Source organism: Paroedura picta, chromosome 12 (genome assembly GCF_049243985.1).
Source record: "Paroedura picta isolate Pp20150507F chromosome 12, Ppicta_v3.0, whole genome shotgun sequence".
Classification (NCBI taxonomy): domain Eukaryota; kingdom Metazoa; phylum Chordata; class Lepidosauria; order Squamata; family Gekkonidae; genus Paroedura; species Paroedura picta.
The window spans coordinates 17,019,785-17,308,142 of record NC_135380.1 but is presented as its reverse complement, the minus strand read 5'-3'; the positions used below and the strand labels follow the sequence as shown (position 1 = coordinate 17,308,142).

At 43.2% G+C, this 288,358-nt stretch overlaps 4 long non-coding RNA genes across 4 annotated transcripts; 2 read left to right on the top strand and 2 right to left on the bottom strand.

Annotated features, from left to right (window-relative positions):
* Positions 1-117,286: 117,286 nt before the first annotated feature.
* On the bottom strand, positions 117,287-158,162 carry LOC143821771 (uncharacterized). The gene is made up of 3 exons (XR_013225906.1): positions 158,036-158,162; positions 118,049-118,150; positions 117,287-117,411 (listed from the first exon to the last, which is right to left on the bottom strand). It is a non-coding gene; the product is annotated as an uncharacterized LOC143821771 (long non-coding RNA).
* Positions 136,108-140,498, top strand: LOC143821769 (uncharacterized). Its single transcript, XR_013225904.1, has 3 exons — positions 136,108-136,257; positions 137,652-137,717; positions 140,030-140,498. It is a non-coding gene; the product is annotated as an uncharacterized LOC143821769 (long non-coding RNA).
* Positions 152,810-249,862, top strand: LOC143821770 (uncharacterized). The gene is made up of 3 exons (XR_013225905.1): positions 152,810-152,864; positions 205,967-206,113; positions 249,834-249,862. It is a non-coding gene; the product is annotated as an uncharacterized LOC143821770 (long non-coding RNA).
* LOC143821768 (uncharacterized) lies at positions 240,664-266,111 on the bottom strand. The gene is made up of 5 exons (XR_013225903.1): positions 266,031-266,111; positions 251,462-251,522; positions 250,702-250,804; positions 241,997-242,122; positions 240,664-240,875 (listed from the first exon to the last, which is right to left on the bottom strand). It is a non-coding gene; the product is annotated as an uncharacterized LOC143821768 (long non-coding RNA).
* Between the last annotated feature and the right edge of the window lie 22,247 nt (positions 266,112-288,358).

Below are 288,358 nucleotides of genomic sequence, written 5' to 3'. Positions count from 1 at the left end.
GGAGGAAAAATAAGAGCACATCTTAAAGTAATATGCTGTTTTTGTTTTTTTAATTTTTTGCTACAAAGTTATGATGATCTGGGGGCAGTAAAATTCCTGCTGCATTGTTTGAAAATAACGGGGTAGAAATATAGCATTTGAACATAATTGGGTGTCTTGTATAGTACAGTGTGCATTTACCGTTCAATTCATTTAGGCAAATGTCCATCTAACATCAGTCAAATGAATGGGAATTTTATTTGCAAAGTCTTCAATAGACAAGAGGTTACCCGGGGGCAAAATCCATTAGTTTACATAATCACAATACTCTGATAAGTGAATTGTGAATTGTTCACATATTGCCATAATAATATGTGCCAACTTTGGAGAAAACTTTACAAAGAAAAGAGAGAAGAGAGCTGATTTTTTTTTTGTACTCTGCTCCTTACTACCCAAAGAACTCTCAAAACACCTTACAACTATCTTCCCTTCCTCTCTCTATAACAGGAACCCTGTGGGGTAGATGAAAAGAGGCCTGTGACTGGCCCAAGGTCACCCAACAGGCTTCATGTGAAGGAGTGGGGAATCAGACCCAGTTCTCCTAATTAGAGGCCACCACTCTTAGCCACTACACCAAGCTGGCTCTCAGGTTCTTTACCAAGTATATGCTTCTATTTTAGTTTCATTTTTTTTACCTCCTGCAAAATCATTCATAAGTCTAGGCACAGCAGCAAACAATAAAGCACTAGAATATAGTACATTAAAACATTTGGTCTTTAAGAAGGCCATGGTAATAGCTTTGCAATAACAGCTCTGCAATAGCAATCAATTGATTCACCCTTATCTTGATACGTCATTCCTGTATAAATGTCAAATCTTCAAAGCATCTGTGCCTGTGTCAACATTATTATTATTGGCTTTGTTGAAGGCTAATATGTAGTAATCACTCTTTGACTGTAGTACAGTGTTATGTGATGTGTGAATCACATGTGAATCAGCCCTTAGAGATTAATCATTACCCATGAGATCAACTCAAATACTATGCTGTGTATCCAAGGATATTCTTTCATTGAGAAGAGGGATTTTTGGATACTAAAAGGAGCCTTCCACTCATGGAGAAATGTTCAGCTCACAGAACTATCATCTACTCACATAAACAGTCCTTCCTTGAATGGAAAACTCCTGCTATGAGTGGATGATAGTTTGTGAGGAAGATCCTCCTAGGAGTGGAAAATTCCTCCATGAGCAGGTCATCTTTAGGTACCACCCAATGGATCAAGCTCAATGAGAAGCCATCCAATGTTAAGCAATCACACAATGAGGGATAAAATAATGCATATGCCAGTATGAATCAGCCCTCATCTTCTCAAGCACATGTAAAATGGATGCTGACCTGGAAGTAGCCCCACTTGGCAGTATGTTATGGCCACACTGCCAAGGAGAGAGAACCTCATGCCAAAGTGTAGAAAGCATAGAAACTGAATCTAAGTGCAAAGCAGCTTTTCCAACATCCAACAACTATGCAGTGACATGCCAACAACACTCCCATGACAAGCAGCCAGCCTCTGCTTGCTGATGTTGTTACCAAAGCTGGACCCAAAGAAGGGGAAATTAATTTAAAAAGGGTCCCAAAGGGAATAACACAGGACTTTGGTCAATGTATGCCAGGGTAGATCTCGGTAGGGGTATCCCCACAATAAAAATATGACGGTGGGAGGGGGGAGATTTAAAATACAAGCAAGTAGTATTATTGCATACAAAATAAAATAAGTAAAAATGGGGGGTGGGGTTTGAAATTACACTAAGCACCTGAGAACTAATTCTCAAAATAACCATACCACATACCAGCAAGGGGGTACACTTAGAAGGGAGTAAACTGGGCAGTTTTTGACCTGAAATGTTGGGCTTGAGGTCTAGAAAGGTCCAGGGACAAACACAGCTGAGGTCCAAGGAGAAGTGTGAGGAGGAGGGGAAAGGAGCCCTCAACATAATTGCAGGTGTGTTCAAGTAGTGGGAAAAGAGGAAAGCTTCCACTACATTGGCATGGTCTTTTTATGGAGAAGTTCTGCAGCTTTCCTGGGAACATGATTGGTCTCAGATATGACGCTTGAATTTTACTGGGAAGTTTGATGGTAACTACTGTCAAAATCTGGCAGGGTTTAAGTATCCTCCTGATAGCCCATCCTGGGTGAATCAGATGTCAGAGAGGGCTTTGATTATATTCATTCTTTGGGCAGGCCTGTCTTGATCAATGACTAGATTGGATTGCAATACTCAAGAATTGACCAACTGTCTGTATCTGGAAATGGTTCACATTGCCTTGATGAGGTGTCCTTTGAAGCATGGGGTGTGAAGCATACCTTGAAGCTTATCACTGAAAGGTGCCTTGTTGTTTTTCTCGAGGAAGACATGCCACTTGATCTTGGGGAGACTGTATTTAATCAGTTTTCTTAATCGCAGCACACCTTTCTTCTTCTTCCTTGGACTTTCCAATGTCATGGCTCAACTCAGGTGCCTTTATAAGACTCCCTAAGTTTCAGATTCCCCTGGCACCTAGACTTTAAAAAGGGATACCAATTAAAGCAACTAAGTCTAAAAGCAAAAGAGGGACCCCACTAAGCAAATGGTCCTTGGCTGGAGGAGGGGGTCAGTGTGGTCACACTAAGGTTGTGTTGTCTTAGCAGGCTTCACATTAGATTCAACTTGACCAGGATGGGGTATAAAGAGTATAATACATACATTAATAAATTCCTGCAGATCAGTCTGGAATAAAATCTATTTTAACATATTTGTTGTGATACAGATCTTCAATCTGGGATGTATGTTCAAGTACATAACATGACCTTCTCTAAAGAGATGTGACAACAGCAAAATCCAAGTAGCTACTGCAGAGATGTGTTGCTAGGCCTGTAGTTCCACTTTATTGTGGTAAAATTGGAGAGCCCGTTATGGTAATCTTGAACAATAATCCAAGGAAACCAATATTTTATTATAGATAAATATCTAAATTTTGCAACTAGAGTCACAAGGTTTAATTCGCTGATTAAGGAGGAGCAATAGAAATCCCTGAATTTACATTCATGTTGTATTTGTCTCTTTGAGCTAACATGTACAAAATAATTGAGCTGCATATGGTCAATTGTATCAGTACATAAGGAAGCACAAATATTGAGTTTAATAATTTACTTATAAAATTCTATTTAGGTCACTTGGGATCCTACTTTTTAGACAGCAGCTATTTCTAAAGCGGCTTGCGTGAAACTATACCCTTGGGTTTTAATGCTAAAAAGACATGACAAACAAAGAGATGCGAATAGAGGGGGGCGGGCAAAGAAGGAAGAATAGTCTAACAGGCCCATTATGCACACATTGGATAATGCACTTTCAAAGCAAAGAAACAGATTATCCTGCTCCACACAGGAAAATCCAGCTGCAAAAGTACATTGAAAGTGCATTATCCAACATGTGCATAATGGGCCACAGTGTCAAATTTTCATTCCTCAACTCTTTTTCTTGCTGATGACTTTTGGGAAAGGAGGTGTGTGACCTCGCAGTAGTCCTTCAAACCATTCCCAGTAGCAGAACCGGCAGTGCTTCAGCAATCTCTGGGAGTCTGGCAACGAAGCAGAGTTCATTTCTCTCATGGAAAAGAAATCGTTCTGCTGTTTGTTCTCTGGCTGATGGCTGGGACTCAGCTGATCTTATCGCCACAGCATTCATTCCGGGAGAGAGGCTGCACAACCTTCTAGTGAATGAAGGAACTCTGTCTGATGGCAAAGGTCAGAACGTCCTTCCACTTATGTCTGCAGGCCCTGGACATCTGGCCGTTAGAAGAGATTTCATTCTGGCAGGGAAGTGAGCAACCTCTGGCTGCTCTCTAGCTGGAGCCAGGCTGGTCTTCCCCATGAGACAAGTGTTCTTACTGGGATGGAGGGCGTGTGACCTCGAAAGCTAATTAGATCATGCAAGTGGGGGTTTCTTGGAATTCAACATTCTGTCCCTAATCTCCAAGGAATCGTTTGCTCAGGAACTTTTATCTCTTTGTCAACCACGGAGGAGTTTGTATCTGAATTGAAAAAAAAATCACTTTATAAAACCACAATCGTCGTCTCAGATGCAGTCAACGGTTTATTTAGCAAAAAACAACAACCGCAAAACAACCACCGACGTGGGCCATTCTAATAGAATGATTGAATGTATTAAGTCAAATGCTAGCAAGGCTAATGAGACATTAAATATTTCAACCAGGTCATTATGATCACCGAGATTAAATGATTTATCTATTCAGTTTAAGATGGGGAGGGACCAGTGCAGCGTTGTCATAAAACCCTCCCCAGCTTACTGCACTGCTGGGAAACATCAATCTCTTCAAACTTCTTCAAAGTAAAGTTCTGATCTTTTTTATATATCTTTACAAAGGCTGATCCAGCTGATCAGCTCACATTCTGTTCTGGCTGCCCCTGAGCCTTTGAGGGCTGGTGCTGCAAACCTGGATTCAAAGGAGTGTGTTATCTGCTCCACGCACAATGGATGGCTTTGTACGGTGTTGGCAGAAATTTAGCCGTAGGCAGAGATGGTTCCATCTTTCAAAGGCCAGGGGATGTGCACACCAGCAAACATGGGGAGGGGCTTCTTGGCATTCAATGTAGCTGGGCTCAATGCCAAGTTCAGAGAGGGCTTTGATTATATTTATTCTTTGGGCAGGCCAGATAAGTCTCAGGGTAAATTCTAAGAGGAAATCAGGATCCCTGAGTCCTGTATACAAGACTGGGGGAGGCCTGGCATCATCCAGCCACAAATGGCCCACTGCTGCCTCAGCCCATGAGAGTGGAGCTGAGAGCCCTGGCTTGGGGGGCTTCCTAAGGACTGTCCCTCTTCATGTTAATGACTTTGACAACTATAAATCTTTTTCTAAGATGCCATATCAATTTTGGTTGCCATGGGTTACCTACGGTGGGGTTATGGCTCCCCTCTTGCCACTTCCCTATTGGATGATGTTTATGGGGGGATGTAGTGGATTGATTAATGTTCATTAATCTATGTATCGTAATTTTTACATCCCCTTTTTAATTTTTAATGGGGTTTTATTGGCGTTTTTAAGGGAAGGCAACTGTAAGCCTCTTTGAGACTCCTTCGGGTAGAGAAAACTGACATATAAGAGCCAACTCTTCTTCTTCTTCTAATTGTGGAAAATTGTAACCCGCCATGAGCCGGTCTCGGGAGTGGTGGGAAATAAAAATTGAAATACTCCTTATCCATTGTTCCTCTTAATATTTGTGAATCCTTATCCATTGTTCCTCTTAATATTTGTGAAACAGCCCTGGGGGTGCAGAATGTCCTGGATGTCCGAGTTGGAATAGGGCCAATCAGGGTGCAGCCCTGCACCTACAGCTCCCGCCCTCCCTCCCTGGATGATAGCCACTTTGCTCTCAGATGCTGCAGGAGCCAGTGTGTGAGAGAGAGACATAGAGAGCCCTGCCAAACCAGAAACCATCCCTAATTACCTGTTGTGGCTCCTGTTGCGAGACAGAGACCATTGCATTCCTGATTGCAATGGGCTTTGTTTGCTAGTAATAATAACAACAATAAGCTGATGTAAAAAAAACTATTTACTACTAATGCTGCAGAAGACTTAGTTCAGATGACATACTTGCTTCTACTGGGTAACAGAGGGCAGACAACCCATTTGACGTTACATTGAAAGCTTCAAAAATGGAAAAGGAAAGCATGACCTACCATTTCCCCCTCCTAGGATTGCCAATTCCAGGTGAGGAAATGCCTGGATATTTAGAAGTGCATCATGGGAAGGCCAGAGTTTGTGGAAGGGTAGGGTACCTTAGCTGAGTGTAATGCCACAGCATCCCCCAGCCTAAGCAGCCATTTTTCTTGGGGAATGGATGTCTGTAGATCAGTTTAATCCCAGGAGTTCTCCAAGTTCCTCCCAAATGCAAATGACAAATGTACAACTTGGGTGAAACTGATCTTCATCCTAATGAGCTCCCACACCTCTTTAGTGCAGGCTACCCAATTAGTGAGTCCAGTAAGGGTCAAAGTTATGGTTTGCAAAGGTAACATCACCTGACTTTCCCTTGCTTGCACATCAAATGTTTTGCCTAGAAGAGAGGAACTGAATTCGGTTACACCAGTGGAGATTAAACATCAAAGGGTTTTTTTGCCCAACCATCCTGGATCTGATCAGGTTTGAAAAGCTAGCCTAAGAAACATCCCCATCATTAGATGTATTTTTCATGCTGCCTCACCTTAAGTCAGTAGCTTGCACTGTTCCTGCTGCAGCAAAATTAGGGTCTTGCCAATTGAATGACCAAGCCTGTTCAATTAACTCACTCCAGAAACATGCCATGAGAAGGTTTCTTTCTTTCTTTCTTTCTTTCTTTCTTTCTTTCTTTCTTTCTTTCTTTCTTTCTTTCTTTCTTTCTTTCTTTCTTTCTTTCTGTAACATATTTTCCTATGTTTGCCAGCAGAGGTCAGACAACTCACTCAGAGCTTCATGAAAAGCTTTTTTTTTTTTAAGGGAAGGTTGGGGGGATGAGGTACTTTTCTGTCTGTATATTCATTTAGGTAGCCATGTTGGTCTGAAGCAGCAGAACAAAGTTTGACTCCAGCGGCATCTTTAAGACCATGCACATGGAAGCTTATACCCTGAATAAAACTGTTGATTTTAAAGGTACCACTGGACTCAAACATTTTTCTACTTATATGTCTGTTTCCCCTGCTTCTTTTGTAACGTTTGAGGTGAGAACCTTTAGCTTTCCCCTCTCCGAAAGTCCAGAATTCATTCTGGGTTCTCTAAGAAATGACACCAACAAATTACACAGCATCCATTAAACAGAGAGAGAGATTCTTGGTTCTCTGTACCATTTCCGCACTGGGAACTTTGCTGCCCCAGTTCCTGTGTGAGAACACAAATCCAGGGTGGATGAGGTGCAACAGACAAAATGCTCCCCTGTGTGGGCAACCTGCCCTAGCTCAAACTCCAGTCTGCAGCCCAGCATGAAAACTCCAGTTTATGGTCTATTCTACCAGACCACTGGCATTCTGGGACACACTGGCATTGTATCATGGTTTTAAATGTTGAACTGTTTACTTTGTCATGATTAATGCTGTTTAAAACCCTGAGGCTTGGGTGTATTATTTAACCCACACCCTCACCTCATAGCAAAACCCCTAATCAAGAAACATCAGAATATGTACACAACTGTTCCTCTCATAACCAGCGACCATCTCCTCTGAAATGAATCAACCTCTCTGGGAAAGTGAATTACATATTGGAGGGAAGTTTGATAAGGCCTGCTGAAGTAATTCTCCAGAGCCCCCAGATTAAAATGTCTGCTCATAAAATATCAGGGAACAGCAATGACTATTTATCTTCACATATGACTAAAAGTTTAATATATGAAACAGAAAGAGGCTGAACCAATGACTTGCCGGCATGCTTTTGACGGCAGCTTTGCAATTTAAATGAACCCTTGAATGGTGATGAATGTCGGAAATATAAATGCCAGCTTGGACCTGGGATCCATTTTCCCAATTGACACTCATGGTAGAATCCAGGCCGGAGCTGATGAAACATGGAATGTCATAAATTAATGGCCCAGCCATGACCTTTCTAAACAAAAAGAAAGAAATACACTTTTTCACCCTTGCTCTCACCCACTTGGTAATATGGCAAGGGGGAGCTTGAGATATAAGAAACAAGGGGTAATTGATCATTCTCACTCCAATTTTGGTTTGTTTTAAAATACTGCCTTTTCTCAGGAGGGGGGGGACTTTTTAGAGCAGAGGAAAGTGACCATCACACCCCCACAGGTCTATTGTGCTCAGCCAAACGCCATTATTTTTAATCCATGTCTCAAAATGTTTCTCCCCAAGGTATCATTGAGACTGGCAAAGATTTCAAAATTGGAATACAAGTTTCAAATTTCCAAATCTGAGAGAACTCCAAAGTTCAGAATGGTTCTGGGGTTGCTCTCAAAACCTTTGTTCTGTTTTCTGCAACAGATATAACCCTTGTCTTGGTGCCCACATGGTAAGATTCAAACCATGCAGATGGATCCAATGAGGTCTTTCCATTTTTGTAAGGTGTCCTTTTGCTCAAAGGGGGGGGATCCCTGGACAGGGTCAATCATGTCTATCTTTGGGATTAATGTATGATTTTACCCTGAATTGAATTTATTACCTGGACCTACATTTGTTTTTGTTTTTTATTGAATCTGTACTAAATGCATGTATCAAAAGCATGTAGCATGTATCAAAATTATCTTCTAGATAGTGCTGTCCCCCTTTAGATATTTAACCTCTAGAGCAGGGGTAGTCAAACTGCGGCCCTCCAGATGTCCATGGACTACAATTCCCAGAAGCCCCTGCCAGCATTCGCTGGCAGATCTTGTGCATGCTTATTTACACTAATACCATGTCTAAAAGTCATTCTTGTGTGTGTTAAGTACTGTCAAATCACTTCTAAGTTATCTGTGGCAACTCTATGAATTAATGACCTCCAAAACATCCTATCATTAACAGCCTTGTTTGTTGTTGTTGTTGTTATGTGCGAAGTCGTGTCCGACCCATCGCGACCCCATGGACAATGATCCTCCAGGCCTTCCTGTCCTCTACCATTCCCCGGAGTCCATTTAAGTTTGCACCTACTGCTTCAGTGACTCCATCCATCCACCTCATTCTCTGTCGTCCCCTTCTTCTTTTGCCCTCGATCTCTCCCAGCATTAGGCTCTTCTCCAGGGAGTCCTTCCTTCTCATGAGGTGGCCAAAATATTTGAGTTTCATCTTCAGGATCTGGCCTTCTAAAGAGCAGTCAGGGCTGATCTCCTCTAGGACTGATTGGTTTGTTCGCCTTGCAGTCCAAGGGACTCGCAAGAGTCTTCTCCAGCACCAGAGTTCAAAAGCCTCAATTCTTTGACGCTCGGCCTTCCTTATGGTCCAACTTTCGCAGCCATACATTGCAACTGGGAAGACCATAGCCTTGACTAAACGCACTTTTGTTGGCAGGGTGATGTCTCTGCTTTTTAGGATGCTGTCTAGATTTGCCATAGCTTTCCTCCCCAGGAGCAAGCGTCTTTTAATTTCTTTGCTGCAGTCCCCATCTGCAGTGATCTTGGAGCCCAGGAAAATAAAATCTGTCACTATCTCCATTTCTTCCCCTTCTATTTGCCAGGAATTGAGAGGGCCGGATGCCATGATCTTTGTTTTCTTGATGTTGAGTTTCAAGCCAACTTTTGCACTCTCCTCCTTCACCCGCATCAACAGGCTCTTTAGTTCCTCTTCACTTTCTGCCATTAGAGTGCATATCTGAGGTTGTTGATATTTCTCCCTGCAATCTTGATCCCAATTTGTGACTCCTCTAATCCCGCATTTCTCATGATGTGCTCTGCATACAAGTTAAATAGGCAAGGCGACAGTATACAGCCTTGCCGAACTCCTTTCTCAATTTTGAACCAGTCAGTGATTCCATGTTCAGTTCTCACTGTTGCTTCTTGACCTGCATATAAATTTCTCAAGAGACAAATAAGATGCTCTGGTATTCCCATCTCTTTAAGAACTTGCCACAATTTGTTGTGCTCCACACAATCAAAGGCTTTAGCATAGTCAATGAAGCAGAAGTAGACGTTCTTCTGGTACTCCCTAGCTTTCTCCATGATCCAGCGTATGTTGGCAATTTGATCTCTAGTTCCTCTGCCTCTTCGAAATCCTGCCTGTACTTCTGGAAGTTCTCGGTCCACATATTGCTGGAGCCTAGCTTGTAGGATTTTGAGCATAACTTTGCTAGCATGAGAAATTAGAGCGATGGTGCGGTAGTTTGAACATTTTTTGGCATTGCCCTTCTTTGGGATTGGAATATAAACTGACCTTTTCCAATCCTGTGGCCATTGTTGAGTTTTCCAAATTTGCTGGCATATTGAGTGTAGCACTTTTACTGCATCGTCCTTTAAGATTTTGAATAGTTCAACTGGAATGCTGTCACTACCACTAGCTTTATTGTTGCTCAGACTTCCTAAGGCCCATTTGACTTCACATTCCAGGATGTCTGGCTCCAGGTCAGTAACTACCCCATTGTGGTCATCAGGGATGTTAAGCTCGCTCTTGTATAGTTCTTCTGTATAATTTTGCCACCTTTGTTTGATCTCTTCTGCTTCTGTGAGGTCCCTACCATTTTGGTCCCTTATCATACCCATCTTTGCATGAAACGTTCTCTTCATATCTCCAATTTTCTTGAAAAGATCTCTGGTCCTCCCCATTCTATTGTTTTCTTCTATTTGTTTGCACTGTTCATTTAAGAAGGCATTCTTATCTCTTCTAGCTTTTCTCTGGAATTCTGCATTCAATTGGGTGTATCTTTCTCTTTCTCCCTTGCCTTTCACTTCCCTTCTCTCCTTAGCTATTTGTAAAGCTTCCTCAGACAGCCATTTTGATTTCTTGCATTTCTTTTTCTTTGGGATGGTTTTAGTTGCTACCTCTTGTACAATGTTGCGAACCTCCGTCCATAGTTCTTCAGGCACTCTGTCTATCAGATCTAATTCCTTAAATCTATTTGTCACCTCCACTGTGTATTCGTCGGGGATATGATTTAGTTCATACCTGAGTGGCCTAGTGCTTTTCCCTACTTTCTTCAATTTAAGCCTAAATTTTGCAACAAGAAGCTCATGATCTGAACCACAATCAGCTCCTGGTCTTGTTTTTATTGACTGGATAGAACTTTTCCATCTTTGGCTGCAGAGCACATAGTCAATCTGATTTCTGTGTTGACCGTCTGGTGATGTCCATGTGTAGAGTCGTCTCTTGGGTTGCTGGAAAAGAGTGTTTGCTATGACCATTGTATTCTCTTGACAAAATTCTACCAGCCTGTGCCCTGCTTCATTTTGTACTCCAAGGCCAAACTTGCCTGTTATCCCGGTTATCTTTTGGCTTCCTACTTTAGCATTCCAATCCCCCATGATGATAAGCACATCATTTTTGGGCGTTGCTTCTAGAAGGTGTTGTAGGGCTTCATAGAACTGATCAACTTCATCCTCTTCAGCAGCAGTGGTTGGGGCGTAGACCTGGATCACTGTGATGTTGAATGGTTTGCCTTGGATTCGAACTGAGATCATTCTGTCATTTTGGGGATTGTATCCCAAGACTGCTTTTCCTACTCTCTTATTGATTATGAAGGCTACTCCATTTCTTCTGCGAGATTCTTGTCCACAGTAGTATACCTGATGGTCATCTGAATTAAATTCACCCATTCCTGTCCATTTTAGTTCACTGATTCCTAAAATGTCGATGTTCAATCTTCTCATTTCTTGTTTAACCACGTCCAGCTTGCCTTGATTCATGGATCTGACGTTCCAGGTTCCTATGGAATAAAAATCTTTACAGCATCGGATTGTCTTTTCGCCACCAGTTACTTCCACAACTGAGCGTCCTTTCGGCTTTGGCCCAGCCGCTTCATTCATTCTGGCGCTACTCGTACTAGCCGTCTGCTCATCCCCAGTAGCATATTGGACACCTTCCGACCTGAGGGGCTCATCTTCCAGCGTCATATCGTTATGCCTATTGGAACTGTCCATAGAGTTTTCATGGCAAAGATACTGGAGTGGTTTGCCATTTCCTTCTCCAGTGGATCACCTTTTGTCAGAGCTCTCAGCTATGACCTGTCCGTCTTGGGTGGCCCTGCACGGCATAGCTCATAGCTTCACTGAACTACGCAAGCCCCCTTGCCACAACAAGGCAGCGATCCTTGAAGGGGGAACAGCCTTGTTTAGATCTTGCAAATTGGGGGGGGGGGGGCTTTTCCTAGCATTATTGTTGTTTCCAGGGACTCTTATCTTCTCAAAATGTGACCAAAGTATGATACCCTCAGTTGGATCATTTTAGCTTTTAGGGAAAATTCAGGCTTGATTTGAGGTGAAGTCATCCTTAAATTTGCAAAACTCAGGGCCAGACTTAGAGCGTGGTTTAACAGGAACAGGAGCAAGAAAACAGGAACTGGCATGGGAAAAGAAAGGCAGTTGTGACATGCACTAGCTGGACAGAAGAGTTTTTGAAATCAAAGCTCTTTGGCAAAGGGCAGACAAAAGGATTACGGTATGTGCTCAATGGGTGTAGATCAGAATACGGCCTGAGGACATTTGCAAATCAGCAGTCTGCTAAATAGAATAACCTCTAATTTATACATGAATCTGTGATCAAACATGGGAAGTTAATGTTAAACAGCTGTGAAAATACAAACATGGTAAAAGCCTTATTAGCAATAAATCGGCCTGTGTTCATTCAGCTTTTAGCTTTCCATTTTCAGCGCTGCATACAGTGCAGCAAAAGAAAATGCACGACGGGACAAGAATTGATTAAATCGCTGATGGGGTGGGGGTACCAGCCCTTGCAAACACGTGACGGGGCAAGGCAAGTGGCAGATCTACCCTCCAAAGTGCTAACTGAGACAATCAATTAACAGTGCTGAGAGATGCAGGGCTGCTGGCATTCCAAAATGGATAACTGATGTATGGCTGCATCATTTCAAACAATATGTGTGTGCATTTGAAAGGTTTTGAATGGAACGTTGGCATAGCAGCATAGAGTTGTTAATAACAATCGGGACCCAAACAGCATGTTGGCAAAATTTTAAATGGTGCAATTGTTTAAAAATTATAATTGACTTTGGTTTGATGATAGTTTCTAGAGTGTGCAGAGCTGAGGCCACGGAAAAGGAAGAGCCGCCGCCGCCATAAACGCGCGGCGGCCATTGCGGAAGCGGAGGCCCCGTGAGGACAAAGAACTCGCCGCGGCGTGCCCAGGTAGGGGCCACGCCCCCTGCAAGAGGCGCGCCGCTCACCTGGGACCGGGGGGCGTGGATGGGGCAGCGGCTGGCTTATAAGGCGCTAGCGGCCTGGCCAGGCACATTGCTGCCCGCTCCACGGCCACCCCGCTCTTCCTTCCCGCCCTCCCACCCTATTTAGCGGTTTGGGGTCACTTTGCAGTTTAACGAGCAGTGGCGGTTTGTTAAGGGGCGGATCCAGGGGGGGCACTACCTGCGCCCGTGAGCCAGGGGGTGCCCACTTGTGGGAGCCTCCCCTAAGGAGGCGGCCGTGGCTGGCGGGCCGGCTTCGCTGGAGGAGCCGGCCGCTTTCCATGGCAGGGCGGCTGGGGGCGGGCTCCAACGAGGTTGACGCCCGTGGGGCCCGGCCAGTCTTGCCTTCCCAAGGGATAGCGGGCCTGATGGTTAGGGGTCCGGCCGACAGGTCGGCCGGCTCCGCGGGCGGGCTCGCTGGAGTTTACCTCCCCCTCTCTTCCGGGGGGCTGCACAAGGGCAGCAGAGAAGAAGGGGAGGTCATGGATCCACCCCTCCACCTTAGGGTGTGCCCACGCTCAGGGGATGTTGTTGTTTGTATTTTAATAAACGGTGACCCATTTTTGCCAAGAAACTTGTATGCGTGTTCATTTGGACTGCGGGTATGCCCGCCTGCCTCCGCAATGGGCTGCACAAAAATATGATTTTTCACTTGCATGGGTTTGTGTGTGTGTTGCTTTGGTTCATTCAGCAGTCAGGAAAGCAACATGGCAAGAATATTATGGGACTGAAATGGACAGTACTGTTCAATACCTGTTTGTCCATCTCCCAAGTTATGATTCCTGACCTGAAAACAGGATTAAAGTCAACACAAGGAAGGACCATAAGGATAAGGCAACTCTGATTTGGTACAACCGTTACCAGCGTTTAGCTACAGTGAAAGTGTTTCACATCTCAGATGTACTTCATAAATGTTGTACTTACAGGTTTTCACACTTCAGCATGAATTACTTTGAACTGAAGGCCTCCGTAACACCAGTTGCAAACCTGAGAATACGATTAGGCAAAAGGAAGTTGGCTCAAAGTTGCAGTATGCTGAAATCCTTTCACCTGCGCTTCATTCCTTGACTCTTTTCTTTGCAAAGATGGGACACGCTTACCTACATCAAGCTTCACCTAAGGTGGCTGATAAAAGCACACAGGCAAGGGAATTAAAACCCAGACAACTGTACTTTCACATCCCTTCACCTCAGGCAGATGCACAAAAGATGCAAAGATGCATGAAACTTTTCCCTTCCTAACATTGACCTAGAAATTGCGTTTTTCTTTCCCCAGCATTCCTTCTGGTTCCTAACTGCCTTTCAGATAGTTTTTGTTGTTTTTAGTCCCTGGTTATCTTTCACCAACTTCAACTGATGAACCAGCTGTGGCCCTTTCATGATGACAGAAGGATTAGATAACTGCAATACATTCTATGGGGATTCTATGCCCAATACATTCTATGCCCTTGAAGACTGTCTGGAAGCTGCAGTTGGTACAAAATGCTGCTTCTTAGCTTGAGTGGGCCATATGCTTTTGTTCCATCACAGTGGCTTCCAATTTGCTTTTGGGCTCAATTCAAGGAGCTGATGACTGCTCTTCCCTGGCCTCAGCCAAGGTTGAGGATGGGGCCACAACTGTTTTCCCATATAGGCATTGCAGTGATGGTTGAAAGTGCGTAGCCCACGTCTCTTTTCCAGTATCCCAGGTGCTTGTCCCCACCTTACTTTGAATTGCTACTGTCCATTTTACTAGCTCAGGAGGGACTCACTCTCTTGCATACGTAGACGAGGCCTGAGGCACAATTTTGACATAACTCTGACTTGACACTCGTACTCTTTCTTATTTGAATTGAGCTGCTACCTCTGCAAAGTAGCTCCGTGTGCTTAATTAGTATACCAGTGCATCACCCACCCACCCAGGCTACCGGCAGGCTACCGAAGCACCATAGCTGCTTTGCATGGGTAGCAGCTCGTGTTTTGCTCCAAGCCCTGGGTAGGTGCAATTGTCTGTAGATACGATTTTCTTTTACCAACACCACATTCAAATCATGCTTGAGCGGGAGGTCCCGATTGCACAGCATTCCTGAATTCTAGACGTACTGCTATAAAAGTTGTAAGCTGGGAAGGGAAATTTCAGTGTGCCCGGATGGAGCAATTAACGTCAACCTAGATGGCAGCAATATATACACAATGCAGTTGTGGGAAAGGATTCTATTACAGGAGCTATCAAAGAGATTCTGAAGGCCATGAGTGGGGTTTCAGACTGAAATAGGCTGCAAGCCAGCACCAGGCCCTGAAGTCTGTTGCTGAGTTTTGGGCCTTGCTTTGAAGAAAGACAGGCAAATGTCAAGGAAGTCCTTCCCCGAAGCCTTTTCACACTCGGCTTCCATTCAGACGAAGGAAGTGTCATGGCTGAGTTTAACGTATAACAGATTTTGACATTGCCTTTCCGGGGCTATAACATGGACTAAGGCTTTATACATATGTGCATACAAAAGCTTTTCCCTGCTGTGGGTATCTGGGACTTTTGAAAAAGCCAATAACCTTTTCAGTAAATCTGAAATGAAACCATTTTGACAGGACTATTAAATCCTTTCATTATTGCAGCTGGCATTTTTGAAGGGTAAACGCCGGATAAGTGAAAATATGAGTTCTTTGCCGTTAAATACACAGTGGTCAGAGAAAGCAGCATTCTTTGGTTTTCTTTTTCGCTATCTTTGCACTTGTGTATAAAAAGTTAGGCTGGCAGACCTGGGAAAGGCTGCTGGGCCTCGGAATGGCCTTGCCTTTGTCGATGCTATAGTTCAGGGGTAGAGCCAGCATCTGCTGGCAGAGGCTCATGGGAATTGCAGTCCATGGACATCTGGAGGGCCGCAGTTTGACTACCCCTGCTCTAGTTCGGCCTTTCTCAACTCTTTTTACCATTGAGAAAACCCTGAAACGTTTTCCGTGCTTCAAGAAACCCTGGGAGTGGTGTGATCATGTAGGATGTGGTTGGGAAACACAGCTGTGGACACGCCCACCTGGGGCCCCTCCCCTTCCCACCCCCTCCAGCCCCATCACTGGCCATTTTGGGATGGGGGAGCAGTCTGACGTGACCATAGATACTCATATCACCCGATAAATGTTTAACTAATTTGAAAAATATATTTAAAAGCTAATTAACTCTGACCCACTCTGGAAACCCTTCCAGGGCCATCAGGAAACCCTGGTTGAGAAAGTCTGCTGTAGTCGATGTCAATTAAGGTTTTGACTGTCGGAAACCTGCACAGTCAGGGGCACCAAACCTCTAAATCCCAGAGACAGAAGTAAATACCCGGAGAAGATCTCAGTTTCTACGCCCTGTTGTTGGCCCTCTAGCTGAACTGGTTGTCCATAGGATAGACAAAACATGGCAGCAATGCTGACTGAATTTGGAGCCAAGGTCGGCTTGCACAAGTACTGATAGTTATCAGTGGCTACCAACTAGTAGGCAAGTTAAGAGAGCTATGGTCTTATTCTTCTCAATGGTTCTCCTGTAAAAGGGGAACGTTTATTATCTTGAGTATGATTTATTAATAAACGTAGTTTATTCCAGAGCTGAAGTCTTGTGTCTTGGAGAGGGGAGATAGATTTCCTAATGCAGTGGTTCCAAACATTTTGGGGTGGTGTTGTGAGCTAAACATTTAGAGCATCTGTATTGCATGTTAAAATAACACGTAGGATTGTCAATTCCAGGCCCAGAGATACCTGGATATTTGGCAGTGAAGCTTAGGGAGGGATCTCAGTGACATAGAGATTGTCCATGAAAGCTCCCCAGCCACCTCCACCACCCAATTGCACTTATCCAGAATATTGAAGTTTGTAGAAGTAGTATTGTGTCATTTAGGAAGGACCTCTTTTAAGGAGAGGTAGGCAATGGCAAACCACCTCTGAAAATCTCCCATCTTGAAAACCCTATGGCTTCCCCAAAAATCAGTTGCAAACTGGTGCCACTTCCCATCACCCCTACTGTCTTAAGTGGGAGAAAAACGTATTTCTGTTATTATGTGGCATCTTGGTCTGTGTCTCATCATGCATTCCAGTTCCTTTTACTGACCATCCATTTTAGGTCGACTTGTGTGCCTCCTGGATCCTTCAAATACTTTCTCACACACATCTTTCCAGCTGAATTTCAATTGGCACATTTTGTAAGTGTTGATCCATAAGGGAAGATGGCTCAGCAGCATTTGAACTTTAATGAGCGACCTTTTGAACTATGATGGTGGAGTGCGAGGCACTTGACAATTTATGGGCATAATGAACATCTGTCAGCTCCGGTAGCTGCCAAAGGCAGAGACTTGCTGCATATCACATGCTGTGGTTATAGGTGAATCATTGAGAAGAATAAGGCCATAGCTCTCTTGACAGCTGGGCATCCTTATTATGGGCATAGAATGAAAGAGTTCCTGTCCTTGACACTGAATGGGATGGATTTCAGTTCTGGCACTCCTATGGCCAGAGAAAAGATAAGAAGCCTGCATATATCAGTTCTGTTTCTTACACAGCATATGGCAGGGAAGTAGAGGGATATTCTCTGAAGCATGCTAATATGGAAAGGCAGATCTGACCAATATTCGCCTGCTCTAAAACTCTCACAAGGAAATTATACAGTTATTATATTTATTAGCCACTTTTCTCCATAAAAGAATACAAATCAGCTTACTGTTACCCGTAAAGGCAGTCACCTAATTAATTAGGGGAATTAACTTAAAGGAGACAGAGTGGGGAGGAGATAATGAAGATCCTTTGCCAATGTTTATTCGGAGTTTTCCTTTAAGAGAACTCTCAAAATAAACAAGGCAGATGTTCAACTGGAAAGGTGCTCATTTAAAGAGGATAAACATTAAATGTCATGCATAATAAACGCATACACAGACCTAGCTAAGGAAAGGCAATGGGGAAAGGAAAAAAGTAATTTCAGGGGAGGAGTATAATTACCAGTCTCAAAGGGAAGAGGTCAAAGGAAGAAGAAGAGTTGGTTCTTATATGCCGCTTTTCCCTACCCGAAGGAGACTCAAAGTGGCTTACAATCGCCTTCCCTTTCCTCTCCCCACAACAGACACCCTGTGGGGTGGGTGAGGCTGAGAGAGCGCTGATATCACTGCTTGGTCAGAACAGTTTTATCAGTGGCGTGGCAAGCCCAAGGTCACCCAGCTGGATGCATACGGGGGAGCGCAGAATCGAACCTGGCATGCCAGATTAGAAGTCCGCACTCCTAACCACTACACCAAACTGGCTCTCGGAGGCAGCAGCAAGATGACCAGCATTTTATGGAGAAAAGGAAGAAGACCCAAAGGTGTGGATATGAATCCAAGAATGCATGCACTGCACTGGTGGCATATAATACAGGCCAAAGTGAGCCATAAGGGACAAACTGATGTGATGCTCCCCAAACAATAACTTGATAATAAGATCTTGGGGTACTTCTGGACTGTAAACTAAATATGAGCAGAACATGTGATGTGGCAGTTTGAAAAGCTGAATGCAGTCTTGGCCTATATCGACAGAGGCATCACATCAAAATCACAAGATGTCATCATCCTGCTGTGTACTGCTGGGGTCAGACTGCACCTGGAGTACTGTGTGCAGTTCTGGAATCCTCACTTCAAAAAGGATGTGGACAAAATTGAGAGGATGGAGAGGAAAGCGACGAGAACTTATCTAGGGCCAGGTGACCAAGCCCTATGAGGAAAGACTGAGGAGAATGTTCAGCCTGAAGAAGAGGAGGTTGAGAAGGGGCATGATTGCTTTATTTAAGTATTTGAAAGGTTGTCACTTGGAGGAAGACAGGGAGCAGTTCCTTTTGGCAGCAGAGCATAGGACCTGCAGTAATGGGTTTAAACTATGCCTAGAACTATATCGGCTAGATATAAGGAAAAAACTTTACAGTCAGAATAGTTCAGCAGTGGAATCAGCTGCCTAAGGAGGTAGGGAGTGCCCCCTCACTGGCAGTCTTTAAGCAGTGGCTGGACAGATACTTATGGATGCTTTAGGCTGATTCGGCATTAAACAGTAGTCTTGTTCTTCACTGGACAATAGCCAGTGAGGGTACTTTTCAAATAGTCTTCATAGATCTCTCTGAGTCCACTAAGGTCAACTGACCTGGATGTGACAAAGTATGGGTAACTAACTACCAATTCTTACCTATGCTCTAAATAATATATATATATTATGCTTCGTAAGAACAAAACCCAGAATTCAAGTTTATTGAAGCCCCATGCTTTCTATTGTTAGAAAATAAAATGCTATAAAACCCTAGCATGAAAAACCAAACAAAACTGGGAATTTAGTGCCAAGTGTTACGTGGTTATTTTCATTCCAGGAAATGTAATGCTATGCAAATTAATAGACATAATAAGGTAAATGAATACAATTGTCAAATCCCATTTAAGTGAGTCCAAATTAGCACCTAGTTGAAGTTCAGTTAAAGAAATTCCAATCGGTTAACCTTAAATTAGCACATTTTATTATTCAATTAGCTAACATTGTGCAGCAACAATGAAGATTAGCACAATAAAGAGCAATGGCATGTGACAAACAAGGTGAAAATTTCTTCCCCTTCTAAATTGCTTGACTCTGAGACAGCTTTGTTAAGAAGATGAATTTAGGGGCACCAGAATTGGCTCTCTGGAAGATCCCAAAGGACTATCCATTTTGATATTATTTCCAAAAGTGACTGCTTTGGATTGTTTCTGAGACAAAGGTTTAACTCTAGAAATAACAACAGAACAAAGCAATAGATCTTTTTTTTTTTTGAAAAGGAAACCTATTACATTGTAGCATTGTAGCTAGACTCATCATGTATGTGCCAGTTCACAGAGTCAAGGAGGAGGAAGACTAGATGCAGGGCTCTTCCAAATGAGAAGCCACATCCTACATGGCTTTTGTACATGCAGGTCCCCTGATTGTCAGCATAATCCCTTTGCCTGGTCAAAGAGGATATCCCCTTTATTTTACAAGCAGAACTTCTGGTTGGATCCAACCCTTACCATGCAATCCTGAACAGGGTTACCCCTTTCTAAGCTTATTGACTTCAATTACTTTAGAATTGTCCTTATGGTCCTTATGATTGTGCTGTTGAACAAACAGTAAAATTGTAATGACCAAAGGATCCCTTAGCTTGAGGTGCAATGTAGTCATCAGTTACACAAAACGTCTATGTCTATGTCTATGTCTATGTCTATGTGGCTCACTGTTTATGGAGTGGTTAAGTGTTGTTGGAAAGTGCCATCAAGCTGTACCTAACTGATGATGGCCACAAAAGTTTCAGGACAAGAGACTAAAAGTGATGGCTTGACATAGCCTACCTCTGAGTTGTGACCCAGGACCTGATGGTCTCTCACTTAAATACTAACCAGAGCTGACCCTGCTTAGCTTCCAAGATCTGATGGGATCAGGCTAACTTGGGCTATCCAAATAAAGACTTGTTTAGTTAGATCCCCAATATTTGGTATGTGCATATTTTGTGCTGGGAACTAAATTATCCAAGGATTAATTTGAACGGGCTTAGCTCTAGCCTCATCTCTCAAAGTACAATGTTATAAAGTGAAGATTGTCTTTCTTCTCCCTACTCATGCAGCACATGGCTACTCAGAAGTACTGTAAGTTCCATGGTATTTTTTACCAGATAAGGATGAACAGGATAGTATCTACAGTCAGTCATCATACATCAGGGATGAATTTTGGCATTTTTTTAGTAGGAGGTGCTGAAAATACTAACTCTTATACCAATGCCAGCTAAAGTCTCTGAAGAATCCCTAGCTCAGAATAAGGATTGGAGAGGTGAGACCTGTATGCTTTCCCCCTCCATGTGCCTTAGTTTATCCTGAGCCAAATTTGAAGAGAGCTAGGGGAGTTTGTCCTTCTTTAATTTTGAGAAAAATCTGCCTGTGAAGGAAGCTTTTATCCACATGACCCAACAAAGTAGTTTTGCAAAGAGGTTAATGCATTTTCTCATTTCAAAATATTGCGTGGCTTTTTCCCCTTTTTTAATAAGGTGAAGGGAATATTCATAAAGGTGCCATTTAAAAATAAACAACAAAAACAGAGTATCTGCCTAAAACATGAGGGGCGGGAAGGACCGAAAGCAAAATCAGTGCTTGATTTGTTGACAAGCATGCAAATGGCAAATTCCAGATTCACGTGCTGGGTAAAGAATCTGCCACAACTGCTTTTCAAAAATATGATGTCTGGCTTAACATAAACAAATGCCTCTAAAAATGACAGAGACGCAACCTGACCCACACAATATTCAGGCACAAGCCATGCATTATTAGTAAAGTATCAAGAAAGTGGGCTCAGTCTCCCATGAAGTTATTTTTTAAATAGAAGTAAAATCACTAGAACAAGTCCAGCTTCTGCAACAATAGACCACAGACTCCAAGAGCAGGAGGTTAATCTACCAGTCTTGAAATGTCTGGGGACCAGCAATTAATGCTTCTGTGTCAATGGTTATGCAGGGCAGAGCAGACTGGGAGGGGAGAGTTCCCTCTCCTAGGTGTGTGAGAGCCATTATCTTTGCCCTTGGGCCATTGCTTTGGGATTGCAGATTAATAAATGCCAGGAGGTATCATTTCGCCTCAAGTCCTATATGTTCTATCATCCATCATCCTATCCAGGACAGGCACCATATTACTCCAGAGTGTGTTTCTGCAGCTGAACACTTTAAAAAGCGCTCACCTACAGCCTAGCAACAATCCGTCTCCTCTTGGCATTCTGTCCTAACAAGGGTCTCATTGAGGTGTGGCTTGACAGTTAGTAGTCTTTAGTTCTAACTATAAAGACTTGGGAGGCTGGAGCACCTATGGCTTCCCATTTTCCAATACACACAAAGGATGTATTCTGGATTTCCACGGTCTGCTCAGAAGCTCTCAACTTCTTCCAAGCTTCTGCCTTTAGTTCCAAGATAGACATGCAGGTTAGAAACAAATGCGAGGAGGGAAAAATCAATATATATATAAAACAATGTTGAGAAAAGCAAGCATACTAAGCATTCCTGCCAGTACTAGACTCTTTGGGTAGGCTGCAAGGTCTATCCTCTGACCAGGGTGGGTTCTATAATGAAGAAAATTGAGTGAGGGCCTCAGGTGCTGGAAATGGAAGGGGGGCAGAAGTCTCTGTCTTCTCCATCACTTAAACCACTCTGACTTTGATGCCACCTCCCCCTTTGATGCCACTATTTTCTCCTTGCTCTCATCCCCAGCCAGTATGCTGAGCAAATAACACTCCCCCCTTCCATGTTTCACAAACATGTAGAAACACATCATAAGCAACCAAGCATGCCCAGTGGGGCTTCCCAAATACTATCATTTGGGAACCCCTACTGGGCACACACCACGATTCAGATTCAGAGTACCTTTATTAGCATAAAGGCACACACCATGTTTCAAGAAGCTTTGATATTGAGGAGAAAAGGCAATATCAGATTCTCCAGCTCCAGGGTGGGGGAAAGACTCACTGAAAGAGAGAGGTGGGTTTGCAGCTGGGAAAATCTTGATAAGCCAACATTTCTTATGCCACAAAGTGTGAACAGTATACATGATTGACTTCTGGCTCATCCCCAGAACTGTCCCCTGAAGTGGCCATTCCACCTAGCCACAGCAAAAGGTCAGGTGAGACAATGAGGCTTCTCCATTCCTACAACCTCTGCAGTTTGGCTGCTCCTTTCCTAAAACTGATCCCTGTAAATCATTTGACAGAGAGAGGTAAATATCCATGCATGGGGGAGGAGGAAGATATATATTTTGATATCAACCAATTAATTAGTATTTTCTTGCATGGTGAAATGAAGACCTTGGGTGCAAAGTACAGTTGGGCCTATTTGAGGCATGATTTCAAAATTCTCCTTCCTGCTATTTCTAATGGAGAATCCCCATTTCAACCTTCCTTCTCCCTTGCGCAAAAGGGACCAAGGGACTGGATCCAAACACCAGTTCTATTGATGTCTAAGGGAAGAGATGTCCTTTTTGAACATTCAAAAGGGCTATGCTGAAAATCATAGGCTTAGGTACAAAAGCCAAGTCAGATGTAGGCTGCAGTACAACAGGGAACTGGGGGAGGTCGAGTGGAAAAGTTGCATGCCATTTTCTGCCTCTCACACCAGTTTGTTTTCCTTCTCACAAAATATATGCACTGTTCACAGTTCTTAGCTAGTGAATCTATCAGCTCTGTGTATATTATGCATATGTTCTACATATATGATCATTTAAATGTGCATTAAAACATACAACATGCTTACGTAATGCAAAGCAAGTCTTTCAAACAGATGGTGAGAAGGACCGTTTCCGCACTGGGAACTTCACTGCCCCAGCTCCCATGCAAGAGCACAAACTGGGGGCGGATGAGGCGCACGGGGCCAAATGCTCCCCCATGTGGGTGCAGGAAGAGATGGGGCAACCTGCCATGACTAAAACTCCAGCCTGCAGCCCGGCATGAAACCTCCAGTGGATAAACGGTCAAGGACAGAACCAAAATGGTCAACAAAAAGCATATAAAGACTCAACCTGGAAACATGGGCTCATTATCCATTTTGCGATATCCTGCTGGTACGTTGACATATCGAATTGGGTAGTAGAGAATTTCATAAACATCCTGTGTCTTCTCTCCCCCTCAGGCAGGCCTTCACTTTTCAGCTCTAGTCTTTGCAAGTTTGTACCAGAAGACTAATAGCTGATTACTGTGCAGGGGGGTTTCTTCATGCCAGCAATGCAGAACGGAAAGCAGACCACAGGGTAATGGCTGCCTTTTTTTATTTTTGCTACTAACCATATCAAAGACAAGAAGTCTGGACTTTATATTTAATAGGGTCAACCACAATAACTCTGGCTCACCTGCTGGAAATCATTCTACCAAGGAAGACCTTGAGCTGAAAGGGCATTACTGAAAATACACAGCGTTTTTGCTGGAATTGGATTAAATCCTTCAGAACAGGGGGGTAGGAATCAGCTCACCAAAGAAGAATCCTGCATTCTGACACTTAGCCTAGGCATAGCAATATTTTTCACATAGCCGAAAACAGCAAACGCCTGAGTCTCCTTGGCCCCAAACAAGGAGTATCTGGCGTATGAATTTCCTAGGCAGCCCTGGGTCAATTCATTCTCTGTCCACCTCTGTTTCCCACCTAATAGACAACTACCTCACAGAGTCACAGCAGAGGAGAACAAGATGGGGAACAGTTTGCATGCTGTATGTCATCGCTCCTTGGAGAATTCATTTCAGTCCTCCCCTCTTTAACATGTTTTCATGCTCAATTAAATACTCTCCAAGTCCCGATTGATCCATTAACACTTTCTGTTAACATTATGCAGAGCTTCAGTCCGTCACGATGCGTTAGAGGGAAAAAATAACCAAATTTTACAGTGAACCACACGCCGGTTGTTCTTGGGGAGGGGAGGGGAGGGGGCTAAATAAATAACAGCTCCTCATCATTTCATTTAGGAATATGCAAGCAAAACTGTCCCTCGGAAACCCCATTTAGATGAGGAAGAGCACTTATGTTGAAGCAAAGGCAATCCAGACATCTTCGTCAACAATAATCTATTACTTTACTACATCCCCTTTCCAAATGCTCAATTGAAGTAAAAAAAAAAAAGAAAAGAAAAGCTTTCCCCCATTTGTTTGCATTGTGCTGACACACTAAGTTCTCGGTGTTCCCCCTTCCTCTCTGTATCCTTCAAGAATATTTTGCACACATGTTTTACACATAATACACTGTTCACAATTTCACAACATGATAGAGATGTTTAAAGCCCATGGTTCCCACTCTGGAAAGGAAGCTTGTGAAAAGATCATTCTGTCCCATGCCATTTCATTTGTTATGAGGAGTTGCATTTCTTTTTTCTAAAATTGCCTTTTTCAGATATAGCCATTGGCTTCTTTTATTCTCTTTTGTAAAGAAAAAAAAAACATGGATGTTTCCTTCATTTCTCTTTGTTTTCATTTTGAAGAGAAATCAGCGCATCTTTGTGTGACTTCAGCCCTTGCGCTTGTCTTAGGTCACAGGCCACCAGATGGTGCAGTAGCAGGAGGATAAGAATGTATGGGGAAGATGTCACTTGCCTCTGAGCATCTGCAGAGTGAAATTCTGACATTTTGCAGTGCTCCCCTTCCTGCCCCTTCTCTTCAGATTTCTATTTGATCCCATCAGAATTGATTAGACACAGACTCCAAATTTCTACAATGAGGGAACTAAATGGTTTGCTAGATTTCGGGGAGGAATTGGGTAAGGAAGAATGGAAAGAATGTCTCTTAACATTGCTGTTCTGCATGCAGAGAGATTGCAAGGAACATTCATATCTGCAATGTCTTCTGCACACTTTCTGTATGTCTGCAGGAAGAATTATTGTTCTCCAGGAATAGTTGCACTGTTTCCGTGCTTCCCAACAAACTCCCCCCCCACACACACACACACACACACCACCACCACCACCAATTTCAGCCTAGGTGTGAATGCCGTCCTGGCTTGTTTTCTCATCTGTAACAAAATTCTGGATCAGACCTGGAACCTGAAAAGGGCGGTGGAGGGGGGAGTCAGAAAGTCCATCTAGCGAAAACAGCCTTTGCACACATTAACAGTTATCTTTTGAAAGGCCACCTATATCGGCAGCTTATCACACCTGCTGATTTTCCAAAGCACAAAGGATAAGAGAAAAGTTAAGTTGTTTGCTGCCTGTTTTATTGTGGCACATAACACCTCCCGATCGTGTTGCTCACTGGTTCCCCCTTTTTTTTAAATATATATAAAACATTGTGCCAGAAGAGCCGTTTTGGTTTATAGCAGGAACACTAGCAATGCCAGTGCCCTGTTTCTGAAGATTGATAAACTGCTAAGGTCCCCATTACTCACAGGCTAACTGCATGAGCAGGTCTATTGGAAAATACAAGCCAGCGTTGACATCTTAGGTGTCCTTGGCACGGAGTGCACAATACAATGAGAGGGAGAAGAATTGCTGTAGGGAATCTCACACAATGTTTTTTTGGAAAGATTTAGATGTTGCTATATTTTTTGAACTATAAAAATCTACCATATCCCTTGGCTTTTTTTTTTTTTTTTAAAGAAAAAGACAGGAGAAGAGAGGAATCGGGGGGAAGAAAAACCTGCTACCTCAACAACTTCTGAGTTCTGTGATGTAGAAAATTAAACCTCGCTGAAAAAAACATGGGAACAACATTGGTTGTGGCAGCGACTCCGGACAGCCGCTTCCTTGGGCTTCTGAGAATTGTTTCATGCCCCACTAAGTCACTCTGCATCTGTAGAAGCAGATGGAGAAGTTGGGGGAGAGGCGGAGGGAGAAAAACAATTTTGGATCCCATATTGTTTCTATTTAATTTTTTTAAAAGAAACTCAGACCTTATAAAAACATAGCTGAAGTCATCAAAACGTTTGCCTCTGCCCAAATATATAAGTAGTAAAGGTAGAAGCCAAGAGTAGTTTTCAATTTCTCAGCCATGATGCTTCAGCCCAAAATGTTATGCTTAGCATATGTGCTAATCAAACCTGTGCTTCTTTATATTTTTTTCGTCCTACTGAATTATTCTGATTACACTGTTCTCTGTGACTTTTAGTGGACCTGATTTAAATATAGGCATCTGGCTCACTTTCCCATGATGGATCATTAATCTCCTAGCAAGAGGTGAGCCCTTGCGGTATGTTTACTTCTTTGGAGGTCCCTGACACACATAATTACCAGAGACTTTTTATGCCCATTTTATCTTTTACAGTCTCTTTCACAATGACTAACTTAAAATATAATGCCACCCTTTAATTCCAGACTAATTAATGGAAAGTAGATGCATGAGTTCATAAAGTATCTTAGGACCTTCCAACAAACACAAAAATAGGATCACAGATGAGATTCCTCAAATAAGTTTGCAGAATTATCTCGAATATAACGAACTCTCCCACTTGATAGGAGGCATATCCTGGGTGAACTAATTATTGTATGACTTCAAACACCACAAAAATAATGTTCATGCATTCTTTAAAGAAGCAATGATTATAAATTTCTCAGAAGAAGAGTTGGTTCTTATATGCCACTTTCCTCTCCCCACAGCAGGTGAGGTTGAGAGAGAGACGAAGAAGAGTTGGTTCTTATATGCCACTTTTCTCTACCAGAAGGAGTTTCAAAGTGGCTTACAGTTGCCTTCCCTTTCCTCTCCCCACAACAGACACCCTGTGGGGTGAGGCTGAGACCCATTATGCACGGGGGTTTTAGCGCACATTCGGGGTGGAATGGCGGCGACTAAAATCACGGATAACGCACGGAGCCGGCTGCAACCGGCTGCAGCTTCGGTGCATGCCGCCGAAAAAGCCGCGTCAGTGAAACGCGGAAGAAAGCGCAGCTTCCGGGTGAGCGGGGCGCAACCAGAAGCGGCGCCCGGATCGGCGCGTGCATAATCGGTTACTCTGGGTTTTGCCGCCGTCGCGCCCCGCCCCGTGCATAACCAGTATGCGTCGCGTCTTCCCCCTCCGCGTTTTCCACGTGACCCGAAATCGCCGTTTCGGCGGCCGTGCATAATGGGCCTGAGAGAGCCTTGATCTTACTTCTCAGTCAGAACAGCTTTATCAGTGCTGTGGCGAGCCCAAGGTCACCCAGCTGGCTGCATGTGGAGGAGGAGTAGGGAATCAAACCTGGCTCGCCAGATGGAAGTCAGCACTCCTAACCACTACACCAAGCTGGCACTCATGCATATGTTTATCTATTGACCCAAACCAATATATAAAGTCTTTCAACTATAATTTCACTTCTGTCCTTAGCTGGACATTCTTGGCATTTTCAAATGTTTCTCACACCTGGCTACTGTCCACATTATTTCTGTTGGTCTGAGCTAGACAGTTTCTAATACACTAGAGGCCATGTTCTTCTGTGACACTATTCTGTGACTCTTTATCCAAAGTTGCTCTATTATGAATGTCTTTAGTCCCTATTTTTGGCTTCTCCCTTTGGGGAAAAAAAGTGGTACCAGTAACTGACAGATCCCCGCTGGAAAGTCAAAACCATCTCTCTTGCCGTACTTCAATACCATAAACAAAAACAGATCCATATTTTCTTGAGGCAAACGTATATTTGGACATCATTAAATGGTTAAGCGCATAGAAAACAATTGCCCTTTCCTCTCCCCAGTAACTCTACATTAGAAGATAATCTAATGGATTTTCTTAAATTGTTTTGAGGCTGCTCCCTTTTGATTTGCATTGGTATTTGGAACAGCGCTGCTTTTTGGGGGGGTGGCTGTTAAACTGCACTTTGAGAAACATTTTGTTAATTACGCACAGCATGGTTCTATTGACTTTATAATCCTTGGTGCTTATTGGTCTCAAGATTGCAACTTACAAGAATATTCTTACAAGGCCATATACCGACACCCCTACTTAGGCTGAGTGGCATTTTTCTTGACAAGTAATTATAGTAGCATGCTAGCCGCCGCTACACTTTCTAGACTTAAGAGGCTCTGTCGATTTTCTTTTTCTTTTTTTTCCAAAGCTTTACATTTCCTTTGAGACAGATCAGTGAGACTCAACAGATAGAATTTTGACTTTCAGGGTCGGTACATAAAGAGTTAGCTCTCATAACCATTTCAGAATGGCCAAATGAGTGTTAATTAATGGTCAGTACTTGACAAAGAGCTGAAAGGTGTGACTGCAAAGCATACCCTTTGATTTAAGCAGATTCAGATGTGTAGAGGTTGCTTCTGATTGCACTGTATCCTTTCTGAGCCCATTTCCTGGCAACCATAAGGAACTAGTTTTTAATACTACACCAGTAGTCATGTCATGCCAGCTCAAACTCATTTTAGACCTGGGCCTATTCCACAAACAATGGTTAATGCATTTTCAATGCACATGAAAATCCAGCTGCAAAAGCACATTAAAAGTGCATTATCCTACATGTGCAGAATAAGCCTTGGATCAATGGTTGACATCATCAGTTGTCAAGGTTGTGCTCTCAAAAGCTCAACAGATGCTGGAATCAACTCCCAGAGTCTAATCCGCCCTTCCCATGGCTACCACAGAGGTCAGCACTAAGAATGGATGAAGTGGCATGAAACCTAGCATGCAGTGAGGAGAAAACTTTTCCTTTGGAGCAACAGAAACTGCTGGCATCTTCCTTAAAGAACATGAGGCCATCCATCAGTGACATCCAGAGAGCACTGCACCAGAACCCCATCCATGATCATCAAGACCTTTGGAACAGAACTTGGAAACAAATGAGTTTGTACAGTCTAGCCTGTTTTGTTTGTTTACAAATATAGAACATGAGGAGGAAAAGAAAACACTCCTAGTAGCAGATCACCTACCCCACATCGTATGTCCTGAGAGAGCCTTTACACCCCAGGGAGCATCACCTTTTAGCTCCTTAACAAGCCAGTCACTCTCCGACACTCTAAAACCCAGCAATTATTCTTTCTTACATACAAGCACTCAGACTACACCCCTGCAGGTAAATTGCCCATTCAGGAGGCCCTCTATGGCCATTTTGAATCGTTCCCATTCTTTTGTCAGATCCCCGACCCTAATGAGGCACCGTTTTAGGCAAAACTGTAGTGAGACCTGCTCAAAATAAGCAGACAGCAGACTTACAATAATACGTGACCCAATCATGTCATTATTCTTAAAGAGGCAAGGTAACCTATTAGACTATAATGCTGCAACTATCAACTCGTTTCAGTCAGAACTTTCCGATTCCCCTTCTCCCCCCCCCCTCCCTCGAATCTGAGAAATTATTCCTGGCTTTCCACACGCCTTTATTACCCATGGTATTGTGTGTGCTCAGAGATGCTTTAATCACCAAGCAGGGCTCTAATTGTCATTAGCATTTAGATGATATGGTAAACTTATAGTAGAAAGTCAATATTAATTTACTGTCTTTGCCGCTGAAGAGCAGAGATGTAGAGAAAGGGAGCCGCAATGTATTTTAGAGCTCCAGTTCCATTTTATGTTCTAATTACTTCGCGATATTATAGAGTGACTGTAACATTGTAGCATATATTCTTGTCATGCCATAGGCAGCTTTTATGGTAACGTAACAAAAAAAGTATATGGTACTCATTACATGGGAGCATAATTGAAATTATGGGGAGGGGGGAATTGCCAGCTGATAATAAAGCAATATTATTCCTTCATTGTATTTATCAGACCTCTGCCGTTCTTTTAACATTTTTGTTCTGATGGCCGTGGGCCAAGGGTTTATAGGCACATACAGATATATTTCTTCCCTCTCTTGGAGTCCAAATGCCACAAACAGACACCCCTTTCTTTGCAAAGTTTGGGGGACAGGCATTGGAAGCCACCAGTTGAGCATCTGGACAAAGTAATAGATTCCCACTGTAGGTTTTTTTCTCTTTTCTTTTGCCAGAAGCACAACCGCAGTCAGATGCAATGGAGCATAAACTAACCAGGCAAGGCTCAGATGTTTCGATAGTACAGCAATCATGTTAGCCATTACTCTGCCTTAATGCTTCTGCTCCAGTAGTTTATACGAGACTCATGCTGGGAAATTTAAGAAACTCGGTCCTTTTCATCCTTCACCCAATGCAACTTGTATTTTCCCATATATAATGTAAAAGAGTAATGAACCAACATTTAAAAGGCGATGGCTGCATCCCCATATGGTCGGTGCGGAGGATGCTGCGGTACAGAAAAGATATCTAAGGAAAGATGGCCGTGATTAATGCATGAGTCACTGGTTACCCCCCATGTTCCGGAGGGCAAGAGCAGGCTTCTTTCCTGTGATCTTCTAGATATTCTGGCTGAAATGCTTGTCAGAGTCTCTGTCTAGAAATAATTGGAATAAACAACAGACTTCCCAGCATCATTCCAGTCCAAAAATATAATTGCATTGCATTGGACATAGGCCACAGCCTTCCATTTCATATTTACTTATTACTTCTTTTGTACTGTTTTGTTCTTCCCAACGAGGACCCACAGTGGGCTACAACATTCTCCCTTCCTCCACTGAATCCCCACAGCCACCCTTTTGGAATAGTTTAGGCTGAGAGAGTGACTGCCAAAATTAGAGCCTCCATGGGAGAGTTGAGTATTTGATTCTGGGTCTCCAGCACTCTAGTCATGACAACACACTGGCTTTAGCAGTATTTAGAAATCTGCATTATTCCTACTGAAGAAGAAGAAGAAGAGTTGGTTCTTAAATGCCTCTTTTCTCAAAGCGGCTTACAGTCACCTTCCCTTTCGTCTCCCCTCAACAGACACACTGTGAGGTGGGTGAGGATGGGAGAGCCCTGATATCACTGCTCAGTCAGAACAGCTCAATCAGTGCCGTGGCGAGCCCAAGGTCACCCAGCTGGTTGCATGTGGGGGAGAGTGGAATTGAACCCAGATCACCAGATTAGAAGTCCGCACACCTAACCACTAAACTAAACTGGCTCTCTCAGGATCTGGTTAGTCAGTTTCTTAGTTCAGATCCAGAATAATTAGCAGGATTTGTTCATTTCATGAACAACAGCAGAAGCAAAATTTTACTAGTTTTGCTATTGTTATTGCTATGATTATATTATATGATTATTTAATTCCTTTATACCCTGCCTTTCTCCTCAATAGGGTCTGAAAGTGGCTTATGTTTTCCTGTCTTCCAATTTATCCTCACAACAACCCTGTGGTGTAGGTTAGGCTGAGAGTGCGACTGGCCCCACAGGCTCAGCTGGCACAGCACAGTTTTGCTGGTAATCCCCAAATATATCCAGGACTTTATCAGGGATTGTTTTGTTTCTCCCCAAAAATCCCAGATACATTTGGACAGACAAAATATACCCAGGAAATATCAATAAGTTGTTTTTTTGTTTGTTTGTTTGTTTGTTTGTTTTGCAAATATATTTTCAGATTGGGTTAACCCAAATATATACCCCTATTTGTGAAGTAGATGGAGTTGAGAATTCTGACAGAACTGTGTCTGGCCCCTTGCAGGTTGCCTGCGGAGGTATAGGGATACAAACTCAGGTGTTGTCAAATCTTTCTGGAATACACAAATACAATAACAACACGTAAAGCAAGATACAGGTGCAAAGTCCACAAACCAGTCCAGAGTCAGAGATCCAGGCCAGGGGAAGGAGGGCTTGGGAACCATTGCCGGATACAAGGTCTGGGTCTCAAACTGTAGGCACAAGTAGAGCTTAGCAGAGAGAGTCCAAGGCAGCAATTCAGGGTAGAGGTTTGCTTGCTAAACAGGACAGCTTACAGAGGGATGTGGCAGACAAAGTTGCTTCCACTGAGCCTTGCCCAGCATGTTCCTTTTATCTGCTTCCTCTTGCTGACAAGACCCAGATGTCACTTCTTACTGCTGCATTCATCTTCCTCCTGGTCTTTACTGCTTTCCTATCAGCCTGTCAGTCCTGGTCCTGTAAAGACTCCACTCAAGGAACTGACATTGATTATTGCTGAATGACCAGACAAATACTTCATCTTCTCTCTAGAACTGTCAAGCACTCTCTCCTCCTTCTACACTCTGCTGGTCCATGAGAAACCGCTGGACACTGAGGCCCTGGCCTCTGTGTCGCCTATTTTTTCTCCTGGCAGAAAGAACAACCTGGATGCAACTGAAATGCGTTCTCGCTCCCCCTTGGATCTGCTTCTCAATCCAGCTGCTCAGATGGATATTCCACTGGTGCAAGGCCCAATTCTTGTGATTCCAAGGAGGAGGAGGAGGAGGCAGTCGGCTAGTCCATGACTCCAGAGCAGAGTCTGCACTTACTTTGTGTATTCCATTGTCAATCCTGTTGAATTCAGATCGCTTTGAACTCGAATCTTCCTTCCCCCCCCCCATTGAAACAGGAAAGTCTTCTGCACGTGGTTAGGGAGACTCAGAAGAGGAGGGGGAGGCAAATGGAGACTCTTTCTTTGTTTTCTTGAAGGTGGGGAGAGGATCCAGGAAGTCAGAGGAGGGAGGAAAAATCCTTTCTTTTCTTGAAGGTGGGGGGAGAACGAAGAAGACACAAGAAAAAATCCAAGACTGACAGAAGTTGAAAGAAATTAGGGGCTTCTCCTTTAAGGCAAGTTTGTCACGTGACCACCTATAGCCAATCATGGTTTCTCTACCACGGAGGAGAGCCCAGATTTAAAACAATGTGATTTTAAAATATATTGAGCATTAAAAGCACTCCAAGATATTGCACAATAAAGGTAGGGTCGCTCCGGATCAATCCTCCTTGCTGCAGAAGGAAAATTTAAATCACCCCAAATCAAAACGGAAATCGCATTCTGTGTAGAGGGCAGGGACTGAATCGACCTGGGGTTGAAATAAAAGCTCCGTGCAGTTTACACCCAGGTCTCCCAGATACTAGTCCTACACTCTTAACCAGTACTACACACTGACTGTTATGGTTCCAGCTTCTTAATCAAGGAAGCCTCTGCCATAATGTTGGATGCAGTGGTTGCTTTTCTCATTTATTCTGCTTGTCACATTCTTCTGCTTGCTCTCATTGCATTTCTGTGGCACTGTATCCCTAAGGCTGCAAAAGACAGCCACTGGGCCCGGTGTTCCAACATATAAATCTTCCTTTTCTTTCCCCTAGCCCATGTTAATTTTGAAAAATGCTGCATTAGGATTTCTTGGCTTTCCCTTCCAGAAGTAATGACCTTTTAAAATTTGTCAATTTATCTAGCCTACCTTTGAAAATGTCACATGGTTAGATGATTCACAATTTGCTTCAAATTAGTCAAAATTAACTGATTGTCAGTGCTTAGATTTGAATTGCCCCCTCCTCAGTTCTCTAATGTACAAGATCTCCCCACTCAGTGAAGATGAGTCAGTTAGGCAAGAAAATCATCTGAAGTTCATCTAGTCATACCCACAGTATGGTACAATTCCATTATGTGAGGCATTGGAGAGGATGGAGAATATTGGCAGCATCTCCTTTTAGGGATGAGAATGAACCAGCTCATGATCTAAAGAACCTGACCAATTTTAGCTGGTTTGTGGTTCACAAACTGGAGTTCATTGCAGGTCAACTGGCATGACCTTCCAAGCAGTTTGTGGAGGTGTTTACTGGTTTGTGAATGGATCCATTCTTCACATTTTTACCACACTTCAAACAAACAGGTGGAGAACAGAATTCTCCAGCTTTGGAACCACTCTTGTCTGTTTCAAAGTAGTCTTGTCAGTAATGTTTCTTTATGTTCCCTTCCCATTTTCATGCAAAGAACTTGCAAAATCCACCCTTCGTTTGGAAGAAGAAGAAGAAGAAGAAGAAGAAGAAGAAGAAGAAGAAGAAGAAGAAGAAGAAGAAGAAGAAGAAGAAGAAGCTGTCAAGTTGCAACAGACTCGTGGCAACTCCCTCCACAGGTTACTCTAGGCAAGAGATGAACAAAGGTGGTTTACCATTGCCTTTCTCTGCATAGCAAGCCCAATCTTCCTTAGTGGCCTCCCACCCAAGCACTAACCACAGGGATCTCAGATCTGATGAGCTGAGGCTAAACTGGGCTATTCAGGCAGTTCAATCTAAGCAACTGGCTAATCCCAGGATAATGCAATCGGTGTGGCGGGGCAGATTTGTCATGTAAAGTCTGACTGTGATGGATGAGAAGGCTTTAAATAACTGTACAAGCAGGGAATGGTAGAGGACAGGAAGGCCTGGAGGATCATTGTCCATGGGGTCGCAATGGGTTGAGCATGACTTTGCACCTAACAACAACAACAAGCAGCTGTACAAGTGAAAGAGACGGGACTGAACCACATTGACAAAAATGGAAATGAATATATTGGAAATAAAATTTTGGCTCCTAACATCAATGAATGGCTGGCTAAAATTCAGGCTGCATATATTTTGATCTAAATCACTGTTTAGAAAAGGGCCAGTGTACACAACAACTTCAAATCATATGGACACATTGAACTGCTCCTATTCAAACAAGGCAGTAAATTATGATAATTATAAGCTGAATATATTTTGGTATTAATGATTATATGGCTTGGCAACTTTGCTAGAATGAAGGATATTATGCTTTTCATATATTTTGTTGTTCTAAACTTTCTAGGTTGCTTATTGAAATGCAACTGCAAATGCTATTGTTTGCACTGCAAAGCAATTTAAGCATTTGAAATAAAAATGGTTTTAAAAATACACTGAAATATAAAATACATATAAAAAGGTACATCCATATATAGCTGTACATATATAGCTGCATAGCAAGCCCAATCTTCCTTAGTAGAAGGAACATCCATATATAGCTGTACATATATAGGGAAATCCTTAAAAAAGCAACCCCACTCTAAAGCCACTGAAGTAAATGGTTCTTAAATTAATATAATTTAGTTTAAAGGTAAAGGTATCTCCTGTGCAAGCACCGGGTCATGTCTGACCCTTGGGGTGACGCCCTCTAGCGTTTTCATGGCAGACTCAATACAGGGTGGTTTGCCAGTGCCTTCCCCAGTCATTACCGTTTACCCCCCAGCAAGTTGGGTACTCATTTTACCGACCTCAGAAGGATGGAAGGCTGAGTCAACCTTGAGTCGGCTGCTGGGATTGAACTCCCAGCCTCATGGGCAGAGCTTTCAGACTGCATGTCTGCTGCCTTACCACTCTGCGCCACAAGAGGCTCTATTAATTTAGTTTAGGATTACGCTTATGCTCAGTTGATTTGCATGAAGAATTAGATATTTTGCATCTTGCATTTCCATAAATTCTGCCACATTGAATGCTGACTTGATCCTCATTCACTGGGAGAAAAGACGCATGGATTATATCTATATGCCAGTCCTTCAGTGTGGATACAACAACTTGTCATGTAGGTTGCTTTGAGGATACATTTGTGGGTCGCAGATTTCAGAAGGGATGATTTGTCCTTTCATAAACAGTTCCTGTCTTGCTTTACCAGCATGGTCAAGGTCACTCATGATATTGTATGAATGGATGGCAAACTGCTCCAGAATGCATAAGTTGCTACTTCAAATAGCATTTGTGCACATGAAAATGTCCCAAACTTAACATGGCGAAAGGGTGTCAACGAAGGTTCTGGCCCATACTCTATTGTACCTGTTGGATATATATTTTCCCCTCTAGTCTATTGTATGTTATGAAACTGTGTCATCCTACGAAAATTCCTTCTAGTAGCACATGCAGGTATACTTCTTTGTTGTCTATCTGTGCCGATCATGATCCACAATTTATGTAGGCCACTTTCTGGCATAAAAAGTAAGCTAGGACAAGACAATACATACTGTTGTGTTTTCAAAACCTTTCAGCGAGCTTCTCTTGTTCTGTTTGCTTCGTCTTAATCCAGCCTTTCTCAACTTTTTTTTACCTTTGAGAAACCCCTGAAACATTCTTCAGGCTTTGAGAAACAGCAGAAGTGACGAGAAAGGGGAACAAATGGAATTGCTGGCTTTGAGCCTCTGGGGAAGGGCAGGGTATAAATTTCAAAATAAATGCATAGTTGGCCATGGTCACATGATACTATCATGTAGGATAATCCTAGCACAGGGCCTTGATCAGAGGTGGATGCTGTTCTTTTCTATAGAAGAATCAGGGGAGTGATGATTTCTTTGCATACTACTTCATGGTGAACAGGGAATAGACACTTCAGAACAAGCCTAAGTAAGGAGAGGAGTCTGGCATTTGAAGAATGACTTAGTTCTGATGTTCTCTGAATCCTTTTTCATAATTCATATAAAGAGGATCGACTTAAGGCCTGTGCATTAAAACAGAGCTGCATAGTGTCTACGTAAAGAGCCCAAATTCATCCAACACAATATTTTTAAGAAGCAGTCCAAAAGCACAGATTTCACTATGAGAAATCCCTATTACAGTGGCATTAATACTCTGGCTAAAGAGAAAGACGACTCAAAGTTAAGGCTGTAACTCCATCCTGTGGTATCTCGATATCACAGCACACACTTCGCTTATGATTAAGCAGGCAGCATGAAAAGATATGCACTGATACCTAGCCATATTGGTGTGCATTTGTTTTCACCTGCTTGATATCTTCCTTTATTTACAGCAAACTCACTTAGGACAGGACCACAGAAACCAGCTTCTCTTCGTTTCTGTTCATGATCCCCCCCCCCACCCCCTCAGCATGCTGTGATAAGTAGAGATGCTTAAGCACATGCCGGTAGAGCTGCTCCCTGGTTGTGAGTAGGAGTCAGTTTTTCATCAGGCAGTTGAGCAGAGTACTGCCTATTCAAACGGCACAGTGCAGTCCAATGGGTACGTTCTCATACAACCCGCTGTGTCTTCATTCCCCCCATGCAAATGGATCCATGATCTCAGTGTATCACTCAGCAACAAATCATTTAAGTAAACTAAGAGTCAAGCAGGCAGCCAACCAGTACACAGGTACAAAAAGCAGAAGGAGGGTGAGCTTCACCTCCATACCTACTGCACAGTCACAAAGCTGTTTGATAGCTGCTTGAGCTCTTAGCAGTAAGACAAAAAGTTCTGAATCTCAGCCCATGTTTTAATGTGACTGTACATTTACCTGCAGAATATATTCTCTACAAAGTTCTCACAGTCTCTTTTTTACCAATTAGGTATATATCTCCCCAGGTAAAACACCTGTAGGGGACGTTTTATTACATTCTGCTGAAGTGTTTCCCAGAGGTTCTTAATCAAATAGTGGCACAGATGGATTTTCATTCTGATTCAACAGTGGTCTTCTGGCATTGTATGCATTGTTTTGAAAGTATTGATCTGCAGCACAATAGTGGTCTGTGATCCATTGGTTTAAATAAATAGTTAAAGGAATAGGCAGGAGAATTAGTGCCTGTTTAACTGGCAGGCCTACAGTCTTGAAGATGGGCTTGTTACAAGACCATACCTTCCAAACTGATCACTCATGGAACGAAACAGCCAACAGATATTTTGAAAAAGCGTCAAGAGTCTGGGTGGCTCAATCTATTTGTGTATTGTTTTCCCTTTGAAGTCAAATTAATAAAAAACACAGTGCTTTGATATTATCTGAACTTCAGACTGTTGAGCTGGCAGAATTAACTGTTCAATCAACTTTTCTAATGTAACAAATGGCTGCATCTTGGCTCTAGTGCCAGGGGCTACACCAAATTAGTTCTGATTTCATTTTCTCCTATGTGACAAGAGGCATTCCTCTTCTAGGAAGGGGACAAAGAGTTTTAGCTTTCTGGATGCAGCTGGGCTTCTCAGAGCTTCACACAAATATTAGACAGAGAGGCAATATTGCACCGAGGATTGTCTCATGCTATCAATAAGGCTAAAGTGAAGACAAAATGTAGGGCCAGATCCTGGAAGCCCTCCAAATACGGTCTGCTAGGGCAGAGTCTGCACTTACTTTGTTTATTCCATTGTCAATCCTGTTGAATTCAGATTGATTTGAACTCGGGTCTTCCTCTTCCTCCCTTCCCCATTGAAACAGGAAAGTGTTCTGCACATGGTTAGGGTAGTTCAGAAGGGGGGGGGGAGGAGGCAAATGGAGACTCTTTGTTTTCTTGAAGGGGGGAAGAGGATCGAAGAAGTCAGAGGAGGGAGGGAAAAATCCTTTCTTTTCTTGAAGGGGGGGGGGGTCGAAGAAGGCAGAAAAAAAATCCAAGACCTAAATAAGTTGAGAGAAATTAGGGGCTTCTCCTTTAAGACAAGTTTGTCATATGACCACCTGTGGCCAATCACGGGTCCTCTACCATGGAGGAGAGCCCAGATTCAAAACAGCCTTTAAATATTGAGGGTTAAAAGCACTCTAAGATATCGCACAATAAAGGTAGGGCCACTCCAGATCAATCCTTCTTGCTGCAGAAGGAAAATTTAAATCACCCCATATCCAAACGGAAATCGCATTCTGTGTAGAGGGCAGGGACTGAATCGACCTGGGGTTGGAATAAAATCTCCGTGCAGTTTACACCTAAGTGATCTTGGATCAGTCACAGTTCACTTAGAACTCAACCCCATCTTACTCACAAGGTGCCTATTGTGGAGAGTGGAAGGGAAGGCATTTGGAAGCCCCTTTGAGACTCCTTAAGATAAAGTGAGGTATACAAGCCTACTCTTCTTCAGATAGCAGGATCAGGATGCCTGGATGAAGACATAAGACTGCCTCTTGACCACACTGACTATTGACTGTTCCCAGCATTGCCTGGAATGTTCATAAAGTTCCCTGCTGCAGTGAGCCAATGACATGTGTACTTGGAGGCTAGACCACTTCTGAGGCTCGGCATACCCTGTGATTGGCCATGCGTGCAGCCTTTATAGCTCTGGCAGAACAAGCTGAAGTCAGTCCTTTCCATACAAGACAAAGATGATGTGTGAGAGAATGTTTATAGGGATTGGATTCATTTCTAGTGGATGGGCTACAAGGTGACATTTCCAGGCTTGCAGTTTGCCTTCTTTCAGCTGCATCTGTTTTGCCAGTTCTCTTTTTTCTTATTAGAAGAAGAAGGAGAAGGAGAAGGAGAAGGAGAAGGAGAAGGAGAAGGAGAAGGAGAAGGAGAAGAAGAAGAAGAAGAAGAAGAAGAAGAGTTGGTTCTTATATGCCACTTTTCTCTACCCAAAGGAGGCTCAAGCGGCTTACAGTCACCTTTCCTTTCCTTTCCCCACAACAGACACCCTGTGGGGTGGGTGAGGCTGAGAGAGCCCTGAGATCACTGCCCGGTCAGAACAGTTTTATCAGTGTTGTGGCTAGCCCAAGGTCACTTAGCCAGCTGCATGTGGGGGAGCACAGAATCGAACCCAGCATACCAGATTAGAAGTCCGCATTCCTAACCTCTACACCAAACTGCCTCTCCAATGTGGTATAAAATGTAGGCATCTTAGGGGAGAGGGATGTTATCAGGTATCTGCCAGTTCCTTTCATTGTGTCTTCTCTGGGAGGTTTTTCATCAAAGCTACAGGTTCTGGAAGTGATATACTTACTGATCTCCTCACTAGTTCAGATTTTAGACAGGCTTCCTCCGGCAGGCTGACTTAACCATTTATTTCTTCTCTTTTGAGTGAATCCCTCAGGCATTTGATAGAGAAGAAAGGGGGATTTTATTATAAAAGGCAAAGAAGTTTTGTCAATAATAACACAGGTGTGCTCAAGTTAAAATATTGATCACATCCTTCTGCCTGGAGATCCTCTTGAGATATGGAGTTCTTCTGGGTACCTCTAACCTGGTGCTCCTCCAGTGTTGGAAAATGTATTTTGTGCATTGATTTTCCAGTCACACAATGTCCACCAGGCTGCAAATTTGCTCTCTCCTTCCTCATAAGGAAAGCTTTCTCCTTTGCCATTGTTCTTATTGTATCCTCATTCTTATATTCAGACCAGATTTCTGGGCTGGCTGTAGACCACATGGCACCCCGGCTAAGAAGCCTTCTTAAGTAAGCTGTTGTCTTCCAAAAGCTTAATGATTCAACTCAAATATACTTACTTTGGTTTTGCTTCTCCCTTGCATGAAATGGATCTACCTGCTACCATTTTCTGTTCCCTCTGCTGAATCTCCCCCCATGAAATAAACACATTTTCCCAACATTACTTGTGTGTCAATTAGTGTTGTACATTATGCATATCCATGAAATTCCTGGGGAATAAATAAAGTAAGCAATGATGTGAAAAAATGTAAAATATGCATTGAAGAAATGAATGAAGAAATGAATAAATAACTTCAATAGGCAAACTGAAGCCATTCACAAAAAAAAAAAAAGCATGAAAAGGGTCGCTTCTGATGCTGTCCCCCCCTCCCACCCCATTTATCCAGTATTTGACACCAATATGTTTTGGTAAGATTTCTAGCCTGTTTTCATTACTTTAGTAATGCTTGCATCAAGTTGAATCCTGTGGTCTTCCAACTCCATCTGGAGGTTTCCTTCCTTCAGGCTCCTTTGACAGGAGTGTCAGAATGATTTGGCAATAAGCTGTGACTTATTTGAGACATTTTGCAGACAAAGTCTCTGTGCTCTATTCCAACCTGGCTGCCAAGTTTGTTGTCAGTAGTATACCAGTCTGTATCATCCCAGTTCAGTTTTGGACACTTTCAGTCCACTTACCCCCACAGACATTGACAAGATTCAGAAAGTTGTAAGGGGCTCAGATGCTTGTTGGACCCCTGCCCCTCTTGACTAGTTAAATTGTGCCATGAAGTGGTATTTATTTATTATTTCAATGTCGATCCCACCACTCTTCCTAAGCAAATGATATTCTTCTAACTTCAATGGGCTTAGGAAGTTGCAAGTAGGATTGTTCTTCACGGCTTTTATTCTGTCTGCAGCCAACAAGCAGCCACAAAAGCAGGGGTAGTCAAACTGCGGCCCTCCAGATGTCCATGGACTACAATTCCCATGAGCCCCTGCCAGCGTTTGCTGGCAGGGGCTCATGGGAATTGTAGTTCACAGACATCTGGAGGGCCACAGTTTGACTACCCCTGCCCAAAAGCTTCACTTAAATTAATCCTGTTCAGCTATAGTTTCCTCCTCTGAAGGCATCCATACTCAGCTGTCAACCTTTGTCATCTTGGCTTGGTCCTTTTGAAGGAAGCTTGGAAGTATGGTTCAGCCTTCCTGCTGTTAAGCTGGCTTGTGTCATTGTCTGGGCTGGCCAGCTGTACTGAAGTTCTGTTATCCATTCTATTCCAAAGTATGCCATTATATTACACAAAATTAAAGTTCACCCAGAAGGCTGTTGTTGGGACTAGGAAGATTCCTTGAACTTCCATCAAGTAGTTGAACTGGGTGCATTTTTATATCAAATCTAAACTTTGATAACACCATTGAGGTCTCTATTCTTCTGGACAGACCAGTTTCCCAAGCAGAATTTAAAGTGTGCCGAGACAAGGGATGTTCTTTAAGAAAAAGAAACTCTAAGAAGAGCGAGCAACCAGATAAGCACTCTAATGAATGTGAGGCAACGTGGCATCATCTACTAGAGGCAATTAACCTACAATTCAAACCTGACCTGAGTCCATAGCTAGTGTTGGTCTAAAGGGATTTATAAGACTGCCAACAAACTACACAGTTATCCTGTTGTATCTTCCTTCACAAAAACATCTTGACATTTCTACTTGATTTGAAATAGAACATATGCAGTAGAAGATGGGAAGCCAATTTAGGAAGTGACTGTTAAGAGCTCTGCTGTGGAGAGCCCTTGAAGCTCCATCTCCACTTTCATGTCCCTGGAACAGAATGTGGAGGAGCTAGCCACTGATAATGGAGACACAGAAGGTCAATAAATTGTTATAGTCAAAAGGTATTTCTTCTCAGCCAGTTAAAATTATAAGGAAATCCAGTGCAACTGTCTTGTCTATATCTCTTCTCAAAGCAGATTCTATAATTCAGAGCCTCTAGAGTAGGTTTTCTCAACTAGGGGTTTGTGAAATCCTGGGGTTTCAATGGCCCTGGGAGGGTTCCCCAAATGGGTGGGAGTTAATTTTTTTTTAATTTGTTAAACATTCATTGGGTGATATGTCTATATATGACAATGTGGACCCACCTACCCCTTTCCAAAATGGCCAGTGATGGATTTGGGAAGTGGATGGGCCCAGGGTGGGCATGTACACAGCTATGCCTGCCAACCATATTCTGTACAAACACACCACTTCTGGGGTTTCTTGAAGCTTGAAGAATGTCTCAGGGGTTTCTCAATGATAAAAAGATTGAGAAAGGCTGCTCTAGAGGCTGGTATCCTTGCTATCTTATACCAAATGCCCATAAATTACAGTTAGAATAATGAAAGCAAGACATGAAAATGCATGCTCCCAATAATAAATATGCATGATACCTATATCTGTTTGAATTATTAAAGTTGTACAGAATTGTACCTTTCCATCTACAGGAAGGGTAGGCACCTTGTCTTTTGCAAATTTCCTATTTTAATCTGCTTTTTTTATGCCACTCTGTCATTCCCCTGTCATTTTACTGTATTTTTATGCAGCTGACAATGAAGCACCTGTCAATATCTGTTCCACATAATATATTTTTGATAAGGCCTTGGAGGAGGAACGTGTCTCATGGCTTAAGTGCCACTCGGTGTTTAACACCCACTCAGGGTGGCTGACCTGCTCCTGAGTGCCTCCTCCTCTACCTGACTTGCCTGTCTGTCCAGTGGCCAGTCAATTGCCTTCTGTCCCCCACCCGTGACCACCCTTCTCCTCCTTTCACTTCCCTCCAAGGCTCGGAGGCTGCAGATCCCTGCCGTGTGAGAGCTGCCCCTGCTGGTGAGTTCCCTAACAGCTGCCTGGAGCCTTTCCAGGTTCTGGGGGAAGAGGGAAGCCATCTGCAGAGTTCCCCCACCCCACCCCCAATCTAGTGCCCATAGTATGCCTGAATGCAACAGGCTTGGCCCCTAGTTAATGAAAATATTTCTATTGAATTTTCTTAATACACTTTCCCAAAAAAGGACAAAATTAGTGCAATATTTGGGGGAAATCTCTCACATTCAGTGACGTTTGATCATGGTCAGACCATATTGTTACTCATGGAGTAAAAGCAGACCACAGAGAGTTCGTTCTGATTTTTTTTCCCCAGTGTCTATTGCCTAGCAGATTTAATTTTATGGATGGTGAGGGAAATCAGGCAAAAGAGGCTATTTCATGTTATAATGAATATTTGTGCTTTTTAAAAAAAAACCTTCAAACATTTCTAAACGTTCAGAGATCAATTCGCTGTGGTTGTTTTAAGGTTGGTCTCTGATCAGTCAAAGCAATGGTTATACTTTCATCTGTATTTAATACCCATATTTTCTCTTTCACCCCACTGTACAGTGATCTCAATTATTCCCACAAACCTGATGACCCTTGTTGACTTCAGTAATTACCACAAATGAAGAAATGACTGCACTGCACTCAAAGGTACGGTTCTCAAGGTCTCGGGAAGCACCAAATGTAATATATTTTGGCAGAAACAGGATTTTTCTCAGTCTGTACTTTAACTTACCTGAAATTGAACAAAGCTTGGCAGGTTTTTAAGAACTCTTTAAGAAACCCAAGATTTATTTCAGGTTCCACACATTCAACTGGACTGAAAGTGCCATCTTAAACAGCGTGAGGCAGGGGTAGTCAACCTGTGGTCCTCCAGATGTTCATGGACTACAATTCCTGTGAGCCCCAACCAGCAAACGCTGGCAGGGGCTCATGGGAATTGTAGTCCATGGACATCTGGAGGACCACAGTTTGACTACCCCTGGTGTAAGGGTCTTAGAAAAGTGTCATTACTTAGGACTGCATGCCTACTTGATTGAAACATACTCCAATCAAGCTGGCTATAATCATTTACCTGCTACTGTCACTCAGCATCCCAACTCATTCCACTTTCTAAGATAAAAAGACAGATGGGCTCACATTCTAGCTGTATCTGAAGAAGTGAGCAGTGGCCCACAACAGCTTCTACCCTGCCACAAACTTTGTTAGTCTTTAAGGTGCTATCAGACTCTTGCTCTTTTCTACTGCTACAGACAGAAGTATACTCAGGACCGAGTTTCATTTTATTCAGTGGGACATGCTTCAATGAAAGTGCCCCTGTGAGATTTATTGACTCACATTAGGCTTTTGAGCAGAGCAACTCAGGATGGCTCCCAATATCAACTTAGATTTGACTCAGATTCCACCATACAATGGAAGTGATTCCAAGAAGTCATTCTTTTTCTATGAATTCTATTAATTATCAGTGGTTTCAAGTTCTTCTGGTTTTACTATGGCTTTTGTAGATTTATATGCATTGTGTGTTTTCATGGAATTTATGCAGCCTTTGTACATGGGGCACACAACTTTTACACACATAACATCGATATAACATATCATCACATTTTTTCTGAAATACATAAAACAGGACCTGAGGTAAGAGAATGTGGAATAGTAGTATGAGGGGAGGTCTCACTCAACGGACCATTTCTGAAGGAGATACTGAAATCTCTTTCAGTGATGGTTTCTCAGGAGAAAACTTCCTAATGCCCCCCTCTCTCTCATTCTTTCTCTCTGCCTTCTCCTTGCCCCCTTCCAGCATTAGTAATCATGGGGATAAAGCACGGGGCAGATACATGTCAGGAAATGGAAGAGATAGGTCTGAAGGCTATTCACATCTTAAATTGGGCACAGAAGCAATTTGTGCCTCTTTGTCTAGCAGGGTTACTTACAAGCTCTTACAAGTTTATTGTCAAGCCCCCAAAGAAATGAGGACCTCAAAAAGTAGAATGAAGAGCAAAGTACACCAATATGTCAAGCTCTTCTTTTACAGCCACATAAAATGGTCACCTCGTGCAGTGCTATCATAAAATTAAATCATTCTTGCCTGTCGTTTTGTATGGCCCATGCCGACAGATTAAAAACTACACAGCAAAATGTAATTTTCAAAACTGAGGGCATAAGAAGAATCTGAAGTGTCTTCCTTTGCAGAAGCAACTCGGTTTTAATTCCTTGGGGTACTGGTTGAATCAAAAGCCACAGTGGGGGAACCATTTAACAGTGCTGCCTGCTTTGTGAGTACAAGATATGCTTGAAGAGCCAGGGGAAAGACCAAAAAGTGACAGTTATATTAGCCAACCAATGTTATTCCACCTATTCCTTGTTGGAGAACTCATGCAATTGCAGAAGTCTTAAAGACATTAAACTTCCTGATTTTAAATTAAAGATTCCTACTGAGGGGGTATTAGTCACATTGACCGTTTATGCACTGGAGGTTTCATGCTGGGCTGCAGGCTGGAGTTTTAGTCGTGGCAGGTTAGAATCATAGAATCATAGAGTTGGAAGCGGCCATACAGGCCATCTAGTCCAACCCCCTACTCAACGCAGGATTAGCCCTAAGCATCCTAAAGCATCCAAGAAAAGTGTGTGTCCAACCTTTGCTTGAAGACTGCCAGTGAGGGGGAGCTCACCACCTCCTTAGGCAGCCTATTCCACTGCTGAACTACTCTGACTGTGAAAATTTTTTTCCTGATATCTAGCCTATATTGTTGTACTTGAAGTTTAAACCCATTACTGCATGTCCCACCTCTTCCCGCACCCTTCCCACATGTCCCACCTCTTCCCACACCCTCACAGGGGAGCAGTTGGCCTGGTGCACGTCATCTGCCCCTGATTTGTGCTCCTGCACGGGAGCTGGGGCAGTGAAGTTCCCAGTGCATAAACGGTCATTGCGATCATGCGCTCCGCTTTTCCCCTCATTCCTGTCAGTAGAGACTTGGACTCAATGACAGAATATCTGTTTGGTCTCTGCAGAAGGTCCTCAGTTCGATCCCCAGCATCTCCAGATTAAAGGATCAGATAGGAGATGATGTCAAGGATCTCTGTCAAAGATACTGAAGAGCTGTCACATACAATACCGACCTTGATGGAATGAAGGTCTGATTCAGAATAAGGTGGTTTTGTATGTGCTCATGAAGAAAATGATCTAGTTCATTATACTTCAAGAGCCCACAGAGCAGCCACTATGTGTGATCTGACCTGTTTTTTAATAAATAACAATAAATAACAATAAATAAATAAATAATTTTCTGTCACAGTTAGCATAGACCCCACCCACCAGTAAAATCCTGCCAAGGTATTTTTCTCCCCTTCTGGAACTATTAGATTACCCAAGAAAGGTTGTGCATTTAGTAACTAAAAAGTTTCGGACTGTCAATCTAGGTTCTGTTTTTGCCCTCAAAACTGCTATCTGCCATTACAATACTTGGACAACATTCAAGTTTCAGGAACAGGAAAATATTATTTAATTCTCCTTTCTCTTTCTCCCTTACTCTCTTTTCTTCTTAGCTCTCCCTCCCAGCCTCTGTCACCCCTCATGGTTGTTACCAGACAGCTCCCATAGGAGGCATGTGCAAAACCCCTGCTATTTTTTCGGGCTCAGGTATATTGGACCCAAAAATATTGGTATATCCTATATCATATTGAGAAAATATTTGGGAAAGCCAGGGGGGAGTCACCTCCCAGTCATTTAAAGGGACCAAGATCAATTTAAATGCCAACCAAACAGCCGATACTATGGAGAAAACTCTCTCTGCAGGATTGGCTTGAGGTTTGCAAATAGGCTGGATTGAATCCTCACACACACACCCCATACCCCTGCCACAGCTCAACAAACAGCTGATCCTGCAAAGAGAAGAGCTTTTGCAGGATTACCTAGTTTGAAACTTCTCCCGCCCCTCCTGCACAGCCTGACAAACAGCTGATCCTGCGGTGGTAATTTTCTCTGCAGGATTGGCTTGAACTAAGCTGGGGGTCTCAGTTTGAACCAGCCCCACCACCTGAAGAGCCCATTGACTGGCAGCCATTCCAGTAGTGCCTTTGGAAGGTGAGGAAGCAAAACAGAGAGTTTAAATGGCTGTCATTTAAACAACAGATGACTGCCGAACCAGTTAAAGTTGTTAAGTTTAAATGGCCAGTAGCCATTTCAGGGTTCCCTTTCATTCCTCCCCCCCTCCAAAGGGAGAGAAGCAAAAAGGCATAATGGCTCACAGCAATTCCAGCCTTACAGAAGGTTAGAGTTTGCAAGCCATTCCAGCATTCTCATTTGTTTCCTTCCCTTTGGATGCGGAGAAGTGAAAGAGAGGATTTAAGTGGCTGACAACCACTTAAACTTTACAGTTGATCAGCAGACTGGTCAAGCTGTTAAGTTTAAATGGCTGCCAGCCATTTCAGCAGCTTAGCTGCTGAATACGCCTGAATAAAAGCCAAAATTCAGTTTTTATTCAGGTCAACTATACCGGTAGTCAAAGCAGATTAGAAAAATCTGCATTTGGCTTAGTAATACCCAAAAGAAATCAGTTTGGATTAATCAAATGCAAATGCACATCCCTATCCTAGAACTTTCTTCCCACAAGCCTTATCCAATTCTGCCCCCACCCTCCCAACTCTCTGTTCCATAGTTCTTGGAGTTTGAGACTACAAAATTCAGCACAGTTCAGTCAGACCCTTCCTGGGCTGAGAAAGCACTACATATAGTGTTGTTAAAGAGCCTCTTGTTGTGCAGAGTGATAAGGCAGCAGACATGCAGTCTGAAAGCTCTGCCCAGCATCCGGCTCAAGGTTGACTCAGCCTTCCATCCTTCCGAGGTCGGTAAAATGAGTACCCAGCTTGCCGGGGCGAAACGGTAATGACTGGGGAAGGCACTGGCAAACCGTGCCGTATTGAGTCTGCCATGAAAATGCTAGAGGGCATCACCCCAAGAGTCAGACGTGACCCAGTGCTTGCACAAGGGATACCTTTACCTTTACCTTTATAGTGTTGTTTGCTGGGTAATAGGATCAAATACAAGCTTTCTTTGAAGATGAATGATGATCTTTTAGGTTTTGATTTCTTCATTCTACATAGCCGACACATGTTAATTCTTCCCAGTATTGTCTTCTGGAAATCATAGAGGCAGAAAGAAGAAAGAAAAGAAAAGCATAAAGAAGCCATGGAGGAAAGGCAGTGCTCATCATCAATATTTGCACTGACAGATTGTTGTTTTTCAGAAATTCTACTGGGACCTCCCTTCTGGTGGGGAGAAGAGCTATAACAGATGTGCACACAGCTGCAGCAGCCCAGCATAACAGTGAAAGTGGCCACATTTGGCAAGGTGGAACAACTTAAGGGACTTGTTTGGAATGTCTCTGTTTATATTGTCTTTATATTAATCTCCCAAGATGAGAGAACAGATGCCCCCTCCTTGTGATCACAGACCAAGAGAGAAGTGGCAGGGAGAAGTTAATGTTTTTGTCAAGATTTCTATTTCATACCTAAGCTTGCTGGTCCATTCTTTTAATTATAGAACTGACAGAGGGGAAGTCCTAAAAATAGCAAAGATATTTCACAGTTCAATTATTCAGTGTCATTTATTGAGCTCAATTTTTGAACAGAAAAGGAAACGTTCCTCTCCCACCTCCAGGGCTGAATCTGCACTGGGCTTTTTATTTCTAGTGACCCCAAATTTTAAAAAGTCATCTACACGTTATTCGATTTCCATTTTGATATTAAGCACTTTAAATTTTCCCTCTGTAACAACTATGATTGATACACAGGAATACTATCTTTCCCCCACAATATCCAGGCATGGATATAACTCGCTACATTTGACAGCAATGCTCTCAAAGCCTCAGTATTAAATGTAGATGTTCTGCGTTTTGCCAGATTAACTCCCACCTGCTCCTGCAGTGCTGACGTACCAGAGCAGTCTGTTGCTGATTGGTCAGGGTGTCAGTTCAAAGACTGCCTGGTTCCTGGTTGCCATTCCCTCGCAAGATTTATTTTTGCCCTCATTTCAAAAGTAACTGTGCTCCAAAAGTCCATACTTCTATGTGCCGAGATTTGCCTTTTGGATTGTCTTTCTCCCCTTGTTCTCCCCGCCTCGTTCTCTGAGGAAAAGAAAAATAAACAAGTGGCCTCATGCTCCATTCCCCGCCCCCCGCTTGCTTTGGCTGTAGAGGAGACAAACAACAGGAAATAAACCCCTCTGCAGCCTTGTGCTCCTTCAATGCCAATTGGAGCTTCATGACCACCATTCCCCTCCCCCCTCTGAGCTTCCCCTATCAAGCGGAGAGCAGTCACACAATTAAGTGTAGAACGCAGTCTGTTTTAATTTACGAAAAACAAAGGCAGAAGATCTGGGTTCAAATGTATCTGAATTCAGCAGGATCAACAATGGGGGGGGGGTAAGTGCAGAGCCAGCCTGGGTGTCCCAACAATTAATCATATTTGGAAACAGCAGACATCACTAAAAATGCAAAGCTGCAATAGGATATAGAGCTGCCATTGCCCCCACCCTGTTCCAAAGGCTTTGCAAAGAAAAAAGTTAATTGAGAGAGACTTTGCATATGCTATTTAAAACACATTTGGGGATCTCTGCTGCTCTTACTGTGCTTTTGAGGGTGGTCTAAATGCAGTTTTGAATGTGCAAGTATCACACTTAAAATAAATTGTTAGTCATGCAGCAAAGCACCTATGCAATGGCATTTGAAAGTCATATGATTCTGCTTATAGACTTTGCCCTGAAGGTTCATTTTAGACACAAAAATGATTAGACAATTAAGACTGCTCTATTGCCCACCTTCTTGACCCATCCCTCTAGAGCCAGTTTGGTGTAGTGGTTAGGAGTGTGGACTTCTAATCTGGCATGCCAGGTTCGATTCTGCGCTCCCCCACATGCAACCAGCTGGGTGACCTTGGGCTCGCCACGGCACTGATAAAGCTGTTCTGACCGAGCAGTGATATCAGGGCTCTCCCAGCCTCACCCACCCCACAGGGTGTCTGTTGTGGGGAGAGGAATGGGAAGGCTGTAAGCCGCTTTGAGCCCCCTTGAGAACCAACTCTTCTTCTATAAGAACCAATTCTTATCTATCCAAAATGCACTTCAGTCCACTGATCCTTAATTTTGACTCATGTGCCTTCTGTACACCTAGCAGTGTACCACATTCCCTTGAACTTTGTCTTTCATTTATGACATCTTGGGTCGAGGAGGGATAGCAGAAACTCTTGTCTTATTCCGGCAATAATCTATGGCACATAAAGAGAAATTAGCATGACATATTCTTGGAATACACAAGTATGTCTTAGCAGCTTGATATGATTTGCAAACCCTTGCCAGATCATGAAGCAGGAGACACACCAGCATTTTAGAAATTCCAGCTTACTCTAATCACTTTGACATTTCTAGTCATTAAAGTGTGTTGTACTTGACTAATGTGAAATCCATTTATTTTTTTTAAAAAACGGAAGAAGAGCTTTGTGCATCCCACTGAGGAGTAAAAAAATGCTATCTTTCTTTCTCCCTTTGTGTGACGTTCATGGCAAAATGCCACCTCTTATGTAATTTGTCATTCCTTGTTAAACTGAGCCACTTACCTGTGGAGATGAATGGAGAGCAAAAGAACTTGCTGGGCTCTTTTGCACAAATCCTAGCAATGGCTGTGTTAATATTTCACTTTCACAGAATTCATCCATGTCTCAAGCACTTAAAAACTAGATATGCTGAAAACTTCACAGCACGGTACCTCCAGGCAAACGCACGTTGTTAGAATGCCACAGCCTATTCAAGAGTTGAACCTTGCATCAGGTTGTCCTGATGTTACTCTTCTACCATCTGATTCGACCGTTAAGCTAGGGAAGGACCTTTGCAGCTGTGCAGTAGCTTTGGTAGATAAATTTCATGTCCAGCTTATGTCCTACAGCAAGAAGCTGATTTTCTGCCTGTGCAGCAGGGACATTGACTCACAGGAGGGCATTTTGGGCTGGAATAAGATGCAACATTCCACTGTTGGGATGAACAAGGCCACAGCTTTTATTACCTCTCCACGGGAGGGTTGGCACAGCATGGGAGAGGGAGCCTGACCTAGCAGTCAGCAGACTGCACCACAACCTGCGGAGTCCAGAGGCGCCATGGGGACCTGCACCATTCCCAGCCGGGAGAGCAGATCCCCTTGCCAACTGAAGTCCGCCCTGGGGGAAGTGACCTATGTGGGGGAGCCAATGGGCATCCACCTCATTTGGCTGTCCCCAGGCTGCCAGGCAAAACGAGCCCTTGGCCTCACAGCCAGGTAAGCCGTGCTCGTTTCCATGCCACCTCTTACCGACGTCCCGAACCCCAGGGAGTCTGATCTCACACCAGACTCCCTGCCAACAGGCTCCATCCCATGCAGACCCGCCACTGTGATGAAATATTACAGAGAACATCCACCTCAAACAATGACATAGGGTGGGAGGGAGGGAAGCTGCTCCAAGGTGTCCTGGAGAAGAGTCTGGGACCTGCTCACATGGTGCTTTTATAGGTGCCACAGTCCCACCTCTCCTTATTTACACTGCATGAGCTGCAAGCATGCAGCACGCCAGGGCCGCTGGGGCAGTCACATTCGCCTCTAGCCAGCCCTCCACAGCGTCAACCAGTGGCTGCAGTGAGTCTTTGCCGCACATTAGACTTCACAAGGATCATAATCAGGCCATTGCCCCAGTGTAGTAGGAAACATTTTTTCAGCAACCTGCAGAAAGCACCACCGTGGCCTGTTTTTGGTGCCTGCACAGGTGGCAGCCATGTATTTAATCACAAGGACTGATCAAGAGTGTCTTCATCTTGGGTCTTGATCAGGTCTCAGAGGTAGAGTCCGGCACATCCATTCCCAGCTCTAATGTTTATTTTCTTTTTTGAACCATGCAGTTTAGTCCTTGAAAGAACGTCATGTTTTACTGGCTATACCACTAAAATAATAGCCACCTAACCCTTGAAAACTGTCACACTTGACAACTCAGTTTGGCTTCCAAGTTAGAAAAAGCTGCACACAGTGTTCTGTTTAGGGATGGGCACAAACCAGGAAAATGCAGTTTGGCATGCCCCGTTTGTGGTTAGCAGCATGCCAGACTGCATTTTGTGGTTTGTGGCATGCCCCATTTGTGCACCATGAACCATCACCAACATTTAGCCAACTTTTGTGAGGCAATAGAACACCCTCCTAGTCTAGGAGGTCCCCAGCATGCGAGGGAAACCAAACTCACAGGGGATCTCCAGGTAACTCTTCTCTACCTGTCTTCCAAGGTTGATGACTGGATTTATGAGGTCTGAGTTCTAACCCCCAAAGAAGGTACCACTGGGAAAGGGATTTCTGGGAAAACAATCACATATCATTTTCAGGCTGTCCTTTTGGCAGGCACAGGTTCTGAGTAGATCCTATGCAAGCTAGAGATATCAAAGGCTCAGGAGGTGTCCCCTGGATGCTCCTCTACATGCCTTCCATGGTCACATTGGCACGTGTCTGATACATGCGTTTCTAGCCCAGACCTAATGGAGGATGCCTGGCTGCTTCTTGCACATTTGGGTATTTCTCATGAAATACAGCAATGATGGGAAATTAAGAAAACCAGAAATGCCAGTACAATTTTCAGGAGGGGTCTCTCTAGATCCTCTAGCAGTAGGCATGCATAGTTAAGACTATGCACAATGGGTGTAAAGATCAAGGTAATCAGAGGTTGGGGCTAAAACTGAAAGCACTAAGGCACTGCAGGTGACAGGTGACATTTTTTCTAATCATGAGATTAGCAGCGGCTAATAATACGGCACATCAATCTTTTTTTAAAAAGTCACCCAAAATGCCAAAGGTATAAAATAGCACTTCAATTTTTTTCAAGGTGAGCTTTACCCCAAAAATGCACAGCAATGTGCGTGTGTTGTGTGTGTGTGTGTGTGTGTGTGTGTTAAGAGAGGGGGTTAATTTAATATAGCAAATAGCAGAGACTTGTACTGTTTCATGTATAAGAAGAGATGAAACTCATGACTCATAATACTTGCAGGTTGGAGGCAGACTGAGAAGTTGAAAGGGTTGGACCTGGGCCATGTAGGGGATAAAGAGCAGGTTTAATGGACTTCTCTATGTAGACACAGAAATGGAAATCACCCCACATGCACACTCATCCTTTTCAGGTATCCTTTTCGCCTATAATGGGAGTGTGCACTCTCTACAATCCTCCCAGTACAAGCAGTTACCATGTCATATAAATGGGGGCAAAGAATGAAGCTACGGGGTATGTATAGCCTCACATAATTGGAAACATCTTGTAATCCACTTGTGAGTACAAAAGCTGTACATTCATGCTAAATATATGCATTTCCCCTGTCCGTGCATCATGGTGACCATATCTATTGGGAGGGTCACAAGTTCTACATGTCGATATTACATGTACTTAGTTGTCTCATGGTATACCTGATGTAACATTTGTAAAGGACATGTTGTTATTGTTGTTGTTAGGTGCAAAGTTGTATCCAACCCATCACGACCCCATGGACAATGATCCTCCAGGCCTTCCTGTCTTCTACCATTCCCCGGAGTCCATTTAAGTTTGCACCGACTGTTTCAGTGCTTCCATCCAGTCACCTCATTCTCTGTCGTCCCCTTCTTTTGCCCTCAATCGCTGCCAGCATTAGGCTCTTCTCCAGGGAGTCGTTCCTCCTCATGAGGTGGCCAAAGTATTTGAGTTTCATCTTCAGGATCTGGCCTTCTAAGGAGCAGTCAGGGCTGATCTCCTCTAGGACTGGCCGGTTTGTTCGCCTTGCAGTCCAAGGGACTCGCAAGAGTCTTCTCCAGCACCAGAGTTCAAAAGCCTCAATTCTTTGACGCTCGGCCTTCCTTATGGTCCAACTTTCACAGCCATACATTGCAACTGGGAAGACCATAGCCTTGACTAGACACACTGTTGTTGGCAGAGTGATGTCTCTGCTTTTTAGGATGCTGTCTAGATTTGCCATAGCTTTCCTCCCCAGGAGCAAGTGTCTTTTAATTTCTTTGCTGCAATCCCCATCTGCAGTGTTCTTGGAACCCAGGAAAATAAAATCCGTCACTATCTTCATTTCTTCCCCATCTATTTGCCAGGAACTGAGAGGGCCAGATGCCATGATCTTAGTTTCCTTGATGTTGAGTTTCAAGCCAACTTCTGCACTCTCTTGTTTTTTCCTGGAAAGCTAATAACGTCAGGGGATGGGGTCAGTTTTGAACAACATCTTACCTAGTTGAGCCCTTGTGCCTTACCATAGAACAATTGATGATCCTTCAACATGGGTGCATGATACACCACTTTATATTGCTTGACACAACATTAGCATTATGCAAATACTGCAGGAGAGATCCAGAAAGCAGTTTAGCCATCTCTTTCCCACTTTGTAATTTCCTTTATTTTAACTTCGGTTGTGAGAGCATTTGCAGGGGGGGGGATGGTCTATTTACAAAGATACAATAACTATGTGTTAAATACTTTCCATCAAATCCCCCTGAAGCCACCGACTTTCCAATATTGTCAAGTAAATTAATCCTCAGCTACTTATCTGGCTTAAGGCTAATTGATCTATGGTCTCTAAGCCCCATTTCTTTCAGGATAAGGAGCAACGATGCACACATAATATATTGGCATGCCACTAATTCTTATCTAGCAGCTAATATACAGGTAGTTTTACTTCTTTCTGAAGTATATCTCCCTCCCCCCCCCCCACATACACACACATACGTACACACACTGGCCCAAGTCTTCTGCTGTCATTTCAAGTATTTTCAAGATTCACTTGATTTCACACACAGACACCCATCTCCTTAGAGTCCGTTTGCTGCCACACAGAGGCAGGGAGGAAGTGATTGCCAATAAGAATTTGTCTCAAGTCAGAGCCGGGAAAGAGCTGCAGGAGGGGCTTAGATGAAAACAGTTCAACTGTCACACCAGATGATACAGTGACAATTGCTGCAAATATCTACACACATATACACACAAGCACATCATCCAGGCATTCTTAACAACTGCACAACACAGAAGCTCCAGAACTGAGTTACAGTAACTAGAATATTGGTTAAAGATTCTGGTGTGAGAATCCAAGATCATTTCAAAATGGCGGAGTTACTCTTGAATGTCCTAAATATCCTGGGTTCTGGCTATCTAAAGGGCTGGCTTGACCTGTATGGATTTTCCTGTGACTTAACCGCCACTGGATATCAAGAAAACTGCCTTCTCTGACAGAAACCTGTCCATCAATTAACCACCACATTCAAAGGCTACCTTCTTCAGCATAAGTCTGTCCATTACTTAGGTATCACTCTTCAAAGGGATGTCTCTTCTTGCATGAATTATACGCACTAAAATTATGAGGCATTTTTGGGTGACTTCCTGTGGTTAGGCCAGTTAAAGCAGGCTTATCCTATGGTGTCCCCCAGACTCTGGAACTCTCCCATCACCCTAAGCATGTTCAACAGAAACCATTTCTTTTGTATTTACCCTCTAGGTTCCAGGAAAAGTATGGCCCCTCCTTAAAGAGATGTTCATCTTGCTTTACTGATCGTTCTTATTTTAAATTCTGCCATTATATCTTATTTACGGGAGCGGCATTACTGAGGGATCCAGCTCCAAAAATCTAGACTGTATTCCTGACATCCTGCATGATCCAGGACCTCTGGCACTGCTCATCCGTAACAAAAACCCAGTTCCAATCCAGAAGGAAATTTGAGAGTGAACATTTGAGTTCTTGGGCAGCCTGCCAAGGACCACAAGCCAGAAGCAACTTCTGTCAAGTATGCTGAAAGGAATCTGACATGACAAGGAGTCAGTTAAGGAGCAGAACTCTGTCCATTATGAAGACCTTTCGAGCACTTGAGCATGCCCAGAGTAGTTTGTCATTTAGTCAGAAGATCCGATGCTGTGGAAAGGAAAGGAAGTATTATGCTCGTAACTAAGTTTTGAGTTCGAAACCACTTGGAGCCATTCCTTTTGGAGTCTGAAATAAGAAACATCCATTAGACATGATAGAAATATGAAGAGCTGAACTCTCCTGAGAAATCTCTCCGTCTAACCAATTTCACAGGGTCATTGTAAGGATAACGTGGGAAGTATGGATTCTTATGTACGCTTGGAGATAGGGGAAGAGAAAAATGGGATAAATCTGTTGATAAGAAGCTTGTAGTCAGAGCGTAAACATATACACTGTACCAAAAGACAGAGTGAGAGAGACTGCAAAAAATGTATCCGACTTTACTGCAAGCACCACATTTTCCGTATGCCTAAGCAAAATCTACAGTCATGACATTTACTGAAGCCACTTCCAGTTAATGGGCTGCAGTGGTCTACCAAATACCTACTTACAAACAGAGAGGAGATTATGTATAATTGCTCCAACCTGAAGTATAATTAAAGCGAATTTATATTAATCCGAGAGAGCTAAAGGAAAGGACAGTGATTTATGAGCAATATTGCTGGCATTTTCAAAAGGCACAAAGCCATTAAAATGGAATAACTAAAAACTATTAGTTAGCAAGGCTGCCATAATTGGATGAGCAATCCTGGATGCCTCTAAGGCATTATATTCTTAGACTTGGGGGAAGGGGTATGAGGAAGTGATAGAAAAGTTGGGAGAATGTTATTGTCTTTATCATTTAAGTTAAAGGAAAGTATTGGTTGCTGGAACTATTCCTGAAAGTTGGATGTTTGAAAGTATAGCAAGAATTATAAATGGACAGAGAGGCGCAATTGGAAGTTCTACCATATTAAGAGACTAGGGGCAAAGCCCGTTGAACCCAGGAATACAACAGGCGCTGGGACACATGCCTGTCCTGTGGCTTTCTTGGGTACTGACCCTTCCCCCAGGGTCATCTTGAGATCCAGCAAGTTGGAGGTGATTAAACAGTAGGAGACGCTAATCTCAAGAGCTCAGATTGATGCCCCACTTCTCCTTCATGTGCAGCCAGCTGGACTACCAACCTCTAGTGAGGGCTTGGAGATCTTCAGAAATAACAACTGAGGTCCAGGCATCAGTTCTTCTGGAGAAAACAGCTGGGAGGGAGGGAGGGAGGGAGGGAGGGAGGGAGAGCAGAGGCCTTGCTGGGTCCCATGGGGCTGGTGGGCAGCCTTTACTTCTTCTCCCACCCACTCCCCAGACTCTTGAGGCCCCAACTCCAAACTTCAAGGAACATTCCTAGCCCAGAGGTCACCAACATCCAGGTGCAGCCTAGATACCTCCTGGAATTGGAGTTCATCTGCAGACTATAGAGATCAACTGGTCACATTCTGTCAGCCTCATTCAAGCTAGCTAAATAGCTATAATAAATGAACTTGACTTATCAGCCTCCTATACCTCTAAGCTGCCCTGAACTGTAGAGCCCAGGCAAGCCAGATCCCATCAGAACTTGGAAGCTAAGCAGGGATGACTCTGGCTAGTATTTGGATGGGAGACCTCCAAGGATTTGGGTGATTCCTCCAAGGAACACTAGGAGTCATGACACAGAGGAAGGAAATGGCAAACCGCTGCTGAATGTCGCTCCAACTCCAAATTCATATGGCTGATTAACGGGATTTAGCTTATGCAGATTGCTTGAGCGGCAGGATGGCCATTTGGGTCCATGATTCTCCATTCAGCTTGGATGGAGGCAGCTTCTGCAGCCATGTGCTAGTTGGATTAGGGTGGCAGCAGTGTATTATGTGGCTTCCGATGGTATTTACTTGGAGATGGCAAAGACAAACTGAGCTTATGTCGAGCTTATGAAGGATTTTTAATTGAAACAGAAAGGCACTGGAGTTTTATTTCTGCCGATCAGGCGTCTTCATGTTAGGGGATCTATTAAATATTAGAAGTTGTATTGCTTAAAGAGAATGCTCTATCAAATGATGGGAATTTACAGGGTAGCTAGACATTGGTGCAGCATGCAGACAGTTGCAAACCTGTATAGTCAAAGTGATGTTCTCGCTTCCAACCAGTAGTTTGAACCTGACGTACCCAGCCCAGTATCCCCAAGAACAATATGTTGGAAATCCAAAAGCAAGCATATCAAGTCCTTATTAACCTGTTTGGGGCTAAAATACCTGCGCATTTGTACCTCCCTCTCCCCCCCCCATCACTCCGGTGTAGTGAGCACTGCACTGCGGGGGGGCGGGGGGTAGAGGGAGGCGCAAATGCACAGGCATGGCAGCTCCTGCTGAAATATTGTTCTTGAGTGTATGTAATTCATCCTGCTGTTTTTTGTGATACTCTTGTTTGTTTAATGCCCAGTTTGGGGCGTTCCAAGGTGTTTCAGAGGCATTTTGACCCAGAATGGGTTAATAAAAGGGTGAAAGTGACACTTCTTCATTTCTAAAATATTTCTCAGCCCTGGTTGCAAAACACTGGCATAGTGGTTAAGAGTGGTGGATTCAAATGTGGAGAGCCAGGTTTGATTCCCATTCCTCCACATGCAGCCAGCTGGCAAGTCACAGCCCTGTTAGTGCTGTTCTGACCAAACATTCCTGTCAGAAGCTCTCTCAATCTCACCCACCTCAAAGGATGCCTGTTGTGGGGAGAGGAAGGGAAAGTTATTATAAGCCACACTGAGCCTCCTTCAGGTAGTGAAACTCTTCTTCTTCTTCTTCTATGTTTGTAAAACTTTTTTTATCGGCGTACTTACATGAATACAGAATCAACCCCTGTCCCATTTTTTCCATCCCAATGTCCCCTTTCTGTAACAAGGAAATATGTTCAGCCTATTTACACGCCACCTTAAGCTCCTTGAGGAAGTCTGGGAGAAAAATAGGGTTGATGGATTTCTAGACAAAATGTATGGGAGTTTCCTTTGTGCCCCAATTCAGTTTAGGGAAGTTTTTTGTATGGAACATCCTGTGAGCTCCACCTGCTGTTAACGCAATCCAGACACCTGATATAACATTATCTTCCATTATAGCTATTACTAAGGTTGTTGTGGAGAGCAGAAACTGGGTGGTCCTCTAGCTGAGACAGTTCTGAAAAGTGCATGAAGAGTGTTCTGCTATGCTGTTGACAAAATGAAGACATTGCTTACAATTACTGCCCTTGTAATTTATGCCATTAACGGATGATGCCAGGTTAGATTGTGCCAACTCTGCTAATGAAACCGAGATCGATTTGACAGCAGAATGTGAGCTCTGAAAACAAGTGCCAACGATTTGCAGGTGGTTTCAGCAGCAATAATAATTGATTTACAGAACTTTTTACGTCCTGATTTTAATTCACCTTGTGGGGATGCTCTGTACTCAAACGTGTTGTGGTGTTACCAACTGCCGAGCAGCTTGAGTTCCAGTGGGCTCCAAAACAGCATAATTCTGTATATTTTGGTAGGTTTGCCATTGGCTTGCATCTTCTTTCACTTAACTGCGCAGTCCTACACACAAACAATGGATGGAAAGAATAAACAAGCGAGGCTACAAGGGACTGGAGATATTCCCATAATTTATGCAGCTAACAACCCTACACCAGAACTACACTCGGACAGAGAAGCTATCAATCTGTTTGTAACTCTGTGTTAACTCCAATGTAATATGAAATTCAGTGCTCCTCAGCATGCATATGAGATAAAACTAGATAGCCCTACAGGGGCCAGTCAAAAATTCAGATAGGTAGTGATATTGTTAAGCATGACATACCAGGCATTTACGTGGCATGAATAATGGAGGTTAAACAGATTAAAATTAAAGCAGGCCCATTTTGCATGCACTCTCTCCAGATACCTAATTTCTGTTTCATATTCTATCTTGCATTATGAGCAGAAACTCACAGGTGTTGGGTCTTCTCCCTTCCCACGACTCATGCTGAGACGCTTGCCTGAGGTAATATAGCCAGACAGAAGAGACGAGCCATGTTTGGTCTGAACATCTTTTGCTCGATCAAAAGGGCGACAGAATTCAGCAAAGAGCGTAAACACAACATTCAGGGTAATTCTACAGGTGTAGCTTTTTCATCAGCAACATCAATCGTTTCAGATGAGAAACAAGCTGTTGGTTCTCGCAGTGGATTCAGAGTTGCATGCAATAGACAGGGGTTACATCCGGTCAAGATTCCATCAAACATTTGATGAAAGAGGATGGACTAGGTGTCCATTAGGCATATTTCTGATCCTGAGTTCATTCACTAGACTTATAAACTGTATTTCAGAAAGGAAGCCAGGCTGGGTGTAACAGTTTTAAAACAACATTTAAAAAAATCAGAAACAAAATAAAGATTTGTTTTAAACCTAGATTCTGAACAATTAGAAATACTAGGAATCATATTAGATTGTGACCCTTCCGTGTGATATTAGAGAGTCTAACAATTCACAGTGGATTAGGGGCCCAATTGCCATTTGACTTGAAACATTGTGGATATTGTTTGGTCACCTGGGGTGTGTGTGTTAAATGTGGGCTCCAAATCTGGAAAAACTGAAGAAAACTACTCTGAATTGTAAACCACCTTAACTGCATTTGCTGGTCTAAGGCCCTGCCTGTATATGTCACCACACTGAATTCTCTGACTGACTATTATTTCCTTTATATTTATGCATCAAATAGAGGGAAACGCTGTTTTTTCTCGTTTGTTTTTTGTTTTGTAATCAATGGGTACGGCAGGGCACTGTCTCTATAGATCACAATCAAATTGACACTTCTCACAGTGGTGGAATGAGCAGTGCTTTTGATTATTGTCTCCTGAGAACAAATTAAATACACAGTGAGAAATGGTCACCACATATTGTATTGTCAAAACAGAGCAAAGAACAGTGACAAAAGTGTTTGTTTCAGGTATAAATATTTGCAGCAGGGTAATTTCATGCAGAGCAGAAATAACATCTCAGTAATATGAAAACAGTGCTTCGGGCTGAGCACGAAGAAGGTGGGCATATCAAACTTTAATCAAAATATTTCTTTTAAAAAAATCAAAATGTGTACGTAAGGAAAAGGTGCTGTAATATTCTTTCTTTATTTGGAATCTAAATGCAATGCCCCCCTGTCCCCCCCCCTCCAGTCACGGTTGAGCCATAACTCTGAAACTCTTAGTGCTAGATGGTATCAATCAAATAATCTGATCACCTATGACAGATTATATGGCAAGACAAAATGCATTGTTGTTCCTCCAGATCACTACATGAGCCCAAAGAAATTGAAACCTGTTGCTACCCACTCTGACCCATCCAGGGAAGGACGGGTTATAAAAATAAAATAATAATAATAATTCTTAAATGGGAACATCCACAACATAGCCTGTTGGAAGAAATAAAAATGTGCCACTGAGTTACAAGGACTCATCGGGAGTTCCATAAACCAACTAATCCACAGGTCATTCCTTGAGCGGGGGTAGTTTGCCATCTCCTTTCTCAGCATAGCAACCTTGGTTTTCCTTTGAGGTCTCCCAGCCAAATATGGACCATGGCCTACCCTGCTTAAATCCCAAACTCTGACTTTGCTTGCATAACTCTTTTTCAAAATGGCAGATGGTCCAGTTGTTTGACCTGCTGTGTTACACAGATGCTCATAATCTTCGTAATAACATTGCAGCAATGGTATGAGGGGATATCTGTCTCTCCCCTCCTTCCTAGGCATCAGTGCTTGATTGACATGTAACTGCATAAGTCATGGCTTGCACTACTGTACATGAATTCATCAGAATGCCATAGAGATGTTGTGTGGGGACTGCAGTTAATTGCATGTCATGTTGAAAAGCTGTGATTGGATCATCTGCTGGGAGTGGATCATGATTGGGGCCATAGGGCATTGGAAGAAGAGGTTAACTTCCCTCCCCCGGAGCTGACATTAGCCTGAGAAGGAGAACAGAACTGGCATAGTAAAGCTGCCTGACTGTTGGGACTAAACAACAGCTGAAGGTGGATTTCCCCCCAGAAAATGGTGTCGTGAAAAAAGATTCACTTCAACTCCAACTACCATCCTCCTCCTATAAAAATACTTTTAAAATAAATATCAGAAGAGTTAGTCAAGGACTCCAAACATAATATGTAGTCTGGATCTTCCTGGGTATCATTTTGAACAATATTATGTTTCATGGATGGGTTCCCAGGAGCTGTGGCAGGATGAATTTGTTCCTTACAGTGGACCAGAAGAGACAAACTACCAGCTCCATGGCCTCCCCTGCCCCCTCGCAATCAGCATCTCCATTTTCACTGGACTGAGTTTAGACCAGTTCACAATCATCCAACTCATGATACCTGAATATGTGCAAAGAAGCTATAGCTACATCAACAGATAAGTCAGTCAGAAGTCAAGTGGGAGTAATTTGCCTACTGATGACACCCAACCAATAATCTCTGTATGAAATGCTCTAAAATCCCAAAAATGTTACTGGAAAAGGGAATAAATTAACACATTCAACAGATTCTGGGCTAGTTCTGATTGTAGAAGATGTCCACACAGAGACCAAGCTGTGAGCCCCAAGCCAACAGCTTTTTGGCTTTTGTCATCAAGTTTGCACCCAAGGGCTACAAGGAGAGGAATACAAAACTTTACCCAGTTGGAACTCAACAACAACTAGCTTGCTGCCAGCAAATCAACAAGCTCTTCCTCACTTCTTCCCCTGCCAACAATGACAGCCGCAAAAATGGCTTACTAAACCAGTTAGAGAAGCTGCATATGGGAACTCCCCCCCTCAAAAAAAAAAAAAAACAGAGGGGGAAGGGAAAAGAAAGAAACCCAAAAAAGTGCATTTATTCCTGCCTAGTTATTAGATTGTTTTATTGTTTTTAATTCCATGTTTTTAATCACAGTTGTGAGCCACCGTAAGTACTTCATTACAGAAACTGGGCTACTAGAATCAGCTTCAGCATAATTAGGTCCCCCCCCCCCCATTCCACTTTCACAGGCAAAAAAATGTAAATGTCATTGACAGGAAGGAAGGGAGTAGCAGGAGAAAAATAATGTAGGCATGCTAGTTCTTCTCCACTAGAAAATAATTGCCGTTCACTTCAGTTAGAAGTGATTAAGCTACAGATGACAACTTTGACTTTTCCTTCCAGTTCTATTAACTTCACGAGTCAGAGAAATGGTGACAACATTTCTTTTTGTCATTTTGTTTGCACCTTGCTCTGGTGGCATTCAACAAGTGAACTTTGAACCAGGTAGTAATGGAAAAGCCTGTTTTCTTCAAGTGGAAACACAAGAATGGATAACAAGCAACAATTCAGGTGACCCACTCAGATAACTCTTTGAATTCAGGTGCTCTCCAAAAAAGAGGTCCTATGAGTTTTATGTGGCTTTTGGAAAGCCTGAAGAAGAACATTGCCATACCTTTGGGTCTTTCATAAGCACAACATGATTTTTCTGTGTGTCAGTATTATCGCGGAAGACTATATACTGTGTTTATTATCTGTGTCCCAGTAGTTTCTCTCTTGGGTACACTGAGAAAGCATGGCCCATCTACCTGATCTTTGCTAGTAAAATCCACTGGTTCTAAGGCCAGCAAAATGGACTGAGTGCACTGATAAAGACTACCAGAATGAGAAATGACAAAATAAATTTAAAAAACACCCAACTTTATATATGAAGTATAACAAAAGCCTCTTGTGCAGTTTCCCCCCAGGACTGAGGCCTTGTGATCATAGGACAAATCCACAACCTAACAATTTCCTAACACTAATAAAAATAAAGGGACATTTCTAAATCATAAATTCTACTGCTACAGGAGAAACTGAAAAGCAAAGGAGAAAAAATAAAAAAGAAAGGTCCCAGGAACGATTACAGGACAGTGAAGCAATATGTTGGGGAATTATAGTGTTGAAGTTGTCGTCAATAACTGGACTTGATTGTTGGCTCCAGAGTTGTCATGTAGAACACAATTTTTTTTCAGTAAGTTTGCTTGCACTAAGGGAGGGAATCACCATTAATAGAATGGATCCATGTTTGACCCAGTTTTCATGCAAAACAATGGGAGAAGAATGTAAGAAGAAATGAAAAAGGAGAACATTTGGGCATCCCCGTGTCTGACCACATTTTCTTTTGGCTTCCCTTTTAGCAGGGCCTGTAACTCAGCAGAGTTTATGCAGGCGTTTCAATGAACAAGACACCTTGACTTCATGGCTAGCAAATTGTTTGAAGCAGTGAAGCAGTGGTTGTCCTCAAAACAATGGCTTTGTGTAACCTTCACACAACTGCATATGGTCAAACCATAGACGATAGCTATGGAGAAAAAAGAACTAGGGTTTAAGATTAAGACTCTTGACATGTAAATACAGGGACACTGGGCCTGGGGGGGGGACTGCTTCTTTCTTTCTTTCTTTCTTTCTTTCTTTCTTTCTTTCTTTCTTTCTTTCTTTCTTTCTGTCTTTCTGTCTTTCTGTCTTTCTTTCTTTCTTTTATATCCCACCACTCCCACAGGGGCTCGTGGCAGATAACAAGATAAAACTTCAATACATAAAAACCCCAATAAAATAAATTACAATCATCCATTCATTTGGCAGCCAAAACCCCATACTAATCATTATTTAAAAACCTCAGGGTGGTTTTGGCAGGGTGGTTTTGGAGACTCCTTAGAGGAGTGGGAAGCAGAGTATAAAAACCAGCTCTTCTTCCTCTGTATAGTTCCCCTCAGTCAGGAAAATCATTTTCTCCTCAGCCCTTAAGCTATCAGCTTCTCTCTCTGCTGCTAACCCTTGTCATTTCTCAACTGCTGTTTCCCATTTTCTTGCTCTCAATATTCCATCATCGCTCATTGGTTGCCCTTGAAGAGAGGCAGAGCCTAGCCTGAATACTCCCAAGGAACTCATTTACCTCATTGATCAAAACTGTGTGAGGTTCAGACTATTGTTGAAGAACCATGATGGGTTGTACCAATGTCATGTGTAGAGTTTGAAAATTCCAAGGGGGAGTGAGGAGTGAGGTGGGACTGGCTCAGCTCACCATTATCAGAGTAGTATTTAACTCTCTCACCCTTAACTACAAGACATGTAGTTAGAATGTTGGTCAAGAATCTGGGAGAATCAGATTCCAATCCTTCTGGGCCATGAAAGCTAACCTAACTCATAAGATAGTTGTGGAGATAAAATGGAGGAGATAACAGTGATATATGCTGCTGCTCTGAGAAAGCTGAGGTGAAAATGAAGTAAATAAATCCTCCCAGTGATTAATAGTAGTTGGAATGGGCAGGAATTTCAATCAGTAGGTGCCATGTACCCCATCTAAAACTGATCTTACCTCTTGCCATATTTTAATCTAAGTGTTGTAAAAAGTTTTCTGCCATAACCTAAGTAGTTCAGGCTAGTCTAGTCAAGTCAGATCTCAGAAGCTAAGCAGGATTAGCCCTAACTGGAACTTGGGTGGGAAATCACTAAGGAAGTCTAGGGTTGCTCCAAGAAGAAGAGTTGGTTTTTATACCATGCTTTTCACAACCAGAAGAAGTCTCATGGTAGTTTACAATCACCTTCCCTGCTTCTCCCCACAACAGACACCTTGTGAGGTGGGCAGGGCTGAGAGAGCTGTGTCAGGACTGATTGGTGAGAACAGCCCTACCAGGACTGTGACTAGCGCAAGATCACCCAGCTGGCTGCATGTGGAGGAGTAAGCAATCAAAACCCAGCTCACCAGATTAGAAAGCTGCCACTTTTAACTGCTACACCAAGCTGGCAAACCACTATTCCAAGCAGGAATAATGTAATAGCAAACCACTGTTTCATACCTTGGAAATGCTATGGTGTGTCCATAAGTCAGCTATAACTTCACAGAGCTTTCTATCACCACAACATATTTTCCAATTTCATTTTTAAGTGATTTCAATGTAGGATAAGTTAGAATTCCTGGCCTATATTTTCATTTTTTTAAAAAAATGTGAATTTAAGCTTGCCCTAACTTGGATGGCCTATGCTTCCCAGATTTTGTCAGTTCTTGTCTGCTAAGCAGGGTTGGCCCTGGTTAATACCTGGATGGAAGACCACCAAGCAATCCCAGGGCCACATACACAGAAACAGCCAATGGCAAGCTACCTCTGAACATCTCTTGCTATGAAAACTCTACAGGCCACCATAAATCCATCTCTGAACATCTCAAGTCACCTGAGACTTGGTCTCTTTAAGTCAGCCAAGACTTAGTGGCAATTTCCACCATCATTTGAGCTTGGTTTTAATTGCTTTATTTTTTGTTTGGTTGTCATGGCTTTTAAGATGTATTTCTATCATTATGGGTTTTTTTTAAATCCACTCCACTGTTGGACATTTAAATGACCATGCAAGCTGAAAGAAAAGGTAAAGTGAGTAATCAGAATTCAATCATGAATAATCTTAGTGCATTTATTTGTGGTACAGAAAGCTCTACAACTGCACAGGGGCAAAAGCATCTAATACCAACTTTGGACAAAAATACGAGGCTATCTACTGAGGGCTCCACTCCCACATAAATAAATAGCACAATATATAGTAGTGCATATTCACATCTATACATAAATCCCATCTAAACTATGTAAAAATACAATGTAAATTGACAAGACAAGAAATTGTACATAACCATCCAAAAAAGCAGACTACAGAAACAGCAGATAAAAAACATAAACAAATATACAAGCATGAAATACCGAATGTTCATTCCATAATTATACATTTCTCTCTCTCTCGCTCGCTCTTTTTTTTTTACGAAGTTTATAGCAACCAAAAATTAAGTTTGCACTTTTTTTTTATCATTGTATCAGGTGGTTCAAGAAAAAGATAAAAACAATGTCCCTAGGAAGGAAGAAAAATGATCCCCCAGTTCCTTCTATCTCTGCTTGGCATATTGAATTGTGAACAGCTCTTTGAGTGGGACAAAGAGGGGGAGGGAAATACTCTTCATTCCAAAGAGAAGAAAGAAAAATTGGAAACATCATTGAGTAAGAATTACAGAGGTGTACAATAATTGCCTGGCACTTCCATACACTCCAAAAGCGGTTTTGAGCTTTAAAGCGAGCATATTGTCCAATTTATCATCTTCCTTTGCAGCTTTTTTACTCTTCGCAAGGGACATACATCATAACACTCAGCAAATTTTAGAAATGGGTACTCAGCATGGACAGATGGTGCTTTAGATGCCTGATGACTGGCTGACTTTGTTCAGACTATGGCAATGTTGGGAGAAAAGAGTGCTTCTTGGGTTATTGTCTTTTTATCCTGGAACGGGCAGCATTGTGAAGTAATAAGGAAGGTAGAAGTAATAAGGTGCTCTAGAGATGCACCCAGTAGGACAATTTAAGAAGAATGCTGTGCCTCTTTTTCATTACAGAAAAGCTTGACAATTGACCCCTTAATGCCTATTGTATTTAGATTGCTTTTCACACACTGAAAGCTAGTGTGCTTGGAGTGCACCAAAGAGAGATAATTTCAATTTTTTTTTCATCCCTGCAGTTTTTGACCTAAAAATCCTCAGCTAGATTTTTTTGCTTCTCTCTCATATAAATCAAACCCACAAATCTTTAATCTTGTGCCATGTCTCTTTCCCCATACAAAATATTCCTTGTAAACTGTACCATTTCCCACCATCAACTGCACCCACAGTAGAAAAATGGGGCCACATCATAGTAAAAAAACTGAGTTGTTGAGTACTGAATGTTGAATGTTCAGTTATAAACTGTTTTGTCCGATGCAAGTTCTCATTAAAGATATCGTTTATAAGAGTTCTAAGGTAAACCGGCTTGAGCTGAAAGGGAGGGCGGTATACAAATTCCATTAAATAAATAAATAAATATTAAAATAATAGAAAGATATTAACATGGACATCTCTGCACAAATGCATCTCTGCTGTTGCTGACACTCTGTGCATTTTACAGCTCCCTTCCGTGAACCCCCTTGCCCCTAGTGAGCTTTGAAGCATCTTACATCTCAGCTTTGAACATAACAACATAACATCCCTTCTGCATCAGACCAGTGATCAGTCTATTCCACCAGCATTTTGTCTCACACAATGGCCAACCAGTTACTCTGGAGGGCCAATAACAGGGCATAGAGACCATGGTCCATCTTGTTATCTCCTGGCACTGGTATTCAAAGAGTTACTGCCTCTGAATGTGGAGGTTCCCTATAGTCACCATGGTTGGAAGCCTCCCTCCATTAATATGTCTAATCCCCTTTGTCTACTGCCATCGCCACATTCTCTGGCAGCAAATTCTACATTTTCATCACTTGTTGGGTAAAGAAGTATTTCTTTGACTGATTATGCACAGGGGCGGCCATGCTGGGCCACTGCCAGTTCCTTGCGGTGGAGCAGCATGCCCTGCCTCTTCCTATGGACTCACAGGGGACAGCAGCAGCAGGGGGAGGGGTGTGGGGGTCCCACTGCAGAATGGGGCCACTATCCCACCATCATGGGGGGGGGGGTGTAGAAATGCCTTGTTTGGCTCTACAGCATTGTGAAGTCAAATGGGCCATTTAGTGTCCCTCTGGGGACTGTAGGTATGCGGGAGGAGCCAGGCCTCTAATGACTGCTGTGGCAAGAAAGGGAATGCAGAAGAATTCGCATTCCATTGCTGCGGGCCATCAGAGGGCCAGGGCCATGGCCAGGAGGGAGCCTGGACAGTGCTGGGATCATGTATAAGTGGGGATTAGCCCTGCTGTTATGCAGGCGCCAGCCTGCCCTCCCTGCCCATGCATAATCACAGTCTTTGTGTCCTTCTTGAATTTAGGAGGGTAAGATATGGCTGACTCCAGTATTTAAGCACTCAGTCTGGTGCTAGAACCTGTTTGGTGTAACCAGTTTGGTGTGGTGGTTAGGAGTGCGGACTTCTAATCTGGCATGCCAGGTTCGATTCTGGGCTCCCCCACATGCAACCAGCTGGGTGACCTTGGGCTCACCACGGCACTGATAAAACTGTTCTGACCGAGCAGTGATATCAGCGCTCTCTCAGCCTCACCCACCCCACAGGGTGTCTGTTGTGGGGAGAGGAATGGGAAGGCGTCTGTAAGCCGCTTTGAGCCTCCTTCGGGTAGGGAAAAGCGGCATACAAGAACCAACTCTTCTTCTTCTATCTGGGCAGTCCTTAACTTCCACTGACTCAGAAGGGTATAATTTTGCTTTGGGCTGCACTGCAATTATCTAGTCTATAAGGTGTGAGTAATTCATCCTAATCAAAGAAAAAGAAATGCTGGAAAAGGAATACCTCATCCATTAACATTTCTGAAAAGCTCTGGAACTATGGTGATGGGACTGCGTAAGTAATTAATGGGATAACAACTGCAGCCAACTATTGTGTTCCTGCCTTGGAGCGGAATGTGCGGAAGTATTTATTAGTCTGAAAAATAATCTTCCGTTCCAATACACGACTTCATTAAATTTGATTAAAATGGAATGAGTGGAGTACGACTCACGGCTGCAATGTTTCCTGTATCAGGACTTAAGAGAGTAAATGGCTGTTTTGTAAAACATATGCATATGGGTGACAGATTTCATTGATTGTTCAGTGATGGTTGTGTATTAGATATGGAGGGGGTGGTAACTGGAACTGAACCAGAAGTGTGGCAGTTTTTATTTCACTATAATCCTCCTTATGTGCTCCTGTTGCTTGAAGACACAAAATAGGATGGCTCTTTCCATTTTGTCATTGCTTTGACTTCTGTGCTCTTTTTATTGAAACAGGACAGCTTGTTTTCATTCTGGATTTCTATAGCACCAAGTACATTTGTGGGATGTTTTAGAAGGAAATAACTGGGGTAGAATCATAGTATACAGTTGGAACAGGCTATACAGGCCAACTAGCCCCTACTCAATGCAGGATTGCACTACATGAGAAGTATCTGTCCAGCCACTGCTAAAAGACCACCAGTGAGAGGGAGCTCACCACCTCCTTAGGCAGCCAATTCCACTGCTGAACTACTCTGACTGCCACAAGAGTGTCTGTTGGTTTAACAACAATAATGCCTTTTGCCCACCCATGCAAATCCTCCCAATAAATCCTGTCTTTGCTCCGCCATTTTCTTTCTGTACAATTTTTAAGCCCCCAAATTATTTCTTGTCAAAGGAGAAGGCTGCTGTCTTCATTAAAAGCAAATAATTTATTTGCATGACTTCAGGTGGTCCTTGAAAATCGATGTAGGATGCCATGTTATCAGAACAAGAAATGCATTAGCATAAGAGCTGTTTATTCAGCATTTACATGCTGAAACAAAACTTGAGTCAGTCAGGATTGAATGAATTATTTGTGCAACAGCTAAGCTGATTATTTTGTAGTGTATGGGGCTAGCTGTTAAAAAATTATTAACAGTGGCATGTTGTTAAGTAATTGCCACTGGAAAGAATTATGTTTTGTTCTCTGTTTGAGCAGCATCTTCACTGCAAGAGCTTATTAACTAAATTTACATGTAACCCAGGTAAGCAAGAAAAAAACTACAGCTGGGGGGAGTTGCTCTGTTGTCACTATTACAGATTTTTTCTTTCATTTCTCAACTCTACTTTAAGTAGAAAGTAATCTTAAATTAATTTTGAAGTAAGGTAAAGGTATCCCCTGTGCAAGCACCGGGTCATGTCTGACCCTTGGGGTGACGCCCTCCAGCGTTTTCATGGCAGACTCAATACGGAGTGGTTTGCCAGTGCCTTCCCCAGTCATTACCATTTGCCGCCCCCCCAGCAAGCTGGGTACTCATTTTACCGACCTCGGAAGGATGCAAGGCTGAGTCAACCTTGAGCCAGCTGCTGGGATTGAACTCCCAGCCTTACGGGCAGAGGTTCAGACTGCATGTCTGCTGCCTTACCACTCTGCACCACTAGAGGCTCTACAATTTTGAAATAAGGAGATGTCATTTGCTTTCAGTTCCTTCAACTAATTTGAAGCTCTCATCCTAGTATTGACAGTACCAATGTATGCATGCCCATCTATGAAGAAACACTGTATCACACCAAATCTAGGTTACATCAAGATTCGCATATGTATGTGTCCCAGTGAATTTTTCAAATCCTCATGCAGCTGCACATATAATCATATCAAGATTTTTTTCCTCCTTGCACACCAAAATAGGAAGCCAACACTCAAAAATTAGGTTAAACTAAAATGTACTAATTATCCAATTGTAGATTCCTTAATAGGTTTCTTAATGTAGTTGTGGGGAATCTATCAGAGTAGATTGCCAAATCTGATAACGGAATTCTTGAAGATTTGGTAAATGGGCCCTAGGAAGGGCAGGGTTTGGGGAGTAAAGGAATATCAGTGGGGTGTAATACCACTGAATCCATGCTCCAAAGCAATGTTTTCTCCAAGGGAAGTGACCTCTGTTGTCCAGTTATCCATTGTAATTCCAGGATTGAGCTAAGCTCCACCTGAAGGTTGGCAGCCATACACAATAAATCCAAGTTAGCCTGGTGTTAGAGCCTTGTCTCACTTCCCTTTCCTTTCTTCACCATACAACTAAGGTTTCCCACAAATACTAGGAGATTTTGAGAGTGGTGCCTGGAGAGGGTTCCATTTGTTGAGAGTGTGGCATAACATCCTAAGGATGTTCTAGGATGATAAAGAACAAATACACTCCTAGATCATCACTATGAAAGTCATAAATAGACCATTTTTTCTTCTGTTCCACAGTTTCTCAAGTACAGAATATGTCAGCCAGAGAGGAAGTTCATCCATAATAGGTGGGCAAATAGCAAGCCTACCAACAACCTTGTGCTGAGAGGTACTGACTGTTGCACCCATTTCTCAATGCTTGTCAACACAACCATTCGAATAATGTAGAGAGAGACTTTCTGTCGAGCCCTATGGATCTGGTCAGTCATGAAAGGCTTCAGTGACTCTCCCCATTCTCAGAGTCCTCGGTGTATTCACCAGCCTCTTAAACGTCAAACACCATACTCTATACTAATCGTACCAGTGCCTAATTGAGGCATAACCAATCCCAAGGATCAGTCACACTTAATACCCAAACTTGCCAGAGCAGTGTAAAGTAAGTGGGGAAAAGCTCCTCCTGTAAGCCAACTGGAGAAGAAGTCAGAAACTCCCTGCTTAGATCTGAGGAGTCCAGCTAATCCTGCACTGCTCCTATAAAAGGCAAGCAGCTTTTCATAGGACAGGTCTTCTGTGGAACAACCTTAAACAGATTGCCCATCCTTCCCTCCCATTGGTCACATTACAAAAAATGGCTCACACAACTTAGGGGAGCAGGAAGCATGTATGACATTTATGTACATATGTGTACTATTAATACTGAGGGGTGCTGAACATATTAAAATATGCACCATGCTGTGAATGCACAGAGCTTAATGCAAAAAATTATGCATTGTGAAGAAACAAACAGAAGTCTCGGAGATATCATATGCAATAGTAAAAGGTAAAGGTATCCCCTGTGCAAGCACTGGGTCATGTCTGACCCTTGGGGTGATGCCCTCTAGTGTTTTCGTGACACTCAATATGGGGTGGTTTGCCAGTGCCTTCCCCAGTCATTACTGTTTACCCCCCAGCGAGCTGGATACTCATTTTACTGACCTCGGAAAGATGGAAAGCTGAGTCGACCTTGAGCCAGCTGCTGGGACTGAACTCCCAGCCTCATGGGCAGAGCTTCAGACTGCATGTCTGCTGCCTTACCACTCTGCGCCACAAGAGGCTCTATGCAATAGTACCACTTTGAAAACAAGACCAAATATTTTAGAGCAGAAGAAGAGTAAGAATTCTGAAGAGATTTTTGGAAGTAGCCCTAGCATAAAATGTGAGCTATGGCAAGCCAAAGAAACAGAGTTTATAACCCATTAATTTCAGTTGATTTAGAAGAATATTACTGTACTTGGAATGGAATGGCAGCTTACATTGCAACAAGTTACACAATACTAAAGTAACTGGCCCAAGAATACATCATAGGAAAAAATATCTGATTTTTACATAATTGAAAGAAAGCATTCAAAATCACAGGCATATTGTTTCACTGCCTTAAAAGTTTCTTTCTAGAAAACATAAAGCAAAGAAAAGAATTTATTATCCCCATATTATGCAAACACTCACATGCCATCAGAGATAATAGATGTTATAGGCCTGTGACTGCCTAATGCAATCCGTTTGTTTTCTAACAGCACAGTTAAACCAATATTCCATATCTCCATCTCTAAATTTATTCTTCATTTAAAGACTTCCTCAACATTTCAGAAAGCAGCTTAACCTTGAAAATATTGCTTAGCTCACTGGAAAAAAAAACACGGTTTATTCGAAAAGCGGTAATTAATTTTCTACAGAGACTGAAATCATTTGGCCTAAAGCAAAATCCTTCTGACATTATTAAATGTCACAGTGCAGTTAAAGCACAATTATAAACTAATTCTCAGAATAAATCTCATTAGTTTCCAGAGGCCTTATGAATAAAGTGAAAGAAAAATGTTACCATATTTGACTTTCATCTCAGCTTTCCTAAACAGTTGTACAATAAGAACAGGAGGGAAAAAAATACTTTAGCATTTATTAATCCTGTAATTGTGAAAAAATAGAGAAATTGAGGAACAACTTTTGCATCATTCTTTTTCCACAGGAGAGCTTGATACCTTAAAAAGCAATTGAATCAATCTTTATGAAGGCATAAAACCATACAATGTTCGACTAAGACTTACTGCGGCCGATGTTGATGACATGGGGGGCTGCCATTAAAGACGATGTCAAGCATGGATGCCAGGATGCATACAGTCCGCAATGTGCATGTGGGGCAGAGAATATGGGTCTTTTATAGGCACCATGTGCTTCTGTCTCTCCTTCTCTGCACCAGCCTCCGCAAACAGTTTCCCTCTCTCCCACCCTGTGTTTTGGTGGTTTGGGTTCTTGTTGTTAAGAGGGTTTCCATTTTGTCACAGCCAAGTCTATTAGTCTATTTTAGCCAAGTGACCTAGGGTACCAATATGAGGTGAATGCCGGGTGGGCCCCGTGAGGGATCTTGGATGTGTAGGGCCTGCTCCACCGGCTGGGATGAAGCAGGCCTAGGGCATCCTGGGACCCTCAAGTCAGGCAGCCTGACGGCTTGTTCCCGTGCTGGGCCAACCCTCCTAAGGAGGGCATAATAAAACAGCTGTGGCCATATTTATGTGAGTTGCATATTCATTGACAGAAATACCACCCAGTTAATCAACAATTTATTTCCCTTATGGTGGTGAAAAATGCCCTCAGGTCACTGCTGATTTGTGGTGACCCCATATGTTTTTAAAGGGTTTTTTTTAAAGATTTCCCACCCTAATACTAGCTAGGGTCAAAGCCAAAGAAGAGTTGGTTCTTATATGCCACTTTTCTCTACCCAAAGGAGTCTCAAAGCGGCTTACAATTGCCTTCCCTTTCCTCTCCCCACAACAGACACCCTGTGAGGGAGGTTGAGACAGCCCTGATATCACTGCTCGATCAGAACAGCTTTATCAGTGCTGTGGCGAGCCCAAGGTCACCCAGCTGGTTGCATGTGCATGAGCATGGAATTGAACCCTGCTCGCCAGATTAGAAGTCCGCACTCCTAACCACTACACCAAGTTGGCTCTCATTCATACCTGTAATGAGGGAGTACGGTATGGTATGGTGTCACAGTGTCTATTTTAGAATAAAAACTATTACTTACAATAAAAAATAAATGGAAATGAAACCATGGAAAATTATGAGGACATGAAACCATGACTTCAATTTAAATAAGATGAACCCTGTGAGAAAAGAAGCTGTTAACAGCAGCATCTGTGTTCAGCTACCTAGTTAAGTATTGCAAAAAGTTTATAGAATAAACACAGTCAAAGAAAGAACTGTATTTTCTTTAAGGCAGAAGAAATCCACAAAGAGTTAGAAAAACATTAAATGGTGTTCTGTAACAAAAAAGAAAGGATAGAAACATAAGCTAAAGCACTCATGTAGGGAAGAAAAAGATGTTCAATTCATGTTAAGTCACTAACACTCCAAAACATAATAACATAAAGGTTTGTGTGGTACAAAGAAATTTGAGGGGGGAAAAAAAACCTCCGTTTGTAAACCTAACTAAAGAAATGTTTTGAAAGCATTCTGTCAGAGATGAGAGAGAGAACAATCTAGAAAGTTGCTACAGGAAAGAGAAGAAAACTGAAGAAAGATCTGTATAAATCTAACATTAAAAAGTGGAAGAAAACCAGAAGTGTTGCTGAAGTAGCGGTGAAGGAGAAACTGCAGAACAGAGAAGAGGAACAGGTGAATTTAAAAATAAACAGATGAAGAGATGCAGCCAACTCACTCCCTACCTGATTGGTCCTGGTGGTTGCTGCCAATAGGGAGATACCACTTGGCCAATGACAGCCAATCAGTTCAAATTGCACTCTGCCAATGAAGGCTAATCAGTTCAAATTGCAGTCTGCCAATGAGGGCCAAAATTGCATGCAGACAACCCAATCCCTACCTGATTGGCCCTCCCTGGAGTGCAGCCATTAGGGAGAGAACACCAATGAGGGCCAATCATGGGTTTCTCTGCCCTGTTCTTCCTTTTCCTGCTGCTTGCCAGGTAGAAGAGGTGTTAACAGACTCTGAAAGGCCCTGCTGGTGGTAAATTGTTCAATTCACAGCCTCTTCCCACCCTCCATCTTCCCCAGGCAAGGGAGGGGAGACAGCTGCTTCCTTTGCCACCTGTATTGGTCTCAGGTTGTAGCTCTCTGGTAGAAGGTAGCACAGATGAGCTGCAAAGGAGGCAGAGAGAATCAGTATTACAAAAGCAGAATGCCAAGGGTCAGACAGAATTCAATGAATGTCTTAAATCAGTCCAAGGACTTCAGCAGAAAGAGTAGGTCACAGATTGTGCCTCAAGTTAATATAGGCTGTCAGCAGGCTCTCAGTTCTTATTCTGTGATGACTCCCAGTCATTGCTTAATTGGTTCAGGTGAGCCAGGTGGACTAACAAGAAAAGGAGCTGCAGCTGGATACAGGGCAGAAGAACGAGGAACTCCTGCAACAACTTTGGAATCTAAGCCCTGGTTTGTCTGCAGCTCCGTTCCTTCCTGCTGGTCAGAGCTCTCTGCCTGTTGAACATCTGGCTGGGTATAAGTATATTTATATTTGGAAAGGGAGATGAAGTCAGTACACCATACAAAGTGGAAACCATAAAATGATGATGCTGATGAAATTACTGTTCAATCAACCTATTGGTTCTGAGCTGCACTACTATGAGCCACTGCAACCATAAAATGAATCCTCCTAAGAAGTCTCCTCTCCCAAGCTCCTCATTGTCATAATCAGGTATAAATGCAGACAAATTCCCAACTGAAGTGAGAAGTGGGCATCCATTCATTTTTCTTTCAAAAACTTTTTGAAAGGAAGTAATGCATACTGCAGGGGGTCTTGGAAATTATCTCAATTTTGGATTGTTCTGCTTTTCTTGCAAGAATAAAATGCAAATCTTTCTGTTTGTCTACGTGAGTATTGCTGAAATGATAGAAACTTATATTTTGGGGATGAAGGGACCAGCAACTTCTGAAGTTAACAGAATTATTGGTTAGGTAAATGTATCATCTTTCAAAACTGTATTTTAAAGCTACCGAAATTATTCTTGCAATGCACGTTCTGACGCCACTTGAAGGCTAGCTGTTATTTGCTCATGCTCTTTAGTAAATAGCTTGCTTTTGGGCCCCAGCTGCTTCATACAATTGCAGCTTCTCCCAAATGATCATTTTCTAGGAAATGATTTTCCAAGTCTCCTAGGTGGTCCTTCAAGTTAGCAATTTGAATAAATAATGCTCCCAAACTTACTTTCAGATGAAGACAAAGTGACATGAAAATTATCACTCTGATCATGCAAAGTCTCTTCTGATTCACAATAAGATGTCAAGATCTTGAAACTCATATTGAAAGGAAAGGCCATTAATTTGGGAGAAGAGACCGTAAGTTACTGAATGGATTGATATACCAGCAGGACGAAAATTTGAGAAACACAGATATTAACCTTGCTGTATTTTCTTAATGACGGGCAGGTTAACTCTGCATTCCAGCCTCCATATTTTGAGACACTATAATCCTGAGCAGGGAATGTCTATCTCCATCATACTCTGTTGCTAAGATTTCCCGGAATATCATGGGGTAGCCTGATGGATTCCATATGCTAGATCTTACAACTCCCTTTTGCTGAGAGAGGAGGTTTTCCTCTAATTGACTTTGGCTCCAAACTGGGGCGAAAAGCCGGAAAACGCTCTTGTGCTACTATTACTGCAGATACAAAAGGATGCCTGAAAGAGTTTAGGATAAATTAAGATTATTAAAATCTGTGTAATCCAGGCTAGCCTTATCTCATGAGCTCTTGAAAGCTAAGCAGGGTTGGCCTTTCTTGGTGTTTGGAAGGCAGATCACAAAGGAAGTCCATAGTCACTGTGCAGAGCCTGGCAAAGACAAGCCACATCTGCCACATCTGCCCATTTCTTGCCTTGAAAATCCTATGGGATCACCAAAATTTGGCTGTGACTTGATGGTGTCTTATGATCATTTTATCAGTAGCGAGTAAAGGCTTCTGGATACAAGAGTCATTTCCTATTTAGCATATATATTTCTGAATTTTAACAATACAAATAATACAATACAAGATAGCTTGGGTTTTGGTGACAATAAGTCTACGAAGGCTTCTGCTGGCTATGGAGAAATAATTGTTTTCCAATACATTTATTGAAGGCTTCAGACACACCATATGGCAGCCTGACCTATTAAGGAAGGATGACTACATCCCAGAATAATAAATAGTCAAAACTACAATTGGGATGAGGAATATGTAGACACTTAGAATTATAGAGTTGGAGAAGCCATATAGGTCATCTAGTCCAACCCCCTGCTCAATGAAGGATCGACCTAAAGCATCCATGAAGCTTTGTAGGATATAACTGATGGGACAAAGCAGTTCAGCACCAAGAGGCTTAACAACTGAGGAGGTCAAGATCCAGGGGAAAACGCCTAATTCAGTGTAGAAATAAGAATCAGGAAATTAGGGAGATTATTGGGTTGAGACAAGAGACAAGCAGGGTTGAAAGGGATGGCTAAACAGAGAAGCTGAGGAACATATATTACCTATCTGTAAAGTTCCCCACTTGCCACTCTGTTTAAAAAGCACTCAGGGTATCTTACAAAGAGCATAAAATAATATCAATCCCATAACAATAAGTAAAACAGTCAGCTATAAAACAGCAGCAGTTAGAAACTTGTCCATCCAAACAAAGGTTTTTAAACTTCAAACCCTTCAAAGAGGAAATAGTTTTAAAAAATTGAAAATAATGATAAAATTTTCAAAAACATTACAAACTGAAAATACAAATTCCAGAAAAACAATCAGTTTTGGGGGCATGTCTCATTTAGACCTTTTTGAGCAACCTGGGGTATCTAGAAGATAAAGACTTCCATTCCTAAAACAGCCCATTGTCCTCAGGAGGGGCAGGAGGGGATACAGAGGGAACTGGGGACTGAGCAGCCACAATCAAATACTTAGTGGCTAGAGCAACATGGATGCCTCATCAGTTAAATTAATGCACAGAGAAGGATAAATGATGCTGGGTGTCACCATGACAAAAGCCAGAGCCAGGGTAATGTTGCTCACATGCTGGCAGCCATTGAGTTGATCAAATACTTGAGTCATAGTTTGGTTATGCAGAGCAGCCATTTAAGTGAGAGTCAGCCTGTTGGGTGCATATTGGCCAGTCACAGTTCTCTTAGGGCTCTCTCAGCCCCATCTACCTCACAAGGTGCCTATTTTGGGGTGGGGAAGGGAAGGCCACTTTGAGACATCTTATGGTGGAGGGGTGGGGTATAAAAACCAATTCTTCTTAGTTAATTAACTACAAATATTGTTGCCACCTGTCTGATCCAGAGAAAAGAACCACAGATAAAAATGTAATCAAACGTATATAAAAAATGAATTATAGAACCATGAGAAAGGATATGTTTTCCTGGAACTTACATTGTCATGGGTTCAATAATCTATTCATCTAGTCTTGCCATTCAGTTTTTAGAAGACAGTAATTTCATGAGTTTAGTGCAATTAAGTGATTGATTAAAGCTGCCTGCATTTTAGATGAATAAAAAAATTGTTCTAAAGATATAAAGTGACCTTTCTTAGTTCTTAGATTTTATGATCACCTGACATGTCTCAAAAAAGACCCTCCCTGCAAGAGAGATGCTGAATGTATTTGAGGGGAAATGTCTGCTACACATTGATTACCTTTTTTAAAGTTAATGATAATTAAATAACATTATAAAAAAACAGCTGCCTATTTAATTGAAGCCATCTCTTAATAGATCTCTTAATAGATCGCCATATCGAAATCATGCAATACAATTAAGGCCTGCAGCCCTAATAACGGCCTTTCAGGATCTTTCTTGCCCTTGCAGAATGTCCTCCTAATCCTTGTTTCCGATTCCCTTCAGAACAAGAGACAAAGCTTTGTATTCGATTCCACTGTTTATTTTTCACTTCTCCGTCACCAGACAAGGTGTGAAGCTTTTTCCTTCCAATCTCTTCCTGTCCCCAAGTCTCAACTGAGAGTGTGATGTCTAGCTGAGAAACGATACATAATTTAGTAGTCAACAAGTGGGTGTGTGAGCCGCATGAGGATGATGTTGGTGGTCCCCATGGAATTGCCTAGCAAATACAGCTGCATCAAAGGAATGAACTCTGATGGGCTTGATAATGAATTGATTGCTCCTAGGGCATTAAGATGAGCATCTCCAGGAAAGTCCCTTTTGTTCCAACATAAAGCTCAACCTGAGAAGTAAAGGAGAGACAGCAAATGCCAAAGCAATTTATTTATGCATAATAGATTTCTTGAGAAAGTGTGAGAGACTCTTTGTATCTGCTGAACTGGCTGCCCCTGAAGAATGTAACTGGGAGAAAGTCTTTACCTATAACTTGACTACAGAAAGCAAAACACAGCAGGGGGAGTCTTGGCATTTTAGAAAATAGACCGGAAAGTTTAAAAATGATATTTTCAATGACCTCATCCCTGTTATTCTGACCCCAAATCCCTATTTCTCCATATCTTTTGTCCGTTCTGCACATACAAGCTTTTATTATTTTTCACTATGGTTATTGTTTCCTTGTCTTGAATTTCCCCATAAAATGCACGTTTTACATTTCTTTGCTTTAAAGGAAGCAAATAAGCCATTGTGTATGGGATGGGGGAAAGAGTTGGTTCTTATATGCTGCTTTTCTCCTCTGATTATGCTCGAGGCCAGCCCAATCTAGCCCTCGCCGGCACCACCGGCAGCTCCGGGAATACAGAAGAATCCACTTTCCCTTACTGCAGGCCTTCCAAGGGCCTGGGTTGGGCGAAGGCTGGGTGGCATCTGGGATGACAGTGATGTTGGGCATAATTGGGGATTCGCCCTGAAGCCCTGTCACCGGCAGCTCAGCCAGTTCACTACATCCATAATCAGTCCATGAGGCGGATTCACATGGTCATAAACAGAGCTAAGGAAATGGACATTTAATCTGATGGTTTTCCAAGCTCTTATTATAAAGCTTCCTCCCAGTTTTTTACCTTCTTATGTCCACTCTTTTTTTTTCTGTTGGAATATAATGGGGGAAAGACAGTAAGAGGGGAAAAAATATTTGTGCTTGATGTTCTGGAATATTTAGCTTTAGTTTTGGAAAGAAGAAGGAAGTGAGCTCTTTCAATGTACAAATTTAAATGTAAGAATTCATTGAAGAAAAAGCCTGCCTACGTGTCAAGAGAACGCCTGATTGGTTTCAGTCCTATATTGAAATGAGCTGATATTCGTCAAAATGCCAGGAAGCCGCTGAAGTTTTAGTTCAATTTACAGCTTAAATAGCCTGCAATGTCTTATAGCCTAATTCCTGTTGGGTTGAAAACTGGCTTGGGAACTGGTTTGGAAATACAAATGCAATTTGGAAATATCTGTACATGCCCTATTTCTTAAAAGGATCTCTGCTGCATTTTAACAAGTGATATCACCCATCAGACTGGGATCTATGAAGAATCCATCTAGTCCAGCATCTTGATTCACAGAGTAACCAGTCAGTTGCCCTGGAAATCCAAAACAGCAAAGTAGCCAAGGCCTTCCAGTGTTGATGCTCCTAGCACTGGTATACAGGAATTCACTGCCTCTGAATGTAGAAGTTTCCTTTTAGTCATCATAGCTACTAACCACTGGATGACCTCTCTTCCTTCAATCTTTCTGATCCCATCTATGGTCACAGCCATCACTATGTCCACTTGTAATGAGCACCTGAATGTAATTACACTTGAGTGTTTAAGCTCTTAAGTTTGTCCTTAATTGGGTACCCTTCAGTTCCAGTATTACCAGAGAGGGGCAAAAAACCTCTCCGCCCACTTTCTTGACCCCATTAATAATTTTATAAACCTCAATCATGCCCCACACATATCTTTTTCCTAAACTGAAAAGTCCCAGACCCTCTAGTCTTCTTTTCTTGTAGGAAAAGGGCTCCAATATCTTAACCATCCTCTTTACTTTTTCCCAGTTCTGAGGAAGATGATAACACAAAGATAAAAGATAGTCAAACAAGAAAATGTCATATTGGGTGACTTCAACTAACCTCACATTGATTGTGTAATTATATACTCAGGTTATGATAGAGACAGCAGCTGTAGAAGACATAAATGCCTGTGCCTGGGAAATTTAATACCAAAAACCAGTACAGAGAAGTTGTCCCTGCCCTTGGTTCTGTGTGGTACTCAGGACCTATTCTAAGCATTGTTGAATTAATTCAGAACAGTGACCTTGATTATTTAAGTTAAGCATTTATGACAACAGAGTAATACAAGTGGGAGCCCGCAGTACTGATGAGAGGAATCCCATCTCCCTCTCCCAACTTTCTTGCTGGGCCTGGAGCAGTCCCCAGGTTCTGCCTCCTCCCCATTCTAGATGGTTCATCCAGAGCTGGTCTGGGCAGCCTCACCAAGGCTTCCTTCTCTCTCTTGGCAATTTGTCTGGAGCTGTTACAGTGGCCTCACCAAGGCTTCCCCTCATCACGTTTTCTGTGATCTGCTCCAATAAGGCTCTGGCATCAGCCAGCTCCCAGACTGTGTGGCCAATGACACTGGGCCCAGCAAGACTTATCTGGGTGCATCACCACCACTGACGCAACACAGGTGCCCAGCATGTCCACCATTGGTGGTTTTACTTTTCAAGGGATTTAACACACAACCCCAGCGTATTTGTTTCATTTTCAGATTTTTCTGCAAACCTGGGGAGTGCCCCCAAGTGTGTAGAAATATCTCTTAAGTTCCATTTGGCCCTGATCTGTGGATTTGGATATCCACAGATGGCAGCCCCAGATGGCTTATAATATACAGCTGCAACTTGTTCATACCAAAGTTTGAGAACAAAGTTCAATACATAGGATTTTTAAAATATTAAAAGTCTTTCGTAAACATAATACTTTATGATTCAAAATTTCTTCCGTAAAGCCTGGATCCTTTCCTTTCTACTTTCTCCCAGAATTTTTCTGTGGAGCTTCTGCAAATTAACATTTTTATTCTACTACTAAATTTCTGAAGTAGAAAAATAGAACTTAAAATTTTTAATTAGGATGACTTAAAATTCTTATTCTCTCATTGCAAAGAGCCAAATCTGGCAAGAAATGTTGGAGTGTTTTCACCTGTAATTGCCATTGTTTCTTTAATAGCGTTATCGAATGAGCACATGTTTTTTCTCTGAGCCAGTTTGCACGTAAAAGGAATTAAGAGTTGAGTTGCAGTGTTATGCATTGCATATTAATAGTTTCCCTGGAGGTTAAAGTCTTCCTGGATCATTTCCTAGGCCAGTCATTCCTCTTCAAGCTTGACGGAAGCAATGAGATTTCTTAGGTCATCTGTACTGCTTTAATAAAATGATAATTAAATAGTACAAAAAAGATTCCCCGTAAACAATTCTATGCCATCTGCTTGCAAAGCAATACCCAGAATCATAGAATCAGGGGCTGTATCTATTTCTTTGCCAGTGTTTATCGTGTATCTGTTTCTATTCTTCTTTCAATGCATGGACATTAGTATGAAAATGGAAACGCTGAATATGAAAGTGTTAGTATAAATATGAAAACGGTAGTATGAAAAGGGAAACGCTGAATATATCTTTATTTGTTGCACAGCTTTTATTCATAAACCTGTTTTGGTGTCAGTCCTGGTTATAGGAGAAGTTCTTTATTTGACAAGTGCTTCTGGTTCTCCCCAGATTCTCAACTCAAAAAGGGAAGAAGGTTCTTTCCATCCATCGCCTCTTTCTTCTCACCTAGCTGGTTCCTTTGTGTCCTCCCTCCTATCTCCGTGTGAATTTAGACTTCATCAACTGCTCTAGAAAGGTTCCATCTCGTCTAATCACCAGACTATATCACATACAGTGGGGATACTCAAAGAAAGCTAACTGAGGATGACTTGAAGGTCCTTAAGAAATATTGAGCGTGATTCTTAAGAACAGGATTTCCCAACATTTGCTAACACCTTTCCTAGTACAACAAAAATAAAGTCTTAAAGGAGCTATTGGACTCTGGGTTTCTTTTGTGCTACTTCAGACCAACATGGCTACCCACTTGAATCTACCTTTCCTGGTATCCACCAAGTCAGCAGGGCCAGGTGTGGTTTAGCCCACCAGATCCATTGGAGACCTGATGGGTTGTGCAGAATTTTTAAAGATGCTTTACAACCATGGCCACCACAGAACAAGAATCTTCGCTGTGTTAATGTGTACCTATGCAAGATGTTCATTTTAAGAGACCTCCTGTTAAACCGGATTTCTGTCCAAGGTGCTGAAGAGTTGCTATTAGAGTTGTGCCTAACCTCACTCCCTGGCCATGTGTACTTGACTTAAGTTAGAAGCAATAATTGTATAGTTTTGACCACTACACTGTATCAGAATTTCAAAGGTACTCAAAGACTTCAAAAGACTGGGGAGCCTTGATTAAGGGGAATGTCAGGCTCATCCGACTCAGTGATAAGGTTACACACAGATCTAATATTATTTCCAGCAAACAGTATTTGGAATACTTGAACATGCTGTTCTATGGTTGCAACCAGGGACCTGATTAATCAATGATCACTGTGATTGTTTGTCAGTTTGTATCTGTATTCCTTCCTGAACATGCCATAAAGCACAATTGACTTTTTGTGCATGCACGTTCTCATGCAGTGCTGCTCTTCTCCGCTGGCATTTGTCTAAATAGACGGTTTAATCAGTCACAAACAAAATATATCAATCAGTCATTAAATAAATGATGTGTTGTAATGAAATTCTACCCTTTAGTGTTTGTCTAAGTAGTCGCTATTGATGTTAATGGCTACTGATTGGTCTGAATTGGCAGCATTTTTGAACACATGCAGGTTTGCACCAGAACAATGCAAACCTGTTTGGCAGGCATGCACAGAAGTTTGATACAAAACAAACAAAACAGATAATCAGCCCACACCTGATCACCACCTTCAAACATGGTAGGTTCTACTGTCAAGCACACCCATTGAAAAAATTACAGCATCAAATAACAGTATGTTTGCCATATGTGGATGGAGTTTCTGCAGAAAACCTCATTTTAAAGAGCTTTAAAGGGAGGGCCTATGCACAGTTGCTGAATTAGAATTCATTGACAAATTCAAGACAGTGTACACCTACCCCCAGGGCTTAACAGGGATCTTGGATTGATGAAGACCTCGGGGTTTTTTTTCATACTGGCTTAAAAACCTGGTTACATTACTTGATTTAATCATTTTTTCCTCACATTCATACAACTTTTAAAACATCCCACCACTGTTTCCTTCTTTTATTCCTTTCCGCTGTTCCTAAAAAAAAAAACCCTGGTTTCACGCACATCTTTCTTTGAAAGTGAAATGGAAAGCAAAAAAGCCTAAGTTGGGAATCTGAACTTAGGTATTTGCATTGGTGTTCTGAAGCAACCTGCCCACTGAAACCTGCCCTGAAGGGGCGGGTTTTTAAAATTTTTAATTTGTATGCCAGCATTTCAACATGCCAGAGTGTTCCTGTGCTGCCAAAAGCCCTGGGACCCACAGCTAATCATTGCCTTCCTTGGCATTTCTCCACTCACACTCAAGAGTGCAATTTTTGAGCTTTGGGGGGTGTTTTCAAATTCATTTTTGCGGTGTGTATTTCTCTAGCGATCCCAATGCATGCTCGTTTCTGTTTCAAAAGGTAATTCCTCCCATGGGCACTTCTCTGGTAAGTAATGCACATGCTTAGGCTGCTTTCAAAAACAAAGATTATCAGCTGCCAAAGTGCCATCAGCCAATTCTCCTTGCTGTGGTGCAGTGAGCAGCTCACCTAATGCAACTTTATTGGGGGGGGGATCTGTCGGAGGTCCCACTCTGCCACATGAAAAGAGCACCAGTCAGCGTGGAGACCCCCACACCAAGTGCAAGCCTCAGGTGATATGCGAAGGGAAGAGACTGCTCTTCAACACAGCCCCTTCGGGCTTGTTGGGTCACTTCAATGCCCCAGCACGTGTAATTTCTCAATGCCCTGAAAAATCTACTGTGAATGAGAATGGACAGAATCCTGATAGGGAAAACTCGAGAAAAAGCGCAATTGTGAACTGTTCATAATGAAAGTGCAATAGTCAAAACCACAATAACAGTAGTGACAACTTGAAAAGCAGATGCAGTGTGAAAGACGCTCTTGTAGGATTTTCAAGGCAACAGACAAACAGAGGAGGTTCACCGTTGCCGGCTTCTGCATAGCAGCCCTAGACTTCCTTAGTGGTTTCCCATTCAAATAGTAACTTACGATGACCGTGCTAAGCTTCTGAGATTTGATGATATTGGAGTAGCCCAGGCTACCAGGTGCTCATATTTCCATTGCCCATGCCTAACACATGTTGATTCTATCTGCATTTCTCATTTTGGCCCGCACTCATTTTTACATTCTGCTACTCTAGCTACAATTGGGAGCATCTAACACCAGCTTCTCCTTACCTTTCTGCTGGTATACTGGTGAATCTTTTGTTAAATTTTGTTAATCTTCAAGGTGCAACTAGACGACTGTTTTACTTCACTGTGTAGATAGTATATAGATTGCACACAGCTACCCACCTGATCTTCTCAGTTACACTACTTAGTATTTCCCCTGCAGCTAGGACTGAAAATGTAAGATACAAACTATACATTAAGCTATGTTTTATTGATATGCATGAGATGAAAGTTCCTTCCGTATTCGAGAATATCACAAGCACCATCCTGGGATTCCAAGATTTTCCTACTCCGGTCTTCAGGGGGATGATGCAAGGGCATTAATACTCGCCATTTCAAGAGGCAAGGAGTGATAGATGCATGTGACAATGTAGCTTTCTTTTTTGAAGGAACACATTAGCCTATCAAATGTGCCTTGGCACATAGCTGGGCCATAGTAATTAGGAGTGTGGACTTCTAATCTGGTGAGCCGGGTTTGATTCCCACATGCAGCCAGTTGGGTGACCTTGGGCTCGCCACAGCACTGACAAAGCTGTTCGGACTGAGCAGTAATATCAGGGCTCCTTCAGCCTCTCCCTCGGTGTCTGCTGTGGGGAGAGGAAAGGGAAGGCAAATGTAAGCCACCTGGAGACTCCTTCTGGTAAGGAAAAGTGGCATATAAGAACCAACTCTTCTTCTTCTTCTTCTTTATTCCACACTATGGCAACACACAACAGCATCTAGCACTTGCTGTTGTAACAAAACAAAAAAAAGAGAGAGATTAGCAAGCTGTTGCAAACTTCATTCCTACCAGGTGCTTGTATAAATTATCATACAAGCAAGCAAAGTGACTGCTTTGGCCATATGTTCACAGAAACACATGGAAAGGGGACATGTGCAGGACTGACACCCAGTGATGGATGTGAAACTTTGAAATGCAGCGCTACAGCACTGAAGAAGAGGGGGAAATCTGGTGGGAACAGAAGCTCCAGTGAGTATTGTCAGCATAAATGGGATTTGTTGGTTTGTTTTTTGAACCCCCCCCCCAACTAACTTTGTCGTAAGGCATTGATAAACGCACTTCAGTCACTAGAGGCATATGGTGATATGATGGCTTAGGAAATATAGCATAGGAAGGAGCACATGTGGGAGATGACTCCGTGTGCTGATGAATGATGGTTTCGAAATGACTCATCCCTGCTGTTTTGACCCTCCAGAATTACTGTTGCTTCACCCTACTTGTAAACTGCAGTTGTGGTTCTTTACTTTCATGCCGTTTTCTGGTTTCTGCCTGAAGTTTTTCTATAACACATCTATTTCAAGATTATTTGTAATATTATTTAGTATAAAGAGAAGCTGCTTTACTACTTGCTATACACTTGGAGCATTTTTTAAAAACATGGCAGTTATATGCCACAAAATAAGTTAAATTCAGTCATTCTCTAATGGCCATTTGCATGTCTCATGATGAGTCAGTTAGCTATTAGTAGGGGAAGGGCCTTCTCAGTGGCGGCCCCGACCCTGTGGAATGTACTCTTGGATGACACCTGTGCCCTGATGGACTTATTTAGTTTCCATGGGGAAGCTGCAAAGCTGAATTGTTTAGACTGGCCTTTTGAGGGGAAGCCACATATTTGGGCTGCTTTTCATTAGTGCTATGGTGCTAGTCATATTTTAATAGTTTAATATTTTTAAGTTAACCTTTTAGGTTTGTTATTTGTTTTATATCATTTTTACCTTCTTGGTTTTAATGTTGCAAGTTGCCACAAGTGAGCAGCAATTAAAAACATAATAAATAAAGGTTTTAAAAGCATGATCTGTGTCAGTACCATAGACATTCCCTGCACAACATGTAGTAGTAGTAGTTAACTGAAAGGCCTGCATATGGCAGTTACATGGGTGGCCTTAAGCACAGATGGTTACTTTTTAAATCTTTTTTCTCTCCTGGATGGTTTTCCTGACTGATGAATGTGTTTTGTGTCTGAATCTACCAAGCATGCAGCCACTTATTGTCTGTATTAAAAGTGGTTTATAACAGTGGTCCCCAACCTTTTTATCACCGGTGACCACTCAATGCCTGACAATTTTACTGAGGGCCAGTGGGGGGGGTAGTTTACTCCTCTACTCTCGACCACTGCCCTAACGCTCTCTGGTCGCTATGGTAATGTTTAAACATCCTTTCAAAATAAGATACAGACACGCCACAACAATGAACATAAGGAACATTTTATTTTCATGGAAATTTTAACTCATGACAATGACAAATCAATGAGAACCCTGAGCTTGTTTCTCTGCAACGAGATAGTCCCATCTGGGAGTGATGGGAGACAATGACACCCAAAGTGTGTTGTAAAGGGCCGGGGGGGATGAAGTAAAGGGCCAGGGGGGGAGGGGAGAAGGCGTCCTTCGTGGCCCACCTCCAATTAGTCGACGGACCACATGTGGTCAGCGGCCCACAGGTTGGGGATCGCTAGTTTACAAGAATGCATGGCATTGTTGCCTTTAAATATGGCATGAGACTGCCTACAATTCCAGTTTCATATGTGACCATGGGCAACACCTTTATGTATTATTAAGCCTACGTTACGGACTTGCCTGTCTGGAATATCTTCTGAAATACCAACATTTGGACATGTGTCACCAAAAATATTTCTGCCTTCTGAAAACAACTTCTGATGCCCTCATTATTTTATTTTCCCCAAATGTGCAATTAAATTGATGCAGAATACATGTACAGTTTTTTTTAGATTTAACTTTGGAAGTAAAACAGGCAAGATGCTATGCTACTGTTATCTAAGCTACATTTAAAATATATATATATTCTGCATGTAGTAAAAGAGCTAATAAAAATCTACTCTTTCTGACTCTGCCTCTGTCCCTCCCTCCCTTCTGGTGCCTGTTAGCACTTCCAGCTTGTAAACGTCATCATTGCAAACAAAGTCTCTGATTAAGTGTTGAACAGAGTCAAGTAAAAACAAATAAATGAGGAGCAGCAGATTGCTTGCAAGGATTCCCATGCTAGCACTAAAGTTGTCACGATGGTGACTGGGAGGGCAGAAGGCTTATCTTGTATGTCATTAAAAATATGCTTCTGATTCTCTATCACAAACTGATTTTCAGCAAGTAGATAGATCTAGATTATTAAAGTGATGATTCTCACATGTGGCTGTGAAGGGGACCTAAAAAGGGAATGTGATGGAACAGGCTTCCTCTGGAGGTGGTGGGTTCTCCATCTTTGGAGGTTTTTAAAAAGAGGCTGGAGAGCCATCTGAAGGAGAGGCTGATTCTGTGAAGGCTCAAGGGGGTGGCAGGTTACAGGGGATAGGGTTGTGAGTGTCTTGCATAGTGCAGCAGGTTGGACTAGATGACTCATGAGGTCCCTTCCAACTCTATGATTCTATGATATGAGTACTGACATATCATGGGGAAACAGGAGGCATGCAGGAAAACCAATGCAACCCATCAACCCCTCTGAAGAAAGCTAAGGGGGGAGGGCTATACATAGAATCATAGAATCATAGAGTTGGAAGAGGCCATACAGGCCATCTAGTCCAACCCCCTGCTCAACGCAGGATCAGCCCCAAGCATCCTAAAGCAATACATACAGTTCTCAACCACCAGGTGATGGCTGGGGATCTCCTGGAATTACAACTGGTTGCCAAGCAACAGAGATCAGCCCACCCAGCGCAAATGGTTGCTTTGGAGTTAGAGTCTATGGCATTATACCCGACTGAAGTGCATCCCTTCCCCAAATGCCACCTTCCTCAGCCTCCACCTCCAAAACCTCCAGGTATTTCCCAACTTGGAGCTAGGCATGTGAGCAAACTGTATATGTGGTATGGTGGAAGTTAATTTGAGCCAGATTAGACACCGCAGAGGGGTGTTAGGATAAAATGGAGTACAGAAGAATGTTACTGTATGCCATTAGCAATGCTCATTTGGGAGAAAGGTTGGGAGCTACCTAAAGAAAGAAATGAGTGCTGCTTCGTGCTGCTTCTGAACATTGGCAGCAAATAGTAGCATGGCAACCAGCTATTAGCAGACTGGGTGTTTATTTTATTTATTGTATGGAGTGTGTAGTGGAGCCAGGAGATTTGAGGATAGTCTGGCAGCCAGGCAAGGGATGTCTGGAGGTGGCTCGTCAATTCCTGCCTCTGCATCATGCCCCCTGGTGTTCCTTGGAAGGACTCCATTCAAGTCCTCGGAGATCTCCCCTCCAAATGCTATCCAGGGTCCACCTTGCTTACCTTCTGAGATTTGACAGGACCGTGCTTGCTGACAAGAAGCAAGTAGGTTTCTGCTTGATACAATATGTGTCATGAATAGTAAAGTGGTTGACCCCAGGCCAATTATGAAAGCAGAAACCGGGGGGGGGGATGGGTTCTGCCTTCTTGGGCATATCCCCAGATATGATTTTGTAAATGAACAAAAAAAAAACAATCACCCTAGACTGGCTTGGGAAGGGGGAATGATCCTGCTCAAATCCATGGAAACCCATAGAATCTTAAATGGGAGGATTCCCGAATAAGTTTCCCTCTTGTCATTCATCACCTTGTGATTTATTGATGCCCAAATAACAATGGGAAATGTATATCTTTGTACTGGGAAGAATAGAGTGAGAAATGGCATGAAAATACAGAATCAGGCATTCAATCTGCACATGGGAGGAGTAAAATAAAAAGTGAGATTTTTCAGATCAAAAACAGAGTGAGAAATTCATAATCCAGAGTCAATTTGTATTGCCAGAGTCAATTTGTACTATGGATTTGTACTCTTGCTTATTTTATTGAGCTTGCAAGGGAGATGGCCCTAGAAGAAAGGGCCTGATATATTTGGGGGGAGGGGGGATAGAAAGGGTGAAAAACTAATAAAAAGTGAACCAAATTGTGTATTTCAATGACAGGTTAAATTGACTGTAGACTTTGCAATCACAGGGATGACACAAACACAGGAGGCATAGATTGGATGACATGGTACCGAACAGTCAGAATTGCAAAGGAACATTTCAATAAATCTCAGGAAATGAGATGTATGGTATTGTTGCAAAACTGTGCAGTTTTTAAACTTTCTTTTCAATTATATTGGTGGCATGAACAGTATTCCATAGATTTCATCCTTTTTTCCGCTGTTGTTGTTATTGAATAATAAAACAGAATGGATGGTTAGAAGAAGACGAATTAGCAAGAGTGCTTTTCCCCTTAATTGGCAAGGCTTGCTTTTCCTTTCCACGATTCCAGGTGCTATTTCAAGAACTCAGCTTGTTATACACTCCGTTGCTGTGCAGAGAAGTGGATGATGCATGAACACCAGGAGTGGCAAAATGGGAATGCAGAAAATGTGTTGAAGAGGGATCTGAAAAGAGACAGATGGCAACTTACATGAATACCACACAACCCATTTAGAACAGGCAAATCTGTGCATGTGGACTGAGCCAATTAAATTCCCTCATATCGGTATGAGTGTCAACACACAGAGGTACATACATACTTAGAGGCCTGCCAACTTTCACACTTTGAATGGCAGGCACCAGATTTTAAAGCTAATCTACACCTTCTGCCATAGCTCTGCTTTTTATTTAAACAAAGCTTTAATTAAGACAGCTGGTGGAATCGATCTTGCCTGAATCAAAATTTAGCTGTTTTGAGGGTTATGTGACCCCTTTTCTCATTTTCATGGTGGTTATTAAGCTCCTTCACAAACTCTTTGTCATAGGAACACTTCCATGGTATAATGCAAAGTCATCACATCATGTGATTATGTGCATTGCACATGTGCCTGAAGTGAGACTCAGCAAGAATGGGTAGAGAGGAGAATGGACAAAAGAAAATACCTCTTTATCCAATGATTAATTAAATGGCAAGATTCATGAGAATAAGGTAAAGGTAAAAGTATCCCCTGTGCAAGCACTAGGTCATGTCTGACCCTTGGGGTGACACCCTCTAGCATTTTCATGGCAGATTCAGTACGGGGTGGTTTGCCAGTGCCTTCCCCAGTCATTACCATTTACCCCCCAGCAAGCTGGGTACTCATTTTACCAACCTCGGAAGGATGGAAGGCTGAGTCAACCTTGAGCCGGCTGCTGGGATTGAACTCCCAGCCTCATGGGCAGAGCTTTCAGACTGCATGTCTGCTGCCTTACCACTCTGTGCCACATGAGGATAGATGGTTGTAAAAACTGATTCAGCAGATTCATGGAAGAGGGGTCCTTGAATGGCAACTAGCCCTGGTAACTAAAGAGAAGTTCCAAAGGCAGAGACATAAACCTCTGAGAACTCATGCTAGGAATCAGTATCAAGGGAATGTGTTGGCAACTATGCCGTTTGTTGACCCTCAGAGGCAATTGCTTTGCTACTGTGTGAAAGTTTGCAAGTTAGAAGAACTACTGGGTTGTTCCAGAAGGGTCCCTATTGTTATTAAAGATGACTGAGATACAGTGAGATGGGGGAATTTTTACCACAACTTGAGTGATTACAGATACCTTCACTCTTGGTGCAGCATTGATAGAGGATGACAAGTTTCATTGATGACAGTTCACCTATTGACAGCAAACCCTACCACCTCCAACTGTCTGGAAATTAGCATGGAAACTGTAAATCATGAAAGAGTGGTGGCTGTTTCTACCCACAGCTAGCCTCTTGAGGTGTCCTCAACACATCAGTGTTTAAGATGGTTGCCATGCACTTACATACAAAACTGGAAAAAATCCCATGGTGGTAGTTATTACAAAGAAGCTGAGGACCCCTCAACCTATCTTCATAGGGACCAAGCCCTATGAAGATAGGTTGAGGGACTTGGGAATGTTCAGCCTGGAGAAAAGGAGGTTGAGAAGGGACATGATGGCCCTCTTTAAGTATTTGAAAGGTTGTCACTTGGAGGAGGGCAGGATGCTGTTCCCATTGGCTGCAGAGGAAAGGACACGCAGTAATGGGTTTAAACTACAAGTACAACGATAGAGGCTAGATATCAGGGGGGGAAATTTCACAGTCAGAGTAGTTCAGCAGTGGAATAGGCTGCCTAAGGAGGTGGTGAGCTCCCCCTCACTGGCAGTCTTTAAGCAAAGGTTGGATACACACTTTTCTTGGATTCTTTAGGATGTTTTGGGCTGATCCTGTGTTGAGCAGGGGGTTGGACTAGATGGCCTGTATGGCCCCTTCCAACTCTATGATTCTATGGTTCTATGACTCAGTGAAAGCAAAATAAAGAAGTATTCATACATACCTAATCAGAATACCAAAATAGTTAACCATCTCATTGTGTGTTTATTTACTTTATAAAGAGGGAATGGGCAGTCCAAATACATACAATGTGAGAAACACTATGGCAAGCTTGCAAAGATTTGCTCTAGGGTGTTTGTCATCTTGTATCTCTTTCAACTGACTTTCTCAAATAGTCCTCATTTTTGATACATTTGAAGGAATTCCAGACTATCGTCCATGCAGTGGTTATGGTCCAGGACTTTGACTCTTCCCCACCAAGAGGGAATCTCTGAAGATGCTTAATCAGACAAGATTAAGGTTCCAAGTCAGAGCAGGTAGGGTTGTAAACCTTCAGGTGGGGCCTTGAGATCTTACAATTACAGCTAATCTCCAGACTACAGATATAAAGTTCTCCTGGAGAGAATGGCTGTTTTGGAAGTGGACTATGACATCATAGATCTCGCTGCTTTCCAAAACCCTTCCTTTCCCAGACTCTATTCTCAAATCTCCAGGAATTTCCCAAGCAAGAAAAGAAGGACAGATTCTGACTGATTTTTGGTAATTATATATCCCCGTATTTTTTTAGTCAGTTCGTCCTTGGAACCCTATTGGTTTTCTCTATGCGTACAGCATCCCTCATTCTCTCACACACACATATTAAAATGGTAGGCGATGCGTACTAATTCTGAGTCCAGGTTCAATAGACTTTTTTGCCAGGTGGATTATCATTCTGTCTGTTGATCAGTCGGAGATTTGAGATCATTAATGCTTCACTGCCTTTATTGATCCTTGTTAAGTACACGATCAAGGAAGCACTCCAGTGCTCAGAACAGCTCTTTTTAATTGCCCCGTTTTCTAAAACCCACATTTTCTAATATAGATTTTCCTTCCATTCATTTATCTTAGCAGCTTGATTCTTTCAGTTTCCTTTCCCAAAAATAGTATAACTTTGCTATTACTATAAGCCTGTTGCCAAAATATATTTATTTGTTTCAGAGCCGTAAAGGTTCAAAGGCATCCCTTTGCTAGCACAGGATAACCACATTTTGGATACTTCAATACTTGGGATCTTAGCCGGTGTATACCAAAGTCCAAACTCAGATCAACATTCAGAAAAATGAGGGGGGAAAGATTATTAGGGGTGTGTATTCGACTCTACCCAAACTGAAAATATACCATAAAAACACTTGATTAGTCTTTTTTCAGGTATATTCCAGCTGGATGCAATAAGTACCTTTCAGCATAGTCACACTGGTAATAACAAAACCACTGTATCTAGGATAACATCACATTAAAGAGTAACTTTGGGGGGGGGGGACCCAGGCATACCTGAAATTAAGCTAGTATGGCAAACTGGTGTTTTGCTCATGCCGCTGCCCGGCTTGGCAGCCTCCACTGTTTCAGCAAGTTTTCGGAAGAATCCACAAAGCCCACACTTATTTAAAGATAATCCCCTAACAAAGCTAAATCAGAGGCTTAGATGAATCAGTCTTTCAGAGTCTCTTGTATAAGTCATGTTATCTCCCTTAGAATGTTTGGCTTTTTCTTAATAGAACATATCCCTCCTTCTCCAACCCTCTACACAGATTCAAGAGTGATGTTCCATTGACTCTCCCAGCTTCTCATTTGCATTTAGTCATCAGATTAAAACTAAATTCTTTGCAATGCCGTTTTCTCTCTCTCTTCTCTCTCTCTCTTCTCTCTCTCTCTCCCTCTCTCCCTTTGCCCGTCTCCATTTGAATATTTCTGCCCTAATTAATGTCACTTAACGTAAAATATTATTCTGGGTTCCGCACAGCAGTTGTAAATTATTTACTAGTAAAACATGTTGACTTTTCATGAGTTGTTTGTACAGCAAGCACTGTGCCATCAAACTGGAGAGAGGAAGCAAAATCAATCACTTATAATAATACCCAATAGGAGGTTTACCAGCTACATTATATCAATTTTTATGTCTGACACAAATAGCAAAAACCATTACTTTGGAATTTTATTTTCTGAAGGGAATTAGACATTCAGTCTTTCCTTCTGTTTCTTTTTTTTGTTGGTGTTGATGTTGCTGGGGGAAAAAAAACTCTTTATTAATTGCTCCATAAGACATTAAGGGTTTTTTTTGTAAAAAAAAAAAAATTAACACTATACTCATTAACCAAACTGTTTATATGAAATAAAAATCTAATTCAAAATTACAGTTTGAAAAAGGAGCCAGCACACTAGAAATCCCAAAGGCTTGATCAGAAAGTGATTTTCTCAAGCTATATCTCCTTTAGCTATATCTCTTACCTACTGACTGGGCTCACTTGCTTATAAATATATATCAGCTAAGCAAGTGACATGGTGCACCTCTCCAGGCATAGGATTATATTGGCATAAGGGCAACAGCTCTTAGATGAGGCATGCACTCTGTATGTCAGAACTAAACTATGTTTTTAAAAAATGACTAAATGCAGGGTTTTTCTGCATTCCCATTTTCCTTGCTTGTTTCTTCAGAGTTTCTTTTGGTTCCACACATGTTTTATTCCCTCTAGTGGTCAATTCGGTATTGCACTGGTATAAACATCTGCAGGTTAAATTATTTAGCCAAGTTTTTCTATCAGCATGGCCTGACCACACAAGGTTGCAAAGATATAATAAAGGAACAGAGAACCTATTCAGAGGAAAGGGTAGGATAAAAGTATGATATACTCTTGCTGGCTCTCTGTTCCCAGTAATGTTATAATAGTTAGATTCACACTCATTCCTTGGCATCAGAACCATTATCTTTCTCTGTTAATACACTGTAAAATATAGATGTACAATCAAGCAACACAAAATTAAATGGGGTGGTGGAAAGTACCTTCAAATCAAAGCTGATAGGGTTTTCAAGAGACAAACGGAGGCTCCTGCTTCTGTTTAACAACCTTGGACATCCTTGTGGAGGTGTGGGGGGAGGTCTTCAATACAAGTATCATCTGGGCCAACCTTGCTTGGCTTCCACGTTCTGATGAAATTGGACTCATCATGATGGGCCATCCAGGTCACGGGCATGTTAAATGCAGCAAACTTCCAAAATTATCTTATTAACATTATAATTAAATTCTTTATTCTCAGTTTGCTGGTTGTCACCCTTCTATTGCGCAATCTGATTGACAGCCCCAAATCCTTAGGCATGTTCATTTTTTTACTGTACCACGACTGGTGATCTGATCTCTAATTGGATTGCTAATCACTAACATGCAATAAACCTTTATTGGCATACCATTTTAATACAATCTGAGCAACAAGGAACAACAAGTGTGTTTAAGATCAGAATCTTGAAGTGTGCCTACTGGCTTGTTGAAAGAGATTTTTTTTAAGTTCTATTAAAAATGTTTTGGAAAATGCTAAATAAAGATAAGAAAAGGCAAGCATATGGAACTTTTTTGCTCCCCTCAGATGGTTGCTTGTCAGCCATAATTACACTGTCAGAATAGCTGAACCCAGTTTTCTACTTTAACTGATTCCAAGTGAATGCAAATCAACCATCAGCAGTTTCTGCTGTTTGAAAATGCTTCTTCAAGAAAGTCATACCTGGCACAAACAAGCCAAAATAGCTTTAAAAAAAAAAAGAGGAAGCAATTCTACAGAACATTGCATTTTAATTAAAAGCAACCTCTTGGGGCATATCAAATATTTTCTTAATTTTCAGATATGCCAAAGAAACAATTTTCAAATATGCCAGAAGTAGTCACTGTGGGGTTATAGATCAGATACCCGAAACAGAGGTCATATAACACCAGTTCTAGCCTCTGCTGGAAAAAAAGCTTGTGCTTCCTAACAAGAATTTTATTTGGTGAGACAAGTGTCTATTTCTTCCACCTGCATCTATAAACATCTTTTAAACTTAAGTATTCTCAAGGTAGTTTACATATCTAAGAATGCCCAACAGTAAGCGGCAGGGACTTACCACGGCCACCAATGAAGTGGTGGGAGGCAGCCAAAGAAGACAATGGTGAGCTCAAGCCACTGGAGCATGTGTGGCTCTGCTGTATGTGTGGGAGGCGGGGCTCGGGTGCCTATACAGGCACCATGAGCGTCCGCCTCATCCTGCTTTGCTGCTGCAGCCTGAACAGCTTCTTTCTCCCTTCCCAGTGTTTCTGGTTTCATTGTTGTATTAATACAGTTCAATTTTATTGTCACAACTACGGTTTAGGCACAGTTGGAGCCGGCTGGTAGGGATTCCAGTTTGCGCACTGGAATCCCTGAGGGGTTGGGGGTCTCCTTAATGAGACCGGCATTGACACGAGTGCGGCCTACCCAGCTGGGGGACCAGGGGCTCATAGCCAAGCGACCTAGGGGTTCCAAAGTGAGGTGGACACCTGGCGGGCCCCAACATGCTTCCCGGTGAGGGAATCTGGATGCAGACAGCCTGTTCTCCTGGCTGGGATGGAGTAGGCCTCAAGGCATCCATGGGGACAAGCAGCCTGACAGCTGAGGGAGTCGGGCTCCTTTCCGTGCTGGGCCAACCCTCCTGGGGGGGGGCATATAATAAACGGCTGTGGCCATGTTAACGCCAGAGCAAGTTGAGTCTTCGTTGGCAATCTGCCACCCTGCTAATCAATGAAAATGATAAAAGAGCAGTGGACTCAACATGTTGCCCATGGTACCATAGTGTCTCCTGAAGGTGTTTTTTAGTGTTTCCTAGTAATCCCTTCCTTCTTCCCAAACACAAAAAACTGGCTTTCATCTGGGTCATTGGAGCAAGTACTCTTTCATAAAATGCTGCCTCGGTTATAGAAGAAAGTTTGATCTAGAGCCTCCTAAGTTTTTGTGAAACCTCTTAACATTGGGGATTGGAAAAAGCCTCACAGCAGCCTTTTATTGTTAGTTCTACCATCCATGGCAACTTGTTTCCAAAATTCTGAAAGCGCCCATATATTCTTCAAGGATTGGGACTCCTAAGGTAGATGGAAGGCTTTTGCTTTTAGAAATGGGCCCGGGAATGATTAAGGAGAGTCTGGCTCTTTCCTCTTCTCCCTCTGATTGGCCCATTGGGGCAGCTGAAAGCTAGTGGGAGGGGCCCTCAGCTGAATCCAATCATGATGAGTTGCCTGGTTGCCTGCTGCCCTCCCCCGATAGTCTCATACTGTCAGAAGATGGGTTAATGGTTCTTCAGGAGAACCAGATCCAACCACAATGGTGGGGTGTCTGGCTGATGCCTCTCCTCCCTTTGGTAATCTCATCAAAGGCAGCTGGAAGCTTGTGGATGTCCTCAAGTGAAGCTCAGACCAGGAAAAGTGAGTACCTGGCAATGGCATTCGATTGTGCTGGCTAGTGTTAAACTAGAATAGAGCTTGTAGTATTTGCCCTATTTTTAATGAGCTATATGTATCTGTTTGGAGATCATTTCAAAAATCTCCCTGACTTGTTTAAAGTTGAAAGTTATTTGATCTTCTTTCCAAAGTGGAAATCACTATTATTTTGGTCATGTTTTCACAATGTGCATTTGTGCATTTCCCAGAACCTATAGAAGCACTTTTCAACAGGCCAAATCATTTCTAAAAGGGGTTAAAAAGTGAACATGGATGTGGGTTGCTGATTGAAATCCTTGGTTATCTATGAATTCCACAGACAATGTTTAAAGGAGACCCTGTCTGCAAATATGTTTTGAGGACCAACACCTACTGGTCACTTGGTGACATGGTCCTATCACATGGTCTCTCAGTGTTGACTTGAAGGAAGAACTATGTATGCTGCTTTGAGTTTCTTGGAGAAACTTGATTTAATTTCCCACTCCTCCACATGAAGCCTGCTGGGTGACCTTGGGCTAGTCACAGTCCTCTCAGAACTCTCTCAGCCCTACCTCCCTTACAAAGTGACTGTTGTGGGGAGAGAAAGGGAATTCATTTGTAGTCTCCTTAAGCTAGAGAAAAGTGGGATATAAAATCTAGCTCTTTTTCATGGAATTAATCTGATCCTACATTGAACTAGGGTTTGGACTGAATAACCTGTATGGTCCCTTCCATGCCATTTTTGTACCTCCTGGAGTGTTGACGGGTTCTTTTTCCACACCACCAAATGCATGGAAGAGACAATCTACCTGGTAGAATAACTAGTATATGAATTGTGCTGCATGCCACATTTCTGAACCGTATCATATAGTCCAAGCCATTATATGTTTACCATTAAATCCAACCTTTCTGTGTCAAAATATTTATCCATCTCTTCAGTGGGAGACAGGAAAATATGGTACCTGTAGCTTGAGATGGATCATCAATGCTTTGAGTCTTTTTCATCAATACCTCTGTCTTTGTGAAATATGTAGGCAACAAACCTCGGGATGTCTCGATATAATCATATACCAAACACCAGAGCTAAAATATAATCCTTTTGTTCACTTGATGTTTTTTTAGAATACCCTTGACTTCATGCTATAACTTAACCTATTTTCTCTGTCACCACCAGAATAAATTTAAAATAGCTGTGTGTCTCCACTGAGGCTTAAAGTATCACTTGATTTTGCTTGACATTTTTGTCCCCATTGTGGATGGGCTTTCAAGGACCTAAGTGGCTGTAGCATAATTAGCATCGAACCCAGAATTTTGTATCTGATGAATCACAGTTTAGACTCGGGGGCTTCAAAAACTGATGAGTGCTATCTCAACAAAGGCACAATTCATTCGTAACAACCTCAGATGGTTATTTTCATGTTCCAATATTCTGCAATTGCGCACTCATCTAAATGACATGATAAATGATACAGAAATCAATTTCAGCAGCAATGTGTCCAGTTTACTATTTACTTACAAACAACATTTTCTACCACTTTAGCTTCCTTGGCTAATTTATCTCAAGAAAAAGTAATGTATTAACCTATGAAATGTCAGGAGATTTTGATCTATTGTGGATATTAAGAGGTAATGACATGTTGGAGGATATTATGCCTTTGAACCATGGAGAAAACAGGAGGGGAAAAAGTGATTTCAATTTGCAAGGTAAGTAAACATTATAGATAATAATAAAAAAAAAGAAATCTGAGTTACATGGAAGATGGGAATTGCTTCTTAGCCCTGTCGAGATACCTGCTATTTATGTCCTGAAAAATATGAGTTTTCTTTTTTAAAGAAGCAGACTGTCCAGGTTAGAGGGAAATGGACAATCAAATAGGTGCATGACTAGGAGCAAACCCACAACTGAGACATCCTTTCCCTGATCAGAAAGTTACTTAGATGGAAGAACCTGGCCAGAATCTACATTATTCAAGTGGATTCCAAAGCCATATCACTCCTATGTGTCACTTGATCCCTGGTAGTTGCTATACCATCGGCACAGTACAGCAAATTCCTCTGGCAAGCATTTTAGGTTCATTTATGAGACTCAAGAAATGTTCTGTTTTTAACTGTGGTCCAGTTTTGACATGCCTCAAGCTTCTTGAGCCTGCCTTCTATGGAGAAGGATAAATGTGGGTCAATGTTTTGCCTCTGCTTCTTAAGAGTTTTTAATCAAATGGGGTTCATTGATCTGATTCTTGAAGGACTTATGACTGAAGGAGCTGCCAAAGGCAGAACTTTCTAGACCGGGGGTGGCCAAACTGTGGCTCTTCAGATATCCATGGATGACAATTACCATCACCCTTTGCCCACAGGGGCTCATGGTGATTGCAGTCCATGTACATCTGGAGAACCAGTTTGACCATCTTGTCCTAGAGGAGTGTCAGCAGGGATGATGTTGCTGTTCCTTCCAATTATTCTTGTTTTTAGGTGCGAAGTTGTGTCTAACCCATTGTGACCCCATGGACAATGATCCTCCAGGCCTTCCTGTCCTCTATCATTCCTCAAAGTCCATTTAAGTCCAATTATTAGACCTCACAAATGTACTTAGTTGTGTCCAGCTTTCCTTCCTGGAGTCATGCTTGCAGACCCAAATCACAGGCTGAAGTCTTGTCCACCTCTTGGCCTGCTCTGTCAACACCTTATTAAGTATCCAAACACTGTTTATTAATGTGGAACACATACAATGCAAAACTTACATCCAGATTCTTATAGGAATGCATAACCATGACTACCATTCAAAAAGGTCAATGTGGAGAATGCTATGATGATTCGCATGCCTGCCCCACCTCCAAACATCTATGTGGGGTGGAAAGTAACATTCAAATAGGGCATGTGTGCAGTCAGATAACACAGTCAACTTCCTAAAGAGAATCCAAGATCTGTCTACATAAATGGGCTGCATTTATGCCCAGTTTAAATGCTATTCAAAGGTAAGGCAGGCATGCCAGGTAAGTGGAAGGTAATCCTTCAAATGAGTTACCTTTCTTTCATCCTGACTTGTGCTTAGACCCATTATGCACAAACATTTTAATTCAGATTTTCAGAGCTGTAAGCTTTTAATCTTGTCTTTGGATTCTGTGCCAAAATTACACAATTGCCCTATCGCAGGTGCTCAATAGCATCCAGCCAGTGTAGAGGTCAGCGGTAGTGCATCTGTTTGGTATCACAGAGGTTGCAGGTCAGGTCCCTGGTGCCTCTCATTTTAAAAGTGGAAATAGGTAATAGGTGATGTGAAATACCTCCGTCTGAGACCTTGGAGAGATGTTTCCACTTAGAGTAGACAATTCTGACTTGAGGAATTCATGCAATGCATATAACTTCCTGCATTGAATGAGAGCTTCCTTTTCCAGCAGCATGACCCATGTTTCCCTTGCGATGTCCCAAGATCTACTTGTGAACTCTGGGAGTCTGTGCAGAGTATTATCTAGCTATGCCTGAGGTAAATGTCAAGAAGAGCTGGCTGGAAAGAAGATAATAGCAACAGAGGGCAGAAATGCTTGAGTGAAGGAAGGAGGATTTAGTTTGGCTGTTGCAAAAGCAGAGATGTTGGGATGTTATAGGATGGGCCAGTAATCAAATGGACTCAGTTGATGGTGCTGTCAAGTCTGATGGTTATACTGTAGGGTTTTTAAGGCAAGAGATGGAATGAGGTGGCTTGCCATTGCCTGCTTCTGCATAGCAACCCCGGATTTCCTTTGAGACTTCTCATCTAAGTAAAAACCATAGAATCATAGAATCATAGAGTTGGAAGGGGCCATACAGGCCATCTAGTCCAACCCCCTGCTCAACGCAGGATCAGCCCTAAGCATCCTAAAGCATCCAAGAAAAATGTGTATCCAACCTTTGCTTGAAGACTGCCAGTGAGGGAGGGCTCACCACTTCCTTAGGCAGCCTATTCCACTGCTGAACTACTCTGTCTGTGAAATTTTTTTCCCTATATCATTGTACTTGAAGTTTAAACCCATTACTTCGTGTCCTCTCCTCTGCAGCCAACAGAAACAGCATCCTGCCCTCCTCCAAGTGACAACCTTTCAAATACTTAAAGACAGCTATCATGTCCCTTCTCAACCTCCTTTTCTCCAGGCTGAACATTCCCAAGTCCCTCAACCTATCTTCATAGGGCTTGGTCCCTAGGCCCCAGATCAACCAAGTCAGGGCTGATTCAATTTAGGTTTCACTAAAAGCAAACTAGATGTGTGAGAGTTTGAACAAATAGTGAATACACTTGGCAACAAGAAAACCCTTATGATTATTGCCAAATTCACAATGATTATTGACGGCATGCACAATATATGAAGAGGATCCTATAGTTTTGGCCTATAAGCTTGATGAAAAGTTTAATGCGGGGGAGGGGAGGCTCAATTAGAGGGAAAAAACCCTTCTGCTGACAGGTTTTTTCAAAAACCAGGAACCTCTTCATTTTCCTGTGTGAAATTTCAAGTAAGAAATATTGGTTTCAAACTGGCATGATGAGATAAAGCACTGCCTGTTTGTTTTGAATTAAAATGTCAATTTTCTCCCATCTGTTTGTCATAGAAACAGAAAAATGGGCTTTTTGTTGTGATATGTTGATTTGATGTGACAGTTTAGTTTTGATGTTGATTGAATGTCAATACGGGCTACATTTTTTAAAAATTCTTCACAGTGTTTGAGTTGAGAGGAGGGGCTGCCGTAGCTATTTCAAAAGCATATATGAAATTTTCATTCTACTTAGGAAGAAACAAGAGTGATAATCCTTTTTGCCATTTATTTGTGAGTGAACCCCATTGTTATAACTTCAAATGGTCAACAGTGATGTGATACTTTGTATTCTCCGAGGGGAGCTCCCAGGTATGTAATTTTCCCTAAATAGCAGCCATTTGAATTCTCCTTCCTCCCCCATTGCCCAGTACATTGTTTTTGTAAAACTGATTCATGGGAATACTGTTTGCCCCACTGGCCCAAAAACAGAAGCAACATACTGAGTGCCCATGTGCTTCCATCAACAAGGTATCCCATACCATGCGAGACTCTGTCCGTGTGGTTCTGGCTGCCCTGACTCTGTCTCACACATTTTGTTAGATTGCCCCTTATATGAGCAGTATCGGGATGACAGCTTTGTTGCTTTGCTGGGAAACAAGCCTTCTGTAAGTAAATCTATGACCTTGCAATTTCTGCTCTCTGACAAAGACCCAGAGGTAACCATTTTATTTGCCAGAGTTCCAACTAAGATGCTTTTATAATATGCTGCCTACCTTGTATTTTATCTTTTATAGTTTATTTAATCATTTTAAGATCTGTTTGGTTATGTAACCCCATGGCCTATTTTATTATTTTGTTGAAATTTTAAACCCTATTTTTATATGTCTTCTACATATTTTATGCCAATAAAAGGTTACTGACTGACTGATAACAAGGCAAATGGCACTTCCAAGAGGGGATTTCAGATTGGAGAGGAGCCAATGAAGAGAAGGTCTAAAATCTCTTTAACCTGTACCATAATACTCACCCAACGTGGTCTCATTTATGACTACTGTGTAGAAATGAACACTTCTTCTCAGCTCTGACCATGGAACTCCCATTGTCAAGTCTGATCTGCTCAAAAGAAACATTGCATGAGGGAAACCAGACTCTAGGTCAGGGGTAGTCAAACTGCGGCCCTCCAGAACGCTGGCAGGGGCTCCTGGGAATTGTAGTCCATGGACATCTGGAGGGCCGCAATTTGACTACCCCTGCTCTAGGTTCTTCCCAGAATTCCAGCTGATCTCCAGAATGCAGAGATCAGTTCCCTTGGGGGAAGGGGGAGCGTAAGAAAATGGGCTCTGTGCCATCACGTCCCCATAGAGATCCCTTACCTCTTCAAACTCTGTCTTCCTCAGATATCACACCCCAAACCTCCAGAAATTTCCAATGCTTGGGTTGGCAACCCTAACACCCCTCAAGACTAGCACATCAAGGAGAAAGGGTTCCATTTTGCCTTCTGCATTGGTTTTCTACCTGCTGAGAGTGTGAGAGACAGAATGGATGCAGGAACGTCATGTCCCCCCACCCACCGTTGAAAATGGCCTAGGCCTTTTTATCCCCTTGTCTTGCCACATGCAAGGCCAGACACTGGCAGCCCAATGAGGTGGTCGAATAAAAAGTATTGATTGATGACATTTATACCTTGCTTTTCTCTCCAACAAGGAGACATTTATGCCTTGCCTTTCTCTCCAAGTAGCTTACAACATCCTCTGCCCATCCTCTCATTTTATTCCAACAATCCATGTGAGACTGAGAAAACGATTGGGCCTAAGTAACCCAGGGAAGTTCCATGGCAGAGTACAGAATCAAATCCTGATCTCCCAGAACCTAATCCAAAACTCAAACGACTGCACTGTGTTGTACTATGACAGAGGGAAGGCATGTTGGATACACACTTTTCTTGGATGCTTTAGGATGCTTAGGGCTAATCCTGCGTTGAGCAGTGGGTTGGACTAGATGGCCTGTATGGCCCCTTCCAACTCTATGATTCTATGATTCTATGTTTTTGAACACTACACATACTGTCCCATAAATTTCTATTCATCAGACTAATTCCATTCTTCTTCTTGCAATTGAAGCACTAGGATTCTGCTGTCCGTGCATGAAATCTGTCCATTTGCTATCCCCTGAAAATTATTCTGCTTGTTTTCGGGCTCTCTAAGAAGCACCATTTTTCCAGGCTAGGAAACAAAATGAACCTGAAGCCCAAACAGCAGCCTATAATTGGTTTTATCACTAGAAAATATCCATTTATTTTGTTTCCTCTTCATGATCCACCTAATCTTATTAGCACAGTGTGCTGCATGCAGGTGAAGGGAAGGAACCTGGCCAGATACATTTTCCCCCTCTTGCAAATGCCCTTGAATTATTTGGAATGCTGACAGGTAATAAAATTTTGGAGAAAAATGGAATAATAAAAGCAGTTAATAAAATTGAGCCTCCTTCAAAATAAACTTGCTGGGGAATTGAACCACACTTCAATGAAGCACTCGAAGGATGACCCTTTAAAATATGGCCAGCTTTAAAGAAACCAGCATTCAGGAGGACGGGGGTCGGGGGGAATAACCATAGTAAACTATAAATGATTTATCTCTCCTAGTGTCAAAAACTACTTCTGCGTAGATGTAGGGATGTCAGAAGCCCCTTTACCTGGAGATCTGGCAGATGCTTATAGGACAGACATATATGCATTTTGCAGCCTAAATATTATGATGTTACTTTTGTACACTTCTGAGGTTGTACACTTCTGAGATTGAGATAGTCTTGTAGCATTATTACTTAGTTATAAAATTAAGCTCACTGTCTCACCCTGTCACTGATCTTTTAGACTTTTGAAGAGAAGAATAAAAGCTGTTTTCTCATATCCCACTTTTCGTTACCCAAAGGAATCTCAAAGACCGTTTATGCACTGGGAACCTCACTGCCCCAGCTCCTGTGCAGGAGCACAAATCTGGGGCGGATGAAGTACACCAGGCCAACTGCTCCCCCATGTGGGTGCAGGAAGAGGTGGGACAACCTGCCACGACTAAAACTCCAGCCTGCAGCACAGCATAAATCCTTCAGTGCATAATCGGTCAAAGAGGCTCACAAACACCTTCCCCTTCCTGTCTTTACAAGAGACAACCTGTGAAGTAGGTGGGGCTGACAGAGCTCTAGGAAGACTGTTCTGCAAGAACAGTCCTAAGAGGCAATTCTAAGAAGATCTACCCAGAAGTAGATTCCATGTTATTCAGTGGATCTTACTTCCAGGAAAATGTCTTTAGTATTAGAGCTTTAGTGAATGGTCTTGTATAGGAGGGGTAGTCAACCTGTGGTCCTCCAGATGTCCATGGACTACAATTCCCATTTTGCATTTGCTGGCAGGGGCTCATGGGAATTGTAGTCCATGGGCATCTGGAGGACCGCAAGCTGACTACCCCTGTTGTATAGCACTTAGTAGCAATATTGAGCTCTTGAAAATATGGACCCAAAGTTGTCCCGTATCTCAGACACCTCCGCCTTCACCAACGTGGATTTTATTTGGTGATGTATATATTCCCAAGGGATGCATTGTTCTCCTTTTAGTAGCTCTTGGAATATATACCGCCCTCATTCACACACTCATCACTCATCACAGTGGCATCGCCCCCCCCCCTCATGTTTTATTCACTGACTTAGCTTTCCAAGTAGAGGTTTTGCACAAGTCTCTAATATTTTAGAATATCTCATCAAATGTAGCACACAAAGTCCTTTTTAAATGATCCTTACTCCAAGCAGTTGGGCATATCTTTGGGAGCTTTTCTTTAAAACAAAGGGAAACAATCCACTTTCCTGCCTTAGCACAAAAGGACAATACCAGGTTTGAAGAAATAATTTCCTGTCCTGCAGTATATCTGAAAAGAAAAATAAATATTCTGAAAGGAAGAATTCCCCCACCCAATAATTTATTAACACCATTCAGAATTGTATGGCCAAACAAAATGTCATTCATTTGCATTAGCTAATTCTAGGCTGGATGTTTAATCCTGATGTAGAGCACATGTGAGCAGAAAAATGAATCATCAGGTAAGATGCCATTTTTTACCACCTGGCTGGCTCCTTTCACTGAACACTTTGTGTAAATCTAAAGCTTCCAGTGAATAAGTTAGGTAATCTCAGCTCATGCTAGACCTATTCTGTCTCTATGGATGTTTGCACTACCTATGTGGGAAGACAGGAACAATGCAATAAAGACTGAAAATAATGTCTCAACGCTGCACCCATCACTATGAGATCCCCTTCTGTTGCCAACTCTGTAAAGACTTCCTTTTTTGTGTTATTTAGCATTCCCTCAATGACCCCTTCTTCCTAACCATTTTAAAATGTTTTGTATGCTTTTAAATTGTTTTTTGTGTACTTCAACATTTGTTTCTCACTCTTCTAAAAATTGTTTGATGATACATGTTTGGGAAGGGAGGCTGATTTGAGAGGGGGTTGATTTTAATGGTTTTATAATATAAATTTATCATGTACACTTTGAGCTATTAGACACCTTGATGGCCCTTGTAAGGGAAGAACAGCAGGATAAGAATTTTGTGAATAATAAATGTAGTAATAACTAGGCATGTGCAACTTGCTTGGGATAGTCCAAAATGTACCCAAATCAATGTTGATTCAGATACTTTGTAGACAAATCAGGTCCAAATTATACTTCCCCTTTGCCTTTGCTGAATTGCCAAATGCGATTTCGGTGTGATTCAGCCATGCAAAAATTGGGCAGTTTAAAGGGACCAAAATTTCCCTTTTTCATCCATTCTCTAGTCTGGGGGGATGGAATTTTGAGGTAGAGGCACTAGATTTGCAGCAGAGCAGTGGAAGCCTCTTGGCAAACAAACCCCCAAGTTTCAAAAAGATTGGACAAGAAGTTCCAATTCTATGGAGGCCACCATCCAACATCCATTGTTTTGAAAGGTGAGGGAGGGAAAGAAAAGAACAGAGAATCTTTTCCACTCACTTTTGGAGCAATGGAAGGTGGACGGGGATGGCCTCTTTGGGTGCCCATAGAATAATCTCTTTGAATCTGGAGGGTGCTTTTGAAGAGAGGCTTCCAAAGCTCCACTGCAAATTTGGTACCTCTACCTCACACCTTGGAATGAATGGAAAGAGAAAATTTACCATTGACTTTAATGAAACCATAGTTCATTGTGGCACTGAATCAATCTGGATTTGGCCAGATCAATTCAGCTGAAACTGAACCAGGGAAGGGTGCTTTGGTGTTTTGAATTAGGGCTGAATCAATTTGGGCCAAAACTGAAATGTTTTTCTGGGGGGGGGGGTTGTTTTTCAATATGCCTAATAATAACAACAACTCACTAGGAAGCCCTAGAATTTGCCATAGAATTCTGGAGCCTTAGGAGAGTGAGGTTTGGAGACAGACTTCAGCGGGGACACATGCTGCCCAGGTAGAGACCCTTGAACTAACAGGGACAGTCTCATGCAGAAGTAACCCACCCACAAGAATGCTTCAATCAGTACATTAGCCCTTTCGCCCCTCAGCCTCCCAACCCTCACCAATACCCAGTTTATGCCAACAATTTAATCCCAAACCCAGGGTAAGGTCTTCAAGTCAGTGCATTATCTAAAGGGGTATTTCCCTAATTGGATAAATTAGCTATAAGGGGGATAAAGTGAAAGGGGATAACTGGAATTCTTTACCAGTGCTTATGGGGATTTTTCTCTTAAGAAAACTAGAATAAACCAGGCCGAGTTTACTGGAAAGGGTTTTTTTAAATAATTAAAATAGAAATAAAAGAGCAAAACAAACGTACAAACACACTGAAAACGCATGAACAAAGTCTGAATCCAGTGGCACCTTTAAGACCAACCGAGTTTTATTCAAGGCATAGGCTTTTGTGTGCATGCACACTTCCTCAGAGGAACAGGGTATCTTGAATAATTATACCTTGAATAAAATTTTATAGATCTTAAATAAAACTTTGTTGTTGGTCTTAAAGGTGCCAGTGGTTCAGATCAACACAGCTACCTACCTCAATCTATCTTCACTGAAAACACATACAAGACTAGCTATAAGAGGAAATCAGGGAGCAGGAGGGAGAGAGAAATTTCAGGGAAGGCTATAGTTAGCAGTCTGAAAGACATAGATCTGAAGAGGCAGCAGAAAAGTGGCCTGTGCTTCAAGAGGGGGGTACGCAAAGGATGCAAGAATATACATACACTGCCATGGAGTAGTGTTTAATTCAGGGGTAAGCAAACAGCGGCCCTCCAGATGCCCATGGACTAAAATTCCCATGAGCCCCTGCCAGCGAATGCTGGCAGGGGCTCATGGGAATTGTAGTCCATGGACATCTGGAGGGCTGCTGTTTGCCTACCCCTGGTTTAATTTGCTCTGTCTCCCTCTTTCTCTCTCTCGTGCTTATATTTTATCCCACCCCAGCTATCAAGGAGTTTGCAGCACTATAGATACATTGTGGTCCTCTCCATTGTATCATAACACCACCACTATGAGGTCAGGTCGGCAGAGGGAGAGCAACGGGTCTCAAGTAATCTATTAAGTTTCATAGGTGAGTGACCCTGCATCTCCCTAATTCTAGCCCAATATGCCGACCAGTACACCTAGTTGACTTTCTCAAGGCATGTCCCATAAACTGGTTTAGACTTTCCCCAGGTAGTGCATTGATACACTCCAGAGGGATATTTAATTCAAACATTTTTATATAAATTGTACTTACCCATGAAGTCAAATGCTAGTTCTTTTTCCATCAATGTACAAGCAGTTTTTTTCACAAAAGGCAAGCATTTTCTTCTCTGCCGACTTATTTCAGTTTCTGGCATTAGCTATAATTTCTCAAGAGAAAATGTAGAATTATTCCATAATTATAAAAAGCTTCTGGCAGGGTTCAGCTTCCCAAAAGCACACACAATGGCTACTCAGCTTATGACTCTTGATTTAGATAAAACACACTGATCTTAACTCATACCAAGTAAATATGTTTTGAGATCTTTGCTGTCAAAAGCATCCCAATTGTATGTTTGCTTGTTTTTTTAAGAGGAGCAGCAAATTACTTGAAATGGGTAGAGAAAGGAGTCTAGAGCCATGCAAATTCAAAATTAAAGTGATCACGCTATTAACTTAAAAGTTGGGGAAATAATATTATGGCTGAACTGGCAATGACCTTCCATAACTGTTTTGGAATACATCCTTCAAAAGAGCATGAAATGTATGTTTTTACATATACTCTTGGCAATCTTTTCCTATCTCATCCTTTTTTTCCCCTTGAGCTACCATCTAGCAATTTTGTTCCCATCTTAGCTGCTGAACTGAAGCCCGGCGTGAAAACTACAGAAGTATAGAATTAAGTTTTGAAACCCTCTGCATCCGACTATCTTTCTTTCTGCCAGCACTTCGACTATATTGAAGGTATGAGAAGGATATGCAAGGCTTTGTCTCAAATACATCCAGATTTCACAAACCACAATAAAAATATATCTTTTGCTGACTACCTTTGATCTTATTTGTTTCTCCATGGTTCCAGAAGCATCTCATCAACAGTGATTTCAGAGGGGCAAAATTAAGGAGTCTAGGTAGACCTTAAAGTCTAGCAAAATGGATTCCATCAGAAGCTTTCCCAAATCAGAGCTTACTTCTTCAGATCCAAAGCACCCCAATTTATACAAAATTACAAGGAGATACCAGTGTGAGACAAGAACCAATCAGAGGGTAATCAATCCAACCAGAGTAAGAGACATTTATAAGTATTTACAGAAAGATGCAATGGGATTAAAATATAATCTAATTGAAGGATATGCAGCATGAGGCATGTTATGTGTATTCAGTAGGGCAGTACAGACACCATACACTATTATAACTGAATAAATAATTACAAAGGATGGGCCAGGCATTTGCACACATAGCAAGTAAAGAAACCAAGTTCTTTATTAACCCTGATAGTGCATTCTCTTGAATTTAGTAATCAATTCTAATTCAGCACTTTAGATTCACTCTTTGAAGTTGGTTCTTCATGTCCATGACTGTTGCCACCGTTGGGGACAGAGATAATGGAAAAGAGAAACTCCTAGTGGTTTGTAGTTCATCTTATATAGTATTTGTCTATATCCATGGAGGCTAGAATGGTATTTTCAAATGGGAAATATATAATACACAATAGAGTCCTAAATCCCATGAAATAACTTCAGTAAAAACCAAGCAGTTAAGAAAGGTCATTATATATTCACTCCCATAGTCTCTGTCACCTTGACTTTTTTGTAGCCTAATTGTTTAATATGTGTGTGTGCGCGCACGCCTATGTGCAGCAATCTTTCATGTCTCATAAAGTTCAGCTACCCCCACAAAATATATTGCTTTATCTGCTATGCTGATAAAACAATGTTATTTTTATGCAATTATGTGAAATATACCTCCATTTGCTAATCTGTCAACTGAAATTACCAGAGTTGTACCTTTCCACCCACACACCCATGCATAAAGTGGTAATGGATCTTGCTTGCCTTCTTCTATAAAAATATGCCACTAGAGTTTTTAATGTAGTATGTCTGTTATTGTAGTACATTATTGCCTTGCAGGAAACTCCAATACCAGTTTGTAAACAGATGCTGAGTGTATGGTTTGGAGCAGAAACTGCAGTCACATGACAGCATTTGAAGGAAGGCGATCTGTTGACAAATTTGAGGTTGGGGGGGACTGAATTTGAGAAATGTGCTTCATTGTCTTTAAAAAAAAACATTTCAAAATGTGTTAGTAAGCCAAGCCCATGTGTCGATGTTTAGTAGCTAGTTTCAAGGAGTTATTCCCATTAGTAAAGGCTCAAGAATTTCCATCTGTGGGTTCAGAAATTCATGGAGGTTTGGTGTTGGAGTCAGGAAGGGTAGAGTTTGGGCAGGGGTGGGAGCTTGGCAGGGATGTGATACCATATAGCCTCCCTTCTGAATCTGCCATTTTCTCTAGGGGGATCAATCTCAAAGACAGAAGGTGCAGGAAATCTCAGAATTTCCCACTATGGCTGCTCAGAGGCAGGGGACATCTTCCCAGACCTTCCTGCCCTCCTGCTGGAGCCCCACACCCTGTGGTGTATAAGTCAAAACAGTTGCAAAGGCTGAAGCTACAAAAAGGGGCACAAAACAGAAAAAGAATGACAGACAACCTGCTTTAAATAAAACAAAATGAGAAGAGGCAACAATGGCTATATCTAATAAAGGGAATTTGGGGAAAAGAAACTCCCATCCTCCTAACAATGCTAGCGGGGGGAACATCACTTGAGTCTGCCTTTTCCCAGACACTCTCTGGGACATTCTGCTACATCAGGAGTTCACATGCCACAACTGGAGAAGTTTGCTTCTTTATACAGGAGCTAGAAGGAGGACAATGGCACAGACTGTCATGGTCCCAGTGTACTGGGGATAACCCTTGTATTCTCGTTCCTGTACATGGAAAATCACAGCTCCCGTTTTTGCTTTTATGGGATACATTTTCATAGCATGTCATGTTTAGGGCACATCTCTAGGGCATGCATGTCCAGGAAGGATGTCAGCTATGATATCACTTTAGTTATCTTACTCTTTGACAATCAAAGTCTGCTAAAGTGAAGTTCCTCAGCACATATGAAAATCCTTCATAGTTTATTTCCTGAGATCTCAGTGACCATGAAAGGAATAAATAAATGCCTCTGATAATCCACAGAACATGCTGCTTCTTGCCAGAGGCTATTTCCTCCAATTGATTCTCCCTACCTTTTCCTTTGTGAAGAAAAAAAAATGTTCCAGTCATGGATTAGTGTTAATATTAACAAATGCCCAAGAACTAAAAGGTTGGTTCAAAATTACTTTTGCCTACAGCATGCATCTTGTTGATATTTGAAAATGCTATTTGAGATCTGGAGAATACTTTATACATAAATAAAATGTGTATGAGTAGGTATGAGTAGGCCCTACTGGGAAATATAATTCTCTAAGAGGCTCTTTCTCAAATGACTGAGTCTTGATTCAGCTCTAGGTCTGCTGTCCTGTACTTCCACAATGAATTGTGAGGAAGGGGGATTTTCCTGATTTTGTTGCTGATCCCCCCACACACACATACACACACACACACACACTTTTCATATCACTGATGTTTACCTCAGCAGTGGTCTAGACATTAGACTAGGGTAAGGAATGGTTATATCACATAAAAGGGAATTTGTGATTAAGGACCGCTCATATGTTAACCAACATACTCTGTGGTCTGAGAAATCTGTCCAGCAACCACTGACAAAACTGGACTACATTTTCCCTACTGGTGGAATATTCCCCACTCACAGCCACTTGCATCTAAAAATCTGACTGCGTTTTTACCTTCTGTGCTCTTCCCCTCTCCCTTATTGATGGACTCTTATATTGTCTGTGAGGCATTTGCATATTGTCTTTGCTTTAGCCACCCTGTGTCTAAAGAGAAGAGGTCAGATAACACATACTGCAAATAAATGAAAAACTTATTACTACTGATGGTATTGTAAGTGTTTATCTGAGCGGAAGCCCCATTGCTCATCTGAGGGACTTCCTTCTATAAACATGCCCAGGCTTGTGCTACATGACATCCATGCAAATTATATCCACACACACATGGCATTCCAAATAGCAAAAATGTGCTAGCTAGAGGAGAAATTCCATTCTGTCACTGACAAAATGTTGCTGCTTATTGCCAAGAAATGACCTTTTCCTGCAACAGATGTAGTAGCTGGAGGAAAGGCATTTGGATCCACTGTGATGAGTAATAATTGTGTATTTATTGCAGAATAAAACCGAAATTTAGAATCTTTCTAGAACAAAGGAACTCAAAAGCACATAGGATTCTACTCTGGTACCCACGAAGTAAGATGATCTATGCAGAGGATCAGCACCTGGAAGATTAGTGCCAAAATAGGAAGTAGATAATATCAGCTTTTTACCAAAGCATTGCAACATAGTACCCACACAGATGCAGGCTGAGCAGACCGCTTAGCACCGGGAGGCCCAACCGGATCTTCTCACCATACTGGCCTCAACCATAAATCTGGTTAAAGAACTTCATTTTGCAGGTCTTGTGGAACGCTGGAAGCTCCCACAGGGCCCACAGCTCCTCTAGGAGCTCATTCCACCAGGTGGTTTAGGAGACACCAAAGGTGAGAGACAAATTGATTTCTGTCCTTTTTTTTTCTCTCTGACAGAAAGAACAACCCTCATCCCATGAGGCTTCTTTTGCTTAGATCGACATTCAACTGGTACAGCTTCTGATTTCTTAGTGGAAGAGAAAGCTGGTTGGTTCATGACAGTATATGGGCCAGAAAAAAAAATCAATTGTTGCAAAAAATGCCAGTTTAGGATTGGAGCCAAACTGGGATTTGCCATAACATAATGGAATACTGTTAAATTGTCCATCACCAGGTGGGGAGTAGGGAGCTCCTGAATTAAAACTGATCTCCAGACAACATAAGTCACGCTATTATTTATATATTTAAAACATTTATTCCACTTCTCCAGAAGAAAATGGCTGCTCGAGAGGATGGTTTCTGTGCCATTATACCCTATCAAGGTTCTTCCCTTCTCTAAATTCCACTCTCCAAAGTCAAACATCCAGGTATTTCCAAATCTCCAGGTATTACCATTGCCATTATGGCATCCTGATAGGCCAAGGAACCTGTGCTAAGGGGGTGGTGGCTAATCTGCCCACAAGTCAGCTGTTAGCTTATAAATGTATTATTTATTTATTTAAAACATTTCTTAGCCACCTTTCTCCCTTAGCCACCAAGCTCCCTCAAGGCAGCTTGCAACAAAGATAAAACACTTAAAGTGAAATCTGTTAAAAACAAAATAGTCAAAATTTAAAATCACAATTCAGGACTGCTAGCAAATTTACCCATATGTGATTCCAAAAGAAGCTACCTTCAATGGCTTTCTAAAGATTAAAAATGATGGGGCCAGACATACTTCCTCATAGAGGTTATTCCGTAATTATGGGACTGCGATCAAAAAGTTCCTCTCTTGCGTGCCCCCCCCAGCTGAGCTTCTTTGGTCTATGGGACAGTCACGAGGGCATCTCCCTGTAATCTTTATTACTGAGTGGGAACATATAGGAGAAGTTGGTCCTTTAGCTCTCCCAGTCACATCTGTATAGGGCTTTAATAAGCACCGTGTAATACAGCATTTGAAATGTGGTTCTTTCATTTGTGAGGATGCATAAGCAAAATACAATGGTAAAGGAAAAGAAAATAGCTCATAAATAAAGCATTGTAGGTCTGATTTTGTACAAGGAAAAGAAATGGAGGACAGAACCAACGAGCTTCTGAAATCTGGTAGTCTCTCTACTTTCTGCTTCGGATTAATACATCTAATGTTGGGAACTCTCCCACAATATGTACTAACCAAAGTCACTTCAAGACTTACGGTACAGTAAAGAGAGCGTTGTTGTTCCCTCCTGCTGTTACTTGCATGCAAGACTTTTCTGCACATCATCTCAAAGTGTTTATATGGAAAAATATTTCTTTTTGTCTATATTCAAGGGAAATGGCCAGTCTAGAAGAGTCCTCCCTTGCTGGCATCCTTTCTTGCTGGTGAAATGTTATTGGCCAGTAACGTTTCCAGTTACTGACATATTCCCCAAAAAGTGTCAACTCCCTGCACCCTCCACTGCACTTGCAATAGGTACAAGTTGCTATAGCAATGCAGATTTCCATGACAATGCTGAGCAGATGAGAGTTATCTTCATGACACTGTTAATATGGGATAAGGAAGGGGAGGCGTGGGGGGATATGGGTGGGCTACCAGAAGGTTTTTTAAAATAACATTACTTTGTTTGGAGATGATTCATCATTCTAATTGCAAACCTGGTTATGTGAAATATTACAAAACAAAGTCAGATTGTGGGAAGAACGGAGACTCAAGCTCCTGTAAATAGAAGAAGCAAGAAGACACAAAGGCACAGAGATGGTTTATATGAACAGAAATAGTCAGAGAGGAGGGCAAGGAAAACAATATATGTATCTTGAACTTGAAAGCATATTATTTCACTTCTAACCCACACTTTTGCTAAGGAGGTCAGGGTGGCATATACTATGGGCCATTTCGCACGGGGATCTTTGTTGCAAATTGTTTGCGGAATGAAAAATCGCCATTTAAAATAGTGGAATTCGTCGTTTTGCACACCTGGCTTTGTAGTGGAATCAGTTGCGTTTTTTAGCGTTTCCCACAGGCTTCCGGTCTCGGCAGAAATCGCTAGAAAGGAAGCGCTATTGCCAAGCTCGTCCCGCCCCTGGCCGTCAAGCAGCCAATGGGCAGCCGTTAGCATGCTCCCAAACAGCCGCTTTCCCTTTAAGGAAGGTTTTTTAAAAAAAAAAACAGACCCATAGCAACGAATCTGTGTAGATTCGTTGCTACGGAGAGACCCATCCAGCTGCCTATTGTGAGCTATCGTTTGATTGTATGATCGTTTGCACGCTGCCTCGAGTGATAAAAAAAAATTCCCCCCCCCTTCTCACGGGCTCGATTTTCGGCTGAATTTATGTGTAAAAAATAAAGGGACTTTATTTCAGCAAACGGGCTTTTAAGTGGTTTGTGCTTAGTGACTAAAGGTGAAGGACTGAAGCCAGGGAAGCCTCTAAACAGAAAGAGGCTCGCCGGTGCGTTTATCCCCGCTCGCTCCGAGAAAAAAAAATGGCGATCGCTTCGCCGGAAGTTTGGAGGAGAGAGCCAGGGGGAGGGACTTTGAAGAACCAGCTACAATGGTAACGCACAGGTCTTTAGCGCTAGTGTTGCAGATTGGTTGCAGGAGTGTATCGCTATCCGGAGGGTGAATCCAGTTTTCTGGATTCCCCTGAAAGCGCCACAACGAAGCGCTTATTGCTGATCGGTTTCAGGATTGTTGCAGATTGTTGACGACGTCGTGCGTTATGGCAAATTAGTAGCGTTTTCAATCGGCAACCATTGTGCTATTTTTAAGCCGTGGGAAATGCCCCTATTTATTAGACCTTTATTTTGACCCAGCTTCTCTTTCATTGTGGAACTCAGGATGGAATATATAGGATGGATACAGCCAACTAGTTTGCTCATTCTCTCTGAATTCTTCTCCATTCTTTGGCTTTGCCTTTGTCCCACATGGGTTTTGTACCAGCATGTTCCACGATCCTTAGCATAACCTTTCTGAGTGGTCAAAGATGATGGCTCCTTCCTTTTTCTCCGACAGAAAAGCTGGTTGGATCCAACCTATTGGGTTCCCAGGGGGGGCCTCCTTTTGAGGCACAAACCAGACCCAGACCTTCTTAGATGAAGCCAAGTTGCAACACCATGTGACTCACATCCATACTCTGGGACAAACCTATGGCTTTTTCTCAATTTATTTTATAATCACAATAAGCAACGAGAGAGTGTGACTCACTGGCAAAAAGTATGTAATACACATCCTTCTTTCAAATTCCCATTCAGACATAGAGTTCATTGGGTAGCCTAGGGTCATTCATTCTCAGACTAACTTATGCTGTGTGATAATAAAATAGGGGAAGACCATGAATGCAGTAGTAGACTCAGAAGGCACAATACTCCCAGGAATGTCCAAATCCAGAGACAACCAACTGGGCCTTCCTCTGGATTCTTCATCTTGTGGTCATACAGCTCATAGGTTCACGGCTTGAAATGTATGTTGGCCCAGACTGGAAAACTGCTAGCTGTAGCCTTGCTGTTTTGTGGCCACAGTGTCAGAAATTCACCCCAGCTGGGGAATTGAAGCCTGTTGAGCTGCAAAGGATACAGGGAAACATAGTTGCAGAGTTTGCTTTTTAGCGTTGTCTTCAACACAGCTTTGGGATGAACCCGTGAACTCCTTACCAAGTCTAATGAGCTCTTCCCTGAAGTTGAATTCAGTCTCCTGAACCACTCTGATTTACTGGGATACTCGGTGTGACTGCAACAAAGGGGCCAATTAACAGCAGCGAGTGTGACAGCTATACCCAGGACATGGACAGCTGTCCACTGGGAGTGAGGCTGGGACCAAACCTGTAATGATCATTAGCTAAAAAATAATCTAGCCAATGAACTTTATTAAAATGAATTCCTTGAGTGGAGCTTAATTACCTTGGCAATAAACAGCCTTCAGTGAAAGGATTTAGGAGCCAATTTTATATTTCACCGACCAAACAAGGACAAACACATAAATAATTGTTTGGGAATAACCTCTTGCAGATTGTGAAACCATGAAGGCTTTACTGTTTGTTTGGATTAAATGTCATTGGGGCAAAATTAGCTCCCTTCCTTTGCTGTTGGTTTGAGTGGTTGTTCCAGAAAGAGCATGGTGTTTACCCTCCTTCCAGAACTGCCAATATAAAGGCAGCAGGTATTTCCCCCCATTGTTAGCATTATAGCGTGAATATATTACCTCTCTTAGAGATTCAGAGGACTGGCAAGAAGCCAGTCCACAACAGACCTCAGAGACTTTCCCTCCAGACTCTTCTGCTTGATTTGTGACTCCTGCAGCCACCTGCATACGAAGTAATATAGACAAATAAATAGTGAGACAAGTAAACATTTTACAGAGTAATTTTGCTCTTCACAGTGACAGCTAGAAGTTAATGCTACCAGATTTAAGGAAGATGCAGTTATGAGGGAGAAAAGACTAAGGGTGTTAGGTGCTAGAGATGCTCAAACAGGAGCAAGATTGGCTCACAGTCTGTTCGCCAGCCATGAACAGAAAGCACATTTTTCAACAATCGGTTTTGCATGTTTTACAGCTTAAATCTTTTTGCTGGCTAACTTTTCATGCATTCGAACAACATAATGCAGGTTAACTGCCGTTCTTCACACATGCACATTCCCATGCAGTCCAATGGGGTTCCACTTTCCCGTCCCCCACAGGCCTGTTGTCACTGCATACTATTAAGTAGCCAGAAATATAAGTAAGCAGCAACCAAATCAGTCAGACAACTGTAAAAGCTCAATTTTTAAACCTCTTATCACACGATATTCATCTAATTCCATATTATTTTATGCAGGCTTATTTTTACAGAAAAGCCAGAAATGCTTATTGGGGGTACAGACTCTCCTGGATCAGAACCTGGAAGTGTGGCTCTAATCAGACACCGAGTTTGAGATGAGATGCAGACTGTATAAGGAGTTCCTGGTATGTTTTAGAATGTATCAATGGAGAAATCAGCTGGTAGATCTATCCTAAAAGTAGGCCTCTCATATACCCACCTGAGGCAGGGATTGACCCACTCCCAGCCTTAGTTCTTGACCTGGATGGTCCAGGCAAAGCCTGATTTCATCAGAACTTGGAAGCTAAGCAAGGTCAACCCCAGTTACTATTTTGATGGAAGACCATCAAAGAAGTCCCAGGTCACTATGCAGAAACAGAATATTTCTGAATATTTCATGCCCGGAAAACCCTAAGAGATGGTGCTAAATAGGCTACAACTTGACAGGACTTTCCATCACTAGCCCCATTTCCCCACCCCTGCGAAACTGAAGAGTAGGAGAAAAATGGCCTCCACTTCGTGTAGTTCTAGGCATTTCCTCTAAAGTCTCACCAAAAAGTGCCATCATATCCTCCTTAAATCCCACTCTCCCCAGGCTCTGCCCCTCCCCCCACAATTCCCCTGTGTTTGCTGAGGCAATACTGGAAAGGCTGAGAACAGAATTCCCAGGAGTCCTGGTGGCACGTTCACATCCAGCCGAAAGTAAGAACAAAGGGAGAGAGACGACATCAAAACAATCCTGCACAGAGTCCCACCTTTCTGAGTCCATTAAAATCAGAACAGTATGTCTCCTTTCCCTCCCCTCTCCCCCACTCGATCTACTCCTCTCGAATTGGTAAAGATCCCTAACTACGTGTCACCAGACAGAAACTCATAGTAGCATGTTGACAACTTTTCCTTCTATTTCTGGAAAGACTGATTGATTGGAAAGCTTTCAGGACAAATCGTGTCTGGGGACAAAAAAGACTGAAATTTTAAGTACCAAGAAATGAAATCTATTTTTTTTTTAAATATATCTATAGCAATCAGTCTTTTCAGATAGCTTTTCAAATTATAGCTTTTTTGTTGCGTTTTTTTTTTAACACAGCTGCATTCACTGCAATTCTATGAGAGTCACATTCTAATAACAAGGCACCATCAGCCAAGGGGTGTCAACAATGCCAAAATGGAGCCAGCAAACCTGATCACCCCTTGGATGCTGGGTGCTTGATGGAGTATCACATCTTTACGGGACATGTCAACAGCTGATTATACTTCATCAGTCAGCATCTGCCAGGTGCCGCTTAGATTCTTTTGTGGAGGACACATTTATTGCCAGTTTCTTCGCTGTGGCTCCATAAGCTTCTCAACTGACATACTATATTGCAAATGTCACTACCACAAATGCAAATTTCACAGGGCAGTCTTTTTATTATGCCTCCTGCAATTATTTTCTCAAGTTATAGCCAAAAAAAAACCCAGTTCCCCATTACAAAATCCCTTTTCAGAGCTCAAATAACAGTATTACTCATAGTTTAAGTTTGCATAAATGTTACAGTTTTGTTGCTGGGTTGTAGAGGAGTTTTATAGGCCCCAATATTTATCAGCCAGATAAGTGCCAGATGTTTATGTTTTATGCAATATCACAAAAACAGCTGGTAGCTGGTGAGCCACTTTGTGGCACGGGGCATCACCCATCTTCATCCTACCTTAATTTGGAATGCTTTTGATTTACCAGTGTGGTAAATCCTGCCATTAAGGACCAAAGGGCTGAAAATGTTTCCTCTAAAGGGTTGGGAGAAGTTACAATTTGATTATGCTGGTTGCTCAGTGTCCTTGTAGCTGTTGAAAAATCCACAAAATAATCAGCATTTTCTGAATCAGAGTCGGAATAATTGGAACAGTAAAAGACCATATATCAAGAAGTTATTTCATACAATAAACAATGTCATAGAGTACTGTATGTATGGCATTGGTAGAAATGTGCCATCAAATCAAAGACCTGTAGAGCAGGGGTAGTCAACCTGTGGTCCTCCAGATGTCCATGGACTATAATTCCCATGAGTCCCTGCCAGCTGGCAGGGGCTCATAGGAATTGTAGTCTATGGACATCTGGAGGACCACAGGTTGACTACCCCTGCTGTAGAGTGTTCCAGGCAAGAGACCTTCAGAGATGGTTTGCCATTGCCTACATCACGACACTTGACTTCCTTGGTGTTTTCCCATCAAAATTCTAACCAGGCCCATACCTGCTTAGCTTCTGAAATCTGACAAGAACAGGCTTGCATGGGCCACTCAGGTCAGAGATCAGTATCTACCCCCTTATAAAAGTGTCTTCCTGAGCCATTCTGGTGCAGTCTATATTGCAGTTTCATGAGGGGGTTTCAGCTTACAGCCACATTTCTTTCTGTACAGTCAATCAATGAAAGCTTCTCCATCTCCAGAGAAAAAGTCACATATCCACAGGGATAATGGCCAGGTTGTTAGAGTGACTTAATTGGCAAGCACAAAATCATTCAGAGCTCCCCCATCCTTTTTTGCACCTGGGTGGTCAAAGGTATCATTTTAGTGAATTACACTGCTGGCAAGAAAACTCATGCACAAATGTATTTCAAAATGGAATCTGTTTGTTTCCTCGTGAGTTTTTTTTTTTTTTTTTTGGTGGCAGAGTGGAGTGGAACCTCACTGCCCTGGGTGCCTTGTCTAGATGCACAAATCTGGGGTGGACTGGGTTCAGGGGGCGAAATGCTCCCCCATACGGACCCAGGAAGAGGTGGGGCAACCTGCCCTGGCTGAAGCACCTGGTGGTAGCCCAGCACAGTGCCACTGGTGCAGAAAAGTTCCCCATGAGCTTCTGTGGCACAAATGGAAATTCAAACCTGGGTCTTCTAGATACTAGTATGACATTCTTAACCCCTGCACCACATTGTTTCCTATGAATACCAAGTCAGATATTCCGCCCTGATGACTGCCCCTCTTGACCAGGCTGCAAGGCAAAGCTGATAGTTTTACCAAATAGCTTTTATCTTGTTTTTCTTGTCCACTACCCAAGGAGCAACATGCTAAGTATATATAACCCACACGTCCCAGTTAAAAACTTCTTTTAGTAAGTTATTGGATTTTTCTACAGGAGTTTTAGCATATTTATGATTTGCTGCATTGGTTATTTTTAATTCATTTTATTGATTATTTTTCATTCTAATATTTCTGTTTGGTAAGACATCTGGAGAAAACTTGGGTTTCAAAGATGGGTTAAAAATTGTTTGTACATAAAATTGGGGGGGGGGACCCACTCTGTAACTTGCTCAAGGAAAGCATAATTGTGTTTACAAATCTTTTCCAATATGAACTGACACCACAGAGGTAGGATTATGTACTATATTCATATCTGAGAATCAAAAAGGCACAGAAGAATTATATGAGTATAGTTATTCATAGTAGTGAATTTTTCTGATTCATTTATGTTCTTGTCATCAGTTCTCTGCTTTTTGCTGGTAGTTTTGTAGATTCATTTTCTAGCATAGACAAGTTGTTTATTTTTGATGCACCATTTATATTGTACTTACATGTACAATACACACATCATTTACACATATATGAGTATAATGTAAAATGCTGATTTACTGATTGACAAACAACATTGGGAAATGTATAGATTTTATGGAGAGAGCTCAGCACAGCGAAACAGGAGATGCTGCAGTATTAAAGATTGACATGTTCAGTTCACAAAAAGGAGAAACGAAGCTGGACACAGGGACTTTTGGATTGAAATAATAGGTTTAAGAAACTCAAAAATATATCTAATGATTTAAGATGTGAGTTTTAATACACTTAAAGAGATCAGTGACCTTAACACTAATCCAACTAGGAAAGGAAAGATTCTTGAAAATACTAATTTTATATTCTTATATTGTACAGTTTGGGTTTGTTTTACTTCTGTATCCATCTGATCCACAAGGGCAACAGTTATTGTCAAAGTTGTGTTGGGGTGCATGCTTCTAGAAGCAGTTCACTAATATGAGCTTCAGACACCAGCTACCTCATTTTTAAAATCACTTATCTTTTAAACATTTCTTTCAAAATGCATGCCTTCATTAGCGGAAAGCTGTATGGTCTAACACAGAGCTCTGGTTAACTTTCCTCACACACAAAAAGATTTGCAGAGATCATTTCGGATTTCTTCCCCTAATGATATTTAAGCAGTAAGGCATGCCAGAAAGCCTACTTATTAACACTTAATGACCCCCGTGACAACAACTATTCCCTCGCTATCTAACTATGGAATCTCTCCTAATGTGCCTCAGTCAGTGAGAGACTTATCAAAGGGACTCAAATGATCTCTACACTCCCTGTCAGAAAGATAGGAAGCTAATATTCTCCTCTCAGGAGAAACAAAGAGATACTGGTAGTTCATGAAGTGTATCTCATGATTTCTCATCTGAGGTTTTAGGGCAGATTCTGCATGTATACAGTTACCATTTTAAAACTTACCAGAGGGGGCACATGCCCCATGAGGAATAGATATGTCTCAGGGGGCAATAAGCACTTTTTCATATAGAAAAAAAGGATGGCAAATTAAAAGGTTAAAAGTTTAAAATGCACATGTAACTACAAATGAGAACCCTCTAGCCATCACAGCAGAATGGCGGCAGAGTAATGCAAACAAAGAGGCAATAAAATAGCAATAGATGTCAACAGTCATGAGACTACCAAAGTAATGGACAGCACACCCGCCCCTTTAAAGAAAGCAGGGAAAAAAACAGAGCTGCAGAACGGTGTGCAAAAGAAATCAAGTGCTTGTCAAAAAACATTTATTGCAAGTGTGAAATGAAGAATCAGAGATTCTTGAAGAAAACACCAAACCCAAACTACCTGTGGCATCTAAATGAACTTGCAAAGTATCCTTCAGAGATACTGCCTACCAAATGGAAACTCTATTGAAGTGATTCAAGAATTCTGGCCAGACAAAAGGTGTCTCCTGGATACCACATGCAACCCTAATGTAATGATGGGATGCAGCTACCCCGGTCGTGCATCAGGCCATCTGATCACAGAATGCCTGCCCAAGAGAGACTACCTTACTGACAGTTGGTAAACTGAATGATCCCCTCCTCGAAAAATTCAACAAATCAACCTTTCTCTCAGCTTCACCTGACTTGCATGGTTGTCATGAGAAAAGGATATAGTAAACCACCCAAAACTCCTAAAAGGGAGGCTGGATCAAAGATGGATAGGTGTATTTAATCAGTCCATGAGTTTTAATTGTGATAAATGGTACCACCTGTTTTTGAGACAGAAGGATAAGCAGCCTTTTTCAATAATCTGCAATTTTAACACAACCCTTTTCTACTGCCCCAGACTCCTGAGCAATGTAACCAGTTATGGTTAGAAATCAATCAGGCCAAAAACAAACAGCTAAACTGGTAAATAGCTGCATTTCACAAATATATTGAGTCGTTTGTTCAGTCTTTTCTTCCTGACCAAAGCCTTTTATTCCTGATCAAAATATCACAGAAATCCCCATGGTGTGGAGGGAAAATGGACTTGAACAGAATATTTTCACAGCATATGCACTGGGGGATATTGCTTCCCTTGCAGAACAAAATATTTGTCACAATTGCTGTTATTGACACCAATTAGCCTTCTATTGCATTTCCTGAGATTCATTAATAATATTCTTAACTAACAGATTGGAATCACAATCTGTTTTTATATTTATGCACAAAGTATATTTTCTGGAAAAAAAACATAATTATTGGCACTGAACACAGATGCCAGAGGGATTTCTAGGAAACCAAATTATGATTCCCTCCTCTAAAAATGTGCTTACTCTAAACAGTGTTTCTAGAAAGTAATGTGCCTGTTTCAAAATATATATATATAGGCATTATCCAGCAAAGCACTTTCCTGTTGATTTCCTTGGGGTCAGTTAAGCATGTTAACTAGAGGTTAGACCAGGGGTAGTCAAACTGCGGCCCTCCAGATGTTCATGGACTACAATTCCCAGGAGCCCCCTGGGTTAGACAAATCCATGGAGGAGAAGCCCACTTATGGCTAAATGGCTGATGGCCAAATGTATTCTCCCTGTCAGGGGCAATGTACCTCTGAATCACACTTGCTGAAGAATAAAAAATAGCAAGAGATTTTGACCGCAGTGCCTGGCATTCTGGCTGTCATTGTGAGAAATGGGATGCAGGAGAAATGGATCACTAGTCTTATCCAGCAGACATTTGGGCCATTGGTGGTTCATGGGGTAGGGAACACGGGTTGTGGGTTTGCTCCTGAGATAGATCCAGCAGATAGAATGGGCAGAGACTGATGGAATTCCAAAACAGAAGAAGAGATGGTTCTTATACTCCACATTTCTCTGCTCAAAGCAGCATACAATCACCTTTCCCTTCTTCTCCTCACAGCAGATGCCTTGTGAGGTAGGGGGAGCTGAGAGAGTTCTGATAGCTGTGACTAGCCCAGGGTCACCAAGCAAGCCTCATGTGGAGGAGTAGGGAATCAGACCCAGCTCTCCAGATTACAGTTTGCTGCTCTTAAGCACTACACCATGCTGGGGGTGCTATGTTTTTGTCTGTATGCTCTTTCCCACTCTCTGCATCCAAACCCAGCGTTGAACCTCAGAACCATATCTCATTCAAAGGAGGCCCCTCATCTTAAAGAATTATGTCACCAACTTATGTTCTCACCCTAGACACAGATCTACTTGTGTTCTGTAAAAGTATCTGCTACGTATTTTCCCGCTTTCAGAGTGAAATAAGAAATCTTTTTTTTTTCATATATCACATGCTCTCCCATAGAGCCATTTGACTTTCTGTTAGCATTACGACTGTATTTTCCAGAGGAAAGCCCTTTTAATGCTCTCCATGAATAAAGCATCAGCACTCGCAAGCATTATTTTTTAAAAAACACTGACACTTTAATTGTGAGTGGCTTTTAAAAGGTGCTTAATTACAGCTTGGAAATATACACACTAACAGGGGAGTTGTTAATTCAGAATGTAGACTCTAAATACTTGTCTGGCTAAACAAAGAGATCAGATTCAAAACAACCTATTAAAAGAAACTTGAGTTTGTTCTATATTTGCATTGCCTTTATGAAAAGCATTTTAAGCCATATCAGAACTGGCTTTTCAAGGCTGAGAATTTATCTCAGCATCACGCCTGCTGATTAAATAGGCTCAAGGCTGGCTAGAACATCAGAAAATGTAGGAATCAGAGTCATGTAGAACTATAGCTCAAAAACCCTAAATAAAAGGTTCTGGTAAGTAACCCTATAGTACTGGCCTTCCAGCATCCTCAGCCAGCATCAGCCACCCTCAGCCACCATTGGTTGAGAGGGATATTTAGGAAGGATATCTTCAGGAACACTTCTTCCTGTATGAACCTGCCTGAGCATTGTGTGCATTATTTCGGTCTGTACTGTGCATTCCCCATGCTTTTAAGTGGATGGTTATGAGGAGCAAGGTCATTTTGACAGTTGGCACCTCATCTCTGGAAATTCCTTTTCGTATCTCTTTATTTGGTGCAGAGTCCAGCACTTTACCGAGGATTTTACTTTGGCAATTCCATACCTACCGATATAAGCAAAAATCAGCAAGGCTTGGAGGCTCCAGGGGTAAAGTGCTAGTGGGGACTCCTAACAAAGTAACAGATAATCACTGTTTAGAGATTGAAATAATGTTGCCAGCCATATGCTGGAAACCCTCCATGAGCTGTGGGGGTCATGGGAGGGGTGTTATTGTCACACACGACACTTCTAGTTATGTAAAAATGACATCATGGTGCAATATCTTCACTCTAGGAATTTCATGAATCTCTGCGAGGTTTGGGGAACGATGCTATGATACCTCTCCTAGGCACATAACCAGATGTAACATCCCCAGCACTTCTCTGTCACTGCTTTTTTATTATTATTATTATTATTTTTGTTCCCACTACTGCAACAAGCAGCAGTGGAAGCTAAGGGCAGGAGGCCTATGATGGAAGACCTGGCCATCCTAAATGGAAACCCAAGGTTATTCTGAAATAATTAATTCAGAAAGTCCTAGAACAAAGAGCCAGCTTGGTGTAGTGGTTAGGAGTGCGGACTTCTAATCTGGCACACCAGATTCGATTCTGCACTCCCCCACATGCAGCCAGCTGGGTGACCTTGGGCTTGCCAGGGCACTGATAAAGCTGTTCTGACCAAGCAGTAATACCAGGGCTCTCTCAGCTTCACCCACCTCACAGGGTGTATGCTGTGGGGAGAGGAATGTGAAGGTGAATGTAAGCTACTCTGAGACTCCTCCAGGGAGAGAAAAGAGGCATATAAGAACCAACTCTTCATCTTCAGAATGCTCTGATATGTATCCCAGCATTTCATATATGAAAATACGGATGTGTTCAATTCAATGTGGGATTCTCAGACAAGAGAAGTTGATTATATTCCCTATGATGTTCTGATGGGTAAACTGGAGGGCTGTCAACTGGATTTTCAGATGGTTGGGTAGATAGGGAACTGGCTAGAAAACTGCACCCAAAGAGTAGTTGGCAACAGTTGAGGTGTATCAACAGAGGGATCACAATAAAATTACAAGCTGATTATTAGCAATAATTATTTTATATGTGTTTTTAAAGCCTATTATTTGTTTGGATTTTTAACCAAGCTGTTCTGAGCCACCCTGAGACCATTTGGAGAGGGGTGGCCTTTTAGTTAAAATATAAATAAACAAAAAAATGTTGTCCCACTGTATATTGGTCAGCCCACACCTGGAGTCCTGTGTGCAGTTCTGGAGGCCTCACTTCAAAAAGGATGTGAATAAAATTGAGAGGGTGCAGAGGAGAGTGATGAGGATGATCCAGGGGCAGGGGAACAAGCCCTAGGAGGAAAGACTGAGGGACTTGTGAATGTTCAGCATGGAGAAAAGGAAGTTGAGCGGGGACATGATTACTATATTCAAGTATTTGGAAAGTTATCATTTAGAGGAGGGTTGGGAGCAGTTCCTGTTGGCAGTAGGGGATAAGAACTCACAGTAATGGGTTTAAACTACATGTAGAACAGTACCAGCTAGATATCAGGAGGGGAATTGCAGTCAGAGTAGTTCAGCAGTGGAAGCAGCTGCCTAAGGAGGTGGTGAGCTCCCCCTTATTGGCAGCCTTCAAGCAGCAGCTGGACAGCTATTTATCCTGGGCAGAGTCTGCACTTACTTTCTTTATTCCATTGTCAATTCTGTTGAATTCAGATCGCTTTGAATTCGGGTCTTCCTCCCCCCCCCCTCCCCATTGAAACAGGAAAGTCTTCTGCACGTGGTTAAGGCAGTTCAGAAGGTGGGGGGAGCCAAGCCTCTTTCTTTCTTTTCTTGAAGGGGGGGGGGAGGAGCCAGGCAGGGAGCCTCTTTCTTTTCTTGGAGGGGAGGGGGAGAGGATCGAAAAAGGGAGGAAAAATCCAGGACCGACAGAAGTTGAGAGAAATTAGGGGCTTCTCCTTTAAGGCAAGCGTGTCACATGACCAGGTGTAACCTATCAGAGGTTCTCTACTACGGAGCTTTCTTTCCTAATCTGGATATTGAGGATTAAAAGCACTCTAAGATATCACACAATAAAGGTAGGGTCACTCCGGATCAATCTTTCTTGCTGCAGAAGGAAAATTTAAATCGCCCAAAATCCAAACGGAAATCGCATTCTGTGTAGAGGGCAGGGACTGAATCGATCTGGGGTTGGAATAAAAGCTCCATGCAGTTTACACCCTGGATCCTTTAGGCTGATCCTGCGTTGAGCAGGGGTTTGGAATAGACGGCCTGCACAGCCCCTTCCAACTCTGTGGTTCTATGATTCTAAACAAGAATGGCAGCTCCCCCATCCCCAACCAGTCAACATTACTGGACGTTCTCTTCTTCTGCTGTGTGCTGGATTCACTGACACTAACAACCTATCCTCCACTGATTTAAAAGCAAGATAGAGTTTGTTCTTCGGATTAAAGATATAGCGGGGGGGACATAATTGTCCTACAATATGTTATCAGCCCTTCAAAATATTGCTCAGCGGCTGCCGTGTGAGAAATGGCAGGCTGTGCACTGCATGGTGCCTCCGTGTTCATTTTGCATAAATGTAGCAGATTGATGCATCCTCACCTCTGTTTAGAGATTTACTTGCAAGAGACTGGGGGAGGGAGCTGGGCCTTGAAAATTCCAGCAAAACTTTAAATGAGATATCTTAAAAAGGCAAGAATGGGGACCTAACAAAGATCGTTTTAAACCAAGGAAAAGAGTGAGACCAAGAAATAAAAATGGGTGAATGAGAACCCTTGGACAATTCATACCACCGAACCACTGTGATCCTGTTGATGGACCAAACAACAGCAGAATCTGGCTAAAGCATTGTGGCAGTCTCAGTCATGCTAATATGTACGTCTTTTACATAAGGCACTAAAGGGGCCAATCAAAAAAAGGTACTGGTGAAAACTCCAGGAAGCACTGAGCCAGTCAATAAGTAGTGGGACAATTACGTAATTTTGGACTCAGGATTACACCCAGATAGTAATTATACTTCAAATGTAAATCTCCCTTTGGGAAACGCCTGCTGAATACAAAAGCCAGAGCCCTGGAGTTCTATCATGAAGCAGAGCCCTGAGGACAACTCTGTCAATTATAAACTTACCAGATTCCCTGGTGATTCTGGTCTCACTTCTGCAGTGGGACAAATTGGAGCAATTATATCATTCCTGCAGTAACACCATTTCCAGTTACTACATCCATGTCTTAGAAATTTCTGCCATTTCTATGGTCTTTACTGTAGAAATAGGGGAATTCCTAAAGCTTTCTGAGGGAAGGTGATGGGAATGAAGATTTATAGAATAATAAAAAGGCAAGTTAACAAGTAGACAGGAAGACAAATGATCTGAATGGTGGGTCCACAGGCAGGGGGAGTGTCCATCCTTGACCCCCCCTCTCCCCCCCTCTCCTGGATGGGATAGCACAACCTGTTCCTTTGGAGGGAGGGTGGAAAAGAAAGCAAACCTCCTCTCACATTACCTTCCCCCCCCCCCACACACACACACACACATGCACCCACACAGAGACACAAGGCTCCTGCAGAAGAAAAGACAAGAATCCAAGAGCAGCTTAAAGACTAACAAAACTTGTGGCAGGGCAGGAGCTGTCATGAATCATTGCTCCCTTCTTCAGAGACAGCCCCCACAAAAGCAAGAAGGGGCCAAATGGCTTCATTTCCTTGATGTCCAACAGAGTTGGGGCGGAGGGCCAGAGGTTTTGGTGGCATCATGGGAGCATATGTGGGAGTTTGCTCTTTGCTCAGCTATGTGAGGGACCACTGATGAAGCAGCAGAGGGGTGGGTATTAGGTGCTAGAGTTCAGGGCAATGGTGTGTGGGGGGACTTTTCAGCATCTCTTGCATTGAGGGAGAGATAGCGCTTTTCTCTCCCCCCTCTCCAGTTTGTTTTTTGTCATTGATCTTTAAGAGCTGAACTGCAACCTCGTGTGTGTGTCAGAGCAGGGAGAAAGTTCTGAGGCTGAGGAGTCCCAAGTGTATCCTGCTCAAGTTAAGTGTGGTTTTGATCTCCTCCTTTTAATCCCTCACTTTCCTCCTTCTGCAGCCCTGTTTTCTCTGACCTCTTTCTCCCCTGATGAGGGTACAAAGAGAGTGGCCACCTACCACAGCTGAGGATCCCATATGGCTACTCTTGGGGAGGGAAGGAGGAGCCCAGGCTTGTCAGGCTAAGCAGAGTCAGAACTTGGAAGAGAGACCACCCAGGAACACTCTGCAGAGGAAGGCAATGGCAAACCACTTCTACTTCTCACTTTCCTTGAAAGCCTCTTGCTAGGGTGGCCATATGGCAGCAGTATCCTGACAACACATGGCTACTATTTCCTTTTTTAAAAAACTGGAAAATACTCATCTTGTGGGGCCTCTATACAACAAGCCCAGTGTTCAATTGCTTGTTGCAAATTGGACGTGAAAGTTTGCTTAAACATAACATTACCATGACTTTGAAAACATTCAGTTAACCAAAAAAAATTTTAGAGCATATTTCTCTGGAACACATCTTTATTCATAATCATTCTCTCCCTTTGGACCATCCTTTCCCCATTTGTTCCATTATTAGATGGCCCTTAGAGACAATTAAGTTGCAGAATACTCTAGATATGCATTTCAATTAGCCATTCATCAGATCTGGTAAATTAAATAGAGAGGGAAACAGATGTTTAAAACACCTATAAATGCACAGCAAGGGATCAGCATGTGATCCTCAGATTGGGAATGATAAAGTGCAAAATATCTCTTGGCTGATGGCATATGTGTAATGGGCTTTTGGGTGGGCTTAGATTTGTTAAGCCCCATTGGATTTGCATATCAACCATCTAACCTTCATGTTCTTTCCAAGGAAAGTTTGTTCCTGCACCTGAAAAGAGGGTCTGAAGAATGCCACGGAAGGTCTTAACTTAACTGGTGAACAAGCCTGACCCTAGTACAGAAATGTTTCACCAAATGTCCAAAAGTATTTGTAGTCATACCCTTCGCCAGACTGTCCAATAAATACTACCAAATTGTTTTTCATTTTTTTTCAGTCTTCAGAGCTTTCCTAGTTTATCCCTAAATCTGGCTCTGACTACTATTCCATTTTTGTTGGGTTACAGTTGGATTACAGTTACCCTTCCATGTCTATTTTATAAGAGGGCCTGAACATTAGGCCAGAGTTCTTGCTTGTCTAGTTATCAAGAAGCAATCCTTATTAGTCAATCCAAAAAAAGTACTGGTATATTAGATGTAGAACTGTTGACAAGTGTAAATAAGCCTTCCAGGTTTCCAGGCAGCAATTCATGGTTTCCAGGCAGTAGTTTCTGTGCTATATGTGTCATAAAAGAGAACGATAATTCTGCAGTCTCAATCCAGACTCTGCCCAGATACACCATGATTCCTAAATGGAATGCAAATGGACCATTTTTTCCAGAAACCAGACTGAGGGTAGCCATGTTTCAGAGGGTAGCCATGTTCGTCTCTAGTAGAACAGCTCAATTTGAGGGGAGTAGCACCTTACAGACCAGAAATATTTTTTAGGGTATAAGCTTTCAAATGTTTAACTATTTTAAAATGTTTCACTATAAGCTTTCAAGAGTCAGGGTTAGGGGAAGTGTTAGAGTCATAGTTACAAAAGGACATGAGATGTTTAAATTTTTTCATGTAAAAAGTATGAAAAAATTAAGGATTCATATTGGTGTTAATTTTAGAATTAGGACCAGGGTTAACAAAGGAATGGGGAATGGTTAGACATAGAGGGAGCAATATGAATAGGGAAGAGTCTGGATTAATAGGGAAGAGTCATTGTTAGGAAAGGCTATGAAATGTATAAATATTATTTTACATTAAAAAGGTAACGGTATCCCCTGTGCAAGCGCCGGGTCAGGTCTGACCCTTGGGGTGACGCCCTCCAGCGTTTCTTGGCAGACTAATACGGGGTGGTTTGCCAGTGCCTTCCCCAGTCATTACCGTTTTACCCCCCAGCAAGCTGGGTACCCATTTTACCAACTTCGGAAGGATGGAAGGCTGAGTCAACCTTGAGCCGGCTGCTGGGATCGAACTCCCAGCTTCATGGTCAGAGCTTCAGACAACATTTCTGCTGCCTTACCACTCTGCGCCACAAGAGGCTTCTATTTTACATTATACATGTAAAAATATGGAAAAAGTTGAGGGAGTCATATTGGGTAGACTTTAGGGCTACAGTTAGGATTCCCCTACAGGAGATGTGTATTTAGCATAGTTAGAACAGGGATTTCCTTTTGTTTCCCAAATAATCTCTTCCAATGTCTTGATTGGCTCCATAGGAGGTGTCCTGTTACTTTTCGTGCACTTCCTCCCATGTTTCATTCAGAACAGACAGAATGAATGCAGAAGAACAGTTAGACAGGGTTCTCCCTCCCCCCTTCCATACAAATTTGTTTATCTTCTAAATAAAACCATTTTATTCTTTTAAGCAGCTCAGAGATACATTCCTCTTTACATATTTAAGCTCCGCCAACACTGCCTTCCGACAATAGGATATGACAAAAATGTACCATTTCCCCTTCAGAGTATACCTAATGCCAGGAGTACAAATGTGATCAGCATCATCCCTGTTCTCATGAGATCAGTAATATGGCACCAATTCAGTTGCTAAGCACAATCTGAATCACACTGGCTTTGAACCTCCTATCACAATGAATTTTACAAAAGGACAAAACATGGAGATTATGGGCCATTTGCTAATAGCTGATCTCTTTTCACTGAGTATTCTCTTCCTCAACATCTGTGGAGGGAGTATTTGCACAAAGGGCTTTGCCTTTATCATACAGGGGGTGTATTTTACATTTTTAGTGAGGTAGCAAGGCACCACTGCCAGACAACAAACCATTTTCCCTTGGTATGTTTACATCCTTGCCACTGCTTCCCTGCTGGGTTTATAATGAGTGGAAAGCTACACCATGTTCAGCTGCCAAAACTGGAAATGGCACCACATCCAAGAGCCAGAATGAATGACTGGAGGCACAAGATAACATTCACAGGAACATTGTTTGTCTGTTCCAAATGAGATTCATTTCTGTGCAATGTGATGCTTGACCAAAGACTCCAAAATTTAGAGTATTCAGGCAGAAAATGAAGGGAGGCATGGAAAAAATCTGACCATGTCATGGCTACTCATGAGCTAAAAGGAAAATACCAGTATTTACGCTCGACAGCATTAATGCCGGATTTAGGAATCTTTGTTCTTCGCTTAGTGCTAAGTCACAGGAAGAGGACAGCCCTGTGGTTTACTACCAGCAGCCCCAGGGCCAAATTCAATCCACTGAAAGCCAGCAGTTGGCTTAATCAATTATATCAACTTAGCTAACCCATCCTCGTGGCCCTGGCTTTGGAAGAGAAGATACACTGGTCACTGGTTGGTCATTTTCCTTAATTCTAATTTTGCCTCTCATTTCCCAGCACAGATGTTATGACCCACTGGAGTAGATCTCAGATTGATTTTGTGAAGAAATTCTCATAGCTCAAATTTGCTCACAAAAAAAAGTCAAATTTATATTCTCTATTTTCTGCTCAATATTACCATTGGGTTGGGGGAGTTAGGTCTAGGATCTCTTTAGAGAATTTCAGTTTAGAAGAATTTATACAGAAAAAAAGGAGGGGAGAAATTGGGAAAGGACCCATCTAGATCCAATCCTCCCTGATGTCTGCATCAGAGAGTTCCCTTTTCATGAATGGCCGACAAACAAATATACAAACAAAAATGTCAAATATTGGAAATGAGAAGTGAATGAGGCCATAAGTACTAAACCAGCAAGAATTAGATAAGAATTAAAACTCCTAATTAGGCAGAAAGAGGCTACAGGCTGCTCTGAGCCCTGTGATTGGCTAGCCACAGTTGAGTGGGTTGTACTGGCTGTGGGCGGGGAGGATTTTAGTACTGTTGGAGCTGAATCTGATGGGGAGTTCAGTTTGAGAGTAGTGTGATTCTGATCAAAACTTAGCTGAAACACTCCTGGAGAAATAAACTGTAGTGAGAATACAACTTTCTATTGAGAGCCAAACCACACAAAGTCTGGGGAAACTAGAGTAGTTATTTGCCAGTGAGAATTTGGATAGTCAGGTGCTTACTCCCAAATTAGGCCGAAGTCAAAGAGGACTCCTCTAAAGATGAGAAGGCGAAGCCCTGCCTAGTTAAAAAGGGACCAGAGCTCTACCACATCCAAGGTGTATTTACTTGGATGTGTAGGATAGAGCTCTAGTCACCTCAGATGGTAGTGGAATACTAAAATAAAAGTGTTTTTGTATAAACACAATAAAGAAACCTCGCAGCATAAGGAAATGATAACATCTGAAAGGAAATCCTTTAAGTAAGTACCAGGTTAGGAAAGAAACCATTTGGAGAAACAGGAATGGAATCATGTTGCTTCTTTTCAGATAAAAGACAATATAACAGGGGATTGTTGATTTAGCCAAATGTTGATTTAGCTAAAGCTTAGAAGGAAAAGAGGAAAAACTAAGGGCCTATCTGTTGTGACTTGAATTAGGTCAAAAAGAGGTAATCTTTCGGTTTTCCAATATATGTTTGGGCCAGCTTTGAGTAAACATTTTGAATGTACAGCACTGCTTTTGGAAGGATCCTCCTGGAAGCTGGAAGTCTCTGATCAAATAGGGATATCCCAAAGTTACAGAAAAGTGCTAAGATTCAGTGTATTCATAACTAGGGATGGGCATGAACGTGGGCGCAAGCCAAGTTTTCCCATGAAAATGCCTAGCTCGTGCCTCCAGAATCAAGGTTTGCGGAAGGTGCCTTTATCTGGTTCAGTTTGGGGTTCAGCTGGCAGCTAATTTAGGCTGACAGCAGAGGGCACAAATGCCCTGCTGTTAGTCTAAAATGACACAGAAACTAAAATGGCAAGCCCTTTTAGGGATAATTTCATTTCCCTTCCACCTCCAAGTGGGGGAAGTGAAATCAGTCGCTGGTATGCTTCCCCCCCCCTTCCCTCAAACACTTTCTAAAGGAGGGGAAGTGAACCTGAAATGGCTGCCAATTCTAGGCTAGTCCCCATCAGATCCCAAAGACAGCTTATTCTATAGGGCTGGGGTAGTCAACCTGAGGTCCTTCCGATGTTCATGGACTACAATTCCCATGAGCCCCTGCCAGCATTTTCTGGCAGGGGCTCTTGGGAATTGTAGTCCATGGACATATGGAGGACCACAGGTTGACTACCCCTGCTATAGGGTACCTAGCACCCGGGAGAAGAAACCTCAGTGCATCTGGGATCTGAATGGGGAGATGTTTCCTCCATCAGATGCCTAAGACAGTTTCTTCTCTTGGACACCCAGTACCTGGGAGCAGAAGCCGGGATCTGAGTGGGAAGGATTTCACAGAACACCCCAAACCTGAGTTTTCCAGTCCGTGCCCATCCCTATTCATAACATATGTTTTGTATTCAGAGAGTTCCAGGTTTAATTTATGGCATTTCCTGCCAAAGGATCTCAGGTAGCAGATGCTGGGAAAGGTCTTTCTCTGATAACCACATTTTGTCAGAGTAGAACTTACTTAACTAAATGGATCCGATGAATAGCTCTGAGAATGGTCTGACAAAATATGGTCGTTCCGTGCGGTGACATAGGATGCTGTTTCCATTGGAGGGGGGGAGTCTTTTCAAACAAACAGTGCCTGACACAGAAACTAAAATGACACACACAGCTTCTCAGGGGAGGGCATTGTTCCATTCCACAGCTGAATATTTGACTCCCTTCACGGTCTGGAAACATACCATGGCTAGGAAGACACTAAAGATCCTGTACCTATTTTCCAGAGTAGGTGTTTCTCGTTGTGCAACATTGTCACACACAGCAGAGGCTGCCTGCCAAGCTACTTTGCACCGAGTCATGATTGTTCAGTTTGTATTCCCTCCCTGAGGCACCAAGTTTCTGATTCAATGTGAAGTACCATAATCAGTTGGGCTGCAATCCAAAGAGTCACCTTCTTGCCAGAACCTGTGATCAAAACCTGGAAATAGAAATCAGGGAGGCTGCAAGGACCTTGAAGAGAATCAGTTTTGCAATCAGCAGGAGGGGAAAGCAAACCGATGAGACGTTTCTTACTTGACTGTCCAAAACGAGAAAAGGTGAGAGAGATTCTGACTGTGTCAAGGTGCTCATCTGAAAATGGACTGTGAACAGAGGAGGGATAAAAATGAGGTATTGTTTTTGTCAAAGAAAGAGGTGATGCAAAAGCCATCTGGAAGATATAGGAAAAAATCAGCATTGTATTGCAGCCACTAAAGCTTCATTCAGGCAATTCTAGACAGAGAAACAATTAAGTAAGAACATTTGGATGGTACCACAATATCTATCTGCTCAGAAAGCAAACATAAAATAGGGGATATAAGCATCTTCTGGACTGCCTCAGTTTTCCATTTCTCTGTGTTACCAGTCTTCCTCCTCATTTCCTGAATATTCTTCCGGAGGTTTTCCACACACTTCCTCAAGACATTTTCTCCTGTACTTTTTATCTGTTTTTGTATATAGAAACTGGGGGTTGTGCTACTGTTGTATTGGTCTTGGTATGTCTATTGAGATTTAGCGTTGTTATTGTCTTGGCTAAATTTTAAGATCAGTTATTATTTTACTGTTATCATTGACTGTTTGTGTATCCCTGATTGTCAATGCTCAAGACTTTAGTAAAAAGAGCATAAATAAATAAATGAAATGTAGAAGCACTCCATGGAACATCGCACCCAAAAAGGGCAGGATGGGAAGCAATTTTTTTTTATTTCTTTGAATGCTAGTGTTTCTGCAGCCTAGCATTAGACTACACATGCTGGGGAAAGAAGAACTCATGGCCAATCAAAAAGCCCCAAACAAGTAGTTAATCATTGCCTTGCAACCTCATAGTACATTCCCTAGAGTAGTGATACCCGACCTGTGGGCCACGGACCACATGTGGTCCATTGACTAATTCTCCCCCCCCCGGCCCTTTACTTCATCCCCCCCGGCCCTTTACAACACACTTTGGGTGTCATTGTCTCCATCACTCCCAGATGGGACTATCTCGTTGCAGAGAAACAAGCTCAGGGTTCCCATTGATTTGTCATTGTCATGAGTTAAAATTTCCATGAAAATAAAATGTTCCTTATGTTCATTGTTGTGGCGTGTCTGTATCTTATTTTGAAAGGATGCTTAAACATTAACATAGCGATCAAAGAGCGTTAGGGCAGTGGTTGAGAGTAGAGGAGTAAACTACCCCCCCACCGGGCCTCAGTAAAATTGTCAACCGTTGAGTGGTCCCTGGTGATAAAAAGGTTGGGGACCACTGCCCTAGAGCAAATTTGAGCAAAGCAAGTGGGGCATTTTCAAATTCAATGTGCGTTATCAGTGGTTCAGGAGAACTGGCACCAAGAGGGCTGGTTCCATGCAGGTGGATAAATCAAAGCAGCAACAAGGTAGCTGACTACCAAACAAGCCCCTGGTGGGAGGTCAAACTAGTACAGAGAAACAACTAACTGATCATCTCTTTCAGGTGAGACCTGTAATCCAACCTCCCATTTGAAATGTACAAGATGAGGGTCGCCCTTTTTAAGCACAGGTAAATATTGAACTGTGCTCACGGTCCTGAAGCTGGCAGTTATTTCAAAACTGTTTGAGTTTATCTGAGACATGAACATGGATAATCTCTTTGGAGTTTTTGGAGACAGGAAGGGGACAGATACTCAGCTAGATGCTGTGTAGCTGGCAAGGTGTTCCCCAAACTCCCTCATTCAAGTCAAGGAGTCCTTGGGCATGCCTAGCCATGTTTTTCTCAAGGTTCTGTGGTGTTTCTACTGGTGGGCATGTATATTTGGAAGAGGTCGGTGCAATCCATGATGATGCAGTGTTAGTTATTACATTTATGTTCTGAACAAGTTACATGTCTACTATGCTCTTCTCCACTGAGAATCACAAAAAGGCAATGATTTTGATTAGCCTTGGCATCCATCTTCTGTTGTGCTCAATTAAGCCATCACAACCCAGTTCCAGAAGGAAGAAGATGTAACGACTTCTTACCTCGACATGTGGATTTTTCTGCAATTAATTCCTTCGGTACAACACGGAACCCAGCCCATAAACAGGGCTTGTGTCTAGTTCTCATCTGACTCCCCCCCCCCTTTCCAGCTCTCATGAATAACTATAATGCTTCCCCCTCTGAAAAATAATGGAAATGTACAAAGCCCATCAACCTTTGAGACACTTCCATTGACAGCCCCCTAATGATGCATCACTGCCATCCATCATCAGAAAAGTGGCATGCCTGTGATATATTATAGTCCTGGATTAGCCAAATGGCGAGGGTCTCGTAAAAAAAAGTACTGTTTGGATCAATGAGGACACACACCCCTGGCTTGCCATATAGGTTTCAGTTTAGCAATTTCAAGATGAGAGAATAGCAGAAGGGATCAAGGAAGCAATGGTAGCTGTATTGCATCTGATAATTATAATGCCATTATCATGTTATGTGTCATAAGGTCTTCAGCAGAAGGAGAAATTGCTTGCCATTTCAGCTTGTACTGGCAGCTAATCAGAAGTCTTCCAAAACAGCTATCTGTTTGCATGATCCGAACACTGAATTATCAAGCAAAGCTGATGGGGTGGCATTAATTTTATTTTTTTAAGAAGTTACCAATCACTTTAAAATTGAAATTGGCACAAAGCCAAAATGTTTTCTTTTCACCCTGGTTTTTAATTACTTTTTTTTTTTAAGACATCTTGTTAGTTCTTTTATGGACTGATTCTGGTCTGGGGGTTGTTCATGGATTTTGGGGGGCTGCTCACTGGTTTTATGTTGTTTTTATAAACTTGGCTTGTTTTAATTTTTTTTTTGTACTGGCAATGTTTGATATGTTATGATTTCATGGTATTGGTTTTCTTGTAAGCTGCTTTGAGCAGGATTCTATAGTGGTAGGAGATAAATAGCCTAACCTACTCTCCCTTTCCTTAGACAAGATACACTGGGTAAAGCAACATACAACAATATCGGTTTGGTGAAACGTGTCTGAATACACATTCTGTGCCCAGAAAAAAACTGTTCCAGAATGTAGTAGAGACAGTTAAATTGCAATTGATATTGAAGCTCAAGACAATGCATCCTCCTGGACTAAACTGAGATGTAGGTTTTCTGTCTCATTACCAATGCTGATTCCTTCATGCTTATTACCCTTCCACATACCACACCTAACCTAATCATGCCTGCTAGAGTCATTCACTAGCTGTACCTGAAGCAGTAAGCATTGACTCCTGAAAGCTCATACCTTGCCACAAATTTTGTTAATCTTACAGGTGCTACCAGACTCTTGTTCTTTTCTCCTTTCTCCTTGCTGACAAACTTCATTTTGCTATATTTTTGTTTGTTTGGATTTTTATACCGCCCTTCTATCCGGCTCTGGGCAGTTTACATAAAACATCATAATAGTTACAAGGAACATTATAACAGTATAACAAATGCCTTCTTTGATGGTATTAGTAGAAATGACACTTAAGGCACTCCCACTGATTGACAGGAAAAAATATTTGTAGCAAAGTCTACATATATTCCTATGTTGGAGACTTTGGCTTAAAAAAAACCCCACAAAACTTCCAGACAATGAGGATAATCACACTAACGCAGCAAACACAGACCTGACACAAATGAGTATCACAAGCTATATGCAGCTACTTGATGGGTGCCTCTGATGGGAAACTGGAGTCACAGTCCTGTCCGGAGCCCCCCCTCTCCCCAGTGTCCATTGTAGTCTGGTCCATCGTTGTTGAGGTGGAAAAGAAATGAAAAGCCTCCCTGAAATCTAACAGGTTCCCTTCAAGAAAGTAGCTGCTCTCTCTGTAAGGTGCAGATAATCGCTAAGCTGCCCGTTTCTTTTGGAGCAGGACAGAAGACCACTGGCCCATATCCATTGCTCCTGCTGGTACTTCATTATAAAGACAGAGCTGATGACATCAAAATCAGAAGAGCTGATGCAGCATGCTGGTTAAGCGAATGATTGATGAACAGGAGAGTACCCAATTCAAAAGCTCGGGTACAGTCATGAATCACTGTGTGGCCTCGGGGAAAACACTGTCTCTCAGCATCACCACCCTCCACATGTGTAATGCAGGGATGTTAATAATGCTGGCCTACCTTATGGGGTTGCTGAAAGGCTCTTGGAAAGACACTTGGAGCACTTAAAGTAAGCAATATGTTTCCAGATATTGTTTCAACAGCAACTCCCCTTTCAGCACTGTACATTTTCTTGCTCCATTACATTTTGTGCATGTGCAGATTGACTGAAGTTCTTCCCAGAGCTGGAAGGCTGACTTCTAACCCTTTATTTGGCCACCAGTCAAAGGACTAATGATAATGCTAAACATATCCCTTTCTTTTGCCTTCGGGGTACGTATGACTCCATTTTTTTTTAATGCAAAAGCAGCAGCATCCACATTGGTTCTTTCCAAGCAATAAAGCTGAACTTTGAGCTTCTTCCAGTCCCTTGTCACTCGGTCAATTTTGTTTTCTCTAATTGAAAAAAAAAACTCATGTGGACATTTGTGAGAGGAAAAAGAATCCAATTTACAGGGTAATCCTAGACAACCTTACACCCATCTAATGTCATTGGCTTCTATGGGTTTAGAAATGTGTAAATCTGTTTAGGACTGCAGTGTTAGAGGTCACAGATTGAGTTTAACTCATCCATTTGACAATGGCTTCATTCGTTTGTTAGGCAGTGTTGAGATAACAGAATACTTGGTACATACATTTAAGTAAACATTCTGCAGTTCAAGCACAAACAAAACTGCTGCTCAAAATGGTCTGCAAACCCCAGCTCGTTCAAAATGTGGCAGCCAGGCTACTCTCCGAAATGGGGAACAGGGACTGTAACCATCACACTGTCCCCCTAGATCAGTGGACCCCAACATTTTTATCACCGGGGACCAGTCAACGCTTGACAATTTTACTGAGGCCTGGGGAGGAGAGGGGGTAGTCTTTTGCCAAGGGACATCGCCACGGCCTGAGCCCCTGCTCCACTTGCTTTCCCACTGGCGCCCCTGACTTCCCGCCGCCCGCTGACGGGCACTGCCAGCAGCAGCTGCACAGTGCCATGCCGAAGGGGAGCCCCAGACATGGTGGCCACTGGAGAGCACCAAAGGTGAGCTGGCGGCAGAGTGGCAGGGCAGGCCCGGAGGCAGCAGCCATGGAGAAGGACGAGGAGGAGCCACGGCCCGGTACCGACAGATCTATGGACTGGGACCGGTCAGAAGAATGGGGGTTGGGTACTGCTGCCCTAGATGTTTCCAAGCACAATTGAAGGGGTTGGTTCTTCCTATCAAAGCCCTAAATGTCTTGTGGCCTTGGAACCTGAAGGGTCATCACCTCCTATAGCATCTAGTCTGCCAGCTGAGATTCTCCTCACAAACCCTGCTCAGAGGTAAAGCTGGTGGCAACCAGACAAAGGACTTATTCAGCAATGTCACCTCACCAATGGAATTCCCTTCCCCTTTAGGCTGATTTGACTCCTCCTCTGCTTTCTTTTAAGCACTAATTACAATTGTTTCCATTAACCTGTGTTAGTTCAGGCTGCAGTCTGGTGACATCATGTTTCAGTAGGAGTCGCTGGCCAAATAAGGCAGCGCTTATCAGGAGGAAAGCAATGTTGAAGAAAGCTGAGTCAAAGCCTGAAGTGCAAAAGCAGGCAGGTGAGGGCAGTCCGAGAGTCCAACAGGTCCAGTCCAAGGTCAAAGTTCCAGAAGCCAAGCAAGGTGAGTGTCAGCAAGGCAGCAATCACTGGACATGGTTGCATCGACCTTTGTCTATCGTCAAGGCAGCCCTTCAATAGTTCTTCACACAAACACTACCTTTCATCCTGGGAAGACTCCTCAATCTCCAGCAAGCAGCCCTGAGCCAGTAACCAAGCGCTTCACCTTTTAATCTGAAGCTCATTTCTTAGATGCTGCCTGCATTGTTCTTTAGGAGACTCTGGTGAGCTAACAGCTTGAATCCACTCAGCTGGCCTCAAGCTGGGCAGTGGGGCAGGCCACAAGGCCAAGGTACTTCTGCAGACCCTTCAAGCCATGATTCTTGAGCAGCTTGCCCCTCTGTGTCATCCTGTTGGGACTCTGCCTCAAGCTGGGCAGTGGGGCAGCCCAGCAAATTGACTTCCCGTGCGAAGGCAATTTAAAATGGCATCTTAACACATGTCTGAAGTACTTGTGATCCAGTCACAGTAAGTTTCTGGCTGCTTCTAAGCTCTATGCATTGTGGAGGTTTGTATTATTTATCTACAGTGCTACTGTATGTGCAGGAGGGTTAGCAGGGAAGTTACATTGCATAATTTATGGCACGCCTGGGGGTGAACAAAATACTCTTGAGTGGTGGCGTTTACCAACACCTGCGTAAAGTGCATTTGGTAGGGACAGCATCATTCACAGGACTTTACAACCCTCTCTTGACACTGGATGACTGTAAAAGGAAAGCAAGAGCAGAGCCGGATCCTGTTGGCAGCTTGTGTGAATGACTGGCACAAGTCTATGAAGAGTAATGAAAGACAGAAAGGCCACAAGGGACATGAGTTAGGGTGTATTCTTATTGGTGTGTTTTTACTGACTTTGATTTTTTTTTATTGATATTTGCTTGGCATGATTTTTAAAGAAGAAGAGAAGAGTTGGCTTTTATAGCCTGCTTCTCGCTGTCTGAAGGAGTCTCAAAGCGGCTTACAATCGTCTTCCCTTCCTCTCCCCACAACGGTCACCTTGTGAGGTAGGCGAGGCTGAGAGAGCTTCTGGACTGCTCTGGGAGAACAGGTCTAACAGGACTGTGACTGGCACAAGTTCAACCAGCTGGATGCACGTTTTGCCGCTTCCTGATGGGAGACCCCTCCCACGTTAATTTGCCATCTTGTTGCAATTTTTCCCTTCCTAATGAAGTGCCGGAGAAGATGGAAGTGTGAATAGCCCACAGGTTTCCCCACACACAACTCATTGGGTTGTCAATCAACACAAGCTGCCAATCCCTTCATGGCAGTGGTTTTTGGCAGTCAATTCTCCCCCACCCCGAGACCTGAAATTAATTTTTAAAAACTTCTGCATTGCTACGGGACCACGCCACAACAAAAGAAACACATTTATCAAGATTTCTTTTTTGGATTCTTTGTATAATTGTCTTGATTTATGTTCAGGTAGACTTCTGATAGATTGGCTCGTTACTGTGTACACTGAAGAGAATTCAGCAGTACATTTTATTTCCACTGATCCACAGGCACTTCCCGTAGCAACACACAGACAGACCACGCCATTTTTAAAAAATTAGCGATCTGGAAATGCAGAGGGGAAGGTGAGTGCAAGACTGGCGAGACTGTCACACATTTCTTCTTTTAGACAGGCTTGCCCCTGTCTGCACTTTGTTGTGTGCCGTGACAAGAAATGGAAGCAAATTCTCCTGCATTCCCTCATTGTGGGGCAATGGGGACAAAAACTCACGCCAACCACTGAAGAGCTATGGGTTGCTGCCAATGACTTGAGGAAGCAGCATTAAAACCCGCAAACAATGAGAGGCTGGGCAGGGGCAAATTCCTTGTGCGGAAATGGCCCTGTATAGGACCACCAGTGGTGTTCTGTTGCTGTTTCATTTGGGCCTTATCTTGTAGGAGGTTATCCCTTGGATATCATTCTGGCTTTGTTGATCTGTTTATTTTCCACATCAGACATCCAAGAATGTTTGTTGTAAATCCTGCAGGTGAGAGTCTCTCTCTGAGGGATCCAAAGAGATGCAACTGTAATGCAGAGCTTGGCTGTAGATGATGGATTGTTTGTTGTGTATACGATGGTGACTAGAGGTTTGTTGTGTATACGATGGTGACTAGATGTAGAGGTGTTTTAATTACTTTGTGTCCTGTGTCTCCACATTCTGAGTTCCTTCTTTGCAACACTCCTCCCAGTTTCTGATTGGGAGATAAGGATTCAAAGATATCCATGTCAATGAAGGGTGCTTTGGCTCTTGAAAGCTCATACTTCCACTGGACTCAGGTCTAGCTGGAAGAACACTGGAAAGCTATGCCAGCCAGCTGTATGAATGGCAAGCTCCTTTCATTTTTACTGCCAAGCTTGGCATATTGCCAGCAGAACGGATAAAGCTTTATTAACCCAAAAGCTCTGGCCTGTCTTACAATCATTCATAGACCCAAAGAAGAAAACTAATGAATTATTTTTTTCATAATTGCAAAATTACACACAATGGCTCTTAACAGCATTTGGAAAATGTCAAGAGGCTGCAGGTTTAAAAATGGGATTTCAAAGTCAAGAGCATTTGAGTTAATCAAAATAATATTCCATTAATCCTGTTTCCATGCTTGGCACCAAAATGCTTAGCATCAGAATAACTTGCACAAAGACTAAACATTGCTAGGAAAAAATATATAAAAAGATCATATACTCTGTTAGACATGCTTATGCACCACTGATTACAAGAATTTCAATGTTTCATCTTCTTTCAGCCCCCTCTTTTGTTATCTACCATGCTTTTATCCTCCTCCTCTAACAAGCATAAATGACTCTCTCCTACCTATTTGATCCTCATTTATAAAGAAGTCAGGCTGAGAGAGGCTGGGTTAGATCCAAGGTAAATTGTCCTTTCACATGATGAAAATGTCCTGCTTAATCCCTCCCACTACAACCTATCGGTCTCTGATATGCTGCTCCAGGGGGGTAGGGGACCCTCTCTGAGAAATTACATGAGGGGGGTTGCAGTTAGAATGGGGAATCAGAGAATATTGCTAATTTAGTCTAGGTCTGTTTTATGGATGGGCTAAAGGACACTCCTGACAGTGTAGGGCTCTGAACCCAAGGAATACCACCCCAAGAGTCAACTGGAAGCTGATATCAAGACAAAACAGAGGTGATCCAACCATTGATTGATCACAAACCAGAAAAAGTCTACCAACACTAAGGCACCAGATTCACAACCACAAAAATGCTCTGAAAATCTAATTTTAGTATAACGCACACCTAAAGCCTAGGGATTGTAAGCAGTTTCAAATATGAAGGGAGGGTCAAATAGGGAAGAATCCCTAGTGCAGAAATGGAGCAATCACAACTTGCTTGGGTTATTGTACATCACTCTCATGCGGATAATCCTCAACGCTTCCTGATAATCCACTGAGTATACAGAGAGAAAGGCCAAGAAATCCAAAATTATTAACTACCCACCTCTCCCAAATTATCTTCCTTCAAAAAATGCAAAAGCCACCCCCTCCCACCCCCAGGCACCTCAAGGCAGCACTTCAAGCCTTGTACTCCAATGAATGCCATGCAAATTCTAAGTGCAGTTCCTATACCACATCTAGGCAATCCTGCCATCTGGCGAAGGAACTGAAGTGTATAATCTAAGAAACAGAGAATTAAAACTGAAGTTTAAAGCAACATCTTGCTAGAAAATTCACAAAGCAAGCTTTACATCTTGAAAAAGAAGGGATGCAAATGGAAAGAAACCCTCTAAGCATGAAAATCAGAGGAAGATCCATGTAATCTCCATGCATGCAGGAGATATAAAAGCATTCTCCAAACTTACACAGCTCTGACATTAGCCACAGATGCCTCAAAGTGGAAATAATTCTCATCATGGGCTTATTATGGGCACAGATAACACCTATCCTGTAATAAGGATCCTGAAACTGAGGGCGGGGGAGGTTCCTTTAAAGAGTCAGGAAAACAGCCCGCCTGGTGGATCAGATTCTTCACGGTGACATCTTTGTAACAGCGGTTTGATCCTGCTTGATTCATTCACATAGAACTTAAAGTGTAGAGGACATTATTTTTTCCATCGTGTTTCTAGACAGCAAAAAAGAAGCACCAGAGTATTCTTTAGGTGTCCTGAACATTGGGCTTGGTGCCAGTTCTGATCAAAAATTGTATCTCATCTTTCTGCCCTTACAAAGACTGCCCAGGCAGCTAATAATTTAAAACATGCATGATGACATTAAATAATAAAATTATTAAAATCAACCCCTTTCCCAAACCTACATCATTAAAACAATTTTTAGGAGTTTAAAAAGTTAAAATACAGAACAAAACATTAAAACATTGATTAGGAAGCAGAGATCATTGAGTGAATGTCAAACAAAACCAAAAAATAAAGTCTTCACCCACTGGAGGAAGATGGTAGCAGAATGGGGCAGACAAGTCTCCCTGGGGACAGACTTCTAGAGCTTCGGTGCCATGACTGAGAAGGCCCAAACCAAGGTTGTCACCAACTTAATCACAGAAGGTGAGGGAACCCAAATTAGGACCTCCAAAGTGATCCATACTGGACAGGTGATTTCATAAGGTACACTTGTCCCAAAAAATATAAAGTTTTGACAGTCAAAACAAACAGTTCAAGAATGGCTACAAGGCAGAAACCAATTTCAGAACAGTTTTAGAAAAATTATTTGAGCCATCTCTCATTCCCAGTTATGACATCTGAACTAAATGTTACACATTCTGTTTTTCAAAAATCTATTTACCTAAAAAGGTATGAAGAGGCGAGCTGGGTTTGATTCCACACAACCAGCTGGGTGACCTTGGGCTCGCCACAGCACTGATAAAGCTGTTCTGACCAAGCAGTAATATCAGGGCTCTCTCAGCCTCACCCACCTCATAGGGTGTCTGTTGTGGGAAGAGGAAAGGGAAGCCGCTATGAGCCTCCTTTGTGGGTAGAGAAAAGCGGCATATAAGAACCAACTTCTTCATCATCTTTTTATGTAATGCCACAGAAGGTTTTAGGAAACAGTACATATTGAGGATAGAAAGCCTATGACTTCATTGATTATTCAATAGATCTTAAATGCCTACATGACCTTAAGTAGCCTTGAAATGTGTGCCTTCAAAAAGAAACAAATGCTTAAATGTTCAATGAGTATTTATAACTTGGTCACCATAGTGTGTTTTAATCTTTGAAGGACACTGAATGAATAAATGTGGCACTGTCTCTACACTGGATCCAGGTGGTGGTATGCAATGCATTCAGAATTTTATTAAAATGTTCAGAACGAGTTGAAGGTAAGCTACTTTATTAAGGTGCTTGCTTTAAAATTCTGTTCATCAGGTCTCCCTGTAGGCTGGCTTGTTGCCCAGCCTCTTCAGTACAAAACCCACTTCGCTCTGCTGATTCCATTCATCATGACACAATGACATGCATTGATGTTTATCTAGATTAATCTCCCATCCGATCCCAAGTGTGGGATACTGTTTTACACAATCGAATATGTTACTCCGGTGTGTACTAGGCAACCATTCCATGTTCTCCCATTCAGTCTTCTGTTTTTTTCTAGAGAGCCAGTTTGGTGTAGTGGTTAGGAGTGCGGACTTCTAATCTGGCATGCCGGGTTCGATTCTGCCCTCCCCCACATGCAACCAGCTGGGTGACCTTGGGCTCGCCACGGCACTGATAGAGCTGTTCTGACCTAGCAGAGATATCAGGGCTCTCTCAGCCTCACCCACCCCACAGGGTGTCTGTTGTGGGGAGAGGAATGGGAAGGTGACTGTAAGCCACTTTGAGCCTCCCTCAGGTAGGGAAAAGTGGCATATAAGAACCAACTCTTCTTCTTAATCCCTGAGCCTTATGGGAAGGCAGTATAGAAATATAAGAAAGAAAGAAATAGATGCAATAATGGCCCAATTCAAGTTCATTACCAGCTTGATCTATAAAATATAACATGCTCGCAAATCATGTGTTGAATTGCTCATTGCTAACTACTGAGGATGAGCTATTGGTATCCAGGCCCCACCTCATCTGGAGGACTTGTTTACAGCAAGAATAACAGCCCTTCCTCAACAGTCCATCAAATATTAATTTACAGAGCACTGTCTGGCAGGAAGCTCCATCAAAAGGGGCCAGAATGCACTGTCTGCTCCCAACATGGAAGCCAGTCAGGTGTCACATCTCCAAGACATACTCCGCCACTTAGATTAGATTCTGTGAGATTGGAGGGGCTGACTCACTAATGGGACTTCTCTCCCCACTCAGAACAGAGGTGCATATCTTTGGGACAATAGGTTCTCCAAGAAAGGTGGTACTACTCTCATCAGTTCCTAAACTCTCTCCTTCCCTCCATGCTCATAAAACTTAATTAGCAATCCCTAACAGCCTGCCCTACCTTGATAGTTTCCCATCCAGCCATCCAGGGATCCTCATGGAATATCAACATCTTTAATTGTAACCTGGCAGGGCAATCACAGTTATTGTCTGTTTCAAGCTAACCCCTCGCAGTTTTGCCCAGAGTATTATCTTCACGCTGGACAAACCCATGACATGCCTTCTAGTTTCTTTGTCATACCCAAGGAATCACATCAGTACAATGTTTTAGGGGCTATCATGGCAGCCATAGGTCAAGAAACATTTTCCCCATAAAAAAGAGCACCCATTACCATTCTCTGTGTGTTTCTTGTGTATGTGAAAACTGGGTATGCTCTTCTAAGCCTTGTGAGAGTTAGGAAGAAGGTATCTTTGCCTGGGTCTCTGTTTCTGGGATACCTCAATGGCACATCTCAACATCATAGTGGGTTTATACAGAAGGTCTCTTGGCAAAAGACAGCGCTTCTGCCAGGCATGTGGTTGAGGACGGGTTCTCCCTCTATAGGCCCATGAGCTGGACATCGGCAGTAGATACACACACACCCTGGGGCAGTAGTAGCCATTGTGGTAGGATATGGGTGGGAGAGGGGAGATCTGCAGATTGTTTTTGTTTTTGTTTTTCCACCAGTATTGGTTTGTTGCTATGTAATATGTTTTATGTCGGTTTTTAAGGTTTTTATTGTAAACCGCCACGAGCCAGCTGGGTCTGGAAGTGGTGGTTAATAAACAAACAAAAAAAACCCAAATAAAATGGTTCAGCAATCAGGGTGAAACATCACAGCAACAGACAATACTGGGGTAAGATCTGAGATACCTGTTTGTGAAATATGTAAATTGTCCTTCTGCATCGGCATTCCTTGCAACCAAAAAGCTCACACACCCCTGCTGTATTCTCTCTCTCTCTCTCTCTCTCTCTCTCTCTCTCTGCTCCCTTGTGCCTCTGCATTTGTGTAACTGTTTAATATAATTATTGTTGCTCATAAAAAAATAAATTTTATCCAGTAATATGTTGGCCTCCTGTGCTGTTCAGTTTCAAAATAACTTATGGGCCCTATATTTCCCTGTTGCAGTACTAGTCCATAGCAGTAATAAAGTTGTCATGCAGAGCATGTGATGGACCACTTTACATTGTAGTAACTGCCTTTCTGCATTATAACTGTTTGTAAGTTTATGTCATCTTCATAAATGTGATCAATAGCAATAATAAAGTTCGAAGACAACGGTGGCAGCTTTATTTCTCCACCCCCAACTCTGACGTCGGAGGGGGTGATAGCTCCAGTTATCTCCTCTGCTGGCTTTCGGCTCAATCTTACAGCCGCTCAATCTTGCAGTCTACACTGGAAAGAACTTTCCTGCTGTGAGGAAAGCAGTAAGATTAGCCCAGAGACAGCTGTGTTCTCATGGCCAGTTGCCATTGCTACTTATAAATATTAGCCTGTCCAATGTAAATGAAATATAGATCAGGAGTAGTCAACCTGTGGTCCTCCAGATGTCCATGGACTACAATTCCCATGAGCCCCTGCCAGCAAATGCTGGCAGGTGCTCATGGGAATTGTAGTCCATGGACATCTGGAGGACCACAGGTTGACTACCCCTGATATAGATGATGAGAAAATCTGCATAAGGCCGACATACAGACTAAGCAAGCCACACTCAATAAAATGAAATGTGTTGTGTGAGTTCCAAAATGCACTAGTTTGGAAACTGGATTCTTGTTATCTGAAGCAAATAAATGTTTAAATTCTTCTATACATTCTGAAATAAGATGCATGATTCAGATATGTATAGGTTTGGAGCCACAGGAAATTTATATGACTGGAAGGGATTTCCATCTACAGAACACAATTTCCTGGCCTCTACCCTCCCTGTGTAGCCAAAAACAACACATAAATTGTTAATCTTAAGGGATAGAGGTCCTCTAGGAACAACATAGAAGAAGCTGGAGGGCTGCTGAGGAAAGGAGAAATGGTAAAAATCACCTCCCTACTCCAGCTGTGGAAATCCGCTACTTGTTATAGAGCCAGCTTGGTGTAGTGGATAGGAGTGTGGACTTCTAATCTGGCAAACCAGGTTTGATTCCCTGCTCCCCCACATGCTACCAGCTGGGTGACCTTGGGCTGGCCACAGCACTGATAAAGCTGTTCTGACTGATCAGTGATATCGGGGCTCTCTCAGCCTCACCCACCTCACAGGGTGTCTTGTTGTGGGGAAAGGGAAGGGAAGGCAAATGTAAGCCGCTTTTAGTCTCCTTCGGGTAGAGAAAAGCAGCATATAAGAACCAACTCTTCTTCTTCTATACAAGTCATCATTTTCTCCATTGTGTGGGCTCTAAATGCTCATGAGAGCTCTACCCTGCCCCCCCCCACTGGGTGCACACATTTGTGGCATTTCTAGCCTGAGACCTGAAGCTCACAAGTTTAAATATATAAGACCCTTTCAAAACAAGTAAGGTCTTATATCGCAAGCAGCCTGAGGATCATAAAATCTATCCTGTAGGGCCCTGAGTGTTTGGGGCCAGAGGCCTTGAAGGAGCACCTCTCGCTGTACTGTCCTACCAGTTAAAATTCCCTGCTCTCTTTACCCCCATCCTCAGAGATCATGCTGGTCGCAACCTCAGACTTTTTACATGGTAGTGCCTTATGCCTTCCCCGTTGAGACTTGCCTTGTACCTACCTTACTTTCTTTTGGGTGCTAAGCCAAAACGCTTTATTTCTTTACCCAGGATTTCAGTGAAGGGGAGGGAAGAGGTTAGTTGTTTTATTTTCTGGTTCTAGCCTGAGGGTTGTTTTATTAAAACTGTTTTAGAGTGCTCTGATGATTATTTTACTTTTTCAGTTCTGACTTTTTCAATTGTCTCAGCACAGTTTTGATCGATGTTAATTATTTCTTCTGCAGGCACAGTTTGTTTTATTAACTCGATAGTAGTAGTACTTGCTTTACTGATTTGTTTCATTGTCTCAATGGTTTTCATTTTACAGTTTTAATTGTGATCTGTCTCAAGCAGGCCCAGAGAGACAGTGTAATTAAAAAGAAGAAATATCAATACTTTTTACATGTACTGAGCAATTGGAAATCATCAGTTAAAAGTTCACCGAAACAATTCTGCCTTTATTGTATGGAGTCTAAGTGGCTTACAAAAATGCAATTTAAATAGCAGTAAAACATACTATAAAACAAACAAAATGAAAAGTATACCTATAGCAGAAGAGGGAGAAACACTTATCTTCAATAATCCAATTCCCACCATCTTCCCTTCCTGCATGATTTATCAATGGAGAAGAAAGGGAGTTGTTGGTGGTTATTTGTCTAAAGTTTTTGGAGAGATAATCCAAAAAAGGAAGGAAGGAAGGAAGGAAGGAAGGAAGGAAGGAAGGAAGGAAGGAAGGAAGGAAGGAAGGAAGGAAGGAAGGAAGGAAGGAAGGAAGGAGGGGAAGGGGAAGGGGAAGGGGAAGGGGAAGGGGAAAGGGAAGGGGAAGGGGAAGGGGAAGGGGAAGGGGAAGGGGAAGGGGAAGGGGAAGGGGAAGGGGAAGGGGAGAAAGGCAGGAAGGAAGAACATAATATACTTCATCACAGGCTGTTATTTGATATAAATTATATATATTAGAAATGGACCCTAAATTCTGCACTTCTTACTACTTAATAATACTTGTTATTAGAACTTTCAATGAATACATTCATATTACAAATAATGCTAATGTCATAAACAGCAATTATAATCATTGCCAAGTTTCTCCTTTAAATTGTGTTATCTACGGTCTTCTACTTGAAGAATATAGCAGTACTAGTAGACTCAAACCTAAACAAAACTCACATAAGCCTCTAATGTGAAGTGAAATGTGCAGTGCAGTGACTTCCCTCTCAGGCTAAAGGAATGCAATACAAGGAGTCTCAACAGAGCATTTTGATCTTGCCAAAGAATCTTATCTCCATCAATTTATCTCAAGGTCAAAACACAAGGCACTGGAGACTGTGTAACAAAAATTTCTCTCTCCTAATTTATGGTAGCATCTGACATTAGATGGCAGAATTACATTTGTCCTGGAAATTGGCTTTGGTGCACAGCATTTGTTGCAAAAACAAACAAGTTGAATTTGAAGGAGGCTTTTCTTCTCCCCAAAAGTACTCGTCTTAATGTTATAGAACATTTTTCAAACAAACAAACAAAAAAAGCTTGATTCTGAGGTCACATAGAACATTGTTACACTACGATTTCCATTTCTGTTGCACTTTTCAGAATTCCAGCTACATTTTTTCATATTGTTATTACAGAGCCGTTGCCATCTTACTATCCCCTGACTATTCCCCCCCCCCAAGATTTCTGACCCCCTAAATGGAGTGCTACCCCACTGTTTTTCTGTAATTTCCCAGAGATAATCCTCAGTGGAGATACAGAAAGACTATTGTGACTGGGCCAATGTATGTTTATATTCACTAACTCAGCTTTTCTCAACTTTCTTACTGTGGAGAAAGCCCCGAAACACTCTTCAGGCTTTGAGAAACCCCAGAAGTGGTGCGATCGTGCAGAATATGGTTGGGAAGCAGAGCTGTGTACAAGCCCACCCGGAGCCCCTCATCTTCCAACCCCCTCCAGGCCCATCATGGGTCATTTGGGGAGGGGGTAAGGTAAATTGACAAGACATGTCTAGCCATATCACTAGATAAATGTTTAAAACATATATTTAAAATAGTTAACTCCCACCCATTCAGGAAATCCTTCCAGGGCTGTCATGAAAGCTTGCATTAACTGATTAGTCCACCCGTTATTAACTGACAGCCAAGTGACATGTAGCTATAACAGAATGTCCATCAGGCTACATGAGAACACTCATGCATGTAATGCTGCAAACTGTACTGTTTGAATATGTAGAACGTAGCCTGCAGTACTGAGTGATTCAAACTGCTCACCAACAGCCAACCTGCTCAGCAAAAGACCAGTTTTTCCTGCTCACAACCAGTAACAAAGCCAAGCCAAATCATCTGTATCTGAGCATCATTTGTTGTTGTTAGGTGTGAAGTCGTGCCCGACTCATCACGACACCATGGACAATGATCCTCCAGGCTTTCCTGTCCTCTACCATTCCCCGGAGTCCATTTAAGCTCGTACCAACTGCTTCAGTGACTCCATCCAGCCACCTCATTCTCTGTCGTCCCCTTCTTCTTTTGCCCTCGATCGCTCCCAGCATTAGGCTCTTTTCCAGGGAGTCCTTCCTTCTCATGAGGTGGCCAAAGTATTTAACTGAGAATCATAGAGATGCTCAAATATAGATGGTTTAGCATCGCTATCTGTTTCACATGAGGAGACACTGATTTTTCTTAGGAAATGTTTACAGACAAATATATTGAAGTCTCACGGGAATGACAAGGTTGCAAGAAGGAGGGCACAAAAATTAAAGGGAACAAAACTTAAAGGCTGAACTAACCAAGGGGAAATATGTGAGCAGGTTGACAGTAGCCTCAGCAACAGGCAATATTGGTGACAATTACATTTCTCAAAGTTCTCTTCAGAGGGGGAGAAAGAATCACAGAACACATGATCCCCTTGGGTGTGCATGTGTAAATCTGAAATATTAGCAATGGACAGAGGGAGATATGTTACAGGGAAAAGTTCAGCTGTTTGAAATACACGGATGCTATGAGCTTTCCAATGTCATTTAGAAAAACAAGCCATTTTGCCCTAGAATAATTACATTCCGACACATTTAACCTCTATCTGCTTGGCAGTCTGCAAATGTCTTTTAAGCCTTCAGAGGAAATAAATTGAGTTTCTTTAAGCTGTCAACACTGTTGAAGAAAGGGGACCAAGTTTGCTGAGCAATGAGCTTCATTGCAAAATGCCAACCATAATATGCTTCACAAGTAATTAAATGCTTGCTTTTATTTCTATTTGTTTGCAGTTTGAATACTAATGCAACTGTTTACTTAGAATCGTGGATACAGGCATGGAGAAAAATCTGATAATTCATTGGTTGTGCATGTACATTTCGCTCTACCCACACACCTCTCTCATGTTGAACCATCCATCTGAGGTCTTTTACAAAACCCTTTTCAGTAATAACTGGCACGGCTGGTTCTCTCCATGAAAGTAGCCAGGATCACAATTGGGATACCGTTCCGTACCTTCCGGCATTTTAGATTGAAATACTGACTGGATCCAGCCTAGTATTTGCATGCTTTGTGTTTTGAAATACCCTGCCCTTAAGACACCAGCAACCATGGGAACATTTGAAGCACCCAGTATGCAAGATACATAACAAAAAGTTACTCTGCGCATGAACAAACAGAAGCCTCGAGGACTGGAAATCAATTAAAAGGCTATGGCTTTGTTAATAAGTGATAACGGAATGAGAAATGTGCACAGCAGGCAAAAATAAGTATGGCCAACAATATCAGGAATCGTTTAGCTCTTGTCTCCCCCAAAGCCCCTTTGTGGTTCAGTCTGCTGTCGAGATGACTAAGAAAGAAGTCAGAACACCGAGAAGGGTAAATAAATTACACCTGGTTGTTCCCAAACCAGTGTCTGGCTGTTAATGCCAGATTCTCTTTGCTCTATAGCAGGGGTAGTCAACCTGTGGTCCTCCAGATGTTCATGGACTACAATTCCCATGAGCCCCTGCCAGCAAACGCTGACAGGGGCTCATGGGAATTGTAGTCCATGAACATCTGGAGGACCACAGGTTGACTACCCCTGCTCTATAGCATCCGCCTTTGGAGAAATCATTCATTTGCTCAACACAGTGTGCACACAAAGGGGAGCCCTCTTTCAATTGAAAAACATATCACGGAATTTAATTATAATAGTGACTGTTGCCCTGTGAGAAGCTATAACATTAGTCACAAAAGGCAGTCAGGTACAATGGATCTGTTTTCCCATGCAAGAGTGGGCAGAGATGAAGAGAAAAATTAACACAAATTGATTTTATAAAGAAATTTGGGGGCCGCTGTGGTGTTATGGTTACAGCATCAAGCCTTTAGGCTCCGTCCTCACACAGGTTATCAGTCACAGGGCTTACAGGAGTTGTGTGAAATGTGAAGTAGTAACGATATCCGAGGCAAGAAGTTTCACAGCTGTTGAAAACCACAAAGATCTCAGTGAGCCCAGTCTCAACGCTAAAATCTCAAGCAGATTTTTGTCCCCCATTTTGATTTTGTGACTTTAGCAGCAGGGTTGGCCATGGCTGGTATTTGGATAGGAGACCACCAGGAAGCACAAGGGATACTATTAGGCTAGCCATGTGTCCAGACAGGCTACTGCCTCATTTTGCCATCCTTCACCCACAGGGGCAGGCCTCAGGGCATGGGCAGGGGGTGTTCGTTCCACTGGCAGGCCTGCAGCAGGCAGGATACAGGTCACAGCCTCTGGGTCTTCCTCCCATGCCCTCTCTCATCATGGCACCCAGAACCCATGCCCTGGCTGCTCCCCCATAAATATGCCTCTGCATACAATAAAACCCCCTCTACACAAACACACACACACAACCTGCACTATATTCCCCAGCCAATGTCTAAACACCAGCACTCATCCCAGGCTGCAAGAAGATTTAGAGCTGACTGGCTGACTGCCAGGGTTGGGCCCAATTGCCCAAAGTCAGCCTTGTTCCTTCCTGCAAATGATGCCCCAGTTCGTGTTTGGTGCTCTGTTTCAATAGTTTTCAACAGATGATATGGCTGATCAGAGCTGGGACAACTCAATGAAATCTCTACCTCTGTAGGCATTGCAGCTCTAAATTCCAGATGTTGGGGGCAACAAATAGCCAACAGCTATTCCTTTCATGCCTTGTTGGGAGCCAGCTTGGTGTAGTGGTTAAGAGCAGCAGCTTCTAATCATTAAGTATTTGAAAGGTTGTCATTTGGAGGAGGGCAGGATGCTGTTCCCATTGGCTGCAGAGGAAAGGACGTGCAGTAATGGGTTTAAACTACAAGTACAACTATATAGGCTAGATATCAGGAAAAAAATTTTCACTGTCATAGTAGTTCAGCAGTGAAATAGGCTGCCTAAGGAGGTTGTGAGCTCCCCCTCACTGGCAGTCTTCAAGCAAAGGTTGGATACACACTTTTCTTGGATGCTTTAGGATGCTTTGGGCTGATCTGGGGTGGGGGGGTTGGACTAAGCCTGTATGACCCCTTCCAACTCTATGATTCTATGATTCTAATCTGGCAAGCCAGGTTTGAGTCCGCACTCTTCCACACACAGCCAACTGGGTGACCTTGGGCTAGTCACAGCCCTGTCAGAGCTGTTCTCACAGACCAGTCCTGCCAGAGCTCTCTCAGCCCTACCTACTCCACAGGGTTTCTGTTGTGGGGAGAGGAAGGGAAGACAATTGTAAGCCACTTTGAAACTCCTTTGGGCAGTGAAAAGCGGGGTATAAAAACCAACTCTTCTTTTCCTCCTTGGTTCATCTCTTAGGATGCATACAGTTGAACATTACTAGAACGTGGATGCTGGACGGCATGAGCTTTTGGTTCTTATTTACACAAAGCTATGTCTTGCTGCTAGACAGCAGAACTATTGAAAGGGAGAAAAGTACAGTAAATAAAATGATGCACATTATTTTATTTTTTTTGAAAAGGATTTAGCGATGACATAAGACAAGTACAAAACAAAATGCAGTAAGGAAAAAAACATAGTATCATGAGCCTAATTTATCTCCACTGCTTGAATTGTATTGACAATTAGGTCTAGGGCTCACAGCATTAATAACTACTGCACTGTGTCTTCTGGTTTAATTTGGTTCTATACTGTAATAAATGGTCACCATTTTAGTAATGTTTTCATTGATTTCATCCTACTCAGCTACGTTTGTTTAAAATGTGTACAGTTAGGCATTATAATTTATACGCATGATTTTTTTTTTACTTTGTTATAAATGACATTTTCTCATGCTTTAAAAAATGTGAAGATCTTCTGGTGTTAATCAGATAATTCCCTGCAATCTAACACAGCTTTGTTGATCAGTTATGTTCAAATTGGGTGACAATAGGGCTGCTGGGTTTCTTGGAGGGGGGGGAGAGAACCTTCTCCTCCAATGAAATGGGCATTTTTTTTCCATACAAGCATGCTAAAACTCCCCACCCCCACCCCAGTCTGACAGATTGAGATGGAGGCAGGAGGGTAGTTTTTTAATCTTCAGAGCAGGGGTAGTCAAACTGTGGCCCTCCAGATGTCCATGGACTACAATTCCCAGAAGCCCCTGCCAGCATTCGCTGGCAGGGGCTTCTGGGAATTGTGGTCCATGGACATCTGGAGGGCTGCAGTTTGACTACCCCTGCTTCAGAGTATGGGGATGAGAGTACAGGAGACTCATTCTACTGGGACAATTAAAAATTCACTGTTTTACCCCACTGCTGGGGGAACAACTTAAAAGAGGAGTGGGGAATGAGCTGGAGTGACCATTGGCCAGGCTACGATTTTTTGGAGAATTGGTGAACTCCCCCCCCCCAAAAAAAAACACACACACACATACACGAACACACACCTCAGCAGTTAAAGGGAAACCCAGTGAAACTGGTAATCCTGGGCAGTTTTCCCAGGCTTCTCTGGAAGGCGGACAGAAGGTTGGACAGATGGATGGATGGACGGACAGACAGACAGATAGATAGATGGACAGACGGAGAGACCTCTACTATTTTACTAAGGAAAATGCTTTGGTGCTTGGATGATAGAACTTAAAAGCAACGCCTCTTTACCTGCATCTGAGATGATTTAATGTGTGCAAAGATCTAATTCCGTCCCTTAACTGTGTGAGACTTCCTCCTGCATCAGACAAAAGGGGTTAGAGGATAATTTGTTTGCTTACTTTTCTTCCTGAGATCACGTCTCCATTTGTGCAGAGAAGCAACTTCATTTCCAAATCATCGCGTTTTCCAAGCTCCCTAGGGAAGGCCAGGCAAAGACGCCTCTAGCTCTTTGTAGTGCAAGCGTTCCTGTAGTCATAGATCAATAAAAACCCCACTTTTCATTCTGTAAATGCTCCAGCCCCCATAGGAAATTCTGGTCTGTGTCCCAGTCACCTGTAAGTCCTCCATGCTGTTAGAGATTTGGATAAGGGAACTGCTACTTGATAAGAGAGTCGGTCTAAGTGAGTGGGGTTAAAGGATCACACCAGGATTGAGCAGTCCCAGTTCCAAATCCCAAATCAGCTGTGAAACTCACTGGGCCAAGGGGAGAAACATGGCATCCATTTGCATGTAATATCTAGGTCCCATGAAATTCCTAGCTAAATGGAAGGCCAACGCTCCAGTTCTGGTGGTGAAATGTGCTGTCCTGTCTCAACAGGCAATGACATTCCGAGGTGGTTTCTGTGCATTCTGTCCCTGGACTTAACCGGTAGTCTCCCGTCCAAACCAGGGCTGATCCTGTGTCATCTCTGAGTTCTGATGAGATCAGGCTAGGCTGGGCTGGCCAGGTCAAGTCATGCCCCCGCAGACAGTTTCAATTATCCTGAATTGTGGAGTCACTCTTTTGGGATGACCCAAGTTGACACATTCCTGTGATAGCTGCTGAGCATTTTCTCCTGTGCCCTGGCATGAAAGGGATGTTCTTGTCAATGAGATGCTGCTGAAGGAGACGGAAGAAACCCATAACCCCGAAATTACCCGGGTAGAATAAAAGCACAGGGGAGCAGTTTCCAGTGACCAGCTCTGTAAGCCAGAGCAAAATCTAATTAAATCTTACTAACAATGGCATGCTGTACTCCCTCAGCTCTTAATACATGCCCCATAGAGAGAAGGACACACATTAAGGGAATCGTTTCAAAGCCAAATAATGAAAATTTTGTTGGGCGGCAGAGTTGCCAGCAGTTATTAACAAATCCCGAGGAAAGGTCAACCCGAGAAAGACGGCAAGGAAGGAGACCTGTAAAATTAAAGCCTTTTGTGAAGAATTATTTGTTTGACTGAACTGCACGGGGCTCTTCCAACCTCCTGTCTTAATGAAAATGTTACAAATCGAGTTCATTTTCAAGCAGGGCACCTTTCCTTTTGCTGTCTAGAGAAGGCAGCCACATTAGAGATCAGAGCCACAAGGTGAGGCAGCCACAAAAGGGACGAGGGCTTCAAGGCCTGTAGTCAGAAACAGAATCGTCTCCCCACAGATGTAGCGTTATGATCCTTCTCATTTCTTCCCATTTGCAGTTCAAAGCCATTGGCCATGCAGGAAGAGTTCTGATAGCTTTCTCCACAAGCCTTCCACCCAATCCTGTCTGTGAGGGCATGGCATCCCGCTTCAGTGTCTTTGCATTTTCTTTTTTCACATACCAAAGGGCTTTCACTCTCAGTCCCTAAACCTGTTCCTGACTTAACCTCAGGAAACATGAAGTAATTAAGCTTCTCTGAATACAAAATGATTCCTTATATCAGCTCGGTTCGTACTTTACAGTGAATGAATACACAATTTGTGTATAAAGGTAAAGGTATCCCCTGTGCAAGCACCGAGTCATGTCTGACCCTTGGGGTGACGTCCTCCAGCGTTTTCATGGCAGACTCAATACCATGAGTGGGTGGTTTGCCAGTGCCTTCCCCAGTCATTACCGTTTACCCCCCAGCAAGCTGGGTACTCATTTTACCGACCTCGGAAGGATGGAAGGCTGAGTCAGCCTTGTGCCGGCTGCTGGGATTGAACTTCCAGCCTCATGGGCAAAGCTTTCCGACAGCTGCCTTACCACTCTGTGCCACAAGAGGCTCTTAATTTGTGTATAGGGTACACTATTACTGTAGACATATGTTGGGTGATTCTCACGTTACATCCAACGCAAAAGTCTAATTCTGACCCTTAACTGTGCAAGACTTCCCCCTGCATCGGACAAAGGGGTTTAGAGGCTGATTTGTTAGCTTACTTTTCTTCCCAAGATCATGTCTACATTTGTGCAGAGAAGCAATTTCATTTCAAAAGCATCCCATGTTCCATGCTCTCTAGGACAGGGGAGGACAGGCCAAGTCACCCCTTCCTCGTTTCACTTGTAAATTCGGGCTGTTTCTTACAAAGAGGTGGACATGCAAGATATATACAAGTTCACTGTAACATGTTACCCGTGGCCAAAAAGGTCTACTTCGACCAGCAACAGTTCCACAGAATCTCTGATGAGATCTTTCACATCACTTAGTGATTCAGTGGGGAGGAGAACATGGTCTGTGCAGATGACAGAAGCTAAGCAGGGTTGGTACGTAGATGGGAGACCACCAAGAAAGGCTGTACTGAGGAAGGCAATGGCAAACCACCTCTACTTCTCACCTGCCTTTAAAACACCTTGCTTGGATCAGAATAAGTCAGAATTGTGACTTAACAGCAAGTACACACCTTCTACTTTATCCTTTCAACTAGAGATGCCAGGGATTAAACCTGGGATCTTCTGATTGCCAAGCAGATGCTCTACTACTGACCCACAGATCTGGTTTGGGTCTGCTCCAGTTTCCCCCCACCCACTCTCCAATTCAGACTTTAAAAAAAACATTAAAAAATAAGAACTTGCCAGATAAAGAATATGTGTAAAAACTGAAATTCCTATTCCGTTGCTTTAGATTTAGACACTTGCTCTGCCTTTCCCAGGCTGCCATAAAGGACAAAGGGAGATACCTCCTCTCTGTAAGGCACTCACTGAAATGTGATTTTGTCTACTGTAAGAACGTGGCAAACAGCAGATAGGGTAGTGGTGGCAAAGGGGGAAGGCTGTAGGCAGCGACAGGAAGACAAGCATGTGCAGGCAGCTTCCTTGCACATGTGAACCTAAATGAATTGTTCAAATACAAGCAACCCTTTAGTTCAGGGGTAGTCAAACTGTGGCCCTCCAGATGTCCATGGACTACAATTCCCAGGATACCCTGCCAGCATTCACTGGCAGGGGCTCCTCGGAATTGTAGTCCATGGACATCTGGAGGGCCGCAGTTTGACTACCCCTGCTTTAGTTGTACATTCAGTGCAACCTATTGTGCTTTTTAAGATGGTCTACAAAATGGAGTGCAAATAATGCAGTTGCAGGCCCTCTTCAGTGACCATTTGCAAGTGGATTCTGCCATTTCTTTATCTGCGATCATTGAGAGTCACTGTGAATACTGAGCTAGACGGATCTGGGATATGACCCATTATAAGGAAGTTTTGTATCTTCATATGTGCTCTACTACTAGCAAGCTTAGGATCAGACTGCTAGTTTAACTCGCCAGCTAAATCATTCTCAGTTCTGTCAGCATCTTTGTATTCCTCAGCTCTATCCTAGCAGGCAAAACCAAGGAACACACATTTCATTAAACGAATGCCTTTTAGTGTGCTCTTGGCTGCTATCTGCCTTGATAGAACCCTCGTTGTAGCTGTCAAAGGCCACATCTTCCTGATGGATTACGCTTTCCTGCCTACTGTTCCGATCTCACATTATCAAGGTCACCAAATATAGTGGATCCTTGGGGCTTTCCAATTGCTCTGGCCAATACATGGCCATCTATCACCAGACAGGATCTCCCCTTGAGTGTAACAGATAGCAGGAATGGAAGAGTACCTTGGTCGCCAGTATATCAACCTGAAACAACTTTGTTCCAGCTCTCAAAGAACCATTCGTCTCTCCTAAATTACGATGAGTCTGACACCAGGTCTCTCTGCAATAGCATTTGAAGGTCTTCTTTTTCTCCCTAAAGTTGCATTTAGATCTCGCACAATGGTCTGTCAACTTTCACCTATCGATTGTCTCCTTTTCCTTGGATTGTAGGGATGAGAAAGCCCAATTTCCCAGGGGAACTCAATGCCCTGGAAGTTAGGGAACTGCTGTTTCTGTAGGTTTGGGAAGCCTATCAGATTCTGGGTCCAAAAGCAAAGCTAGCCAGCAAGTGCCAGCTTGGTGTAGTGGTTAACAGTTGTGGATTCTAATCTGGAGAACTGAGTTTGACTGCCCACTCCTCCACATGCAGCCAGCTGAGTGACCTTGAGCTAGTCACAGTCCTGTTAGAGCTGTTCTCTCAGAGAACACCTACCTCAAAGAGTGCCTGTTGTGGGGAGAGGAAGGGAAGGAGATTGTGAGTCACTCTGAGACTTCTTCAGGTAGTGAAAAGTGGGGGATAAAGCCCAATTTCTTCTTCTAAGAAACATATGCTTTTTTTTCTAATTTCAGCACCCAAGACATGTCACTGCATTAAACCAAGTTACAACAATTAACTATGAAAACAACTGAACAATGTTAAAGAACAGCAACATTGACAATGTAATAACTAAACCTCTGAATCGATCCATAATTATCATTAAAAGAAAACAAAGACAATGCAACGGACTTCACCTGAAGCTACACACTGTAATTTCAGTCCCCGTCCCAGGAAGCATTCTCCTTTGTCATTAGGGAAAGGGGCCCTGGCTCAATGGCAGAGAATCTGCTTGGCACACTGTAGATCCCAAGTTCAATCCGCAACATCTCCAGTTCAGGCAGTAGGAGATGGGAGACGGGAGACCTGGGGGAAGCATTTTCCTTTGTTGTTAGGGAAAGGGGCCCTGGCTCAGTGGCAGAGAATCTGCTTGACACTCTGTAGATCCCTTACTTCTGCATCTTCAGCACTCATGTTCTCCAACCCACTGCTTGATCGTTTTCAAACTTTTGTTCACTTTTCAGTACTTTTATGGGCAAACTCCAGTGTGGACCCCACTTTCCAAATCAACATTCAGAATTCAGCAGCATTCTCTACAATCCCCTTTCCCCCCCCCCCAAAAAAGAAACCCCAAACCCTCTCTAATGTAACATTTTCATTTTCTGTTAGGTTCTACAAGGCTAAGAGGTAGTTCATGTATGCACCAATGACACGAGTTAATTGCATAGTTACTGAGAGAAGATGTAGGAGCCCCTGGGAGCAAGGCTTCCGAAAGGTTGCCGGGTTGCTCATTATCTCTTTCCCTTCTCTTGTTTCTGTTTTGCTCTATTTCATCATGAGCAGAACACTACGGAATACCAATGAGACAGCGCTTGGCAGCACCTAGGCCAATCCTATTGGTATAATTAATCAGGGATTCAGCCAAAACTCAAAGTTTTAAAGCTCATTTGTGGGTCAGGGGACCCAAATTCAAACATCAACATCATCCTTTGAATGATAGCTCAAGATATTGATGGGGGAGGGGAATGCTTCCTTCCCTCGTCTCATTATTTCTAATGGTTTCAGTTTAATATTTGTGAAGTGAAAACTGAACTGAAGAGAAGAAGATGCCTTAAGCTAAGCAATGGAATGGGTGGGATGATGCTCCCTCTCTGATATGCACCAATCCTGGAACATTTAACCTTCGAACCCAGTAATGGGTGAGAACACCAGCAAGATTGCAGCCAAGAAAAGATGTTGTGGATCAATGACCCAGCCTATGCAAGATTGCTAACTAATTATGTGTGCATTGGCTCTGTCCCAAGAAGTGATTTTATCCCCCTCCCTGAGACTTACAATATTATAATCAAGGGGGAGTAGAAACTTGGACACAGTTTTGTTTGCAGGAGGAGGGTATTTTCAGGCTAAGGACATAAGAAGAGCCCTGCTGGATCAGAGGAAAAGTGCATTTCATCCAGCATCCATTATCTTAGAGTGCCCAACTAGGGCCCATTCTGCACACATAGGATAATGCACTTTCAATGGGCTTTGGCAGCTGGATTTTCCTGTGCGGAACAGGAAAATCTACTTCTAAAGTGCATTGAAAGTGCATTATCTATTGTGTGCAGAATAGGCCTAGATGGGCATGAAGACCGCAGCTCTCTCCTGCTGTTTTCCTTTCAGAAGCTGGTATTATGGAACAGGCAAGTAAAGGGAAGAGAAGCTGAAATAAATGAATTCTCACTTTTATGTTATAGCTCTCTTTGAATATCATGTGCAGCGCTCCATCTACAGTTGGTGTGCTCAGGGTTTATCAGTGTGACGATCGTACAGAGAGATTACAACAACTTTATAGTAAAGTTGAAGTATCCATAAGGAAGTCAGAAGCCATCATGAAATGGAGTGTCAAAGACACAGGCTACACATTCCTTCGCTAAGGAGATATAAGCAGAGCAATGCTACTTAGAAATGAAATAGAAATGTTTCTTTTATGACTTGTATCTGTGGAATAGGACTGTCAGATGTCATTGTAACAAATACCAGGCTCACAGAAACAAAAATGCACAAGCAAGAATGATCAGGCATGAAGAATCATTCTGATTAGCAAATGAATTGCCAAACACTTTCCTCCCCTCCGCTGATGGTGATGAGGTTATCCGTTCAGTCGTGTGCAGGCCTCGGCGATCCTATAGGAAAGTCTTCGCCATGTGCCCCTATCTCTGACTGCTTCTTTTAGTTGGTTCATGGTCATTCCTGTATCGGCTTTGATTGTGTCGAGCCAGCAGATCCTTTGAGGACCACATTTCCTTTTGCCGCCGACCATGCTGAGCATTAAATGATTTTTCTAGCGAGTTTGATCGTATGATGTGTCCGAAGTTTGTGAGCTTTAGCCGTAATATCTTCCCTTCTAATGACATAGTTGGTTTGCTCCTCTCTTGTTGGTAACTTTGGCTGTCGATGGTATTTGCAGCATTCGTCTCCAACACCATAATTCGAAAGCATCTGTCTTCCTTCTTCAGGGTCCAGCTTTCACATCCATAGGTTGTTATGAGGAAGAGTTAAATGCCCATTTTTTGGGAAAGTTTACATTCAAAAACTGCTGCCACCGTTAGCCCTACTGGCACAAAGTTCAGAAATTTTGCTGAAACTAAGCAGGTCAAAATCTGGTCAGTGCTGCAGAGCCTTGCAGACCCATGCTGGCTGAAATGTGTGTCTTAATGTAAAACTAAATCAGGAGCGAGCCCCACGGATGGTCTGTGATTATTGTTTCCAACAAGCTTGAATCCATGAAGCAATTCATCCACAACTTAGGACAACTGTCTCCTCTTTGCAATCTTTTAAAGGAAAAGAATACATCAGGAGGGGCCGGGGGAAGAGACATTCAAAGGTGATTATATTATATTTTCTAGACTGAAATCCACGGCAAGCTCCAAGTGGCGCCTCTGTGTCTGGCTTTCTGATCGATGCAGGTAATGCTCGTGTATTCGTGAAGTGCCAGAATAGGTCTCCTTAAACATCCATGGGGTTTCTTTCAAAAGGGGGGAAAGGGGCATTCTGGCCTTCTATTGTGAGGGGGAAATAAAAGTGTGATTTTAAAGCACAATATCATCAAATTGCTTTTAAGATGCCCATTTGAGAGGGAAAAAAATAATACCCTGCGGAGGCATATAAGTCTTTTGACTGGCTGATAAAGGCCAATGTATCCCTCCTGCCTCCTCCATTCCCTTGAGAAGGACCTCTCCCCCGCCTCCCTTCGAAAAGATAGTGAGGGAACATCATCCTTTTGTCTCACAGCATTCAAGTATTGATTTCTTATGTTCTCTGGCACGCAAGGCAGCCAGGCTCAGTTGACCGAGTGGAAAGGGATTCCATTTCCAATTACTTTAAATGACAATATCATCAAAATGTTATCTACATCAGCAGTTTGGTAGGAAAAATGGTGTGACCTGATCTTTCCCTTTCTATGCATCAAAGCCAAGGAGAAGAGTTGGGAATAAATATAGTTCTCGGAGAGTTTGCAGCTGGGGGCAGAGAGCGAAGTTGTTCTCCTGTTACATCAGCTAAACCGAGGGAACAGAACTTCCTTCTGTTACTCCCAGCGGCTCCCTGGAAAACAGGGAAAGACTGTCGGGGGGCGCCCAGAGAGGCAGCTGAAGCCATGTCTAGGGGATACCATGTTGGTCTGTATCACATGATAGTCTGCCAAAGTTCCTGGCATGTTGGAAACAGGCATGTCAAGAAGGAAGCTGGGCTAAAACCTCTTTCTCTGGAGTGCTTCTTTTTGATGTGGGAGGGAAATTTTTGCATGGAGAAGCATTCCATGGATATGTGAAAGCCTAGCTGCAGACTGAAGTGGTACAGACCAGGCACAAATTGACAACTAGCAGCTGGTTGTCCCTGAATCAGCTCCTCCTTTCCTTCTTTTGCGTTCCTTCCCTTTTTATCCTGCTTTTCTTCCAAGAAGTTTACACTTCTTTCTGTCCCCTATTAAACTCACAGCAACCCTGTGCAGAGGGTCAGACTGAGAGCAAGCGGTCTGACCAAGATTTGTGGCAGAGTCTAAACCGGAACCTGTGTCTCTGAAATCCTACTCCACTCCTCTAACCATAAATGCAGCTGTATCAATATTCATTTTTGTGTTTTATGTATTTGATGCATGCATGTGCTTCCGTGCACTGATGAAACAACATATTAAAAGAACTGATAAAAGTGAAGACATGAAACATTTGTAGTGGGGTTTTTTGTAGCGTTAAATCAATGGAAACATGCATATCAATAATGCACAGAGAGAAAGGACTGAGGGATTCCCAATGCATCAGGTGCACTTCAGAAACAAGACCAGGATGTTTAGAACTCAAAAATGTGGAAAGGATTTCTGAAATATCCCTGGATAATCCATTGTTTCAAGTACCTATTGTCTGTACCATAAATAAAGCCGGAGAAGGATGGTGGGAGGAGTTGAGACTCATCGTCTACCTAATTGGGCCCCTGGGGAATTACTTGCCCCAGAGCACAATCAGGCAGGGGATGGCCCACCTCTAACTGCTTCCACCTCCCAGAATGGCCCTTGTGGAGGACACTCGCCCCCTCCCAGAGACCAATCAGGCAGGGGACACGCTATCCCCAACTGCCTTCCCCTTCGCTTTCCAGCCACATGAAGAGGCAACAGTCAAGTAAGGTGGCCCTAGCCCAAGCAGCCCAGCCACTGCTTTGCCAGGCCTTGGCAGGGCTGCCTGATTGGTTGTGTGGGGAGGGAGGCAAGGAGCGCCTACCCAAGCTCACCCCTGCCCCAACCAGCCTTGCTGCAGCCTGGTGAGGCCTCTCCGGGGATTCCAGGGGGTGGGGGCGGCTAGAGCCCGTTGTATTTTTTAATACAATGGGCTTTTCTGCTAGTATGTAATATATTTCATTCTCCCTATTTCTGCTTTCCAAGTTATGCTTCAAAACAATAAATGCTGGAGTTGCAGCAAATTATCTAGAGTTACTTTACTGCATCCATGGGCACATTGACATTTAGGGCATGGTTTTAGATTAGTTTTAGATAGCCATTCCACCCGTATGCACACAGAACAGTCAGAAGTTTTTCCATCTACAAGTTCCAGGCAGCGTAGGGATCACCGGAACTCTTTTTTCTCAGTTTTAAGCAAAAAACAAAGTTTGTCATGTGGATGAATTGAATTGATAAATGTGTTTTATCAGCAGAATGGATTAGGCTGTTTGCATTTGGTCCCCCACAATCTCAATTCATCCTGCCAATGAGACATGTTTCATCACAGCGCAGGTCCACCATCCTGACAGAATGTGTTCTGTCAACATCCCGAATCCATCCTGTCAACAAAACCGTTTCAGGGGGAAAATAACTCAATCTCTTCTGTCAACACCGAGAGCAAAACTGCATTGTTAGTATTTTTTTTTTAAAGAAATTCCAGCAGCTAAATATTTTTAGACTACAAATGGGTCAGAAAGCAGGATTGTGTCAGTGGATCTGTCGTGTTAACTGAGAACCATCATAGAGATGAGTTCACTGTTTTGAGGGGGCTGGTGCAGGATTCAGGTTCCTAGAAATCGTAGAGGCCAGCACTCAGAGGAATCATTTGGAAAAATGGGGGCACTTTTTCTGCAAAAGCTCAGATACTGGGAGGAAGTGGTCGTACCCCTGTGAACTATTGAAATACAGGTGACTGGAGGCTCTGAAAACAAATGCATTTTTAACAAATCAAATGAAAAATAATCTGGGGTGCTTTCTTCTTGCTCAGTGTCCCCATTTAGAGATGTTGTTTCTGTACTATATACCGGGGGTAGTCAACCTGTGGTCCTCCAGATGTTCATGGACTACAATTCCCATGGGAATTGTAGTCCATGAACATCTGGAGGACCACAGGTTGACTACCCCTGCACTGAAAGCTTTACTGTGCCTACATCAGTTGGTTAACCTGCTGTTCCTGATGCACCTTTATCAACAGCTTGAAATGCATCAGTTAACAGATGAAGCTTTAGAAAGGTAAAGGTAAAGGTATCCCCTGTGCAAGCACCAGGTCATGTCTCACCCTTGGGGTGATGCCCTCTAGCGTTTTCATGGCAGACTCAATACAGGGTGGTTTGCCAGTGCCTTCCCCAGTCATTACCGTTTACCCCCCAGCAAGCTGGGTACTCTTTTTACCGACCTCGGAAGGATGGAAGGCTGAGTCAACCTTGAGCCGGCTGCTGGGATTGAACTCCCAGCCTCATGGGCAGAGCTTTCAGACTGCATGTCTGCTGCCTTACCACTCTGTGCCACAAGAGGCTCTGAAGCTTTACACTACATGTAATTCCTTACCTTCAGATGCTACAGATCTAACTGCCATTTGCAGCCATAGTAAAAGGGCCCAGTATGATGCAACGGTTAGCATGTCAGGCTGGAATCTCTACTCTGCCATGGAAGCTCACTGGATGACTATGGACCAATTATTCTGTCTCTGCCTAAACATACCTGGTGTATAAGGGACAGCTTGGTTGTAGTGGTTAGGAGTGGCAGCTTCTAATCTGGTGAGCCAGATTTGATTCCCTGCTCCTTCTCCACCTTGGGCTTGCCACAGCATTGATAAAGCTGTTCTGAACAAGCAGTAATATTAGGGTTCTTTCAGCCTCACCCACCTCACATGGTATCTATTGTGGAGATAGGAAAGGGAAGGAGATTGTAACCCACTTTGAGACTCCTTCCAGTAGAGAAAAGCAGCATGTAAGAACCAGCTCTTCTTCTTCTTCCCTCTCACCCTCACTTACCTCACAAGGTGTCTGTTGTGAGGAAAGGGAAGGGAAGGCGATTGTAAGCCACTTTGAGTCTCCTTCCATTAAAGAAAAGCGGCATATAAAAGCCAACTCTTCTTCACAGGCATGTTGTGAGAATACAGTGGTCACTTTGGGGCCCTATTGGAGGGGAAAGTAGGTTATAAATATCTCAATAAATAGTTTAAAAAGCTGCCAACTTTAGTTATGTTCACTGGATTCTATAAAAGGGTCTGCTAGTAAAGTGCCCTTAACAGTTTATGTTTAATTTGCTAACACAGTGGAAAGAAATCTAACACATTCTAACTTTTTCAAAAGAATATATTTTTTAAATCTTTCCCAAAGTTTAAAAAGCTTTGGCCACTGATTTGTCAAGGACGAATATCAGAAAATAAGAAAAGTGCCTGAAAAATAGGAAGAGATAGAAAGTGAAAAAAATAACCATAAGCTCCAAAAATAAAAGAAATGAACCTTCTGCAGCTTAATAAAACTTGAACTGAACCATTCAGCAATTTGAATATCTGAGACACAAGGTCAAAGATGTTGCTGGATATGTAACCTCATTTTAATTAAATGTTCCTTAGTGTCTCCTCTTCAGAAATTGTGCTCAACTGTGTAACATTTACTAAAGAAAAACAATGGAAATTCATGAGGTGAGAAATGGGAAGCAAATGCAGATCAGCTTCCATTTAGTAATATCAGACCTCCTCTAACCTTCACCCTAAATGTCAGTGTTATTTGGAAACCTGTATCTAGACTCCTTTCCATATCCTTAGTTCCTCTGAAATGATAGAAACAATTCTCCCCCACCTCCAATTTCCCTTTTTTTCTAAATTATTTGAACTCAGAAACAAATAGATATCTAGGAGTTTGAAAACAATGTGATTTATGGGCAGAGGGCACGGTTGTGCCCAAGAAGATCCAATCACCTATTAAAGATTCTAAGAAGTAGATTAAATGATCCCATATCCCTGAGTCTGCCATGGAGACAGAGCATGGTTTGGGGGCCTGGATTTTCACTTTTTAAATGCTGCTGGGGCCCAATCTACGGGGCTCTTGTGGCCCTTCATCTAGTGCAACATCCTGTCTCACACAGTGGCCAATCGGTTCCACTGGAGGTCCAGCAACAGGTATAGAGGCTGAGGCCTTCCACTAATATTGCCTGCTGGCACTGGGATACAGAGGTTTACTACCTCTGAATGTAGATGTTTCCTTTAGTCACCATGGCCAGTAGCCGCATCATGATTCTGACAGATCTATCCAGATTCTGATAGACCGAACCTCCATGAATCTGTCTAATTTTAAAGTTGTCTATACCTGTGGTCATCACTTCATCCGCTGTCAGCAGATTCCACATTTGAATCACTCACTGGGTAAAAAAATGTTTCCTTTTGCTTACCCATCAGTTTCAACGGATGCCCCTGAGTTCCAGGATTTTAAGAGGAGAAAACATTCTCTTTGTCAATTCTAATGCATATTTTTTTTATCAATCTTTATCATGTCCCTTCTCGGACATCTCTTTTGTAAAGTTAAATGTCTCAGTCTTTTCAGCCTTCCTTCATAGGAAATTTCTCCAACCCCTTAATCATCTTGGTTGTCCTCTTTTGTACAGTGTCGAGAACTGCAACCTGTATTCCAAACGAGGCTGCACCATAGATCTATAATATCTTTATAACACCTGCCATCAGTTCTTTTCCTAACAATTCCTAACAGTCTGCCTTTTTTCAGTTATGCAGCATTCTGGGTTGACATCTTTATTGAGGGTAGGCAGGTTGACAACACACAGCAAAAGCTTGCTAGGAAGGTGTGACCTCCTGCCATAGGATGGCTACTTTCTAGCCAGCCAATCACCATTCCATGCCTTACTTTAAAAGGGACAGAGGGAAGTTAATCCAAGACTTTAGTGCTTGAATGCCTCTTTGGGGCTTTTGCTTCTTAGACAAGGAATAAGAATGGTTTACGGTTGCTGAGCACTGAAGTGATTTTTTTTGAATGTTTGGGGTTTGATAACTGGGTGCTGCTGCAAAACGTTAGGCTTTCGCTTGTTCTAAGAATTCGAACAGTGATGATCTATGAGCACCTTCGCATGACCTTGTCTGCATTCCTTTGATGAGAGGTGTCTAAACAGGCAGATCAAGAATTTTTGACTCACCCAGGTTGTGGAACTCACTGCCCAAGGAAACGGGGCATTTTTAAAAGAATATATGGCCCATGAGGTGCTGATATCTTTCTGTTTCTATGGTGTTTATGGGATTTTACTGACTACTGCTTTATTTGTTACATTTAATCGTTTCTGTTTTTATGAACTGCTGTGTGATATGACCAGTCTGTTCTTTTACGGCTGCTGTGTGCTTTTATGAACAGAACAGTCAGATGTATATTTTTTTTCTAGAATAAAGAAAATAGACATTTCTGTATTGCACCTTATATGAAATACTACCACTACCTCTATCAATATTGTCTCTACTGCCACCACGGTTCTTACGGCCACCCCCATTTCACCGTTATCACGACAACTCCTCTGTGTTCCCCAAAAACACCCACTTCTCCATTCCTGTGTCCCCAAAAACCTCTCTGAAAATAATTGCAACTGACAAAGCCAAGGTCCTTCAATAAATGTTCAGCAATGAATTATTGTACTCTCTGCCATGCCCTTCACCAAGGGGGTGCATTTGTACGGTAATAACCCGCAAACAAGAAAAAATAAAAAGCCTGGGTCTCTTTGTAGCTTTCGTGAGTGAAAAAAAAGAGAGATTAGAATCTGTTTTCATTTGTCAGACCCACTAGCTTCATTGCACCGCTGGAGCCATTGTCCGTAAAAGAGCAAACAAGTCCAGCAGCACAGTGTGAAATGACTAATCTCAGGCTATGTGACAGCAGGTGAAGCTGTCTGGCCCCCACCCAGCCCTTCAGGAACAAAGAGCAGAAAGGCGGCCCAATCAACTACTGGGACCCTGAGACCGAAATATGGAATTCCGTGCACAGCGGACATTAACAGACGGTTCAAGTGAGAGGGGAGCTAATTGCTGAATCCACTCCTTTTCTTTTCAAAGCTCCTTTTCAAAGATCTTGAGCAACAGCTAGAAGAGTACTAAATGAGTTCCTAAAGGAAAATATGACAGACATTTTTCTACCGAGTCTGTTTAGTCAACAGATTTTTTTTACCCTCTCACTTTTTTTCCAAGTACCTTAGCTGAGCAGGAATTTGAGCTGAACACTCCCTAGGGGACATTAGACATGATCAATCTGATGCCACACAGGGTCTTTTACTGACAACAGTTTCCAATATGGGCCCTGGGTGAGTCATCTCTACTGTCTGAAGGTCTGTTGCAATTCCAGAAGATCTCCAGGCCCCACCTGGAAGTTGGCAAGCCTACTTTCTCACTTGCTTGCTGGATTTCCTACCAGATGAACTTCTTGCTAGGGATCCTTCACCCCATTCCTGCCATCCTCAACAATGAAATGAAAATCCCTAAATGATATGTAATTAAAATTAGGTGAGGGGGAAGGTATAATTACCCTGAGTCACCCAGCAAACAACATGAAAGTGAGCTATTATTAGTTTACACACAGCTTGACAAAGTTAATGATTTTTGCCTGTATTTACTAGGTTTATAACACATTGTGTTAATGACAGCTGTTGTAAATTGTTAACCAAAGATGGGATACATATATATATATATATGTATATATATCCCTTATTAAGGACTCTCCTTGAAAATAAGATTCTCTGCAAAGGAAGCTAACCTTTGGCAACTGCAAAATATTATGCCATAGCCTCCCATTGTTCAATACAATCATCAGTCTCTTCAGTTAACAGGATCATGTAGTAGATCAGGGGTAGTCAACCTGTGGTCCTCCAGATGTAAATGAACTACAATTCTCATGAGCCCCTGCCAGCAAACGCTGGCAGAGGCTCATGGGAATTGTAGTTCATGAACATCTGAAGGACCACAGGTTGACTACCCCTGTAGTAGATAATGAGAAAGACCACCATCTGACATCAGTAGACAGTATAGGCCTGAATAGGCCAGCACTCTGTCTTGCTCTCAGACAGCTTCGGTGATCATGGGACTCCTTGGAAAACCCAACCACAGCCTGTTTTTAACCCCACATCTGTCCCTCAGATCAGGAATAGCCTGGGAAGTGAACATGGCCTTAGGGCAAGTGGCCCCTGTCAATTGTAAGCTGCTTTGAGACTCCTTCGGGTAGAGAAAAGTGGCATATAAGAACCCAAAGGAGCCTCAAAGCAGCTTTCTCTACCAGAAGAAGTCTCAAAGTGGCTTCCCTTTCCTCTCCCCACAACAGACACTCTGCGAGGGAGGTGAGGCTGAGAGAGCCCTGATATTACGGCTCAGTCTGAACAGCTTTAACAGCACCGAGGTGAGCCCAAGGTCACCCAGCTGGCTGCATGTGGGGGTGCGCAAAATTGAACCTGGCTTGTCGGATTAGAAGTCCGCATTCCTACCCACTACACCAAACTGGCTCCACTTAACCATCGGATTAATGATTGCTGGAAATCAGAAATACCACATTTATTATATAGTTGCTTATAGTTTGCTTGCAGTGTTGTTTGCTTGCTTGTTTTTTCTCCATGAACCAGTCAGGATAGCTCTCCTACAGCAAACAGGAAGTGCATTAGCAGCACCATAAACCAAATATCTCCCCATCACGGCATGTACTGAATCCCTAAAGCCTTCTGGAATTCTTTGCACTCCCTTAATACAAACTGCACAAGAAGGTACACAGAAACCTCTGCAAAGCAGCTCTTACAAGCACAGATATAATTATCAGCTCTCATTTTCCAAAGTGTTTAAATTACAGGCCAATGATATATTGGTACACAGATAAATATCATCTTTCACACCCCGAAAAAAAACCTCAGAAAAATGCATTGTTTTATTTAAATCTCATTTTGGACGTTCACGCCTTTGTATTTCTAGGGCAGGCATGGCAGATTTGCATTTTTATTAAATCCTTATCAATTCTAATGCTTCCATTTGTCACAGTGCAATTATATGGTGATAGAGATTAGAATGGTTCCCCACACATTTCATAGTCAAATAACCTTTTCCACTGAAATTCAGTATGGGTCCTGTTCTCCATTTTTCCAAGAATGAAATTGCAGGCTGAGGGGTAGAGGAATAATAAAGTTATACACATGCACACAATCAATTTAAAGTGTACGCAGTTACTTAATCGATTTTAATGTTTTGTTCTGAGCATGTCAGAACTTCTGAAGACAAATTGGTTTATCTGATGGGTGATAGAGGAAACACAGAAATCATGTAATTTTTTTACACTGAACATTCAATCTGTGTACCATGTACAGAAGATATTTTTTGTACATACATTAAGTAATTCTTATGTTACATTCAACATAGGCCATATCGGACATTATAATCATGGCAACTGCATGGATCATGAGTGTGTTTATCACGCACAATCCTTCCAGTATGCACAAAAAGCACTGTAAGGGAATGCACTCATTTCTACCCAGGGCAAAGTGAGAAATTCATTCAGCCATCCTGGGTCACCTCTCTCTCTCTCTCTCTCTCTCTCTCTCTCTCTCTCTCTCTCTCTCTCTCTCCCTCTGTCTGTCACCATGAATCAAATGTTGAGGGTTTCACTCCATTTGAAGGTTTGTGTTCAGGCCCCTCTATCGTGTCACCGTTTATTTATCTTATTTATTTATTTATGATATTTATTTAATGTGGTAGCCCCATGTTTGTGCTCTTCCACCAAACTTATGGTTGAGGCGAGCAGACACAATCCATGATAACATCTGATTATGGCTTCCCTAATCCCCCCCCTTTTTTATGGGCCCAGCAGTTCTAATTTTAGTTCATTCTACATTAATTTGAACTGTATCTTAAACATTTTGCTAGACGTCTACTGAAATCATATTTTCCTGGTCTTCAGCATATTACTTGTTCTCCACCCTGAGGCCTCCAGTAGCAAGGGAGCAGTATAGAGGTTGCCTAATAAATAAATAAAAACACCACAGCTAATTAGGTTTTGATCAAACCCAGGGTTATCGTGATGCAGTCCCAGATTTATTCCATGAGGCTGGCTCAAGACTAATTACAATTTCTACTGATGCTCCTTCCCTGCGGCAGAACCCTGGGAGTTATTCCTTGGGATCCCCAGTCCTCCAGGGGATCCTTTTGTAGAGATAATATGGGCTTCAGTGGGAGGCAATTCCAACCTGCTGACAGAACACTGAGTTTGGAGACCACCTTGTCTTTTGCTGTACCCCAGAAATTTGCCTGGCCAAAGAATAATGAGATCTGTTGTGAGTTAACTTTCAGTAAGCGAAGGAGGGTTGAAAAAAAACAAAATACAGGTGTTGCACCGAGGTGCCAAGAGAACATTAGCTTCTATTTAAAACTGTGAGTTAATTAGAGCTTTTAAAAAAATCTGTATCTTTTATTAATGGCAATATTACCAGAGGACTAAGTAGCTGAAATAACTAAATTAAATTATATTATTTAGGGGGGATGGGAGCACAGATCAGCATGTACATCCTACTTTCACTGAAGGGGAGTGAGAGAGCGGAATCTCTTCCAATATAAAGCCTTATCAGCATGAGAATTACTTGTACGTTAAATTACTCAGACATCTTATTAAAAGCTGGGGGGAGAGGGGGGCACCAGCTTGCTAAGAAAAAGAGCGAGAGTCCCCAGAGGAGGAGAGTCAAGGTATGAGATTAGAAAAGTCAATTCAGGAGCAAGTGCTGTAGGAAACAATGCAATTAAAAGGCTAGGAGGTAGAATGTTTCCATTGAAAAACAGAAGATCCAACTGGTGACAGAATCCAACCATCTCTTGTTTTGTCCTTGAATACAAATGTCTACTGATACCAAGAGGAGACTAATATATTTATAATATATAAAAAACAAAGAAGCAGAGGGGAGGGGGGAGAAGGGATAGTGATAATCTTGTTATATACATTTAAGGAGCACTCTTAAGATGCTGTGCTGATATGCTGTACTGATATGAAAGTCCAATGTTATTCAACAGGACTTACATCCAGGAAATTGTATTTAGAATGGTCCTATGCACACAGTGTCCCATCTGTATCAATTCTATGTGGGTCTCTCTGTCGTGGTTAGCTGGCTCTACAATTTTCCTGTTCTAATCCCTCTTCTCCTGCCAGCATAGTCAATTTCTCCTTCCTTTTTAAGCATGGCTTGTAAGTTTCAACCCTTTCTCTGATTCACATGTTCTCACATACACCCCACCTCACCCCAAGGTGATCAATTGAATAACAGTTGGTAATAACAATGTTATTAAGAGAAACCAGTCTGTGTAGAAAGAGGAGAGAGAGAGAGAGTCCAAACGGACTGTCTAACTGTTGTTCTGCATTCATTCAGTCTGTTCAAGAGGCAAACAGGGAGGAAGTATGTTCAGTGGATCAGGAAGTCTCCAACTGAGCCAATCAGGCTGCTGGAGATGATTATTTGAAAAGTATATGGAAGTTCCTATTCTATCTGTGCTAAATACATATCCCCCCCTGTAGGATATTCTTCATGTGCTTTTGAATCATGCACACCTGCAGGTGGGCTAAGGAAGGCTTAAGCTCTCTGTTCATGTTTAAATAGCATATGAAAGTATTAAATGTGTATGTAAATGTGCTTTTGCCAACACAGCATGACTTGCTGGCAAGTCTTAACCAGAATACTGAGACTGCCTTACCCCACAGACCATCTCTGGCATACTTTTCAGCACAGAGATGCCTCAGGATACCCATCTTATTCTCCTAACCTATCCATCTTGCATCCACTGTCATACTAAGTTGGGGAGTTGAGGAAGCAATCCTAAACTGGTCTTCTCAGAAGTAAGGTCAATGTTATTCATTGGAGCCTACTCCTAGGAGATCATCCATAAAATTGCAAGTTGCCTAATAAAATGGCTCTGACCCAACCAAGTTCATCAACCCAAAGATCACAGTACAGAGTAGACAAAAACAAACACGTACACCCTTAGCCAGTCTTCAACAATGACCTTAAAAATTATACTTGGTCCCAGAGCTAATCATAATAACCCACTTTGATTTGAAATTTGAATTAGAAAGAGCAAAATGCTGATCCAAAAGGCTGAGAAAGATCAGCTTTCAGAGAGATCAATGTTTTCCATTGACCCATCAATGCCATGGTCCACAGCTTGGTTCTCTGTGCTCCAAGCATGTCCTCCTTCCAAGGTAGAAGAGGTGAATCCCCCCTTTATCTGCAGAATGCCGTCAGAGGAAACAACCCCAGATGCCCCTCACAAATATCTCTTAGGAATGAGAGCCTCCCCCTACCCCAAGAACAGCATAGGGGGAAACTGGAAGTCTGCCACAGCAGGGAGGAAATTGGCCATAAATGCCCTGTTGATAAACATGAAAATGATCTACAGGGTACAACCCATCCAATGATGTGGATTTTAGTTCATTTTGCACAAAGGAGAAACAAGATGGAAAGGACAGTCTACAGGTCAAAACAGCAGGGATGGGACATTCAAAGTCATTAGTTGTTTATACCATAAGTTCACAGTTTAAATCATAAGTTCCCAGCAGAATATACTGCTTGTACTATTTGTTCCTGTCACATGTCTGGGATCCCAAGGCCCTCGTTTGATCCCTGTGCATGAGTCGCATCACCATCTCAACATACCTGGAGCCAAATGGAGATCAATCAGCATATAAAAATTCAAAGCTGCTTCATGCACAAATGATCTTGAAAAGGCCCAGAGGAATATTTCCTACTCATTCAGACTGAAGGCACAATCCACACAACCATCTTTAGGTCATGAAGATCGTGTTAGACATTAAGGGTTTTGGCAGGTTATTCCACTCCCATGAATGCATCCAAATTGTGACCTGCTAGGGGTTCTGGAGGGGAAATTAGAAAAGTCGGATTGATCCGGCATGCAATGAATTGTAACGGAGATAGAGGCTGCAGCTTTCTTAACACTGGTTCTGCACGACTTTGGCTCATTAAAAAAGGGATCATGTTAATTGGTCCTAAGAGGCAGGCACTCTGGGTACATGAGAGGTATATACCGGACTCAATTCTTGCTATCTTTCAGTAAGAATTATTTCTCTGTCTCACCTTCTGACTTTTAAAACTGCTTGATTTTCTTAAGGGAGATGTAAAATATAAACTGTTGTCTGCTGTAGGCACAGTCAATTTCCCAAGTCAATTTTTCAGTTGGGGAACATTCTCTGGCAAGGAAACAATAGCGTTTCATGGCACTTTAAAGACTAACCCCTACATTGTGACACAAGCATTCATGAGCTACATGCCAGATAAAGGAAGTATTATGTTCTGTTGGTTGGTTGCTTAATGGGTTGGTTGGTAGACTGACAGACTAACCAAAAGCGACAAGAAATATGTGTGTTGGAGGGTTTCCAATGAAAAACAAGGAGGACCAGTCTCCCTGAACACTAAGCACAAACGAAACCAAGGTCTAGTCAAAAGGGTACAAACTGTCCATCCAGAGTGGATGTAGATCATTTCCAACTGGATGCATCTCACCAGTGTGCGTAAGCGTGTGAATGCCGACAAATTGTGAGCAAATGAGCCATAATGAGATGATTCAGAAAAGACAAGATTAAAATGCCTTTCTTTCCATGATGAAGTAACCGGTGTCATTCTTCTTGGATAGTTCACATTGTATTGATTAGTAGGCAGCAATGGATATGACAGAGTCAAACCTGAAACTTTAAAACAATTGGCTTCTAAAATGGTTGAGATTTTGGTGTCACAAGCTGGGGACCCAACTGTTTTGAAAAGCAACACACACACACACACACACACACACACATGGTTATGCATCTGGCTGGTACTGGTGAGACGTTTGCCACAATAATAGGTTTAAGGTGTGGTTGCTGTCCTTCAAAAAAAGAGAGAGTAGAAAGAATTGTAAGCCAGCTTGGTGTAGTGGTTAGGCTTCACTTTATGTACTTCTTGTTTTTCATGTCTTTACAAAATGCTTGCACATTACAGTTTGTGTCTCTCATCAGTCTTATCACATAATGTCTTTTCCCTAATCTTTTGACTACAAATATCTGACACTATCTAAAGGTCAGACTAGATATGACGGCAGAAGATCTGTTTATGGATGTTCTGTGGGGTTTTATGACTTAAAAGCAGCTTTGGGAAAGTAGCAATTCAGATTAGGGTGTTAAATATTATTTCCAAAGAAAAAAGAGCAGCTCTGAATAGAAAGTTAGAGCTGTTTTCTGCTCCCAGAAGACTCACATTATCTTACAAGTACACAAGTCATTGGGAGGAACTGTTGCTATGGAATTTTGGCTGAACAGAATGCAAATTAGCTCCCATCTGAAAAACAGGCCCGTGCTCTGGAGCCAACCTTTCAGTGTAATCTCTCTTGTCATTTACAAATGACATCATAATCGTATTTATTTGTGGCCGATGCAAGTGTTCTCTTCTAAGAGCCATAGTCCAGTTGGAACTTGCAGATAACTAATTCCGGAAGCCTCCCTCTGAGTACAAACAAATGAAATCTAAAAATCAGATCAAAAGCAACATACGCAAAGGAGTTGTGCAGAAGGCCAAAATGTAATTATGAGTCAACCTTCCTGCATGACCAGTCCTTCATTTAGAGCAGGGGAAGTCAAAGTGCGGCCCTTCAGATGTCCATGGACTACAATTCCCAGAAGCCCCTGGCAGCATTCGCTGGCATTGGCTCCTGGGAATTGTAGTCCATGGAAATCTGGAGGGCCGCAGTTTGACTACCCCTGATTTAGAGACTTGATAAAAAAAAAATGCTTAAAGCTGCCTTTGTATTTTTTTTTCCCCACATATGTCCACCAACAGCGTAGGGAGGGCTGGAAAGTGCTTTCCGTGGCATGTGTGAAGGTGGCTACAGTCACTAAATTGAAAGATGGAGATCTGGGGAGGCCTTCATCCAAAACAGCATATGTTGCCTCCTCTCAGCTTCCCCAGCTAGTAGAATCCCCAGGATCCTTGAATCGCCCTTTGCAAAGGTTATGGGAACAATATGTGATCAATTTTCATGGAGATAAGGCAAAATGGGGGGGGGGGGGGGGGGAGCCAACAAACCCAAGCAGACATTCCAACCATTTGCACACAGTAGGAGAAGAAGTAAGAGCCTCTTGTGGCGCAGAGTGGTAAGGCAGCCGCCTGAAAGCTCTGCCCATGAGGTTGGGAGTTCAATCCCAGCAGCCGGCTCAAGGTTGACTCAGCCTTCCATCCTTCCGAGGTCGGTAAAATGAGTACCCAGCTTGCTGGGGGGTAAACGGTAATGACTGGGGAAGGCACTGGCAAACCACCCCGTATTGAGTCTGCCATGAAAACGCTAGAGGGCGTCACCCCAAGGGTCAGACATGACTCGGTGCTTGCACAGGGGATACCTTTACCTTTACCTTTAGGAGAAGAAGTAGCCCCAATCTGAAATTACTAGGTAGATAATGAACAATGAAGTAGTAATTAATGGAAAGGGGATTCAAACAATGTTTCCTAATGATACATCCTTGAAAAAAAAATGGAATGGGAAATAAAATAAGCCCAAAGCAAGAAAAAGAGCTAGTCTCTCATGTTTGCTGTATGTATTTTTTAAAAAAAATATCTTTTAATCAAGTGACATTTCTGCAAATCACATCATTATGCTTGCATCGAGCAGAGTCAGAAGCATCACAGTGGGATGAAGGAATGTCATTTCCTCTCCCCCCACATCTTTCATCACAGAAAGCCTCTATTAGTTCCACGCTGGGCAGACGGAGGATCTAAACTGGCTGGATTTGAGCATCCATCCCTTTCAAATAACCTTTTGGTGGCTTTAGATAGTATAGACACACCAGGAGGGCAACTGATTTGTCTCTGACAACAGCGGACAAACGTAAGGCTTCCCTCTTCCCTTTTCATTGTCATTTGTGACCATCAGTCAGGGATTAATTCGCAGGCTCTTGCATGTTAATGGGAAAGACTCCTCGTAGCCCACATCACAATCAATAGGTTTTTTTGTGAAATTGCCTTCCAAGGAGGATGTTCTTTTCATTCAGGCTTGAAAATGTACAACAAACCACTGAGAAGATGATGTGCTAATATGAGCAGCAGGGGAGGCAGCATGTTCCGGGACAGCTTATTAGCAACAATTTCTAGTTACCAGCAGTGCTAGGGAGGGAGTCTTAATAGTGTCTCCATCCTTTAAAGGCCTAAACAGCTTGGGTCCCTAATGTCTAAAGTACCACCTGCACCTGTCTCATCCTGCCTGATTCCTGAAGTCGGTGGGAAATGGTGTTGTGGCCAAGGTTGGATTAGCTAAACACATGGGAGGGCTTTCCCTGCTGCTGACCCAAATTGTGGAATATCCTCCCTTTGGAGCTGAAGGTGGCACCTTCAGCTTCTATCATGGCCTTCCAGACTGCATAACACCCTCCCTTGTTTGATTTGTTCTAAATGCTGGAATACGCAAGCTCTGCAGTGTGCATAAGTGAGCAGAATATAAATGGCGTCCCTCAGGGGAGATGGGAGGAGACATATATTAAGCTTAGCTAGGCTAGGAACATCCTGATGATTTTCAAATTATCTCCTCCAGTGTCCTGATTGACTCAACAGGAGACTTCCTGTTTTTTGAGTGTACTTCCTCCCTGCTTGCCTCCAGAACAGTTGTTGAACAGGAGAATGAGTGCAGGCAACAGCTAGCTAGATAGTTAGGTCTCAATTTATCTCTTCTTGTATACATAGTTAACTTGTTTCTCTTTCTAAATAAAACTATTTTGGTCTTTCAGAAGCCTGGTGCTACACTCTCTCTGCATATTCAAACTCTGCCAACACTAGAGAGGCTTCAGTTTGGATTAAAGCTGAAGATTGTGTTGATCATTGTTTATGAGCTGCTGATTTGCTGTTTCTGGTTGTGTTTTATGAACTGTGGTTTTACCACTGGTATAAGTCATGATAGTGTTTCTATGCGATTTCATATGTAATGGTACCTGTTTGACAGGAAAGTGCTTATAAATAATGGTGCCTGTTCCCAGAAGCTAGAAAAAAAAATCCCCATCCTTGAATAAACAGATAAAATTACACAATGGGCATATAAAATTTCATTGATGGTTGAGCAAATTCTATCACTCAGATGTAGTTCTGGCTGCAGCCACTAGGGGCACAAGGAATCTTAGCAAAGCAGAAAGCCCTCTATCGGATCCTCATCTTGATTAAGGATCAGCTTGATAAGACTTCCATAACTCTAAGACTTGCTTAACATAACTTGCTTAATAACAGACTGTACAAGGGAGCCTCACCATGCTGAGAGCTGCTACAGACTAATTGCCAGCCTGCAGGTCATTTTCATTTCTTGGTCTCAAGACCTTCTCATCCCTATTCTGCTTGGAGAAGACTGCACTTGTATTACAGTAGCAAACTTTTGTTAATATCAAGAACAGAAGGCACTGAGTTTGCAGGGTGCTGCACATTGTACTGGTGCTGCTGGGCTTCCAACCCGCGCCCCCTTGCTTGGACTGTGTTTCTGTGCCTGACATCAGCATAAACGGTCTTTCAAAGAAAGAGCACTGCCCAGTCATCGAAAAAGCAGCACAGAAGTTGTCTCCTTGTGATTCTGGAAGTTGAGACTGTATTTCATGCCATTCCGGGACAGAGGCATAAGCGATCACAGACTTTTGTTTTGGTTGCCCTGATTTCTTTACTTCTCCCTCTAATAAAATATGCTGAAAAGATTAGGTGTGGGTGAATTTAAAAAATGATAAATCCTTACCCAAAGATGTATTGGATGCAATACACCGCAGAATGCCATAATTTTCATAATTTAGAAAAATGGCCTGCTGCAGGACCAGTGCACTGAATTTCTTATATTTATTAAGCTGTCTTTTTAGACTCTGGTTCCTTTCATAAATACCATTACAGGGAGCAGAAGTGCACCTATGTCAATGCCATGGTTCAATGTTTCGCTCTGTGAACCCTCCACAACCACTCACATCTCTTGCCTGATGGCTGTGATCTCTAAAAAGCCCAATGTAAAGAACAATATCCTCATTTTTAAATCTGCCTCGGACAGATCTTCAGCTTCTGAATTGTCCCTCCTGATACCCCTCGTTTCCCATAAACTTGGAATAATGGAGTCTTACATCACCTACAGAACCAAAGGTTGTTAGGGCATTGTTTTCCTTATCCCAGTTTTTCAGAAGTATGACTACCTTTGGGGGATTTTTTTTTTCTGTTCTGGGTATTTTTCCTCCACATCCTGAAAATGTGGGACCATTATTTTTTATTGTCCCTCCAAACAAGAAGCAGGATGGAAGAGAGGAAACCAAAGAGAGAAAGCCAGCCCTAGACTCCAGCGCTGTCCCCACTTCAGGCATCTTCTAAGGCAGGGGTAGTCAACCTGTAGTCCTCCAGATGTCCATGGACTACAATTCCCATGAGCCCCTGCCAGCAAATTCATGGGAATTGTAGTCCATGGAGATCTGGAGGACCACAGGTTGACTACCCCTGTTCTAAGGGACGATGAATACATTCATTCATTGGATTCCTTTTGATTGTTATTAGTAACTAATGGTTCTTTCCCCCTTTCTTAGGAAAGGGGCACATCTTCCCTGGAGTGGGGAGACTGGAAGTTGATTTATTGTTATTAAGATATTGTTCTTATTTCTACTGTTTTTCAATTCTTGAGTTTTAAGGGGGATGTTTAATTTTTACAAAGTTGCCCTGAAAGTTCCACCATTTCGCCCCCTTAGGAAAGAAAAGACAAAAGGATGAATGGGGCAACTTTTTCTGGGATCTGTAAAATTGGTCCCCATTGTTCAATTTATTTGGCATTTTTTGGAACCTTTAGTAGAGAGGGAGAACTAGGTTACCGCAACATTTGGTGCCGTGGGATGGAGAAACAGCTGCTTCAGAAAGCCTACCACTCCCCACCCCAGAGGCGATAATGGACAGATAATCCAATCCAACACTAATAAAAACATTTTCCCCAGCATGATTTTCCAGTGTGAAAAAACGCCCAACACTTAATGAAAATGATAATCATGCCCTTTTTGAAATTATGATATGACATTAAAATAATTCATTCAAGTGCATACCACTATAACTTGCAGATGAAATTTTAGGCTATTTAAACCATTGGTATATGCTTGAATGTCCTGTTGTCGTTTCTTAATACCCACAGCCACCCCAAAGCCCTTTGGAATTTCCTACCTTTTTTGTATTTGATTATACAAATGAGGATGGCAAATTGATTGGGGCTGTGTGGTAAGTTCCCAGCTATGTCAGAAAGTGACCAGTAGATTAGAAAGGTTTTCAAGCTCTCACCTCCAGTAAAGGAATGAGGGACCATTAGAAAAAACATTGCTTGAGAAGAGCGGAATGAAGGAAGTCAAAACAAGGAGTGAGACAGCAGGCTGCAAGACAATAAAAGAAAAACTCAGATTAAGAGAGGCTATTGTGCTAGGAAAGATTATAGCTGAGGTTCTTAAGGCTTTACATACCCTGTGTCTTTTGACTGATGCAGATGTGGGTGTCATGCCTCTGGCAGAAGAAAATGTGGCCCCAAAATGAACCCATTAAAGCCCCAAATGAAAGTCACTGCATAGTGCAGGGGGTTGGACTAGATGGCCCATGAGGTCCCTTCCAACTCTAGAATCCCCAACAGAACTGTAAAAGGGCATGTTTTATTGTGGAATATTTTCTCAAATATTTACATACAAAAGGCATAACTTTAAAACTAATTAAAGAATTCTTAGAAAATCAGTGCAATAAGCCTTGTGCCACCCCTTTCCTCTTTATGGTCACACTGGAGGGTACTCTCTTCCTATCTCCTCCCCCCCCCCCCGCCTCACCACCATTTATTGGACTCCAAAGACACCATTCAGACAGGTTATAAAGATGCAGTTTATCAAATGGATTGTGAAGTCCATTCCGCCTCTTCAGATTATCCTGTTCTAATAGATTTCTGTCTGCAGGTGATTGTAAACATCATGCTTTATGGGCAATAATAGAGAATGTTTGTCTACCTGATTTTAAAAGAAGAAGGGTGAGGGACAGAGGGATATTTTAGACTTCTTATTTCAGGAAGTACCTTTTTCTGAAGATCATCAACATGCAAGTCTCAGCACTTTTTAAAAAAGCCATAAGAAATAAATATATAAATAGGCATGTTTATGTTCATATAATCTAAACAGACTTTCAGAGACTACAGTGGTAATGGATTAATACTGAAATATTTTAACTCTTATTTCTTTACCTGCCTTTTTAATTTATAATATTTTCCAGTGACTGGAACTTGTCATGAGCCAAAGAGTTGGAAATATTTAGAAATGGAAAAGGAGAAAAAATGAATATTTTTCTGACAGCTGCTTCAAGCTACCCTGTCAAGGAGCATTATTAACTACTAGTTCAGTGAACAGTAAGTTTAGTTCCCTCCAAGTGGAGAGGCAGAAAGCTCTGAAGCTTTTTCGCCTTCTCATGAAACTGCTACCACTGCTCCATTACATATCAATTAATAGCCTAAACAGGTTTATTAAATTAACAAGGCAGTGATGAGGCATTAACATTGTGATTAATTAAAATGGGGACAAGGTTTTAACACTTGGATATATTATATCTTCCCTGTTTCTTCCTCCACTAAGGGGATGCTTGTCTAACGTATATGAGGGTAAAGGTAAAGGTAAAGGTATCCCCTGTGCAAGCACCGAGTCATGTCTGACCCTTGGGGTGACGCCCTCTAGCGTTTTCATGGCAGACTCAATACGGGGTGGTTTGCCAGTGCCTTCCCCAGTCATTACCGTTTACCCCCCAGCAAGCTGGGTACTCATTTTACCGACATCGGAAGGATGGAAGGCTGAGTCAACCTTGAGCCGGCTGCTGGGATTGAACTCCCAACCTCATGGGCAAAGCTTTCAGGCGGCTGCCTTACCACTCTGCGCCACAAGAGGCTCTAATATATGAGGGTATTACAGCCAAAACTGGAGCATGGGGAGTGTGATGAATTGCAGAGCCCTCAGTGGGTATTGTCCCCTTGGAAATGGTATTTTGTCTTAGGACAGATGCTTGAAGCAATTTTGAACTGGTAAAACTAAATGCTTCATGGGATGTGGGCAATGGCTGAGGCTTAGATGTGATATTATCTCCAGAAAAGCTTAACATCTCTATTCTCTGATGAAGCTGTCTCACTCCAGGTCAAACTATTGGTACATTTAGGTCAATGCTATGTATTCCGGGGATCCACAGCTTTGTTTAGCAAGTGAATACTTTTAGAATGTTAAGTAAAGGTAGTGGATGCTGCCACAAAATGATACCAAGAGAGGGAAGGTCAGATCTCAAAGTGACTTTATTCAGATGGGCAATCACAATATGGCTGTCTCTGAAGGCAGGATCAGAACGTTGCTTTGCTGTTTGGTTTCACTTTCTGATATTTCACTACGACCGTAAATGCACTGGAGGTTTCATGCAGGGCTGCAGGCTGGAGTTTTAGTCGTGGCAGGTTGCCCCACCTCTTCCTGCACCCACATGGGGGAGTAGTTGGCCCCGTGCACCTCATCCACCCCCGATTTGTGTTCTTGCATGGGAGCTAGGACAGTGCATAAACAGTCTAGGGGACCACACAGTGACTCTGACAAGCACAGAGAGATAAATTGTTTGTGGCCATGCTAAGGTTTCTCCGTGGGAAGTGATCTCTATTATCCACTCAGATGATGCTTAGCAGAAAGGTATTTGTAAGCTGATTGGGGATTTTTTGAGTCGAGAAAAACGGGGTAGAAAAAAACAGGTCCTATCTTCCTCTTCCTCCTTCCCACACGCCTATGTACCACATTCTGTTTTTCCAGTTTCAGCTTCTTCTCTTCACTTTTCTAGCTTCTTTCCCTCCAATCTATCATTTACTTCTGTCAGCCTCTTCCTCCCTCTCACACATACACATAGTTTTGACTGACACAAACCAAAACTTGGAAGGCTCAGTATTATTACTGAGACTGCACACCAACCCCCAAAATGAACATCAACATTTAAGGATGAAGTATTGCAAGTTCTCAGTGGACAATCATCTCTTAAAGTTACTGCTTTTATTGTTTGGAGGGTTTTAACCCTCCCAAAATATATTTATCTATCTGTTTCTTTGTTTTGATATAAGGTTTTTTTACAAACCCAGATCTTCCCTCAAAAAAATTATCCTCTGACTGTTCCTGCTCCCACTGTGTGGATATTATTTTTCATTTTCGATCCACAGTCTAGTGTCCATTTCAAAAATAGATATAATCTCCCAAAGATGATTTTTGAGGATCTAAAGGCCACTTACTCTGTGAGGAAAACCCCCAGTAAATATACAGAAGCAAACAAAGCCTTGTAAACTGCACACTGAGGAGAAATAACAAGGGGGCAAGCATTAATAATCCAAGATTAACTTTCTTTGTTTACCCATTCAAGAAAACTAAGTTCTACCAGCTTGGAAGTGGTCTAATCAGAAAGTTCTGCACTTTAGAAGCCTGTATATCTGCACGATCTTACTGACATACATGGCATGTTTACGAGAGAGTCCAGAACACTATTTTCCTCAAGGAGTTTTTCCTTGCACCACATTGACACAGGAGACATATTTACAATGGGTCTTTTATGTTTTATTGTTGGAGCCTTTCAAAAAGAGCATTCAAAGACTTGGATTCAGTGCTGAAGAAAGACAGCACTTTCAGGCTGGCGAATTAGGCTCTCAAATTTAATACCTTCCTCTCTATCCTCATGATCTGGGCCTGTGAACCAGGTCCATCAATTCTGGATTCACTGATGAATACTTCATGACCATTCATACTCTGAGCCCTACAACTTCTTCACCTTGATCTGTGGTACACATTTGGATAGGCCATCTGAGCTGAAATGGGGGAAATCTTCTCTCTTGCTATGATTCAGATTTTGTTTGTCTTTCAAAGGGAATGAAGAAAACGACTTTAAAAAAATGATACAGCAACATAAGGTCATTAAAAAGAAATCTTATGGAAGTAAGACTTAGGCTCAAAGTAGGCCATACAGTTTACAAACCCTATATAAGGTAAAGGTAAAGGTATCCCCTGTGCAAGCACCGAGTCATGTCTGACCCTTGGGGTAACGCCCTCCAGCGTTTTCATGGCAGACTCAATACGGGGTGGTTTGACAGTGCCTTCCCCAGTCATGACCGTTTACCCCCCAGCAAGCTGGGTACTCATTTTACCGACCTCGGAAGGATGGAAGGCTGAGTCAACCTTGAGCCGGCTGCTGGGATTGAACTCCCAGCCTCATGGGCAAAGCTTTCAGACGGCTGCCTTACCACTCTGCGCCACAAGAGGCTCTAAACCCTATATAAACAGGGCACAAATAGAATCATAACCAAAACAATCAAATCAAAATCCAGTTTTTAGATAAAAACAAGAGGATCAAGGTAACACTGGGGTTGATAGCCACATTCAAGGCCAGGGCCATGGCTCTGGCCAGCCAAGCCACAGAGGGAAAAAATGGTGATCGCGACGCCGGAAGCGCAGGGGCGAGAGGTTAGGGAGGGACATTCTTCCTATTGCTATATTGAGAACGCAGAAGTCTTTTTCGGATGTGTTGCACGTTGTTCTCAAGGGTCTAGCGGTTTTTTAAGGGGGAATCCACTTTTTTTAGAGAGCCTAATCCACTTTTGTGGATTTCCCGAAAAGCACTACAATGAAGCGATTTTTGCAGGAGTGTTGCAGATTGTGTACGACGTCGTACGTAATGTTAAAAAAATAGCGTTACACAATGGTAAGACTTCAGCAACATTAACGCTGTGATGTCACCTTAGGAATGGACCTTAGATTTCTCTGATCTCTCACCAACTAGCAATCAGAAGACAGATTCAGGTGGGTAGCCATGCTAGTCAGAAGAAGCAGAACAAAATTTGAGTCCAATGGTATCGTTAAGGCCAACAAAGTTTTATTCAAGGTGTGCATGCAAACAAAAGCTTGTACCTTGAATAAAACTTTGTTGGTCTTCAAGGTACCATTGGACTCAAAATAGCATTCAAAAAAACGCACAAGATGTTTGATTAGAAAAAGTATGACACCTTGCCTGGCATCAGAGCATCCATGGATGGTAAAGTCCCTGTGGATTTTCCATCCCTAACGCTGCCATTTCAGTAACCTCTTCAGCAATGTAGAAGGATTGTGCCAGCCAAGGCTTTTGACAGGTAAGTCGAAGGGGAAAAGGTTCCCTGATGGTGAAAAGTTTTGTACTACCTAATTGAATTTTTTAAATACCTATTCTCATATGATGTCTGTTCAGTCGTGAGAGGCTTTCTAAATTACCTCCTGTAATCAGGCATAACAACCCAACAGCTGCTACAGTGAAGGAGGAGGCTCTGCAATCAAAAGGAGGGGAAATGATCTATCTGCATTGTCATCTGTGATAGAGTCTTCGGCTAACACCACATCCCAAGAGCAATATAAACTACTTATTACCATCATAGAATCATAGAATCATAGAGTTGGAAGGGACTTCCAGGGTGAAAACTCTATGGCACTTTCCACCATCATCCGCTTGGAAAACAAACTGAAAGGTGATAACACCTGCATCCCAGGGAGAGCATCCTTTGTTAAGGTGAATACTTGGTAATTAGATCTTCCATAGATTCCATGTTTTAAACCCATTGAGACATCGAAACATATATTACTCCAATGTAGGCTATACGATCAATTCAGGAGAGAACTTATACCATCCCCACAGAATAAGTCCAACTCAGAGGTGATCAAAGACATGTTGTCAAACCAACGCACAGAAATAACTTCTGTTGTGGCCAGATTTGCTTGGAAGGCAATCAAAAAAAGGCAGAGCTGGGTGGATTCGGAGCAACTTGGGTAGAGATCGTCTCAATTGCTTGAGATAATGCTTGTAAGTTTTTAAATTAGAATGTTGATTCTTATAGCTGGAATGTTTCAGATGTTATACTATTTTAATTATCAATGACCTTTTAATGTACGTTGTAATTTGATTACTGGTCTAGTACCATCATAAAGAGTATTTGATTTGATTTTAAACCCGTAATTTTGTACGCAGGATAGGTTCTGAGATTAGTTTCTGAGAGTGACAGGAGGAAGAGAGAGACAAGGGCAGTGGGATCTAATTTGAGAAAATGTGCTTAGCCCTGAGTTTGGTGGTTGTGGTAGAAAATGCCATGAAGTCACAGTTGACTTATGGCAACCCCATGGGCAAGGCAAGAGATGTTCTGAGGTGATGTGCCATTGCCTGTCCCTGCATCACAATTCTGGTATTTCTTGAAGACTTCCCATCCCAGTATTGGCCAGGGTCATCCCTGCATACCTTCCAAGATCTAGTTTGTCCAAGAACAGGCTAGCCTGAGTAATCTAGGTCATGGCATGAGCTTAGCTGCACTCAAAACAGCCTAATCAGTAAGGCCAGCAAGAAGGGAGAAATTTCCAGAGTTGGGTAATTGCTGAAGGCCTAAGGACCATGGCAGGTTATGTGGTTTGCTTTTATATGATGTTTCAGTTGAGCTTGGATGGCATGAGAGTGACAGGCCCTGAGGAACTTTGTTGTCTGGGAGCCCCTGGGGGTTCTTGGCAGCTGTGTTTGCAGTGATCCATACTGTTGTACTGACAATCAGGTTTCATAATTGCACTGCCTGCTGTGGGCATCTGTTGTCCTTTCTTATGCTCTGCTTGTATACGTGTCAATGAAATGTCTATTACACAGACGCCCAATCTCCTCCAAAGGAAACTAAGTCCTGGAAAACTCCCCCTGGATCCCAGCCTGTTCAGGGAAGAGCAGTACTGTTAGTAGCAAGATGAACTGTGCAGAGAAAGAACAGATAATAGACAAGCGCAAGAGTCCACAGGGAAAGAAGGGCCCAGCTTCTCTGCTCGGGGATCTGATTTGATTCAGGGTGCCCTCAGATGCTGATGCACAAGAAACATAACCTAGGTGAACACTCTGATGCCCAAGAAGAAATGTTGAAGGCTCAAGTGCTTATCTCTCATTTGTGCAATCTACTGGAGGTGGAGTGTTTCTCGGCTCATAGAGGGTAGATCTTCTTCACTGAGAAATGAAAGATATTTATGATTCGGGAGTAATCTTTCCAGGACAGAAGACATGGCTTCCTGGTCGGGTTTCCACCCAGAGTGAGCATGGAGCTAGTTTTTTGATAATCAATTTGACTGTTCATTGGCCCATTCATGGAACTTGCTTCATTGTATCCTTTCCTTGCCCTCCAATATAGTCCCACCATTTTTTTTTGCACATACGCCTTCTCACATGGCCTGCTTGAATTCTGCTGCCCCACTCCAGTCCTTGCTGGGTGATGGCTCTGTACAAAAGGCAATTGTTGATGTGGAAACATCTACTGGCTCACACCAGAAATGGATGTAATTGATGTAACTATGGACATGACGTAGAGATCGTGCCAGTAGACGAAGAGAGTGAGCAGCCTCAAAGAACAAGTGGAGGCTCAGAACCAAGCCCCATTTGCCATGCTGCTGCCGTCTGTCCTCTGAGACTGCCTGCGCCCTCAGGAGAGCACAGGCGGCCTCAGGGGACGAGCAGTAGCAGTCAATGGGGCTCAGCTCTGGACCTCACCAGCCACTGCTTTTCTCCAAGGCTGCCCCCACCCTCAGGAGAGCTGGCAAGGCTTAGAGCTGCTGCTGACTGCCAGTTTGGTGTATTGGTTAGGAGTGTAGACTTCTAATCTGGCAAGCTGGGTTTGATTCCGTGCACCCCCAAATGCAGCCAGCTGGGTGACCTTGGGCTTGCCATAGCCCTGATAAAGCTGTTATGACCAAGCAGTGATATCAGGACTCTCTCAGCCTCACCCACCTCATATGGAGTCTGTTGTGGGGAGAGGAAAGGGAAGGCGACTGTAAGCCACTTTGAGCCTCCTTCAGGTAGAGAAAAGCAGTGCATAAAAATCAACTCTTCTTCTTCTGCTTCTTCTTCTTCTTCTCCAAATCTGACTGCAGCATCAGGAGAGCTTGGCTCTGGGCCTCAGAATGGGGCTTGGCTCTGGGCCTCACTAGCAACTGCCACCACTTGAACCCTGAGGCTGCCCCCACCCTCTGGAGAGCACAGGCAGCCTGGAAGAGCCAGTGGTGGCAGCTGGCCATCTCCAGATCCCAGCCCCATTCACCACGCCGCCACTGGCTGCCCCCCGAGCCCACCCCTCTCTGCAGGAGAGCCCAGACGGGCGGAGGAGGCAGCAACGGAGGCAGCGCAGCTGTGGCTCCAGGCGTTATGTGGGATGTTTCCACATAATGGCCAAGAATCCAGTTGCCGGCTCTTTTTTTTAAAGAGACAGTAGAATCAAATATCAATTACAAATCATATGAACCAGTCCTTAAATAAATGCCCTGCTTTAATACAATCCTACCTCCCATTGTTCATCTCAAGCCTAGCAGCAGTAATGGCTAATGATCCGTTTGAATCGGCAGCGTCCTCGCACAGGCAGTTTTACAAAATCCCAGGGAAAACCTTTTGACAAAAGGTTTTTTTTAAAAAAAAAAAAAACCTCTCCAAAGCTCATACCTTGAAAATTTCATCTCTAGGGAGCTACGGGATTCATATCCAGTGAGAACCCGCTCAGACAGTGTATGTAGCTCTTCAGTATGGCTGGGTAATTTACTGACACCTGATTGACACCTTTTGGCACAGTCAGTTCAATGGTCAAAAACATTTGCTTCAAAAATTTGCAGCATGCCTATTAAATCTGTGTGAGACGCTCGGGGCAGTTAGCGATCTCTGCCTTCCCCACACACACACACATACACACCACCACCAGCATTGAGGACTAATATCGGTATAAGGTGGCAGTTTTACACAGTTAAATATTAAGGGGAAGAATTAACCCCCTTCCCCTCATGGCTTCAGTTTTTTAAATGCTGGGAGGATCAACTCACCCATCACCTAGAGCAGGGGTAGTCAAACTGCAGCCCTCCAGGTGTCCATGGACTACAATTCCAAGGAGCCCCTGCCAGCGAATGCTGGCAGGGGCTCCTGGGAATTGTAGTCCATGGACATCTGGAGGGCCGCAGTTTGACTACCCCTGACCTAGAGTCTACTTTCTCTTGCTGTCATGTTTCTCTTCCGTCATTCCTCCAAGGAACTCAGGGCTACGTATCTCCCTTCATTTCCCCTTACAACAGCTTGCTGAAAATAGAGGCCAAGCCCAAAGGTCCCCCCCCCCGATAAGCTTTACGGCAGATTGGGGATTTGAACCTGGGGTTGCCGAATCATCATCCAACAATCAAACCACTTCACCGCTTCAGCCTTTCGATTTATCTTGCCTGTGTTGACTCCTATACTGCACATACTGCCTCGTGGCCCAGTTAGCCCGGAAAGAGGGTTGCAGCCTGACTCTAATCTTTCAAAAGATTATGCCCAAATTGCACTAACAGTCATTTGGGAGAGATCCTGGGATGGGTTGCTCCTGTTGTAGGCTCTGGTTCCACAACAGCTTTAACGTAACTTGACTATACAAGATGACTAATCCAATTTCTCTCAATACCAGTTATATGTGGGAGGGGGAAGGAGCCCGCCTCTGAAAAAGTGCTTGAATGATATTCCAATCAGAATGAAAGACTCTGGCTTCCAGCCCTGCTGTTGGCCTCCTGAGTTCGGTGGAAGTTTTCTTTTTTGGACGGATTACATGTGGGTGGCCTCTTTATGCTCCAAATACAATTTCACAGTTTATTGCTTCTGGTAATGGATTCTTCTGGCTTAAGCATGTAGATGGCGAGGCGGCGAGGCGGTGTGGGCCAGCAGATTCAATGGAGGATGGGGGGCAGAGACAACATCTGCCATAAACAGGCACCAGGATGCTTTGGGGCATAGGGCCCTGGAGCGGCATGCTACGGAGGATATATTCACCTCACCACCTTTATCAAGGTGTTTTCACTTAGCTGGAATAAGTCACTTCTGAATGTCACTACAGTATAGGAATTGAAAAACAAATGATCCCATTTAACTGAAAGGAAGACTGTTTCTATTCATGTGTGCTTTAAAAAAAAAAGGTGCCATCTTAAATCTGGATACATCTTAAATCTGGATACTACTACTGCACAACAATGAGACCCTTGGGTGCATAATCATTCTTTAGGGTGAGTATTGTACTCAAAGGGCCATCTTTCTTTTGGGTAAAGTCAAAGCCCTATGGATAGTCTGTGACACTATCCTCCCTTTAAGTTTCCCTTCTTCCCTTCTGGTTTCAGCCTAATTAATTGTCTTCATTCCTCTTGGAGCCTGGCTATTTCTGACTCATTTCTTCTTGTTTTCCAGGAAGATAAAATACTTTTCACGTTGGGGCTGGAAAGTGAACACGCATTCATTTTGCTGCTGTTCATTTGTAATCATGCTGTTACCAATCATAAAACAATGAAATACAAATAGCGGACCATTTCTTTGACTGCAAAAAGGAAATGAAGGAGCATACCACAAAGCCATCAGCCTAACCATCTACTGTGCCCAGGAGTTCCCGGGTAGCTGTTAATGGCACCTAGGAATAACACCACAGTGGAACCTGTGCCAGTTTACCACTAGTCCTGTCCACAAACTGCCTTGTGCTTGGTAGGCTTGTTATCTCAATATGGCAACCACTCCCAATGACAACTGACAGGTAAATTATCGGTTCATGAACACCAGCCATCAGAAATCGGCAGGAAACAATTGCAATGGTTGTAAAATAAAATAACAAAGGGCCATTTCAGAGAGATGTACTCCTCCTGAGTTATGGTATCTCTGTAGCAGGAATTATCCTGTGAGTATAGCTGGATTTTATTTATTTATTTATTTGGTTGGATGGCTTTTTCTTCCACTTTTATCCTGCTGCTCCCAGCACAGCTGGCCTGAGATGGCTTAGAATAGTGCTTCTCAGCCTTCCTGATGCTGTGACCCTTTAATAAAGTTCCTCATGTGGTGGTGACCCCCAACCATAAAATTATGCAAGTGTTCTTTCACAGAAATTAAACCAAAACTGACCAATGGCATGAAGATCCTCTTGTCCCACCATGCCGATCTTGCTCCAGATCAGGGGTAGTCAAACTGCGGCCCTCCAGATGTCCATGGACTACCATTCCCATGTCTCTTTGCTGGCAGGGGCTCATGGGAATTGTAGTTCATTGACATCTGGAGGGCTGCAGCACCAGTGTGGTAAACTGCACCTTCCCAACAGCACCAGTGTGGAAAACTGGCTAAGTACTCAGCTCAGCAGTCCCTAAGTTGACTCTTACCTAGAGATGTGAAGCCCCAGGGGGAAAGCTGAAAAAGCCAGAGAACAAAATTCCATTCCCTGACCACAAGGATCTTTCCTCCCATTTTTTTTAGGGGGAAGGGTACTGAAAAAAATCCTCCTATGAAATATTCCATCTTTTAGTATGAGTGAAATGCTTTTAATGACAACGTGGGCATGCTGTAGATTTCCAAAACTCTTAAATCCAAGATGCATTTCTGCACCTAGAAGAATACTCAGTCTTTATGAGGGGGAGGGTGCATAGATTTCATGGCTTCTCACTCTTGTATGCTTTCTGTTGTCCTTTGAATCTGACATGGCTGATCATTTCACCGCACCCTCAAACCACTGTGATGCATTTACCCACAGACTGGGTAAATAGTAGCTTACTGACCAATCTTGCAGGATGGAGACACAAAACATCAAAAGGAGATGGGGCAGAAACTGCACCAGGAAAACTGAAAGTTTCCTTGAGAATTTAGCTCTAGACAAAAAAGCAAAATTAAGATAGATATGCTAAGAGAGCACAGGGTGTATCCCCTTGCAGTTTTCTCTCAATTATTGGTTCCATTTGCAATTTTCTTGTACAAAACAAGGGGGTTTATAACTTTTACATCCCATAAATATCTCAAATGTTGCAATTTTATGTGCTGAGTTACAAATGATGTATTTTATTTTATGAAAGCAGTAAAATTAGTTTAGGATTGATAGGACAGTAAGTGTTGGGTTTTCCCCAGAGCTTATGCCCAGAATCAGACTTTATTGGTCCACTGGACTCCAACGTTGTTCTCCCCAAATGTCTCTTTTTGTTTTCCTGTGGCTTCAAAATTACCAGAAATTTTACATCTCTAGACTCACCTTTGCCATGAACTCGCAAGACAGCCATAGGCAAGCTCATCTCTCTGCTTCAGCTTTCTGCCTTTAATACTGAGATATTAATCTACTTTACGGAAATTTGTCTGTGCGAAGATTACAATGAGTCAGTGTATTTGATGGACTTTGCACATCCCCAAGCGCTCTGTGAATGCTAAGTATAATCAGCATCTGTTCTGCAGGGGACAGGGGAGAAAACAGGTGATGGAGTACAACAATGAGCACATTGGAATCATCTATCGAATGCTAATCTCTCTAAATCGGGACAGTATACCTGTCCTTCACTAATAGAAGCCTCTTGCATTCCCAGCAGGACATCTGTGCAACTAGAAGTCAACGAAAGAACTTGCCCATCCTTAAAGAGGGCCTACTGCACACAGCAGCGGGCAGCTGTACATGATATGACCAGGACTTGGACATCTGTCTTCTTTCCATGGGATGAACAGGGGTTTTCCTTCACAACCACCCTGGGCCATGGCTTAGGGTGAGTGAGAAAGATTGGTTCAAGGTCACTCCATTAACTTGAAGGCAGAACAGGGACTTCCCAGTCCTGGTCCACCACCGTCTTTCATGGTTCTCCTTCCACAAGGAAGTTCTCAGGCTTCCATCATCAATTATCTCTATTGCCTGACAGACTTTCTAAGCATTTCTTTTCCTGTTGAAGTATGCTGCCAGCATAGCTATGATACGTTAAAAATATCTTTCCTGTTTTATTTATCATGGCTTTTCTATGATTTTTTCATGTTCTATTTTACTTTTGTGGCTCACCTTGAGGAACTTGTTTCCAAAAAAATTAGGAATAATAAACAAACAGCAGATTCATGGCTAGGGTTGCCAGCACTTCCTTGGCAGATGTTAGAAGATTTTAAGGACAGTGCCTGGGAATCGTGGAATCATAGAGTTGGAAGGAGCCATACAGGCCACCTAGTCCAACCCCCTGCTCAGTGCAGGATCAGCTGATTGGTGGGCCATTTAAATGCCTCCTCCTATTCTCATGCAGAGGAGACATTCCCAACTGCCTGGGAAGAGGAGGAATGACAGAGAAAAAAAATCTGTACTCTTTTGCATTTTACCAAATCAATTCGACCGAATCCAACCATTGAAGGATCATCTGGACCCTTTTGGATTTGGCCAAATCAATTCCTCCCACTTCACAGGGAGCGGAGGAACAATTTCTACTGCCTGGGAAGAGTCATGGGGGGGAAGAGCCACCAAACAGCTGATCTATCAGCTCCAGATGAGCTGCTTGGAAGGCACTTTCTACCACTATAGACACATGATCTTCCTCTTTTGATTTAAGAAGCTACATAAAGGCAGAGGATGGAGGGAAGAAGCAAAGACAGCTTACCAAGACAGCACAAGGCACCAACTTCCCACCTCTCAATAGAACCCTTGTTAGATAAGGAATAAACAATCAAAAACCCACAAAGAGCACACCGAGAGGCAGGTAGATATCTCTAGAGGCTTTGATCTCAAATGCCATCACCAAAAATCACAAACGGGAAAGTGTTCACACAAACAATGCCACTGCCTGCAAATAAGCATCACTGCAGATGAGATGGAGCGTGTACAAGTGGCTTTCAGGCAGCTCTTCCACCCAAGTTGTCCTCAGCCTTGGAAGCCATCAAGCACTTGACCCAGGTCCCTTCTGGTTTTGTCTGCATACATTTACAGAGCGCTAAACACGATAGCATCTTTCTCCAACAGCAAAAATAGTCATTATTCCAAAGTGACTCTGGTATTGTGCACCTAATCCTCTGTTTAAAAGGCAATAGAAATGGTTACAGGGCGATAAAAAGGGAATGTAATTTAAAGATAATACCAAGAGGGGAGGGAATCTGTATGTGGATTGCTGGATTTGCGTTGGATTCCCTCCCTCGACTTCTCACTCGGTTTGATATGCTGAAACTGTATTGAAAAACATAATTGGAATCCCATTGGCACTTGAAACAATTACAAGTGCCTTCAAAAGAGGGTGTCTTTTTTCCCCTCACCACGTCTTTCCTGCTCTTATTGTTTAGATTACATTTATGAATAATTCAAGGCAAATGATGTGGCTGCTGCAATGGGGGGGGAGGAACACACCTGACTTCACAACAGGAGAAAAGGAAAACAAAACAGAACATTCATACAAATAACATATATATATATATATATATATATATATATATATATATATATATATATATATATATATATATATATATATATATATATATATATATATATATATATATATATATATATATATTCAAACGGCAGAGGATGTGGGCTTGGGCTGAATGGAAGACAATGAGATCATCTGTTTTGAAGCATCAAAACCCAATTTTGTTGTGGAGAAAGGAAGAGAAGGAAGGGGGGGTCAGATTTGCATTGTATCTGTCGTTTTCCACAGTTGGTTGCTTTCAGATGTGCTCACTTTCAATTTGGTTTGACTACATCTGGGGTTTACGCCGTGATGGATTGTACTGAGAAATGTAAGGAGGCATTTAATAGCGACTGTGTTAGGCTGTTTAGCTTGTGCAGTCAAATGAAAGCATATTGCTATCTCAGGGTAACGCAGTAATAGATGTAGGCAACAGCGCATGGATACATACATGTTTGCGTCCTCCACCTTAACTCGCTGATTTTTTTTTTAATTGCCTTTTGCCAAGAGGGACATATTACCACGAACAGCACTTCCCCCAAAGATGTGATCTAAGGCAGTGGTCCCCAACCCGCGGGCCGCGGCCCGGCGCCGGGCTGCGAAGGCCTCGGCGCCGGGCCGTGGCTCCTTCTTCCCTCCCCCCCCCAAAGCAAGAAACTCGCCAGGCCGCGAACAAATCGGCTTCCAAAGCGGCCGATTAGCTCGCGGCCCGGCAAGCTTCTCGCTTCGGGAGGGGAGGGAAGAGATTTGCTTGTGGCCCGGAGGGGCCGGGAGGGGAAGCCGCAGCTGCCGGTATGGCGGTGGCGCAAATGCGCATGCGCGGACTGCCACGCATGCGCGTTTGCGCCCCTGCTGGGCGCAAACGTGCATGCGCAGCAGTCCGAGCATGCGCGTTTGTGCTGGGGCTGTCGTGCATGCACGGGCCCCCGGGCCACCCTCTTCCCCCACTACGTCGCAGCAGTCCGCAGCAAGTGGAAGCTTGCGGACCGCTGATCTAAGGAACAATGTGTGAAAAGTGCATCCATTAGACAACGAAGGCACTGACAATCCAAAGTCATTTGAAGGGGGTACTTGTGAAGTTGTAGGAGCCTCTGAATTTAATTGGTGATCCAAAGTGGCAGATAGTATAAAATAAGAAGGGGCAAGTCTGTACAGAACAGATCTAAACTTTACACCCACTAATGGGCAGAGAGGAATTAATACATGAATTGCTTGCAAGAAAGCTTGCCATGTATGCCATTCACATATGGATTTTTTTTTAAGACAGTCTTTTTTTGGTCTGAATGCCACAAAAGAATGACACACACATCAGACTATTGGTCCATCAAAGTCAGTATTGTTCACTGAAACAAGCAATGGCTCTCCAGGTTCTCAGGCAGAGGTTTTTCAACATCACCTGTGATGTGGTCCTGGAGCGGCCAAAAATTGAGCCTACATGCAAAGCAAAAGTTCTTTCACTGTACTTCAGACCCCCCCCCCAAGGGAAGGACTAACCTTCTGGGTATTGCCCAGGTAGCAATTTGGTGTAGTGGTTAGGCGTGTGGACTTCTAATCTGATGAGCTGGGTTCGATTCTGCGCTCCCCCACATGCAACCAGCTGGGTGACCTTGGGCTCGCCACAGCACTGATAAGGCTGTTCTGACCGAGCAGTGATATCAGGGCTCTCTCAGCCTCACCCACCTCACAGGGTGTCTGTTGTGGGGAGAGGAAAGGGAAGGTGACTGTAAGTCGCTTTGTGCCTCCTTTGGGTAGAAAAAAGCAGCATACAAGAATAAACTCTTTTTTTTTTCCTATTTTGGTACCACAATGCCTCCTAGCAATTTCAATCCTTGTAAGAATAAACAATGGCTGACCATTTGCAGGTTTTTTGAGTGAGCTGCTGCAATGCTATGGAAAGGTCTTTCAGAAGGTGGTAGAAGAGCCATGTTCCTTCTTTGGTTTTGGAGGAGTGTTATGACTTAATTTGTAGAAAGGTTTTTCTATCACAGGAGAACTGAAAGTGTTAACAAAAACACAAAGAAATATAAAAACAAACAAAATGAGAATATTTTTTCAGCCCTTGCGCTGTATAACTTTCTGGAACAGGATGCATTGAAGACACATAAGACAAAACCTTCCCTTAAAAACTTCCCCTAATTTCCAGCACTGGCTTCTATTAAAAATGAAGATATAGGACTAGGTGGACCATTGTTCAGTCAATGATACCTATCTTATGTTACTAAAAGAGCACTTTCCGAATTTCTATTTTAGTACTAATGATTTTATATCTGTGTACCGTCTTCATTGGATTTAGCTAATTTAAAGAGATACCATTGGAAAGCCCTTCACACAGAGAGAGAAACCACTGAAACAAATCCTTAGCCTTTGCTAAAGGAATTTGCTGAATGCAGCCAATGTGTTCCTTAATTGGGGACTAAATGAGGTCAAAGTCATCCCCAACGGCACTTTTAAACCCATTCCCTGTTTCCGAAACGAAATACTGGACTTCTTTTTTTTTCTTACAAAGATAATTACAACAAACAAGAAGAGCGCAAACAAGACTGAAATGATGAAATCCTAACAGGGCCAGGAATTAAAGACACACAGATGGGAGAGAACAGAGAGTCAGAACCAACTCTTTATTAACTCCAACACTTGGATACAACCAACAACAACTGATTGGAACTCAACCCTTTTATAGGGTTAATTTACGGTGACCAGATTTTAACATTGGTAAAGCGGGACGCCATTGACCGGGGGGGTTCTTGATTAAAAATTTGGTCTAGATGGAGCAACAAAATTTTTCATAGAATGCAAAAATAGTATTGTAATATACATTTTTAAATTTCAACATAAGTACAATTTGCCAGGTGCCCCCAGATGTCCCTCCAAAAGTGGGACAATCTGGTCACCTTAGTTTCCCATCCCAAACCAGCCCGTGCATGAGAATTCATGAAATCATGAACTTCCCAACTGCTCATGTGTATAATACACTTGCTGGTCATATATATAAGACACTGCAATTGTGATGATGATGATGATGATGATGATGATGATGATGATGATTTTTATTTGTATCCTGCCCTTCCAAATGCTCAGGGCGGGTAACAACATTAAAACATATACAAATAAACCCAGACCTCACAGTGGACATGTGATCCAAAGTCATTGTGGCAACTTCAAGGACTTTGTAATGCGTAATGTTTAGTTAATCAAGGATTCCTGCTGCCCGGGCCAAAGCGGGATTAATGCACTAATGATACGGCATACTAATTACAGGACAGGATTAGGCAGCAGACTTCTTAGGCAGCAGAAGGAAAGGGTAGAATTCTGGGGTGACCGAATGTGTGGTACCACTTTAAACTGTGGGTGGGAGAACCCCCCTGGAAAGCTTTCCTGCAGGTAGAAACTTATCCCATCTAGGAGGGAAAGTGCTATGTTAGCAATCCATCTGCTGAGGTCGTTGTCTGCTCACAAAGGGACCATCAAGTCAGGGGCTTGTGAAATACTGACAATGCAATCCTAAGCAGACAGTCGCAGGGGGCAGCCCTATTGGATTGCAATAGAACTGCTAGATTCAAGTCCAGTGCCATATATTAGAGGCCAACCAGATTTGGGGGATTTGAGTTTGGGAGAGTCAAAGGTCCCTTTGTCAGGCTCCCCAGTTATCTGATGGTTCTGGGGGTGATCAGCTTTGGGCTGACATCGCTTCTGGCAAGACCTGCAAGTAATGTCACAGCATCAGGCTGAGCGCTAGTATTCACCCAGACCTCTGGGGCTAAACCATAGTGCATGACAGAGCATCGCTCCTTTGTACGGGAAAGGACAGTATGGTGTGGACAGCCATGCCACAACATTACCCGTTTAAGTCTCCTGCCAGCTGCCAGCCTCAAGTTGGCAACCTAATTCCTCATGCCCTGTTGCTTTATGAGCAGCACCCTTGCTTTTTGCTTGCAGGTGCTGAGTCTGCTTTTACTCAGATTTTTACTGAGAAAGCCATCTGAGTGAACGCCAGCTGGGTGCAGTGGCATCTAATCTGGTGAGCCCGGTTGATTCTCACTACTCCGCATGCAGCCAGCTGGCTGACCTTGAGCTACTCACAGTTCTTTTAGAGCTGTTCTCACAGAGCAGTTCTGTCAGAGCTCCTCTACCCCACCTATCTCACAGGGTGTCTGTTGTGAGGAGAGGAAGGAAAGACAATTGTGAGCTGCTTTGAGACTCTTCAGGTAGTGAAGGGGGGGGCGTAAAAAACCAACTCTTCCTCTTCCTTGCAAACTTTCCTACACAGCTGTAAAGTGTATTTAAAATTTTAACTACCTCTAATTTTCTCCAGCCCACTCGCACAGACCCAGCGGGCTTCCTGACAAATCAAGATGGCATCTCTGCGAGGAAAATTCCACTGGCTGCCTCATCTTCACAAACCTCGGCAATCGATTCATCTTCACAAACCTTGGAAATTTTTTAACAGAGGCTGGATAGCCATATGACAGAGACGCTGATCCTGTGAAGTCTTAAGGGGGTGGCAGGTTACAGTGGATGAGTGATAGAGTTGTGAGTGTCCTGCATAGTGCAGGGGGTTGGACTAGATGACCCATGAGGTCCCTTCCAGCTCTAACATTCTATGATCCTGCGTTGAGCAGGGGGTTGGACTAGATGGCCTGTGTGGCCCCTTCCAACTCTATGATTCTATTATTCTAAACCTGATGGATTCCTGATGGATTCCTTAGCACCCTGTGGCAGACACAATACCCCAAAAAAGCCCATACCCATTCTTAATTTGCAAATACAAAGAAATATCGGTTCCACATCACTTATATGCGCATGGGAGCACCGGAATGAGGCCTTTCTGGACAGGATTGCCTTGAGCTTGCAGTTGTTGTTGTTGTTGTTGTTGTTGTTATTTTGATTTATTATTATTTGGATTTATATAATGGTCGTCATGGCTAGTAATCACTGAAGGACCTACCTTTCCTCACTCTGCCTGATCCCCTTCTAAAGTTGTCTATGCTCATAGTCCTGAATACCTCCATGGGTAGTGAAATCCACTAAATCGAGTAACGCGTTGAGCGACGAGTGCTCCTTTGTGTCCATCCTGAATCTACTGCCGACGGCAAAAGAGTCTCAGATCTAGAAACCTCCTGATGCTCCAAAGGAGAACATCAATGTTGCCACGCACTGAAGCACCCACAAGGTCAGGGAACAGCATGCCCATTTCAGATGTTACTTTCACATTAGAATTTAATTGCAGACCATTTGTTATGATGTCAGCTTTCTAAGACTTTCATGCGATCCATTTAAATCAGCCAGTCCATTCAAAGCAAAGCTAACCTACCACTATATTTCAGCACAAACTATTAGTATTCACCTGCAGTACATGACGATTAACATTTCAACTGCTGCTGGGCTAATGTCCCTTGTAACATCCTGGAGAAAAGACACAATTAAGATATAAACTCACTAACTACCACCAAACTCTCTCCCTTTCATTCTAGAGTAATTGGGGGGAGGGGTTATTATTTACTAATATTACTGGTATATTTCTAATCTTCAAACATACATTTTCCTAAAACGATAAAGGCTAATGTTTCCTGGCCATGATCTTAATTTACAGCACGGGTCTTTTGTTCAGCTAGTGTCAAATCAGGTTGATGACCCTTCATTCTCATTATCAATACATGTTTTGTGGAGAATTATGTGTTGGGGGGGGGGAAGAGAAGTGTGTGGATTATTTTATAGCGTCACTGCACCCCCTACTGGTCAAAAGGAGAAGACATATCTCTGAATCAGAAAGTTCCGCCTTTCAGTTCCATCTTCCGCTGAAATAAAATCCAGTCCTTGTACTGTACGTCTAATGTCTAACTCATCGTCTCCTGTCACGCAATCAGACATGTGAGAGCAGAAAAGCACCACTTTTAATTTTAGAACCTGATTTCTGTACTCCATAGTGAGTGACTGAAGAAATGAGAGGGGTGAATTCTTAAACCTGGAAGGTTCCTATAACCTTGTTGGCCTTGCTGGGGCCAGGATTTGGGAGACAGCCCTTCAATGGCTGTGCTACTTTCTCCAGAATCAGATACGGGGGGTGGCTGAGGGGAAGGAGTTATTGCATCCCTATTGACTCCCGTGTGGGAGCTTTTCCGCCAGGTCTTTGGTTGAGGTCAGGACTCTGAAAAGCGTACACACCAGACTCTCCCCGACATTATTTAGCATCTTTATGCGCCTTCTGGCCCAGCTGGTCCACAGTTATGGGCTGGATTGTTATCAATATGCAGATGACACCCAACTCTATCTCCTCATGGGCGGCCACCGGGACTCCCCCCCCCCCCGGAAACATTGCTGGATGGTTAGAGCAGAGTTGCCTGAAACTCAACCCCTCCAAGACAGAGGTCCTGTGGCTGGGAAGAAAAGAGGCTGGACAGGAAGCACATTTGCCAACTCTGGCTGGGGTGCAGCTTAACACCATGCCCTCGGCCAGAAATTTAGGGGTGATTCTGGATGCCCCCCATTCTGTGGAGGCCCAGGTCACAGGTATAGCCTGCATGGCATTTTTACATCTTCTCCAGGTGAGGCTGTTAGTGCCCTACCTGCCTTTGGACTGTCTAGCCACAGTGACCCAAGGAACAGTCACCTCCAGATTAGATTTCTGTAACTCGCTCTACGTGGGCTTATCCTTTTCATTGACTGGGAAATTACAGCTGGTGCAAAATGCACCTGCTAGGGTCCTCACTGGCAGAACTTGGAGGGCCCGCATCCAGCCTGTGCTGAAGCAGCTGCATTGGTTGCCAGTTCTGGCCCAGATCAGATTCAAGAATTTGGTACTAACTTTTAAGTCCATCTGCAGCTTGAGCCCTGCCTATCTGAGGAACCGCTTGTCTCCTTATGGCCCCCACAGGGTTCTTCGCTCTGTGGGTGCTAATCTGCTTGTGGTCCCTGGCCCCAGAGAAGCATGCCTGGCCTCAACCTGGGCAGGGCTTTTTTAGTCCTGGCCTCAACCTGGTGGAATGAGCTCCCAGAAGAGCTGAGGGCCCTGATGAAGCTTTCTCAGTTCCGCAGGGCCTGCAAAACAGAGCACTTCCACCAGGCCTTTGGCTGAGGCCGGGACTCTGAAAAGCATAAAAACCAGAAATATTGTTGGCCTTTAAGGTGCTAAAAGACGCAAACCTGACTCTCATACTACTACTACTACTACTACTACTACTACTACTACTACTACTTCTGCAGCCCAACACAAATGCCCCCCTGAAATGAACATACCTGTGTTCTTACTTAAGGGCAAGCAAAGATGGCCATTCATGGATCTTCTTTCCCGTAAAGAACATGGATCCGCATATTGTGTGCTCTATAAAAACTCCAAGAGGCACAGGTTAATTGGTTTGGCCAAAGTCACACGGTCGATATCATAAGCAACTTCAGCTGCTGCCTGCCCGATGATTAGCCACAAAACCACAGCTGACGTTATTTTTCCCCTAGCGGGAAACTGAATTGGGCAGAACCAATTGCAAGGGGAATCATCTGTCTCCCATCCCCTCAGGTCTCCAGGTGGTAGATGGTTTAATCCGTAGAATCAATTATCAGCTAGCGGTGCCTCACATACAATCTGTCTTTCTCAGCGGTGTCTTAGGCAAAGATTCTTCTCGAGCCTGGAGGACGGCGATAACTTTTTTGCAGACCACACGGTCAATTTAGATTTATCGTTTACAATATCTCTCTTTGTCTCGTTTAATCTCTTTGCTCAGATTACTGCGGGAGAACGTTGACACAGTGAACTCTCTCCGGAATCTCCCCTCAATCTCTTCCCACCCTTTCAACTCCAGGAAATACACCTCTCTCTGCCGACGTGAACGAAGACTCTGCTTTATCTGCCCGTGGAAGAAAGTTGGGAGGTAATGGGGTCAGATAAAATGTGTTAAGTCTTGAGCTTCTGGATTTATTGACAGGCAGCTCCTGAGCTGATATATTGTCAAGGGATACAATCCGTCGGACACAAGAGGGTTTTGAGCCAGCAAGGGCTTCAGTACCTAAAATCTGAACAAGTCTTCCCAAGTTCATTCAGTGCAGAGTCAGGAACTCTTAGGAGTCATTTAACAAACTAGTTAATGATAGTGATCCTGACAACATCTTTAATTACCTGAGTTTCCAGCTCTGTGCTGGGAAATACCTGGATTTTTGTAGGGTAGAGCCTGGAGATTAAACGGTTTGGGGAGAGAAGGGACCTCCATGGGGTAAAATGCCCTAAGCTCCACTTTTCAAAGACTTGATTTCTTTACCAAAATGATCCCTGATGTGCTCCCAGGTGATTCTTCCCTAAAATAAAAGCCCAGTCCTGATTTGACTGCACCTGAGGGTGCTTCAGAAGAATCCAGGAGGCATCATCTCCTGATATTTTGCAATTGTTCCCCATGGCAGACAGTTTATGACTGGTTCTTTCTCCCAGGGCAGCCATTTTGTAGTGGGGTCTGCTTCTCTTTCTCAAAAGTCCAGGGTAAATAAGTGTGGGGATTTTTGACTTATAGTCCATTATAATTGAAAGCAGTGTGGCTGCCAAAGTGAACTATTTTCTCTTCCTCCTGTTCTGACCACACTCACACAAAGCTAGACTACTTTGCAAATGAAAATCTTCCCATTACTGACTATAAATGATTAAGTGGCACTAATGATGCATACAAATAAACTACAGAGTAGCTACAAGATGAGTCATTGCTCAGTTCAGATGATTTATAAAATGGTCCCTTTCAAATATTCACACACACACACACACACACACACACACACACACACACACACACATACACACACCAAGAAAAGGAAGCACAAGATCTTTGAACACCTCTAGGTTTTTGGAAACCCTAAACAAATCACTGCCCAATGCCACCTCCTGGATATGCCGCCCCTTCATACATACGTACACATCTTCCTGAACAAAGAATCAAAGCACAACTCATTCATGTCCCTTCAAGCCGTATTGTGGTCAGCCCAGCGAACAGGATCACAATGGGATTCTGCTATGCTCCCTCGAGGCTGGAGAGGGCAACTTTTTGGGCACAAGAGTCAAAAGAAATCACACCGCAACATCCACTGGTGAAGGTAAGCACATGAAGCTCCCTTATACAAGATCAGACCAGTGGTCCATCCAGATAAGTATTATCTACTCTCAGGTGTCTTAGGCAGCTGTGTGTCACATTGTCTTTCACCTGATCCTTTAAACTTGATGTGCCAAGGATTGAATCTGGGGTTCTCTGCCGGCAAGGCTGATGCTGTACGACTGAGCCATGTCTCCACCCATGCTGGAGTGCCAGCAAACATGTGCATGGGCGGGGGAGAGAGTTGCACTCAGCCAGACATGCTTAGAGCAAGTCAAACCACAATGATGCTACCATGATATTAGGGATTCATCTTGGCCCATTGAGAGGCTGTGTGTGTCTGGGAGCCAAAGATGGATATAAGCAATCATCCAGCAATTCCACATTGCTTGGGTGAAGTTCTAGCCCTGGGCACCAAGCAAACTCTCTGACATGCTGCTGCGTCAGCACCTGTGCCTGTGGGTTGCCTTTCCCTTCTCTGGCTCCTCTCCTAGCTTTTTGAGAAAAGGCAGAATAAAAATCGAAACATAAATACTCAAGATTGCCCATCAGCTTTCTGCATCGCTAGTTAGCAGTGGGCCTTCCATGGAGCCTTGGCCCTTGGAAGATGCCCTAGCATGCCAACTTTGACACCAAACAAATAGGGAGCATACTTGAAATTCAAAGCCATCCCACTGTATGGTGAATTTCAGTGGACCAAATCAGTGTTACATTAATGCTCCCGTTTGTTTTTGTGCAGGGTTTTCCAAAATAGACCAACACAGCTCCCTGATATTGTTTTTTGTCTAATGGGTATGTATGGATGATCTAATTCTTTGAGTCCCTTGCTTTGCAAGTCTGATTAATGGACGTTTGCCTCTAAAAACAAAACACAACAGAGTTTTGCGAAGTCCTGACTCATTTCCTTGTGCTAAAACTCTTTAATCTGTACTAGCAAACTAGTCAATAAATCTGGAGTTCAACACATAGCTTCTCTGCAGTTTATTTGTATGCACCATTAGCAACACTTAATCATTTATAGTTAGCAAGATGCTGCTTGGTCTACACTTGCATTAGCTCCCTTGATATGTTTTTGGGGGGGTTTTCTCCCCTCCCATCTGCATTTACTTTATGCAGCGAAGGTGGGGGGGGGGAGCCCAAGTATATCTATAGTTGTTTGTCTAGTTTATTTTCTTGAGTGTCTGGAATCCCCCCCACATTGGCTCCCAATAAAATCAGCAATAAAGCAAGTCATAATAAATCAACACAATTTAAAAACAAGAAACCACCAATAAGCCTGCAATATAAAGCACCAGCTGCCCATTCAGAGTCTGGGAAGCTTCCTAAAGATGTTCTCATATGCTTCCAAAATTCTGGCAAGGTGTCCAGGCTCCTGAATTATTTTGTTCCAAAGGCCAGGGCCACAATTGAGAAAGGCCGTGTCTGGGCTGAGACCAGTCTAAATGCCCCGAGGATGGCATCACAACATGGGTGCCCATGGCACCTAGAGATCTCCAGCTACTATAACTGATCTCCAGATGACCAAGGTTAGTTTCCCCAGAGAGTATGGCTGCTTTGGAGGATGGACGCTGCTGAGGTCCCACCCCTCCCCAAACCCCACCCTCCCCAGAAATGAGATAGTATAGAGTCCGCTCTGTGGAGTCAATTGTGCCTGATCCACTACGAAGCCCAATCCTGTAGTATGCTTTGCCTGTGAGGCTCTTCAGAATCTCCAAAGGGATTCTGGGAACAAGCAACAGGCTGCTTGGGAAGCTAAGGCAGAGAAAGATCCACTCCACCATCTTGCTCTGTACACTTTTCTGCGATTCCACCCCAATTAGACCATCAGCGGTTCCTTCCCAAGAAACAGCATCCTGTTGCCAGGTGCAAGGATATTATTTTTCTCTGTCAATTAGCTTCAGCCAAGTAAAGTCGAATGAACAGTCAGTGTTTGTGTTCAGAAGCGTTGACCTGCTTACAATGAAATAAATACAGACTGCCTTCAGTTAATCCCCTGCCCTAGCCATGCTGATTTATTTGCACACTCCTTTCCTGCCATTGCCTTATCATCTACAGCATGATACCTATGACGGAAAAGGAAAAGAGGCCCGAAAAAGAGGATCAGGCACTCATTTCTTGATCACTTCTGGTTGTCAGGGAACCAGATGGAGTAACAACTGCTGGGGGACAGTTCTTCAGCTAAACGGTGTTGATGTCTGGGTTCACCGAAGGTTGATAAAAGCACCAGAGAACCTAAAACGCCCATCCTGAACCAAGGACAACTTTGGGTTGGCAGAACTAAAGCCAGGCATTTGAAGTTTGGAGTGCAACCCCCTGGGCAAAGCAGAGAGAGCCAGTTTGGTGTAGTGGTTAGGAGTGTGGACTTCTAATCTGGTGAGCCAGGTTGAATTCTGCGCTCCCCCACATGCTGCGAGCTGGGTGACCTTGGGCTCCCCACAGCACTGATAAAGCTGTTCTGACCGGGCAGTGATATCAGGGCTCTCTCAGCCTCACCCACCTCACAGGGTGTCCATTGTGGGGAGAGGAAAGGGAAGGTGATTGGAAGCCGCTTGGAGACTCCTTCAGGGAGAGAAAAGCGGCATATAAGAACCAACTGTTCTTCTTCAGTAATATCAGGGCTCTCTCAGCCTCACCCACTTCACAGGGTGTCTGTTGTGGGGAGAGGAAAGGGAAGGCGACTGTAAGCCACTTTGAACCTCCTTTGTGTAGAGAAAAGCGGCATATAAGAACCAACTCTTCTTCTTTTTTCAAACCAGTCCTAATTTTATAGATTGCTAACAAACCCCCATTATTATTACTATGAATCCCAAATGCTGTATCCTTTTGTATGCAGAAGAAGTGCTCCCACGAGGGATGCCAACTCGGTGCTGGTAAATTCCTGGAGATTGAGGGGCGGGGGAAGCTGGGCGGGGCAGGATTCAGGGAGAGAAGGGATCTCCACAAGGTATAACGCCATACTGCTCACCCACCAAAGCACCCATTTTCTACAGGGAAACTGATCACTGTAGTTGGGAGATTACTTGCAATTCCAGGAGACCTCCAGGTCCCATCTGGCAGCTGTAGTTCCAGCCCCTTGATGACATCCCACTCAAAGGGCATGCAATTTATTAAAGGGTTTAAATGGTGTCAAGGCCTGTTTCCAGAAAGGTGCCCTAATCAGCCAAGCAAAAAGACTCCCCCCCCCACCAAAAAAATCACCACCCAAAAAGCCCCCCCCCAACAACACTTGCTCTCAATTTGCAAAATCCATAAAATTGTCCCCTTTACCCTTCAGCGGCCTGTCATCCTCACGCCACCAGATCTTTCTTTAAAAATTATGATAGCTATAACCTGCCCTTGGAATACTTGGCTCTTTTGCAAACATCCATCCCCTTCACGTTTGCGAAATTTTCCTATTGAATATCTGCCATTCAAATGGATTATTATTCAGCAAGTAACATTTCTTGGCCCAGCTGTGTGTGACACCCATATTTGGGGATCGGCGATATTACAGAAGCACCACATCCAATTAAACTGGCAGGGATCCATACTTCGACCTTGCTTTTGACGCAAGCACTTCCGCATTGTAATGCATTTCCAAACACCCTGTGCGTTCCCTATTGATTCTGCCAGGTTAATTACACTGTGTTAAAAGCAATCTATAAGAGCCTCTTGTGGAGCAGGGTAGTAAGGCAGCCGACATGCTGTCTGAAGCTCTGCCCATGAGGCTGGTAGTTTGATCCCAGCAGCCGGCTCGAGGTTGACTCAGACTTCCATCCTTCCGAGGTTGGTAAAATGAGTACCCAGCTTGCTGGGGGATAAACGGTAATGACTGGGGAAGGCACTGGCAAACCACCCCATATTGAGTCTGCCACGAAAACGCTAGAGGGCATCACCCCAAGGGTCAGACATGACCCGGTGCTTGCAGAAGGGATACCTTTACCTTTAAAGGCTACGAAAAGTAAAGTATCTATCTGCATATTTTAAAATATCCAAAGGGGGGTGGCAGAGACCTGATTTCAGAGGCGGCAGTGGGATAGATGGAAGACCCCTCTTGCAGCTCAGTCTTAGGTGGAATCCCACCCTTTGAAGTCAATGGGCACCGAAGGGTGTAACTCCACATAGGAGGATGGCATTGTGGAGGCTGATTCCAGACAGACTGTGCTAGCATTGCAATATAGCCAGGGCCGGTCGCTGGTTTGGGGAGGGGGGCCCGGTGGCCCTTTGCTGCTGTGCGTGGTCAGCATGCTGTTACCATAGGAGGGAAGCTGGGACCAGAAACAGCTGTTGGGGACAGTCTTATCTGAAGTTGGAGTGTCTTGCATCCAAAGGAGCTGCACTGAAAGGAATGTCCAAGGGCACGGTCACAAACAAGCCAGGAGTAAGAAGCCAGAGGGTTCACCGGATCAGAGAAAGTCCGAAACACACCAAAGAGTCAAACCCAAGAAATCAAGATGCCGAGGAAAGCCCAGATTCAAGGTCGTTGCTACCAGCCCAGGGTTGTCAGGGAGTACAGGGACAAAAGCATGGAATCAGGCTGCATTATCCACACTCTTTACAGACTTTCCTTGAATCATGCTGAGCAGTCTGCTGGGAAATGATCCTGCAATCACTCACGGTCAAGATCTTTTGCATCCCAGAGGCTTAGTAAGCATGCCAGGCATCTCCTCTCACATAATGTGACCCTAGGTCTTTGCTGACAGCATCTAGCTCCTTGGGAGGCTGAAGAACTGCTTGCTTCAGAGGTTGTAGCTTTTACAAGGCACGTGCAGGGGGTTGGACTAGATGACCTAGGAGGTCCCTTCCAACTCTGTTATTCTATGATTCTATGAATTAAAAGTAAGCTAGGACTTCCTGTGTAGCGTTAAAGGAATTGAGGGCGTTTTTTAATTATTATTTCATTCTCCCTCCCCCGCCCCTCAGATTCCCCGGCAGTCTCCTGGATGAAGCAAGAGGCATCCAAGGGATTTGCAAAATGAATCAGTTTTCTGAATGGGAATTATGGGGAGAGTTTAAAATAATGACAATAAATATTAAAGCAGCTGGCATGTGAAGTGGTTGGGGAAGGCTCAGTGATCGTTCTGCCCCCTCCACTCATGCCTGGTCCTCAGAATGGGTTTCATTTTCTCTTTTTTAATTAAAGTTTAAGGAGACTGCCAACAGGGCAGACTCAAACCCAATCAAAAGGGAATTGGCCAGCTGCAGTTAAAGCGGGACTCTGCAAACTCTATTTTCTTGGCTGTAACCCATTTCCTCTCAGTGGTGAACAGCCTTCCTACAAGGGATCTCGCAGCTAGGAGGAAAACGAGAGAGAAAGAACAATTCCTGCTCACAAAAGAGGTCCCCCCAAAGAATTGATTTTAGATTTCCTAGGAGTCAAAACGGTAATCAGGAATTATTTGCTGGGCCCGTCATGTTGTTTTGCAGTGGCTGAATTCAACCCGTTGGAGAACATTATTGTTCTGTTGGAACAAGGGATTCACTGCAGGATCTGAATGGGCCCAATTTAATGGTCCATTTGGGGCAAAGCTTCACATCATTTTTGCACAGTAAAACAGTCTTGGGAATTTATTTTTTCATGACCACAGACACCATCCATCACTATTGCTCCAGCGCTTACACTACCCACCAAATCAGCCTTGCCAGATCCAAGAGCTCTCAAAATTCACACAGTCAAGGGAAAGGACACAGCCGCATAATCAGAAGTCGAGATGCCATCGAATTATACATGCTCACCATGTTGAAGCCACAGTCCCTCTTTTGATTTCACTTTTCCTGTATGCAAATTGAACAGTCGAGTCTTTAACTTTCATTTCGTTTTTCTGTTTCCTTGCAGCAGTTCTGGCCAATTAAATTGATGCCAGTTTGGTGTCATGTCGGCACCAGTTGGGCGTGAATGGCAGGCAGTGTGCAAAGGGTAAACAAACAGCCCCAGCAGGAACAAATGAGTTAAGAATGTGGACAATAACAATGGGTGAAATACAAAGGTTGAAGGAGACACCAAAACATAAAGAAATAAAGCAGAGCAGATTCAGATGTTAATAGACTTTAGTACTTTCCAGAATGCCTGCAAACACAGATATGGTGAGGGTAATTGTAGGGTTATTGTATGTTAGCAGGGCTTGCTTGGTCCAGTGTGCATCTTAGGTCCAAACTAAACAAGACAACACCCCTAAGTTTGCCCCAGGATGCAGTGCTATTTGTTGATTAAATTCCTACTGGAGAATTCCTTTTAACAGTGCCACAGTTCTGGTCAAGGCCACCTTGGCAAGGGAGAAAGGCTACTTCTATCTTCCCCCTTTACCTTTTTCCAAACCAAAATGGCCCCAGGGTGTTATTTGCCAACACAAACCGTCCAGTGCCTTTTCAGGATAGTAAACAGGGCAGAGAGAAAACAAGAGTCCCACAGAGGGCTACCAGGTATACAGGTCTGGGCAGGGGTCCCCAGCTTTCCAGACACACCTTGACCCCCAAAACTCCCCCAAACACAGAGGAATGTCACTTTTTTAACACAGCATGCTGATGACACCTGGGGTCCTCTGAGTTTTGGACAGAACTCTTTCGTTTCAAATCATTCAATTTACTTCCGTGATCCAGTCAAGTTTGGGTGGGTTGAAATTTATGCCGAGGTCCTACACACCAGAATTGATTTTTAGTTTCCACTGAGAACCCTGGTACAGTAAGGGAAGCAGGGAATTGTGCAATGATGAGAAATGGGGTGGCGCCTTGACCCAAGTGAACCCATCAGAGCTATGTCGAACTCTTCCTACAGTGTTAGTATCCCACCATGTCAATGATCACTGTGATTCCGGACTGACTTTGCTGTGATATTCCTCTCCACCATTTTACATATTTATTTGGATGCAAGCTAACTAAAATTTCAGCCTTCAAGATTAAAAAGAATTTAACAATGCAGTGTATCGCAACCAGCTTCAACGCGATCATTCACATGTCAAAGGAAGTGTATGTTTTAAAGGAGAACCCACATAAATTGTGCTGTAATTCACAACGTACATGGTTGCCATAGAAATCTCAAGATGTTCCGTAACAGACTATTCTTAGAGACAGTCTTTCAAGAACAGCCCACACAAGCCCTGTTCACATGTTATAGTAAATACACATGCATCCTGCCTGTAGGTGTGGACATCCGTTGGTAAGAAAGAACCAACCTGGTTCACTTTACCAGTGTAACTGGAGGCTAGTACCTGGATAAGTGTGAGATTTGCATCACATATTCAGCCATATATATGTTGAATGCAATACCAGAACTTTTCAATGCACATTCAAAACACAATCAAGGGTACACTGCACACATATTTAACATGTATTCAGTGTGAACAGGGCTAATCTCCTTCTGCAATGAAGTTTGAATTAAACCCAGAATCCAGATTATTTTTTATTTAGTGAGCATTAAAAGCAGGGATCAAATATATTGTACTTTGAGCTGAATGTTATGGTCTTTAGAGATTTAATTGCCTTTATCTATATTTTCAATAGGGTTTTATCAGGAGAATAGTCCCACATCAAATTATTATACAACTTTGTCTGTTATCCAGACTCGGGCCCAATTAAGCCTTGGTCTCGTTCATCTCAGTTTAGATTCCACAAACCATGCTTTCTTACCTACCTAGGAGGTGGTGAGCTCCCCCTCACTGGCAGTCTTCAAGCAAAGGTTGGATACACACTTTTCTTGGATGCTTTAGTATGCTTAGGGCTGATCCTGCGTTGAGCAGGGGGTTGGACTAGATGGCCTGTATGGCCCCTTCCAACTCTATGATTCTGTGATTCTATAATTTCACAAGATATTAGCATAAATTAATGGATTCCTTGCCACCACCCAGTTTCTTGATCTGCGTTTCAGACTTTCTGAAACCAAGTGCCCTGTTTCAAGAAAAAATGGGCTATGCTAAACTGGACACTGCTCTGTTAGCTCTGAAAGTCCTGTGGTAGAGCCATGACTCAATGGTAGAGCATATAGATTGTATGCAAAAACACCAAGGTTTAATTGTCTCCAGATAAAGGGCCCTAGGTAGCAAACATAGAGAAAAACCTCTCTAAGACCTTACCATTTCCACACTGGGAATTTTGCTGCCTTGGCTCCCATGCAGGAGCACAAATCTGGGGTGGACAAGGCACACCAGGCCAGGAGACAGGGGAGAGGAGGAGCCAGAAGAGACAGGGCAACCTGCCGTGGCTCAAACTCCACCCTGCAACCTGGCATGGAGCTTCCAGTGTGGAAAGAGTGTTGCCAATCCTCCTGAGATCCATGTGGCTTAGCATCCTGAGATCCTCTGACCTTCTGAAGTTAGAGACACAGCTGAATGCATTCATTTGGAGATCAAAGCAGGGTCCCTCAATTAAGGCAGGAATTTCCAGAACATTAATCAGGAGAAGGGCAGAGCATCTGCTTGGCATGCAGAAGGGCCCAAGTTTAATCCCTGGCATCTCCCGTTAAAAGGACCAGGTCATGTGAAAAACCTCTACCTGAGACCCTGGAGAGACACTGCCAGTCTGAATTAACCATACTGAATTTGATGGACCAATGGTCTGATTCAGTATAAGGCAGTTTCAGGTGTGTCCATCCACCCACCCTCCCAGTAACAAGGGATTTCCAGACCTCGCTAACAAGCTTTAGAAAGCACAAGACTCATCCGTTTATGTAAAATCAATATTTGCGGCCATACGTAGCTCAGTCTCCCCATCTGGAGGTATTTTCTCTTTGAGACAACTCCAGAGAGTCCTTTTATAGCTTGCTCTCTCCTGACGCACAGCAAATATCAACCTGCCCTTCTGACTGGTATCCTTGCACACATTTTAAACACTTTAATGGTTTTTCTCACTGAACCATAAAAAATATTTATAAATTCATTTTTCAAAGCATTTACACAAGAAGAAAGTCGTAACACAATGTGAAACACAAATTATGATTACTGGAGCATAAAAGGTTCATTGGGCCTATGTATATGTAATGAAGGCAGAGGCCATGGCAGCTGAAGAGTGGACTCTTATTATAAAGCAGTCATTAAACAGAAGGCAGCCGGATAATGAATTATGCGGACGAAGGTAATTTTTTGAATAAACAACTTGACAGGGCAAAGTCATAACTTCCGCAACCTAATTCGTACTAAATATATTTTGTGCAATTGTTGAGAACGGAGCGTCGCTTGGCTTCTTCCACTTTTTCATTTCCATTGGCCGACATTCTTCCTGTCTGTGTATATGTAATAGTCACCTTCATTACCGTCCCCTGACTAGCTTTGAGAAAGGACAAGGCTTTGTTGGTTTATTTATGCCTTGTGGTCAAGGTCTCCAAAGGGAAAGCAGCACAGCACAGCATAGCACAGTCTTGGAAACAAAGGCTTGGTATGTAGATGGGAGACCACCAAGGAAGATATGGCAGAAGAAGGCAATGACCAACCACCTCTGCTTCTTACCTGCCTTTGGGGGTCACCAAATGCTGGTTGCCACTTGACAACACTATAAGCATTAAGTCTCCAGGGGGGTGGGAGTCAATTCTCAGGGTAGAGTCAAGGGGATGGGATATCTTCTGCTTTTCTTGGCTTGATGAAAGTTATCGCTATCAGCTCTTACATGCCAATAAAGGTCTTCTGAGTCTGCTATTGGCTCTATCTATCAGGCTCCACCTCGAAACAGAGGCCAGCTTCTCCTGAACAGCCCCTTCTGCCCTAATAATGTCACTACTTGAGGGTCTGAACCTCACAAGGCCTCCTCTCAAACTACCATTGGCAAATAGAATATTGACAGTAATTCCAGTTAAAACCAGTGGCACTGTTACTTTCATTTAAAATATGTGTGGGATCAGGCTATTACGCACACACACACAAAAATAATTGTGTCCTGTTCATTTCTTTGAGATGTATAGTGAGTTGGACTTTCTGTAAGTTTTACCAGCTGGGCAATTTATAAGGATAACTATATGGGAAATGTATGCAAAACAGGAAAAAGCCAAGTAAGGAACCTGCAAGGACTTCTCTTCTATCTCCTTTCCCACTTTATTTCTTTTTCCTCTGTCCCTGGCATCCCTGTATTCTCTTCTCATCCCCTCCTCCTCCTTTCCTTCCCATTCCCCAACCAACCTTTTGTTTAACTGCCCCACCCCAATCTTCAGTTTTATTTATTACTTCTTCACACTGTCCCAAAGAACCTTCCATTGTTATCCTTTCTGGTGTTTTATCCACACAATAATCCTACAAGGGGGATTAGCCTCAGGGAGAGTGAGGTTACCAAGCAAGCCTTCATGGCAAAATGGGAGATTTGAATCCGGATCTCTCAGATCCTCCTCAGATACTCTATCCAAGGGGTAGTCAAACTGCGGCCCTCCAGATGTCCATGGTCTACAATTCCCAGGATCCCCTGCCAGAGAATGCTGGCAGGGGCTCCTGGGAATTGTAGTCCATGGACATCTGGAGGGCTGCAGTTTGACTACCCCTGCTCTATCCATTACACCACACTGACTCTCAGCTTCCCTCCCACTGGTAGCCTCTTCCCAGGAAAAGTCTTGTGCAGTTTCAAAAGTGATGCAATGGCCTCTGGGGAAAATGTTCTTTGATAGCTAAGCAGGAAAGTGGTCAAGGCTGAGGAAGAAGAGAGAAGAGACATGGCTTCAACCAACAATAGGGAGGCCGGACCCATGCTGGGGCTGGGGGAACTTCCGCTTTGGCACCCCCCCCCCCGCTTTAGGGCTTTAAAAGAATGGGGGAAACCCCCCCCCAATCCCCTCCACCTGAAACTCATGGAGCCTGGCTCCACCTACCATCATCACACATGCCAGCTCCCCTCCCACAAGAAACTCTAAGAGCCACAAACTGCCACAGCACGCGAACCTCCCCCCACACACACACACCTGAAACTTGCAGGGGAGACATTTGCTGCACCACTCGCCTCCATAGACATGGGCGCTGGCAGCGGGCAATGTCTGCAGCAGAGCCACAAATGCTGGCTCTCTGAGTTTCAAAGGGAGCAGGCACAAGGTGCGGCGCCCAGTCTGGTATGGGGGCAAAAGCCTACCATAGAGTTTTGCTCAAAGGCCAGAGCATTGCCTCCAATGTGCTGACCTGATTTCTTTTGACATCAGCACATTGCTCCCAACCATGCCTCCAAATCTTCCTGCTTCCACTTGGCAACCCAAACTAACATCGAGAAGCAAATATTTTGCCAGGATGTTAGGCCCCAGAAATCTTTTAATGCACCACAAAGTGAAACTTTCTTCAAATGTTCAATTTGTCTGATTTTTCTGCGAGAGGAAAAGATGGAGCCCTGGATAAGGAGAAATGTGCTCTGACTCTGGGAAACTTCCCTGGAAGAGTAGGCTGTGGAGCACGCAGATGGTTAGGCCTTTTTCTCCCCTTAGATCTGGGAATGGCGCCTCTTCTTTTGCATAAGAATCAGTAGCAGAAGACATGCATGCATGCCACCCTACCAGCTTGGCTGGAGTCACCCTGAGGAAATATATTGCCAGGTTCCAAGCACAGAGTGAAACATGTGCCTTTCGATGAAGAAACACATTTTGAAACACCCACAACACAGCTGCCTTTGCTCCCAAATTGAACCACTGATGGACTAAATCAACCAGCACTGGTATATAATATGAAAAGCAACAAACGGGCCCGGGATTGGTCCATAGGGAACTCGCGGTTGTGATTCACTGTTGGAGATGAAAAGCCATTGATGTAAACAAATTGTTTATGGTCTGTTAAAGGAAAGCAGAACCAATGGAGTGAAGCAGAAGTAATTCCAGTCTAGCTCTCAATCTTGCAGAGAAAACACTTGCAGGTCTGATTCTGCAGCACGCTTTTCTGATTCATTTCAAGAAAGCCGTTGAGGTCACGCGGCTATGCGGGTTCCAGCCGCGAATGTGCGTTTGAATTCCAGAGAGGTGAAATGCCAGAAAAGAAGCATCATCTTCCCCACCCGTGCCATGAATGTGAACATTTGTAGAAGTCCTTCCCAAGGACTCTTAATATCAGCTTTGTAACCACAGGCCAAGGCAAGGACTAGACAAGGAGATGTCAGCATGGGCCCAAACCCTTCTTATAGGATGACCGGATAAATATTATCAGGCTGGGACATCTGATTAAATGGCAAGTAGTGTCTCCACCAATAGGCTTGTGTGGTGGTCATCTTGGGTATCGCATGAATGCCTACAGCCGTGGCACAAAACGAATCCCCAAACCTGTTGGGAAACCAATATTTAGATGCTCTAATATTGCAAAGCTCTGTTCTATTCTGCCTTTCCGACGCAAAGACTGCCAACCATTTATGTTCCCCGTGCACATCGTGATGTCTAGAAGCCGCTCATTGTGCACTTCCAAGCTAATTGTGTAGCGACTCTCTTTAATGGCTTTTGAACTTGACAAGTGCTGCATGGAGCACCACCATGCTGTGTGTGTATGCACGCACATGCCTAGGCAGCCTCCACGAAGGAGCTATAATAATGATTACATTCCCTCCCCACTCCTCTTCTGAGAAGTTCAGGATCAAATCCATACCCATTGCCCGTTTGTACCTGTAACTGCCATGCTAAAACCTGAGCATGGATGCGGCCTCTTCCTCCTGACTGTGATCTCCCCTTGCACATGACCACCATACTCCACCATTTCCCAGCTGGAGATAGGAGGACAGACAAACTTGAGTATGTCCTAACTCCTGCAATTAGATATCCTAAGAAAATGGGGTTTATTTCAGCTACAAAAAAAAAAATCAGCCATTGGGGAGCTGGATTAGGGCTCCAGTGGTGGTTATGAAGTGAGACTTATAAAGTATAAGGCTTGATATAAGGTTATAAAGTATAAGGCTTCCGTTGTACCAGTTTCCCAATGGGCAATAACCCCTCGGGTTATTTTAAGCCCCAAGAATATGGACGCCTGTATCCCCGACTAGGTTGGAAGTTGGCGATCTCCCAGAATTATAACCAATCTCCAGTCCACAGAGATTAGTTCCCCTGGAGAAAATGGTAGCTTCAGAGGGTACGCTAGCCCCTATACCACATCACATCCCTGCTGAGCTCCCTCTTAGGCTTTGCTCCCAAATATCTAGGAGTTTCCAAGCCTAGAGTAGGCAGCCCTACTCCCCCTTTCCAGAGAGTGATGCAGCCACCGATGCCAATTATGTGTCAAAGAAAATGGAATAAGGGAGAAAAGATAGCTGCCACCAACTCTGGCCCCACATCCCCATGCCCTGAGCATAGGAAGGGCAGGATGTAATAATAAAGATTATTATTATTGTTGTTGTCATTATCATTATCATCATCTTAATTTATATTCCCCTGCTATGATTGTTTTTTGTAGCTTAAATACACATAGGGAGATCAGATCGTGCATCCCCTGCAACATGCGTGGCTGGGCTCTTGAGCAGGAATTTGAATCTGAGGTCTACAGTTACTATGGCCCTCCTGATAACCAGCAGGGGATGGTGGGGAACTTACCAGAAGAAAGTGAAAGGTTCAGGCCATATTATCGGGAAGTGACATAATTATTTTGGCACAAACTTTATGGTAAAACTGGCTCCTACCATAGAGGTTTTGTTCAAATACCAGAAAATCAACCAGAAATCACTGGTGTGATGATGTCACTTCCTGTACTATGCCAGCAACATGGCCTAGGCCTTCTTTCTACAGGTAAATCCTCCCCACTGACCAGCTGATCAGCAGCTGGGGGGGGGGGGAGGCTTGATGGTGGGGAACCCCTGACTCCAACAGGGGGAGGGGATGTCTGGCAATCCTACCTTGGTCTATGTCCAATGTGGTTTAATGCTGGAGGATTTGAATTCAGATTCCCCACTCTGCCATGAAAGTTGCTAGGTGACCTTGAGCCAGTCACAGACTCGCAGTCTGGCTCACAGACCTTGAGCCAGTCACAGACTAACCCACCTTATAGGATTGTTGGAAGGATAAAATGAGAACAGGAAGATAAAGGGGGGAAAAAACCAGTGGGCTGAAGAGGTACACAGCAGATGGATGGATGGGATTCTATCCTCAACACTGCACAGGTTTGCTTTTCAAGTAGTCTACAGTGCCACGGTGTGGCTTAACACCATGAAAAAGCCATCTGTTGTTTTTAAACAACTGTCTTGGGCCATCTTTGTGAAACAACCCCTCCCAGGTATCCTTCATGTTCTAATGTCCAGCCTTCATTTCTTTTGCACATCTTGGAAGCTAATATTTAAGAGCAGCAGCAGGGCAACCACTGAGAGCACAAGAAATCAAACATTTGTCCACCTAGACCACTTGCACAGCTAAATAGACACCTAGGGCTCTACTACCAACCCCCCGGTGTGTTTTTTGTTTTTACCTGGATGCCTTGATTGCCCCACATTGCCCTGATTTATTTTTCAGCTCAGTCACCTTTCGCCATTCTCCTTTTAACAGGTTCACAATCACCGGTAACATTATCAGTAGAAAAGCAGCAAAGGGAATCGCCATTTAGTTCGGGCTTTGGAAGGGAATGTACAGAAAGCGATAACCCAACATTGTAGGAGAAATAAATGCTTCGTCCCAAGCCTCCCATGACTTACTTAAGTGAAGTTTAATGTCTGCAATCACCCCTGAGGTTTAATTATACAAGACTCTCCAGATGGATATACTGAAGCGGGGTTGGGAGGGGGTAGCATCACCTTTCTGCTTTCTAAATAAGTAAAGGGCCCTGCATTATGAAACATTAAAAAGCTCTAATAAAGCTGTGAAATAGCGCAGCAGTTTTATTAACATTCATCACCCCTGTTCGTTTAAAAAAACAGCACATATATTGTCGGAACTGTGGTTACAGGGCTAAGTTGGAGGGGGGAAATATTGCCTCATTCAAGCGGGCTAAAACTTGTTGAAGACATGATTCTATCCTCTCCACTGGCCCAAAACATTTCAGGGCAAGGGCAGCTAGGTCCAGAGAATAATCCTAAAACGGTCTACTCAGAATCCTACCGACATCTATGCCATCGGGCTTTTTCCAAGAAAGCGTCCTTAGGACTGCAACTTTAGTTTCATCTGGGTGGGAAAGTGTTGGAGCTGGATATTGTGTTCCTCTGTACGCTCATTCAGAAGTAAGTCCCATCGTTTTCAAGAGAGCTGACTTCTCAGTAATGGTGTATGTGCCTTAGGCTGAAGGCACGCTTGTTAAGACGCAAACCCCATTAAGCTCTATGGCACTTACTCCTGAAAGCTTAATTACACTTTATATTTTACCCAAGCCGAATCACAAACAGATTCTGGGAATTCTGTGCTTCCCAGGTGCACTGGAACCCACTTAGGATTGAGACCAGGGCATGGAGGGAGAAGCAGTCTAGACACACACACACACCCTCCATAATCCTATTTTCCCAATCTGAAAGAAGCTCCATAGGGGAAATTGACAGGTAGCCACATCAATACACATGCAGCCCCTATTGGGACAAAGAGTAATCCCCCCATGGGGATTTCAGGTCTGGAAAATAGGAATGGGGAAAGGTCTACACTCTTTATGTCTATACACCAGGGGTAGTCAAACTGCGGCCCTCCAGATGTCCATGGACTACAATTCCCAGGAGCCCCTGCCAGCGAACGCTGGTAGGGGCTCCTGGGAATTGTAGTCCATGGACATCTGGAGGGCCGCAGTTTGACTACCCCTGCTATACACTATTGTCCTGATCCTAACTGTCCACTTCCATATACTTGGGAAGCACCAAGTACCAGGATGCACCTGTGTCTTAATACAAGGTTGTACCTGGGGGGGGGGGGATAAGCAGACAATATCACCCTAATCCTGCTGCTGCCCCCCACATAGATATTTGGCAGAAGTTCCATTGAGGTGGGACATATAAACAAATGAGATTTAAGGACAGGTTCTATGAGATGCAGCACTGTCTCTCCAATGCATAAAGGTAAAGGTAAAGGTATCCCCTGTGCAAGCACCGGGTCATGTCTGATCCTCTAGCATTTTCATGGCAGACTCAATACAGGGTGGTTTGCCAGTGCCTTCCCCAGTCATCACCGTTTACCCCCCAGCAAGATGGGTACTCATTTTACCAACCTCGGAAGGATGGAAGGTTGAGTCAACCTTGAGCTGGCTGCTGGGATTGAACTCTCAGCCTCATGGGCAGAGCTTCAGACTGCATGTCTGGTGCCTTACCACTCTGCGCCACAAGAGGCCTTCTCCAATGCATACTTTTTACCAAATACTAGATGAAGGGAAGCCTGATTCTTATGGTGATATTAGTACAGGAAAGAAGGGATCACCTGTTTACCCTTATGTCATTTCACTTACCTGAAACCCCTCCAACCTGGAGCTCTTCTTGCATCATTGAAGAAAACACATAAACAACATACAGGCAAGAATTCCATGGGTGTGGACCTGTCCTGAATCAGGGAACTCCAGTTGTTTTTTAACAGTTAAAAAGCACCTCCATGGTGATTCCATTCAACAGTATGGTCCAGTTTGACCATTGTACTGAAGCAAATCTGCACAAACAACTGTATCCAACAGCCCATGTCATGTTCAAGGATGGCATCTAAAGAACTATAAGTACCCTGAAGGTATTTCAAAAGAGAAAGAGATTCTCTGGGTGTATCTGATGAGAAGAGACAGAAAATTATACTGGTTTACCCTTCTCTCTTTAGTTTTCTTATTACACTTGTAAGGATTATATATCAGATTCTGATACTATGCTTCTGTACAGTCATCGTCCCGTCAACAACTTGTTGCTATCTTTAGACCAAAATTGCTTCCTGGGATAGATTTATATTCCATGGAGTCTTTTATACATACAAAGTCTACGGTAATGGCAAACGTATTAAACAAAAACTCTGGACATTTAACATGAAGTTTCCAGTGCCCAGCAGGAAACAAGAACTGAAATATATAATGTGGGGGTGTAAAGTGCATATCAAACAGTAAGCAGATGATGGAACTGACTCATTTTAGATATGAATTTCTCTCCAGTTGCGTGAAGCAAAGTGGGAAGCCACTAGCAAGATGATTTAGTGAATCATGCATTATCTAAATTGGAGGGATGAGAGTGACATGCATCAAAATGGAGAGTTGGAGTGGTCATTTTGATTGCCTTGACCTTGAGGGACTGAACCACCTGGTAGCATCACATGAACACACATGAACACCTGAGCTGCCTAATACTAAATCACATCATTGGTCCATCAAAGTTGGTATTGGCTACTTAGACTGGCAAAAGTTCTCTGATGTCTCTGGTAGAGGTCACATCACCTTCAGCCTGAGCTTCATGTGAGAAACTGGGGACTAAACCTGGGACTTTCTAAATGTCAAGCAGATGCTCCACTGTATCAAGTTAGAAGCAGACATGGTTGCAACTGGTGCACCAGATAGTTTCCTGATTCACTTCTCAACAAAAGATGAATATCTATTGGGTTCACTAATAATGAAAGATGGGTTATTAGCTAGGTCCTGTTGGCGTTCTATGTCTGTCAATCTCTGCTTAACAACTTCTTTGGCCTGATCATATCCCATACTCAGTAGGAACTCAGGAGAGAACCCCAAGAGTGTGATTTTAGCTCTGATGTTTCGTTGCCATGATGATTGATAGCCATCCACTGAATCAAGTTAGAAGCGGACATGGTTGCAACTGGTGCACCAGAAAGTTTCCTGATTCACTTCTCAACTTTTTGATATTGGTTTTGTTGTGGACAAAAATCTGTAAATCTGTGTTGTGGACAAAAAAATTATAATTTTAATATGTAGTTTTGACTTTTTCTATGCATGCAACACAGGTTTAGCACCACACATACACTGATGCACCAAAACATTGAATGGGGGGGTCATGGTGCATGAAAAGAGTAAAATAGTATATATATTTTTAATCCTATGATTTGCATGATGGGAAAATAATTTAAAAAATCTGTGCCTCATATCTGAACACTGCATTACTTCCTCCAAAAATCCAGTTTACACAGTTTCTGTTGATGGAAGCACCTTTATGTCAAAGGAGATGAGAAATATTGTTAATTTTCCTTCCCATTACAGACCCCCCACACACATACTTTGTTACTCATGGTTATTATTCTCCCACAAGCAGAATTTCATGAGGAGAAAGGGGAGGCTGGAAAGCTGCATCTGATGAACTTGTGGTTCATTGGGTAGAAGCCTGTTGGTACATGTCCATCAATCCACCTACATCTGTAACTTCTGTACTATATAAATAAACTGGTAAGAGGGTGGTGGGAGGAGTTTGGCCTCACTGTTTACTGGCTAATCAGGTTGCCTGTATGGCTCTTGGCTGTGTCCTCCTTCAGCCTGATTGGCCGTCTGCCCAGTGGCCACCTAATCAGTGTGTGTGTCCCGCCCCTGACCATCTCCTCACAGTACTTTCACCTCACAGTTAATTTAGTTCATCAAAGTTAGCCCCTGGCTACTAACTCCCCCCTCCCTTTAGGCCTGCTGTGAAGAAAGCCTCTAAAGGAGGCTGTGAAAGAAGCCTCTAAAAGCCCCTGACTGAGGTGATGGAGGCATTTCTGAAAGCAACACAGAGGAGTCTGTGGGCATACTTGTTTTCTGTAAGATATCTACATGGCATACATGATGCTGCTTTATAGCAAGTCAGACCAGTAGTCTATCAAGGTGGTCAGCCTTTTCTGCTTTGACCACCAACTGCCCTCCATGGCTAGAGGTTTATCACATCATCTATCCCATGATCCTTTTAGCTGAACTGGGGTCCACTGTTCTCCAGTGGAGTCACAGCCCCCACCACTATCCCCACCCCATTCTTCTCCCTTTTGGCCCAGAAGATATGCCTGTGCTTTGTCTTTCTCCAGTCTGAACGTGTTTTGCCCTCATTCTCTCAATGGGTGTCACAGCATGGTGACAAATGACTCCACTGTTATTTCTTGCCCTCTTGGGGGGGGGGGGGGCAGCAGGCCTTCCTAACCGAATGTGCATCTGTACAGAGTACAAAGCGAAACCATTAGCTGAATTCAGTAATGCCAAACTACAGGAGCCTCCTTTCCATTTTGTGAAATGCAGGAGGAGAGCTAGCAAGCGCCAGGGCTGTGAAGCCTCCCTTTATTCCCCAGCAACCTCCACGGGGCTCCCCCAGAAGTCTAATTAAAATGAATGCCGCTTGCCTCACCTCTGCACTTGTTGGATTGCGCACACCCTTTGCAAGCTGCCATTTTCCTCGGTGCTCACTGCGAAGCTTGAAAAAAAGAAGAAGAAAATATTGCCAGGCAAACAATTAACCTTTTATTGGCATTAATACTAGAAAGCCTCCGCGTGCGAAGGACCGCAGCAGGAACTCCATGGGCTGATGCTGAGTTAATTTGTTAACACATGCAGCCACATAGCAGGCAGCTGGCAGGTACCTATATTAATTTATTTGCATTTCAAAGCCACTCCTAGCCATTGAAAAGCCTCCCAGGTGTGGTGCTGCTGGCACCTGTCAGCTGGCTGAGGAAACTTTGCAGTCGCTCTACAGAGGAATGCCCCTGAAAAAAATAATAATAAAACCATGCTGGAATGTAAGCGCCACATAGACATGACACAAAAGAGTCTGAGTAACAGCAGGCAGGCATCCCAAAGTTCCCATTTGCAAATTGTTCTTGGGAAATGCATATTGTAGGCATTGTGCTATGATACAATAGGGGGGTCCCCTATATTATATTTTCCATGGCACAGAAGACAAATGTTTGGGTACAATTGGTCTCCCCTGGCCTTTCCTGTGAAATCAAGTCAACAGTGTCTAAGGGATGCTCATTATGTAACCACAAATAGGAAGGAAAACACAATATTTCAGAAGGCAAGGCTGCTTTTCCAGTGCCTCTGTCAATGGGGTGTCCTTTTCCCTCCTGCAAGCAAAATTACAATACAAGAAAAACTGGTGATGCTACAGCTGCTTAGGTACAAACAGCTGATCCTTAAGATGCCCAGTCTGGTTGAGGATCTTTATCTGCACATCACCATGTGTAGGGAAGACTCTTGGACTGTAACTGGATATTGGCAGGAAATTGCACAACCAATTCACAACTGTATTTCCTGTGCAGGAAAGCCCAACCAATTACAGAAGATTGCTATAGTATACTCATAGTGGAATATCCAAAAATGTGTCCATGGAGTCCTGTTGGCATTGGGAGAGGCTCCAAAGTATGATTCAGCCTTCTTAATTCACACACCCCAAAGTAAGATTCTTAATATACATATCACATACACATACACCCTTGTTTCTAATAAAGCACTGATTATTGATTCCTACCTCTAAAGAACAAGGTTACTGCATTATGACATGACAAATCAGCACCCTCCTTTTCAGCTCACTCACTGGTAAACATTTCAGTGGCAGTGATAGAGTCTGAGGTAGAATGGTTCAATTAGGTGAATTCCTCTCCAACCCAAATTAGCAGACCTTACATCCCTTTCAAAAAACTTGCCAATTCAACATTCCGTTAAAGTGATGAAGGTTGTCCAGTACTGCATTGTTGTTGTTGTTGTTGTTGTTGCAGTTCTCCTTTGCTCATTCAGTGGACCAAGAGAATTTCCCTTCGCATCAGAATGGAATAAGGACAGTCAAAGAAACTTCCCCATATAACAAGGACCTTTTTCTTCAACTTACCTTATTCTAAGGACCTCAGAGCCACTTCTCAAGTGGTCTTCCATCCAGACAACTTACAAACCTAGGCCTACTCAGATTCTGTTCAGTCTCTGGATGAAGTGGTGTTAACCAATATCATTGATGAATCTACAATTTTTTAAAAAAAATATGGCGGTGAGTACTTAAATATGGTAGTGAGCATTATCTGCCTAGTAAAGTAGCCCATCAGATGTCAGGAAGACTCCCACATTTTGAACATTCCACTGAATATATAAAGACTGAATTGTTCAGAAAATACTTTTTACAAAGTGAACACAGTCACTATTAAGGTCTATGAAATGTTAGGTGGTTTTCATTGTGCTGTTTATTGCACACATTATCCTTTGGCACTGTTCCTCTAACTCTTCAGTGGGGGTAGGGGAGGTCATAGTTAACATCTATGAAATTTGAGGCAGCTTTCCTTATTTCATTCACTCTAGTGTTGTACGGTTTCTTTAATTTGCAATCCAGTTTTGCTTCATCGTTGTATATATTATTGCTTGAATGTTCTACCCTCTAGTACTGCAATCTCGTTTTATTGCATTGCTGGTGGTGTGAATTATACTGCCGTGTTTCACTTGTGCAATCTGCCTCGAGTCTCGGAGAGAAAAGTGAACAGCCAATGAAGTAAATAAAAAGGAAAATAATTAAACAATACCCATTACCAGCAAATGGACAACAGCCATGTTAATGTTGTTGTTTTTTTTAATGATAAGTAACCTCGGGAAGTCACCAATCTCGGCAGACAAAACAGGGCTGGTGCAGAAGGAGTTATATAACCTTTTCCTGAATGGCAGCATTTGTGTTTGTTTGTTTGTTTATTTGTTTGTTTGTTTCTCCCCCACGCTGAGCTGCTTTTCTATTTTGGAGTTTCAACAGCATGTTTATCTTTGAAAGAATAGATCTGAAGGGTAGGAATCAGCTGGTGTCATGGGTAGGACTCCAGAAGATGGTGAAATATCCCAGACTCCATGTTGCCCTTCAGTTAAAAGCCTTGGGATCATGCTGGATCAGGCTTTATTAATGTTAATTGTGAATCTAGCAACACAGTGTATATGATCATATGCAAATATAAACTTTGTTATGTGGGGATGTCCACTAGACCTCTCAAAGTTCAAATATCAGAACACAGGAGTTGCCTGAGAAACAAGATTAAAGACGCTCCTCTCGTCCAACATTGGTTGGAACACAATCATAGCTTGGAAGAATTTACATTCTTAGGACTGGAACAGCTTCAGCCTTCACTATATACCAAGGACAACATTCACATCCGCCTTCAACAATGGGAAAGCTTTTTAATTCATCATCTGAACACTGTGATGCCATGGGGTCTTAATGTTAACATGGATTACAATGGGTTTTTTTGTAAAAACCAGTTTTGGTTATTTGGTTTAATGGATCTGTCCCCTTTAACTAATTGCCTGCACTTGTAACTGCCAGCTCCTGTATAAGTGCTAATTGAAGGTAGCCCTCATGGGCACTCTGTGAAGTCCCCAGACTGTGATGAGCATTAGCCAATGTGATGCGTATTACTACTATTATAACAGAACTATATTGGAAGGTATGTCTTATTGTAGCTTTGAAAAATGTTGAATTATTGTGTTTTTGAAAGTTTATGTGGGTATACTTTCAATGTGTTTCTTTACATTGCAGAGCAACCACTGATAAAGATGGACAGAAAGCGGGTTATTTAACCTAGGATCAAGTTCTGGTTGACTCTTTATTTTGACTTTCATTAATCATACGGAGAGGACTACTACTGCCTTGTGATTTCTTTTTTTCTTCCGAGTGTTTATTAATGGAGAAGCAAGTAAAAGCAGCAGCAAAAAGGACTTCCTTTGCATTCAGCCTCACCCATAAAATAGCCCCGTGCTTTGATTCACCTGACATGGTCACCTGGATCCACACCACTATAACATCAAGGCTAGACTACTGCAATGCACTATACCAAGCATGGCCAAACTGTGGCTCTCCAGATGTTCACGGATATGCTGGCAAGGGCTTATGGCAGGGTACTCAAACTGCGGCCCTCCAGATGTCCATGGACTACAATTCCCATGAGCCACTGCCAGCATTTACACCAGGGTGTAAATGCTTTGAAAAATGAATTTATAAATATTTTTTATGGTTCAGTGAGAAAAACCATTAAAGTGTTTAAAATGTGTGCAAGGATACCAGTCAGAAGGGCAGGTTGATATTTGCTGTGCGTCAGGAGAGAGCAAGCTATAAAAGGACTCTCTGGAGTTGTCTCAAAGAGAAAATACCTCCAGATGGGGAGACTGAGCTACGTATGGCCGCAAATATTGATTTTACATAAACGGATGAGTCTTGTGCTTTCTAAAGCTTGTTAGCGAGGTCTGGAAATCCCTTGTTACTGGGAGGGTGGGTGGATGGACACACCTGAAACTGCCTTATACTGAATCAGACCATTGGTCCATCAAATTCAGTATGGTTAATTCAGACTGGCAGTGTCTCTCCAGGGTCTCAGGTAGAGGTTTTTCACATGACCTGGTCCTTTTAACGGGAGATGCCAGGGATTAAACTTGGGCCCTTCTGCATGCCAAGCAGATGCTCTGCCCTTCTCCTGATTAATGTTCTGGAAATTCCTGCCTTAATTGAGGGACCCTGCTTTGATCTCCAAATGAATGCATTCAGCTGTGTCTCTAACTTCAGAAGGTCAGAGGATCTCAGGATGCTAAGCCACATGGATCTCAGGAGGATTGGCAACACTCTTTCCACACTGGAAGCTCCATGCCAGGTTGCAGGGTGGAGTTTGAGCCACGGCAGGTTGCCCTGTCTCTTCTGGCTCCTCCTCTCCCCTGTCTCCTGGCCTGGTGTGCCTTGTCCACCCCAGATTTGTGCTCCTGCATGGGAGCCAAGGCAGCAAAATTCCCAGTGTGGAAATGGTAAGGTCTTAGAGAGGTTTTTCTCTATGTTTGCTACCTAGGGCCCTTTATCTGGAGACAATTAAACCTTGGTGTTTTTGCATACAATCTATATGCTCTACCATTGAGTCATGGCTCTACCACAGGACTTTCAGAGCTAACAGAGCAGTGTCCAGTTTAGCATAGCCCATTTTTTCTTGAAACAGGGCACTTGGTTTCAGAAAGTCTGAAACGCAGATCAAGAAACTGGGTGGTGGCAAGGAATCCATTAATTTATGCTAATATCTTGTGAAATTATAGAATCACAGAATCATAGAGTTGGAAGGGGCCATACAGGCCATCTAGTCCAACCCCCTGCTCAACGCAGGATCAGCCCTAAGCATACTAAAGCATCCAAGAAAAGTGTGTATCCAACCTTTGCTTGAAGACTGCCAGTGAGGGGGAGCTCACCACCTCCTAGGTAGGTAAGAAAGCATGGTTTGTGGAATCTAAACTGAGATGAACGAGACCAAGGCTTAATTGGGCCCGAGTCTGGATAACAGACAAAGTTGTATAATAATTTGATGTGGGACTATTCTCCTGATAAAACCCTATTGAAAATATAGATAAAGGCAATTAAATCTCTAAAGACCATAACATTCAGCTCAAAGTACAATATATTTGATCCCTGCTTTTAATGCTCACTAAATAAAAAATAATCTGGATTCTGGGTTTAATTCAAACTTCATTGCAGAAGGAGATTAGCCCTGTTCACACTGAATACATGTTAAATATGTGTGCAGTGTACCCTTGATTGTGTTTTGAATGTGCATTGAAAAGTTCTGGTATTGCATTCAACATATATATGGCTGAATATGTGATGCAAATCTCACACTTATCCAGGTACTAGCCTCCAGTTACACTGGTAAAGTGAACCAGGTTGGTTCTTTCTTACCAACGGATGTCCACACCTACAGGCAGGATGCATGTGTATTTACTATAACATGTGAACAGGGCTTGTGTGGGCTGTTCTTGAAAGACTGTCTCTAAGAATAGTCTGTTACGGAACATCTTGAGATTTCTATGGCAACCATGTACGTTGTGAATTACAGCACAATTTATGTGGGTTCTCCTTTAAAACATACACTTCCTTTGACATGTGAATGATCGCGTTGAAGCTGGTTGCGATACACTGCATTGTTAAATTCTTTTTAATCTTGAAGGCTGAAATTTTAGTTAGCTTGCATCCAAATAAATATGTAAAATGGTGGAGAGGAATATCACAGCAAAGTCAGTCCGGAATCACAGTGATCATTGACATGGTGGGATACTAACACTGTAGGAAGAGTTCGACATAGCTCTGATGGGTTCACTTGGGTCAAGGCGCCACCCCATTTCTCATCATTGCACAATTCCCTGCTTCCCTTACTGTACCAGGGTTCTCAGTGGAAACTAAAAATCAATTCTGGTGTGTAGGACCTCGGCATAAATTTCAACCCACCCAAACTTGACTGGATCACGGAAGTAAATTGAATGATTTGAAACGAAAGAGTTCTGTCCAAAACTCAGAGGACCCCAGGTGTCATCAGCATGCTGTGTTAAAAAAGTGACATTCCTCTGTGTTTGGGGGAGTTTTGGGGGTCAATGTCTGCAGCAGAGCCACAAATGCTGGCTCTCTGAGTTTCAAAGGGAGCAGGCACAAGGTGCGGCGCCCAGTCTGGTATGGGGGCAAAAGCCTACCATAGAGTTTTGCTCAAAGGCCAGAGCATTGCCTCCAATGTGCTGACCTGATTTCTTTTGACATCAGCACATTGCTCCCAACCATGCCTCCAAATCTTCCTGCTTCCACTTGGCAACCCAAACTAACATCGAGAAGCAAATATTTTGCCAGGATGTTAGGCCCCAGAAATCTTTTAATGCACCACAAAGTGAAACTTTCTTCAAATGTTCAATTTGTCTGATTTTTCTGCGAGAGGAAAAGATGGAGCCCTGGATAAGGAGAAATGTGCTCTGACTCTGGGAAACTTCCCTGGAAGAGTAGGCTGTGGAGCACGCAGATGGTTAGGCCTTTTTCTCCCCTTAGATCTGGGAATGGCGCCTCTTCTTTTGCATAAGAATCAGTAGCAGAAGACATGCATGCATGCCACCCTACCAGCTTGGCTGGAGTCACCCTGAGGAAATATATTGCCAGGTTCCAAGCACAGAGTGAAACATGTGCCTTTCGATGAAGAAACACATTTTGAAACACCCACAACACAGCTGCCTTTGCTCCCAAATTGAACCACTGATGGACTAAATCAACCAGCACTGGTATATAATATGAAAAGCAACAAACGGGCCCGGGATTGGTCCATAGGGAACTCGCGGTTGTGATTCACTGTTGGAGATGAAAAGCCATTGATGTAAACAAATTGTTTATGGTCTGTTAAAGGAAAGCAGAACCAATGGAGTGAAGCAGAAGTAATTCCAGTCTAGCTCTCAATCTTGCAGAGAAAACACTTGCAGGTCTGATTCTGCAGCACGCTTTTCTGATTCATTTCAAGAAAGCCGTTGAGGTCACGCGGCTATGCGGGTTCCAGCCGCGAATGTGCGTTTGAATTCCAGAGAGGTGAAATGCCAGAAAAGAAGCATCATCTTCCCCACCCGTGCCATGAATGTGAACATTTGTAGAAGTCCTTCCCAAGGACTCTTAATATCAGCTTTGTAACCACAGGCCAAGGCAAGGACTAGACAAGGAGATGTCAGCATGGGCCCAAACCCTTCTTATAGGATGACCGGATAAATATTATCAGGCTGGGACATCTGATTAAATGGCAAGTAGTGTCTCCACCAATAGGCTTGTGTGGTGGTCATCTTGGGTATCGCATGAATGCCTACAGCCGTGGCACAAAACGAATCCCCAAACCTGTTGGGAAACCAATATTTAGATGCTCTAATATTGCAAAGCTCTGTTCTATTCTGCCTTTCCGACGCAAAGACTGCCAACCATTTATGTTCCCCGTGCACATCGTGATGTCTAGAAGCCGCTCATTGTGCACTTCCAAGCTAATTGTGTAGCGACTCTCTTTAATGGCTTTTGAACTTGACAAGTGCTGCATGGAGCACCACCATGCTGTGTGTGTATGCACGCACATGCCTAGGCAGCCTCCACGAAGGAGCTATAATAATGATTACATTCCCTCCCCACTCCTCTTCTGAGAAGTTCAGGATCAAATCCATACCCATTGCCCGTTTGTACCTGTAACTGCCATGCTAAAACCTGAGCATGGATGCGGCCTCTTCCTCCTGACTGTGATCTCCCCTTGCACATGACCACCATACTCCACCATTTCCCAGCTGGAGATAGGAGGACAGACAAACTTGAGTATGTCCTAACTCCTGCAATTAGATATCCTAAGAAAATGGGGTTTATTTCAGCTACAAAAAAAAAAATCAGCCATTGGGGAGCTGGATTAGGGCTCCAGTGGTGGTTATGAAGTGAGACTTATAAAGTATAAGGCTTGATATAAGGTTATAAAGTATAAGGCTTCCGTTGTACCAGTTTCCCAATGGGCAATAACCCCTCGGGTTATTTTAAGCCCCAAGAATATGGACGCCTGTATCCCCGACTAGGTTGGAAGTTGGCGATCTCCCAGAATTATAACCAATCTCCAGTCCACAGAGATTAGTTCCCCTGGAGAAAATGGTAGCTTCAGAGGGTACGCTAGCCCCTATACCACATCACATCCCTGCTGAGCTCCCTCTTAGGCTTTGCTCCCAAATATCTAGGAGTTTCCAAGCCTAGAGTAGGCAGCCCTACTCCCCCTTTCCAGAGAGTGATGCAGCCACCGATGCCAATTATGTGTCAAAGAAAATGGAATAAGGGAGAAAAGATAGCTGCCACCAACTCTGGCCCCACATCCCCATGCCCTGAGCATAGGAAGGGCAGGATGTAATAATAAAGATTATTATTATTGTTGTTGTCATTATCATTATCATCATCTTAATTTATATTCCCCTGCTATGATTGTTTTTTGTAGCTTAAATACACATAGGGAGATCAGATCGTGCATCCCCTGCAACATGCGTGGCTGGGCTCTTGAGCAGGAATTTGAATCTGAGGTCTACAGTTACTATGGCCCTCCTGATAACCAGCAGGGGATGGTGGGGAACTTACCAGAAGAAAGTGAAAGGTTCAGGCCATATTATCGGGAAGTGACATAATTATTTTGGCACAAACTTTATGGTAAAACTGGCTCCTACCATAGAGGTTTTGTTCAAATACCAGAAAATCAACCAGAAATCACTGGTGTGATGATGTCACTTCCTGTACTATGCCAGCAACATGGCCTAGGCCTTCTTTCTACAGGTAAATCCTCCCCACTGACCAGCTGATCAGCAGCTGGGGGGGGGGGAGGCTTGATGGTGGGGAACCCCTGACTCCAACAGGGGGAGGGGATGTCTGGCAATCCTACCTTGGTCTATGTCCAATGTGGTTTAATGCTGGAGGATTTGAATTCAGATTCCCCACTCTGCCATGAAAGTTGCTAGGTGACCTTGAGCCAGTCACAGACTCGCAGTCTGGCTCACAGACCTTGAGCCAGTCACAGACTAACCCACCTTATAGGATTGTTGGAAGGATAAAATGAGAACAGGAAGATAAAGGGGGGAAAAAACCAGTGGGCTGAAGAGGTACACAGCAGATGGATGGATGGGATTCTATCCTCAACACTGCACAGGTTTGCTTTTCAAGTAGTCTACAGTGCCACGGTGTGGCTTAACACCATGAAAAAGCCATCTGTTGTTTTTAAACAACTGTCTTGGGCCATCTTTGTGAAACAACCCCTCCCAGGTATCCTTCATGTTCTAATGTCCAGCCTTCATTTCTTTTGCACATCTTGGAAGCTAATATTTAAGAGCAGCAGCAGGGCAACCACTGAGAGCACAAGAAATCAAACATTTGTCCACCTAGACCACTTGCACAGCTAAATAGACACCTAGGGCTCTACTACCAACCCCCCGGTGTGTTTTTTGTTTTTACCTGGATGCCTTGATTGCCCCACATTGCCCTGATTTATTTTTCAGCTCAGTCACCTTTCGCCATTCTCCTTTTAACAGGTTCACAATCACCGGTAACATTATCAGTAGAAAAGCAGCAAAGGGAATCGCCATTTAGTTCGGGCTTTGGAAGGGAATGTACAGAAAGCGATAACCCAACATTGTAGGAGAAATAAATGCTTCGTCCCAAGCCTCCCATGACTTACTTAAGTGAAGTTTAATGTCTGCAATCACCCCTGAGGTTTAATTATACAAGACTCTCCAGATGGATATACTGAAGCGGGGTTGGGAGGGGGTAGCATCACCTTTCTGCTTTCTAAATAAGTAAAGGGCCCTGCATTATGAAACATTAAAAGCTCTAATAAAGCTGTGAAATAGCGCAGCAGTTTTATTAACATTCATCACCCCTGTTCGTTTAAAAAAACAGCACATATATTGTCGGAACTGTGGTTACAGGGCTAAGTTGGAGGGGGGAAATATTGCCTCATTCAAGCGGGCTAAAACTTGTTGAAGACATGATTCTATCCTCTCCACTGGCCCAAAACATTTCAGGGCAAGGGCAGCTAGGTCCAGAGAATAATCCTAAAACGGTCTACTCAGAATCCTACCGACATCTATGCCATCGGGCTTTTTCCAAGAAAGCGTCCTTAGGACTGCAACTTTAGTTTCATCTGGGTGGGAAAGTGTTGGAGCTGGATATTGTGTTCCTCTGTACGCTCATTCAGAAGTAAGTCCCATCGTTTTCAAGAGAGCTGACTTCTCAGTAATGGTGTATGTGCCTTAGGCTGAAGGCACGCTTGTTAAGACGCAAACCCCATTAAGCTCTATGGCACTTACTCCTGAAAGCTTAATTACACTTTATATTTTACCCAAGCCGAATCACAAACAGATTCTGGGAATTCTGTGCTTCCCAGGTGCACTGGAACCCACTTAGGATTGAGACCAGGGCATGGAGGGAGAAGCAGTCTAGACACACACACACACCCTCCATAATCCTATTTTCCCAATCTGAAAGAAGCTCCATAGGGGAAATTGACAGGTAGCCACATCAATACACATGCAGCCCCTATTGGGACAAAGAGTAATCCCCCCATGGGGATTTCAGGTCTGGAAAATAGGAATGGGGAAAGGTCTACACTCTTTATGTCTATACACCAGGGGTAGTCAAACTGCGGCCCTCCAGATGTCCATGGACTACAATTCCCAGGAGCCCCTGCCAGCGAACGCTGGTAGGGGCTCCTGGGAATTGTAGTCCATGGACATCTGGAGGGCCGCAGTTTGACTACCCCTGCTATACACTATTGTCCTGATCCTAACTGTCCACTTCCATATACTTGGGAAGCACCAAGTACCAGGATGCACCTGTGTCTTAATACAAGGTTGTACCTGGGGGGGGGGGATAAGCAGACAATATCACCCTAATCCTGCTGCTGCCCCCCACATAGATATTTGGCAGAAGTTCCATTGAGGTGGGACATATAAACAAATGAGATTTAAGGACAGGTTCTATGAGATGCAGCACTGTCTCTCCAATGCATAAAGGTAAAGGTAAAGGTATCCCCTGTGCAAGCACCGGGTCATGTCTGATCCTCTAGCATTTTCATGGCAGACTCAATACAGGGTGGTTTGCCAGTGCCTTCCCCAGTCATCACCGTTTACCCCCCAGCAAGATGGGTACTCATTTTACCAACCTCGGAAGGATGGAAGGTTGAGTCAACCTTGAGCTGGCTGCTGGGATTGAACTCTCAGCCTCATGGGCAGAGCTTCAGACTGCATGTCTGGTGCCTTACCACTCTGCGCCACAAGAGGCCTTCTCCAATGCATACTTTTTACCAAATACTAGATGAAGGGAAGCCTGATTCTTATGGTGATATTAGTACAGGAAAGAAGGGATCACCTGTTTACCCTTATGTCATTTCACTTACCTGAAACCCCTCCAACCTGGAGCTCTTCTTGCATCATTGAAGAAAACACATAAACAACATACAGGCAAGAATTCCATGGGTGTGGACCTGTCCTGAATCAGGGAACTCCAGTTGTTTTTTAACAGTTAAAAAGCACCTCCATGGTGATTCCATTCAACAGTATGGTCCAGTTTGACCATTGTACTGAAGCAAATCTGCACAAACAACTGTATCCAACAGCCCATGTCATGTTCAAGGATGGCATCTAAAGAACTATAAGTACCCTGAAGGTATTTCAAAAGAGAAAGAGATTCTCTGGGTGTATCTGATGAGAAGAGACAGAAAATTATACTGGTTTACCCTTCTCTCTTTAGTTTTCTTATTACACTTGTAAGGATTATATATCAGATTCTGATACTATGCTTCTGTACAGTCATCGTCCCGTCAACAACTTGTTGCTATCTTTAGACCAAAATTGCTTCCTGGGATAGATTTATATTCCATGGAGTCTTTTATACATACAAAGTCTACGGTAATGGCAAACGTATTAAACAAAAACTCTGGACATTTAACATGAAGTTTCCAGTGCCCAGCAGGAAACAAGAACTGAAATATATAATGTGGGGGTGTAAAGTGCATATCAAACAGTAAGCAGATGATGGAACTGACTCATTTTAGATATGAATTTCTCTCCAGTTGCGTGAAGCAAAGTGGGAAGCCACTAGCAAGATGATTTAGTGAATCATGCATTATCTAAATTGGAGGGATGAGAGTGACATGCATCAAAATGGAGAGTTGGAGTGGTCATTTTGATTGCCTTGACCTTGAGGGACTGAACCACCTGGTAGCATCACATGAACACACATGAACACCTGAGCTGCCTAATACTAAATCACATCATTGGTCCATCAAAGTTGGTATTGGCTACTTAGACTGGCAAAAGTTCTCTGATGTCTCTGGTAGAGGTCACATCACCTTCAGCCTGAGCTTCATGTGAGAAACTGGGGACTAAACCTGGGACTTTCTAAATGTCAAGCAGATGCTCCACTGTATCAAGTTAGAAGCAGACATGGTTGCAACTGGTGCACCAGATAGTTTCCTGATTCACTTCTCAACAAAAGATGAATATCTATTGGGTTCACTAATAATGAAAGATGGGTTATTAGCTAGGTCCTGTTGGCGTTCTATGTCTGTCAATCTCTGCTTAACAACTTCTTTGGCCTGATCATATCCCATACTCAGTAGGAACTCAGGAGAGAACCCCAAGAGTGTGATTTTAGCTCTGATGTTTCGTTGCCATGATGATTGATAGCCATCCACTGAATCAAGTTAGAAGCGGACATGGTTGCAACTGGTGCACCAGAAAGTTTCCTGATTCACTTCTCAACTTTTTGATATTGGTTTTGTTGTGGACAAAAATCTGTAAATCTGTGTTGTGGACAAAAAAATTATAATTTTAATATGTAGTTTTGACTTTTTCTATGCATGCAACACAGGTTTAGCACCACACATACACTGATGCACCAAAACATTGAATGGGGGGGTCATGGTGCATGAAAAGAGTAAAATAGTATATATATTTTTAATCCTATGATTTGCATGATGGGAAAATAATTTAAAAAATCTGTGCCTCATATCTGAACACTGCATTACTTCCTCCAAAAATCCAGTTTACACAGTTTCTGTTGATGGAAGCACCTTTATGTCAAAGGAGATGAGAAATATTGTTAATTTTCCTTCCCATTACAGACCCCCCACACACATACTTTGTTACTCATGGTTATTATTCTCCCACAAGCAGAATTTCATGAGGAGAAAGGGGAGGCTGGAAAGCTGCATCTGATGAACTTGTGGTTCATTGGGTAGAAGCCTGTTGGTACATGTCCATCAATCCACCTACATCTGTAACTTCTGTACTATATAAATAAACTGGTAAGAGGGTGGTGGGAGGAGTTTGGCCTCACTGTTTACTGGCTAATCAGGTTGCCTGTATGGCTCTTGGCTGTGTCCTCCTTCAGCCTGATTGGCCGTCTGCCCAGTGGCCACCTAATCAGTGTGTGTGTCCCGCCCCTGACCATCTCCTCACAGTACTTTCACCTCACAGTTAATTTAGTTCATCAAAGTTAGCCCCTGGCTACTAACTCCCCCCTCCCTTTAGGCCTGCTGTGAAGAAAGCCTCTAAAGGAGGCTGTGAAAGAAGCCTCTAAAAGCCCCTGACTGAGGTGATGGAGGCATTTCTGAAAGCAACACAGAGGAGTCTGTGGGCATACTTGTTTTCTGTAAGATATCTACATGGCATACATGATGCTGCTTTATAGCAAGTCAGACCAGTAGTCTATCAAGGTGGTCAGCCTTTTCTGCTTTGACCACCAACTGCCCTCCATGGCTAGAGGTTTATCACATCATCTATCCCATGATCCTTTTAGCTGAACTGGGGTCCACTGTTCTCCAGTGGAGTCACAGCCCCCACCACTATCCCCACCCCATTCTTCTCCCTTTTGGCCCAGAAGATATGCCTGTGCTTTGTCTTTCTCCAGTCTGAACGTGTTTTGCCCTCATTCTCTCAATGGGTGTCACAGCATGGTGACAAATGACTCCACTGTTATTTCTTGCCCTCTTGGGGGGGGGGGGCAGCAGGCCTTCCTAACCGAATGTGCATCTGTACAGAGTACAAAGCGAAACCATTAGCTGAATTCAGTAATGCCAAACTACAGGAGCCTCCTTTCCATTTTGTGAAATGCAGGAGGAGAGCTAGCAAGCGCCAGGGCTGTGAAGCCTCCCTTTATTCCCCAGCAACCTCCACGGGGCTCCCCCAGAAGTCTAATTAAAATGAATGCCGCTTGCCTCACCTCTGCACTTGTTGGATTGCGCACACCCTTTGCAAGCTGCCATTTTCCTCGGTGCTCACTGCGAAGCTTGAAAAAAAGAAGAAGAAAATATTGCCAGGCAAACAATTAACCTTTTATTGGCATTAATACTAGAAAGCCTCCGCGTGCGAAGGACCGCAGCAGGAACTCCATGGGCTGATGCTGAGTTAATTTGTTAACACATGCAGCCACATAGCAGGCAGCTGGCAGGTACCTATATTAATTTATTTGCATTTCAAAGCCACTCCTAGCCATTGAAAAGCCTCCCAGGTGTGGTGCTGCTGGCACCTGTCAGCTGGCTGAGGAAACTTTGCAGTCGCTCTACAGAGGAATGCCCCTGAAAAAAATAATAATAAAACCATGCTGGAATGTAAGCGCCACATAGACATGACACAAAAGAGTCTGAGTAACAGCAGGCAGGCATCCCAAAGTTCCCATTTGCAAATTGTTCTTGGGAAATGCATATTGTAGGCATTGTGCTATGATACAATAGGGGGGTCCCCTATATTATATTTTCCATGGCACAGAAGACAAATGTTTGGGTACAATTGGTCTCCCCTGGCCTTTCCTGTGAAATCAAGTCAACAGTGTCTAAGGGATGCTCATTATGTAACCACAAATAGGAAGGAAAACACAATATTTCAGAAGGCAAGGCTGCTTTTCCAGTGCCTCTGTCAATGGGGTGTCCTTTTCCCTCCTGCAAGCAAAATTACAATACAAGAAAAACTGGTGATGCTACAGCTGCTTAGGTACAAACAGCTGATCCTTAAGATGCCCAGTCTGGTTGAGGATCTTTATCTGCACATCACCATGTGTAGGGAAGACTCTTGGACTGTAACTGGATATTGGCAGGAAATTGCACAACCAATTCACAACTGTATTTCCTGTGCAGGAAAGCCCAACCAATTACAGAAGATTGCTATAGTATACTCATAGTGGAATATCCAAAAATGTGTCCATGGAGTCCTGTTGGCATTGGGAGAGGCTCCAAAGTATGATTCAGCCTTCTTAATTCACACACCCCAAAGTAAGATTCTTAATATACATATCACATACACATACACCCTTGTTTCTAATAAAGCACTGATTATTGATTCCTACCTCTAAAGAACAAGGTTACTGCATTATGACATGACAAATCAGCACCCTCCTTTTCAGCTCACTCACTGGTAAACATTTCAGTGGCAGTGATAGAGTCTGAGGTAGAATGGTTCAATTAGGTGAATTCCTCTCCAACCCAAATTAGCAGACCTTACATCCCTTTCAAAAAACTTGCCAATTCAACATTCCGTTAAAGTGATGAAGGTTGTCCAGTACTGCATTGTTGTTGTTGTTGTTGTTGTTGCAGTTCTCCTTTGCTCATTCAGTGGACCAAGAGAATTTCCCTTCGCATCAGAATGGAATAAGGACAGTCAAAGAAACTTCCCCATATAACAAGGACCTTTTTCTTCAACTTACCTTATTCTAAGGACCTCAGAGCCACTTCTCAAGTGGTCTTCCATCCAGACAACTTACAAACCTAGGCCTACTCAGATTCTGTTCAGTCTCTGGATGAAGTGGTGTTAACCAATATCATTGATGAATCTACAATTTTTTAAAAAAAATATGGCGGTGAGTACTTAAATATGGTAGTGAGCATTATCTGCCTAGTAAAGTAGCCCATCAGATGTCAGGAAGACTCCCACATTTTGAACATTCCACTGAATATATAAAGACTGAATTGTTCAGAAAATACTTTTTACAAAGTGAACACAGTCACTATTAAGGTCTATGAAATGTTAGGTGGTTTTCATTGTGCTGTTTATTGCACACATTATCCTTTGGCACTGTTCCTCTAACTCTTCAGTGGGGGTAGGGGAGGTCATAGTTAACATCTATGAAATTTGAGGCAGCTTTCCTTATTTCATTCACTCTAGTGTTGTACGGTTTCTTTAATTTGCAATCCAGTTTTGCTTCATCGTTGTATATATTATTGCTTGAATGTTCTACCCTCTAGTACTGCAATCTCGTTTTATTGCATTGCTGGTGGTGTGAATTATACTGCCGTGTTTCACTTGTGCAATCTGCCTCGAGTCTCGGAGAGAAAAGTGAACAGCCAATGAAGTAAATAAAAAGGAAAATAATTAAACAATACCCATTACCAGCAAATGGACAACAGCCATGTTAATGTTGTTGTTTTTTTTAATGATAAGTAACCTCGGGAAGTCACCAATCTCGGCAGACAAAACAGGGCTGGTGCAGAAGGAGTTATATAACCTTTTCCTGAATGGCAGCATTTGTGTTTGTTTGTTTGTTTATTTGTTTGTTTGTTTCTCCCCCACGCTGAGCTGCTTTTCTATTTTGGAGTTTCAACAGCATGTTTATCTTTGAAAGAATAGATCTGAAGGGTAGGAATCAGCTGGTGTCATGGGTAGGACTCCAGAAGATGGTGAAATATCCCAGACTCCATGTTGCCCTTCAGTTAAAAGCCTTGGGATCATGCTGGATCAGGCTTTATTAATGTTAATTGTGAATCTAGCAACACAGTGTATATGATCATATGCAAATATAAACTTTGTTATGTGGGGATGTCCACTAGACCTCTCAAAGTTCAAATATCAGAACACAGGAGTTGCCTGAGAAACAAGATTAAAGACGCTCCTCTCGTCCAACATTGGTTGGAACACAATCATAGCTTGGAAGAATTTACATTCTTAGGACTGGAACAGCTTCAGCCTTCACTATATACCAAGGACAACATTCACATCCGCCTTCAACAATGGGAAAGCTTTTTAATTCATCATCTGAACACTGTGATGCCATGGGGTCTTAATGTTAACATGGATTACAATGGGTTTTTTTGTAAAAACCAGTTTTGGTTATTTGGTTTAATGGATCTGTCCCCTTTAACTAATTGCCTGCACTTGTAACTGCCAGCTCCTGTATAAGTGCTAATTGAAGGTAGCCCTCATGGGCACTCTGTGAAGTCCCCAGACTGTGATGAGCATTAGCCAATGTGATGCGTATTACTACTATTATAACAGAACTATATTGGAAGGTATGTCTTATTGTAGCTTTGAAAAATGTTGAATTATTGTGTTTTTGAAAGTTTATGTGGGTATACTTTCAATGTGTTTCTTTACATTGCAGAGCAACCACTGATAAAGATGGACAGAAAGCGGGTTATTTAACCTAGGATCAAGTTCTGGTTGACTCTTTATTTTGACTTTCATTAATCATACGGAGAGGACTACTACTGCCTTGTGATTTCTTTTTTTCTTCCGAGTGTTTATTAATGGAGAAGCAAGTAAAAGCAGCAGCAAAAAGGACTTCCTTTGCATTCAGCCTCACCCATAAAATAGCCCCGTGCTTTGATTCACCTGACATGGTCACCTGGATCCACACCACTATAACATCAAGGCTAGACTACTGCAATGCACTATACCAAGCATGGCCAAACTGTGGCTCTCCAGATGTTCACGGATATGCTGGCAAGGGCTTATGGCAGGGTACTCAAACTGCGGCCCTCCAGATGTCCATGGACTACAATTCCCATGAGCCACTGCCAGCATTTGCTGGCAGGGGGCTCATGGGAATTGTTGTCCATGAGCATCTGGAGGGCTGCAGTTTGACTACCCTTGGCTTATGGTAACGGTAGGCCATGAATATCTGGAAAGCCACAGCCCTTTAAGTCAGGGCCGGTTTATCCACATAGTATGTGCTATGGGCCCAGCCGTTCCAGGGCCCTGTACAGTGCCTCCCCCCCCCCTCCATGAATCAGGCCCATAGCCTCTCTCCTCCTCCCTTTCCCCTCTTTCAGGACACTCAAAATGACAGCCCTTTCCACTGTGGGGAGCCCCTTTGCTCCCAGCCTGGCTGCTCCTGCCACAATGGCACTCTGCTAGGGCCCTGTGTATCCTTAAACAAGCTCTGGTTCTACAGGCCCCATGAATCTTTAAACCACTCCTGCCACAAGTCCAATTATGTACCCGGAGCTGGCCACATGCTGGCTATATTTGTAGTTAAGCTCTTAAGTAAGAGATTACAGACACAGCATTTTGTAGTGAGAATCTTTTTCCTAGAGCAGGAGGGAACAGGCTGTTTTACTGCTTGCTTTGCAATCAGACAGCAGAAGTCCCCCCCCTGTTAAAATCTTCTTGCTGCCCCTGCCTCTTTGGACTTCTTTGTGTGGTGTAACTCTGCAGATGTGCCAGAAGTTCAATGTCGCATGAAGTTTCTTCATTCCAGAAGCTGTGTTCATGCATAGCTGATAGAAGATTTGGCAGTCTTTCTTTGTCTTTGCAATCATCACCTTGTCTCTAAAACCTGATTTATCTGCAATAATTGTTGTAGTGAGCACAAGCAAATTGTGTCTTACCGGACACTCTCTTTAATCCTGAGAGCAGAGCTTTGCTGGCCCAGCCTCTGAAAAGTGAGACAGCTGGGGAGGTGGGGAAGGTCTGGGCCACAAGCTGATTGGATGGACTATAGATCGCATGTTAGGAATTCAGAAGGTTCTAGATGGTTTTTTACACAGGTAAAGAGGTCTGTACTGAAATGAAATGTTCAGGGAGCTGCATTGGTAGAGGGATAAGGCCTGTGGCCCATACTGCTACCTGCCACTGTAAATATACTCCAGGCTGGGCATCTTCTACACCAGGAGTAGTCAACCTGTGGTCCTCCAGATGTTCATGGACTACAATTCCCAAGCAAACGCTGGCAGGGGCTCATGGGAATTGTAGTCCATGAACATCTGGAGGACCACAGGTTGACTACCCCTGTTCTACACCACTTCACATTTCATGCTTTGTTTCACTTCACTTTGAAATTTCTGCTTGTTTCCAGGTTTTTGGACTCCAAGGCCCTGCTGTGCCATTCACTGGCCATTTCATCCTGCTGGCTGTGCTCGATGTACACAGTGTATTGAGTTTCAGTGAGAAAGGAGGACTATAAATAACCAGATAAATAAAAATGTATTTAAAATGAATGAATTAAAAATCCCGCAAGTAGACAATATTAAGCTTGAAAGACCAATGATCCAACACAGGGTAAGGCACATTTAGAAATTCAAAAGTCATTGGTATGGAAAGGGTTAAACAATCCTACACACACACACACACACACAAAACACACAGTCATTCCATTCACAAGCACCCCCTTCCCAAAGCTTCTTTTTGTTTAAAAAACATGATTCTTCAGTTATTCACATTTGCACATTCACACATGTAATGTGTGATTTGTTCTTCAGAGCCCATATTGTGCTCTGTCTTTGTTAGGGACAGAGAAGATTCCCTCAGTTCAATCCATCAGGTCCTCCTGGCTGCGTTTCCACTTCCTAACTAAAGCCTGCCCCCTTTCCCCTCCTTTCCATTCCTTTTTGAGACGGGGAATGCTGCATTTTCAATTATGCAAAAAACACTTTAGTGCCCAATAGAAACAAATGGGTAATTATGCAGCTACCCAATCTGCCCACGTCAAGTTTGCGTGTGATAAACACTTCTATAGAATCTCTAATTAATTCTCAACAAGTAAAATAAATCACCCCACAAATGCTTTGCAAAGGAAATATCTTATTGGGCGATATGACGCGGCCAAATTACAGATGCAGTCTACATCTTTCATGGCATATTATTCCATAGAAATCTGCCAACAATGATCTACATAGACCCTTCGTCACCAGAGTTTAAGGTGAACTGAAATCTTGGGAAGGGGCAGACTCTAAATGCATTCAAGACATTTAACCAGTCAACAAAGGGAAGCTTGGGGTGTATTCCAAACAAAGCCTACTTGACTCCTTCCTGACTCTTTCAAGGTCTGCAAGTCTCATTGTATGACAGATCTTCCAAACTACAGAGATCAGTTCACCTGAAGATAAAGGCTGCCTTGGAGTGCAGACTCTTTGACATTATAGCCCACTGAGGTCCCTCACCAAAGCTTGCCCTCCCAGGTTCAACCCCTAAATTTCCAAGAATTTCCCAACCCAACACTAGCAACCCTAGTCATTGTCAAACTGAGGGGGGGGGTCTTTTGAATTTTCTCATCTTACAAAGTCATATTTATTTCTGTGGACTTAGTAAGTTTGCTAGCTCCTCCCTGGCCACCAGCAGAGGTTTTCCAGCTCCAGGTTGTGGAGATACCTGAAGATACGGAGCTGGGGGCTGGGGGGGGGGGGGGACAGGGTCCTCATTGAGGTACAATGTCACAGAGTCCACTTTCCAAAGCTTCCTTTCTCTCCATGGGAAGTGATCTCTGTAGTCTAGTCTGGAGATGAGTTGTAATTCCAGGTCCCCCCTGAAGGCTGGCATCCCTAGTCCTTAGGGGGCCCCTCAAGTACAGAGATAATTCCTTTATCTGTGGGTGGCCCAGTCTGGTTGCATTTGCTATTTGTGAAAGGGACGCCTCTTTTGCCATTCAGTACAGGAATAAAACACAAAGAAAGCAAATTTGTTGACAGTTAACACATGGTAGACAGGGAAAGAAAAACATGGAATGAAAACAATCCAATCTGAAGTCCCACTTGACTGTACCAGTCCACAGAGGAAAAGTTGCTCTAGCAGAACCAGATCTCCCGGTCAGGAAATGCTCTCCCTTGGCACCCAGGTGAGCTCCGGAGTAAGCCAGGTTTTGCTTGGCTCCTGCACAAGCCACTGCATTTAGGAATATGTAGAGAGATGTACGCAAAGCAGCTCATTTTTTAAAATTGTATTGGGGGAGAGGATTTTTTATTCTTTGTTTGTTGAATACAGTTAATTTCCTAATCGCCCTCCAATGCTGCTCAGTCCAGTTTCAATAGGCTCTTAATTGCTCTTGTGCTCTTTACATTCCAATCTGGACTTGGCCTTCCTTACTACTGCCAGGTTTCATGCTGGAATGAAATCTGAAGATTTAGGCATAGAAGCCAATGAATGGGCAGATGGCTGAGATGTGTTTTTTTTTTTTTAATTTGCTGCACAAAATTAATTCCACTCCAACCGAAGCAGAGGGACTAGTGGTAGGGCATCCAGCTATTCTCCCCCTTCTCCCCCTCCTACAACATGGATAAGAGGGGGAAAGGCAGCAGTTTTTTATGCCCCTGTTTTTTACTCCCCTGAGGAGTCTCAAAGCAGCTTACCGTCGCCTTACTCTCCCCACAACAGACACCCGGTGAGGTAGATGAGGCTGAGAGAACTCTGAAAGAGCTGTGACTGGCTCAATGTTACCGGGCTGGCTTCAAGTGGAGGAGCGAGGAATCAAATCCAGCTCTCCAGATTAGAGGCCACCACTCTTAATTAGGACACCAAGTTGGCTCTCAGATATGGCAAAGCTCTTTGCTCTGTGGCTCTGTGGTTTGCCATCACCTGTTTCTGCATCGTGACTCTCCCTAGTCAGGGCCCAGCCTGCTTTTCATCCAAGATCTGACAAGACTGAGCTAGCCTGGGCAATCTAGGGCTGAATCTGCACGGAGCTTTCATTGCAATCCCAGGTCAATTCAGTCCCTGCCATCTACAAAGAATGCAATTTCCATTTTGATTTGAGGCGATTTAAATTTTTCATCGGCAACAAGCATGACTGATCTGAAGTGACCCTACCTTTCCCCCGCGATATCCTGGAGTGGTTTTAATGCTCGATATTTGAAAAATCGTCATTAGTAAAGGTGCAGCTGTCTGCTTTCCCTGAAATAACTTGTTGCTGCCTCATGGCTGGGTGCCAGTTCAAAGAATTCCTACTTCCTGGTTGCAAGATTGATTTATTTTAAAAACTTTAATGTGATTGTGCTCCGCAATCCACACTTCTCGCAGCAGAGATTTGCCTCATTCTGTGAGAGGCTGCTGCTGTCTCGTCTCTGCTCATCTCGGCTCCCCCACACACCGGCAGATTCAGTCTTGTGAGGTAGGAGAGGCTGCGAGATCAGGGAAGCAATTCTCTTAATTCTAGGTCCCCTACTCAGCTCGCCTTGCCGCGCCCTCCCCCCTCCCCCCTCCCCCCACTCGCACACAGCCTCATGCAGATGTGGGGGAGCACAAAGACTCGGGTTCAAATCGATCTGAATGAAGCAGAATCGAAAGCAGGGGGGGGGAAAGCTCCGTGCAGATTCAGCCTAGGTTAGGGGGCTCAAGAGTTACAGGTGACTTTTTCACATCCCCCCCCCCGCGCCGCCGCTATCCTCATTTCAGTTTCTGGGACTCTCTTTTGCACCTCAGACAGTGTGCTCAGAAGTCAAAGCATCCAACTAATGTGTTAGCAGAATTAAGTTGTTCGCAATGAAGCCTCCGGGGAGGGCGGTATAAAAGTATGATAAATAAATAAATAAATTTTACTTGCTAGCCTGATCTCATCAGATTGTGGAAGCCAGACAGGTTCAGCCCTGGACAGTATTTGGATGGGAGACCACCAAGGAATATCAGGGCAGCCACACAAAGCAAGGAAAAAGCAAGCCACCTCTGAACATTTCTTGCCTTCAAAACTCTGCTGAGACCCATTCCGCACACAATGGATAATGCACTTTCAGTGTGCTTTTGCAGCTGGGTTTTCCTGTGCGGAACAGGAAAATCTTCTTCTGAAGTGCATTGAAAGTGCTTTATCTAATGTGTATCTGCTGCAACTCGATGGCAAAAGATATATGTACTGACATGATCTGGATAGCCCAGGCTAGTCTGATCTTGTCAGATCTTGGAAGTTAAGCAGAGTATTTGGATGAGAGTACTAGAGTTGTAAGATGGAAGCAGTCAACGGCAAACTCTCTCTGACCGTCTTTTGCCTTGGAAACCCGATGGAGTCACCACAAGGCAGCACTTCCCGCCATCACCATCCTTATGTGTTTGGCAGGGGAAAGGGTGCAGGCATACAGCAGTCCTGTGGAGCTTCCGGTTAATGGTGAGGTCAGACTTGGCTCTCTGCCAGTCATGGAGAGAGTTCCGCTGGTATAAGGGATAAAGGGATAACAGACTCCCGTTCCCATTCTTGCTTTTCTTTCTGCACACTGGTGTTCTGAACAGTGGTCCCTCAACCATTTTCTTTGCCGGTACTGATTATTTGTTTGTTTTGCCCATTATTGTCCCACTTGCACAGAGCAAACAGCATATATATCTACAATGTACATTGCCTAGGCATATAATATGCGCATAATGCATAATCCTGACTGATCAAGGTGCCAATAACATTGAGCTATGCCAAGTACTTGTCATGCAGTGTGAGATGCTCCCACATGGTCCTATTCTAAATCTCCTGGTCACATGAGCATTCAGACCCTCAGTGCCTGGTGTTCTTTCATTGCTCAGCCTGCTTTCAGAAATCTCCGAAAATCAATTTAACTTTCATCCTTCCATTTTATTTATAGGATCATTCCAACCCTCATTTCCAGAGCCGTCTCATCCATTCTACTCGCTGGCATCGAGGACAGTGACACCGCTCAGAGAAGGCCACCCAATTTGTCCCCATTAGCAAATGGCTATGTTCAAAGGCAGCCGTTTTGTTCAAGAATAAAACAGGCGTCTATGATTTCAAGCACTTGGCATGGAGCAGGTACATCAAGGCAGGATGTTAAGATTCATTATTCAACATGCCATGGTGGGGAGGGGGGGTGACATGCTGAAGTCACAATTTATACTGTATTTACCTTCAGCTGGGAAAGCTGCTATTAATAAAGTCTTGTCGGATTAAGAAATATGGGCCCACACCAGGGAACGGGCCTCCAAGGTGAAATTGCTGAACCGTTTACTCCTATGGCACTGCGGCCCCTGCTAGCTATCAAAACCAGCCATCCGAAAAATTAGATTAATTTATTTATTTGTGTTCCATGTGTTGGGCTTTGGTACTGATTTCAGGGTGACTTAAAATACAATGGGGGGTACAATTTTAAACACCTAGGGAAAATAGGCAGTTTCACTGCATTTATTCTATGCATTATAGTCTTCTACTGCATTTTTAAAAAAAAATGTAATCCATCTTGAGTCTCAGCCATAAAGGCAGACTGTAAGTGAAGGAAATAAAATAACATATGTGTCTGCTGGGCATACTCAAATACCATGTGGGGTTGGCTCATGTTCTGTTTCCAGCTCACAAGCTGGGGGAGTATATTGAATGCGCTGTTTAAGTGAGTCGGAAATCATTCAAATGTGCCGGTGTACATTATTATACTTTTAAATCACTTGATTAGATTTTTGCACTACTAGCTGTCCATTCGAAATTTTTGAGTTGAGACTTACTACTTATAATGTCTTCACATCTGCTAACAAATGTTGTGGTCAGTTCTTCCCTTGTCCAACAGATGTCACTGACTGTGCAGGCACAAAAAGCAGGGCTGGGGGACTACAAAAAAATCGGATATTTGCATAAGATGTATGTGGAAACATCCTACATTTCAGCCTCGGCTCACTGGGTGCTTTCTCTTCCCCCCCCCCCCACCCCTACCCCACACTTTCCTTCCTCTTTGGATGCAGGATGAGAAATGGGCCAGCCACTTTCCCTGGGCAGCAGAGTGGCAACTAAGTGCTAGCTGTTGCTGGTACCAGTGGTACTGCTGCCCAGAGCACCCTGGCCAGGTAAGAGCAGCCTCCCAGGCAGAAACAGGGGCAACTGGAGGCTGAAGGCCCAGGGGAGCGCATGGCACTCAGCTAGCCACTCTAATTCTGGCATGCTCTCAAACCTCACGAGAGTTACTCCTCACTCCCCCCCCCCCCATTTGTGCAGCAATTTCCATTGCACAGCTTTGTTGTGCAGGCACCATAAGATGTGTCCACATCAACAACACATTCCATCCAATGTCAAACTCTTAAAAGGAACAGCTAAAATGCAATAGCAAACAGGGCCGCAAGTTATAGTATCCTCAATGACTATGATTCCAATGTTGCTGCTTCTTCTCAGGTAACTGAGATGACTTAGTTATTGGACTGAACAAAACAAGTAGTCCCATAATGCGGTGAGACACCAGCTATTGTACAGGCACAAAGTGGGAGAGTGCATTACCATGCTCTTCATGAACTATGCCTGGAAACACCGAGGCCATCTGTTCAGAAACTCCTATTGCCTGTAATCAAAGAAATTCGTTAAAGGTAAGTTGGCATGGGGAGTGTTTGCCATGAGGTTTTCATCATGCCTAGTTCCTACAATTCTGAACTCAACTCTAATAGTCTTCCTTTTCCCACCAGCTTTATACATTTCCTGGGGGCCTGCCCCTTCCTTGTGTCAACTGAACAGCAGCCACACTAAGCATTTGTTTATGGCTTTGGAATGCTCAGAATTCTTCAGAATTCACATGCCCTCCAACTGAAGGGGACGCCAAGTGGTGTGCCCTTTCACACTTATGCAGGGTTTGGGTCCCCATACATCAGCACCCTGCTTACTCCTGATTCCATAGTAGGGCAATCTTTCCTGTCCTGGCATTGAGGCAGCCTGGATCTATACATACATATTTGCAAATGATCTTCAAAGTACCACAAATTTGCATACTGCTCTGAAGCCCTTCTGAAACGACCAATGTTCATGGGTTGTAAATGGGAAGGAAGTCTGCCCCATATACATTCATTAGACAGCCTATAGAGTTCCTACATGTGTAAGATTGGTATATGTGTAGGTATGCTCAGGAGGACACCTGATCTTGTCTGGAAACCCTGTGTGTGGTGCTGCTTATTGCCCTTATCCCACTTTGGATGGGCTTTGGTTGTCTAAACTGGGTTAGACATTCCTATGTATGTGCTAAGATCAGAGCACATGTTCCATCTAATGCATCTGAGGATGTGAATAAAAGTTTAGAGATTCAGCAAAGGGAATCCAAGAAGAGGCAAGCAAGGCAAACACCCCAGGAGGTGAGCATCAGACGAAATCTGCACAATTAATGGATCAATATAGACACATACTTGCTGAGCACCATTGTAGCCATGAAGGGATGTCCTAATTTGCTAATTCCCATTGACTTTCTATTGAATCTTCCTTTCTGGCTTTTCACCCGCAAATCAGCCCTGTAATTTGTTGCAGAGACTTATGGGGCTAGATACCTCAGGAGCTGATTGTCCTCCGGCAGCACTAATTAGGCATCACTGTAGCACAAAAGAGAAATTATGTTTACTGCCATTTAGTGTGACATTGAAGCTTCACTGACAGCTCCAGAAAAAGAACTCTCCTTGGCTTTTGAAGGGAACCAGGATTTCATCCAAGGACCTGACCATGTATATGTGTGCTAGGAACTTAAATCAATGGCCTGTAGAACTCAAAGGCAACTGGAGGCCATCTAACAAGGTGTAGTCCACAGGCTATTCTTCTAACATACAGCATTCATGAAGTGCTTCATTGAAATGAGAATTGATATGGCAAAAGGAAGGGCCATGGCTTAGTGGTAGAGCATCTGCTTGGCATGCAAGAGGTCCCAGGTTCAATCCCTGGCATTTCCAGTTAAGGGGATCAGGTAATAGGTGACATGCAACTTTCAGTCTGAGTAGACAATGATGGACTAGTTAGGCAATGAAATGAGGGGAAAGGTGTCACACAAACAGTTTTACTGTAGAGAAGGCAATTCTTTGCCATTGTTGCTGCTCTTCCAAGAGTGATTCAGGGCTGTCTGCATTCCCTTTAAAGGGCACGCATGAGAGGGGAGAGCTTTTCCCTTCAATTTAATGGTTGGACACACCAGGGCTGGAAATATTCCTTGAGGTTTGGAAGTGGATCCTCAAAAGAGTACAATGCCTTAAAGTCTACCCTCCAAAGCAACCATTTTGATCTGGGGAGCTAAACTTTATAGTCTGGAGATGATCAACAGTGGTGGAGACAAAGGGTGACCTGCAGACTAAGATGGGGACAGAGTTATGTGGGAATATCCCATCTGGGCAATGTGGCCTGGCCAGCCCTTAACAGCAACAGTTTTCTTGAGCCCATTGTATTTTTCTGCACAATGGGCTTAATTGAAAGCTATTTTATAACTCAGAATTTGTCATGTAGCATAGATCAGTGCATTTTTTCAACCTCTGCATGTTCCATGCATGACTACTTCAAGGGGGCAGCTGACTGCCCACACAGGAAATTGGTCTATCAGTAACAAAGCGTTCAGGAACATGATGTTTGTGCATTAATCTGAAACCAGAACTCTGGCCCAGCCAACAGAAGTGGGACTCCTGCCACAGAAACATATTAGCTGCTGCCCCCACCCCCCATCCCTTAAACCCTACTCCATTCAAGGTATAAGACATTAGGATTCTAAGCATGGTGGGTCAGATTTCCATACAGCACCGACCCAATTAGGTGCCTAATTCATTTTGAAAGAAAGCCCATAACTAAGACCAGAACAAATATACTTTGGATGACTAGATTCAGCTGTTTTGGTAGCTTAGAGGCATTAATGTAATAGAAGAAACAAACAACCTTACAAGACTTCAGGGCAAATTGATACTGAAGGGAAATTGACTGTACTAGCAAGGAAGAGAATAAAAATGCTTTCAGCCACAAGGTCTCCCTGAGCACTACTTGAGCTTTCCTGAGGGTCTAAAGTCAAAACCCCTCACTTCCATAACACAAGAAATCTGTGGGGAGAGAAAGCACTCATGTTGCTGGTCAAGTTTTCCAAGCAATTGCAAATCATTCTGCTTGCTGATCAATGGAGTTGGATTCTCCCATGCGATATCAAAAGAAATGGTTTATTTCATACAGTTCTGTTTAAGCAAGACATTGTGCAAGAGCAACTGTAAGGTCAATTGCAAATTCTCATTTCAATCAGTGCTACTGAATATAAAAATCAAATAGGCAAAAAGCTACTTAACCATTATAGTTGAATTTGGATGCGGAAAAAAAAAACTCATGAACCTACCCAATGATTATCGTCATCTTTTGAGGCCCTGCTTCAGGACGTCTCATGATTAAGAGGCTGGCAACCTGGAAGAGGGTTTTCTTGGTTGTGGCAGTAAAATTCTAGAACTTTCTCCCCAGGGAGACTTATCCGTGCCCTTCTGTTGCCATCTTCTGCAAGTGGGTGAAGTTTTTGTTTCATTTGGCATTCCTACCTGCCCAAGGTTTTAATTGTTGTTTTAATGCATTTATGCATTTAGCTCTGGTTTTAATTGTTTTGCTTATATGCATTTTATTGCTATTAAAATGTGATTTTTGTCATGTATGTTTTAATTTGCTAGCCACCTTGATGGCCTTTAAGAGGGCAGAGAGGTGAAATATACATTCTGTAAAATAAATAAAAAATAAATACATTATGGGGGGATATATCTTGCATGACAGTTTGCACAAGTGAAAACACAATATGGATTCCTGGTAAAAGTGATACCGAAGGTTACTTGTGGTTCATGGAACCCAACCCATTATGTCTTCCATAGGTCCAAAGGTAGAAAGAACCCAAGAGACCCTTTCAGATGAGTGATGTGCTTCTGAGCAATTGAAGTGGTCAAGGGCAGAGTCCAAAGAGGAAAGGTCCCTGCCCCTTGGCCTGTCTTAGCCCCATTCCCAAAGGACAAAGGGAGGGATAGGTGGCCTGTTCTCCCAGCATGGCATATGCAACCTCTTTTTTACCAGTCAAGGCTTGGGGAGGCTTGCATGGCCTCACCACCTAAGGCTTGGGTTGGTTGGGGACCCTCCTTCTGCTACTAGGTCCCTGCCCAGGTTTAAGGGGTAGCCATCAGACCCCAGGGGAAAGCTCCAATGGCCATAGTGGCCAGTCTTCCCCTGGAAATGGCAGCAGAGAACTAGAATCACTGCACATTTCTGCTCCCCACAACAAACACTTTCATGTTCAGCAGAATTATAGCCAAGTTGTTATGGCTCAGCAAGTCAATGAGCAGCATAATTAGGAACCCAGGAGTGTCAATTTTCCCCAGGGCTCAGTACATCTAAACCACTAATTTGCAACTATGTAATGGAATCTACCAGCAGGACATCTTAGTACTGTTACAACGCGAGGGGGCTGACCAGCATCCTGTTGCAACCCAGAATCCACTGCAACCCAACAAGTGTTCTAGAGTTTCAGAACTGAAAACCTACTTAAGAATGTGGGAAAATAAGTCTAAATTAAGTCTAAAAGAAGCATGAAGACATTGTATTCTGCTCCCTGTTCCATGAATCCTTTCCACTGCAAAATACAAGATTGTTCCACAGGCCCCTGGGACAATCGTCCATGTTTTGGAGGGTCAGAGGGAAGAAGCTCTGATTCTCTTGTGGTTGAAAAGGGAAAGGTGGATATGATTAGAAAAAGAATGAAAATGAAGGGCCAGATGGAGGGAGCTTGTGTCCAACAACCCAGAAAACCTGAAACCAGCCCTGCTGTGACATCACAGCAAATTAGCCAACGACAAAGCAGAGAGGACCAAAGTCTAGCGTAAGATTATAATCGTGAAATGTCCAGAGGACGTGATAGAAAATGAGAGTCAGCTAGTCACACCTTCCCCTGGTTCCCCATTAGAAACACAAGAGTTACTCCATTGCTTCTTCTTTCATACCACAGTGTAATTGAAAATCAACAGTCATCTGCGAAGCAAAGAAAAAACAAGAATCTCAAGACTGAGTTTTAAGAAACCTCTTCTGGCTAACTTCAAATCCAAAGTTTATATGCTGAAAAAGCCCTTGAAGAACTGCAATACCAACTTATTTTAGAAAAAGAGTTGGTTCTTATATGCTGTTTCTCTCTATGACGATTTACACCCTGGGAACTTCACTGCCCCAGCTCCCGTGCAAGAGCATAAATCAGGGGTGGTTGAGGTGCACCAGGCCAAATGCTCTCCCGTGTGGGTGCAGGAAGAGGTGCGGCAACCTGCCACAACTAAAACTCCAGCCTGCAGCCTGGCATGAAACCTCCAGTGCATAAACGGACTATCTGAAGGAGTCTCAAAGCGGCTTACAGTCGCTTTCCCAAAGCGGCTTACAGTCCCTCTCCCCACAACAGACACCCTGTGAGGTGGGTGAAACTGAGAGAGCCCTGATATTCCTGCTCGGTCAGAACAGCTTTATCAGTGCTGTGGCGAGCCCAAGATCACTCAGCCGGATGCATGTGGAGGAATGAGGAATCAAACCCAGCTCACCGGATTAGAAGTCCACACTCCTAACCACTACACCAAGCTGGCTCTCTCCAAGCTGGCTATCTATCAGTTCTATGGCTAAACACATTAACAGATGCTTCTTTGCTATGTGGGACAAGCACAGATGGGAAATGACCATGGCTTACTTTTTTTAATACAATTCTTTCTACTAAATGAATCTCGTACTGCATTAAAAACTAGGTTGGCTGTAATAAAACATTAATTCACCTGTTCCTTCTAACGTTTAGTTAAACCTGTTGCATTTCAACTATATTGTCTGTGTGCCTTGTTGCGTATTTATTTCTTATCATTCCCCTCCTTCCTCAAAGGGAGGAATAGGCCTCCCTTCATTCCATTCAACATGATTTAGCTTTAGTTCCAAGTTCGAGTTCGCAATGGATCAATGGCATTGTCCTACTGCCATCTAAAGGCAGACTGAATAATTGCATGGATGGATCCTGTGAAAGGCTTAAAAGTAAAGGTATCCCCTGTGCAAGCACCGAGTCATGTCTGACCCTTGGGGTGACGCCCTCTAGCGTTTTCATGGCAGACTCAATACGGGGTGAAAGGCTTACGTTGTCCCAATTTTAAAGGCTTATTTTTATTAAGGTTTTTATGAGCATTGTTTTAAAATGGAAACGCCAACATAAATGACCCACATAACCCAATATAGTAAAGAAAAAGCAATTAAAAGGCTACTAGTGCAAGCAGTCCTTGTTACAGATACACATACAGATGGGTATGAACTAGGAAGGAAGAATAAAACAGGGTGCAAGTAGGGATGATTGGCAAAGATCATTCATCAGGATGAGCAAGGCAGTTTCTATAACATGACAAAGTTGAAATCTGTTGGTTATCTGTGTTCATCTGACGTAGCAGAACAAAGCAGCAGACCAGCAATGTGCTATTCAAGGCGTGAGCTTTTGTGTATGCACACTTCTTCAGACAATGAAATCACTGGACTACATATATAAGGAGAAAGTAAATTAGCAGTAAATTAGTCAACAATAAAATGAAAACACCTATTCCCACTCTGAGCCAGTTCACCAGGAGGGCAGTATAAAAAACAAATAAATCAATATGAACCTACCCAACTGCTATGATAATTTTTGGAGGTTCTGCTTCAGGTCATTTGAGCCTAGATGTGGGGTGGGGGGGGGACCAAGAAAGGCCTTCTTGATCTTGGCACCAAAATTATGAAATTCCCTACCCAGAAGAAGAAGAAGAGTTGGTTCTTATATGCCGCTTTTCCCTACCCGAAGGAGGCTCAAAGCGGCTTACAGTCGCCTTCCCATTCCTCTCCCCACAACAGACAGCATGTGGGGGAGGTGAGGCTGAGAGAGCGCTGATATCACTGCTCGGTCAGAACAGTTTTATCAGTGCCGTGGTGAGGCCAAGGTCACCCAGCTGGTTGCATGTGAGGGAGGGCAGAATCGAACCCGGCATGCCAGATTAGAAGTCCGCACTCCTAACCACTACACCAAACTGGCTCCCAGTGAGAATCAGCTGTCCCTTCTAACATTGTCTTCTGCCAGCAGGTGAAGACCTTATTTTGTGTTTTCCCTCTTTGATTCTCATGAACATGGCCTCTTGTTTATGTGTTTCATTTTAAATTAATTGTTTTAACCTGTGTTTTTAATGATTTCTTGTAATGGTTTCATTGTTTGCTGCCTTGGGGACACAAAGTGGGGAGGAAACAACTTCTAAATGTTTTCCATAAATACAATAAAATAACTTCGAAGTCAATAATTGTACAGAGACTATTAGCACCAGAATCACAAAAGGTAGGAGGAAGTGGAGGAGAGGCTGCAGCAGAGAGAGATGCACTGTGAATCCTACTGTAAATCATTCAGATGTGAGCCCCTATGTGAAAGACAGGGACAGACACCAGGATTACACTTATTGAATAATGGAAGAGGTCAGAGGTCTCCAGCCTCCCATGGGATGCCATTCAGACAAAGTCTACCAAACAAAATCTAGTTCAGGAAGTCGCTGTATGGAGCATAAGTCAAGGATTCCAGCTCAATACTTGATAAGAGAGTTGTTCTAAACTACGGCGTGCCAGCTGTAGGAGTGAGTGTGAGACCAGGCATTATTAGAGACAGACCTGCACTGCTCACAGCAGTCACGAAGTCCTGAGCCACTCCAGACGAGAGCTGTTTTGCTCAAGGGCAAAGGGCAGAAGCGGAACTGGACAGAGTATCCAAAAGGAAAGCTGAAAGACAGAAAGGGGAAGCTGTGTGGGTGGGAGATTAACGTCACTGGGGAAGCCCTTGCCAGTGATGAAATCTGCCTGGAAGAAATATCAGCACATCTTGAGGGATGTTTGGGATGCTCTGGCATTGGAGCAAAACTCTTTGGTTTCATCACAGGGTATGAAACATTAAAAAAAGAATTACAGTATGATACACGTCAAGAGAGTTATTCATAGAATCATAGAGTTGGAAGGGGCCTTACAGGCCATCTAGTCCAACCCCTGGCTTGATGCAAGATCAACCTAAAACCACCAGCATAAATATCTGTCCAATCACTGCTTGAAGACCTCCTTGGGCTGTTGACTCCACTGCTGAAATACTCTCACTGTGATTTTTTTTCCCCTGATATGTTTCTAATATCATTCTTCATGTCGTTCATACCCATTACTGCGGGTCCTAACCTCTGCTGCCAACAGTTTAGTTTTTTATTCTAAACTTCTCCACGTGTGGATCTAAGGTGTGACCAAATATATGAATGAGATTGATCTTTATTAAAGACAGGTCCACAGTGGTCATGGAGTTTAACCATAGTTTAACCATAGAGTTTTGCCCAAATGCCAGAGAGTCCCCAGCATCCCCCAGCAATTTGCTGACATCACTTTCAAGCATACAGGAAGTGATATCAAAGTGTCAGAATGCTGTTAATATCACAGACAGACATCCCTCCCATTTCCCCCACACACACCAGGCAGCTGAGCAGCAGGAGGAAGCACCCCCTGGCAGCAGAGGCTTGACAAGCCTACATGAGAGTGAATGGCACACTGCAGAACCTTGGATGTGGTTGCTACAGAAGGGATATATCTTGGATGATCCTTGGGATAAAATGAGCCATTCCATGTGTACCCAAAGCAATGAATGAGCTGCCTCATTGAAGACAGCCAGCTTGGTGTAGCGGTTAAGAGCAGTGACTTCTAATCTAAGAGCAGTGACCTCTAAGGCTAGATATCAGGGGGGGAAATTCACAGTCAGAGTAGTTCAGCAGTGGAATAGGCTGCCTAAGGAGGTGGTGAGCTCCCCCTCACTGGCAGTCTTCAAGCAAAGGTTGGATACACACTTTTCTTGGATGCTTTAGGATGCTTTGGGCTGATCCTGCGTTGAGCAGGGGGTTGGACTAGATGGCCTGTATGGCCCCTTCCAACTCTATGATTTTATGATTCTATGAATCTGGAGAGCCTCCACATGATGCTAGCTGGGTGACCTTGGGCTTGTCACAGTCCTGTCAGAGCTGCTCTCACAGAGCAGTCCTGTCAGAGCTCTCTCAGCCCCATTTACATCACAGGGTGTCTGTCGTGGGGAGAGGCAGGCAATGCGATCGTAAACCGCTTTGGGACTACTTTGGGGAGTGAAAAGTGGGTATAAAAACCAAGTCTTCTTCTTCGCTAAAATGAAGACGGAAGTCAGATTACATTCCAGCACAATTTGGTCCACAATGATGGTTGACTAGAAATATATTTCACTTGCAGCTGGTAGTGAAGTCACTCAGGACACAAAACCTGTGGCAGATTCCAGAGGTGGCAAACATGCAGACAGTTCTGGATATGTCATGCCTCCAGTTGTCATATTAGCCAGGTTTCGCTGACCAAGATAAAAGACTGTCACAAACTGACATTTCAGCATGAAGTTTTTCTGGGGGGAAAACCTTTCTGCTGATTTAAAGGGCACTTCTCAGTGGAGAAGTCCTGGGGGGTCTATAGGGATCGCCATGCAGCTCTGCCCATAACTAATTGATCATTGCAGTTTCAAAGTTTTCTCTACCAGCTTAAACTTGCATATCTATATTGAATAGCCATGCCAAGATCATACAAAATGTGAGTGTTCTGGCTTTTGCAACCGTGCTTGTAACACCAGACCAAAATTTGTTGAGGATTAATAAAGGTGTTATTTCAAATGTCTCTTTTCCGATGTTTCAACATGAAAATTACACTCATGCGAATCAATCCAAGAGTCATTATCCATGTGCTATTTTCTGGGGGGGGGGGGTCCCTCATAAAGTGTATGCCTTTTTTAAATGTTTTCGAGCATCTATAAATCAGCTTGATACATGTATTATGGGTATAAATGACATACTCTGTATGGATGAAAATCATGTAAAAACAAGTCTATAAAAACCAGCAGCAGGAAGGCAAGAAATGAAAGTGTTGGCAAAAATAGAAATGAATTCAATAGAAACAGAAGAGGAAATATTTATTTAATGGAGGGTAGGAAAGACCCATGATCCTCAAATACTTTGACCATCTCATGAGAAGGAAGGACTCCCTGGATAAGAGCCTAATGCTGGGAGTGATTGAGGGCAAAAGAAGAAGGGGACGACAGGGAATGAGGTGGCTGGATGGAGTCTTAAATGGACTCTGGGGAATGGTAGAGGGCAGGAAGGCCTGGAGGATCATTGTCCATGGGGTCGTGATGGGTCGGACACAACTTTGCACCTAACAACAACAACAACAGGGAAAGACCTGTTCCCCACCACTGCTCAAGGGTTTGGTGCCATGTCAATCACAACTCACTTCCAGCATTGTATCAGTGTGACACTCTATGAAACTTTGTGCTTTAACGGTAGAATGTTGAGTGTAGACCTATCATGATGACATCATTTCTGGTTTCACGGCAGAAGTGATATGTTGTGTCAGTGCAATGCCAAATAGCTTGGCCCACCCTCTCCAGATTCGCCCAGTGGGTGCCAGCGGGGGCTGCCAACCCCAGTTTAGAGTCAAAACAGAGTGACTTGGGAGATCAAGGATGAAAACTCATGATCTAAAACACACATTTTAAAGTAACCATGAAGGGATTTGATTTTGACAGAGGCAGTGTCACTGAGGGAAGGAGTTTACCATTTCCCCCCTCAGGTGCTCACATTTTCACTCAGGGCTTTAGCATCTGGAGGGGGAAGATAATGCACAAAAGTGCAAATGTCAAATGTGCAATCAAAATATGATCTGATGGAAGCTTGTTTTTTAAAAAAAATGGATTTCCCATATGGATCCCCTGTATCAAGCCTACTTTGGCCGTTAGCTGTAACTTTGCATTTCCTGTATTTCAAACATGAATTTGGAAGGATTCCCAAGCCATGTCGTTTTATGATTTGTGGGTGTTCTGCCCTTTTCTCTGTAAGAGAAGATGCTGTGACAAGGGAAAACCTGTTGAACCTCTGCCTGCCATACATCTGCTAAAAGCACATGACCTTGCCAGGAAAAAACACAGCCATCTTAAAAACAGCCCCTTCGTGACAAAAAGAGTGTCAGCACCTCAATGGGAGTGAAGAAAGCCATAGAATCAGCAATTAAGTGTCTGGCCCAGAAAAAAATATATAGATGAATGATTCCAACATTCTGAGTGTTCAAAGACAAAGTGCAAATCCTTCTTTGCAACAGATACTAGCATATTCCTAGGCTCCAGTAGCTAAAGATGTGGAGGACTAATTAACTGCAGGGTCAAAAGTACAATTTCCCTCTGCTCTAGCTGACAATTTGCTTAAAAACTTGCCCATGAGTGAAGAAAATCCATAAAATGTACACGAAGCCTGAAAGCCCTTGTTTATTGTACTATTTGCAAAATACTTGATTGGCAAGGACAACAGGATTGTATGTGTGCATTCGTGTGAGTGACAAGAGAGAGAGAAAAAACCAGAGAGAGAGAGAGTGTCTGTAGTCCAGTGGATATATTGACCTAGTATATGGAGAAGATCTGGCTGGTTGAAATCCCAACTTAGCTACTGGATGATCTTGAACCTGTTACTCTCTTTCAGCCCAACCTACCTCACAGGGTTGTTGTCAGGATGAAAAATGGGCAGAGGACTACCATGTATGCCTCCTTGAGCTCCACAGAGAAAACCAGAATGAGAGAGCTAAAGAGCAGATTCCAGGGGATCTCCAGGTTCCACCTGGGGGCTGGCATCCCTGTTGTGAAGTTACATAGACGTCAAAGCCAAAGAGGCAAAACTTATCCGTTGTCAAATAATATGAAGCAAAAGAGAAAGCTGCAAAGTTTTGCCAGACCTCCATTTCCCCCAGAAGCAAGGTCTAAGGTGAAGGAAGGAATTAATTAACATACATTTTTCAAACTCACACTTAACTCCTCAGGGGAGAAAATAATGTGTTTAGCCATAGAAACGACCAGAAATAGGCCTCTACGCAAATCTTGTGGACTTGGAAACGTGGCATTAAAAGCAATTAAAGTCATTTGAGGGCTATTTATTCTGAATAATTTTTTATAGTTTAGTATGCATATTTGCATCTGACCCCTCTTAATGGTCAGTTACGTAGGCCTTGGGGCTCTTTCAAGCCAGATGCCAATGATTTTCCTTCGCCTACACATGACTAATTGCTGAACTTCAAGAGCAACTTCTCCACTCCCCATCTCCACCTCCAAAATCTACTGATTGGCATAATGAATAGCTTGTCAAGATCTGGCTAAAGCCAATGATATAAATAGCCAGCACATATGCAGACACTTCCCGAAGAATTTTGTTTAGGAGAGCATTTGCTAGCATCATTTCTGCAGATCTGAACTGGTATGTTCAGGATGCTATGGAGCAAGTACCTACATAATCCAGGTTCTGATTTCCACTACAATTATCACCCACAGCTTATAAAGAGAATTTTATCTACTCTGTACACTGGATTAATTTAAAAGTTATCATCAGATCTTACAATGTACTTACTATTTCCTTTCCCATAGAGCAGCGGTCCCCAACCCCCGGTCTGGGGACCGGGACCGGCTCGTGGAATAAGCACACACCCTTATTCCCAACCTGACTAGTCTTTTCTGCAATTAGCTGTGGGAAACCTATTTCCCTCAAGTACCACAGGGCCTGGTTTGGACTGGAATCATGATGTGTAGGAGGAGTGACCTCTGGCCTCTTCCACACACCATTTTCTCAAGGCAAACCATCCCCAGGTGCATTATTTAGCATGTGCATTGCCAACATCAAAGCCAGAGTTTCTGGATGTGAAGAGGTGCAGCCCCAAACTGAATAAATGATCTTCCCTAAGCATCGTGTATTCCGTGTGCATTGAATGGAACTCTGAAAAGTCCTATCGTTTCTGCACAAAGGGCACATTGCAACCTGCCACATGCAACTTTCTGATCATGCACTCAGGCCACAATGAGCTCTCCATAGCGTGAAGGTGTTTTGTCTGGGAAACACATTGTCTTGCTAACTTCCGTGATCTAACAAAGCCTCTTACATTGTAAACTAATCTGGAATCTCTGACAAAAGAGCCAGTTCAGAAAAGATCTGCAGAAACAAGCCCTCTTTACCCACATATAATACTGAAATACTAAATTTTAGCTGACATGGAAAGATACTTCTACATATCAGCTCCTGGCATTACACTGATATTCCAATAAATAAGTTGATTGATTATTCCGAGCAGTTCAGGGAAGCGTTCCCAGTTCCTCCCTCTGTTCTTTCTTTGCAACAACTTTCTGAGATGTATTAGGCTGAGAGATACTAACTGGCTCACTCTGCAACGAGGCTCAGTAAGGATTGGAACCCAGTTTTCCCCAGCTCTAGGTCAAGATGCTAAGCTGTAGGTCCACAGTGCTCTTTTCAGCACCCCCTAAAATGGGGGAATATTGTAATCACCCAAAGAAATGTTTCATAGGAAGAATCTTTTGTCAAGAAGTCATTGCTCAGCAGAGTGCGCTAATGATGCATTCTGCCTCATCCTTCACTGTCTTCACTGTCAGTCTTCAAGCAACAGCTGGACAGATGCTTATCTGGGATGCTTTAGGCTGATCCTGCCCTGAGCAGGGGGTTAGATGTCTTATATGGCCCCTTCCAACTATATGAGTCTATGATTCTTGATCTTAATTATTTATTTAGTTACTAGATGTAAAGCCCATTGTATGTGGGGATACAATGGGTGCTCCCCCCCGTCCCCCACCCCTGCCCCCTACCCGCCCGACTCTGCGGCTTTGGGGTAGGCAAAGGAGCAGCCCCGCCACATCTGTGATGCAGCAGGCCTGCCCCTTTGCCCGCCCTGAAGCCTTTCGCCCCCCCGCCCCCCTCCTGGCCGACTCAGAAGGCTGCCCCAGCCAGCCGCCTACCTGGCGTGTCGGCGGGCAGCCTCGTAATGGCGGCAGTGGGCCGAAGGTGAGCAAGGTTGGGGGGGGGGCGGGAGGCACTTTATGCCTCCCAACTTGTCACTCCAGGGCCAGGGGGCCAATGTCCTCCATCCCGGACTTGACCCACCCCCCTTGCCCTTACTGTTTTATTTATACCTGTGGAGCGGTTACAGATATATCTGTATACTCCTCTTTCCTCCCCAATGAGGACCCAAAGTAGCTTACATAATTCCCCATTTTATCAGCAAAACCACCCTGTGAGGTGGGTTGCAGTGAGAAGGTGGGATTGGTCCAAGGGCAACCACTGGGCTTCCATAGCAGAGTGGGGGTTCAAACTTGGATCTCCAAGATCCTAGACTGACTACATCAGAGGCTTTCAGGAAGATTTACATTTCCATGATCCATTCCTAATTATTTTTCCATCCTGAAAAAAAAGAACATCTCTTGGTAATTTTGAAGGCCAGTTTTGTTTTTAGGATACATGGAAATATGCCACATCATTTTAGTGCGATTGGCTGCTAGAAGTATCTATCTGGGATCCAACAGCTTTATACCAGTCAATCTGCTTGAAACAACCCAATCGATAGGTAGCTGGGATAACATTTTGATTGATTAAACAAGCTGATGTATTCAGTCTGCTCTGCAGAATTTCTACCCCTTGTTCCAATTAAGAAGCACTTGATCATTAATGAGGAAATACACTGATGAGGAAGCCCAGCAGCTTGCAATGTGAGGGGTCTGGCTGGTTTAGAAAGGGTCATTGTGCAGAAGTAGTCCTGTGGGAGCTGAATGGCGGTTCAGTGGTGGGCCCACCCAGCCATATGCAAAACATAGCCAGGTGGAAGTACTCCAGAACTGCTGACCACACAGCAGGACCCGCTAAATGCAAGCCCCTTCAATAGACATTAAATCCATGAGGCCTGAAAAGGGAAGAAGAATACCATTAGTCCCATTTATTGTTTCCTAACCATGGAGCTGGGCTTTAAGAGCTTGAGTGGAAGACCACCACCTCCAGAGACCATGCTTCTGGCCCTTCCTAGGATGCTAGGTCCCCATTGATATGATATGGACTTTATGCTCCTTCCTACCTATTTCTGTTTCCCTCTCTTTCTTCAAATCCCTCTTCCCACTTCTGTTTCTAGCAGCTTTTCGTATAACCTGCCTAACCCTTCATCAGTCATCATCAAGTGAAACAAAGCCTAACAATGCACTTACATTAGCTCAGATCCATCTGTCCCTCTCTTCCTTCTTCTTCTTCTGATGCACTTCCCACTGCTTGGGGTTCTACCTTTCTGAGTTCAGCACTTTTATAATGCCATATTGATGACAACATAATGGAGTCAGCCCATAGCACAGCAGGGCAGGAAAATGGCACAGGGAAATTTAACTCTCTCTCTCTCTCTCTCTCTCTCTCTCTCTCTCTCTCTCTCTCTCTCTCTCTCTCTCTCTCTCTCTCTCTGCCAATCAGAATTGAGCCCCAAACATACTCAGGAAATACAGAAACTCCAGCATGCATGTGATCCAAAGTCTTCAAGGGAACCATGAGGACCTTCTGCGGTATGAATTAGCCCTACAATAGATTCACTTTGTCTGGGACTTCAGTAGACATAATTTGAGGTTCCCAAATCCAAGGAGAATGTAAAATGAAGCAATTTTGGAAAGCATCTTAATTATTTTCCTTCTGCTCATCCAACTCTTGAGGTGCAGAATGTGATATCTGTGTGTGTATAAGGCAGAACCCTTTACTCCCACCCCCCAAACATACAGGTTTGAAGAAGAAGAAGAAGAAGAAGAAGAAGAAGAAGAAGAAGAAGAAGAAGAAGAAGAAGAAGAAGAAGAAGAAGAAGAAGAAGAGTTGGTTCTTATATGCTGCTTTTCCCTACCCAAAGGAGGCTCAAAGCGGCTTACATTCACCTTCCCATTCCTCTCCCCACAACAGACACCCTGTGGGGTGGGTGAGGCTGAGAGAACGTTGATATCACTGCCCAGTCAGAACAGCCTTATCAGTGCCGTGGCGAGCCCAAGGTCACCCAGTTGGTTGCATGTGGGGGAGCGCAGAATCGAACCTGGCATGCCAGATTAGAAGTCCGCACTCCTAACCACTACACCAAACTGGCTCTCAGTTAAGAAGAAGGCTACTCTTCAAAACTACTTCCAAGCAATATTTAACGGGCCTCGGAATTTCCTTTGACAACACTTCTGCCAGCTAAACAACATGAATTACTAGTAAAAAAAAAACTGTACAGACTTCCAAACAGGTCCCATAGGCACCACCCCAGCGAGCGATGGATGTGGTATTTTCTCCTAATGCTGGAAACTCAACATGTATTTAATAGTCATCATGAACCGATGGGCACTAGAAGCCAAGGCTGCTCCTATTTAGAAGAAACATTAGGCTGCCCAACAAATAATCACAAGAGTTGCCAGAGAAATGGAAACAGACAACTGGGCGGTGCAGAATATAAATAAAAGCCTCTTTGAGTGAAAATCAGCTGAACAAGAGGAACACAAGTCAATTTGTCCAGAAAATGTTGATTATCCATCAATTCTTGCAACAAAGCCCTGCCAATTGGACTGAACACACAAGAGAAGCTTTTAAACTTCTTAAGATTGGATTCCAGATAACCAGATCACAAACGGAGAAGAGAGGGCCTTCGGTGTTTTAAGCAATTAAGCTCTCCAGCAGTATATTTTCATGTAATTCAGGCTGAATACGAGCTCTTCCATCCGCATGATGAAGGGTTCGAGCTTCACATTGCTCTAACTAAAAGGGTTTCACTCGGGGGGGCGGGGGGGTTGCTCTCTACCGGGGTTGGTAGAAGAAGCTGGATTCTGTCTCAGTAATGGCAAGGATGCTTTTTGCACCCATTCTCCTCGAATTGGAAGCACCAGACTTTGGGGTTGGAGAAAAAGTAGTGATTGACTCATGGAAGAGTCAACAAGGTGGCAGAGAGCGGTAGGCTATTTAATGCCATTCCTACCCCATTCTAAGAGCCTCTTGTGGCGCAGAGCGGTAAGGCAGCAGACATGCAGTTGAAAGCTCTGCCCATGAGGCTGGGAGTTCAATCCCAGCAGCCGGCTCAAGGTTGACTCAGCCTTCCATCCTTCCGAGGTCGGTAAAATGAGTACCCAGCTTGCTGCTGGGGGGTAAATGGTAATGACTGGGGAAGGCACTGGCACACCACCCCGTATTGAGTCTGCCATGAAAATGCTGGAGGGCGTCACCCTAAGGGTCAGACATGACTCGGTGCTTGCACAAGGGATATCTTTACCTTTACCTTACCCCCATTCTGGTTTGTTTTGCTGTAGCACTTCCAACCCTTCCCTCCCTGTGGCAACTATGTGGGATTAGCTGGTTGCTGTAGGATCCCTGGCTGAGATTGTGGATGAGTGAGTTCTTTTCTTTTCTAGGGCTAACCACCACTCACTGTACTTTAAGGACACTGGCAAAGTTGCATAAGGGAAGGGTAAACTGCCCAATCCTTGGCACCAATCTAATAACTGCTATATCCCCCTTTTTAAAAAATGCTGGAAGGAGCCATTCATGCTCATATAAGAAATGTTGAGGCACCTTCTGAATCATTACATTTTAGGACACAAAAGACATCCAGCTCAAGGCAAATATTCTAATATGTATGGCCACTGAAAGACATTTAAATGATTGCCTCTGAAGGACAAAATACCCAATTATGCAGCATACTCTGTAGTTAAAATCAAATATTTGATACAGTTGGAATGGCATTACTGCTAATAAAAGAACAACTTCCTAAAAGGATTTTCATCTCCCCAATAACATTTTTGCGCCATTTTAAAAAGCACCTGGATGCCCCAGTACTTGAAACTCAGCAATAAATGCCCTTTTGTTCTTTAAGCATTTGTGTATTTGGCTTCATGCACAGCTCAATTCCTACATCTGTTAGTATGCAGGGGAAAAAACACCCCAAATTATCCACCAGAGGTGTGTGCAAGAACAACAGCAGCAGCACGTAAATGATGAAATTAATTCCAAAGTGAAACAAAGTTCTGATGGAATTATGTATTACATCCATAGGAATTCAGAAAGCAAACAATGCTGTTCCAGTGAAAAGCAGAGAAATTAACCTTTGCTTATTGCTTTGGGAGAGCAAAAAATAAAGAAGTACTGCATGAATACTGAGGACATTCAAGGACCGATTATGCACTGGCAGGAAAAGCTGGGCCGGCGCTTGCATGGCAGTGGAGCTAATCCCCACTTATGCACGATGTCGGCAACAGCCCAGCCCTCTCCCGGCCCTGGCCCGCTTTGGGGCCTCTAATGGCTCACGGCAAGGGAATGCTGATTTTCCAGTGTCCCCTTTTTTGCCACAGCTGCCATCGGTGGCCAGGCTGGGCGAGGCCCGTGCACAAAGGAAGAGCCAGGTGTCCCCATGCTACGGTGGCTGAGAGGGGAATAAAAATGCCCCACTGGGCTCTGTGGAGCTTCAAAATTCCATAGGATTGAACAGGGTTTTGTTTTGTTATTGCAGGAAGGTGGGATCTCGTTCTCATTCAATCCCACCTTCCTGCAAAAAACACCCCCCCACACACACACACACACACACACACACCCAACGTGACAGAACCATTCCACAATGGCTGTGTTTCCCACGGGGGCGTATTTTGGTGGCAGAGTTTCTCCCTCACCGAAACATGTCCCCCACAGGGATGCAGAACACGGAGGACCAGCTTCACCGCTGAAATGCATCCCCCATGGGGACACCAGAAATGGCAGAGCATGCTGCTCCCCCGCAATGCATTAATAGCAGCCCAGCATGGCCACTGCTGTGCATAAAAGGTCAAGGTGTCTCATCCCTTTTGAGCACAAATGCCCTTTTGCATTTGTTGTGCCTCCTCCACCCCTCCAACCTCCTGGCAGATAATTGGAGGGGGAGAGCAGGCAGGTGCAGAGCAACCTTTTGCTACAATTTGGCATTTTTCCATGCATAAAGATGTGGGACCTATCTAATACTAACATTTTAAAGGCACAGTTTTTTTCTGTAAGCTGCTTTGGGTCCCTATTGGGGAGGAAAGCATAAATCTAATGAATACCTTGGGAGCCAAGCCAGAAGGTGTTACCCAAATTGCTGGACACGTGTCCTAAAACACGTATCTTTGAGCTTGTGGGGAATATTAGCTCAAATGCTGCGAGAGGGGGGTAACTTAGCGTTATCGGATCGTTACCTTTGTATACGAGGGTTATTCCACCTGTAGGAACTCAAGGCAAACACAGATTTAAATGGTAAAATGTTAATATAAGCTTTTATTGAAAGGAAAATAACAAAAAGACACATAAATAGCTAACACACACATACAAGCAGTCATATAGAGAAGGGGGAGGAAGAGTGGAAGGCTTGATAGTTACCTGTCCGAGGAGTGGTGGGTCAGAGGAAGAGGCACGAACCAGCGTGGGAGGTCCAGGGTTGGAAGACACTCAGAGTGGCTGTGTGAAGCCACAGTTTTTATAGGATTTTGGGAAGGGAGCTATGTGACAAGGCTCAGGTAAGCATGTGCTGGAAGTTTCCAGGGTCCCCAGAGATTAGGACAATACCTGGCCAAGTGGGGGGGGGGTGATGGCCGTAAATGGATTTGGATAAAGGTATTAATGGCTCTGAGGAAGAGAGCCATCAGGTCTCGCTGGCAGGATGTGGGGGAAATATCCCCTGGCAGAGGGGCCAAGTGTGAAAAATGTTGCAAGACAAAGGATTTTCCTAGGAGCCCTTAGGCAAACAGGAGGAAGCCAGTCCACTCACTTAGAAATACAATGGGGGGGGGTCGAGAGTAGGGCATGGAGGCACCTGGGTTTCGAAACCTAAGGCAGAGAGCAAGATTTCTAAGATGGAGTCTGGCCTGGCTTGGCTGACCCTAGCAGTGTCATGGCTTTAGCTTAAGCCTAGACTATTGTGGGGTGCCATTGGTTATAGAAGACAGTGTGCCAAGCATAAGGCAGGGATCCTGCCATGCGTAACATTCCCCCCCTTCTGTAGTGAATTATATGTCCAATTTATTCACTACAGACCAATGTATAATGTGTTAGTGGCGGCAAAGATTGAAATTCAGACTAGAAATTCAGAGAGAAAAGTGGGGCCATCTTCTGCCACTACAAAAACTACAAAAACTTAAGCCAAATTAAAAACAAAACACATTTAGGAGGGGTTTGGGTGACTTAACGGAAGCTGTGAAGTTGCTGTTCCTCTTTACCACAACCACTCAAAACTAAATGTAACATACATGAACTATGAACTAGCTAAGCGTGAGGTCTCCACCATATGAATAAAGCAATGAACCAATGCAAACTAATACGTTGAGCAAGACAATCTAGCAAACAATAGACAAAAAGCAAATGCAGTGAAAACCAAATTCTATGCAGGCAAGAAACTGTGGGCAATACCTGAGCAATATTTTAGAATGCGAGCACTAGGCAATCCTGAAAATGCTGGCAATGAATATCAAGCAATTACTATGAAGCAGGCAGAAAGTGTCAGAAACTAAAAAGTTAGACAATGAACTAAGCAATGACTTCTAATAAGCAATGCAATAAGAACAAGATAAAGCTAAGCAATTTAGCAGAACTTATATACATAAACTAGCAAACTATTTAAAACTGATGATACAGGCACAATGCAATAGACAGTGAGTTGAAATACAGGGCACAATACGATTTTGAATACAGACAATACAGTTTGAAAAACTTCCTCCCCCCCTTGTCCCATTGGTAAAGGTGGGAGTGAAGCTGGAGATTCCTTGAATAGTTGAACATGAGGATTGATGAAGATGAACAACTGGTCCAGCAGTTGAAGATGTTGATATATATATGCATATATATATAAGACATTGCTGGGTGATGTTTGCAAACACGTAGAATGGTGAAGGAGGTTCCTCCATGGGAGTAAAAAAAAAGTGGTTGTGGAAACAAGCCAATAGCTGGAGATGTGTTCAGCATACCAGTTGATCTTTCTTCCCCCCCCCCCTTGTGACTGAAATGGCAGGGGACGAGGCAGTAAAGGCACTAATCCAGGGCGTCAGAGGGTATGCAGGGTCAGAGATTGCACATAGAAGAAGCAACAGGCAGGCTGGGCAGCGAGGCTTCATAGAGCAGGAGCTGGGGTAAACAGCAAGCATCAGTAGTTCACCAGCAAGTAGGCTGGGGCAGAAAGCGCAGAGCAGCGGGTCATGACCACAGGACACATCCATAGCAAACGCAGGCAGAGAATCGCTGTCATCTTGACCAGGTCAGGTCTGGAGGTTGGCGAGCAGGATACAGGTAAAGAGCACACAGGCAGGACCAACAGGAACTGGCCTGGCGATCTGAGGTTTGTGATGCACAAGCCTGGAGCCTCCTTAGGGCAGACTTGGCAGACGTGGGTTGCAAGAATATTTGAGTGACCCAGGGCGTCAACAGCACAGTGAAGCTGAAGAGCTCAAGGGGGAGACACCCAATTGAGAGCTTTGAAGACAATGAACTCAAATGAAAGATTGAGGCAGAGGGGTGCCCCCATAAGTGACTGTCAAAAAGATCTACTGTGGTGGGTGCCCACCATGACCTTATAGAGACTGAAAATAGAATTTAAGAGGAGCTAGATGCCATCTCCAGGGAGGGAGAGGGAGATTAGAATGCAATCATAAAACAAGAGAAGGAGGTTGCCAAACTCCTGGTGAGTTTGGGAATTTGAGAGAAAACTGATAGATTACTATGGGTGATTGAAGCAAGATGCTTTGTAGAAATACACAAGAGGAGAGAAAATCCTGCTTACAGCAGATAGCTTTTGGAGGCTAGGTCTACTGGCCTTCTGCACTGTTGTGTAAAAAGAATTATTCAGAAAAAGAATCAAAGAGCCAAAGTTAAAGGTTCCTGCAAAAATATTGCAAATGGTCTATGAATGAATAGATTAGCAGCTCAAATGCGCATATATATATGAGGGGGAAAAAAGGAGAATTGCTAGATAGAATCTGGTCAATTGCTTCCCAGTTAATAAGCACAAAAAGAAATAGATGCTCTAGCATAAGCAGAAAACCTACTACAGATTTTTCTCTATAAGGAACATAAGATAAATCAAAACACACAAAGGAAGCTTCAAAAACCAAAACTTGGATTGTGATCTATAAAGATCTTGCAATAAAGAGCACAAGAGAGGACTCCTAATTAAAAGAGGACTCAAAAACATGGCAAAAGAATTTGCAAAATATTGTGGATTGACATAAACAATCTAAAAAGTTAGAGCACATAAGCACAAATCTAAAAGAAAAGGTTTTCTTATAAAAATGAATAAAACAAATAACTTCAGAGAAAATTTCAAGGTTGAGGTATAGAAACTTATTTTTCAGATTGAGATCTGCCTGCTGGTAGGCCAGGCTGATTAGATGCCAATTGCTTCTTTTAAAAGTTACATTGAAGTACTGCTGAGGATATGAGTGGGAAAGAATGAATGAGGAGAACATGAAGAGTCCCATTACACAATAGTGTGTCAAAAGAATTGTGTTTTTAAGGAGGAAAGACTGTTCCTCTGTACATACACAGAGTGCCTTTTCATAGGAGTCAGGCTGAGTGGAAGCCTGAGTGCCCAAATGAAAGGTCTGTATGAAGCTTTCTAAACATATTCAAAACAAAAGCAAAATTGCAAAAACAGATTTTTAAACAAAATTGTCTTATGAAAAGAGGGGGGGAAAATGTTAACTGCCAATTAAAATTTGAAATAGGAAGTAAAAATGTCAGAGGGAAGGAAAAGCTATGGAGGGAATGCCTTTTCTCAAAGAGAAAATATTTCAAATACTAAAAGCAGCCAAAATTGTCTTAAAATAAAAACTAAAACAAAACATATTTTAGAACAGAACTATTTTACTGTACTCTCCCCCCCTTAGATTCTCTCTGAGTTAGGGGTCAGTCTTTAAAGAAACAAATCTTCTTCCTGATTTGGGAAGGAAGAATACTTTCAGTCCTTTGTTATGTGGATTAGTTGCCTGGATGGGGGAGAGCAAGGCATGAGTCATGGGGCTGAGTGCCTAGAAAGGCAGTTAGACAAAGAGAGTCTGTTTTAAGACTGCAAAATAGTGGCTGTTTCAGTGTGACTGCAACTGTAGCTGGAGGCTCTACCAATTGCAGCCAAATTTAAAATTTGAAAATTTAAAAAGTAAAAATGGAAGCACACATGTTAAATTAACTCAGTGGCACTGGAACTATTTGTGGAAGTTGAGAAAATAATTGGAAATCTGTTAACTTTAGGGAAGCTAAGAGAAAATTGAAAAGGAATGTTGTCCTTGCAACAAATTCTTCCCTGTTAAAATAATGGTTGTCACCTTGGATTTTGGAACTCTGTACAGGTTCAGAGGCAGGATTTACTTCCTGACTCTGTGATGGGGGAACTGAGGACATTTCCTCTTCTTTAAAGACAAGAGGTGAAGCTGGGTTACTGGGTCTACTGTATTTTCTTTTCAATTTATTATCTGTGTGGCTTTGGAAATCCAGTACATTTTGCAAATGTGTTTTTACTTTAAAAAGTTCACCCTGGAATTCCTTGTTTTTCTCATTAAGATCCTTAATTTCTAAATCTTGTTTCTGGGTAAGAGTTTTAAATTTCTCTATTTCCTTCTGCCAATCCTTAGGGGATTGAGAAGAAATTTCTATGGGGCTAGTTTTCTGTAGCTCACATCTAAGTATGTCTCTGTTCCTTTTCTCTCTAATGGCCTTTACAAAACCACACATGAGTACAGATGTGGGTTGGTCATGATACTGGGACATGTCTGCTCCAGCATTTCTAAGTTCCCGCCACAGAAAAATCCGGTCACTAATTTTATTCTGCTGCTGAGGGGCAGAATTTCTATTCTGAAAGTATTTAGGTTTGAGAGTATTTGGGGGAAAATTATTTGAAGGGAAACCATTTAGTGGCTTACTCCTTTCTCCTGGCTTTTGTTTGCTCCAGCCATAAGGTGGCTGCAGGGAGCGATTGTCTCTATTCCTATTAGAATTGGGGTGATTCTGATTAAAGCGGTTCTCCCTCTTGATCCTGTACTGAGAGTGGAGACCACTGTTTGCCTGAATGTTTAAATTTTTGGAGTCCTGGTTAGTGGGAATTTCAAGAGAACCTGATTCTCTAAGCTGGCCTGCAATGGACAGCTGTTTCTGGATTTCCTGCCTCTCAGTTCTATCTGCAGGGGTTGTAACTAGAACTGGGTGGAAGGGAGCTGAATTTTCCCCTTGGGGTTCTATGAACATTTTGGGGGTTATTTCTTCTGGCAGAGACTCAGAAGGTAGAAGGGGAAGAGTCTCTGTATGAATTGTGGCAACTAGAGCCCTTTGGAGCTCTAACTGCTTTTCAAGTTGCTGCATTTTTCTATGGCATGCCTCATGGCTTACTTGAGCATGCTTGGCCACATTGTTCTCCACTAGGAACTGTGCAGCTCCCTTGACCTTAACTAGCTCTGCTTCTAGCTCGAGAATGTGAGCTTCTGCTGACTCAGCTCTCTGCCCTGTGGCTTTGAGCTGGCTCTCCAGCTTCTGGATGGTTTGAAGCCGGTGAGCCTTCTCCACCTGTGCACTCAAGCGCTCAGTTCTCATGTCCTCCATCTCGTCAGAGAGGTGGATGATATGAGCTTCACGCTGTTCCAAGAGATCAGTCAACTGGGTCTCCCTTTGGTTCAAGAGATCAGCTGACTGGGCCTCCCGTTGTTCGATCTGAGCTACCTGCTCCTTCAGCAGGGCGTCCTTCTCTTCTAGGGCATGTTGCAGCTCAGCAATCTGGGCTACACTGTCCTGAAGGGCAACAAACATACCCCAAGTGGCATAAGAGTCCTTACTGCCACCCCCGAGCTTCCTGGTGTTACACCATTCTTGGAAAGCCTCGGTAAGGGTTTCCAGGGGGTTGGAGCTTTTAAAAGCTCCCGGGCGCCAGGGGTTCTGGCCGCCCTTCTTGGTCACCCAGAGTGTCAATCTGTCTGCCGGTTCCTTACGGGCAATCAGGCTAGTCAAATTGAATCTGGATGCCATTTCTTCCTATTAATTTCCAAGATCTTAAAGGGGACGGGGCTTGGTTTTCTGGCTTCTTGTCGCTGGGCAAGCAAGCACAGAGGGGATGAGTTTAGGGGCAGCCGCTGCTCGTCTCTTGAACAGCAGGGGAGAGAGGGAAAAGGATCCCGTGGAGTTTAACCTCTCACGGGTGTGGCTAGTTTGTTTTTGGCTGAGAATGGCCGGGGCTCTTCTCAGTTCAGGGCAAAAACTACCAAAAACCAAGCAAATGGCTGATTTTTCCAATCAAGGTTGCCAGAGCGCACTTGATCCTCGGGAAAACCACCGAAAACCTGAAGGTATTTTTAGGGAAGAGATCACTGGGGGATTTTCTTGCGGCTTCTATATCCTTCAAAGCGGCAAGGGGAAAAGGGGAAGGGCTCCCATCAAGGCACGTCCTTACGGGGTTTGGCTAGTTTTCTTATTTTATACCGAGATGGCCGGGGCTCTCTCGATTCAGGGACAAAACTACCAAGAAAACCTGAGGGTACCGGCTAATTTATTCGGTTAGGATCGCCCTGGCTTTCCTGAACACGGGGAAAATTACCAAAACCTGGATCATCTGAGCTTCGCAAAGCCCGCTTGAGTTCTCGTGCCACTCCCGACACTCGAAACTCCAACTCCTGCGGCCGCAGGGCAGTTTTGTGCTACAGAGAGCGACTCTGCTTGCACAGATTTTAGCAGTAGGGGGATTTTCCTGGTCCTTCCTACAGCTAAGAGGAATTTTGCCTAACTCCTTCCTACGCTTGGCAAATCCCTAGTTGTTGGGTGCGTATCGTCCACCCGCCCGTCTAAAAGCCTAAGAAAACCTTGCCTCGGTGTTCCTAGCCTTAAAGAAAACTGTTGTTGGGTGCGTGTCGTCCACCCGCCCGTCTAAGCCTAAGAAAACCTTGCCTCGGTGTTCCTAGCCTTAAAGGAAACTAATCTCCAGCAGGAGAAAACAATAGCAAAAGGGTAGAAAAGAGAGAGAGAGGCCAACCCTTTTAGAAAGCACACTTCCAAGAGCACATTCACACACTTATGCCAAGAGTTCAAACGGGCTTTTCCCCTTACGTCCGGGTTACTGGAGAGTGCCGTGCGTCCACTTTACTCCCGAGTAAGCCTGGGGCAATTGCCCGCGAGATCCACCATAATCTGTTACCCAAATTGCTGGACACGTGTCCTAAAACACGTATCTTTGAGCTTGTGGGGAATATTAGCTCAAATGCTGCGAGAGGGGGGTAACTTAGCGTTATCGGATCGTTACCTTTGTATACGAGGGTTATTCCACCTGTAGGAACTCAAGGCAAACACAGATTTAAATGGTAAAATGTTAATATAAGCTTTTATTGAAAGGAAAATAACAAAAAGACACATAAATAGCTAACACACACATACAAGCAGTCATATAGAGAAGGGGGAGGAAGAGTGGAAGGCTTGATAGTTACCTGTCCGAGGAGTGGTGGGTCAGAGGAAGAGGCACGAACCAGCGTGGGAGGTCCAGGGTTGGAAGACACTCAGAGTGGCTGTGTGAAGCCACAGTTTTTATAGGATTTTGGGAAGGGAGCTATGTGACAAGGCTCAGGTAAGCATGTGCTGGAAGTTTCCAGGGTCCCCAGAGATTAGGACAATACCTGGCCAAGTGGGGGGGGGGTGATGGCCGTAAATGGATTTGGATAAAGGTATTAATGGCTCTGAGGAAGAGAGCCATCAGGTCTCGCTGGCAGGATGTGGGGGAAATATCCCCTGGCAGAGGGGCCAAGTGTGAAAAATGTTGCAAGACAAAGGATTTTCCTAGGAGCCCTTAGGCAAACAGGAGGAAGCCAGTCCACTCACTTAGAAATACAATGGGGGGGGGGGTCGAGAGTAGGGCATGGAGGCACCTGGGTTTCGAAACCTAAGGCAGAGAGCAAGATTTCTAAGATGGAGTCTGGCCTGGCTTGGCTGACCCTAGCAGTGTCATGGCTTTAGCTTAAGCCTAGACTATTGTGGGGTGCCATTGGTTATAGAAGACAGTGTGCCAAGCATAAGGCAGGGATCCTGCCATGCGTAACAAAGGATTGTATCAGGCTAGCGGCAGTTTGAATCAGCTAGTGGCAACTGATTGGCTCTCCACTATCACGTGACTCCCGACATAGTAGTGGAAGAATTTCCCACACAGGAACAACTTTTAAGTCTCACCTCTGGCCAGTGATGCAACAGGCCAGTGACTTCATTTCAAACTTGGCAGTGCTGAAGCAATGAACTAAGACAGCACATCTCAGCCATGCCCAAAAAGACATGCTGCCAGTGCCTTTGGCCACAATGAGTGAGGCAAAAGCAAAGCAGAGGCTGTTTAGGGTGTCACCGTCGCATTCTCTGAAGAGCTGAAGAACAATGAGAGAATTTGGGAGAAATGATGAATCGAGGCACAATAAATATTTTGAGCACAATCCGTCCGACAGTCTTGGGCACACGGTGAAATTAATAGATGACAACCCTGCAGGCAAATGTGTCACAATGATGGCATTTAAAAGTCCTCACCGAACACGTCTTCGAGTGTCATATTTTGTTAATGATGAAGGAACAGAAAGGAAGACATCACAAGGAAAGTGTATATTGACACATCACTGATATGAATGAGACAGAAGGAGACGGCAAAAGCTGAGCCTCCCTGCCCAAGAATAATGAATGCTGGGGGAAAATTCATCCCACATGTCTCAGCTGCTAATGTCACCAGAGAGCCACTGGGCTGTGCCTCAAAGGGAAGTAAAGCAAAGGATATGACAAACACAAGGTGGTGAGGGATTTCTGCCCAGCATAACAGAAATGATTGTCAGTATGCACAGGGCTTTTTTTTTTTAGGGAGAAAGATCTTAATCCCTCATCCAAGCCTTATTTACCAGATCTCACAGCCACCGCCCCCCCCCCGGGTCCCTGTTCCAACTCCCCAGCCTTGCTCAACAACCCTACCACTACACCAGATTGTCAACAATTATTAAGAAGCTCAGGCAGGGAAAGGACTTTTCTTTACCCTGCATCCTCAGTGGTGGTTTTCTTGTTGTTGTTGTTGTTGGTGGTGGTGGTGGTGTTTTAGAAAACTAAAAGGTAAAGGTATCCCCTGTGCAAGCACCGAGTCATGTCTGACCCTAGGGGTGATGCCCTCCAGCGTTTTCATAGCAGACTCAATACGGGGTGGTTTGCCAGTGCCTTCCCCAGTCATTACTGTTTACCCCCCAGCAAGCTGGGTACTCATTTTACCGAACTCGGAAGGATGGAAGGCTGAGTCAACCTTGAGCCGGCTGCTGGGATTGAACTCCCAGCCTCATGGGCAGAGCTTTCAGACTGCATGTCTGCTGCCTTGCCACTCCGTGCCACAAGAGGCTCATTTAATTTTAGAAAACTAGTGATACCATGGATTGAACCTAAAACCTTGGTATATCATGTGCTCGGCTGCTGAGCCATGATCCCTCTTCCAACAGTGGGATCTTGATTATGTCCTTCCACTACGTACAACACCAGATTAACAAAGAGAGTGTATACAGTATACAGTATACAGTATATGCTGAAAGCCGTTTCTATATACTTCCATCCCAAAGCCAAGAATCTTACCAAGGATGAGAATATCCCTCCTGCTGCTGCTGTTGCCACTGCTGCTTCTTTTAACCATGCACTTTAGAAGCAGATTTTCCTGTTCTGCGCAGGAAAATCCAGCTCCAAAAGCACATTGAGAGTGCATTATCCAACAGGCACAGAACAAGCCCAAGGTGAGCCTCCAATCAGCCTGCACTTTATTAATGAAAGCAAAAGGCCTGCTTCTGATGCTAAAATGGCCCTTCTTTACCCTGCCCTACCTAAGCTACAGTGAGTCTAACTAAATAAGTCATGTCATTTATAAAAAGCACAGGAACAGTCCCGTTGATACAGATGGGGAAATAAATGGGAGGAGATGTCACTGCAACAATTATGCAGATTTGTGGGGAGAGGCAGAGGGACAGATAGTGTTAAGGTCATTTTGGCAAGACCTTGAATATTTTTAATTCAAAATATGTATTACATTTTAATCAAACTAGGCGTATCCCTCCTTCTCTCTAAGTAATTTACATTCTGGGTATGTCACAGGGGCAGTTATGAGCCAACGGTGCCCTCTAATATAATAACTATCAGGAAATCGCCTTGCATTATTCATGTTAATTATGCTGAACCAAACACTGTGGACAGGAAAATGTATTTGCCAATGAAATATCTTTTAGGACTCATGGAAAATTTTGAAAATAATAGTCCCAAGTTTTTTTTCTAAGATTAAACCCACTGCAATAAGGCTCTCAAGAATGCTTTGCTCTAGACAAAGAGGACTCATATCCATCCTATGCTTATTTTTTGTTGTTTTTGTGAAGAATGTCCATCATTTATATCATAATATATAACATTGTGTGCATACTTCTGATGATGTGCTGAATATTCTAAAGCCTCCAGATATAGCCCCGCCTACACAAGGGGGCTTTGGAATGTTTGGAAAGCTCCCCCCCCCCCAGCCCTGTCAGGCAGCAGGGAGAAACCTTTCTGCAACCTGAAAGGGTAGTGCAGGGAGGAAGGAGCCAGCAAGGGGCATCACATTCAAACCAAACCCACATTTAGTGTCTGTTTCATTCCTAAATGCAACAGACTTTACTGATAGTGTAACTATATTTATATAAGGTCAAGACTGTAGACCAGGGGTAGTCAAACTGCGGACCTCCAGATGTCCATGGACTACAATTCCCATGAGCCCCTGCCAGCATCCGCTGGCAGGGGCTTATGGGGATTGTAGTCCATGGGCATCTGGAGGGCCGCAGTTTGACTACCCCTGCTGTAGACAAAATAGGACCAGGGAGTGCCTTGAATTTGACTAGAGTGAGCAGGTAGGTTCATATAGGAGAAGGCAGTCTTTAATGTATGTTGGGACCCAAATAATACAGGGCTTCAAACCTGAGAATATATAAAAGCTAAAGATTTGATTGACAAATAGGGGGGGATTATTCATATCTAGTATGCTTGTGATTACAATGTGATGCTTAAAGAAGTAGAGAAGGTAAGGTAAAGGGTAACGCAAATATGTTTTTTGTTTATTTAGGTTAACCCCTGACCAGTAGCAGAGTGCAAATTAACCCTTCCCTTTGCAAGGTTGCAGTTTTTCCTCAGATGCCTGTGGGTGTAGTTTCTGTACGGCTGTATATTGTTAGAAAAGAGCATAGTCGCCAAAGAAGCAAAGAATCCAGAAGAGCCCGTTCTTCTTCCAAAAAGTACATGTGACCAGTGGGTAGGGTTGCTTATATCTTATCTATGGAGAGAATATCAAATAGAGAAAGTAATATATGGACACTGAAAATGTCATCTCATCCACTTCCCATTTTACACCATAGATTCTCAACAGCTCTCTAGAACCCCATTACAATAATATCCTAGAGACAGTCTAACATAAAAGCAAATTACCTCTCATTGGAGGTGGAGACCTGAGCATAACCACAGACAGATTTATGGCTTTGCAGCAAATACGGACACTTGTTCTAGTTAAATCTGTGGTCAGTTAAACAGATTGATGCTCTGAAGACACTTAACCCTAAAGGGCAGAAGGACAATACTTACCGTCTCTCCTTTTTATTGCTGTAATTCTGAAGGTATGTTTTACATAATTTTAATTGGAGCTACTGGCAAGTTGTTCAGCCTGACAGGCATGCACCCAAAAGGCTGATATGGAACAAAACTGCCAAAGTTCTCATGCCCATATGAGTCACAGTACTGCTAAAAGGCAGGATTTACGCCTCTCCGCATTATTTTACAAGCAAAGCTTGGTGACTCACCAGAGTGAGATGCAACAGAAGTTGGGAGATGAGGTTCTTGCCAAGTCTCATCGGCTTGCTAGGCATGTGGTGATGGACCAATCCCCCTCCAGAATTCTGCTCATTAAGTTCCTTGTGTTGAAATAGTCTAATACCATTAGACTAGTCCCTTTACTGAAAACAATTGCCCAATCCCTGCAGTATTTTAGGTGTTTTTCATGGAGCATCTCAGATTCAAGATAAGATGCTGGAAGATTTGTGAAGGAATATGCATTGCATTTTTAATTGCTAAAACTTAAGGTGAGGGCAATAAAGATGGTGGTCAAGATCAGTGCTACCCCAAGGACAAAAGCAAAGGAGGGATTTTCTTGGTCTATATTGTTCATTGTGGGATGAGGAGGGGGGTTGTCTCCTGCTCTGTCATCTAGATCATGGGTAGTCAACCTGTGGTCCTCCAGATGTTCATGGACTACAATTCACATGAGCCCCTGCCAGCATTTGCTGGCAGGGGCTCATGTGAATTGTAGTCCATGAACATCTGGAGGACCACAGGTTGACTACCCATGATCTAGAGAACAGTTTCACAGCTGAGACTTACTATTGTCTGATCATTATTTCCCGGATACATCTGCCCTTTCCTTAAACAATAGACCTCCACATCAAGAGAAGAAGACTTGGTACATTTGTAAGCTGACTTATGACATTTCAAAAGGTATCCCAGCAGCTCTTCTCCACTATCACCATCAATTAGCCTAACAGCATGGTGCTTTGTTTTCATTGAATGTTTGTGTGTGCAACACGCAAACCAGTCAGTCAGCGAGTGAGTGGTTATACATAAAAGCCAAAAATTAACACAAGGAGACAGAAAATGGCTTAACCAAGTATCATCGCTGGAGGCACACAAGCTAGAAGTGAAATCAAAATTCTGGATGTAGGAGATCAAAACAGCAGGGGTGAGACATTCAAAATTATCCTTATTGGGAGCACACAAAGGCCATCTTTTGTGAAGCCCTGGTCAGCATCACCTCTCCCCTTGTGTTTACAGGACATGCTTTCCTCTTCAAACTTTATCATTTTTATTGGGAAATGTACAGTGGGCCACACGGCGAACCCATCTGCTGCATAATGTGCGGGCTGGCCCTGAAAGCACATATTTTACGGTAAGCTACCTTGAGCAAATAAAATATTTGGAAAGGTGTCTCATAATTCAGAAATGGAAATAAATAAAAAACCCTACTGCTGTGAAAAGTCACCCAGTTTTACATCACTAGGTAGGAGGAGACCTAGACCCTGATAATATCAGCCAGACTCCACCAGCCACAAGAGGATACCCTGAACATTTCCAAGTTCAAGTTAAAAGCATGCTCATCTTTTTTCCCTGTTGCTTACGCTCTGCCAGGCGCTGTGTCAATTTGCTTGCTCGGAGGGGCAGAGTTCCTCTGTAAGAGACATAGCACAGATGCTCACATGCAAAAAGCAAAATGTGGTTTGAATTGCACAAGGGAGAAATAAAGTCAGGTATTGGAATGTGCGGGAGGCCAGCCCAGCAGGGATGAGAAATCTGAAATCATCCACACTCAGAACTCATGTAGACACACAATTCACACCCAAGCCTACGGTTTGAATGTCAGCTGGTGCAATTATCACTTTATAGCAACAATGATACCAATTATCAGGTCAACTAGAAGGATTGTAATTCTTCTTAAGTACTTTCATAACCTTTTACCAGCTAAAGATGGAAAAGAAGGTCAACCAGAACAATTTAAACATGGCCGTCCTCCCCACGGCAAGAGGCAACTGCTGAACAGAGATCATCAATAAGCTAATAATGTCGCCATTAATTGTTTCATCGGACAGCCTCCATCAATTAGAAAGCTGTAAGCTGAGCGAAGGGATCAAGAAAGTAATAGAATTAAAAGTTTACTGTGCTGCCATCAATGCTTGATTAAGTATGTTTTACAGCAGCTTGGTTAGAGGCAATATAACATGCAGCAAAAATTATGGACAGGGTATGAACCTTTGAGCCAGCCCCCCCCCCTCCCATCATCTTTCCATTTATTATCTTATTCCAGGAGTGGCCAAAGTTTGGCTCTCCAGATGTCCATGAATCACTATTTCCATGTAGTCCATGGACATCTGGAGAGGCACAGTTTAGCCACCCCTGGCTTATTCTTTTCTCTGTGTCACAGAAAGTCTTCTAAAAGCCAAATTAGATATGACAGTGTCCTCGTGCTGCAGCATGGTGGACTGAGGTGCTCTTCTACACACACATGTGCACACCTTCACAAGGATCTTATCAATGACCACACAACTGTTTCACCACTTGAAAAAACACCAGGGCAGAACAAGCGTGCCTCATCCCACAACAAGGAAACCGTCATATCTAGTTTGGCCCTAAGTATCTCAAGAAGAAGAAGAAGAAGAAGAAGAAGAAGAAGAAGAAGAAGAAGAAGAAGAAGAAGAAGAAGAAGAAGAAGTTGGTTCTTATATGCCACTTTTCTCTACCCAAAGGAGTCTCAAAGCGGCTTACAATCTTCTTCCCTTTCCTTTCCCCACAACAGACACCCTGTGAGGTGGGTGAAGCTGAGAGAGCCCTGATATTTCTGATTGGCCAGAACAGCTTTATCAGTGCTATGGCAAGCCCAAGTTCACCCATCTGGCTGCATGTGGGGGAGCCCAGACTGTAACCCGACTTGCCAGATTAGAGTTCACACTCCTAACCACTACACCGAGCTGGTTCTTTCACCTGGATAGGCCAGGCTAGCGTTGTTTTTTATTGTAGCATAAGCTTTCATGGAGCCCACTTTCCCAAATATATGCAGTGAGTCCTCACTAGGCAGACATATAGTACAGAGATATAAAGGGGGGGGGGAGTTGTAAACTACTGGATGAAAAAATCCTGAAATGAAAAATGCACAAGATGAGAGGGAATTCTGTAAAATTCATGTGCAATCACAGAAAGTACAGAAAACATATGCAATAGCTATTCCTGTTTTTTTTTTGTTTTTTTTTTTGCTGCAAACCATGGCTTCCACCTTGGAATAAGCTTCATATACCCTGCAAAATAAGATAGGAATGGTAGGTACAGATTTTTGCCATGTTTCCCTCATTCCCTGCAGTTTGGTCCAATCACTCGATAGATGGTTTTGAGGGCATCCCCTCAACAGCCACAAAGGTTGAAGGGCAACAAAAAGAAGGTGACATAATTGCCTGAAAGATGGAGGAAGGGGCCATTTTGCCACCTTCCCTGGCACCGCCTGGCTGACACGGTTGTTGGTCCCCAGGAGTCCTGTGACCCTGAAAATCATCTTGCCGGGGGTCAGAGTAGACTGCTAGGGCATGAAGGCTGCGTGAAATCAAAATCCCCAACCATATAGCCTGCAACACCTTCCAATCAAATTGTCAGCCTTTTTGTGTACATCATTAACATGCTAGTGACACCGCAGATCTTGGGCTGTTGCCAGGAAGAGGGCAAAGCCGGAGGAATCCGCGATTTTCTTTGGTGTTATAAACAAATGACAGGCATATTTCAGCAAGCTTGTCAACACAAAACAGAAAAGAAACAATCAGGACAGCAGAATGTTCCTAGAGGGAAGGGGAAAGGAGATAAGAAGTATGAAATTGCACATGCCCAGGGCTTGTAGACATAGTTATAATATCAGAGCTTTGCCCCCCCCCCTCCCTGGATTCTAACATTCCAAATTACCTGGTCTTTTTACTAAAGTGGAAGCAACATATGAGAAATCCTCCATTCTTCAATTTGTTTCAATTTCTAGATTTTCCATATTGTGCTGAGCATACACAGATTGTTACAGCTTTCAGTTCCTTCCATTCATGTCTCCCCCCCCCCTTAACGGTAAACATACACATCAGTACAATACTGCAAAAGAGCTATTGCAATGTGGTGGCATTGTATTTGTCATGGGTGGATGAATATGCTTTGAAAATAGCACAGGCTTATCTACTAGAAAGGAGGAAAAAGATCCAAAGATACATTGAGCAGAATCAGCTTGCAAAATTTCACCATTCTGACCAGTCTGTCTGACCAGCCAGGCATCAGGAGCCAGATGTGAATTGCCATATATCATAAACTCAGTCCTGAACTCATCCATGGGGCAGGAATGTGTAAGTTTTGTGAGTAAAGATTACTTTTCTTTTTTCTGTTCTTTTTTTCTAGTATTCTGCCTTAAGTTACCTGTTTGTAGATTGTTCCCAGATATTCACACTTTCTTGAATATATATGAAGTTAATAAAGCTTTTTTAAAAAACTGCTCTCTGGATTTCTGGAACCAAACTTCTGAGAACAAGGACTCGCCTGCAAGTCCTTCGCCCTAATCCTGTTACACGTGTACCATGGATTCAGGGCTGAAAGGATAGCTTCAGTATAAAGAATGGGCAAGGGGAGGCCAAAACCCCTTTCACTTCCATGCGTACAAACATATCCACTTTGAAGATGGAACGGAAGCCAACTGGGAAAGGGGAAGGTTCTGATAGACACTGAATGACACCCAAAAGCATTTTTCTATAGGTGGCAGATCTACCCAGGTTAACCTTAAAAGAAAGTGGGAAGGAGAAAGAATTTAAAACATAAGAATTCATTTCTTCTACTAATTTTTTTTTAACTTCCTGTATTAAACCTCTGCAGGGCAAGCTTTCATCGCGTCCATGGCAAATATCCAGTGCTAACTGCAAACAAGCTGCCAGGGTATTCTTTTTCAAGCTGTAATTTGTTGATAAACCAATCACTGGGTGATTTCCCAGACATCCGCTTGACCGAGGTGCTTGGGGCTTAAATTAGAGCCATCTAATCAGTGATGAAAAACGGTAGGGTGAAGACATCTGGCAGAGCTTACTTTTCACAAGCACTGTCACTCATTGTCCTGAATCCACTCAGAGAGCCAGCTGCAGAGACACTCTGTGTCCAGGCTGCAATGATGACAAGGAGCAGAGAGCCATGAAGACTCATTGAGCCTGGCTGAACCAGTAGCCAATCTAGGGAGAAACAGGCTAGAGGAGAAATGGACCTTCCAAATTTGAATCTCAGTGCCAATAGCCAGTCTCCATTCAGCCATCAAACCCAGAGATTATGGTTTTCCATTCCTATGAACTAGGGAAACCAGCAAGTCAACAAAAAAAGTCCCTGGTATACAAGTGTGTGCCATTTAAATTCCTCAAATAGCCTCCATGCAGCAACAAGTAGGTCATGGCCATTCTCTGTTAGGTAGGTCCAGTCCTCTGGAATGGCCTACCAGAGTGAGTACAGAGAGTGTCTACATTTAGGAAGATGCACATGACTGGTTTGTTTTAGAGAGCATTTGGGGAAGAGTGAACTGTTTCAGCAGATTTAGCTGTGGTGTGGGTGTGTTCCCTGTTGATTTATTTATATGACTCCACACACAAGTGAAAGCCCTTTAAAAAATCATGGGTTTTTTTCCAAGCAAAGATGGAACCTATTAAGCATATACATCTTTCTTTGCTTAGGACTCAATCTGTCTCCATCCAACTTTCATTAAAAGCATACTGCCAGCCCTGGAGCTGTCCAAGGTCTTGCAATATGTGTCCTGCCAAACCTGTTCACCATTCTTGAAAGACTTGTCCCTGTTTCTGCTTCTTCTTAACCTCTCCTATTCTTGGAATCCTGCTGCTATCAGAACAGGACTTTGTGTCATGACCCATGGTTTGAGTTGGTGATAGGCTTCCAATAGACCATGTCTCAATAATTGATTTGGGATTGATTTAGACCGGCCTTTCTCGTTTTTTTTTTTTTACATTCTTCAGGCTTTAAGAAACCCCCAAAGTTTCTTGGTGCAGAATGGTGCAGAATACAGTTTCCACAGTGCCATAATCCATAGCTGTGTACATGCCCACCTAGGGCCCCTCCCCTTCCCACCTCCTCCAGGCCCATCACTGGCCATTTTGGAAGGGGAGGGCCAGTTGACATGACCATATATGGCCCTATCACCCAATAAATGTTTAACAAATCATACATATAATTAACATCCACCCTTTCTGGAAACCCTTCCAGGGTCATCAAGAAACTCCAGGAAACTCATGAAACCCTGACAGAGAAACCCTGATTTAGACTGATGTTTAGGATATCTTTCTTCATTTCTGCTTCACTAGGTATCATCAGCCACTGAGTTTTACTGTTGAAATGACATGGCATGGGTGAATAACATACTGACATTTCTCCTAAGGCCTCTTACAAAGGGTTGCACCACCTCAACCCTTGAGCAGACTCAACTGTTTCAATCATTGTGCTTTGTTTACATCCCTGGCTTGTGTGTGTGTATGTGTGAGTCAATAATATTTGGAAGCTTCCATGAAGTTGAGCTAAAGAAAGGTGCAGTTAGGAAAAGAAATGTCCAGGCAGGCATGTCCAACCATCCCACCGATGCTTGTTTTCTTATGCTATTCCTGCTGGCGTCCCATGCAGTTCGCCATTTGATCTTGTGGGATTCTGCTCACCCACTTTACAACTCATCTCCTTGAGTTTCTGAAGACACTGAAGGGCAATTGATAGTCAGTGGCAATTGGGAGTGTAAGTGCCATTTCTGCCTTTGCAAATCTCCCTCTAAATCTTTCCTATTAATGCTAAGCAGTAATGGATAGACTGTGCTCGACTGTAAATCAATCTCCAGCTGCTGATGGTATTATAAACTTCTAGCAGGAAACTTTGAGGCATATGCAATATTATCAGTACCCAGAGAGACTGATTTATAAGTTAACTGGCAAAGCATCTATCTCTGCTC